Here is a 288,358-nt window from a genome sequence, read left to right as displayed (position 1 = left end):
ATGCTCTTTTTTCACTATAACCCCCCCCCCCATGATTCCTGTTCTCACCACAATATGGCAAAATGTGCCCTTGAGGAAGAACCACCACAGCTATCATTCTGAAATTTGTCAGGGTCATCCCTTCAGAAGGGCAAACATACCTGCAAATTGCACCCAATTCTGGAAAATCCCAGGGAAGTCTGACGCATTTTATTTAGAATATTTACTCTCCGACAGGAACCAGAAGGTGACAGCCAAGGTGGCAAGATTCTGTGCTTCGGCTGCTACCTGCAGGAGAGTGATGACGGCAAATAACAATAACAGTTAGTCTCGGGTGGGCCACTGATGTCCTAATCTAACACCATTAGTAGCATATTATTTCAGGCTGCTGCCCTTGTTTCCTCCTCTGTATAATACTTATATGTTTTATTGTTTTACTGTTTTTACATTTTATATTGCTGGTCATTGACCATCATTCATTCATTCATTGGTGATCACTCGTGGCCGAGTAAGATTGCCTTCCAGGGTTCGGAAAACGCCTGTGAGTGAATTTGTTTCATGTGGGGAGATCGGTGCATGACAATCAACACACAATCTTGACAGAAAAAGGCTTTGATCCAATGGCATGGATACCACGACAATTGGAAATCTTATATCTGCTGCAGCCTTCATCCGCCTTCACGGCCGTTGTAACATACACATTGTTATCCTCCGCCTGTTCTGCCGTTGAGGACTTTCTTGGATCGTTCTTTGTCTGGTTCCTCTCCCTTGACCTTACCGCCATGGGTGACCCTGCTGGGAGTGCATGACTCCCGACGGCATCACTCACAGGGTTCATTGGAACACACAAGCCCACTCACCACTGCAAGGTGACAATCCAGCGAATAAATAATAAATGATTGATTGATTGATTGCACCCAATTCTGGCAAAAAAGAGAGAAAAAGCTATAGTCTTCTAATTTGTTTAAAAAGTGCTCTGCAAAAAAATCCCAGACTGTATGTATATTGCTCCCACAAGAGGCAGTAATAGCCACCAACCTGGATGGCTTTAAAAGAGAATTAGATAAATTCATGGAGGATAAGGCTGTCAACAGCCATTAGCCCTGATGTCTATGTTCTGCCTTCCTGGTTGACGGCAGCATGCTTCTGAATACCTGTTGCTGGAAGCCGCAGGAGAGGAGAGCGCCCTTTGCACTCAAGGTCCTGCTTTTGGGCTTCCCCCAGGCATCTGGTTGGCCACTGTGTGAACAGGATGCTGGACTAGCTGGGCCACTGGCCTGATCTAGCAGTCTCTTCTTATGCTCTTATGTTCTTAGGCCTACAATTTGGCAGGAGAGGTTCCTGTGCCTGAAAATTTCATCCATTTTCTGTGAAAAGGGGGGGGGAATTAGAGCCATTTTTAGATTTTCCCATGGTGAATGGGGGAGAACAGAGCCCTCGCCCCTTTTTTAGCGAATCTAATATGATCCCAAACAATGAGTCAAATTGGACACAGAGTGGTTCTGAAACAGATTGGGGTGCTTCCTGCAGCTACACGAACAAATCAAATCTTGCAGCCGGTGCACATGCCTACCGTCTACTTCCATATCATAAACTTTGATTGCTGTGATTCTGCAGTGTCTCAGGCCAGAGAACTTTCTCCATCACCTGCTATCTTTACCTTTATTTTACCTTTGTAGTCCCTTTAGTACCAATCCCTATATATGTATGTGTGTGTGTGCATTGTATTTTATGTATTTTAATTTATTTTAATGTTTTTGTGATTTTACTGTTTCACTTTTTTTATGATGTAGATGTTTGATTTTATATTTGTAAGCCGCCCTGAGTGCCCTATTATAGGGTAGAAGGGTGGGATATAAATATTTTAAATAAATAAAATAACTAAATAAATATCTACCAGATCTTTTTCACTGGAGATGCCAAGGACTGAGCCTGGGACCGTCTGCATACAAAACACAGGCTCTCGCACAGATCTGTGGTCCTTCCCACTAAGGTGTCGTTTAGATCTACAATCAGAGTGGGCTGAAAGAGAACTCCACATTTGGGGGGAGGGAGTTGCAGATAAAAGACAAAACTACCTTCCTCTCTGGCCCCATTAGTAATCCCTGACACTGGTGAGTGGAAATGGTTGGTAGATTGACCATGCTTTGGGAATGCAAATCTAGAGCATAAGAAGAAGCCTGTTGGATCAGGCCGGTGGCCCATCTAATGCAGCATCCTGTTCTGGCCAACCAGATGCCCATTACGGGAAGCCTGAAAGCAGGACCGGAGTGCAAGAGCACTCTCCCATCAAATGGGAAAAGAGAGAACTACATTTGATTAGGTAATTCAGCGATGACAAGTACTTAGAGGGCAAGAATGGGGAATGTGTAACCCTCCACATATTGCTGGGCTCTAGATTCCATCAGACCCCGCCAGTATCGCCAATGGCCAGGGATGATGGGAATTGTAGTCTGTGATGCCCCTGTATTAATAATACTGTAAATATGGTAAGTGTGTGTTTATTAGAGTATATATGGTAAGTAGACTGAGTGAGGGGGGGAGTACATGGGCTGGAATGCTGGAGAATGTTGTATTATGATTGGCTGAGCATTTGAGTGTCTGAAGGTATAAATGAGAGGATGCCAGCTCTGGTGGGAGAGTTCTGTTGGTGGAGGTTCTGAGGGAGGTTGGAGTTGGTTTTGTGGGTTGGATTGGATTAGGCGGGTAGCGAGGCAGGTTATTGATGGCTAGAAACATAAAGAGTAACGCAACTTATGAAACCACATGCTTGTTGACAATACCTTTAAGTAATCTTGTTATTCCCTGTGTATATAAATAAATATTTCTTGGTTTACCAGAACGCCTGATCCTTGGCTGGGTTACACAGACCAGAAGGGTGGCCAGGGCATATACCAGGGTTGGGAAACAGTATCAATGGTGGCAGCAGTGAAGAGATAGTGTAACATCATCAAGTATCCAGAGCAACCCAAGGCTGTGATCTTTATAGGCACAAAGATAGAGGGGGGTTGTGGCCTGCAAGTGCACCCAGACACAAAGTAGCTATAAGCCAAGAGGAGACTAAGGCACAATCTCAAGGCAATATTGTTTTACAGGAAGGTCTGATGGTGCTGCCTGGCTGTGGGATCTTGAGAGATCTTTGTTAGAGCTGGTGAGAGAACCATTTTGAAAGCAGGACCCTGAGGTGGGACCGTGACAAGGTGGTAGCCACAGGCAGAATCCTAGTAGCATGTGGTGGCCTGAAGTGGGATCCTGATGGGTAGGGGCCTGACAAAGTGGGGAAAGCGGGTGCGAGCCTGACATAGTCCAATAGCATCTGGAGGGCCACACATTCCCTATTCCATTATAGGGGATTCTGGAGAAATTAAAATGGTGGATGTATGTTGGGAGGAGTGCCAGTGATCTTTGTGCCGCTCAGACTTCAGATTTTCACCCCAAACTTTCCCCTTCCATGATCAGCGAATGAGGTTATGAAAGTCTGAAAGCCATTTTGTTGTAAGCTGTTGTAAACCGCCCAGAGAGCTTCGGCTATGGGGCATCATACAAATGTAATAATAAATAAATAAATAAATAAAATTTGATCCATCTCTTGCAGTATGGGAGCTATGCTCTTTGTGTGCGCACAGAATTGGCAACCTTGGGGGTCAATTCATTAGGAAAGCCCCAGCCAACTCCATGCAATTGCATCATTCAGACACGGGCCCCCATCCATCTGGAATCTGCTGATGGAGAAGCTTCTCCTACATAGCTGCAGTTATGAGGAAAGGATAATACCAGTTGCTGGAAACCATAGAAGGGGAGAGTGTTCTTGTGTTCATGTCCTACTTGCAAGCTTCCCTTTGGGACACCTGGTTGGACACCACGAGAACAGGATGCTGGACTAGATGGGCCATTGGCCTGATCCAGCAGGCTCTTCTTATGTTCTTATGTTCTTATACAGGATCAGTCTCAGGGATTGAACCTGGCAACCCTAGTATGACTAACCTAGGATGCAGTGAACTTTCATAATGACCATGGAATGAAATTGTATGGAATTGCAAAAAGGAGGAAAAAGTTCTTATGCATCCTAACATGTTTTGATCATCCTCCTTTGTTTCAGGAGCACCTGTGACCATAACATCGGCATGGATCCTAAGCAGGATTTACAGACAGAATACTGGGTCATTTTTACTTCTGTGTTTTCACAAAAAATTATTGTGGGGGGAAAGTTCCAAGCTGCCAGTCAGGCTCACACATTTGAATGCTGACATTTTAGGAAAACAAGGCCTCTATTATTATTATTATTATTATTATTATTATTATTATTATTATTATTATTATTATTATTATTATTATTATCTAAAATTTATTTGACGCCTATCTGGCAGGACAACCTGTCACTCTTATAGCAGTAGTAACATCACAAGGGCCGTAGCTCAGTGGCAGAGCATCCAAGATTCCAGGTTCATTGCCTGGCACGATCAAGTAGCCCTGGGAAAGATATCTTTCTGAAACCTGGCTATGAACCCTGATAGCTATGTTCTCCACTGTTGGAAGTAGTTTGCTTCTGAATACCAGTTGCTGGAGAAAACAGGAGTGGAGAGCACTCTTGCGCTCATGTCCTTCCTGTAGGCTTCCCATAGGAATCTGGTTGGCCACTGTGAGAACAGGATGCTGGACTAGATGGATGACTGGCCTGATCCGGAAGGGGTCTTCTGATGTCCTGAACATAGCTTAAGATTTGGAATGAGGCCTCAAATGTGTATGAGAAGAGTCACTTAAAAGTTCTGACTTTTATCTGAAATATAAATTGTTACATAAAGTTTGCACAAGATAAACAAGAGCTTTTGTTCTTCAAGCAAATGGTGCAATTCAGCATCAATGCTCAGGAGAGGCCTTTTGGCACTTCCAATCAATTAGAGACACTTCAGCATGCTTCTATGAGCAAGCTGCTTGTATTTGATATGCTACCTGCTGAAGTCAAAAGGTAAGGAATGTTTGGGGAATTCTCTGCACTGCTGAAATGAAGTGTTCTAGAAATTCACAGTTCAAACTTTGATATCACATACCGTAGGGTTGCCAGGTTCAGGGCCTGAGACTGATCCTGTATCTTTAGAAGAAGAGAAAGTCAGCCAAGTGCAGGTGTTCTTGCAACCCTGTAATGGGAAAAACCACAAGGTGGAATTCTCCCTTCCCCCTGCACAACTTTGAAAGATACAGAAGACCTCTTAGTTGCCAGACCCAGCCTCCAAGAGGTCTTCTGTATCTTTAAAAGTTGTGCAGGGAGGAGGGAGAATTCCACCTTGTGGTTTTTCCCATTACAGGGTTTCAAGAACACCTGCACTTGGCTGACTTTCTCTTCTCCTAAAGATACAGGATCAGTCTCAGGCCCTGAACCTGGCAACCCTACATACCAGAAATTGAAATTTGACTGCAAATCCAACCACTTTGATTAACTGATAGCAGTCAATACCAAATGACTAAATTTGATGAAAAGTCATCTATTTTATTTTAATGGTAGACACCAACTCTAAGCTCACAGGAAATATAGTTAAACAGTTAGACAAGAGTGGAGGCAACAGCCAATAGTGGAAGGGGAAGAGAGAAAAAATAAATAAGAAAAGGTGCAAATGCAAGAACTGTACACTTAAGATGCTAATGCAATCAGGAAAAAAAGTAGGCGAGTATGAGTAGCATTATATTAATATATATTAGTCACTTATATTTGTCCTATGTATTATACCGTTCTTAACAACGCTTTTGAAAAAGAGGAACTTGGTCAGTCATTCTTCCATTATTCTGAAGCAGCTGACTTCCCTTACTGCATAACGCTATAACATTAATACAAATGCTTAAACACATTGCCATCATTTATTAGGCATTAGAATGATAGCTTAATTGTTGCATAACTCACCCTGAACTGCATAAACAATGAACACATAATTGCCACTTTAATGCATTTTTACATTGCAGAGCTTGGTTTATGAAGCTCTGAACTGCCCTCCCCTCGACATCCTGCTCTATTTCTCATGAGCCAAATCTGAGCACCATCTTATATCTTCCTGAAAAACTTGTGGGGAGAGGATGTTGCAACTTGGGATCATTTCACCTGGAGATACTATCACAAGACCATTTCCCACAAAAACATTGATGAAGGAAAGTCACCTTGGGGTGATTCTACCTTCCCACATATTGTCACAGGAGTCAGCCACCGCTCCAAAAGCACCTCTAGCTCAAGAGAAAAACAATACTGAACACTGTGGCTCTTTAAAGTCTTTTAAAAAGACATTTCATGGGCCAGAGCCAGAGATGGATAGGCTTGTCTTTTCCTGCTCTGTGTTTTGCAGTTTTAAACTTCAATCTATCTAGCTATATATACAAAAGTATAGTGGCAAATTTAGAAGTGCAGGGTCACTTCATGATAGTCAAAGTCATACCCCCTCACAGAGACATTGCTTCTAAGATTATAAAATAATCTGGCCAGGTTTGAATACTGCTTTCTGCTTCTCTGTTCTTGGTCATGTTTCTTCCACAACAGATGTCCCTAGGAGCTAATCAGCGTGAAAGGGGAGTGCGTTAGCTACTGAGAAGAGTCTTCTCAGTGGCTGACTCACCTCCTTTGGCTCTGATTGGCTCCAATCAGCAAGAAAGGACAAGGAAGCATGGTAGAAGACTCTTTTCAGTGACCAACACACTCCCTTCTCATGCTGATTGGCTCATAGGATGCTGTACACAGAGGGACCCTGGTGTACACCCACACCCACCCACACACACACATGACTCTCTCTCTCTCTCTCACACACACACACATACACCAAAAAAGAGAGGACAAAGTGCATGATACATTTAAAGTTTATATTAAATCATCAAAGGCTCTGGCAGTGCAGGTTGTATATTTATTTATTTATACCCCACGTTTCTTTTCATGAAACCCAAGGCGGCTTACATAATGGATTAAATGGGGTTTTTTTTAGAAAATGATGACAGCGATAACACAGTTGTGATGTTTGCAAAGCTGCAACTATGGGCAAGAGTTTGAGGTGGAAATGGACAGCAGGGAATTTTGTCTTTCCGTGTTCTGCTTCCCAGTTTTAGTCTGTGCCAATGAGGAATTCCTGGCTGTTAAGACAGTTACTGAAAGCACAGAGTGTTTCAGCTTTTTATCAATTTAGCTGCTCTTCTCTACGGATAGGCTGAATATTTAAGACTTTTGATGCAAAGTGTGTGGAATGCACATACACACACACACACACACTGTAGAACTATGCACAAACAGCATTTCAAAATTCTCCATCCTATCTGTGGGCAGAAAAAATAGGGAGGAGGGCATTTCACTGATCTTTTCCCAGGGAAAGGAGAAATTCTCCAACAATTTCTTCGGTGGGGTGGGGGTGGGAAGTGGCTTGCAATTAGCAGTGAAAGTACTGAAATAAAGAAATTTGTTTTCTATTGTGCTGGCAGACCGGCCACTGTTGTGCATCCGACACAATATTCTAGGCCTAGCATCATTCTGGGGCATTGTATGTATGTGTGTGTGTAATAACACATAAAAATGGCAGAGAATATTTGGGGGGGAAATCTGCAAAACGGCCTTTTTGTAGGAGTTGAGCAAAATACAAATATTGGAGTTTTGAACATTTCAGTTCCACTCTAGCTCTCTAGTGTATCTATTATTATTTTATTTAAAATATTTATACCCCGCCTTTTTTCCGAGGAACTCAGGGCGGCTTACATTAAAACAACAGCAATAATTAATAAACATGATATTCAGTTTAAGCAATTTAAAATGGAATTAAATAAACATAGGTTAAAACTAACTACATTGGTTAAAAGCCCGTCTAAATAGAACAGACTTCACCTGTGCACGAAAATTTGATAATGAGGAAGCCAACCGGACCTCAATAGGGAGAGAGTTCCACAGTCTAGGGGCGGCCACCGAAAAAGCCCTATTCTGTGTCTCTGCAAGATGAACTTGCAGGAAGGAAGGGGTAATAAGTAGAGTCTCGCTGGAGGATCTTAAAGTCCGAGCAGGTTCATAGAGGGAGAGGCGCTCTGACAGATAGCCTGGACCTAAGCCGTATAAGGCTTTATAGGTCAAAACCAGCACCTTGAATTGTGCCCGGAAACAAATGGGCAACCAGTGGAGCTGATACAACAGCGGGGTTGTATGTTCTCTATATCCGCCCCAGTTAACATCCTGGCTGCAGCTCTTTGTACCAATTTCAGTTTCCGAGCAGTCTTCGGGGCAGCCCCACGTACAGCGCGTTACAGTAGTCTAATCGGGATGTAACTAAGGCATGTGTCACCGTGGTCAAGTCTGACTGGTCAAGGAACGGGCGCAGTTGGCGCACCAATCTTAATTGAGCGAAAGCACTCCTAGCCACAGCCGAGACCTGTGCCTCCAGAGTCAGAGCCGAGTCCAGGAGCACTCCCAAACTGCGAACCTGTGATTTCAGGGGGAGTGTAACCCCATCCAGCACAAGTTGAATCCCTATTCCCTGCTCCACCTTCCGACTGACGAGGAGCACCTCTGTCTTGTCAGGATTTAATTTCAGCTTGTTCGCTCCCATCCAGTCCATCACTGATACCAGGCATCGGTTGAGAACCTGGACGGCTTCCTTGGTTTCATCAGGTGGAAAGGAGAGATAGAGTTGGGTGTCATCTGCATATTGGTGGCACCGAACCCCAAAACTCCGGATAACCTCTCCCAGCGGTTTCATGTAAATATTAAATAACATGGGGGACAAAACTGAACCCTGGGGGACCCCATAGGTCAATGGCCAGGTGGTCGAACAGGAGTCCCCCATAACCACCTTCTGGGTTCGTTCCTCCAGGAAGGACCGGAGTCACTGTATTACCGTGCCTCCAAGTCCCATCCCAGCGAGGCGGCCCAGAAGGATACCATGGTCGATGGTATCGAAAGCAGCTGAGAGATCCAGTAAAACCAACAGGGACACACTCCCCTTGTCCAGCTCTCTGCGAAGGTCATCCACCAAGGCGACCAAGGCCGTCTCAGTTCCACAACCTGGCCTGAAACCAGACTGAGCTGGGTCTAGATAGTCCGTCTCATCCAAAAATCCCTGGAGCTGAGCAGTCACCACCCGCTCTATTATCTTGCCAAGAAAAGGAATATTAGATACTGGGCGGTAATTACCTAATAATAGGGGGTCCAAGGAAGGTTTTTTCAGTAAAGGCCTTATTACTGCCTCCTTTAGACAGGACGGTATGCTGCCCTGTCCCAAAGAGGCATTAATCACTTCCATGACCCACTTAACCAGTCCCTCTCTGGCAGTTTTTATAAGCCAGGAAGGGCAAGGATCTAACATGCACGTGGTGGGACGTACTTCTCCAAGGATTCTGTCCACATCCTCGGATTGAACAAGCTGAAAAGAATCCATTCTAATTAAGCAAGCAGGAGCCGAAGTTACATCCATAGAGACTGTATTAATCTTGGCGTCTAAGTCAGAACGAATCTGAGCGACTTTGTTTGCAAAATAACATGCAAACTCATGACAACGGGTTATAGAGTGGTCAACATATTCATGAGGGTCAGAATTTAAAAGACCCTTGAAAACTCGAAACAATTCCGCCGGGCGAGATTCAGCGGATGCAATAGAGGCGGAGAAGAAGAGTTTCTTCTGGGTCCTCACTGCTATGGAATAGGTTTTTAAGTAGGTTCTAGCCTGTGTTCGATCAGATTCGTTCAGAGTTTTCTGCCAATGTTGCTCTAGTCTCCGTCTTTCGCGTTTCATCATCACCAGTTCTCCAGTAAACCAAGGAGCCGATTTGGTTCCAATCCGCGAAAGGAGGCGCTTAGGGGCGATTGTGTCCACCGCCCTGGTCATTTCTTCATTCCAAAGGTCGACCAAGGCTTCGACAGAATCACCTGCCGAGGTGACTGGAAAATCCCCAAGGGCCATCAGAAAACCATCCGGATCCATCAGTCTCCTGGGGCGGACCATTCTAATTGGTCCCCCACCCCTGTAGCTAAGCATCCCCTTCTGGGAGGAAAGGCGGGATATAAATGTAAGAAATAAACAAACAAACAGGTAACAGGTCTAAGAATATTATTTTTTGATACACTGGGAGACGGGTGGGAAGCACAGACTGGATGTGTGAGCTGATCAGTGTTTAGGGACACACACACCGAGTCAGACCCTTGGGCCATCTAGCTCGGTATTGTATACACTGGCTGGCAGTAGCTCTCCAGGGTTTCAGACGGGAAAGCTTCTTCACCCCTACCTGGAGATGCCAGGGATTGAACCTGAGACCTTCTGGATGCAAAGCAGATGCTGTACCCCTGACCAATGCCCTTTCCTCAACATTTTCCAGTTCTGCAGTATCCTTTTTGAGATGTGGCCACCAGAGCTGGACACAAGTGTTCCAAGTAGGTTTGGTAAGTGTTAGTTTCAATCCTTTTCCTAATGACTCTGGACATGGAATCCAGCTTTTTCAGAGCAGCCATGCACTGAGTTAACATTTTCATTGAGCTATCCACCAGGATCCCAAGATACCATTTCTTTCCATGTCTTGAGTATAACACTTTTGTTAATGGAGCCAAACACATTTAACCCCTAGAAAGTTGCAAGGATGGAAGAAAGTCTTAGCAAATGGCTTCAGATTTAGCCCTTTTAATCAAGGCCAAAGAATATGCAATCCCACTGCCAGTCTCCTTCAGATAAAAGAGCACTGAGATGTACCTTTTATCTGCAGCCAGTCAGTATTTCATTTGGGGTCGACTGAGCTGATTTTGTAATTAACTCCAATTGCTTTCTGCCGCTTAAGAAGATGGATTGTATTTGTTCAGAGAAGCAGATAAACTACAGGGAACTCAAAATGCTGGCAGTTTATTTTCCAAGGGAATGATGTGAATGAATGTTTCCCCCCACCCCTTTCATAGCTGAATTGAGTTAAGCTAGTAAATGAAATCTGACTCATTACAGATGCACTTGATGTCATATAGATTTAAACTGAAGATGCACTAAAGAATAACAACACGCAAGCCTACGTGAAGACACTGATGATGTCAACACAATGAGATTTGCCTCCTGTGTGCCTCAGCTATGGCCTTTGTTCATTTCTTTTATCAAGATCTGTAAGAGCTTGCTTTCACCATATTATCTGTCTCTCTGTCTCTCTCTCTGTGGGAGCTGTTCTAAATTACTTGGGTTTAAACCTGTGTTTAGCAGCAAACTTCACCAGGTGTCCCTGGCAGGGGTGGTCGCAAAGGGCGGCTAGGTTGGGCTCTGGCTGAGGGCCCATGCAGCCCCTGAGGGGCCTCTCAATAGGTTAGGGGAAGAGTAGCTCTCCTTCTCCGCGATCCGCAGCAGAATAGCTGCCACGGATCGCAGAGAGGAAGCTTTCTCTGCCCCCCATTTCTCCTGTCTTTTGCAGAGCTTGGAAAAGTTACTTTTTTGAACTACAACTCCCATCAGCCAAATCCAGTGGCCATGCTGGCTGAGGCTGATGGGGGTTGTAGTTTTAAAAAGTAACTTTTCCAAGCTCTGGTCTTTTGAGGCTATGCGTGCAGGACTGCCATTAACCAAGATGGCGGCTGAGATTTCCCTAAGGGGCTGAAGCCTCTGCTGCCATCTTGACTGATGGCAGTGATGCACACGCTTAGCAGCCTATGCAGCCTAGTTTAGCCTTCATTCCCTCCTTGCGAGGCCATCGAGCACTCTCTCGAGTCATGATCCTCAGCAACTCAAATTCAGAGCCATACTACCTCTGACATAGGAAGTCATACAGAGTAATACATAGTAAATAATATATATTACAGGAAGTAATATATACTTCCTGATACAGGAAATCATATATAGTAAGCGCACCGGCCCCAAGATTCATCGTACATCTGTGTTTTAAAACAAATTGCAGTCTGTTTCTGAGTTGCTGTTTCTGCTTTGATCTGTCATTTGGGTTCCGCGGCACTCAGTTTAAAATGAAGCTCTGTGTTCCTCATTCACTCTTATGGGAAATTTAAAAATGGTTATAACTCCCCCCTTTTGGCAGAAACAGATTAAATTTGCAGGCATAGGAGCCCCTCCAGAATAAATTTAGCCTGCCAAATTGTAGATAAATAAATGCAGGGGCTTTTATGGGGGTAGTAAAAGGGATCCATTAAAATGAAAATTCCAAAATCCATATTAGTTTCACATTTTCGAGGGAAGGGGGTGGGGGAGGGTTCCTCTTGCTCTTTCTTACCTGAAAATAATTAAGAGGTAGGAAAAATGTGTGTTTTTACTTGTACAACTTTAAAAACATTGACGGATTCACACTGGCTGCCATAGCTTTGTGGCATTTGCGTTTGGAGGAAGGGGACATACTGCAGTAGACATTAAAAGGTGATGCTCTGGCAAAGGCTGTCTGCTGATTCTTTATGTGATATTCCTAATCTGAAGAAAATGAGAGGTGGGACTGTGTTGCTAACAGGCACTAGTCCCTGACTTTCCCTGACATATGATAGCTGCAGGAATTTCATTTCTGTGGTGGATATTTCAACAACCAGAAACTGCATCTGGATATCTGAGAGATGGTTCTGCTATGTCAGGAACTCAGGTGGCCAGCAACATGGATGGATAAACAACAGACTGTGGACCAACTTTATAATAATAATAATATTTTATTTCCAAGCCGCCTATCTGGCCGACTTAACGGCCACTCTAGGCGGCGTACATAAAAAAATTTAGATACAACATATAAGTACAATTACAACATCAACCTCTAATTAATCAAACCCACCCACATCTTTACAAAATAAAACTAGATTACCCAGGAGTCCCGTAGGCCCACCTAAACAGCCAGGTTTTCAATTCTCGGCGGAAACCTACCAGGGAGGGGGCATGGCGAAGATCATATGGCAGAGAGTTCCAGAGGGTGGGGGCCACAATCAAGGATGCCCTCTCTCTGGTCCGCACCAGCCTAGCTGTTTTAACTGGTGGGACCGAGAGAAGGTCTTGAGAGGCTGATCTCGTCAGGCGGCATATTTGGATTCACTATTGGCCAATTTCTAGGCAATCGCTTAGAATGGGTTGGAGGTCACTGCTTTTTCAAATGTTGTTGAACTACAACTCCCATCAGCCTTGTCTATTGGCCATGCTAGCTGGGGCTGATATGAGAGTCAGAGTCCAGCAACATTTGGAGGGCTACCAGTTCCCAGTCTCTGACTTAGAGCCCTGCTGGTCAGGGGCGTCACTACCAGGATGCGGAGGGTGCGGCCTGCACCCGGGTGTCACCATGAGGGGGGTGACACCCAGAGCCGCCCCACCCCACGCCATTGCCCGGCAAGGCTACTCCAACTCCTCCTCAGAGGCGGGCGGGTGGGCAAGACCGGGAGCAGCGTTGGCGGGTCGAGGGAGGTGCGCCGGCATTCCCAGGCCTTCTCCAGCTGGGTGCCTCTCCGGCATGCACCCTCCCAGGGGCATGGACGGGGTGGCTGGCCTCGAGTGTGTGCGCATGCGCACGTGCATGCAAGCCCAGCCACCTCATCCATGCCCCTGGGAGGGCGTGCACCGGAGGTCCGCACCCCCCTGCACTCTTGCTAGTGACGCTGCTGCTGCTGGTTGCTGGGATGCTTTTGAAGAAGACCCTGGTTTGACATTAGAAGGCAGGCACTTCTTATGCTTTGAAGCAAGAGTGCATACTAAGCATCATTTAACATTAGATGCACCTTAACTGGTAAAAGATTCTTAGTATCCACCCTTGGGTTGAAAAATTAAAAGACGTTGGTGGACTGGAGAGAGATAGAGAGAAAGAAAGAGATTCCACCAGTGATACGCCTGTTCTCATCTGACGTCTGGATCTTTCTAGCACTCCAATCCTAGAATTTCACATTAGTGACCTATAATCATATTGTGGAATATCCACATTGATATGATGCTGGAAGCCTTATTAAAGACTATGGATGAGATGTTTAGGAGATTATAAAGAGAACTACAGAATCACTGAGCAAAGTGACAAGAATAGGAGAAAACTGACTATATTTAACATTTATAAAACTGTACAGCAGGGGCTACATTTTATAACAATCATCTCCAGAAAAGCCCCACTTTCAATATTTCTAGGATTCCATTTCAAAGAAAGCTCAAGTTGTGGTGCTGATGACATCCCTGCCTGCCACACATGAGGTTATCTGGCATCATTATATGTCTTAAAGCCCCACAGGCTTGTTTATGCACGCAGGATGATCAAGTGGAATGTCACTCTGAAAGTTTCATGAGTGCCTTCCAGGCCCCTTGTGGGTGGAATTCCAGCAATCCCTTTGCTGGCTTCTTTTGCCAGAGCTGACTCACTGCACAATCTAATTTTTCTCCTTGCTGAGTGAGCCGCAAGGATATAAATAATGACTCAGCAAAACAGGGTCAAGGGCTAGCTTCTCTGCCTAAGCACCTCATTTCAACTGCCTTACACTTCACCTATGAGAAAATGTGATGTGTGGGGAAATGATGTAATAAAAAAATGAGATTTCTCCAGCCATCTTAACAAGACACTTAAAAAAAAAAATCATGACAGCACAATGGGACTATAACACAACCAAATTATGTATGTTTAAACCACAGTGCTTTAATGCTACTGGAGATGGTGCACATGTTTTGCATGCAAAAGGTCCCATGTTCAATCCCTGGCAACTCCAGGTAGGGTGGTGACAAACCCCTGTCTGAAACAATGGAGAGATCTGCTGCCATTTGGTGTAAACAACACTTCTCTAGAAGGCCTGAAGTCTGCCCTCCCCTAGTTTAGAGAATGTTTAAGGCATCAGGGACCCTCATTAAGATTATCCAGCTGGGACTTGCTGATAAATCCTACACTAAGGCTGCAAACCTAAACACATTTACCTGGCAGCTATTGCACTCCATGGGACAATATTGTACTCCATTGTGCTCCATGGGACTAACAAACAAATAAATAAGCGTGTTTAGTGATTGTACCTTAAAACAAATGAGAACATGCGCAGAAAGAACCAAGACATTAACTGCAGTTAAGACTATGCCAACTAGGGTTGCCAGGTTCAATCCCTGAGATTGATCCTGTATCTTTACAAGAAGAGAAAGTCAGCCAAGTGCAGGTGTACTTGCAATCCTATAATAGGAAAAACCACAAGGTGGAATTCTCCCTTCCCTCTGCACAACTTTTAAAGATACAGAAGATGTCTTGGTTGCCAGGCCCAGCCTCTAAGAGGTCTTTTGTATCTTCAAAAGGTGTGCAAGGGGAAGGGAGAATTCCACCTTGTGGTTTTTCCCATTACAGGGTTGCAAGAACACCTGCACTTGGCTGACTTTCTTTTCTCCTTAAGATACAGGATCAGCCTCAGGGATTAAACCTGGCAACCCTAACCAACCCCAGTACTCTCCCAGTGAGGGCAGCCACTCACTGAGTGGGGATGGGGCAAGGTGCCTGGAAGTTCAGGGTTGGTGGCATCACCATCCTGCAGCAGGTGGGCACACACCCGCAGGCTGCTGCTACCCCCAAAGTACCTCCAATCTTGACATCCCAGTGCCACTGCCATTGCTCCCCCCCGCCATGTGTCACTGCTGATTTATGCCAACAAACGTTTGGAAGAGCGCTGGCTATTTTTCTCTCTCTTGGATTTTAGAAGGAGATGTAAAGCACACAGCTAACAGAATTTACATTACTATTGGTTTTGATAGGTTTTAAAAGAGCAAGGAAGAAAAGTATAATGTGGTAATATATATTATATTGTGATTTATAGAGGTACTGCAGTGTGCAGGTTCTGCCAAAGCCAGTGTGGTGCAGTAATGAGATTGTTGGGCTAGGGCCTGGGAGACCTGGGTTCAAACTGTTTCTTCTGTGGGGCTGGAGTCCTAACCCTTCTTACCTGGGAGTAAGTCCCATCAAATTGAATGGGATTTACTTCAGAACAGACATTCTGAATAGTGTCTGAATAGACACTTCAGAATAGGATTGCACTGTGGATGTAAATTTTTTTTTTCAATAACAATTTAAACAGTCCATGGCTAGCTCTAGCTTCCCCGAGATGGCTCTCTCAGATTTTTAGGCACTCCACTTACCTGGGAGTAAGCTCCACTGAGCTCACACTTAATTCTGAGTAGACATTTTTCAAATTGCAGTGTGAGTCTTCCAAAGGATCCTGCCTCCATTTTTTTTGCCTTCCTTCCTTCTCTGAAGCTCACTCACAACCAGCACGCAGAAACTCTGTTTCAGGCTGGTCTCCCTTCCCTCCCTTCCATTTTAGCCTTATTTTCCCCGCTCCATCACACTAGCAATTGATGTTTTCTTAAGCTCTTTTCCGGTTAGGGATGGGATCCGCTGGCTGGTGCCGGTTCGAAAGCATTCTGTCAAACTAGCAGGCTGGCACTGAGCCCAGTTTGTTCGTTCTCCGCATGCTGCTGCCGTTACTGATCCATTTTCTTCCTCTCAGAAAACAATATTGACATTAATAGTAATATTTCAAAGGGGATATCGATATTTGTATTTGCATATTTGTTTTTAACGCTTTTAATTGTTGTAAATTGCTCAGAGAGCTTTGGCTATGGGGTGGTATACAAATGCAATAAATGACTAAATAGATTTTGAAAGGAAATACCATACATGGAAGGAAATCTCGATAAAATGTCAGTATTGATATAAAAATCTTAGACATTATTATTTTTTCTTTTTAAAAAATATCATTTCCAAAAATAACCACAGAAAATCCGCAACAATTGCAAATAAGCAAATTAATGGAAAATTCAGTGCTAAATCCAAACTGGGTGGAATTCTAGCACATCCCTATTTCTGGTTAGTAGCTGCAGCAGGTGAGGTACATAAGGAGCTTGTACCCGCGTACAGAATAACATGTGAACACCCCACACACATGTGAAGTCATCAAGTGATGAGAAACGCTGTGACAAGCATGTGGTTATGTGTTAACAGGCCCACAGAATTGTGACACCCATTATTCCTGGTGCAAGACAGACTACACACCCAGAAGCTTGGGAGGTGTTTATTTGGTTCATAAACCCACAAGGACTATTAGGATCATATAATGCAGCTATGATGAATGTAACTAATTCATCAGAATAAATTCTATAATTGTCTGACAGCTTTATTCATTCCTTATTAGAAGGCATTTGGAATGCTGAAGGGACCTTAGGAAAATCACATTAAAGCCTGGATAATTACAAAAACAAAGCACAGAAAAATAAGAGGGTTTTCGCCACTGTTAGTTCTATTCAGAATACACCCATTGAAATCAGTGAACCTAATTAAGTCATATCCATTAATTTCCATTGGTCTACTCTAATTAGAACAGCTCTCTGTTCTTCTGGTGAGATTTTCCTGTAAAATGTGGTTCTATAAACTCACCCAAAGCCATTCAGTATTTTGTGAAAAGAGAAAGAATTTTTCAAGAAACTGTCTTATCTAATTTTTCAATTTTCCAGCAATAGGCATAGGAGGAAACTATGGGGTGACATTTTTCACTGAATTTTTTCCAGGTCCTTACATCTTTAGAAGTGAAGTTGAAATGCTACATTTAGGTTGTAAATAAAAATAAATAAATAAATGTGGCTCCTCTCTGGCTCTAATGGAAAAAAATCCAAATTAACATGAGATTGTTAGCTAAGTCAGTTTCGACCTTGCACAGTAGATCCACATCAAACTATGAGACAGGGTGGTGGGATGCAGCTTGCATTGGACCCATCTAGCTCAAGGTTACAATTACAGTCCCAAATTTGAATGTACCTCTTCTCTGTCTCTTTCGGAACACTATGACCTTGCTCTAGCAAGCAATTACAGAAAGCACACTTTTCTGTCTGGATATGGAACTGCAGTACAATTATGAACCCAATTAATTTCTGGAATTCAAGGGTCAATTTTTCAAAATAAAATAAAATAAGCAAAACCACAGGATTTCTGATTAGAAACAGGCAGAGAGGGGGCTAAGTCATAAATTGTTCTTTTCAATGATTGAAGATGCACAAGATTTTTGACATCTGAGTAGTCAGGAAAAAAGGATGCAGAAGAGGCCATCTGAGACTTTAATGGTGACAACATTTATTTATTAATTAAAGTGATATCCTGCCCTTCCTCCCAAATTGAGCCCAGGACAGCACGTCAAAACTAAAGGATGACGTAGCATTGGCAGGAAGCCTATTCAGAGTAGGTGCAAGGCAACCTGCCTTCACTCTGATTTGGCTTTACAACATAAATCACACATTCAGTTCTGGTCGGCTGCATGATGAGATGTGATGTCATCTTGTTGCTTGCAAGATCCTTGATCGTCTGTGATCATTACAGGAAGGAGAAAAAAATCTTTTTTTGAAAAAATATGCCAGAACCTTTAGATCAGGAAACAATGCACCTATGAACAGTGAACAGAGTGCAAGAAGATAGGCAAGGGGGGTTGTGAAACTTCACACCCATCCTTAAACTCTGCCTTTCAGCCTTACAATTTTCATGAATGAAAATTAGGCAGATAGGATGCAGTCTTATATCAGCTCAGATTATCTGCCTCTCTAGTTCAGCACTGTCCGCTCTGACTAGCAAGAGGAATATGAATAGGAATAAGAGGTCCCAGGCTGTGGTCTGAAGGCACCTAAGGCCAGCTCCCTGCTGGAGCTAAGCAGGATCAGGTCTGGTCAGTGCCTTGATGGGAGACCGCCTGGGAACCATATGGAAGCTGCTTTGGGTTTCATGAAAAGAAAGGCGGGGTATAAATGAAATAAATGAGTAAATATAGGAAGCTGCCTTATACTGAATAAGACCATTGGTTCATCTAGCTCAGTATTGTTTACACTGACTGGCAGTGGCTCTCCGGGTTTTCAGGCAGGTTTCTTCCCCAGCTACGTATGTTCCTAAATTGGGCTTCCCAGAGGCATCTGGTCGGCCATTAAGAAACAGGTTGTTGGACTAGATCAGTCTTCACCATCCTGTTGTCGCCCAGATGGTGCTGGACTATAACTCCTACCATCTCTTCCTTTGGCTGTGTTGGCTGGGGCTGATAGGAGTTGTTCTCCAAAGCGTCTGGTTGGCAAGGGCTGGATGAAAGAGATGAATCTTATGGTGTGGTCCAACAGGGCTCTTATAGTGTGATCACATCATGTGGCACTCAAAAACTAGTAGCACAGTAGTTTACCTACCACATTTTCTCCGGCTTATACATTCTCTAAAAGGACACAGACAGCATACAGGGAATGTATGGAAACGGAAGTGTTCCTTCGTGCTTTCATTCTGTGCCAAACAGAGAAATCTAATTCCCACTGATGGAGAGGGCCACATCCATCTTGCTTGGAGAATGCAGCCCTCTAAACAAACTCTGCTTGCAAACCCCTAGGCTGCTCCAAACAGGAGTAGTTCTTCCACTGCTACATGCATATCACTTCTGACCTTTCAAGCATCCATGTGCTCTCAAGAGTCGTTGTCAACTTCCACATCAGCTGCCAGCAAATATGGCTGAGGTAGAAACATTTCCTGGGATGCCGCGGTAGAAAGTTGGTGCAAGTGGGTGTGGGCCAGGAAGGCATGCAAGAACAGAAGGACATCAGAAGAGCCTGCTGGATCAAGCAAAGACCCATCCAGCCCAGCGTCCTGATCTCACAGTGGCCAACCAGATGTTCATGGGAAGCCTGCAAGTAGGACCTGAGTGCAAGGGATTTATGCTGTACTTCCAAATATTATGGATCTTGCAGGGATTGCTTGCCGCAGGAATGCCACTTTCTGCAGTCTGTCTGGTGAGTGTCCCATGCATTCCAACCTCCTTTCTCTTAGTCCTTTTTAGGGCTGCCAGGTGCAGGGCCTGAGTCTGATCCTGTATCTTTAGGAGAAGAGAAAGTCAGCCAAGTGCAGGTGATCTTGCAACACTGTAATGGGAAAAACCACAAGGTGAACTTCTCCCCCCTGCACAACTTTTAAAGATACAGAAGACCTATTAGAGGCTGGGCCTGGCAACCAAGAGGTCTTCTGTATCTTTAAAAGTTGTGCAGGGGGAAGGGAAAATTCCACCTTGTGGTTTTTCCCATTACAGGGTTGCAAGAACACCTGCACTTGGCTGACTTTCTCTTCTCCTAAAGATACAGGATCAGTCTCAGGCCCTGAACCTGGCAACCCTAGTCCTTTTACTTCTTTCTGCCCCTGTCCCAGGTGAAGCTGCCTTATGCAGTTAGACTAGTGGTCTATCTAGCCCCAAACAATCTACTCTGACTGAACTACAGCAGCTCTATGAGGGCTGAAGCTGAACATTTTCCCAGTCAGGCAGATGCTGGCGACTGAAGCTGGGATTTTCTCCATGCAAAAGATGTGAACATAAGAAGAGTCCTGCTGGATCAGGCCGGTGGCCCATCGAGTCCAGCTTCCTGTTCAGCCAACCACATGCCCCGATGGGAAGCCCCCAAGCAAGAACTGAGGACAACAGCACTCTCTCCACTTGTGACTCCCAGCAACTGTTAGTTAATGATTTCTGGTTTAAACTTTTAATATGGTTTTATTGTATGTTTATATATTTTGTGAACCACTTTGATATGTTTTTATAAATAATGATATATAAATATTTCTATTAAAAAATAAAATAAACTGGTATTCACAGCCATCCTGTCTCCAACAGTGGAAGCAGAAGAGAGCCATCTTGCCTAGCAGCCAGTAATAAAACACCATCACCCATCATTAATCTGCCCATGACAACTTTTAATTAAAGCAATAAAAAACCTCTTTCTCTCTCTTTATATCCATCAAAGTTCATATGAAAAGTAATTAACGGATATATTAATGATACCCTTGGTGCAGAGTTTTTTGATAAATGAGTGCAGGTATTTTCATACTCCAGACTGTACTGCGGTGATGTTTGAAAACTGTCCAGATGTCTATGTCAGAATTCCACTTTGAAATTTTTCCAAAGAAGAGTAAGGACTAAATATTTAGCCACTGAAGAAGACAAGAATGTTGAAACACATCTGGCTGTTACGTTTCTTTTTTAATTGGCAGCAGCCAACAAGTGGGGTAAAGAAACACTTTCCTTATATTTATTCTGTTTATTTTATTCTGTGGAAAATTAAAAATCTATGTTTATATAACTTACATTTGCATGTTGTACCTTATCGTTATTATCTTCCAGTTCCATTTGGTTTTTATTTAGTTATTAAAATGTATACACCATCAGACTGTAAAAAGTCTCTAAGGACATCAAAATTATTGACAGAACAGTTAAAAACAGGTAATTAAAACGTGTTTAATAAAAAAACACTAAAAATAGCAACAGAACAAAAAAATTTAAACACACCAGCATCTGGATAGGCTTGACTAAACAAAAAATCCTCATGAAAATTGTCCAGCATTTGAGTGCAAATTTCTCCTAATAAGCACATTTTTGTAGGCAGTTTTGATTAATGCACACATTTTTGCAAGCAAACTCTTGTCATATAATGCATTTTTGTATGTTATTTTCAGTAATATATTCATTTTTATGCACACTTTTCCCTAACATTTGCATTTTTGGAAACATTGTTTGGTTTGCAAACTGCATTGCAAAATTCAAGTAAGTGCAAATTTAGAAAGATGGCCGTGTTTCGGTTCATACACTGTTTTTGGAAAATGGAATGTGTTAGATTTGGCTTGAAATGTGAACTGAACTGCATTTCTCGCCTATCCCCAACCGCAGTGGTCCATGTCAATAGCTCAGGAGGCTATTTTGGGAGGGTGTGTGTGAGAGCAGAGGCCTCCTTTTCTTCTGATCCTGGCTCCATCTCACAGCTTGCAACATAGCTTTTCAGAGGCGGTTGTACTGAATGAAATGGCAATGACGTTGTAGAGTTAGGAGACGAAAGAATGGGCTGTGCCACTTCTGACTGCAAGTGGATCCAGTGACAGTTGGTGGGGTGGGGTGGAGGTGCTTACTAGGGCTGTGCACAGACCCCTTGGTCCGCCCCAGGGCCCCAATGCCAACCTGCCCTGTACTGACCTGGGGGACACCCATCCCACCCCTGATCTGATCCCAGATCAATTTGGGGTAGGGCTAATGTTGAATTAGGGTTTTTAAAACCCCAATTAACCTGACGGCTGGGGGGAATGGAGGGGACCTGAGGGTCCAGAGGGTCACATCACTCGAAAATGCTTGGAAGTTGTTTAAAAACACTATATTAAAAGCTCAACTGGAGTGCATACTGCAGATCAGAAAAGGTACCGCCAGGGCCAAGAAGATGCCAGCATGGTTAACAAGCAAAGTCAAGGAAGCTCTTAGAGGCAAAAAGTCTTCCTTCAGAAAATGGAAGTCTTGTCCGAATGAAGAAAATAAAAAAGAACACAAACTCTAGCAAAAGAAATGCAAGAAGACAATAAGGGATGCTAAAAAAGAATTTGAGGAGCACATTGCTAAGAACATAAAAACCAACAACAAAAAATTCTATAAATACATTCAAAGCAGGAGACCATCTAGGGAGACAATTGGACCCTTGGATGATAAGGGAGTCAAAGGTGTACTAAAGAACGATAAGGAGATTGCAGATAAGCTAAATGAATTCTTTGCATCTGTCTTCACAGTGGAAGATATAGGGCAGATCCCTGAACCTGAACTAACATTTGCAGGAAGGGATTCTGAGGAACTAAGACAAATAGTGGTAACGAGAGAGGAAGTTCTAAGCTTAATGGACAATATAAAAACTGACAAATCACCGGGCCCGGATGGCATCCACCCGACAGTTCTCAAGGAACTCAAAGGTGAAATTGCTGATCTGCTAACTAAAATATGTAACTTGTCCCTCAGGTCCTCCTCCGTGCCTGAGGACTGGAAAGTGGCAAATGTAACACCAATCTTCAAAAAGGGATCCAGAGGGGATCCCGGAAATTACAGGCCAGTTAGCTTAACTTCTGTCCCTGGAAAACTGGTAGAAAGTATTATTAAAGCTAGATTAACCAAGCACATAGAAGAACAAGCCTTGCTGAAGCAGAGCCAGCATGGCTTCTGCAAGGGAAAGTCCTGTCTCAGTAACCTATTAGAATTCTTTGAGTCAACAAGCATATAGATAGAGGTGATCCAGTGGACATAGTGTACTTAGACTTTCAAAAAGCATTTGACAAGGTACCTCACCAAAGGCTTCTGAGGAAGCTTAGCAGTCATGGAATAAGAGGAGAGGTCCTCTTGTGGATAAGGAATTGGTTAAGAAGCAGAAAGCAGAGAGTAGGAATAAACGGACAGTTCTCCCAATGGAGGGCTGTAGAAAGTGGAGTCCCTCAAGGATCGGTATTGGGACCTGTACTTTTCAACTTGTTCATTAATGACCTAGAATTAGGAGTGAGCAGTGAAGTGGCCAAGTTTGCTGACGACACTAAATTGTTCAGGGTTGTTAAAACAAAAAGGGATTGCGAAGAGCTCCAAAAAGATCTCTCCAAACTGAGTGAATGGGCGGAAAAATGGCAAATGCAATTCAATATAAACAAGTGTAAAATTATGCATATTGGAGCAAAAAATCTGAATTTCACATATACGCTCATGGGGTCTGAACTGGCGGTGACCGACCAGGAGAGAGACCTCGGGGTTGTGGTGGACAGCACGATGAAAATGTCGACCCAGTGTGCGGCAGCTGTGAAAAAGGCAAATTCCATGCTAGCGATAATTAGGAAAGGTATTGAAAATAAAACAGCCGATATCATAATGCCGTTGTATAAATCTATGGTGCGGCCGCATTTGGAATACTGTGTACAGTTCTGGTCGCCTCATCTCAAAAAGGATATTATAGAGTTGGAAAAGGGCAACCAGAATGATCAAGGGGATGGAGCGACTCCCTTACGAGGAAAGGTTGCAGCATTTGGGGCTTTTTAGTTTAGAGAAAAGGCGGGTCAGAGGAGACATGATAGAAGTGTATAAAATTATGCATGGCATTGAGAAAGTGGATAGAGAAAAGTTCTTCTCCCTCTCTCATAATACTAGAACTCGTGGACATTCAAAGAAGCTGAATGTTGGAAGATTCAGGACAGACAAAAGGAAGTACTTCTTTACTCAGCGCATAGTTAAACTATGGAATTTGCTCCCACAAGATGCAGGAATGGCCACCAGCTTGGATGGCTTTAAAAGAAGATTAGACAAATTCATGGAGGACAGGGCTATCAATGGCTACTAGCCATGATGGCTGTGCTGTGCCACCCTAGTCAGAGGCAGCATGCTTCTGAAAACCAGTTGCCGGAAGCCTCAGGAGGGGAGAGTGTTCTTGAGCTCGGGTCCTGCTTGCGGGGTTCCCCCAGGCACCTGGTTGGCCACTGTGAGAACAGGATGCTGGACTAGATGGGCCACTGGCCTGATCCAGCAGGCTCTTCTTATGTTCTTATGTTCTTATGGACTCTACATCTCCTTCAGCCCCTCTCAACTGACAGCAGAAGGGTCCATTTCTGCAGGGTGCTGCTTGTTTGCGAGCATCTTCCCTGTAGGGAAGCCCTTCATGAAGGAGCAGCAACCTGCACCCCGCAGGACTGAATCCTGCGCTGACCAGCTGGCAAGCAGGACATTCCATCCAGCACAGTGTTGTTTCAGCGGGCAGGGAGTCAGGTAGGAAGGAGGGGCAAGGCAGGAAGCAGGCTGGGCAGGAACTCCTACCTTCTCCTGGAAGGATGCAGATGGTCAAGGAGGTCCCTCCTGCTCTCAGCCTTTTAATGGTTTTTCTCCTTTTCTCTCACCTGATGCATGCCTCTCCTTCCTGCTTGACACCCCATCTGCTGACTGCTTTGGGTTGCTCTGGGCAACCCAACGCAACCCAACCCACTGAGATCCAGGGCTGTCTTCACCTAATTCGAGCAGTGCCCAGCTCCCCCAAAATCGGCCCGGGCCTCAGGTGATTCTGGGGCACAGCCCTAGTGCTTACTTGACCTCCCATCAATGGCATTGGTGTGACACGCCAGGAGGGAGGGGAGAGGTGGTGTCAAGGTGGGTGCAGTGCAAACAGACTGGCAGGAGCCGCTGGGTGTTCCTGCGTTTGTTCATGATCATGTTTCTGGCTCCACCAGTGTGTTTGCACCCTGTCAACCTTGCCACGGTCTTTCCTCTCCCCCTCTCCCTCCTGGTAAGCTGCGGTGATGCCGGAGATGGGAAGTGGCACTGGCGCTTTGGAATTCCCTCTCTTTAAATATTTAGACAGGCACCACCTCTGTTATCTTTTCAGCACCTACTGAAGACCTTCCTCTTTCAATAAGCCTTTTAAGTAGAGACCTTATCCCAGTCTGTGTCTGTGCTGGAATTGCTTTTTAAGTTGTTTTAGAAGCTCTTTTTTTAAAAAAAGAAGTTTTTAAGAGGTTTTGTTTTAATATGTTTTAAAGCCTTTTGTGTTTAAGTTGTTTTAGAGTGCTTTTAGTGTATTATTGTTATTATTATTAATGATAATAATAATAATAAGAAGGCAGGTAAGTGCCGCCACCCGCTACTGAGTGGAACATCACATGGAAGATCACAATCTTGAATGCTCCCCTAGGTCAAGGCTTTGAGGGTACACCGTTGGGAGTGCCAGAGTGGCTATTCAGCTCCAACATTGCTGTTGCCCTGCCCCATATTGGCAGTTGCCAGGAAAGCAGGAGCAATCCTGTTGTTGGGAGGGCAGCTCAACCGCACCACCTCACTATACCAGTTGCTCCTGGAAATATGTGAGGAATACTGAGCAATGGAAGGCCTGGAGGGCACTCTATAGCTTCTGTAACTCCAGCAATCTCCGGTAAAGCACTGTTTTATTTGTTGCAGCCCTTCACCGAAGCAACTTCATACATCTTAGTCAAGTTTGAAAAGCAGCATTTTGCCATAGGACTCAGGATGACATTCATTCCTAAAAGTCCTGTTCTGAGCAGGTCCTTAATGGCTCCTCAGCAGAGGAGCTAATGCGGCATGTCAGCCGCTGGGTGTTCCTGCGTTTATTCATGATCATGTTTCTGAGTTTATATTTATTTATAATGCATGTTTTTTTAAAATATGCTGTACATCACCCCAAACATTTTATGGTAATTCATAAATTTGAAAAAAGGCATAGGGCGGCACCGAAGGTCCTTAGGTTTGCTTCTGCACGTGAAAGGGGATTTTTCAGGTCCCCTTCGCTCGGCAGCCACATTGTGCGCTATGAAAAGCAACTGATGAAGGTGGGGAGTCCCCTAGGCAGGGCTGGCTCCAGGTTTCTGGGGGCCCTTGGGCACAGGCTATGAGTGGGCCCCTTGTCCCCTTGCTTTCCTCTTCAAACCACACTCCTTGTCCCTCTTGGCCCCACAAATCTTGACTTGGCTAAGCCCCCTCTTCCACCCTCCCCTTTAGACCTGGCTAAGCCTCCCTCCGCTTTCCCCTCCCCTTTGGACTGACCTGTCAGGAGTACTTCTCATGGCTCCTCTGAGCTGCTCCCTGGCACCTCCTCCCTCCTCCATTGCTGCAATTAGCCTGGGAAGCTTCCCCGGTGGTGGTGGGGAAACGGGCTGCATTGGCACCCCAGAAGGGTACCATCCAACAGCCTCCAGGATATGGAGGCCTTGCAGCAGCAATGCTGAGGCCTCCCATGAACTGGCTCTGCAGCTTGTGCAGGCTGCTGACTGTGCTGTCCACTCTCTGCCTGGTCTTGCCTACCTACCTGCCTTTGCACCACCACCACCACATGGCCTGGAGGAAAGGGAGGCCTCTTGGTAGCAATGCTGGGGCCTTCAGCAATGTGGCCCTGTGGGTCACCCACGGCACTGCCCACTTTGCATGCACCACCCGCTCACTTGCCTTTCTTCCTTCTGCTGTGTGCTCACTCACCTTCTTTCCCCATCCTTTCCTGTTGGGCTGGGGCCAGTGAGGGGCCCCTCTTAGTTCCTGGGTCACCAGCCAGTGCCCTACCTGGACCTCTGCTGGAGCCCTTCGGGCAGCATCCGCCATAGCACAAGGGTCTGCAACAAGAAGGGGAAAAATCAACAAAATTGTGGAGAAGGGCTGCAGCTCAGCAGTGGAGCAACTGGTGAGTATGCAGAAGGTCCCAGGTTCAATCTATGGCATCTCCAAGTAGGGCTGAAAAAGACTTTCTGTCTGAAATCCTGGAGAGCTGCAGCCAGTCATTACAGAGAACACGAAGGTAAATGGACCAATGGTCTTTCTGGTGTGAGCTTCCACCCTCCCACTAGGGACCCCCGGAGTCTTCAGAACCACAGGGGTTCTCTTGCCTTCAAAAATACCAGGTGAGCTCTTCTGAGACCTGCTTCTTTGAGCAGTCTTGGTTCCCCATTAATCCTCTATCGTCAGGTGTGTAAGTATCCTCTCCCTTCCTTCGTTTAACCTGCTCACTCCTTGACTCGCCACAGGGGCAGCTAGCCCCAGAACTGCTGTCTTTTCCTTCCTCCCCTGCTGTCCTGCATCGCTGTGCCAAGCCTTGCCCATAGCCTAGCTCTATACTCTTTCCCTGTTCTGCTACTCCTTTTTCGTCCTTGCTCTCTCTCCCCCTATCTCTACTTGGAGTCCCCTCTAAATGTGCCGCTTGGACTGTGCAAATAAGGCAGGTTCTCGTTTAAATGCAAACTGAATTAGATTTTCCTTCCATCCTTAGTCAACAGCCATTCCATCCACACAGACCTAACGCATTGCTATTCTGATTTGTCACAAAGGTGGAAAAAATGACTAAAGAATCTGCTGTAAGAGCCCAAACACAGACATAAACTTGCATGAATGTTTCTAAAACCTCTGGATTTTTTTTTTAAAAAAACTAATCTCCTGATGACATTCTTGGAGGCTAAATTATTCTTTCAACAGGGAGCCTGCTAACATTTATTAACAAATATGTTTGGCTGGCATTTGCTGGAATACAAAATCCTGCACATTGATCAGAGTTAGATCCAATTCCCAGCTGTGGTATTAATCAGGGATTTAAATGGCCTCTATCCTCCCCCATCTGACTGCTCCTAATTATAGGAGAACTGAAGCGGAAAAAGGAAATGGGAAGCTATCAGCTTAGTTACCTTTGTTTAAATTTAGTTCTTTACATAAGAAACCAAAAGCAACAGAGCTGTCACGAAGAACAGATTTCAAAGGGAGAACCTAGCTCAGCTCCTTCCTTACCACACAGGTTCTTATACTAAAGCACTCTTCTTAGACTCCTTTTGGGGACTGCAGACCTTCTGCTCCTAGAACTCTTATCAAAATCTTTCTGTTTCCTTAAAAATTCCTCTGGGGTTCCTCTTGGCAGTAGGCCAAAAGTTCAACAATAGGGGTGCACACGGACCACAAGATTTATTTTCCACTCCAGCTGTTTGGAAAACAGCCTGATTCGGTCTGAAGTGCTTCAGAGGCTATCCAATTCAATTCAGGTCCAAATCCTGATTGGGGGGGGGATGATGCTATGTTCTTTCCCCATTCACTATTATGGGAAAATAAAAAATGGCTATATATTTTTCCTTTTGACAGAATCAGCTGAAATCGACAGGTACAGCAGACCCTCCTGAGGAGATAAGGCCTGCCAAATTATAAATGAATATGCCTAGGGGGGTTGTGCTGTGTACTTTTAAAGAATGGTATTTTTTTTTTAAAGGATCTGTCTTATATCTTTACAGTTAGGGCCCAATTGGCTGACATTTGCAGGCATGTTAGCCTCCTCTTAGGGGATGCATCCTGCCAAATTTCAGAAGGACAGCTGCAGTGGATTTCCTGCAAGGATTGACCATGCAATTTTGGGGTAGCTAAAAAAAATTACTTAACTTTTCTTATTGTTTTGTGAGCAATTTGCATGAAAATGGCATCAATGTGAGAGATGTGCCTCCCCAATTAACTGGATGACATTTTCAAGCATGTCAGACTCTGCTGAGGGAATGAACTCTGCCAATTTTCAAAAGGATACCTGTCATAGGTTTCCGGAAAAGGACAATCTTTACAGTATTGTGGCTGTTAAAAATGGATTCATGGGCAGGGCAATCCAGATGGTGGGAAGCCAACTGCAGGGCAGCGATGGCAGAGGAGCTAGCAGTAAGCTCTGCAGCATCTACTTCCTGCTGGGGAACCACCGGCCCAGCTGAGCTCCAGCTCCTTTGGGAGCTGCACGTATGAGCAAGAAGCCGGCTCCCATGAATCATCCTCCCAAGGAGTAAGCGCTATCCAAAGGCGCCCATTATAATTCTTTTACTCTGCCAGTCTTTTGCCCTGCAGAGATTTTGGCCGGATAGGGACCCAGGGAGGGTTCTGAACATGAGGAAGATCGCGTGTGTCTCCCCTTGTGGCTCCTCCCCCATCAAGCCCCCAGAATGCCTTGTTTTCAGGACTACCGCCAGCTTCAGCTGGCTTCTGTGGGCTCTCTGTCTGCTGGGCTGGCAGTCCCTGGTGGTGTAAGCAGGGTCCCAGCAGTGCTGTGGCTCTGCTGCAGTGGGGGTGTTCTGCTGGCCTGGTGGTCTGCTGCATCCCAAGCCCCCCAGCCTGCTGGAAATATGGGTTGGATAGCGCCCTTAATCTCCCGTACTGTTTTATGGACAATTTCAATGAAAATAACATATATGAAAGACCTATCTCTAGATAGGAAACCTGCCAAATTACAGACAACTAGCTCCAGGGAATATCAAAAGGCTCAGTGTAGGAGCTAGGGAGCTAAGATGAATGAAGAGAACAGTTTTAGGCATGCACTCTGCTCAGTTGGCACCAAAGTCACAGAAACTAAGTGCAACTATGATTCGACAGGAGTAGATGAGCGCCAAGAGGCAGAAGAACTTGAATCAGCATTTTTAAAGTAAATATCATTAGCCAAACTAGCAAAGAGCACAGAACATACAAGAGCAAGATAATACATTGCGTCAAAATTTTATTTATTTTGTTTAATGAGGTTTATATATAGCTTGATCAACAAAAGCCTCTAACCAGTTTACATAAAACAATATAAAACACCCCTTCCCCAAAGCACTGTGACTGGAAAGCCCTGGTAATATCATTCATTTTGATTGGAAGCTAGATCTGTCAGTCACACACTAAAAACTCTCCTTCTCCCCTCTCCCCATGCTGGTATTTTTCTTATATTACAAACTCGGGGAGAAGTTTTGGCAGGTGATCTGTCTGCACAGTTTTTAACCATCTGAATCTCCAAATTGCCCCAAATCATTTCGGATGTCCCAACTTTGGCTTGAGGGGCTTCAGAGAGATCCTGCTTCAGCATGGGCAAGCCCTGGGCCTGTCTCAAAAGGTTCAGGGTCTGGGATCTATCCAAATCTGATGCACACTGCTTTTCAACAAGTCAGACTATCAGCTGGTAGTTGTTTCATGGGGAAAAGAGGTGAAGGCAGTGAAACTACTCAGCCCCATGTGCTTTTTCACTGCTGCTGCTGCTGCCTCTGTTTCATCACAACAGCAGCAATCCTTTCCACTGGGTAGAAGCCTCAATTTTTATTTCCTAGAATGCTCCAGAGCTCGGAAAAGTTACTTTTCCAAGCTCTGCTTCTGCACAATGCTAGTATTATACAGAAAAGGCTTCTCAGGAAAAAAAATGGCACCCCTCCACCAGGAGCCACCATATTGTTATAGGATTGGGGGTTAGTCTGGATTATTTCTTTGTGTACCCTACAAGCCTGTGATTCTGTAGCTGTAAAACTGGGATTTATAGCAGAAGAAACTATTAAATTGGTCAAATCAATTCCTTTGTTAAGGTAATAGCCCTGGCCAAGTCTGTTGAGCACCCTATCTGCATAACTATAGCGTTGGCTATGTTGTCATAGGAACAACTGGGTGGTGATATTCTTTCAGGAGGTTATTTTGTAGCTAGCACTGGTTCTTATGCTGGAGGTTCTTATGCTGGAGGTTATCTTGTAGGTAGGAGCTACCACTGACTTGTCTGATCTGGAGCTGGAAAGAGCTGGAGACTTGACTTGCTCTCTGTGCTGAATCCAAAGCTATGGCTTCAGGGACTCCCCTAGAAACCTAATGGAAAAGCAGGACTTGTTGGGGTGTTACTACTCTGAGCCCTTCCATCTTATGCTCAGGTTGTATATATGTGTAAATAAAACCATACATATTCTTAAGACACCAGTCTCCAGTGACCTTCATTCCAAGGAAACTAAGCGCTGGAACCCCTTGAGTCTCTTACCACTCAGAGATTGGGGTGCCCACAACAACAATATTATTTCTCAGAAGCCCCTTTGCATGATGCTAGCATTATGTAGAGAGGGCATTCTTGGAAATAAAAGACCTAGATGGACCAAGGGCTTGTCTTGGCATAAGGCAGCTTCTTCTGTACCATGGCAATTTTGCCCCCTGTGCCTGATGTTTGCCATTTAGACCCGTCAGGCATTGGTATCAGTGTGGGAAAGGCTGTCGTGCAGTCCAGTCCAGTTCAGATGCAGATGGGTGAGGGTCACAAGGGTAACAGAGCAATGGAAAGGCTGGAGGTCAGTTACCAGATCTGACAGATAAGAAATAAAGGTCTAGAGGTCACAATGTTAAATTCCAAGGCAGCAATAGAGGCTTGAAGATGCCATGTACACAGTCAAAGGCAGGGCACTGAAAAAGCTTTGTAGGGTCTGGGATGTCCCAACTGGCTTAGAGAATCAGCTGACACTGTATACAAACTGGGAAGTCAGCTGACTTTCCCCAGGCTGGCGTTGAAGCTTGGAAGGCACATTTTCTACAAGGCAATGGGTATGCAGGTGTAATCGACACATGTATTCCAAAACTTATGTCATATTGTATGGCTTTATCTCTAAATAAGAGCTATAGAGTCGATCATGTCTGAAAAATCATACTTGGCCCTCTTACATGGAAGCTCTTCTACCATCCACAGAAGTGCAGAGAACTGATATATTTTCAGCAAGAAGATAATGGCACTCTGCACATGTGTAATGGCACACTTTCCTAAATTAGTGCTGTACAAATCCTATTGTGACGGAAGCAGCAAGGTCTGCAGCCCTACCAGGTCACCAGCTTCCACTGTATACGCGATCCTGCTTTCAGTACTGTTGGTGTGTACTGGGGACACAGTACGTTGGTCGTTCAAGAGATAAGACAATTTAGACTGGCCACTGAAGGCCCTGATTCAGGACCCCCATGTGGCGTATTACAACCCCACTCCAAATCACCAAAATGCTTGCAGAAGAATGTGTCAGTGACATGGATGCCACCATACTGAATTCCTTCATGCGCATGTATTTCCCATAACTTGCAAACACATTACAGATTCAAGATGACAACTCCCAGTTGGGTGCTTCCAGACATCTTTTTGTATAACATTCCACTCAGTTCCTGATGCCTTGCTGGATTTGTAACAAGCAAGCAAGCAAGCAAACAAATCATCCAAGAACTCCCAGAAGAACACATTTAATTAACTTATTTTATTGTGTTCCCCACAAGGAGATGGTATTTACATTTATACAAGAAGCACTGTAAAATGCTATGTATCAAAACAGAAAGCGCCAGTTTTGCCCTATCTGATTGGGGCTAAGCCTTGTTCCAAGTATCTACTGAGGAGCTGAACCTGTATCTGGGCTGTGTTCCTTTAGACTACAGGTGGGGATGAACACTGAGGAATGCTTCTCATAACACCTACATCATCCCTTCACATAGCAAACTATCATGTCAGGAAGAAGGCCAGAGCTTGGAAAAGTTACTTTTTTTGGACTACAACACCCATCAGCCCCAGCCAGCATGGCCACTGGATTGGTCTGATGGGAGTTGTAGTTCAAAAAAGTAGCTTTTCCAAGCTCTGGTTAGAACTCTTCTCATTTTCCACGTGGAGGGACCCATTTGTTTGCTTGGAGGAGCATTCAGTCTTGTGAATTTCACACTGATACCTCCCTTGAAGTCTGAAGTGGTACAGCCAGACATAGGCTTAACCCGCCTCGGGGCCAAAACTGGCATTACACAACAGTGTTTCAAATGTTTCATGTTTAGTGTTTAATGAAAAACAGCCAGTGGATGCTGCACATTTCATTGAAAAACTGGTGGTGGCAGAGGTGGAGGGTCTTGTTAACTCTTTCCTCTCGGGTGGACATTTTTTCTGTCCCAGGTCACACAGCCCTCCCTGGTGGTTCAGGTTTTTTAAATAAATAAATATGATAAGAATAAAATAAACATTAAAACAAGGGAAATGTCAAGCAAATAAACAAACAGATGCTTTGCCACTGATGGACTGAGTAGAAAAATGGCTCATAGGTGAATGACAAAATACATCATTGCTGTTATTCATTTTTTTAAAAAAAACAATCTGGAATGTTGTTGTTATGTTTGTTTGCAGTACAAAGTCTAGTCTGGCCCTCAGTGTGAATTAAACGAGAGAACGAAAGAGAGAAAATGACTCATCCATCATATGCATACCTGCAACATTTCTTATAGACTACGAGGGATAAGTCCATAAGTTGTGATCAACTTAAAGGCACAAAACCACAACAACTTGAGGGAGAAACCTCAGCCCTGAGGGCCAAATGTGATCCTCTGGGCCTCCCTCAGGACTCTCCCCAGACCACGACCCTCCCTGACCCAGTTCCACACTCAAGTGCTTTTGTCTGGCTGGAATGTGTCCCTGAATTGTGAGAATGCCTCTCGCTTGCCTGGGTGGAGGATGGTGGGAAGTACACGGGGAAGCCTCTGACCTTTGCAGGTAGGAGAAAGCAGCCTAGTGTACCAAGGTAAGATCCGTTGCTCCACCTGTGCTTTCCTCTGCCTCATCCACTCTGGCCATGACAACATTGACATGCGGCCCTTGGAAGGTTGCCTATGAGAGAATATGGCCCTTGGGATGAAAAAGGCTCCACAGCCCTTGTTTAGACCCCTCAACAGGAAGTGAGACTCAGCCCACTTCCTGAATCGTATAAAAGGTGACTCAAGCCACATCTGCACCATCCGTTAAACCATTTTAAACAGTCATGGTTCCCCCTGTAGAATCCTGGGAACTTTCATTTGTTGAGGAAGCTGAACATAGGAAGCTGCTGTATACCAGCCAGACCATTGGTCTATCTAGCTCAGTATTGTCTGCACTGAGTGGCAGCAGCTCCCTAGGATTTCAGACGAGGAATCGTTCCCAGCCCTACCTGGAAATGCCAGTGATTGAAATGGGGACCTTCTGCATGCAAAGCAGATGATCTACCACTGAGCTATGGCCCTTCAGATTTGTTAGGAGACCCCAGTTCCCCTCAGAGAGCTACAATCCCCAGAGTTTCTCGGGAAGAGGGATGGATTGTTAAACCCCTCTGAGAATTGTTGTTTTGTGTGTGTGGGTTAGGGGGGGTCCCCTAACAACTCTCAGCACCCTTAACAAACTGCAGCAATCTTTTGTTGCGCTGTGTGTAGTTGTGTTGCTTAATTTCGTTTAAAAGCAGCACCACAGCAGAGGAGAGTAATAGCAGATGTTGAAATGCGAGTGTGCCAGCGTGTGTGTGCATTTTGCCTAAGAAAGCAGGCTTTTACCTTGCATCAGCATCACTGAGACTTGAGACTTAGTAAAATAAGAAAAGCTATTTTATTTATAGAAATACATAGTAGATAGAAAAGGCATACCTAGTTCTAACTAACTAGCTAAGTTGGAGGCATAACGCCCAGGTGTAGGAGTTAGCCCCATGCTTGGAGAGAGAGCAGAGACAAAGGGATGTCTCCTCTCTCCCGGACAGCCAGAGGACAAAGGAATGGAAAGGGCGGAAAGAGGAGGGGCAGGTAAGCTTCCCTAAAGCCGTCACAGTCTAGCGACAGAAGGAAATCAGTCAGAGCATCACAGGTAAAAGGTAAACAAAGCCTATCCATCTGGAGGACCCTAGCCCTATCTTCCCTCTGGAGCTTAAACAAAAGAACAAAACAGGAGTTGCTCTTGCCCCATTTCCAACGTCTTTAACAAACTACAGTGGCTGTTTGAAATGGTATAATACTGCTTTAAATATATAGTGTGGACTCCAGCTTTTGTATCAGACTCTTCTCCCTGTTAAGGGGCAAGGTTAGCTCTGCTATGCCAAATCAAAAGTTGGGAGGACAGAGGCTAGAACCAAACTAAGCATCACAATGTTTACAGAGCACTCTAAAGAAGTAGTAATTCAAGATCCCTGGCCATCCCTTTCCCAGGGAACTGTTTAACCAGCGTCAGAAAGCCAAGCCATCCATTTTGAACATTGCCCTTCTCCCCAAGAGATGCTGTTATTAGAGTTCTTTCTTGATGTCATCAGGACGAGTCTTGGATGCTTGCATATGAGCTGGCGGGAAGAAGCATCACTTTCCCCGCTGACCTTTGTAAAGCCGCGTAGAAAGCATGTACTTTTGACAGTAACTGAAGCAATCCTGAAGAGAAATCTGTTCTAAGCGTTGAGGGGCTTACTCAGCAAGGCGATTTGTGAACTGGAGGGACTGAAGCCACAGCTGAGCTAAGGGGATGAATGCTTTGGGTACCTCCAAAGATGGCAGTTTTAACAGCGAGGCTCGAGTGTTTGTGTAAGGAAATGGTCACTAACGTTCCATGTGGAGACATTAATAAAAAGTCTCTTTACAACTGAGTTATAAAGAAGGTGTGGAGAGAAATGTTGAAACCTCGTATTTGGCAATGACAGAGGAAAAGTCATGGTAGAGAGTGTCCCGTACATTATCTTTCTTTTTTGTTCATACCAGAAGGTGGGTTGAGATAACTGTTTGCAAAATAGTGCCCAAGCTTGTTTGATTTATATTGGTGGCTTTTTATGTGTGTGTATGGGAAGAGTGGAATAAAAAATTGTAGATTTTTTTTTATCATATATGTATTTTAACTTTTTAATGTACCCCCCTCCCTGGGATCGCTGTAGCAAGGAAAAGTGGATAATATATTTTAAAATATATTATTAATATATATTAAAACATTTACATTATTGTTCTTTATTCATTTATGTACCGCTCAGTGCCAAAATAGGCTTCTAAGCAGTTTACAAGTACCAAAGCCAATTATGCAACTACTAAAATACAAACATCCATCACTGAAATATGCAATAAAACACTGAAATAACACAGTCATTAAAACAGGAGGTTCGGGTCACGAGATCAAGGGAATGCCTGTATAAACAGGTATGTATTTAAAAGCTGGGGGAATGCCCATATAAATGGGGCCTCTTGTATTTCAGCAGGAAGTGCAGTCCCTAACACTGGTGCCACCAATGAAAAGGCCTGTCTCCTTATCACCATTAAGTAAATAAATGTATAAACAAAGAAAGCCGGAGTCAAACTATCTAGTCAGTTTCTGAGTTACGACTGGATTCCAGGAAGTTTCTGAGTTCAATTCAAATTGCATCATCTTATCTTTGAAGTCCTATACATCTATACTAGTCCAACCAGTCACCGGGATAACAATCTGTGGCTGTCCTCTCCTTGCTAGCTGAGGTGGTGAAAGGGAAGAGAACATTCTCAGTTGTGGTACTCTGTTCTCTAGAACATTTAAGGGAGACTCACTTTGCATATAACCTGCTATTTCACTGCAAAGTAAAGGAAAAAAATCTCCCAGGGACCTTTAACATTCTTTAGGCCATCATGGGTATTCATATCTGTTGTGTTTTCATAGAAACATAGAAAAGTAGAGCTGGAAGGAGTCTGTGAGGCCATCAAGTCCAACCCCCTGCTCAGTGCAAGAATCCAGCTGAAAGCATCACTGACAGGTGGCTGTCCAGCTGCCTCTTGAACACCTCCAGTGTTGTAGAGCCCATCACCTCCCTTGGTCATTGGTTCCACTGCAATAAGGGAGTTTTTCCTGATGTTCAGTTGAAATCTTGCTTCTTGTAACTTGAGCCTATTATTCCATGTCCTGCACTCTGGGACGATCGAGAAGAGATCTTGGCCCTCCTGTGTGACAACTTTTCAAGTACTTGAAGAGTGCTATCATATCTCCCCTCTTCTCAAGGCTAAACAGGCCCATTTCTTCCAGTCTGTCCTCATTGGGCTTTGTTTCTAGTCCCCTGATCATCCTCGTTGCCCTTCTCTGAACCTGTTCCAGTTTTATGGGTGGTTTTATTTTTTAAATGTATGCTTTATCCTGCTGTTTATTGAGATCGGCTGTTATTATGAGACTGGCATCGTATTATTTTATTCCTTTTTTATAACCTGTCCGCAGAGCATGCTTATGATGAAAGTGCAACATACAAATTTAACTAATAAACCAAAAACAAAATGGAAATGGTTCCCTAGGAGGCCAGGATTCCCTCTCTGAAGGAACCCAGGCTGGCAAACATATCAGCAAAACATTGTAACAGCAACAACAACATAAGCATTTTAAAAACAATTAAAAACATTCTAAAACAGTTGGAGATAAAAACATTCTTCATCCAGTGGGTTGCCAGGAATAGTCTCCTTTAGCCATCAAATAACAGGGTAAACAGGAATGTTTTCAAATTCCTCCTAAAAGCCGATAAGGACAGAGACAGACACACCTCACCGGACAGGGCATTCCATAAATGGGGAGCCCCCACTGAAAAGGCCTTGTCATGGGTCAATGCCAACCGAGCAGCACCCAGTGATGGCACCACTAGCAAGGCCTTACTTGCCAATCACAGGGCTTAAGGGGAGAGCATGAAGATGGTCTCTGGTCAGGGAGTGAGGACCAAGTCTTTCCATGGTAGGGTCTAGCTATTCCAGCTTGCTCCCTGTGTCCTCTTAACCTGCTTAATCCTCCCTGAGGTTTTTTATATCTTCTGTGTCTCCCCACTTTTCAGTGGAGATTGGAGGCTCCAATGTGAGTGGGGCAGTGAATGTGTTCTGGGTTTTTGTCTGAACTTTCAAGGAGCTGTCCAAGGTGCTGCCACCTTTTGTTCTGCTCCAGACACTGTAATAGGGCTCCTTCAGGCAGATGACTGAGAGGGCCCCACCCTTCTCCTACATCTCCTGCAGGTGGAGACTCCAGGCGCTGTCCAAATGTGATCTCGTCAGGAGCCACTGCCTGGTAGGTGCTTGATGGTATGGATCATGGGCTACTTAAAGGGCCAGGTGCTGGCAAATAAAGGGTCAGCCTTGGCGGTCCAGAACCTCCTGGTTATATTGCTCTGCAACCGCTAGCATACGACTTTCACTTTGGGACTGTATATATAGCACACACATATCACACAAGCTTGTTTCAGATATGCACAGATCCCCAAGGGCATGTCTGAAGTAGCTATGCTCATGCCATTAGGAATCACATTATAAGCTTCTCCCACATATCTGGAGCCTTCATGTACTCACAACCTTTCCCAGCCTTTAGGTTCCCAGGTGTTGCTGGACTACATTTCCCATCATTCCTGACCATTGGCCATGCTGGCTGGGGCTGATGGGAGCTGTAGTCCAACAACATCTGGGGACCCAAAAGTTGGGAAAGGCTGTACTAGAATCTTGCTGTGCATGTTGGAAAAGGCTCTTCTTGGTGGAATCCACAACCTGTGATGGCCTCCCCTGTGTAATTCCTCTCATGTATTCTGTATGGCTATGGTAAATGCCCATGCTGATTTGACAAGCTTTGCCCTGGAAGGCAGAGTAGAAATAACTTAAGCATTTTTTTTATTTGCAATTTTAACAATGGAAGGAAAGGGGAGGATGAAATGAAATAAAAATATCAAAAGTACAAAAATACAAAGTAATAAAAATATATGAGACGATAACTACGACGACTACTACTTATTATTATAGTAAACCATAAGTTTACATTATGGATAGAATAACAATTAGTACATGCTTCTTGAGTTAAGCATATAAATTAATATAAGCCCTCCAGATTTCCAAACAGGTATCCACTTGAACTTGACATCTATATGAAATATGTTCCAAAGCAGCCAGGGCAATGAGGTCCTTTGTCCATTGCATGATAGATGGTGAGTATTTATCCTTCCAGTCTGAGAGTTGTTAGGAGACCCCATACTGTCCTTGTAGAGCTTCAGTTTGCCAGAGTGGCTTAACAGTTAGTCCCTCTTCCCAGAAAACTCTTGAGAATTATAGTTCTGTGAGGGGAACAGCTTTCAGCAGACTTCACAAACTACACTTCCCAGGATCCTTTGGGGGAAGCCATGACTTTTTAAAGTGGAATAATAGTGGCATAAATATCTGGTGTGAATGTGGCCTAGAGCCAAGTGGCATATGATGTTAATCAGGCGGTTTGCTCTTGAGTGCAAGATCCCCTTCCTTGACCTAGCCAGTGCAAGCCCCCTGATCTATATCAGGATCTGGCAAAGAGAGGGTAGCCCTTGGTTCTTCACTGTGCTCCCAGTTTGGATCAGGGCTCTGTACCTGCAATTTGTATGAAGAGAAAGCTCCCATCTTCTCCAGTGATAAGTTTCACCCCCTATGCAAGCTGCCGGTGGAGGGTCCTCGATCCAGATCTGGCCCATAGCAGCAGGCCAGAGCAGCAAGCCACACTCTCCCCACTCCAGTTCCCACTCCAGATCATAACCGTAACTCCATCTACATGTTTTGATATGTCAGGGTGGAAGGAGCACAACCCATGAAGAATCGGTAGCAGGCTCCTGTGGGAGTTGAGCCAAAAGATCGCTGCTGAGAATATGGATTTGGGGGGTGGAGGACATCTGCTTCCTGCTACCTTCAGCAACATACTGCATCCCCAGTTGAAAGCTTGTGGAGGAGGGCATGTGGGACTGGATGGGATGATTGCTAGGGCAGGAAGACCAGGAACAAGGCACTTCCTGGGGATGTTCTTGGGAAGCATGTCAAGAAAGCAGGAGGTCAGGATGTGGTAGAAAGAAGAGACCACTGGAATTTCTTGTGTAGTGAAGACACCCATTGACTTGGTGGCCTGCCATGGAAGCATCTCCCAACTCATTCCCCTTTGAGTAATGCAGATGAGAAGATTAAGGACAACCCCAAATAGATAGTTTCTGAAGGCAGTGGATGGATTTGTTCATTAGTTCGGTCACTTCCAAAAGTATGATGCTAGATGCGGTTTTGAATCATTCAGCCCCAGCCAGCATGGCCACTGGATTGGGCTGATGGGAGTTATAGTTCAAAAAAAGTAACTTTTCCAAGCTCTGAGTGTGATGCCTTAAGTTATTTAAATTTGAGGTTACAAGAAGAGACGCTGAGGACCAGCAACGTCTCTCGTCTTCTCCCACCTAGTTTTCCATTGTCAGGTCTAAGGCATGGGCGTCAGGAAGGAGCCAAGAGTCAGATGCCAGGAGTAGTGCCTAGAAGCCAGAGACAAAGAACACCCCCCTCAAACCTACCAGAGCTGTTTCCAAAGTACTGGTAGCTGTACTATATGCCCGGGGTGGTGGAACATCTAGCCTGGGTGAGCAGAGTCAACCCTGAGCCTGAGTATATAGGGTATAGTCAGAGGCAGTATGCTTCCAGATATCAGTTGCTGGAAACTGCAGGAAGGGAGAGTGCTCTTTGCCCTCAGGTCCTGCTTGCAGGCTTCCCATAATGGGCACCTGGTTGGCCACTGTGAGAACAGGATGCTGGACTAGATGAGCCATTGGTCTGATCAGCAGGCTCTGCTTATGCTCTTGATACTCTAGAATAGGAGCGGGGAACCATCCCAGCTCAAGGGCAATCTTTGTGGGGAGCGCATGCAAATGGTGCGGGGGAGCAGAGGTATAAAGTGGGGGAGGGCAATGGATGTGACTCATAGCTCCAAACAATAAGCTACATTAAACCATGAAAAATCCAGCAATTTCTGCACACAGCTCCATCCAGGCAAGCCTGATTACAGTCCAAGGCCACGTTCCAGCCAAGGAAAAGCACTTCAGGGGGGCATGAGCCAGGCACTTGAGCATGTGTGTGTGTGTGTTCCCTCAGAAGGGAAGTGTGGCCTGCATGAGTCCTGAGAGCTAGATTCAGAGGGATGGAGCGCTGCATCCAGCTCATGGGCCTAAGTTTCCCCGCTCTTGTCTTAGAAAATCTCCAGACTGGTATTCATAGCAGCTAAATACAGAGTGAAGAACTCCCAGTTATTCTTCAGGATGCCACATTTTTCACCTGGTGGCAAGTTTTGTTTTTGCATCCTTCATATGCAGAATCACAGACTGCCCACAGGCCCCTCTGTCTATAACAGCCCTCGCCTTTTGATCTTAGCCAAAGACCTCTCATGGTCAATTGATTATGTGCTATTACACCCCTGTAACCTTCTTTCCAGCAATGCAGCTACCTAAAAGGATGTTTCCAATGACCAGTTTATGGCACGATTGTTGTTCAAGTAACACATGGTTGCTGTGTGACTTACCTCACGGTAAATCAGCTCTGAACCCCAGATAAACCATTACGGTCTCAGCCAGCATCATGTCTGGTGGATGTCTGCATAATTGATCTACGGAAGATGTGACTTTCTTTCCACCACTCATCCTCCCAGCTTTGATGGCTGTTGCTTTGGCTCATGCGATGGAGAAAAGTCTGCTTCCTGCCCAGGAGGGCTTCCTGTTCCAGTCTCAGTGATGGCAAGTGTGACAAATATTCATTACAGCACCATGAAACTTGTTTTCAACACATTTTTCTCTCCCCAGATAAAGGGAAATCATGAATTAGGTAATAACGTAAATGAACTTTTTCCTTCCTCCTGGCTGTCAGATGAGGAAAAAGCAACAAGTTGTGACTCACAGTAATCTCCTCTGTGGGCAGAGGGCAATTTTGTTTTTTTTGGAGGAAACATACATTATGCTATGTGTTTTGCAGGAAAGACACCCAACGCTTCTGTTGTCAGATTCTAACACAATTATGCTTTCCACCTTGCATTGTATCTCACCCCCAGCCAGCTCATGAGCTCTTGCGTCCATCCGCCTCTACCCCTGAGCTACCTCAAATGTAAAATATGGCTGCCTTATACTGAATCAGATCATTGGTTTCTTCAGCTGGCAGCAGGTCCCTCAGGTTTTGGATCTTTTCCACTTCTGCTACTTGATGTTATTTGATGACAGATTAAAGGTCTCAAACCTGCAAGGCCTGTGCTCTACAACCAACCCACGAGACCTCTTATGATTAAGGATAGGGAAGGAATTCGGTTCTGTTTGCATTTCCGAGCAAGCCTGTGTAACTTCCTGAAACATTATGTTAGGAGCAGAGATGTGCTATAATTTATTCTGAATGGCATCTCACATAGGTTGTTCACACACACACACACACACACACACACCGTCCTTTCCAAAATCAATTCCAGTTGATGGATGACCATTATTTATCCACCTCTGAAATGCTTTATATTGAATGCTCTCTTGGGCACTTGGGAAATTCAAGCAATTTATACCAGTCTGCAATTTCAGCCTGAAAACAATGATTTGTGAAGGGTTTAAAATCATTTATTTTAATCCAGGCAGTATGTTTTGTGGTGCTTGTCAGGTTGGGAAACACACTTCCACTTAGTAGGTCTTTTGGCTCACAAAAAGACCCTAGGAGAGCACAGCGAGTAAGAGAACTCTGAAGCCGCAGTTTTCAGACATGAGCTCACTGGGTGGCTCAGTGAAGCCGTCTCACGTCTGTATCTTAGTTCACTCCTGTGTTAGCCTAACTTATTTATGTATTGGTTTATACCATTTAATGCCTGAACTGGCTTTGAAGAGGTTTACAAAATATAAACGCCAAAGAAACAAAGCCAATTAAAGTCCATGATTAAAATTCACAATAAAACAGTATCATAAAAACAGTACAAGAGTAGAAAAAGGAAATCCAAGCCAGGTCAAGGGATCTGGAAAATGCTTGTGTAAACGGGTGCACCTGTAGGATCCAGTGGAAGACCAATGCAAATGGGAGCCTCTTGAATTTCAGGAGGGAGCACATTCAATAGACCCGGTACGATCAACACAAAACCCCTCCTTAGTGTTACCACAAGCTGATAATCATCAGGCCACAGCAAGGCTAACTGGGTTCTGTTTGCTGATCTTATTTATTTTATTTTATTTTGTTATTTGATTTATATCCTGCTCTTCCTCCCAGCAGGAGCCCAGGGTGGCATTCCCTTCATTGTCATTCCCTTACATGCATCAAGCCACCTTGGAGCCTTTTCAGCTGAAGAGGTGGATCAAAATATGTGAAATGAATAAAGTAGGGATCAACCTACCTGGCTGGCATCAATTTGACTTCATTGTGTGTCCACTGGCCACTGCTTTTACCTATCCATGGTTTGGTGTTTTTTTGCAATACAAATATCGATATTAATATCAATATTTTTAAAGGAAATATTGATATATTATCATTTTTACAATCAATGGTTTAGAGGTGGATTTTTTTTAAAGAAAGTCCATTTTCAAAATGAGTCGCAGAAATTCACTACGTTAAAACCTGATCCTTAGCAATTGAGAATAAGAGAATTAATGAAACTGTCAGTACCAAATCCAAATTGGGCAGAATTCTAGCACATCCTTAGAATGAAGTGGAGAACTTGAATTCTTACGTTTTGCAGCCTGTGATCCTAATGGTCAATTCTTTTAAACAGAAAAATGTATCAAGTGAAGAATGAATAAGAAAAGAACATACCTCTGAAAGTAAGCATTTACTTCCTCTTTGTAATTCAGAGATCTAAGCAAAGGGAAAAAATACATATGCGTGTGTAGACATATATTGCAGTCACATTGGGTTTGTAGTCCTAAATATTAGGGTTGTGCATTCCGGCTGGCTGCACAGGCCGACTTCACTAGTGTGTTCAATGCACTGCCAAAGCAGCACTTGGCAGGACTGAACGCTGCTGGTGAGCGGAAAGTTCAAACCTGCTGTCTGCAGGGGTCTGTAGGGAATATGATGGCCAAGCAGCACCCAGCAAGATGGAACTCTCCACTCATGCGGTGTCTTCTTCCCCCATGTCTGCATTATCTGTAGTTTCTGAGCCAACTCCAGAGGTAGCCTCATGTAGAGTACATTGCAATAGTCCAGTAATTGAACGGATTGCAGCCACATCTGGGTTTTTTTTTCTTTATTACAGGTGCCCCTCCCCAAATTCTAATTGGGATGGCAGGGAGTGGAGAGATGAGGTTTCTTAACTGGTGTGATCCAGATGGAAATTGTCTCTCCTCCACCCCCTGCTACAATTAGGCTTAGAAAAAAAGCTCCAATTGGAACCAATGGAGGCTTACCTTCGGAGGCCAACAGCAACTTGGCAGCAGGGTCTGTGTTCATTTGGACATAATGGTGGGGAAGGGTTAAACTCTCCCCACTGCCTCTGTGGTTCTTATCCTGCTTGGGTCTCCCCCTATCTATATCTATATCTAATCTATTAAAATTACATGAACATTACTTGAATTCACATATTTAGTATAATGTTTAGAGTGGCCCTCGGTGTCCATATGATAGGCCCTTGGAATTCCTGAGCCTCTGATGTTCAGCCTTGACTTTTTCTGCTGAGAACTGGGAATGTTCTTAGCAGAGAAAGAATCAAGATCCCAGAGGGTACCTGCCGCTTAACCCACTGTTCTGCTCCATATTCGATCTATATTTGGCAAGGATGGCGGGGCCATATTTGGGTCCAACTGTTCACGTTCCAGAGGAGGTAAATAATGTTCATTTTCAATCTGACCTCTCATTCTGCTACGCATTTCACTGTGTATCTTGTACACAAACGATCTTGTTACTGAACCAAGTGCATTGCACTCATCAGCAAAGATCTTCAGTCTGTCTGAAGAAAAATAGTGTGTTTTGAGCCTCCTTTGCAACTGAGACAGAGGCAGAATTTCAATATTTGACAGCTCCTCGTTCTTAGCCAGAAATGAAATGGAGAATCTGAGGTTCTCATTGTAGGGGTTGTCACAGCAAGCAGCTGCCCAGATGTGGCTGGGAATGCACACCCTGCTGTTTTCTCTGGTGCGGTCACTTTCCCAATCAGAATCAGGGTCAGGGATTTTCTGGTTGGGATTGGGAATGGAGCCTGTCACCATATATGCTGTTTTTCCTGTTTCATGGCAGTGCAGAGTCAGACTTTGCTTGAGAACGTCCTCCAGTTTATACCAGTAGATCCAGTTGAAGCAGGGTTCCATGGGCACGGCGTTGGTCAATGTGAAGGGGCCTTCACGGCCACTAGAGCACTGGAACAAGTTCGGGTTCAGATGTCCCCGGTCATAAGATGTATCTTCATAGTCAATGTTGAGGGCCTGGCTTTGTTTAAGATCTTGTTGTCTCAGTCCACCATTGACAGCATTACTCTCTGTCATTATGTTTTCGAATGAAGGTAAATCGGTAATAAGCTGGCAAAAAAAAAGGGAGTCAGTAGGACTCATTCTCCATATTCAGGTTGGGAAGATTCTGTCAACAAATTGTTTTGATGGGGAAATAGTGGAAGAGTGCTTGCCAACAGGTGCAATAGATAAGTCAAGACTGGGTGACAGACAACCTGAAACACGTCATATTTACATTTACATGTTAATATAAATTTACATATTTACATGATAATGATAATGTTATTTGTTATTAATTTATTTTTTTGTAAATTGTATTGTTTTTATTGTAATTTTATACTTGTGTTTACTTTTCTTTGTAAGCCGCCTTGAGGGCCTTTGGCCGAAAGGCAGGGTATAAATAAAATTTAATAATAATAATAAAATAATAATTTACATATATGGAAACATTTACATATAAATAAAGACCATCCATTTAATTAAGACAATGCATGTAGCCAGAAAATTGCCACTCCCCTTCAGCCAAAATGCTGAAACACATCTGGGCTGAATCTTTTGGCCCAATGCTAGATGAAAGCGGATTCTGTTGCACCTCTACACTGGTAGTGACAGAATGTTGCCATCTTACTGATGCAGAAATGCTGCAAGAATTTATTGTTGTTGTTGTGATGATGATGATGATGATATTCAACCCTTCCTCCGGAGGGAACCCAGGTGGACACTCATTCACCCCCAGGAGAGACAGATTGGAAGGAGTCTCAGGCAGTACAGTAGCTCCTACAGAGATGCAGAGGGCACCTTCTTCTAATGTGCCCACCATACAGTTTGGGAATGACTGCCTTGCTACCTCTTACCTGAGGCTCGATAAACCATGTACTCCTCTTCTTAGGTTTTTTAGAGCAGCTTGCAGTATCCAAAGTGTAGGCTGACCAGAGTGGGATTCGGAGGCTGGTGTCATACAAGGTTGCAAAGCGGAATATTCCCTCATATGTCTGGCAAATCATCTTTGTATTTGGGCCATTAAACCCAGTCGGCGATGTCCTCTTGCAGAAAAATTGGGAGCACTCACTGAAAGAGGTCACCACTTTGGTCAGCGTCGGTCCAGCTAGCAAAGCAGACACCCCAAAGACCACCAGCAGCCTCAGGGCTCAGCGATCATTTGAGACAAATGGTGAAGGATGCCTGGCTGCTTGTGATGTTTATCCCACCTGCCGTTCCAGCACTGGGATTCTTCCCCTGAGCTAATGGCATGAGCAGATTTACAGGTCAGGGATCCACTGGAATGAACTGGGAGCATCAGGTTGTTGACCATACCTTACGTCAATAAAGTCAACCTTGTCTTCTTGCCAGGGACTTTCAGAGAAATGAAGTCCTGATAAGCCCCCGAGTTTGCACATTGTGAAAAACTATGAAAGCTGGATAGGTTTGGACACACTCATCACCTGTGAGTGAGCACAGAAGACAAAGAAGAATCCTGTGTCCAGAACTTTTCAAAGGCTTCCTCTCCTGTGAAGAAGGTTACAACATTTGGGGTAGCAAAATGATCGAGGGGATGGAGTGACTGCCCTATGAGGAAAGGTTAGGAAATTTGGAGCTCTTTAGAGAAAAGGCGAGCAATCGGTGACATGATAGTGTTGCATAAAGTTAAGCAGGACATGGAGAACATGGGTAGAGGAGAGTTTTTCTCCCTCCATAACACTAGAGGTGGTGAACATCCAATGAAGCTGAATGCTGGAAGATTCAGGACAGGCAAAAGAAAATGCTTCTTCACGCAGTGCATAGTTAAACTCTGGAATTTGCTCCCACAAGAGGCAGTGATGGCCACCAACTTGGATGGCTTTGAAGGAGGATTAGACAAATTCATGGAGGAGAAGGTTATCAGTGACTGCTACATGTGAAAGCTATGTTTTACCTCCACTGTCAGAGGCATTATGCCTCTGAATGCCAGTTGCTGGAAACCGCAGGAAGGGAGAGTTGCTGTTGCTCTCAGGTCCCCTTTGCAGGTTTTCAAGGGCATCTGCTTAGCCACTGTGAGAATCAAATGCTTGAGCAGGTGGTCCTTTGGCCTGATCCAGTAGGCCAGTGGTGTACCAAGGGGGGGACGGGGGGCGGTCCGCCCCGGGTGCACTCAATGAGGGTGTGCATTGAATTGTCCTTGGAGAGGAGAGGGCAGGATCCCGGACCAGGGGCAGGTGGAGGGGCAGGGAGGCACAGGCGTGGGGAGGGCAGCGGTGGCGGCTTATGTGTGATGTGGGCGGGAGGGGGGCGATTGGGATTGCACAGGGTGGAGAGGCGTTGAATCCAGGTTGCAGGTGTTCTCCAAGGGGATTCCGCCTTGCCTGCCTGCCTGTATGCCCCTAATCCATCACATTGCAGTTCTCAGTGCCACAGACAGCATGATGACACTAAGGAGCCATGTGGTGGGGAGGGCAAGCAAGTGGCTGGGCAAGACCAGGAAGAGAGTAGGAGAGTAAGTGACCAGTGGCATGTGGGTGTGGCCAGTGGTGTGGGGAAGGTGACCAGTGACGTGGGGGGCAGTGTGGAAGGTGGCCAGTGGCATGGGGTGGCAGACCAGGCAGACAGTGGGAGAGTGAGTGGGCACTGGTGGGCAGCAGACTGTGTGAGCCATGATTCATGGGAGGCCATGTGGTGGCCCAGGTGGCCCAGACCATAGGGCAAGTAGGGGAGTGAGTGAGAGGCTGGCGGCTGGCGGAAGCCTGTGCAAGCTGCCATTCATGGGAGGACACGGAGAAAGGGTGGGCAGGTGAGACCGGGCATAGAGCCTGAGAGGAAGAGGGCAGTGGTTATAGGCAGCAGCCCGGACAAGCCACAGAGGGACAAAGCCAAGGCAGCTCCTCAGTGGCAGGCGAGCAGGGACATTGCCATGGAGCTTCCTGGATCTGTGCTGCCTGTCCTTCCTGTTTGGCTCACCTCCACTGCCCACTTCCTTCCTCTGCTTCCCTTCTCCTCAGGAGAAGGTTGGGGGGAGCTGCCTTGGTAACCTGAGGAAGAGGGAGAGGGGGATGCCTTGGCGACCTGGAGGAGGGGAGGGGAGGGGGTGAAGGTACAGTAAATGGAGTGTGAGCACAAAGGGGGAATGCAGAATAGGTGGAAGGAGGAGGAGGAAGGGGAACGGGGTGAAGGCAAAAATGAGATATGGGTGTGTGTGTGACCAAGGCTCAGGGAATCTGAGAGGTGAATGCTGAACCCAGGCAAGCACTTCAGCCTCTTAGAAAAAAACCACAATTACTTTATTATATATAAAAAAAACTCTTCACAAATATTGGGGTCTCATAAAAGAAACTTGAGTTCCGAATAAAGTCCTGTTGCTTAGTCTGTCCGCTTAGTCCCTTTGCTTTTTCAGGGCCCTGCCTGTTGCCCAGGTAAATGAGATGGACATGCCTCTTCCTTAACACTCAAGTTACAGGCTGCCGGATGCCCTGCTTCTTGTAGCCATTCTCTCCCAAATTGACTCTCTCTTCCTAGCTTTTTCTTCTCCAATCTCCTCCTCACAGAGCATCTCCATCTCCCTCTCCCCAACCAACCTTCTGCAACAGACCTTCCCCACTATTCCCCTTCTTCCCCAACATGCCATTCCCCATGGCAACTGTTGTCAAAGGGGTGGCACATGCCAAAGGGGGGTGCAGAATAGGAGGGAGGGGAGGGAGGAGGAAAAGGGGAAGGTAAAATTGTACTTTGTGCAAAGGAAGGGGTCCAGAGAAGGAAGGGGGAGGCATGGAAATAGAGGTGGTCTGCGTCCAAAGGCGCGTTGATCTCCGCCCTTATTTTTGCACCTCTGACATGGAGAAGGGGAAGAGAAGTGGGGAAAGGATTTATTTATTTATTATTTAATTTGTATCCCACCCTTCCTCCTAGCAGGAGCCCAGGGCAGCAAACAAAGCGCTAAAAACACTTTAATACATCATAAAAATATCTTAAAATACATTAAAACAAAACAGAGTTAAAAACATTTTTAAAAAACAACTTTAAAAAAGGGTTAAAAACATTATTAAAAAACCTATTAAGCAATTCTGACACAGATGCAGACTGGGATAGGTCTCAACCTAAAAGACTTGTTGAAAGAGGAAAGTCTTCAAAAGGAGCCGAAATGATAGCAGAGATGGCGCCCGCCTAATATTCAAACGGAGGGAATTCCACAGGGTAGGTGCTGCCACACTAAAGGTCTGTTTCCTATATTGTGCAGAACAAACCTCCTGATAAGATGGTATCTGCAGGAGGCCCTCACCTGCAGACTGCAGTGATCAACTGGGTATATAAGGGTTATATAAGGATTGTAAAACATCTTGCCCTCCGGCGGGGGGGGGGGGAGGATTGTCACAGAGTGGCAAAATTGGGGATGGAGAGACTGTGTGAGCCTATATGCGTTTAAATCTTTGCTAAAGATTACGCCTTCCCTGCAAATTAGTCAGAGACTTTAAGCTTTAAAACAGTACTTTATTCTGGAAGTACATACTTGATAGGAAAGAGTTCTACATCTAGCTAACTAGCTAAGTTGGAGATGCAAACACTAAGCCTAGTGTTTGCCCTCATGCTTGGAGGAGAGGGAGAGACAAAGAGATGTCTGCTCTCCCTCTCAAGAGAAAGAAGAAGAAAGATGGAGACCGGAAGATGTGGATTTATTTATTTATTATTTAATTTGTATCCCACCCTTCCTCCTAGCAGGAGCCCAGGGCAGCAAACAAAGGTCAACATCCCTATGTATATCAGTCTAGCAGGAAGGGAGAGTCAGCAGGAGATCAAAGGATAGGTATTAGCCTAGCAATCAGGAGGTCTCCTCTCTAGCTAACCTTTTTAACCCCATGCAGCCTCAACCCACAAGTTGGAGTTGAACCACATATTCCAACAGGGGTGAGGTGTATGGGCTGGGGGTAGGCAGGGTTGGCGCGCAACACAAGCAGGGGCACAGCCCCATGTCTATTCATATTACTGTAATCATGTTTAAATTGGCATCATAAATGAGCATATCTAACTCTCTCTGTCCTCTTTTCTTGATCATGCAATGCAGCGGTCAGCTGGGCAACACAGGCAGGGTGGCATTGTATACCTGGCTTCCCAATGCTGAGTGTTGCTACCACTTACCAACAGGGAGAGAGGTTCAGTTCAGGGAGCTCAGGGTGGCACAGCTATGGCAGCAGGAGCACTGGGTTGGCTTCACTGCCATGCCCACACCACCCTGAGCTCTTGCATCTCACTTCTGCCCACCTCCATCATGGTTGGTAGCAGCAATGCTCAGTGTTGGGAAGCCAGGTGGGTGATGCTACCCTGCATGCACTGGTCTGCCAATCACTGCTGGCCATGCATGTTCTTTGGCCCTGAGTAGCAGGGCATTCTATTGCCTCTTGCACTCGGGTCCTGCTTGCTGGCTTCCCCCAGGCACCTGGTTGGCCACTGTGAGAACAGGATGCTGGACTAGATGGGCCACTGGCCTGATCCAGCAGGCTCTTCTTATGTTCTTATGTTATGTTCTCTTCACCTGGAAGCCTGTCATCACTATCGTTTTGGAAACATCCTTCTCATCGCCTGTGCACCAGAGTCAAAATACATCAGAGATGTAATTTTAAGAGGGCTCAGGGAGGAAGCTAAAAGGTAAAGAATAGGAACATTTGCAACTCACTTAATAAAACTGGCCAAAACAAAAACCACCTCAGCACCTCCCACAAAGGCATTGGGTAAAGCCAGTGCAATGGTATTCCACGGGCAAGTCTAAGAAAATGGGAATATCCTAGGGCATAGATCATTAAGGACCATCAGACTGTATGATACATCCTCAAACATACTTAATGTAGCCGGTGCTATGCAGTACGTTTTTAACTTTTTGTGCCAAAATTAAGGCCAAATTAAATTCAGTTAATCTGGAAGTCTGGAGAGGAGTTACTATTCTAGATAGTTGGCATATGATGGGAGGGAAAGATCTTTCTCTCTCTCTCTGTCTAATGTTGATTTTCATTTACTTAATGAATCCATTTAACGTTTGGTAGAACTAATTGCAACCCCCCCCCTCTTTTTAATTCATTTCTGAAACATCTCAGCAGAGGTTTGGGGTGTCTCTTCAGCAGAAAAAGAACATTCACTCTCTGAATCGCAAACCCAGTAGCAGTTCCTGTTTTCAGTCTGAGTTAGTTTTTTGTTGTTGTAAACACTGCTTTTGACTTAATCCTCTGGCAGGAAACAAAGGGAGGAGGCAGACTGATCATCACAAAGAGAAGATAGAAAACAACTGTTTTCCTGAAGAAGGTGCCAACTTTTTATTAGTCATCAATGGGTTTTCGGAAAAATTCTTTTCTTCTTCAGGGGCTGATCTACAAACAATCATACCAGCACTTTACATCTTGTGTAATTTGTCTTTTACATTCCAAAACATGACAATACCGACCGAAATACTTATTGTTTCAGAAAAAAAGAGAAGTATTTAAGTCAGTATTATCATAAGTAGCAAGGTTAAGAATGTAAAAAGAATGTTAAAAAGTCCAGCATCCTGTTCTCACAGTGGCCCAATGAGAAGCCCATAAGCAGGACATGAGCCCAAAACCACCCTCCCCGCCTGCGGTTTCCAGCAACTGGTATTCCAAAGCATACCATCTCTGTTATCTTTTTGGCGCCTATTGAAAACCTTCCTGTTTCAACAAGCCTTTTAAATTGAGATCTTACCCCAGTCTGCGTCTGTGTTGGAATTACCTTTTAATATGTTTTTAACCTTTCTTTAAAAAGATGTCTTGAAATCTTTTAAAAATGTTTTTTAAGATGTTTTGTTTTAATGTATTTTAAAGTCTGTTTTTATGACGTTTTAAAGTGTTTTTAGTGCTTTTGTTTGCCGCCCTTGTTGTCCTGCTGGGAGGAAGGGCAGGATAGAAATAAATAAATAAATAAATAAATAAATACTGCCTGCGACTGTGAAGGAAGAGCATAGTCATCATGGCTAGTAGCCATTGATAGCCTTACCCTCCATGAATTTGTCTAATCCTCTTTGGAAGCCATTGTTAGGTCAAAACTAAAATTCTGAACTGTCCCTTAAATCCTACTCACCTCACGTTCACCCCGGGAAGAGTGCGGAGCTGAGTCTGCATGAACCCACTGCCAGAGACCCAAGAAATAACTGACCACAAGAACCTTTGACAAAGGGGACCCAACCTGTCCAGCAAGGTGCCTTCCAGAAATGGGAACTCCGTTTATTGAAAGGGGTTCAGGTTATATACCCTCGAGGAGGGACTACAGGTCAGGGGGATGAACTTCATAAGCATAAAGAAATTACACGGTGGCATAAAGGTCATGCAAGGTGGAGGAAGGAGAGGAAGGGGAGATATGTGAAATTGCCAGGGGCATGCTGCCCTTTATAAATCAGACTTGGCAGACTGCTATAGCCTTGAGATAAAGGCTGGAGCCAGAGATTTCAAAACAAGTAGGAAGAGAACATTCAAACATAGGCAGAGCACAAAACAAATGCAAAACACATTCTTGCTGGGACAAAGGTTTTTCATCCTTTAGCACATATCTGTTAAAGCTCACTGAGCATATGAAAAGGTAGATTTCTTGCATTCTGAACCAAAGTTTTTCCTGCAAAGCTTCCTGGTATGGGGTCAGGTTAGGGACAAATAAACCAATATCAACTTTATTTCTTCCCTAATTCATTTCAACCCAACACCATCCACCTTGATGTCCATCACTGCGAGTTCCATAGCTTAACTATGTGCTGTGTGGAGAAGTCCTTTCTTTTGTCTGTCATGAACCTTCCAGCATTGAGCTGGAGATTTCTAGAGAAGTATCAAAATAGATGCATTTTTGCATTTACCATGGAACTTGCATTTCTCTATATGATATCACTGCTCATTTTTAACAACGATGGGAAGAGAGAATAGATAGATAGATAGATAGATAGATAGATAGATAGATAGATAGATAGATAGATAGATAGATAGATAGATAGATAGATAGATAGATAGATAGATACCAAACCAAACAAAAAAGACTCAAGTGAGGACTATCTAATACAAGAACATACAAGTGTGTTGAAGGCAACAAGCCAGAACTACTCTGGTCAAAGTTCCTGATCCATCTGTGCAGCCTTGCCTACAGTAAGGTGATTATTCCAGGCTATCTTTGAATTCATTAGTGAATAAAACTGAGCCATGCTTTCCCCCCTGGTCTGGATTTGTGTGCCTGATTGCATGGGTCATTGTGAACTTTAAGGTCAGGAGTCAGCCACCCTCCCCCTTGTGATTCCTAAAAATATAGCTGCTGTTTTCTTCTGATCATAGAGGCTTGATAGGAGGGCATACACGGAGTGCTGTGGACATTCTAAAGCACTCTTAGATAGCATAACTTCCTCTGATACAAGAGTGTGAAATCTCTTTGGCTTGCAGGCCAGATCTTTATCTGGCTCCACTCCATCAACCAACTCATGATGTCACATGATTGGCAGGTGGGTTGTCTCACCCACCTGTAAAAGTCCCTTGCCTTTTGCAAACCTTTGAGAGAGTCTTCTTTCCATCTCCAATATCGGAGGTGGAAAGGGGAAGTGTTGGGCAGCTTCAGGGAGGGAGAAGCGGTTTCCACTGAATGGAAATTGTTTTAACAACAACAACAATAATAAAAGAATTAGAATTTATTACCTTCACCCAGAAGTGTCAGAGCGGGTTACAAAAATTTTAAAACACATAGTCAAAACAGTTAAAAACCACCTAAACAATATGTGATGGGCAGTTGTCAGCATGCCTTGCTCCAGCAAAGAAATAACCAGGAACCCACTTTAAGCTCGCAATTGTTCCTTTGAAATGCTAGAGTTGTCCTAGATATCGATATAGATATGTACTGCAGAGGAGTGTAGAAATATCTGGTCCGTTAAGAATGGCAGCTGAAAGAATTAAGAAACAAAAGGTTTATTACTACAAAGAGATAAAGTCACAAATGCTGGAGCAGCTATGCAGCCTGCAGTCAAGGAGCCTTTACTGTACTGAGAACAAAGACAGGAAGAGAAGAGAGCAAGAGAAGGAGCAAAGCCGGCAAAAACAACAAACACTTTTAGAGGAGGAATCAGCAGACGGAAGAATCGATTGCTTTTTTGTCTATTGCCCCCCCCCCACTGCTTCAGGTCATGTCTTGGTCCTTCACTCCCCACTTGAAGCTCCGTGCTTACTCACCCCACACTTGATGCCATGTATGACATCAGGCATAGGGAGGGTGGGCATGCTTCCCCAAAACAGCCTTGCAGGTCAAATGGGGAGGCTTGGTGGGCCAACGCTGGCCCCTGGGCCAGAAGTTCTCCACTCCTATCCTAACAGTACACCCAGCTGGTGGTGCCAGCAGGACTGCAGGACCACTGATGAACAAGACAGAGGTGCCAGCATGTTTGGGATATGAACTCCAGAGCTTGCAGAAGTACTGAATATTATTTTAAAGGGGGAAAAAACTGTAAAGGGGCACCCCCTCTGCAAAACCTTACCCAGTGAGGATTAAGAATCCCACAGAAGGGGAAAAATGGGAAACAGGGGTGATGGTGGGATTGAAGGGGCATGGGATATCCTGGCAGAGGCCATGGCTGGCTGGCTACATCCCTGAAAAGGAGCACTCTACACCACAACATTTTATTGCAGATCCCATCTGTTAGCAGTGTTAGAAGCCCTGCTCCAAAAAAGTTGGCCACCCTCTCTACTTTCCATTTAATTTTGAGCTGGCTTCCTTAAACATTTCCCCTAGGTCCTCTAAAGCAGCAAAGCACTTCTCTGTGTGAAGCTCTGATACCATGTAGGGCGAGAGGACGTAGGGCTTTTCTCCCCTCGGGCTCCTATTCTCCAGGTTCCTCTTGGTCGTCTCATACATCCATGTCAGGGGAGATGTGTGGATTCATTTATGCACAGCTTCACAGCGAGGGAACAATTTCTGAGCGTCCAAAGTTGTTTGTCATTTTCACAATTAGTGCACGCACTCAACAATGGCGGGCTGCCAAAGGAGACTGTCGGCTTGCAAACAAATTGTGGCAATGTGAAAAATTGCAGCAGGGGTTTGCAGAGTCAAGGGACTGGGAAGCAAAATGGAGCAGTTCCTCAAGAGGCAGCATTTCTTTTTTTTTTTTTAATAATTTTTATTCAATTTTTTCAAAAGACAAACAAAACAAAGTAAAAAAACATAACAATACAACAAAACAAATAAAAATAAAATAGTTGACTTCCGATTTGTCGCAGATCAGCTATGAGTATATAATATACATCAAACCTGTCCCTTAATATATACATACAGGATCACTTTTCTCCATAGGCTATCTTAGTTAATCGTCAAATCCCAATATCATCATTTTATTTTGATCTTTCAACAAAAAGTCTAAGAGAGGCTTCCATTCCTTAAGAAATGTGTCTGTCGATTTTTCTCTAAGTAGACATGTCAATTTATCCATCTCTATTAAGTCCATTAATTTCAATAGCCATTCTTCCGTTGTTGGTGTTGATTCCATTTTCCACTTTTGTGCATATAATAATCTTGCTGCCGTAATCATATATAATATTATTCTTCCATATTTCTTTTCTATTTGTTTATCCATAAAACCCAATAAAAAAAATTCTGGTTTTGACTGAATATTTATCTTTAGAATGGCTATTGTGCTGGCTGGGGCACCTTGGCAAACATCTCTTTAAATGTTGGGTGGGGATATGGGCCCCTCTCGTTCGTGTTAATGATGTGCCTCCATCTGGTCTTCCGAGGCAGAATCTTCTGTGTAATTGGGATATTTATAATGACGTTTCAGCATTTTCTCTTAAATGCCAAGAAGCAGATGAAGATCAGAACCAGCCAACACCCTAAAGCGCTTCATCCTATTGCACTAAAATACCTTTTCCTAGGCCCCATCTGCACTATCCATTTAAAGCAGCATCATACCACTTTAGACAGTCATGGCTTCCCCCAAAGAATCCTGGGAACTGCCGATTGTCAAGGGTCCTGAGTAGGGTTGCCAGGTTCATGGCCTGAGACTGATCCTGTATCTTTAGGAGAAAAGAAAGTCAGCCAAGTGCAGGTGTTCTTGCAACCCTGTAATGGGAAAAACCACAAGGTGGAATTCTCCTTTCCACCTGCACAACTTTTAAAGATACAGAAGACCTCTTGGAAGCTGGGCCTGGCAACCTAGAGGTCTTCTGTATCTTTAAAAGTTGTGCAGGGAGAAGGGAGAATTCCACCTTGTGGTTTTTCCCATTACAGCGTTGCAAGAACACCTGCACTTGCCTGACTTTCTCTTCTCCTAAAGATACAGGATCGGTCTCAGGCTACGAACCTGGCAACCCTAGTCTGGAGAGTTGTTAAGAAACCCCTATGCCCCTCACAGAACTACAATTCCTAGAGTTCCAAGGGAAGAAGAATTGATGGTTAAACCATTCTGAGAATTGTAGGTCTGTGAGGGGAATAGGGGTCTCCTAACAACTCTCAGCACAATTCTGTTTTTAAAAATATAAGACCACAAGGAACGTAAGTACAGTCTGTTGAGTCAGGTCAAAGGCCATCTACTCCAACATCCTGTTCTCACAGTGGCCAACCAGACGCCCGTGATGGGAAACCTGCAAGCAGGACCTGAGTGCAACAGCACTTTTCCCTCCTGTGGTTCCCAGCAACCAGTTTTCTGAAGAATCCCGCCGCTGCTGCCATCACCCTCCATCCAACATCAACTAAAATGATTGGGAACCAGAACGCTTTTGCCCAACGCAACTCATAGATGAAGATGAAAGCAAGGTGTGGAAATATAATTGCCGTTCTGATAAATGTCTGCAGATCACAGAACATTATTTTAGGCTTAATCAGAACGTCAGAGAAGAGAGGCAAAGGCTGGAGATAAACGGTGTGGATCTTTTGTGCAGAGAAGCCTGCTGCGCTGTCTTGCTCAAATTTTGAAATGGATGAAAAGTGGAATGTCTCATTTGTGTGTGTGCCTTTATATTAAAATTATCTGAGAGGAGAAAAACAGGCTGACGCCCAACAGAGTTCCATGACTTACTTAGGTGTGACACTTGACTCTGCGAATCTGCTCACCTGGGGACGCTGCTGCCTCTTCACTGGTATATTACTTCATGCTGTGCCAAAACTTCAGCTGCATTTTTATTTTTTAACTATTCTCCATCAGTTGAGGAGAAAAAAATGTATCTGAAAATGATCAAAGTTGAGAGAAAATTCTCATGGATGGGATGTTTTTGTTGCACTTGCCTTATGTTTAAGGCAGCTGGTGTGTTTTGTAAGTGTCTTTTCATTTTACAAGTTGTCTCTATGGTGCTGCACAGCCTGCAGCCTCCCTGGGTGCTTGCCTTCCTTGAAAACCCCATGATGCCATTGGCTGGGCTTTCCTGTACACAGAGGAAGATGGAAAGGCTGCCTATTGTACACCTGACAGCTGTTAGTTGCTATTTTTAAAGTGAAGTATTTTTTTACTTTTAAAGAAATAAATGCAGAAAGATTTAAAGGGAGGACTTCACTTAAAAAAGAAAATCAGCAAATGACCAATCTTAGGCATTTGGTAGCCAGCCTCTCCAGCTTCCCACACTTCAGTTAAATCCCAGGGGAAGGCATCATGAGGTAACTCCCCCCATGGGGCTTTTTTAGATCAGGAAGTGCGGGCACCTGGAGAGACTGCAGACTTCAGGATAAATGTTTAACGGAAAGAAAAATAGATACACACACCACAGGATCAGTCTCAGGCCAAGAACCTGGCAACCCTACTCAGCTCCTCCTCACCCAGTGAAATTCTGAAAAGTTCTGCAAATGAAGCAAGGAAATAAATAAAATGAAAGCCTCTTTCACAAGGCAAGAAAACTTCTTATAAATTAGAGGACATGTTTTGGCACAGCACTAATATTGCTGCTTCCTCCAATTTTGTTTGGTTTGGCATCCCTTTGCTCTGCAGTTTGGAAATATGCATTTTGTCATTCTCTCTCTATTGTTTTGAATCTGTCGTTGGCTGTGATTTGTTTTCACCTTCTCTTTTGTCATAGTTAGCAGGATTTCCCCCCCTCTCATTTCAGTTCCTTTGAAAGGTGCTTTGAATGGCTCAGGCTTTGAATGGGAAAGATGAAATATAAATACTATTAAGAGCTGGCTGCCACAATGGTGGTGGGTGAGGAAAGGGACTGAATAGCCCTGCAGAAGACAAGAGTGAGGCATCCATCTCAGGTGGCTGAGGGTAGGAGTGCCAGTGGGGGCAATAGGGACCCTTTAGCCATTCTTAAAATATTGCCTCCTGCAGATACCATCTTATCAGGAGGTTCATTCTGCACAATCCTGGAATTGGGCCTTTAGCGTGGTGGCACCCACCCTTTGGAATTCCCTCCCATTACACATCAGATAGGCCTCCTCTCTGTTGTTGTCTTGTTTGGCATCGGTTGAAGACTTTCAACAAGCCTTCTAACTGGAGATTTTTATCCCAGTCGGTATCTGTATTAGGTTTGAGGGTTTTTTTTAATATAATTGTTTTTACTGTTTACATATTATGTAACAGTTTGTAATTGTTTTGATATTTGCAATTGTTTAACTGTTTTTATGTGCAATTCTTTTATCTACGTTTTTACTGTGTTGTGAAATCACTTCAAGATGCTTCATAGGAAGAAAAGTAGAAATAAATAGATAGATAGATAGATAGATAAATCCTCCTGAGCCCTCCCCCAGCCATTTCCATCTCGCAGTAAACCTAGACTATTGCTCACTTGAGATGTCTCACCTAGTGCCATTATTATTGTTGTTGTTATTCCCCACCTTTCAAGACATGCCTTCTCACAGGTGACATATAGAAAGGCTTATCCATCCATATTATATTTTTCTTAAGCTGCTGTCACACTTTAATAATGTGACGACAGCCTTCTAAATGCTGTGGGGCCATGGCGGCGGCGGCAGGCTGGCAAGTAGGAGAAGGAGATGGTTAGGTAGGGAGGCTTGTGGCAGCAGCAGGAAGCCATGGCATGGAAGGGGTGAGGGGTGAGTAGGTCAGGGAGGCTAGCCAGAGGGACAATCACAACAGGCCAGAGCAAGTACTCATCAAGCATCCTGCTCTGCTGACGCTGCCACCACCTACCTCACCAACAGAGGGCAAGGAGGAGGGTAGGTGGGGGAGAGTAGGACATTGGCTGAAGAGCTGTCGCGGCTTGTCCTTCCTGGGTGGCAATCCCTCCTCTGCTTCCGTCCTCTTTGTGGGAGAAGGCCGGGTGGAGGTGGCTTGGCGCACGGAGGGAAGAGGGGGAAGGTCACCTGGCTGCCTTGGGGGGGGGTTGTATGAGGGTGCCTGGCATACCTGTTCCTGGAGTCAGATTATGGGGTAGGTACACAAAGCGCACAGGGGCAGAAGCCCCTAGTAAATCATACAAAGGCAACAATTCAAAATCTACAACTGCACCCTTTTAAAATGAGCAGTAGAAGTATCAATAAGATGCAGCAATTAATAAAAATTAGTAAAAAAAAAGAACATTATTTTAAAAAAGTATTGAGAGTCTTTTTAATTCACAAGCCTTCTAAGTGGAGATATTTATTGCAGTTGGCATCTGCATGGATATCAATTTTTTATGTAATTGTGTTGACTGTTTTTCATATATGGGACATAATATTTCATAAATAGTCCCCGCCACTGAAAACGCCTTGCGCCAGGTGTCTGTGAAGTCACTTGTGGCCAAAACGCTCAGACTTGAGCACTGTGACTGCCTTCTCCCAACATGTCACCTTTTGATTTTTTTAAGTACCTGAGCTGTCATTTGTCAAGTGGGGGGGCATAAGGGGGTCATTACGGGGGAAAGCAAAGTTTGTTGCAAGGTTCAAGGGCATCTTACCCATGGCAGTACTAACAGGAGTGGTAGGTGTTGTTTGTTTGTTCACCACCACCCCAAAAAACGATGGTAACTTCCGCCAGAGGAAAAGTGGTCTCAAAACCCGGGGGCAAGCTTTGCCAGCTCCTCCAAAGAAATCACCAAACTCCTCAAAAACAAAAACAAAAACCGATGGGAATTGCTGTAACTCAGTGACAGAGGACCTAAGCAACTTGCATGCAATGTCCCAAGTTCAGTTCCTAGCATGTCCTGGTAGGGGTGGGCATATCCTTTGCCTGAACCCTGAGCTACTGTAGATGGACCAGCCATCTGACTCTCTTTCAGGCAGTTTCCTTTGTTCCTGTGCCCCCCCCCAAATTCACTACCAGCTCATGGCGCATTGCATGGTTGGGGGGCATTTTCATTCAGCCGTAGTTGTCAGTTGCAGATGCGTGGCTCGTAACAACTAGAAGCCATGCTTTCAGTGTATTGGACCCAAGCTTTTGTGGACCTCCCACCTGCCTGAGATTAGGGAGGCACCCTCTTCGTTGAACTTCAAGCGTGTGACTAAATCTTTCTTGTTCCAGCAGGCATTTTAAAGTCATGTTTGCTTTATGATAATTTTATTGTTCTATTGTTTCTTTCATGTTTGGTTGGGGGGGTGTATACTGCTTAGAAATGCAAATGATTAAGCAGGACATGGTCTGAAGGCACATGAGGCCACCACCTTGCTGAAGCTAAGCTGCTCTGGGTTTGGCCAGTGCCTGGACGGCAGGTCAGCAGGGAACCACATGTATGCCGTCTTGGGTTCCTTGATGAAAGAAAGCATGTAATAAAATAAAAAGAAATAATTAAAATGTTTTAAATAAATAAATAAGTTGCCTTGGAGAGTTTTAGTGCAATCGTATGCATGGCTCAAAGGTAAGCCCGACAATGCAATGGGGTTTACTGCCAGGCAGTGGCAGTTGCAGGCTCCATGTCAGTGGGGAATCCACTCTGGGGTTTAGTCTGAACTTTCAAGGAGCTGTCCAAGGTGATGAAAGTGGGAACATCAGGAAAAGCTTCCTAACTGTTCGAGCGTTATGACAATGGAACCAATGACCTAGGAAGGTGGCAGGCTCTCCAACACTGGAGGCATTCAAGAGGCAGCTGGACAGCTACCTGTCGGGGATGCTTTATTGTATTCCTGCATTGAACCTACAGGCCCCTTCCCACTCTATGATTCCATGATTCTATAAAAGTTTGTATTAAAACCCGGAGCGGATTCTACTGATGAGCCACCTGCCTCCACTTCTCCCGGTGCCAGCTAAGTGTGACTGGCAGGAACGGGGACCCTATAGATCTCCATATATTGTTGGACTGTGGCTCCCATCATCCTCGACCATTGGCCAATGCTCTCTGGGGCTGATGGGAGTACAAGTCCAGCAACTTCTGGGTTCCCCATCTCTGGTGTATTGAAGAGGGTTTCAGCCAGAGGGCCACATTCTTACATGGACAAACTCATAGGGCTGTATGCCAGTGATGGGCAGGGCCAGAGGCAAAAGTGGGTGGAGCAACAGGCATGATCCTTACCTTTGTACAGTAAAAGTCAGAGGTTTTGACCCACACCTATATCCTACCAGGGATAGGCAAAGCTGTCAATTTTGGTTTCTCTCCTTTTCTCATTTTTCCTGTATGAAGTTCAATTCTCGGCATCAGTTTGCATTTTTGAAAAAGCAAAAAACAAAAGAAGTCCTGAAGTGTGAATTGCTCCAAATACACACTTGTCTATGCAATTTTGCCAAGAATTCACATTTTTGTAAAGCAATTTCCCCTAATATAACACCCTTTGGTATGCTATTTTCTCTAATACATGGATCTTGCTTTCTCTCCATTTCTCATAGTTTTGCTTTTCACTTCAGTTGTCCACATTTCCACATCAGTTAGGGATTTATTAAAAAAAAAAAAGCACCCCCCCCCAAAAGCCCTCATGAAAACCCAGCAGCATTGTGGTGTGAAGTTCTCCCAATATACACATTTCTGTATGTAATTTTGCCTAAAAGTCCAGCTTTTGCAAAGCAATTTTCTCTTATATAGCCCATTTTGATATGCTAGCTTCACAAATGCATTCATTTGTATGCACATGTTCCCCTAACATATGTACCCATTGCCTGGCTGGAGAACTGCACGGCAAAACTTAGAGAAATGCCAATTTCAAAGGATGAATGTGTGTTGCTTCTCATATTGTTTTGAAAGTGTGAATTTGATGGGTTTGCTTTTAAATGCAAATGGCATCAAATTTCTCCCCTGTCCCTACCCCCTGCCCCGCCCCGCATCTCTCTGTCCTCCACACAGGCAAGCAAGAGGCATTATCATTGCCCAATGACACATTCCAGCTGGGAGAAAGCTCTCAAGGAAGTTGCAAAGCAGGACAATTGAAAGATGTGGCCTGGGATTGGGGATATGGCCTAGGAAGGGGTGTGGCCTGTAAAGAGTCCAGAAGGCCACGTAAAGAGGTCTAGATGGCCACATTGAGTCTCAGGGACTGAGGTTCCCTGTCCTTGGTGTCATAGGATTGCAGCCTAAATAAATGAAAGCTTTTTTAGCTGGTGTAGCACAGTGGGGAGGAGAGCCTGGCTGGGAGTCCAGAGTTTGTGAGTTCAAATCCCCGTTCGTGTCTCCTGGGTGTCAAGGGCCAGCTTAAGATCACCCCACAGTGAGTGGCTCAGGGGTTACGTGCCCTGCCACCTGTGCAGCCGTGGGCAAGCTGCATAGTCCCAAGGAGCCCAGTTGCCCCCCAGCTGGCAGTTGCAGACAAGGAAGGGGCTGGCTTGTGCAGCTGTGGCAAGCTGAGCAGGCCCTGGCCAGCTGGGGAGGACTAGCCTCAGAGGGAGGCAATGGTAAACCCCCTCTGAATACCGTTTACCATGAAAACCCTATTCATAGGGTCGCCATAAGTTGGGATCGACTTGTTCCATTGTGTTTCAGAACTTGCTTAGGCCAGGGTGTAGGGTTGCCAGGTCTCCGGTTTTCTGCCGGAGTCTCCAGCAAAAGGGGGCCGTCTCCGGCCTCCGGCCATAGTTCCTTTAAAAAGGCTAATCTCCGGCTTTTGAGCGTGCCGCTCAGCCACGCATGTGTGATTGACACACGCATGCGTGAAGGCTGTGGCTGGCCGCCTTCCCGCCCCGCCCTTTGTAATTGAGGGAGACTCTGCAGAGAGAGAGGAGGAGGAGTTGAGTTACCGCCGCGGCCCCCCCTGTGCAGCAGAGCCTGGACGCTCCCGCCGGCCACAGAAGTGAGGGTGGTGAGTGGAGGCCGTAGCCACATGGCGCCGATGGGTGGGAGCGGCCGCGATGGGGCTGAGGAGTCTGTGCGTGCGGTCATTCCGAATCCGGTTGGGGAAAGAAGGCCGCTGGTGGAAGGAGCCTGTTTGAGGCCGGGTCGTTTGTAGGCCATCGCGCAGAGGGAGAGAGAGGGGGGGGAGAGAGATTTGTCTTGAGTCTGCTATATTTAGTGAAGCTTGAGTCTGCTGTATTTAGTGAGCGGCCTGCCAGCCTCAGCCGGTTCCCCTACTTTGGAAAGGAGCAGCGTGGCGCCGATGGGCGGGAGCGGCCGCGATGGGGCTGAGGAGTCTGTGCGTGCGGTCATTCCGAATCCGGTTGGGGGAAGAAGGCCGCGGCGCTGGTGGAAGGAGCTGGTTTGAGGCCAGGTCGTTTGTAGGCCGTCGCACAGAGGGAGAGAGGGGGGGGAGAGAGAGAGATTTGTCTTGAGTCTGCTGTATTTAGTGAAGCTTGAGTCTGCTGTATTTAGTGAAGCGGCCGGCCGTCCTTTCCGGAGCAGGGGAACTGGCTCCATGACGCTAAGAGAGTATTTGGATTAAAGGACTACAGCATACAGACGTTAGCAGAATTTTCCCACAGACTTAGGCTTTTAAATACCCCTTCCATCTCAGTATCTGTCCAAATTGATTAGGCTGTGGATTGAATCGTGGTATAGAATGAATGAATTTTTTTTGTAGTCTGTGGATCTTAATGCAAGATTCGGAGCTTACACTTATGGATCTAATGATCTTCTGAAATGCAGATTACAAGTGAGAACACCCACCTGCCTGCTAAACAGCTAAAGGGATTATTGGAGACACCAATATGGGGAGCAGTAACATGGGTGCAGCAGTGTGCAGTCCTGGTGTTGTAACTCTGCTGCATTATTTGTTTGTAGTAACTTAATGCTACTGTAAAATTGGCACATTGATGCCTTTTGTGTAGGCATCTGCCACTCAACAATAGCAATGAGCAACCTATTAATATAGTTGTCCCCTCCCAAGGCTGGAACTGATCTGGAATGTAGTGGGGGCACTTTCTAAGGTGGAGGCCTCCTGGACTATAGTGCTTTCATGGGAGTCTCTTATGGGCTAGCAGATTAAAGCATGTATGTAGCAGCAGACATGGTTTGAATTGTGCCTTTTATTTGGGATAGTTGGTGCCATAAAACAGCTCTCTCATCCCTACAAACGTTACTTTTAGATAGTGCAGGCAAGAAGGCGTTGTTATGTGCCTTCAAGTCGATTACGACTTTTGGCGACCCTATGAATCAGCAACCTCCAAGAGCATCTGTCATGAACCACCCTGTTCAGATCTTGTAAGTTCAGGTCTGTGGCTTCCTTTACGGAATCAATCCGTCTCTTGTTTGGTCTTCCTCTTTTTCTACTCCCTTCTGTTTTTCCCAGCATTGTTGTCTTTTCTAGTGAATCACGTCTTCTCATTATGTGCCCAAAGTATGATAACCTCAGTTTCATCATTTTAGCTTCTAGTGATAGTTCTGGTTTAATTTGTTTAATATGGCTGCAACCATATCTACTCATGAGTAAGTCCTATTGAGTTCTATGGGGCTTAGTTCCTTAATAAGCATGTTTACAGTTGCTGCCTTCAGGGGCATCCATCTGTGCTCCCATCTAACATCTCTGCAACACTAAGCTCCTTTCTTCCAATAATGGCCTGGCCTGAGGGCACGTAAACCCTTCTTGCCAGAAGCAAGTAAGCTAGATTAAATGTTCCCTAAAGGTGTTGAACTGTGACCTGGGAGACCAGGGTTTGAATCCCCACACAGCCATGAAGCTCACTGGGTGACCTTGGGCCAGTCACTGCCTCTCAGACTCAGAGGAAGGCAATAGTAAACCACCTCTGTCTGAGTACTGCTTACCATGAAGACCCTATCTGGGATCAACTTGAAGGCAGTCCATCTCCATTTTGCATCACCCTAAGCTTGTGAGAAAGAATGACCTTGTCACTTCAGATGGACCTAGGAACACCCTATTTTAGGTAAGATTTCTATTTTAATCTCCGATCAGATATTTTTTTTTTTGAATGGTATGCTCCAAGCAACTGCGGTTGATACAATGTATCATGTTTAATGATGTCACCAGGGCCTGCCCCGTGACGTCACCAGGGGCCGCCCCATGACATCACCAGGGCCCGCCCCATGACATCACTAGGGCCCGCCCCATGACGTCACTAGGGCCCGCCCCATGATGTCACCAGGGCCCGCCCCATGACATCACTAGGGCCCGCCCCCATTTTCTCAGGTTTTTGGATGGCTCCGACCTGGCAAACCTACCAGGGTGAGAATAATCAAAGCAGGTAGTGTTTGCAGCTCTTTTTTTTTTTAAGCAAAACAAAAACCCACAAAACTTGTGTCACATTTTCCCAAGCTTATTAAACCGTGGATGCGTTTCTTTAAAAATCAGAGCAATAATGTATCCAGCCAGAGGTAGGGAGCCTGTCGACAGCAGAGAAAAATGATACAGCCTGCTGCTTCACCCTCTGCTATGCTCGGCGCACAGGAATTGCGCTGTTGCGTAGCCTCAAGAAGCAGGACTCAATAAAGCACACTTGACATGGAAATGGAGTCCGTAGAAAAAGAAAAGTAATTAAAAGTTTCTGAGCACGCTGTAGGCAGGGCTAAAGTGGCCATTGGGGAATGGGCACTTTGATGTTTTATGGGGTTGATTTCTAAGCTCTCGGCATGGACTGGGAAGGCAAAGAAGGCAAGAAAATTTAACAGCTGTTGGTGATGCAGAGGGAGGTAATTAACGGCACCTTTCATCGTTGGAGAGAGTGGCTAAAAACTTCACTGCGGCGCAGCGTTCTGCCCCAGAGGAAACCGGAAAAGCCGCTTTACTCCGGAATACTACTGGGGATGAAATTAAGTGTTGCTTCAGTCCCTGTGGCAGTGATCCTGAAGCACGGTCGCTGAAGGCATATCAACCCTATCTACAGAAACTGTCCAGACCACCTTGATGTACCTCCAGGAATATCATAAATGTTTGCAGCTGGGGTTTTTTTCTGTTTTCAATGTGAAACCACATATTCACTGTGGTGGATGTGTTCCTGAAAAGCAGCAGGTTTGAAAAAAGTGTTGCAGGAATTAGTGCCATGCCTCCCCACTGCAAAAAATATATATGCATTTTTTAAACTTTTCTTGATAAATGAATGAGAAAAAAGGAATTGCATTCAAAAAATATCAAGGGGGAGGGGAATTATTTTGTTGTTATTTATTTATTTTTATATATTATTAAAAATTATAACCCACCCTTCCTCTCAAGAGGAGCCCAGTGTGGCAAACAAGTGATAAAACACACGCACACATACATAGTATCAATACAAATACGTAACTAAAAAAAATGTTTTTCAATTTTTTTTTAAAACAGCTATAGACGAAAAAGAGATTTAGACACATGAGCATCTATGCGTGTGGATAGGCTTGCTTAAACAAAAAAGTTTTAAGCAGGCACCAGAAAGAATACAGCAAAGGCCCCTGCCTGATGTCAATAGGCAGGGAGTCTCAAAGGACTCTTAGTGCTGCCACACTAAAAGAATGATTTCTTATACGTGCAGAACGAGCATGATATAGCACCTGCTAATAGGTCCAGTTTTTCAGATCGAAGCAGTCAGGTGGGCACATGTGGGGTAAGGCCAATGGTGGCTGGTGGCGCTATGTCAGTGTGGCAGTGGAATTCACTTTGGTATTTAATCTGAACTCTTATGGAGGCTCCCACTGCCACTGGGTGTCAGCTTCTACAGGGAGATGTCAGCGTTGGCAGGATGCAGGTTGGGCTATAAATTCCTTAGTAACTGTCAGGGTCATAAAGTCTTTAGCTGGCAGCTTGTGTAATAAATCTGCCAGGCTGGGGAGATAACCAGGGGGAAGGCCAGATGGAGTCAGAAGGTTTGTTCCGAGCTCACATGCCAAGTCCGTGTCCAAGAGGCATAGTCAATGGGAGTTTCCTGGTTCAGTTTTCCGAGAGATCAGTCTGACGGTCTGGGGTCTGGAAGATCAGAGGAACGCAGAGGTCACACCTGACATTGTAGTCAGCAACATACTGAGGCCAGGAGCTATCTTTTAAATCCCACTGCGTAAGACAGGGGTAGGTAATCAGTCCTCTGGCTTCTGTGTTAAATGGCCAGGCCAACACCGCTGCTACACGACTCTCTGTGGTCTTTGCTCTGCAGGTGGGAGGGGAGTGTCTTGCTCACTGCTTGAATCTGGTTGAAGGGCTTCAGCTGTGTCTTGGACACTCTCCAGCTGAGAAGGAGTGGGAGCTGCATCCTCAAGAGTTTCCCTCTGGGTCTGCTGCTGCTACTCCCGAGTCATCCTCTTCCCTCTCCGAGGACTCCTCCAAAGGGGGCATGACACTGGGTAAGGAAGTCCTGCAAGACGATGAGGCACAAACACAGAACCCTCTTTTATGAGGAAAGCTAGTTTTTGAGGTTCTGTGGGACTAGGCTTGCCAGGTTCAGGGCCTGACACTGATCTTTAGGAGAAGAGAAAGTCAGCCAAGTGCAGGTGTTCTTGCAACCCTGTAATGGGAAAAACCACATGGTGGAATTCTCCCTTCCCCCTGCACAACTTTGAAAGATACAGAAGACCTTGTGGAGGCTGGGCCTGGCAACCAAGAGGTCTTCTGTATCTTTCAAAGTTGTGCAGGGGGAAGGGAGAATCCCACCTTGTGGGTTTTCCCATTACAGGGTTGCAAGAACACCTGCACTTGGCTGACTTTCTTTTCTCCTAAAGATACAGGATCAGTCTCAGGCCCTGAACCTGGCAATTCTATGTGGGACAGGTTTCAGCACAGCACTCCCTGGAACCCAGGGCTGGCACCAGACTTTGGGAGCCCTTTGGCATGGTACAACAATGTTCCTCCCTGATCCCCCATCCCCAAAATCAGGGCTTTCCCTGCTACAGAATCATCACCCTCTACAAGCCCTTTAGCCAGACTTCCTTGTTAGGGGGAGCAGCCATATTTCTAGGTAGGGCATTTTTTGAGGGGGGAGGCACATAGCTCCGGCCAGTCCTCTCCTCACTTGTGGTTAGGATTCCCCTCCAAGAGCTTCCATTCCCAGAGTTTCCTGGGAAGAGGGACTGACTGTTAAACCACTCAGGGATTTGTAACTCTGTGAGGGAAATAGGGCTGTCCTGCAACTCTCAGCACCCTTGACCAGCTACATTCTTTGGGGGAAGCCATGATTAATTAAAGTGGAATAACAGTAGAATAAATGAATGGTGTGAATATGGCCTCCATAATCAAATAAGAAATTCTTTTCCCCAAACTCATCTTTGGAGAAAGTTTGCCTTCCCTCCTGTCTGGGCTTCATTTGGATGTCGGCTCCATTGCTGCTACCACAGTGTGTGAAAAATCTGGGAAATGCCCTGAATGTGAATAGTCCCAAGAATAGAAATTAGGGATTATTTCAGAAGTGTGGTTTGACACCCTCCTCTTAATCAGTTGCCAAGGAAACCAGAGCAGATCCGGCAATTGATCGATGCCTGCTTTTGTCAGTAACAGAAAGGTTCCATTAAAGCACTGTTGTTAAACTTAACCTCTTGAAAAGTCATTGTCGATGAAGTCATTCTTCCTCACCTGTCAGAAAATGAAAGGGATATGGTAGGTTCAGCATTTACCGTGACAATATGATGGACAGGGTACCACAAGGAGCTGTGTTTCTAGGACAACATGCCAACATAAAGAACCAAAATGACCAAATTGCTTCGAAATTATTGGGTTGCGCTTAATGTTTTTCCCCCTCAACAGAAAGCAACACGGATAACCTTTAAAATAAAGAGATTAGCGTTTCGGTCATGAACTGCAAAACAGCTGTAATAGCCTGGCTTCTCTTCCTTCAGAGAGAATGGGTTTATTTTTTAGGGCTCTAGCAAAATGCCTCTTGCCTTTGTTGCCATTCCATCTGCCCACAGCAAATATGTGTGTTTGAGGGGGTGGGGGAATGTTGCCTGTTGGCAAGAGTCGATGTTTGGGAGTCAGTAGGTGTAAAGCTCATCCACAACCCTCTTTGCTGCCAATGTCTGTTTCAAAATCCCCATAATGCTCCTCGGGATGGTAGCATCATTCCAGGCCATGATGGGAGATTTTAAAATGGCAACATGGATGATTTTGCAGCCCGCAACCTTGAAATTTAACCCAACCTCTTGAAAAGTGAAAAGGGGATGCACTTTGCCTTTGATTTTGCTGTGCACACGGACCTCAGTTCGGAATGAAAACAAGGGTTCCATCAGGGCTGGACTGTAGGGCAGATGCCTGGGGACCTATTCAGCAGAATGAGGGCCTTCAAACACAGCAGTAAGCAAAGTCGTGCACATCATTATCCAAAGTAATGCACGTTATCATCCATTATCATCCAGTGCCCTACAAACCCTTTCCATTAAGCCTGTTTGTGAGCCTGAAGAACCAACTCATCACACTGAATAGCAACGCCTTCCCTGATCCAATATCTGATCCCTCTCTGGCCCATTTGCCCTTTGCCTACCTGTATCAGACCCAGACCTTGCTATGGCTTCTCACAAATCTACGCCCTATGCCTTACAGAGCCATAATATTAAGTTAGCCATCCTATCAGGCCAGGGGTGGTCTGGCCCACCACACAAATTTTTTCAGGTCCCCAATTTTGGTGGCAGCCACCAAACGACACCAGTGCTGGAATGAGCAAAGCCCAGCACCCTAATGGAGTTGCCAGTGGCCCCCTCTCTAGTCATCAGATCTATCACTGGATGAGCACAGAGGGGGACGATGACCTCTCTTGATCTGAATGGATCAGCTGAGGGGTGGGAAGCTCGGTGCCTGCATGAATGTTTGCACATGAGAGTGTAGGGGTGGCCAGACCCATTTTGGCTACAGCTACCATCCAGGCATGCAGCCCCTGAGGACTGGCCAAGGTTCAATGTGGTCCTCAGCCAAAAAAAAAAAAAGGTTAGCACCCCCTCCCCCATTACACTGCTGAAAGCTTGGAGCCAATCTGTTTAAAAATTAAGGCGCATCAGCTCAAATATTTGCATAGCTCTTTCATCATGATACCCAGAGCAGGGATAAGAGGCAATTACGTTTCCCCACCACCAATGTCATTTTTTAATTAGGCAAAGTGCTGCCTGCAGACTGAGGGAAAGGTGTACCCAGGGGAGAGAGTGAGAGAGAAAGATGTGCCATGAATGAAAATGTTAAAGGTGTTTAAGGCATGTGAGTCACCTGAATCATTTGCTCCTCTCTCATCTCTTAACAGCAACCCCATCATCTCTGAGTTATGAGTTATAACATTATTAAATCCTGGGCCTGCATGCAGTGCTCATAAACCATATTTGTGTGTCACTGTACCATTCTGGCTCAAGCCACAATTTCTTTTTTAAAAAGCAGATGCCTTTCCCTCAAAAGAGTGCCATGTGACCAGGAGCTCCATGCTAGCAGGGACTTGGGAGGCCTGGTGATCTTCAGTTCCCAGGGCACCTTACATGTTGGGGTACTGCTGTTTCACGTGGAAAGAGGGAAAGTGAGCTGGAGGAAGATGAAAGTGTTCAGAAAGAGACAGAGAATGCAATCTTGTTGCCTCTGCTGCTGTTACCTTTGGTGTAAAGGGATGTAAAGAAATGTCAATTTTGGTTCTCTTCGTTTCTCATTTTTCCAATTTTAAATTCAGTTCACATTTTTGTAGCAATCTGTGATTTTTTTTAAAAAAAATCATCATGAAAAATAAACACATTTTTGTAGGCAGTTTTGAGTAATGTGCACATTTTTCAAGCAATTTCTCCAATGCATTTTCATATGTTATTTACACTCAGATTTTCATATTTATGCACTTTCCACTAATATATGCATTTTTGTAAACATTATTTGGTTGGCAAACTGCATTGCAAATTTCAAATTTCAAAGGATGGCTGTTGTTTCAGTTCTCATATTGTTTTGGAAAGTGCAAATTTGATAGATTAGGCTTGGAATGCGAACTGAATTCAATTCCCCCCCATCCCTGCCTTTGAACAGAGTTGGGAGAGAATTCCAGTGGAAATGGAAGTGGAAATTGCCAAGATTCACTTACTCGTCTCATGTCTGGAATGGAACTCAATGCAGTGAATACAACTGGTGTTCACTGTTGTTGTTTGCAGTCCACAGATTATACATAATGGATTACTTCTTTTCATTTGCATCGTGTTTCCTTTGCATTGAAATGGATGGGGTAGAATAACATAATATTTATTTACTTTTCATTAAATTTATATCTCGTCCTTCCTCCCCGAAGGAGCCCAGGGCAGCAAACAGCAAGTAAGAAAACACTAAAAACTCCTTAAAAACAAAACACCTTAAAACCACCATCTTAAAAAAACACAATTCCAATACAGATGCAGCCTGGGATGAACGTTTTGTTGAAAAAGGAAGGTCTTCAATCGGCTCCGAAAAGATAACAGAGATGGCACCTGTCTAATATTTAAGGGGAGGGAATTCCACAGGGTAGGTGCCACCACACTAAAGGTCCATTTTCTATGTTGTGTGGAACGGACCTCCTGATAAGATGGTATCTGCAGGAGGCCCTCACCTGCAGAGCGCAGTGATCAACTGGGTATATAAGGGATAAGATGGTCTTTCAGGTATCCTGGTCCCAAGCTTTTTGGGGCTTTATACACCAAAACCAGCATCTTGAACTTAAATGTAAATGTAAATGGACTGCCTTCAAGTCGATTCCGACTTATGGTGACCCTATGAACAGGGTTTTCATGGTAAGCGGTATTCAGAGGGGGTTTACCATTGCCTCCCTCTGAAGCTGAGAGGCAGTGACTGGCCCAAGCTCACCCAGTGAGCTTCATGGCTGTGTGGGGATTCGAACCCTGGTCTTCCAGGTCATAGTCCAACACTCTAACCACTACACCACACTGGCTCTCTTGAACCTATATTAATGTAATTCATTATGTAAAATTACACCTTAGCAGACAGCGAGACTAATAATGCAGTTTTTATCAGCAGCCAAACTGCAGCAGAATGGAAATAGTGTAATGTAATGTGTAAACCACCTCTTTGAGAAGAAAACGTTTATATTATGTTTTGGGTTTGGGGTTTTTTTCCCCCCCCTGCTGGCTGCATGCAATCTGTTATCTTCTGCAAAGGTGCAGTCTGCCCTCTGCTGGAAGCAAACTAAAATCCCTCCCGGAGCTACATTTAGTAGTGATAAAGCCCCATCTAGTGGAAAATATAAAGCAAAAAAAAAAGTATTACAATGCCATCACGGGCACAAAATAGGAAATCTAAGGGCTAAAATCCTGAAACCACAGAAGATCTCTTCAGGTGTTCTCTGCAAGTTTGTGACAAAGGCAGAAGGACTGTGCATGCAAGCCTCCCGCCTCCATGCCAGAGAATTCCATGCACTGAGCACAAAGGTCTGAAAGAGAATTCTAGTTTTTTTCAGTTGCTTGTCATTAGAATCCTCCCTGTGATTGGGAACCCTATGCAATTGGGGCTGGCCCATGTGTAAAAGCACAGTAGACTAGATGATGATGATTTATTGCATTTATATACCGCCGCATAGCCGAAGCTCTCGGGGCGGTTTACAACAATTAAAAACATTAAAAACAAATATACAAATGAAAGAAACACATTTTTTAAAAGCAATTTAGATGGCCCCCTGATCAGACCCAGCAGGGCTCTTCTTCTGTTTTCATGGGGGGGGGGTTAATGGAAAGTAGGCTGTAGCGGTCAGGTGGACAGAGCCTGGAAGGACACTCCATTGGGTGCATTGCAGGAAATTGAAATGAAATGGACTGCCTTCAAGTCGATCCCGACTCATGGCGGCCGTACGAATAGGGTTTTCGTGGTAAGCGGTATTCAGAGGGGGTTTCCCATTGCCTCCCTCTGAGGCTGAGAGGCAGCGACTGGCCCAAGGTCACCCAGGGAGCTTCGTGGCTGTGTGGGGATTCGAACCCCGGCCTCCCAGGTCGTAATCCAACACCTTAACCACTACGCCACACTGGCTCCCTCACAGGAAATTAGAATGGTGTAAATAAGCTGCCAGGCAGTCTTCATATTGCTACTTACCTGCTAGCACAACAGTCAGGGAATCCCACACGAGATCATCCTGATAGGAGAGGGTCTTTGGCCCTGTAGGAGAGGGTCTTCCAAACTGGAGCTGGTTCTGCGTCATCTAGATCTTCTCAAAGAGGGGTAGGTGCACCCTGATAAGTATATTTGCATTTGGTGATGGATCTTATCATGATAAAACCATCATAAGCACGTAGTGTTTTGAATGCCTACTAGGGTTGTGGACCAGCTCAGGTCAGATTCCTGGATTCTAAACCAAATCAGTCCGATTTGACCCAGGATTTGGCTGGTGTGGGTTGAGGCAGCCCCAGATTGCCCTGGGTCACATCGAGTCCATCCGGAGGGATCCAGGGCTGTCAAAAGAGTGGGTGGTCTGGCAATGAGGAGGGCAGGATAGGGAGATGGGCGCAGGCAGCCTGTGTGCTTGTGTGTCCTCCTTCCCCATGACGTTATATTTAATTAGGGTTTAAGACAGCGGCTGATGGTGGCTCCATGTCAGTGGGACCATGGAATCCACTCCAGGTTTTAGTCTGAAGTTGCTGAAGCGTGGTTCAGACAAAAACCCAGAGTGGATTCCACAGCCCCACTGACATGCAGCCACCAGCCAGCACTGGTTTAAAACCTTAATTAAACACTGTGAAGGCACCGAACTGGACATTCCTAATGCTTATTAAATGTAAATTTCATAGCTTCCTTTACAAAATTATACCAGAGATCTGGATATTGACCGATTGTCCCATAACACAAAGTTGTCTGAGTGGCTTGTAGCAAATATTACAGGACAATGCAAGTATAAAATTAAACACAAAACCATAACATCAGAACTTAATGAATACGAAAAGAACTAAGCTCACAGCACACAAATGGAAAGCACAGATATATAAAATCGAAGAGGCCCAGACTGTGAAAGGCCTTTGGAAGGTAAATAGAAGGTAAACAGAAGACAGCAAAGATGGCACCAGAGAAGTCTCCTTGGGAAGGTTGTACCAAGGGGCCACTACTGAAAAGGCTTTTCCCCCCATAGTTACCTGCCTCACTTCATTTGGTGTGGGCCAGAGTTTTGAAGTAATTCGTTACAAGTAACAAATTACTTGTAATTCATTACCTTTTTGAGGAACGAGTGGGTAATTCCTTTACATATTGATTGTAATAGGAGTAATTTTATTACTTTTGTGGAGCAATTGTAATGTTTCCAGCATTACATTTGAGCATTACTTGGGGGGGGGGAGCAGGGGAAGTCTTCTAATCCTCTGACTCGTGGATGAAAATCATGTGCCTAAAACTGGGCTTCTGTGCAGCATCGCTCTTCCCTCATGCTCTGTGGGTGGGTAGGAGGCGACGAGGGAGGAGGTGAAGAGTGAGACGGGGTGGAGTGGAGAAAACAATTGTTTAAAAAAATAGATGGTGGTGGTGAAGAATGGAGTGCAGGGAAAAGTGAGCCGGAGGGCAAGAACATGGATAAAGGAGGAGAAGGAGGCAGCAGCAGAATGGAGATAAAGAACTGTGGAGGTGAAAGATGACAATTTGTGTGTGTGTGTGTGTGAGAGAGAGAGAGAGAGAATACTGTGTTTGCACTTGGCACACAAAGTGGTCTCCACCGCCCTCTCTGGCTACTGTGCTGTATTTGCAGTATTTTAACTCCTTTGCATCTCAGGGGAAAATGTTTGCTTGGGTGAGTGTCCCTTAGTTGGTGGCAGGGCAGGGTCAGGGAGGTGGTTAAGTGAGAGATCTTATGCTTGCTGCTGGGGGGGGGGGTTGCACTTGTTTTGATGTGCAAAGATCTGAGTAGTGGCCTCTGCCTCCCTCCCCACCTCCCTTACCAGCAGAGAGACCACCATTGCTATTTATCTTATGGATAAAAAGAATTATTCTACTACCTCTGTATGTGTTTATTTTTAATGTTGTTTTAGGCTACTTAGATGTGCAGCAGCCAAGGCCAGCACCTTGTAGGCAATTTTTTTAAAGTAACTAAAATGTAATTGTAGTGATTACTTTTGAGAAAAAGTAAAGTAATCACTTACTTTCTGAGCAATTGTAATTGTAACGGTAATTACTGCTTTTTTGGGCCATGTAATTGTAACTGTAATTTATTACTTTTTAAAAGTAATCTTCCAGGCTTTGGTGTGGGCACCCAGAACGGGCCTCTGAAGAGGATCATAAGATTCAGGTAGGCACATACGTCTAGAGGCATCTTTCAGGTTACCTGGTCCCAAACCATTTAGGGAAGCCTTTCCCAACCTTTGTATCCACAGATTTTGCTGGACTACAATTCCCATCATTCCTGACCTTTGGCCATGCTGGCTGGGGCTGATGGGGGTTGTAGTCCAACAGCATCTGAGGACCCCAAGTTTGGGAAATGCTGGTCTACATAATTTTTTTCCTTGTAAGTTGAACCCTTGTTAAGTACGGCAGCCACATTTCTAGGTGGGGCATGGGGGGTGGGTGGGAAAGGGAGGCTGATAGGGCCAGCCAATCTCCCTCCTCACTGGTGGAGAAATGCATGGAAGAAAACTGATGTGCTTTCCCTCCCCTAACGATATAAGGTAGGTAGAATTAAATACACAGGAAAATATGGAGATGGCAACATTTTTTTCAGTACTCCAAAAGGGGTAACAGTCTCGGTCTGAATTGCTGGGTTGTAGGATGGGATATTGAGGAGGGTCTACAAGGTAGGTCATAAACTGATTGGGTAATCTAACAGGAGAGCAGATGTGACACAATAAAATTCATATAGTCTGTTCTTTCCTGGTGCTTTTAGGTGGTCACTTCACTGGATTGTATTTATCAATGCATGATAATCTTTTGAAGTTGTTTCACTACTTTGGAGTTTGGGGCATTTTGTTCATAAAATCCTTTTTTTAAAAAAAGAAACACCTTGGATAAAGGTGAACAACAGCGACAATACCAATACTATTTTGAATAACAATGGGTTTTAGTTTTATTCAGAGTAAACACACTGAAATAAATGGACCCAGTTTAGTCATGTCCAATCATTTCAATGGGTCTACACTGCGTATTACTAACATAGCACACAGCCACAAGGATGCCAGAAGAGCCTGGCTGCTGGATCAGGCCAATGGCTAGCATCCTATTCTCACAGTGGCCAATAGATGCCTGTGATGGGAAGCCTGCAAGCAGGACCTGAGTGCAACAGCACTGCAGTCCCCAGCAATTGATATTTAGCGGCACACTGAACATAGCCATTATGACTATTTATTTATTATTTATTTAAAATATTTCTATCCCGCCCTTCTACCCTATAATAGGGCACTCAGGGCGGCTTACAAAAATAAAATCAAACGTGTACATAATAAAATTGTAAACAGTAAAATCACAACAACATTAAAATAAATTAAAATACATAAAATACAATTAAAATACATAAAATACAATATATATATATATATATATATATATACACACACACATATATACAGGGAGTGGTACTAAAGGGGACTACAAAGGTAAATTTTAACGTAGAAGGCATAAAATCAGTGTCAGGCTCTACCTTCAGTCCCACCCAAAGGCTGTCTGGAACAAGATCGTTTTCAGAAGTCTCCGGAAAACCATCAAGGAGGGAGCAGAGCGGACTTCTTGCGGTAGGGTATTCCAAAGCTTGGGGGCCACAGCTGAAAAAGTTCTCTCCCGCGTGTCTGTCAGTCTAATGTCTTTCACTCCAGGCACGCAGAGGAGACCAGAGGCAGATGATCTTAAATCCCGGGCAGGCGCATATGGGTGTAAGTGGTCCCTCGGGTACATTGGTCCAAGGCTGTTTATGACTAGCAGTCATTGATAGCCATATCCTCCATAGATTTGTCTTACCCTCTTTTAAAGCCATCCATATTGGTGGCCATCACTGCCTCTTGGGTGAGTGAATCCCAGAGTTTAAATATGTGCTATGTGAAGAAGTACTTTTTTGGGGGGGGGGCGCATCTGCTCTGAATCTTCCAACATTCAGCTTCAGTTGCCACCCTGGGCTCCTGCCGGGAGGCAGGGCGTTATATAAATCAATCAATCAATTAATGTTCCTGAGTTCTAGTATTATGAGACAGTGAGAAAATTTTCTCTCAATTCCTCCATACCTTGCAGTAATTTTGTACACCTCTGTCATGCAGTGGCGGCTGCCGGCTCCCTATCAGTGTGGCAGTGGAATCCACTCCAGGTTTTAGCTACCTTCGCCAGCTCCTTGAAAGTTTGGACTAAAACCTGGGGCGGATTCCATTGCCCCACTGATATGGCACCACCAGCCGCCACTGCTATCATGTCCACTCTTACAACCCAATAATATTTATTTATTTATTATTATTAATAGTAGTATGATGATGATGATGATGGTGATGATGATGAATTTATTCCTATACCATATTCACTGGCATCTCAGCTTCAATAGATAACAAATCCCAAACAGGAGATGTAAGGAAGATGTCACCCAATGCAGCCAGTGACTTCAACGTTATGGTCTAATTTTATCTCTCTTTTCTCTTAATTTCTTCATGTCCATGAACATAGAACACCATCCTGTGTTTATTCATCTGCCCAGCCAGAATCCTTCCTAAAAGCCATAACTGAGCCAGGCAGCCACCCTCCTTCCCCACACCACAGGGCCCTGGGGTTGCTTGCAATGCCGTGAGGACAAAAGGAGAAAGTTTCCTTCCTGTGGCTGCTCCAGACCTGCCGGAATGCCTTTTTAATTATGGTAATTCTATCTTGACACCATAATAAACTCTCTGCTGTCGCAAGTTGAACAATTAAAAGAGAAGTGTATGTGTGGAGGGGGAGGCCAGAATTAGAACCCCCGATGAGGAAGGGACCACTAAATGTAGCTGCCACGGATTTAATGTCAGATGCTTTGTGTTAGAGCAAGATTTAGCAGTTAGCATAAGAAAGAAGATGTTCATCATTGCAGGGGGTGCCTTCCCCTGCCTTCCTCAAAGAGCACTCCAAGGGATAGATCATCAGACAGGAGAGCTGTCTTGCAAGGAACGGTCCCAGTTTTGCAGTACAAAGGAATTGGAAAGGTTCTGACGGAAAAGGTAGCAATGTGGAAAGGTGTGGATAGTTCCAACATTAGCAAGATCCCATTTCTGTTATAGAAATGTTGAAACAATATGTTATGCGTTTTTTTAATATACCCCTTTTTGGACCACATGCCCCCAAAGCCATGAACAGCATATTAATAACCCCCGAAGAAAATTCAATACAAGTGCAGTAAAAAAAAATAGTGAATCAAAGCAACGCAGAATAGCAAAGTCACCAAATATCCATCGATCACACTGGTGTGCTGCATTCATGCTCTCACCACAGACTTCACTTCACCACGTTCCACCTCTCAAGCTAGCTCATGTCCCCTCTGCCTACTCCAGTTTCTCACCTAGAGCCCACCCACAGCCAATCACCCATGGAGGAGTGCCATCACCTTCATTGCATCCCTAAGGAGCGGTCCAACAGTGGCCTCCAAATAAACAGACTCAACCTCTGCCCCACAAAAACCAGCAACAGATGTGAAATAAGTAAATTTAGGGATGACTTTAGGGAGGGCCTTTTCGGTGGCTGCCCCTAGGCTTTGGAATTCCCTTCCTAAGGAGGCAAGGATGGCCTCCTCTTTATTGTCCTTCCGTCGGCAGGCAAAGACTTTTTTATTCCAACAGCCTTTTAGAATAAAAGGTGGTTAGGACAGTTCGTTGAGAGGTTGCTGCATTGTCTATTGCTTAATTGCACTATTTTAATTTGTTTTATTTATTTTAAGTGGATGTTAAATGTTTTAATCTTGCTAATGGTTTAATCTTATTTTCATCTAGAATTTTGAATGTTTTAATCATATGTATTTATGTTGTTGTAAGCCGCCCTGGGTTCCACTGGAAAAAGGGCGGGGTATAAATAAAGATAATAAATAAATAAAATAGACTTCATGCCTCCCAAGGCCCCACCCACTCCTACCAATATTGCCCCCACACAGAGCATTGCCCCGCAGCTTCCTGTAGTCTCTACAGCCTGGAATATGTCCTTCAGCTGTGATAATGCATCTTGCTTGCTGGATAGAGGATAGAGAGATGTGTGTCAGAGTACAGAAACCTCTGGCTTTTGTGCAGGTGGATTGAACCCTCCAGTACAATGATAAGAGCCATGCGTATTGCTCCATCCACTTTTATCTCTGGCTGCGCTCACCATTGGCATGTGGTCCTCAAGAATGTGGCCCATGGGCTGAAAAAAAGGGCCACCCAGCTCTGTTGCCGTGTGTTCTCGTTGCTTCCTCGTCACTCTTCAAGCACTGGCCATCACTGACCCTTGCCGAGTGTGTCCAAACATGATCAGTGCTTGTCAGGGCTGGGAGGTAGGCAGCAGCCTGAAATGAGCCAGGAGCTGGGAACCAGGAGCCAAGGGGTGAGCCAGGAGTCAGGAGCAAGGTGGGAGTCAGAACTTAAGGAGAAACCAGGAGACACAATGGAGAAGCAAGGCAGAAGTCAGGACCACAGCACGACCAGGGATAGAGGAACATCCCATGACCAAAGCACAATCAAGGATACAGGAATATGCTAGTGCTCAAGAAGATTTGGAAGGGCTCCAAGTATGTATAGTATGTATGTATTGTTGCGCGCCTCCCCCAATCTCCGAGCAGTGAGATTTCAGGGGTCCCTGCGCTCCTCCAGGGTTTGGTTTCCTTTGGGGAAGAAGGTCAGTGGAGACTGCGGTGTCTTTATGAAATATGGTTTATTTATTTACACACATTCCAACCTGAGCTCAAGGATGGGGGGGGTTCAATGCATCAGCAGTCCAATATCCAGCTTTTTCATCTGGGTTGCAGGAGGCATCCCAAAGGCCATGGGGCAGAGAGCCAGTCTCTCTGCCTGCCTTCCATTTCCCAGCAATTCTCTAGACACCCTAAAACTACAAGCACAACTTCTGCTAGCTGCCAGGAGTGGGGGGGGGAGGCTCTTCTGCAGAGTTTAAAGGACAAAAAGGGGTCTTCCTGGCCCATTCTCCATTGCTGGGCAACTGATAGAGCCCATTATCTTACCTGGCCACTCTATTTGATTAACAAAGGAGATTCATCTGGCTAGCAGAGCCAGGCCCCAGGGCATAGGATTCCAAATCAGACGCTGGAAAGGGGACCCACAGGAATCATCCATCCCAACCCCCATGCTCATAACAGTATGTATGCATGTATGCATGTATGTATGTATGTATTTGCAGATGTTATAAGCTGCTTCACAACCAAAGGTTACCAAAAGAAAACAAGATGAAATGGAAAAGATTACAATCTTAGTAAATTAAAAGCGATAAAACCATTTCTACATTCAATAACAAGAAATAACCTTGAAGGAACGGGAATGGACCTGGTTAAAAATTCTGCTTTGTTTAATATCAACAGATTTGAAGGATATTTTTTTTTGGGGGGGACAAAATTCAATACCAATGGTATTTAACACCATATAGGCTTTCAAAAATTTACCGACAGCACAAGATGCGATACCAACCGAGCAGATTGTGTACATAGATTTTGGAGTTGTCCAGTGATACAAATGCACTGCAGTGTGTAGTCTAAATTTTGATATGACTGCTGGTATCCCTAGGGGAAATCTATATTCTCCATCGCAAGTTGACTTAATTATTTAGAATACGTATCCGACACCCTCCTGATCCATTTGCATTGGGCAGGTTGCATCGCTCGGGGTATTTTTAGCTGAATGGTCTGAGTTACATAACCGAAGCATATGGGACAGCATTTACATTTGATTACTGTTTAACAAAGCTATTCCATGTTTAATTTTAGCTCTCTGCAAAGTGTGAGCTTGTCCTCCATTTGTCATGCTGGAAATATTTTTTTTAACCAAATGTTTTAATAATGAAGGGACAAAAAGGACTTGATTATCTGGGAGATGGGAATATGTTTGATTTGTTGTTGCTGTTGTTGTATGACATGCTAGAAATTGTCTTAAAGGGAGGGTGGGCCACACTGCAGTGGCGGCTGGCGGCTCCGAGATCAGTGGGGCAGTGAATCCACTCTGGGTTTTAGTCCGGAGTGGATACACTGCCCCACTGACATAGGAGCCACCAGCCTCCATTGCCACCCTGTCCCCATTCAACATGTCAGAGAGGACTGCCATCAGAAAGCTGACTACACCACCTAGTCCAGCTTGGTCCTCTTCTTCACGAGTGGATACAGGGTGATGGTAGTGTTCTGTTTGTCTTTAGAGAGGCGTGATTATTCTCTTTACATCTTCTTTCCTTGGGGGAATATTGTGGAGCCAAAACAGGGCTGAAGAACCTAAAGTTTGGGGGCCAAATGTGGCCCTCCAGGCCTCTCTATTTGGCCCTTGGGGTTCTCTCCAGGCCATGCTCCCGCCCCAGCTACATCCTCTTTTCCCAGGCTGCTCCCTTCATCAGCTTGAACTTTAGTGCTTTTGCCTGGCTGTGATCTGTCCATGGGATGACTTGTATTCTTATAGTCAAATTCATGGAGAATAAGACTATCAATGGCTACTAGCCATGAAGGCTGGTTACTCTTTCCAGTATTGGTGGGGATACCAGTTGCGGAAGAACTCCAAGTGGGAAGAGTGCTGTTGACCACATGTCCTGCTTAAGGGCTTCCTATAAGCATCTGTTTGTCCACTGTGAGAATGTGACGCTGGATTAGATGGGGGTTGGACTCGATGGCCTTATAGGCCCCTTCCAACTCTACTGTTCTGTGATTCTATGATTCTATGACCTTTGGCCTGATTCAGCAGGGCTCTGCTTGTGTATATCAAAAACCTGGAAATATTTATGTGTCTGACTGGTGGACTACATTTAGCTTGGGGGGAGGAGGGTAACAGGCCTGCCTTTGGGGATTCAGTGGAAACAGTTCTATGCTGTGTCCCATTTCCAAACTTTTTGGAGTGCATCTACAGAGTCAAAGAATCGCAGAGCTGGAGGGGATCTCAAAAATCATCTAGTTTTACACCCTGCTAATGCAGGAAACCCATTGATATGTCATCCTGTATGTATGGCCAATCAACCTCTGCTTTGCAACTTCTAGGAAAGGAGAGTCCATCACTTTCTAGGGCAGCTTGTTCCAATGTTAAAAAGCTTGTACCATCAGAAAGTTCTTCCTAATGCTTAGTCTACATCAGCCTTTCCCAACCTTTGGGTCCCCAGATGTTGCTACAGTTCCCATAGTTCCTGACCACTGGCCAGGCTGATGGGAGTTGTAGTCCAACAACATCTGGGGACCCAAAGATTGGGAAAGGCTGTTCTACATAATTTTTTTCTTATAATTTGAACCTATTGGTCAAAGTCTTCCTCTCTGGAGCAGCAGAGGAATAATTTGGTCCATCATCTATGTGATATATAGTTAAAGTGGTGTCCCCCCCCCCAAATATTGTTGGGCTGCAACTCTCATTAGCTCCAGGCTGCAGTCATTGGTCAGGGATGAGGGGAGTTTTAGTCCAACAACATCTGTAGAGATGGAGGGATGCAAGAGGTGTTGATGGGGATGTGGAGGAGTGGTTGGAAAGCAAAGCAAACAGGGGTGAAGCCCCTAGTTCATACACACACACATATATAATAGGGATGGAAGGATCTATCGATTTCGCTTCTCTCTGTTTCTTATTCTTCCAATCTTAAATTCAGTACTCCAGTTTTCTACAGCAATTTGTGATTTAAAAACAAAATGCTCATGAAAATTCTCCAGGATTTTAGTGATAATTTCTATTACTAAACACATTTTTGTATGCAGTTTTGAGCAATGTACACATTTTTGTAAGCAATTTCTCCTCATGTAATGCATTTTGGTATGCTATTTCCATGAATATATTCATTTGTATGCACGTTTCCCCTAACATAACAGTATGCATTTTTGTAAATATTGTTGGGTTGGAGAACTGCGTCGCAAAACTCAGATAAGTGCAAATTTCCAAGGATAGCTGTTGTTTCAGAAAGTGTGAATTTGATAGACTCGCCTTTAAATGGAAACTGAATCGGATTTACTCCCCTGTCCCTATCTGGAAGGCAATATATTGGCTACCCCTGATCCTGTGCTTATCGGCATCCTATAGGCATCTGGTTGCCCGCTGTGAGACCAGGATGCTGGCGTAGATGGGCCATTGGACCGATCCAGCAGGAGTCTCCTTATGTTCTTATGATCTCTATGGCAGCCCTTCAATTAACCTCTCCCTCCCCTAAGCCTCGCCTCTCCCCCCCATAGTCACGAGCCTCAGCAGGAGGACACATCTTCACCCCTCCTTTTCCATCTGACAGCAACTTATTTAGGAAGGAAGACAAGATGTGGTTTTTAAATTACAGCTGCGATACGTCACGCAACACATTTCACATCCTGCCTGATGGAGGTGCATTATGTGCTTCCCAATCATCATCACACTTTCTAATTCCATCCTTTCAAATCACTTCTCTTAATTTCAATCCCATCAGGGCGACAACAATTATACCGTTTGATCCAGCTTTTCCTGGATCCGCTGCTTTTCTTAGGGCATGGAGATAGCACAGCTTTAGTGGGCCCAATAACATATAAATACCTACGTACTGGTTGTTTAAGGAGGAAAGGGCAAATGAGGAGAGGAAGGAAGAAAAGAAAGACAAGAAGACCTTGGCTTGATCATCATTTGTCCATAACTAGTGAAAGGAAAAGCCCCCCAACTCAGGATTTTCAATTATGAGAGATTTGGACCAATTCGTGGAGAATATGCTTATCACTGGCTATTAGCCATGATGGCTGTGTTCTACATCTTCCGTCAGAGTCAATGTGTCTCTGAAACCATTTGATGGGAACCCCAGGTGGGAAGAGTTGCTCTTGCGCTCAGGTCCTGCTTGTGGGATTCCATAAAGGGCATCTGGTTGGCCACTGTGAAAACAGGATGCTGGACTAGATAGGCCACTGGTTTGATCCAGCAGGGCTCTGCTGATGTAAATATTTCTGTACCTGACTGGTGGACTATGTTTAGCTTGGGGTCACGGTGGTGGTGGCAGGCCTGCTCTTGGAGATTCAGTGAAATCTATTCTATTGCTGCCTTCCATTTCCAAACTTTTGCTTTTTTTTGCAGGGGATCTACAGAGTCCATGAATTGTAGAGCTGGAGGGGACCTCAAAGATCATCTAGTCCTACCCCCTGCTGATACAGGAAATCTACTGTTACAGCATCCCTGAAAGGTGGCCATCTAGCCTCTGCTTTTATGAAAGGGCAGCCAATCCAGCACTCCTGCTAGTGCATTTGCACCATGCCAACCTCCCACTACCTTGCCCCCCCCAGCAAGCCATAGTGGCCCACCTGCTGGGAAGGTAGTGTAGCTGCTCTGCCCCACCCAGGGAGTCTTTTCTGTCCTTTTGTTTTTAACATGACCCACCGTACTGCCAAAAAAGAAATGGGGAGAGGACTATGTGCTGTGAGTGACCAAGACCAGGCTCGCAGGGCTATTATGTGGTCTAGGGATGGGTGAGCAATTCAGTTCACATTTCAAGCCAAATCTATCAAGTTCGTACTTTCAGAAACAATATGAGAACCGAAACTCAGCCATCCTTCGAAATTTGCACTTACTTGAATTTTCAATGCAGTTCGCCAACTAATGTTAACAAAAATGGATATGTTAGGATAAAGCATGCATAAAAATGAATATATGAGTGAAGATAACATACAAAAAATCATTCTATTAGAAGAAATTGCTTGCAAAAATGTGTTATGTCCCTTCAAGTTGATTACGACTTATGGCAACCCTATGAATCGGCGACCTCCAACAGCATCTGTCATGAACCACCCTGTTCAGATCTTGTAAGTTCAGGTCTGTGGCTTCCTTTATGGAATCAATCCATCTCTTGTTTGGCCTTCCTCTTTTTCTACTTCCTTCTGTTTTTCCCAGCATTATTGTCTTTTCTAGTGAATCATGTCTTCTCATTATGTATCCAAAGTATGATAACCTCAGTTTCATCATTTTAGCTTCTAGTGATAGTTCTGGTTTAATTTGTTCTAACACCCAATCATTTGTCTTTTTCACAGTCCGTGGTATCCCCAAAGCTCTCCTCCAACACCACATTTCAGATGAGTTGGTTTTTCTCCTACCTGCTTTTTTCACTGCCCAACTTTCACATCCATACATAGATATTGGGAACACCATGGTCTGAATGATCCTGACTTTAGTGTTCAGTGATACATCTTTGCAATTTAGGACCTTTTCTAGTTCTCTCATAGCTGCCCTCCCCAGTCCTAGCCTTCTTCTGATTTCTTGACTATTGTCTCCATTTTGCTTAATGACTGTGCCAAGGTATTGATAATCTTTGACAAGTTCAGTGTCCTCATTGTCAACTTTAAAGTTACATAAATCTTCTGTTGTCATTAGTCTTTTTGACATTCAGCTGTAGTCCTGCTTTTGTGCTTTCCTCTTTAACTTTCATCAGCAGTCATTTCAAATCTTTACTGGTTTCTGCTAGTAGTATGGTATCATCTGCATATCTTAAATTATTTATATTTCTCCCTCCAATTTTCACACCTCCTTCATCTTGGTCCAGTCCTGCTTTCTGTATGATATGTTCTGCATATAAATTAAATAAATAGGGTGAGAAAATACACCCCTGTCTCATCCCTTTCCAATAGGGAACCAGTCAGTTTCTCCATATCCTGTCCTTACAGTAGCCTCTTGTCCAGAGTATAGGTTGCGCATCAGAACAATCAGATGCTGTGGTACCCCCATTTCTTTTAAAGCATTCCATAGTTTTTCATGATCTATACAGTCAAAGGCTTTGCTGTAATCTATACATTCACAGGGTGATTTCCTTCTGAAATTCCATGGTCTGTTCCATTATCCAAAGTATGTTTGCGATATGATCTCTTGTACCTCTTCCCTTTCTAAATCAAGATTGGACATCTGGCATTTCTCGCTCCATATATGGCAAGAACCTTTGTTGTAGAATCTTGAGCATTACTTTACTTGTATGGGATATTAAGGCAATAGTTTGATAATTACTGCATTCCCGGGATCCCCTTTCTTTGGAATTGGGATGTATATGGAATGCTTCCAGTCTGTGGGCCATTGTTTAGTTTTCCATATTTTTTGACAATTTTTTATCAAAATTTGGACAGATTCAGTCTCAGTAGCTTGTAGCAACTCTATTGGTATGCCATCTGTTCCTGGTGATTTGTTTCTTCCAAGTATTTTAAGAGCAGCTTTCACCTCACATTCTAAAACTTCTGGTTCTTCATCATACTGTTCCTCCTTGAATGAATCAAAACAGCCTATAGAATGTTTACTGGAAGAAATTTGCACTAGAATGTGGAGAACGTTTGCCAGGATTTTTTAAAAAATTCACTAATTGCTGCAGATGCCGTGTACATTAATTGGGCAACTGGCATTTATTGTGTTGAAGAGTGAGATGCTATGTAGAAAGGCTTACGTGAGAGTAAGTCCCACGGAATGCAGTGAGACTTACTTCTGAGTAGACGTGGTGAGGCTTCAGGCAGATGGAAGCTTTGCCCCCATGCAGACCCTGAGAGGATCAGACACATCTGCTTCTAGCGCCAACATGAAAGGAAAAGTTGATGGCATTATTGGCATTATTTAAGTCCATTGAGAAAAACACAGATCGGATTGTGGTTTGCAATGTGGCATGTGAGAGCAACGAAATGGAGAAAGATCTTTCTTGAACAGATTCACATCAGGAAAAAAACTGACAACATTTTACACCCCCACGTTTTGCCATATGATTTGACAGACCTTTCCCTGGGGTAGGATGGCTGTTTAGACTACATTGTTGCTGCCACCAAATTATGATCTACCTTAAAAAAAACAAGAATCATGTTGTTTTATTTTTGTATCACTTTTCTTTGCTGTTTGATGTATACCCTAAGGCCCAGGGGTCAAATGTGGCCCTCCAAGCCTCCTTATCCAGCCCTTGGGACTCTCCCCATGCCATACCCCTCACTGACCCTTCTACACCGCCCTCCTTGAGTGCTTTTTTCCTGGCTGGAGTGTATCCTTCAACTGGGATGCTGCCTCTTACTTCCCTGGATGAAGAGACCTGTCGTGTGCACATGTAGAAAACTCTGGAGTTTGCATGGCTCAAAGGTCACCTACTCTACAAAGGCAAGAATCATATCTGATGCTCCACCTCCCTTTTCACCCCTGGCTCTGCCCACCCCAGCATGTGGCCCCTGGAAAGTTGCTCCTGAGGATATGTGGCCCTTGGGCTGAAAAATGTTCCCCACCCCATTGTACAAGGTGTTGCATATTTTGAATAGAAAAGCATCTCAGTGATTATGATGATGACAGTTGTTGTAGCAGCTGGAAGATAACAATGATAGTGAAGACAGTGGTGGTTCTGCCCACCTGGGGAGGATTGGCGCCTGCAGGGAAAATTGGTCCTTGAAGCTGAGCCGGGAAGGTGTAGCCAAGAGGCGGGACTTGATCGATGTGAATCAGGCAGGCGAGGGCTGGGAGGGACAGTTTCTCCTGCTGTTGGTGAAGATGCTGCTAACTTTCTGCTCATTGCTCTTCCCCCTGGTAAGTGGATTCTCCTTTTGTTTTTCAAGGCAGTGAAATAATTAGAGAGCCAGTTCCTCTTTGGAAAGAGGCAGTTTGTGCATTTACAGGGTGCAAGCTAAAGCTCTCTTCATGCAGACAAGTAGCCTTTAATACCCTCCGGACATCCTGCTGTGCTCTGCCGAGGTGCTCCATGAAAAGGAACAGGTGGATTTTTTTAAAAAAGCTGCTCTTTCAATGAAGTTTTGAGAGTAAAGCGCATGGGGCCATGGGTGAGGGGGAAGTCATTCCGCAGATTTTAGCATGGATTGCAGAGGTGCAGTCTTTGGGATTGCGAGTGTGGAATGAGAAGTTGGCAATGAATCTTGGATGAATTCGTCCAGAGGTGGGGGGTGCCGGCAGCTAAGTTCATCTGGTGCATCGCTGCTTCTCCACATTAATTGCTTAATTATTGCTGCTTCTTAGCTGGGAAAGAGCATTCATGTTCAGTTGATGGCTCAGGACCCCAAATTAGGCCACACCTAATGATGGGGAAACCGGCACTGACATTTCTTTTTGTCGGGATTTTTAACAGAAGGAAAAATGGGGGAAGAGAAGAGATTAGGAGGAGAGAGGAGGACGGGGAAGAGAGGTGGAAATGCAGAGAAAAGGAAGATTATAACTGAGTCTCATGTGTCAGGTTGGGCTTAGAGACAAATCTTGAGAACTATTTGAACATAGCAATACTGAATGCTGATCTGGATCTCTTATATCCGGGATGGAGAACTTTTGGCCCTCTAGATGTTGCTGAACTGCAACTCCCATCAGCCCCAGCAAGGATGGCCAATGGCCAGGGATGGTGGGAGTTGTAGTTCAGCAACTTCTGGAGGACCAAAGGTTCCCCACACCTGTCTTATTTGAACACTCTTCTATCCAGGGCAAGTTCAAATCTGGATTTCTCTGTCTTTCTTGCTCACTCACTCATATGAGTATGAGGCATTTTTGTACATAAAATGTCTATTATTATTATTATTATTATTACAAAGAAATAAATATAAAATGAAATATTAGTAACATATAATAGTAATAATAATAATAAATAATAGATAAATAATAATAATAACCACCATCAGTTCACATTACGGATACAGTAGCCATCAATACGTCCATTTGAAGTTAAACATATAAGTTAATATAAGCCCTTCACGTGTCCAAATAAGTATCCACATGGCATTGATGTCTATGTGACATATGTTCCACCGTAGCAAGGACTGTGAGGTCCTCAGACCGTTGTGTGATAGATGGTGAGTGTTTATCTGTCCAGGCTTGAAGTATGAGTAACCATAAGGGCTTGCAAAATCCACTTTGGCTGCATTTCTTGTGAACTTGCTTGACTGTGGTAAACTCTCACATCAGGATTGCTTTCTGAACTCACATTCATTTTGGGGATCAAAGTAGACCCCTCCCGATTTTTTTCTTTTCTTCTGATAAGATTAGAGCCAAATTCATCCAGAGAATTTTTAAGCTCTGAAGTTTGAGTAGCAGTTTTGCTGAATGCACACTGCAAAGGTAAGAATTTTATCTTAAAATCTTGCTTCACTCATGGATAGAGAACCGGGAGGAGGAGGGCGTAAAACAAAATCACACCAGCAATGATTAGGACTATTCTGCCTCCTTAAGAATGTACTCTAAAAAGATTTCTTGGGAACACTTGGTGTTTGAAAGCAGAACATTGTGAAGGCAGAACAAGGTTTTTGGCTAAAATTCAATCCCAGTCTTCTCACAAAAATGTGAGTGTATTCTCTCTCTCTGAAAATACACATGTGCACATCCTTACTCCACATCACAAACTAACACAAGGAAAGAGAATCACAATAAGAAATCCCGACATGCAAATTTGTAATTACCAAAATGTAGATCTTAAGGTGAGGGTTTGCCCCACATATTTGAAAAGTGAAATTTTGAATTCCGACGCGTTCCGGGTTCGTTTCAGAGTTAATTGCACATTTTGGTACAGGACTATACCAAGCTTCCAGTTTTAACCAAAATGGGTTTGGAAGACTAGCTAGTACATTTTGAAATTTCAGCCTTGTGCGTCTGGAATTAAACAATGAATTAATAAGAAATTCCATTTCAGCTCCTAGGATGGGTGCAGGTGTTGTTTTACTTTCCTTAACAGCCAGACCTGAAAACATGAAATGCAGGATGGCTACCCTAGGCCACCTATGAGTTCCATATTGTGTGGGGCCTCTTAGAGCATGGGTGGGGAACATTTTTCAGGCCAAGGGCCACATCCCCTTATGGGCAACCTTTCGGGGGCCACATACCAGTGGCAGGTGTTGCAAGACACACACCACTCTCCATGCTCTATCCAGCCAAGCAAGAGGTATTATTAACCGTGCAAGGACAAATCCTAGGCAGGTAAAATCCAGGAAGGTGCAGAAGAGAGGAGAGTCCCAAGGGGCTGCATCGATCTCTGGGAGTGACATTCCCCGTCTCTGCCTTATACGGAAGGGATAGGATTCTCCCGCTCTCCTTTGAAAGGGCACTGAGTGTTCTCCAGCTGATGGCAAAGGGACAGGAAAGGCACCCAGTTAGGACAAACCAAACTAGATAACTGCTTTATGCTACTTTAGAACAGGCCCTCCGTTTTAGAAAGAGGAGGTGCTGGAATAAATTGTGTGTAATAGATGATGGAATAAATGTGGTCTATATGCTTGCCCCAGTGGAAGACTCTTATGGGGCTAGAAAACTGGGAGATTTTAAATGCAGAGTCATCCAAATAATATAGTTGCTAACCAATGAAACAATATTTACGTGACAGTTGTCTACCTTTTCACCGATGAATTAATTAAATCAGTTCAATTTAATGCAAGTGTGCATTACTAATACCTCAACATAGCTATTGAAAGAAATGGGCTCAGGTTGCAGGAAGCCAGATTTCAACTGAACGTCAGGAAAAATGTCCTAACTATTGGCAGTGGTACAACAATGGGACCAATTACCTAGGGAGGTGGTGGGCTCTCCAACACTGGAGGCAGTCAAGAGGCAGCTGGTCAGGCACCTGTAGGGTATGCTTTAAGTTGGATTCCTGCATTGAGCATGGGGTTGGACTCGATGGCCTTATAGGCCCCTTCCAGCTCTACTATTCTATGATTCTATGAAATCAACAATAACTTCCAATGTAATACACACAAGCTACTGTGGAAAGGCCATTAAAAAGCAAAAGCAAAACTTCATTCCTTGTTACAGTAACACACCAGAACCAAAGTAGTATCCACAAATAACTCATAGCCTTTTACAAATTCCACATCTAGATCAGACTAAAGATGCATTTAGTATTGCAGCCTCAGGGCAGGCCCCAGGCATGCCGGAGCCCTTGGGCACCAGCCTGCCCTGGGCCCTGGCACACGCACGCATGTCCCACCTACCTACTAGGTGGGTGGAGGAATGGGAGGTCAGGTGAGCGAGCTGGCAGGGGCGGATGGCAGTTGAGCGGGCCGGCTGGTGGGGGGGAGAGCAGGTGCGGGTGGGCTGGTGAGCAGGTGGGCAGCTCCCTCCCTGTGATCCGTGGCAGGGAGCCTGCCGTGAAGGGGAGTGCTACTCCCCCACCACAACGAGGGGCCCTCGGGACAGCAGGCAGGTGGCGGGGGGGAGGGTGAGTGGGCGGGGCAGTTCCCTCCCTGCAATCCGCAGGAGGGAGCCTGCCGCAAAGGGGAGCACTACTCCCCCACCACAACAAGGGGCCCTCGGGACAGCTGGTGAGCAAGCAAGGGAACTGGTGGGGACAGAGGGAGAGCAAGTGGGGGGCAGGATGGTGGGTGAGCGAGGGAGCCAGTGGGGGCAGAGGGTGAGCGGGAGGGCAGGGTGAGCGAGAGGATAGGGTGAGCGAGAGAGCCGGCGGGGACACAGGGGGAATGAGCGAGTGGAGGGGGTGGAGGGCTGCTGCAGGGGAGACTGGACGTGGGAGGGTCAGCAAGCGGGTGGGCAGCTCCCTCCTTGTGATCCACGACAGGAAGCCTGCCATGGAAGGGGAGCGCAGCTCCCCCACCATAACGAGAGGCCCTTTAGGGGGCCCTGTGGGCTGCAGGGCCCTCAAACAGGGACCCACCTGGCCCTGTGCAGCCTGTTTCCACCAGCAGCCTCTTGGGAAGATCACAAGACAGGTATGAATATGATGGTCTTCCCTTCTTTATTGTCCCAAGACATATCTGGTGTTCCATGGGTGATGAACCTAGTGCCCTGCCCTCCAAATATTGATAGATTCCAATTTCCATAATCCCTGACCATTAGCCCTGCTGGCTGGTGCTGATGGGAGTCCAGCAACATCTAGAGAGTACCAGGTTCCTTGCCGCTGTTGTATTCAGAGGTGCATGGCCTACAGATACTAGGTTCAAGCCTTGAAATGAGCTTCAGGAACTCTGCAATACAAGCTTCAAAGGAGAGGTGAGCCTCATCAACATCATCATCATTACTGTTGCTGTTGTTAATATTGCATTTATAACCTGGTTGTCCTCCAAGGAGTTTACAGTAGCATACATTTTATTCCTTCCTCATTTTACAACAACTCTGTGAGGCTGAGAGGCAGTGATGGGCCCAAGGTTAGTCAGTCGGCTTCATGGCTAAGTGGGGATCTGAATCCTGGTGTCCCAGTTCCTAGTCCAACACTCCAACCTAGGCCAGTACACCATGCTGGCTCTCATTAGAAACATTGTAATCCTTCTCCAGCTCAAATTAAAATTCAAGCCAGAGAAGACTTCCTGACTTTGAAAAACTGCACTCAGGAAAACTTCTGGTAGGGGGTGAACCCCACCATACACCTCCCACAGGGAACACTCGTCTCAAGGGCTTCATGACAGAGATGGGCTTCTGCCCCCCCCATCTCTGGGGAACAGCCTTGAAACGCATCTCCTATGCAGACAGATGGAGACATTTTTCTCCATCTATTTGCGTATAGGTGGAGGGGGGTCTTCTGCAGGGGATGGGCTTTCATTCATGCAGTGGTTGTTCCTCCCCCAGTGCAGCCTTGGAAAGCAGTCCTGTGCAAATTGAACTGAGACAACGGCATCTGTCTATTTCAAAGACTGCACCCAGGAACCCTTTAACTGGTGATGCTCAAAACCCTCTCCCAAATAACAAGAAAAACACCCCCCCAAAACAAATAAAAGGCAGACCAAGTAAAAAGCATGCTGCCACCTCCCAAAACAAGCGAGCCTCCAATTCCCCCACCCAAACCTCATTTTTTTAAAAAATAAAATAGAACGGGCCTATGACTTTGGTGAGCACCAAGAGAGGTGTCTGAGGGTGCTGTGGTGTTTAAAAACCTGTAATGAAGGAGAGACCATTACCTTCAAAGGCACTCTGACCCACTGTTGAACAGCTTGCACCATTAATAAGCTTTCCTTAACATTTACTTGAAATCCACGTTCATTTATTTATTTATTCAATCAATCAATCAATCAATCAGTAAATCCATCCATCAATCAATCAATATCCTGTCCTTCCTCCCAGAAAGAGCCGAGTGTAGCACTTACTTGTCATTTGAACCCATTGATTCAGCTCCCATCCTTGGGAACAACAGAAAACACAAGTGCACCATCATCTGTGTGACAGCCATTTAGTTGTTGAACTTGGCTATGATACCACCCTTTAATCCCTTCTTCTCCAGGTTAAATATACCCAAACTTTCCTTGTAGGATTTGGTCTCCAGGCCCCTCTCCATCTTTCTCACCCTCCTATGAAATCACCCAATCTGTTGATATCCTTCTTTCAATGCTCACCAGTGCCTTACACATTCCCTCCAAGAAGCTCAGACTTGTCCATGCGCTGTTAACCTCTAGGCTGGATTACTGTAATGCGCTCTATGTGGGGCTGCCCTTGAGGTTGGTCCGGAAGCTGCAGCTGGTGCAAAATGCAGTGGCACAACTGCTCAGTGGGGCAGGGTATCACTGACATGTCTCGCCGACATGTTTCCCCATAAGAATTGCATTGGCTGCCCATTAGCCACTGGCCAAGTTCAAGATTTTGGTTTTGGTGTATAAAGCCCTATGCAGTTTGGACCAGGATACCTGAAAGATCATCTTACCCCTTATATATCCAGTCAATCACTGTGCTCTGCAGGTGACGACCTCCTACAAATACCATCTTATGAGGAGGCCCGTTCCAAACAACATAGGAAGCAGACCTTTAATGCAGTGGCCCCTACCCTTTGGAATTCCCTCCCCTTAAATATTAGACCAACGCCATCTCTGTTACCTTTTCAGCACCTACTGAAGACCTTCCTCTTTCAACAAGTCTTTTAAGCAGAGGCCTTATCCCTGTCTGTGTCTGTGCTGGAACTGCTTTTTGAGAAGTTTTTTTTAGGAAAGATGCTTTGTTTTGTTTTAAAGATGATTTGATTTCATATGTTTTAAAGATTTTTTGTTTCTAAGATGTTTTAAAGTACTTTTTGTGTTTTTGTTTGCTTCCCTGAGCTGTCTCTGGGAGGCAGGGTGTGATATAAATTTAATCATTAAAATAAATAAATAAATAATAGTTATTTAGCCTCACAACACTCCTGCAAGGTAGGCTAGGCCAGACGATTGGTGGTTTGACCAAAGTTGCATGTTTGGAGCTGTGTAAAGATTTGTTCTCTGTTCCCTACAGCCAAAACCCCTTCCACCTCCGCATGGCAGCCCACTGCCACCCTCTTACTTTTCTTTGTCTGCCTGAGCAATTTCTGCCAGCAAAGGTGGTTGCATTTAAATGCCTGACAAGCACATCTAATAATCATCATTACGGTTTCGCTTTAAGCGCGTGAAGCACTTTTGACAGCTATTAACTTTTAATTGGGAAGACAAAAAGAGTCACAGAACATGTCAAAAATCCGACAAGGAAACATTAGGCACAGAAGTGAAGTCCCCCCCCCCCCAGAGGTGGTAGTTGGGCGGGGCGAAGAAAGGAGATTGACAAGGCGTTATAACTAGCGCAGGAGAAACAAGGAACAGACTCTGGTGGTAACATCTACAGCAAGAGAGAGCATCGGGGCTGCAGCCTCATGGAAAACAATAAAGAAATGCTGATTATGGTGAGCAAAGGGGGGGATTTGGGTTTACTGACTGACAGATTGATTGATTGCCAGCACAATTCATAGCCAAGATCCTTAGGGTAGCCAGGTTCTTGGCCTGAGACGGATCCTGTATCTTTAGGAGAAGAGAAAGTCAGCCAAGTGCAGGTGTTCTTGCAACCCTGTAATAGGAAAAACCACAAGGTGGAATTCTCCCTTGCCTCTGCACAACTTTTAAAGATATAGAAGACCTCTTGGAGGGTGGGCCTGGCAGCCAAGAGGAGGACAGGGCTATCAATGGCTACTAGCCATGATGGCTGTGCTCTGCCACCCTAGTCAGAGGCAGCATGCTTCTGAAAACCAGTTGCCGGAAGCCTCAGGAGGGGAGAGTGTTCTTGCACTCGGGTCCTGCTTGCGGGCTTCCCCCAGGCACCTGGTTGGCCACTGTGAGAACAGGATGCTGGACTAGGTGGCCCACTGGCCTGATCCAGCAGGCTCTTCTTATGTTCTTATGTTCTTAAGAGGTTTTCTGTATCTTTAAAAGTTGTGCCAGGGGAAGGGAGAATTCCACCTTGTGGTTTTTCCCGTTACAGGATTGCAAGAACACGGGCACTTGGCTGACTGTCTCTTCTCCTAAAGATACAGGATCAGTCTCAGGCCCTGAGCCTGGCAACCCTAACTGGGATGAGTGACTTTGGAATAGGCGGCTCTTGGGCTGTCCCAGCTAATCCAGGTCTGAAACAGGGCTATGCCTGCATAACTCTCTAATCCCAGCTCAGGTGGCGATACTCTTTTACCAGGCCTCAGCCTGCGGAACTTCAGTTGGCAGGATTTCCACCTTAAGTTGGCAGAATGTCTTCAAAAGGTGGGGTGTTCTGGAGGTGTGGCAGGGGGAGGAACGGGGCAAGGAGCGACTGACACCTATCCCAAACTTCTTTCTGCTCAGTCACATGATCTGGCAACCCAGAAGAATTTATGCCGGCAAAAAGGAGGGTGTTGGTCAAGCTCTCTTGTAAAATCTGGTTTTCCCTCTGTCAGGCTTAGTCAACAGTAGGCCTAATCCTGAACGGAATTCGGAATAGGGGTAATTTATACAGAGCTTGGCAAAGTTACTCTTTTGAACTACAACTCCCATCAGCCCAATCCAGTGGCCATGCTGGCTGGGGCTGATGGGAGTTGTAGTTCAAAAAAGTAACTTTTCCAAGCTCTGAATTTACAACAGCCTAATGTAACCTGATGTAAGTTTAGCCCGCTTCCTATGCTTAGGATTGCCCTGCAGGATATTCTTATCTCACCCTTCACCAAAATGGTCATAGGATGGTTTACATCAGATAAAGGGAATACAAGACCTAATAAACAAAAACATTTAAAACCATTCTCATAAATACATCATTAGCAGTGTTAAAACTCAGAAATGGCTACACCCCATTCAACCTCCAAAAGCCTGATTTAAAAAGGGCAGGTTTTACGTGTCATCTAAACAAATACAAAGTGGGGGCAAGACCCACCTAAGTAGGGAGATCGTTTCACAGATGTGGAGTCACCACCAAAAAGGCTCTTCCATGGGATGCCTGCACTATGCACCTCATTCAATGTAGTGATCACCAGAAGAGCCTCATCTTCTGATCTTAATGCATAGACAGGTTGATATGGAAGAAGGTGTTCTCTCAGATTTGCGGCCCAGGTCATTTGGGCCTTTAAATTGCAACATAAACACCTTGAACTGGGCCTGGAAAATAACTGGCAACTAGTGCAGCCATTTGAGAATATGCGTTCTAAGTGACCAATCCACTGCTCGCATCGATGCCTTGGCAGATGCATTAGTTTCAACTTCTGGGTTTTTTACAAGAAAAGCCCCCCATAAAGCACATTACAGCAGTCCATCCTGGTGGTTACCAGAGCATGGATAACTATGGCCAGTCTATCCTTATATAGAAAATGCCATAGTTGACATACCAGCTGAAGCTTGGCATAGGTACCTGTGTCTAAAGTGGCAATGATGGTTGTAGGAGAACACCTAAAGTTTGAACTTGCTCCTTCAAGGGTCATCCAGAACAGACACTATCACCAAATCCCGGACATGGGAACCACCTACCCATTTTACCTCCATCTTGTCTGGATTCATTTTCAATTTGTTGGTCCACATCCAGCCAACTACTGAGTCCAGGCACCAGGTCAGGACCCACCCTACTTCTTCTGATACTCAGAGAGACAGAGCTGGATATCATCAGCCTATTAATGGCACTTTGCTCCAAGCCGCCTGAGGACTGCTCCCAGTGACTTTATATGTGCTGCCACAAACCAGTATTCTGAATGTGCAGAATGTATGGAATCATTTTGAGATGTTCTACTAATTTTATTGGAATTCCTTTTGCTTCCCTTGAAGTTCCTCAGACATCTTCCATGTAGGGCCAGTTTGGGGGGGGGACACAGGAGGGCCATTTAGCCCTGAGCCTCAAGCCCAAATTTAGACATTTGTTAATTTGTTGGCAGTTACTAAGTTTGACAACTTGTTTTTATGTGCATCAGGCCAAATTGTGACACACACTCTCAGCTCAGCACTGCAGATGTAAACAAATAAGAGATTTGGTAAAAGAAACAATTTTTTTTTGTTAACTAATATAGATTTTGTCATACCTTGGTAGCGACTGTGACATTGCACGAAGGTGAGATTTTTCTTCAATAAAGACTAGAAAAACATTTGTTAAATAAAAATGTTCCAATTATGGCTCACTCTTCCATCCTCTCTCTTTTATTTTGGTGCCTGTTTGTTTTCATGAGTTGTCATTTTTAAAATTTTTGTTATGGCCAGGGGTCTCAAAAGCTGGAAGTAGCCTCGGCTTCTGAGAAGGCCCGGTCACCTGAGTACCAAATTCACCTCAAAATGTCATTTTAGGTTCATAAGATCCTTCCTGCATTCTACCAAAGGTCTATCTAGGCCAGCTTCCAATTTCCCACAGTGGTCAACTAGGGAAGCCCACACGCAGGACGTGAGCAGGAATTCTCCTGATCGCATTTCCCAAAGCCTGGTATTCATGGACATCATGACTAGTAGCTGCATCTATCATTATTAGCCTCATGAATTCCGTAGTTTAGTGGTGCACTGTGTAAAGAAGTAAGACTCAAGGAGAATTGCAAGATATATGGCCATCCCCCCCACACCCACAAATTTGCTAGTATTATTTGAACCCTTTACTTATTTCACTTGAGATCCTCATTGATCTCAACGTTTTGCTTTTGCTGAAATTCAGGCCCAATGCTCTGTACATAATACATTCATATATTTATATGAGGTGACTATTATTAGTGCTCAGCTTTAAGAAGTGGGATATATTTAACAGGCGGGACTTTGATCGCCGACTCCAGTAGATCAGCTCTCATAGATCTTTGAGTAAGGTTGATATTTTCAGCACGGGTGTTAATTAGATGTTCTACTTCATTTTAATTCCTGGTTATTTAAATCTGATTTGCCCGGCACAATTAACGTAATGATGAAAGATCAGGACAATAACTACTGAATATGTATATTATAGTCCTGTAAGAAGAATCTCTCTGATGCAGTAAGGAGAGATCCAGGTGAAGAAGCAGCTTCGGTGGGAGATTTCCCTTGATGAATACAGAACCACAGAACAGAATGATTTAGAAGCAAGACAAACCAATATGCAGCCACTTCCAGGACCATAAAACAGGTAGGGGAGGCCGTGAAAAACAAAATAATAATAATAATAATTTTAATTTATAAGTCGCCTATCTGGCCAATGGCCACTCTAGGCGACGTACAACTCAATTAAAATACATCATAATAAATACAGTACAACAATAAAACAGTAAAACAGTGACAGTTCAGAGTAGCAGGCAATTAGTCAAAAAGATTAACCCTCCCCGTAAGTCCGGAAGGCCTGTCTGAAAAGCCAGGTCTTCAAGGCCTGGCAGAATACATTCAGGGAAGGGGCATGTCGAAGATCATATGGGAGGGAGTTCTAGAGAGTGGGGGCCGCCACTGAGAAGGCCCTCTCTCTAGTCCCCACCAGCCTAGCTGTTTTAGTTGGTGGGACTGAGAGAAGGCCCTGTGTGGCTGATCTTGTCGGGCGGCATAATTGGTGGCGTTGGAGGCGCTCCAAAATGTTTGTCCCCCCAAGAGCCTCCCCAATTTTGAGCTAAAAGTTCTTTAAAGATAACATTCTGCTCTGCCTCAAAACATTTCCCCATATTGTAACTGAGAAGCTGAGATCAGGGATGGACAAATCTATCTGTTTCAATATTTCTCCATTTCTGATTTTTCCAGTCTTATGTTCAGCTTCCCATTTCTCCACATCAGGCTGCTTTTTTTAAAAAAACACAAAAAGTCAAAAAATCCCATGAAACTTTACCAGCATTTTAATGTTAATTTCTCCCAATATGCAATTGTTGCAAGCAATTTCATTTAATATAATGATTTCTGTATGTTATAACCAAGATATGCATTTTTATGGACACCTTTCCCTCATTATATAACCGCAAGAGTGGCTGTATACTATAGTCAGCATGGAATTTTTGCATTTCAAAACAAAACCTCACAAAATGTATAGTCCTGAACTCAGAAAAGCTTGCTTGACAACCCTCTAAATTTTCATGGTAATACACTAAACAGTCAGAGAGAACTGAGAGTTCAGAGTGTAAAAAGAGAGAGAGAGAAAAAAACAGACCCCTTTTGGACTTTTTTCTGTCAGAATTCTCCTAACGTGTTGAAATTCATTACAAATCAGCGATGTACACAAAGTACCTGTAATCCTATTACTGACCTTGCCCCATACTCTGACCTTCATATTCTGCAGTTTAAAGGTTAAAACAAATGCCTGGCTGATTTTTAATTAATTTAATAAATTTTGCATTAAACTGAATGATAGTGTTGGGCATGCTCAGTAAGAACCAATTGTCAGTGTTCTAAAAGCCAGACTCACAGCTGCTGGGCTTGCCTAATCAGGGGGCCACACCCACACCAGACTTTGATTTCACCTGAGACAATCATGGCTTCCCCCAAAGAATCCTGGGAAGTGTAGTTTGTAAAGGGTGCTGAGAGGAGACTCTTATTCCCCTGACAGAGCTCCAGTGGCCAGAGTGATTTAACAGTCAGCTGCTCTGACTGAAGCTCTGTGAGGAGAACCAGGGGTTACCAAATTCTTCCAAGCTACAGAGGAAGTGGATTGGACTGTGAAAGACCAACCCATATTGTGTTTGCATTTTGATAAATTTATAGGGCAGTCCAATATCTCAGAGAGGAGGTCAGGTCTCCTGCTCCCCTGGTGCATTCGCTATAGCTGCCCAATTTCCTTGCTTTTTAAAGTTTGATAGAAATATCTGTTGGCTATAGGTACATTCTGAAACCACAAAGTTTTTTGCCTATTAGTGAATATAGTTATACATATTTTTGACATATTTTTTGGTTGAAGAACTGCATTGCAAAATTCAGAGAAGGGCAAATTTCAAAGGATTGCTGTCTTTTGCTTTGCATATTGTTTGGGAAGTGCACCTTAGGTGGGCTGGCATTCAAATATGAACCAAACCTAATTTCTTTCCCATCCCCACCTGAGAGTAGGGATGGAAGGATCTGTCAATTTTGGTTCTCTCAGTTTCTCATTTTCCCACTCTTAAATTTGGTTCTTCACATTTCTGCAGCAATTTGCAAACTTTTTTTAAATCCTCATCAAAATTCTGCAGCATTTCTCCTGCTAAACGTGTTTTTGTAGGCAGTCTTAACTAATGTACACCTTTTTGCAAGCAATTTCTACTGATAATGCATTTTATATGTTATTTTCAATAAAAAATTCATTAAGTGCACACTTTCTTTAATATACTATATATATATATTTGCAAACTTTGCTTAGTTGGAGAACTGCCTTGAATAATTTGGGTGGGAATTTAGTTGGATGGGTGTGTTTCGGTTCTCATATTATTTCAGAAAGTGCAAATTTTGGCAAATTTGGCTTTAAATGCGAACTGAATCCAATTTGTTCCCCATCCCCACCTGAGAGTCAGTGGCTGGGCCAGGACGCTTGGGGAGTTTGTGGCTAAGGAAAGATGCACGCTGAGGACTTCCTAGCTTACAGATTGCATTTAGTTAAGAACAGTTGCCCTCTCTTCCATTTCAGAATGATTCTGCGCATCAGCTCTCGCCCACATTTTACTCCACCTGCCTTCCAGTTTAACTTGGAGAAATTCTAAAATTAATTTCGGCAAGGGCATGGACTGTTTGCTACAATTTTCCATTCACATCTATCAGCCCGAGGGCCGCTTCCCCTTGTGGCCCACTTGCTAGGGGCCACGTATCTGTGGTGGGTGCAGCAAAATTGGGTGTGGTCAAACTCACATTCCTCTCCATCCTTCATCCAGGCAAGCAATGATCACTGGCATAGCTGGAGGCAGTACGCTTACCCATGGAAAGCACAGGAAGTGAGAGTGCTCTTGGCCCTCACCTCCTGCTTGTGAGCTTCTTATGGCATCTGGTTGGCCACTGTGACAACAGGATGATGGACTAGATAGGCCAGCAGGCTTGTCTTATGTTCTTACAGTTCAAGGGTATGTTCCAGTCACACAAAAGCACTCAAAAAGAGCATGGAGGAGGGCCAGTGGGAGGTGCGGTCAGAAGGAACGTGGCCTGTGCAAAGTCCCGAGAACCAGACAGAGAGGTCTAAGAGCCGCATTCAGCCAAGGCAAAGAAGGGCTGAAACACATTGAATAGACTGCCACAGAAAAAGGAATCTCAATGAGATTGTACAGTCACACTCGCATGCCTTCCCCCCCTCCCAATATTGAAATAAATATGCATGTGCACTGCTGCACACCAGTAATTTATAAAGGAGGGGGAAGGACACCAACTTAAAACCATGGCGATTTGCACTCACAGTGGTCTGAGCAAAGTCTAAAACTCAAGAATGAAGGATTGCTAATTCACAGGTGGTACTGAGCTGCTTTGTGGATAAAATCAAATCAAATCAGGTGATTCAGAACCCCCAAGTCTTGGGATAGATTCCAGTGCAGAGGATTGTGTTAGTTTCATCATTTACACCATTGCCCTCTGCACCAGCCTTTCACAACCTTTGGGTCCCCAGATATTGCTGGACTACAATTCCCATCATTCCTGACCATTGGCCATGCTAGCTGGGGCTGTTGGGAGTCGTAGTCTAACAACATCTGGGGACCCCAAGGTTGGGAAAGTCTGCTGTCCTCCTACATCCAGAATTGAGTTCAAATCCTTCCCTTCACCAGTGGTGGCTGGTACCCATTGGGGCTGGTGGGGTGGAAGGTAGGGGGACTGACAGTAGGTGGAGCCAGAGTCAATGAATGACAGAGCCACCTACCTTTTACTGCTGTTAAGAAGTTAAATGGGTGGTGGCTGGCTTAGAGCAGATTGAAGTTGATAGGGCAGTGCCGCATTTGCCCTAATCCACCAGCAGCCACTGTCCTTCATTCTAGGCCAAGGTTGGGCAATGTTTTCTGTGTGAAGGGCTGCATTTCCTCAGGGATAACCTGGAAAGGGTGTGCGCTGATGGTGGGTGGAGCCAGAGCCAACAATGGCCAGTAGCAGAGACAAAGTATTCTGGATTAACTGCTCTGGAGTACAGATCACTCTTGACTATGGCTTCTCCTGATTAGAATTCCAAATCCTATGAAGGACTATTCAGAAGTAGGCCCTTCTGGGTTTGATGGGGTTACTCTCAAATAAGTATTCAGAGGGTTGCTGTTGTTGTTGTTTACAAAAGAACATTATAGCAATACAGCTACTGTTCTGGAAAACAAGTGAAAGAAATTCCTTTCTGACTTTAGAGTGTTACACAGACGCTTGTACACACATGCAGCTGAATCTTACCAATTTGTTCCCAGACAGTTGAGTCAGGGTGGGGAGACGGACATCGTTTCCCCCTAAACTATATAACTAGGAAAAGACTTTAGAACCATCTAAATGTGGCAGGTTTTGGAGGTGTGGGGAACTGAATAATGTGAGATTGGGGACCACAAGTTGCCCACCTGTGCTCTAAGGCAAGTTAAAGATCCAGTGGTCCAGTTTCCCATTCATTTCTCATTTGAACAGTGATTGGCTTAAGATGTTTCGTGTGATTTTAGAGAAAGGATTCTGTATCAAAACACAAAAATGGAATGGTTGTATCTTCATTCTCTCTCTCTCTAGATCTTTTGAAAACCCAGCATTGCAACAGCAAGCAATTACACATGATTACCATTCTTGAAAAGCATCTTAAGCAGTCAAACGGGGGGGGGGGATGCAATTAGATTCTAGCCAAAACCCTGAACAAGTTATTTTGAAATGTAAATTGGATTGCCCTTCTCAGAGTAATAATTTTGTTACTGTTGTTGAAAGTCAGGTATTTGTTTGGTCTGACACTGTGCCAAAACTGTGTGTAATCGGATTTTTTTTTTTAAAAAAAGCTTCAATTGAAAACACAATGGATGCCATTTACAAGTGGCTTCCAGTTTTGGATTAAAGAGAGAAGCAATTTTGGGGGTGTGAATCTCAATATTCCCTCCCCCCCAAAAAAGAAAAGAAAAGATATCTGTTTCTAGAATAAAATTGAAGAAAAATAACTATTTTGTCTGGGTAACTCCTAGTATTTTTCTATTTATATTATAGTCAATATTAGGTCAATATAGTCAAATTCAGTGGTCCCAATCCAGATGACTTCTCCTCTCCAGATGGAATTTTATGAAAGTCTCAATATCGAGTTTATTTGCATAGACTTTTTCTAACTTCCAACTCACTCCTTAATCTCAAACAGAAGTGAGAGGTCCCCCCCCCCATTTCTGCTAAAAATACAAACAATTCTAGCATTAGTGTACTAGTATATTATGTGCATTTAATGAGAACCAGTGTGGTGTAGTGGTTATGGTGCTGGACTACGACCTGGGAGACCAGAGTTCAAATCCCCACACAGCCATGAAGCTCACTGGGTGACCTTGGGCCAGTCACTGCCTCTCAGCCTCAGAGGGGCAATGGTAAACCCCTCTGAATACCTCTTACCATGAAAACCCTATTCGTAGGGTTGCCATAAGTCAGAATCGACTTGAAGGCAGTCCATTTCCATTTCATGTGCATTTAGCATGCATATAGATGTATACTTCATGCATATACACTCCAGGTTTTGTGAAGTAACCAGCACAGGAACAGATACAAACATCAATGCATACACAAAATATGTGCCTTGATGTGTTTATAAAAATTATTCTTCAGAAATATAGTACAGCATGGGGCTCACTATTTTATACATATACTAGGGGCTTTGCCCCTCCATGCTCTGTGTGCCACTCCTCCCAGTGCCTCCAGGTATTGGTGTGTGTTGGCTGCCATGGGACCACTCACACTCCTCATCTGCTTGCCTTGCCCGTTCCTCTGCTGCTGCCTCTCCTTACTGCTTTCCCCCATCTCTTTCCTCCACCAAATCTTCCGACCCACCCTGCTTTATTCCTGCCTGCCTTCATTTCTCTCCTCTGCTAAACCTTCCTGCCTCCTGTGACAGACACTTTTCTGTCTTTAGCCAATCTGGGAATTGGCATGTTTTTTTTTGGGGGGGGGGGAGAGCCTAAAATACCTCTTTTTTTAAAGTTGGGGAAATTGAGATGTAAAGGACAGGAGACCAGACTGAGCTGGGGTATGATGTGTTCACTGAGAGTTAGTTCGGTGATGGGTCTGAGTAAGCAAGGGAGAAGAAGATCACAGAGGGTTAGAGGAAGAACAGGAATAGGATGAAATGGGAGATGTTACTTATGAGGTACCAGGAAAGGAAAAGGTGAACGAAGAAATATTAGGAGATAGAGTTCAGGGAAAGGCTACATCTGTAACAGTATAACAGTCGTGCTTATGTGCCAGGTATACATACTTCTCTTGTGGACATTTTTGGTTAAAAAATAAACGTTTTCACGTTGCTTTATTCTACATCCTGGATCTGTTCAATGGCAGTGTGTAACAAGGTCTTGGAATAAGCATGGAACCTAAACAGACCTGGTCGCATACCTGAAATCATTCTGCGACATGCACTCTCATCATTTAGATTACCTCTTCTGTTTTGGGCAATCACCTCATGGGCTGTCAGTGGCCTAAGAGGGGTTACAAAAGGCAGGTGGACAGCTGGTTCCAGTGAAGGGGGAGAATTTAACTGAGGGGGTGGACCTGGTTTCCCTCATCTGGGGTTGTTAAGTGGGCTGTCACACACCCCTCTTTACTCCATTGTGCCTCCATTTCTCTCCTGCGTGAAACGTTCGCATGTCTCCTTTTCTGTCCCACTCCTCGGGGTGTACGCACATGCGCACCTGTCAGCTGCATGCCTTGCATGCTCTCTCTCCCATTACTCCTGGCCTGGACGCCACCATGGAATGCTGCAGGTTGTTACACTGTAGTTCGCAACGCCACCTGTCTGTGGCCAAGCAAAGTGCAGTGTGACATTTACATTTTTCTTATAGATGTTATGTTATGTTCTTCTGTATCTTTACAAGTTGTGCAGGGGGAAGGGAGAATTCCACCTTGTGGTTTTTCCCATTACAGGGTTGCAAGAACACTTGTACTTGGCTGAATTGCCTCTTCTCCTAAAGATACAGGATCAGTCTCAGGCCATGAACTTGGCAACCCTACAGATAAGGAACACCTCTACTGCTCCTCCCTTTTTTTGCCTCTGGCCATGCCCAGTTTTACCTCTGGCGCTGGCGTGTGGCCCCTGAACTGTTGCTCATGAGGGAATGCAGCCTTTTGTCTGAAAAGGGTTCTTCCCCAGCCCCGGTTTAGTGAGTAACACTTGAATATGGCCTCTCTCTCTCTCTCTCTCTCTCTCTCTGTTGTTTTTTTCCTTTCTTCATAGGTTGCTTCCATCCATCCCGAATGCAAAATATTTCAACAGCTGGTGAAAGATGAGAGCCAGTGTTTGGAAAAAAATGAATCTCTCTTACCAGATTTTAAAGGTAACAGACACGAGCCCGATCCTATAAATACTTACTGAGATGCACTGGCAAACCCCTCCCCTATTTTTATTTGAAAGAATTGATGTGCAAACACGTAGGCTGGATTGGTTCAATGTTTATTATTTTGTTCTCTATTTCTGCATTAATTAGACGCAACCGTCAGTGTGCAGGGTGCCTTATAGAAACAGATGGACAGAAATGGACAGATCTCTGCCCTGAGAAGCTTGCAATCTAAGATAAACAACGGGGAAAGCAGGAGGAGGGAGGGAGGGAGACACACCATTGTGGAACAAAGAGGTTGAGGTGGGGAGCAGGGTGGTGAATTTAGGTGGATTTTTGGTCTGATCCAGCAGGGCTCTACTGATCCCATTTCATCCAAGGACCCCATCTTCCTCCCCTTCTGGGATGGAGGACTAGTCTCAGAAGCCCTGTCCTAGATGCTCCAAGTGTTCTCAGCTTGGTGGTAGAGCATTTGCTCTGCATGCAGAAGGCCCCACATTCAATCCCCGGCATCTTCAGGTAGAGCTGGGAAAGACCTCCATCTGAAATTCTGGGGATCTGCTGCCAGTCAGTGCTGGCAATACTGAGCTAGAGGAACTAAAAGACTGACTCAGAATAAGGTTGCCTAATATATTCCTATGGTCAGGCTGTGAGTCGTCTCTGCAGCAACCACAAGAGACATAAGAAGAGTCCTGCTGGATCAGGCCAGTGGCCCATTTAGTCCAGCATCCTGTTCTCACAGTGGCCATCCAGGGAAGCCCAAAAGCAGGACCCGAGTGCTACAACGCTCTCCCCTCCTGCAGTCTCCAGCAACTGGAATTCAGAAACATGCTACCTCTGACAGTGGAAGTATCCAGCATCATGTTTGTCACAATGGCCAGTGAGATGTCTATGGAAAGCCTGCATGCAGGAAACAAATGCAACTGCACTCTCCCCAGTTGTGCTCCATAGCAACTAGCATTCAGAGGTACGTTGCTTCTGATCCTGGAGGGAGCAGACAGCCATCATCACTAGCAGCCAATGATAGGATTGTTGTGAATCTGTCTAATCCCCCTTTAAAACCATCTAATTGGTACCACCAGTGGTGGCTCCATGTCAATGGGGCAGTGGAATCCACTCCGGGTTTTAGTCTGCACTTTCCAGGAGCTGTCCAAAGCTCTTCAGCTACTGGGTACCACATCTTGTGGGAGCGAATTCCGTAGTTTAACTATGCTTTATATAAAGAAGCACTTCCTTATGTCTGTCCTGTATCTTCCAGCATTCCACTTCATTAGATGGGTGTTGGTTCCAGCGTTATGAGAGAGGGAGAAAAAACTCTGTCCACTTTCTTCACAGCCATGCATGATCACACCTGTTTGGGATCGGATCAAGACATACTAAGGCCCTAAGCCATATCAAGATTCAGAGGTCTCATACTGCAAAAAATAAAGAGAAAGAACGTGGTGGGAAAGTGATGACGTGGGGATTAGCAGAGATGGTGCCTGGTGTGGAACGCAGTTTTAGAATGTGTTGGTAGGCTAGCTCCCGTTGTCTCCACTTGAGACATGAGGCGATGTTGGGCAACCTGTGGATGATGCACGCAGCCCAGCTGCCCTGGAAGGGGATAGGGTTGGGTATGGATGGGGATGGGGAGGTCTGGGCTCAGAATTTTGTTAGTGGATTTTATATTTAAGCCAAAGTGATTTCAAATATAATAAATCTTATTTATCTCTAACATATTTAGAGGCCCCTCATAACGTGAGGTCTTAAACCGTGGCTTATTTGGCTTGTTCCTCAATCCAGCACTGCACCTCTTTCATTAACTCGATCGTTACTCACTTTTTTAAAGCTAAAATGTCCCTGTTTGGGACCCTGGCTACTTGCTCCAAATGGGCTACCTTGTCTGTCTTAAATTTACCCCACGGAATATCTAGCCCCAGCAGGATCCCTTCTGCTGGAACTAGGTTTGCCGGGTTCAGTCCCTGAGACTGATCCTGTATCTTTAGGAGAAAAGAAAGTCAGCCAAGTGCAGGTGTTCTTGCAAGCCTGTAATGGGAAAAACCACAAGGTGGAATTCTCCCTTCCGCCTGCACAACTTTTAAAGATAAAGAAGACCTCTTGGAGGCTGGGCTTGGCAACCAAGAGGTCTTCTGTATCTTTAAAAGTCCTGCAGGGGGAAGGGAGAATTCCACCCTGTGGTTTTTCCCATTACAGAGTTGCAAGAACACCTGCACATGGCTGACTTTCTCTTCTCCTAAAGATACAGGATCAGTCTCAGGGATTGAACCTGGCAACCCCAGCTGGAACCCATGAAGTCAATATTCCTCACCCTGGAGAGCAGAAATCTTCAACTTCACGTTTAGTTTCTCCTTAGGATGCACAGAGGTTTGGGATGGACTGAGCTGCTGGCCCAAAGCCACGTTTGGAGAGATGGTAACGCTCCCGTGCCCAGGATTTTTTGAAGAAATCACCAGCATAAATGGCAAGAAATTTTCTCATCTCCCTTCCACTTTGTATTTCTTTGTTACAGCCCGCCGGGGTCAAAGGGCACTGGTACAGTCTAAGTTGGGAGCTGGTAGATATTGCGGTTATATTCGAGTTAGTTCACGTTTTAATGAGAGCCGAGCTAATTGGCACTTCCTAAAACAATATGGGAACTGAAATGCAGCTTTCATTCAATATTTGCAGTTCTCTGAATTTTACGATGCAGTTCTCCAAAACAAAACAAAACAAGTTTACAAAAATATGTACTTGTTATTTTCACCAAGGCAGACATTTTTATTCACTCTTCCCTGTAAATAATACATGTCTTGGTGAAAGGAAAATATAAAATGCATTTGATTAAGGGAACTTGCTTGCAAAAATGTGTATATTATTTGGTTTTAATTGTATGTAGCCTGTCCTTATAGGCCTTATAGTGATGGGTGGGTAAGAAATCTTACAAATAAATAAGACAAAATTGCATGAAACAATGTGTACTTTAAGACTCAAGTGCTGCTGATGGCCTTTCTTAAAATCATCATCACCATCACAAACTGATGTGAAAACAAAGTGAACTTATGATTGGGAATGTTTGAAATGGAGGAAAACTGAAAAAGACAGATTCATCTATCTCGTGTGCAGATTCAAGAGCAGATAAAAAAAATCACAAAGAACTAGTATATGGCCTTAAACAAGCTGGAAGTCAGGTTTCAAAATACATAGGTGAGAGGAAGCCTGCTTAGTACCTTCTCGCACGGATGAGTTGCTCAGACAAGGGAGTCAAGCCTAGGGAGTTCTTTTATAAGGCCAACCAAGGCCTTGTTGGCTCCTGAGGTCACCTTCTGGGCTGACTGGCTGCATTCCCCTTTCCCACAGTGTCTGGGGCCGCAGTGGAGCAGCTAGGCTGAGGCCAGCTAGTCTCTCCCCTCATAAGCTGCTCTAGCGGCACAGAGAGTGAGACGGTTGACCCCCTTCCCACTGCCTAATTTCCTGGTTCAAGCCCAGTTGTGCTTGACATTCTCAAAATATGGCAATCTCAACTTAACTGCGGACGTCATTTCAGTGTGATAAGCTTTGGCGTTCTGTAGCTTCTCAGCCACGAGAATTGCTTCACAGTGACATTTCTCACAGGGTTCCTGCACAGGAATTGTACACCAGGCATGTACTGGTCAGAGCCTTTCCCGCCTTATTCAGTCGCCTGTGGGTTTGAAGAAAGCTTAACAAAGGAGCCGGAAGATCAGGTCAGTCAAGTCTTAAGTTGCCCTGAATATTCTCCGGTTTGAATATTTGAGCCAAAATTAGTAATGCTGTTGGGGTAAAAATGGCTCTCCAAAATTAATTGTTTTCCCAAATTTAATGCTAATATGGCACCACTGTTTCTGCAGCTGCTCCTTCTTTCTCTTTTCTGGATTAATCATAAGTATGTGATCCCAGCCAATCAGGGAAGGTTCTTGCAGTAGCATTGTAGAGTCATCCCATCTATGTAGCCCATCCATTTTAACAATACAATTACATCACTAATGACAAATGAAAATAATTGAGAGTAAGGGCTATGGTTCCCAGTTTAGTCACAGTGGCGATTGCACCCAGATCAGGAATCATGCAATGAATAGAATCGTATCAGAATTCTATGTCGCCAATCCAGTCTGGGTTCCTGATGGCACTGCAGAGGGCAAGTGAAGGCAGCTGAGCACAAACAAAAGAATACAGAAAAAACTGACAAAGGAAGGCAGGTTTCATTGCTGTTGAGTGGTCTGAGGAGTACTTGGAGTCTCATTTCATTCTTCACCATAAATGGCTGCTGCAAATATGATCTGGAAGATGCTGAACAACAAGAAGTCTAGATTGGCTCCTCTTATTGGGGCCTGCCCCTGCATGGGCTCCAGTGACTTCTGCTGTGGACAGAGAGGCATGTAACAGACTGATGGGGGAAGCAGTTAGGGGACTGGAATGGTAGAGGGTAGCTTTAGGCAGAGGTACCAGCAGGGCAGGACTTTAGGGCAGACATCTGGGGCTCTCCTGAGCAGAATGAGCAGGAGGGCCCCCAGATGATTCAAGGCTGGTTTACCACATAATAATGCATATAATCTTCGAAGGAACCTCCACTAGGGTTGCCAGGTTCATGGCCTGAGACTGATCCTGTATCTTTAGGGGAAGAGAAAGTCAGCCGAGTGCAGGTGTTCTTGCAACCCTGTAATGGGAAAAACCACAAGGTGGAATTCTCCCTCCCCCCTGCACAACTTTAAAAGAGATAGAAGACCTCTTGGAGGCCCTGCCTCTGTTGGTCATCCCTAGCCTAGAAACATGGAAACAAACAAATGTGCTTCAGTACTGGAAGGGAAAGTCTTCTTCTTCTGTCTTCCACACCCCCTCTCCTCCTCCTCCTCCTCCTCTGTGGTTACCAAGGGAAACCAGGTCTTAACTCTGAGAGATGCATTCTTCTCATGTGCCTCTACTTCTGAATGTTCTCTTTTCTCCCACAGAAATCATATTATTCAACATTCTGGCACATCTACACCGCAGGCTATGCAACTTCCCTGGCTTCACTCATTACAGCTATTTTCATCTTTACCTTCTTCCGGTAACCGCTGAACGTGCCTTTCGGAGACCGCAGCTGACTCTACACTTTCTTATCCACCCCTGAGATTCGGAGTTTGGCTATAATGTTTCCTTCTTTCCTCTTTAAATATATCGATACCAATATCTATATATTCCCATCATACCTTTGAGTTTCCCTCAGGTGGTGGCCGCTGTTGGCTCCATGCCAGAGGGGCAGTGGAATCTGCTCCAGGTTTTAGTTAGAACTTTCAAAATTCTGTGGGGGACAAAGTAACCAGTTCCTTCCATTGGAGATCTCATTGGGGTGCAAATATACTCCAAAGACAGCCAATGTGATTTTTTGCTGGGTTTACATGAAGGTTAAAGCCATCCTGGTTGGCGGCCATCACTATCATCCCTGCAGCCAAAGCCACTGTCTAGCTGCCCTGAAAGCAGAATTCAGTTCAATGAGGACATGTCAGCTTGTAAAGTGACATTTTTGTTTCCCAATTCCTTCCAGGAAATTTCACTGCACACGGAATTACATCCATATGCATTTGTTTGTCTCGTTTGTCTTGAGAGCGGCTGCCGTTTTCACCAAAGACACCATTTTGTTCTCTGATGACAGCATGGACCACTGTTTCGTGTCAACGGTACGCATCTGACCCGCTCTCTTGTTTCTAAAATACGATGTTACATGAAGGCTTTATATTTGCAGAAGAGGCTGGCCAGGAGGTGTCTCAGTTATCTATGCATATAATAAAAATGTAAGATATTACATAGTCACACTCACGCTGTGTTGACGTCATGCAGAGTAATGTCAGGGATGTGGAGAAGTGACGTCAGCAAGACAAAAACATGCCTGACCCGGTGAGGCAAGTGGGTTGCAGTGGGAAGTGTGGGTGCCTGGGGTGTGTGGTGGTGGGGAGGGAGGGGTTGGCGAGTGACTGAGCAAGCAGGCTATGTGGTGGAGACTGGTGGCGATGCCTACAGAGTTTGCCTGAGGTGGCAGCGGCAGTGCAACAGGCGAGGCAAGCAGGTTGGGGAAGGGAATGTGTGGGCCTGGGTGGATGGTGGTGGTGAGCGAACTGGGGTTTGCAAGGGGCCACTGGCAGCAGAGAAACAGGCAAGGCAAGTGGGTTGGTGAGAGGAACGGGGGTGCCTGCAGGGGTGAGGGAGGTGAGGTGGTAGGAAGTTTTGGCAGGGGAGTTGGCGAGCAGAGTGAGCAGCAGGTTGGCGAGCGAAGCAAACGGGCACAGCCCCTGGTGACTTATATTTTGTGAGGGAAACGGATGGCTTTGACCTTATTCGTTATGACCATTTCATGCTTCCTGATTTCCCAAGGCACAGGAAATCCTTGTGGCAGCCTTTAACCCACTTGGCTTCATGAGGAGAGAGTGCTGGAGAGACTTTGGTGCCTCTTGTAAAAAAGGCGGGGAAAATGAAAAATGATTTATTCACAAATGTACAGTCTGGAACCCTGAGCAGGCTACTAGTCTCGGGCAAAATCAGCCCAGCTCATCCACATCCCCAAGAGCCCCAAAGTTGTTTCTGTCAGCCAGATGCTCCACTTCCCAGATTTTCCCAGCAAGGTGTAATTTTAACTAGGGATGTAAGGAGGCATTGCTGTCCTTTCTATCCTGTATCTGTCACATGCAACACTGTTTCCGCTCAACTGCACTTCGTCTTCTGCCAAAACCGATGGGCATTGCTCTTTGTGAGTCATTGTAATGATATACACGCAATGTGTTCGTTTTGCTGTTATACTGCGCCCTCTTAATTTTTTGTAAGTTGCTTAGAGACTCTTTTGTAATGAGCAATTAATAAGTCAAAATATCATCATTACCACTGCCAGGAAAAGAAAAAATGTCACAGCCTGCTCACTTGGTTGTTGCTCTGTGTAAAATCTTACCATGTCAAAGGAGTCTGCTTGTTTGAAGCTAACCATCTTTTTATGCGTACATCCTCTAGGTGGTGTGCAAGGCCGCTGTGGCTTTCTTCCAGTTCAGCATTTTAGCCAACTTCTTCTGGCTGCTGGTAGAGGGCATGTATCTGCAGACGTTGCTGATGCTGACCTTTGTGTCGGACAAGCAATATGCATGGAGGTTCATCCTGATTGGCTGGGGTTAGTAGACTGCTTTAGCATTGCCTCCCATCAGATTGGGTTTGACTGCAAATTTCCTCCTCACCATCACTAAGACTGGCTAATACTGTTGGTGTCTATACATTAAGCCACGGGTAGCCAACGTGGCATCCTCCAGTTGTTGTTGGACTACAATTCCCATCAACCCTGGCCATTGGGCCATGCCCGCTGAGGCTGATGGGAACTGTAGCCCAAAACATATGGAGGGGAAAAAATGGCAGCCACTACCACAAAAAAAATGTGCCCCCCACTGATATTTTTTTTCTCAGGATGCCCCAGAAACAGGAGGCATCAAAGGTGGTCACCGGAATTAACTCCTCAAGTAGCCACAGAACAAATTGCAAAAGGAAAGAAAGCAAAAGACAATGAATTGTGAGGAATGAAACAGGAATACAACAAATGAAGAACAAGTAAAGGGTTGCTCTATTTGGAGTAGACCCATTGAAATTAACGGACCTATGTTAGGCTGAAATCCTAACCCTATTTACGTGGGAGTAAGGATAGAGGGCAAATTTGATTCAGTTTACATTTAAAGCTGAATCTATCAAATATGCACTTTTCATAAATATATGAGAATCAAAACACAGCCATCCTTCGGAATTCACCCTTATCCCAAGTTTGCTATGCCATTCTCCAACCAAACAATGTTTACAAAAATGCATATATTAGAGGAAAGTGTGCATAAAAATAATTTAATTTATTAATTCAATAAATTATTTAATTTAATAAAAGTAACATACAAAAATGCATTGTATTAGATACATTCCTTGAAAAATGTGTACTGCATACAAAAACGTATTTCTTAGGAGAAATTCTCAGTAAAATGCAGAGGCATTTTTATGAAGGGTTTTTTTTTAAAAAAATCGCAAATTGCTATAGTATTGTGGAGAATTGAACACAAAAATGAAAAACCAAGAGAACCTGAAAATGACAGATCTTTCCATCCCTACCTGGGAGTAAGCCCCTTTGAATTTAATAGGATTTACTTCTGAGTAAACATGGTTAGATTGCTCTGTAAGTCGTATCCATTGATTTCATCTGAGTATGACTTAGGGTTGTCAGGTTCAGGGCCTGAGACTGATCTTGTATCTTTAGGAGAAGAGAAAGTCAGCCAAGTGCAGGTGTTCTTGCAACCCTGTAATGGGAAAAACCACAAGGTGGAATTCTCCCTTCCCCCTGCACGGCTTTTAAAGATACAGAAGACCTCTGGGTTGCCAGGCCAGGCCTCCAAGAGGTCTTCTGTATCTTTAAAAGTTGTGCAGGGGGAAGGGAGAATTCCACCTTGTGGTTTTTCTCATTACAGTGTTGCAAGAACACCTGCACTGGGCTGACTTTCTCTTCTCCTAAAAATACTCCTAAAGAAGGAAGTACTTCTTTACTCAGCGCATAGTTAAACTATGGAATTTGCTCCCACAAGACGCAGTAATGGCCACCAGCTTGGATGGCTTTAAAAGAAGATTAGACAAATTCATGGAGGACAGGGGTATCAATGGCTACTAGCCAGGATGGCTGTGCTGTGCCACCCTAGTCAGAGGCAGCATGCTTCTGAAAACCAGTTGTCGGAAGCCTCAGGAGGGGAGAGTGTTCTTGCACTCGGGTCCTGCTTGCGGGCTTCCCCCAGGCACCTGGTTGGCCACTGTGAGAACAGGATGCTGGACTAGATGGGCCATTGGCCTGATCCAGCAGGCTCTTCTTATGTTCTTATGTTCTTATACAGGATCAGTCTCAGGGATTGAACCTGGCAACCCTAGTATGACTAACCTAGGATGCAGTGAACTTTCATAATGACCATGGAATGAAATTGTATGGAATTGCAAAAAGGAGGAAAAAGTTCTTATGCATCCTAACATGTTTTGATCATCCTCCTTTGTTTCAGGAGCACCTGTGACCATAACATCAGCATGGATCCTAAGCAGGATTTACAGACAGAATACTGGGTCATTTTTACTTCTGTGTTTTCACAAAAAATTATTGTGGGGGGAAAGTTCCAAGCTGCCAGTCAGGCTCACACATTTGAATGCTGACATTTTAGGAAAACAAGGCCTCTATTATTATTATTATTATTATTATTATTATTATTATTATTATTATTATTATTATTATTATTATTATTATTATTATTATTATTATTATCTAAAATTTATTCGACGCCTATCTGGCAGGACAACCTGTCACTCTAGGCGACATACAAAGGAATAAAAATACAAAAACAACATCAAAATAAAAATCAACAGGTACATAATAAAAATACTGTACATAAGACCCCAAAAATCAGACCACCCCCTTAGCCACCTAACTGTGGCATGTTCCTTTATCTGACTGTACAAAAAGCCATGTCTTCAACTGCCTCCGAAAACCCAAAAGTGAAGGGGCTAAGCGAGTATCAACTGGTAAGGTGTTCCATAGCATGGGAGCTACAATGGAGAAGGCTTTAGATCTAGTACCACTTAATCTGGCCACTCTGATAGATGGAACCACAAAAAGTCTAGCGGCTGAGGACCTCGTACGCCCATCTGCTCCAAGAAGAGAGAGTTTGTTCTTCAAATAGATTGGACCAGCATCAAAAAAGGACTTATAAGTTAAAGCTAGTATTTTAAACTTCACCCGCAACACTATCGGGAGCCAATGAAGTTCCCGAAGGATTGGGGTGATGTGTTCTCTCCTATGGCAGCCCTTAATGAGTCGTGCCGCCGCATTCTGGACAAGCTGAACCCTACGCAAGGTTCCCAAAGGGAGACCAGCATATAGAGCATTACAGTAGTCCAGACGGGAGAGAACCAAGGCACTGACTACAGAGACCACTTCATGCAGTATGTTAAGGGGCGGAAGATAATTTTTTTAAAAAGATTTTTTAAAAAGATGTTTTTACAGATGTTTTGTTTTAATATGTTTTAAAATATGTTTTGCTTTAATATACTTTAAAACCTGTTTTTAAGATGTTTTAGAGTGTTTTTAGTGCTTTTATTTGCCGCCCTGGGCTCCTGCTCGGAGGAAGGGCGGGATATAAGTTTAATGAATAAAACAAGAAATAAATTAATAAATTCAGTTCAGTCCACATTTAAAGGGGAACCTGTCCAATTCCAAAACAATATGAAAACCAAAGCACAGCCATCCTTCGAAATTCACCCACCAAGGAGCACACAGCAGCAATGGTGGTGCCTTCCCATTTTGTCATCACAACATCCCTGGGAGGTAGGTTAAGCTGAAAGATTCACCCAAGTTCAGCCAGCAAGGTGAGTGGCTGAATGGGGTTATCCAACTTTAGTCTCCCTATTTAAACCTCTTACCATTAGGGTTGCCAGGCTCAGGGCCTGAGACTGATCCTGTATCTTTAGGAGAAAGGAAAGTCAGCCAAGTGCAGGTGTTCTTGCAACCCTGTAATGGGAAAAAACTCAAGGTGGAATTCTCCCTTCCCCCTGCACAACTTATAAAGATACAGAAGACCTCTTGGTTCCCAGGCCCAGCCTCCAAGAGGTCTTCTCTATCTGTAAAAGTTGTGCAGAGGGAAGGGAGAATTCCACCTTGTGGTTTTTCCCATTACAGGGTTGCAAGAACACCTGCACTTGGCTGACTTTCCTTTCTCCTAAAGAAACAGGATCAGTCTCAGGCCTTGAACCTGGCAACCCTACACGGGATATAGTGATGGCCACCAACTCAGATGGCTTTAAAAGTAAATTAGACAAATTCTTGGAGAGTAAGGCTGCTAGCCATGATGGCTACGCTGTGTCTCCACTGTAGGAGGCAGTATGCATTGGGGATCACTGGCTGGAGGAACGCTGCTGCACTCACGCCCTTCCTGGTGGCTTCTCATAGGCATCTGGTTGGCCACTGCAAGAACAGAGTGTTGGGCTAGTTGAGCCTTTGGCCTGATCCAGCAGGGTCTTCATATGTTCTTAAGATGCAGATTATCTTCACCATTTGAATCTAACTTCAGGCCCAGTTTCAGCCTGGCAACCCTACTTATCATGCTCCCATACTGTTTCTTGAGTTGACAAAAGGAGAAATATTAAGGGGATCTGATACCAGAAAAAGATGGCTTCTGCATCAGGATGCAAAGCATCATGCCATCATCAAAGTGGGGAGGAGGTGGAGGCAATATCTTCTTTCAGATCATCATTTGTTTCCCTTTTCTCCCCGAGGAGGTTCGCCTGGCGCCGACACTATTATCTTTTCAGCGCCAGGTTAAAACCTTTCTCTTCTCTGAGGCATTTTAATCTAAGTTATTTATATAAATGTTGTAATTGGTATTTTAGATGATGTACTTTTATATTTGTTATATTGATCTTGTAATTTTATTATTGTATATGTTTCTATGTTTGCCGCCCAGAGAGCTGTTTGCTAGTCGGGCGGGATATAAGCTGAATAAAATAAAATAAATAAATAATAAATAATAAATAAAATTTTGCTGGCTATTTCAGATGCTGGGATGATGATGAGGAGAGCTCCACGGTGCTGTGGATCATCAAGGGACCCATCCTCTTGACTGTCTTAGTGAGTTTTCCTTTTGATCTGCCAATTGCTTTGAAAAACAGAAAGGCTAGCAATTGTCTTCAATCGTCAGGGAACGCTGGGCTGCGTGCCATTCTTGTGCCCTTTTGGATGTGATGGATGTGCATCATTTGTTGCCTTCCATGTCACCTGAATGATCAAACAAGCTATAGGGAGCTTAAAATGCACAAGCTACAGATCTGCCCTGGGATCCAATGCAGATACATGCATCTAAGGCCCTACCTATGCTGCAAAATCAGATCAGTTTTATTCTACTAGCATGGTCCCCCAACTCCCGCCTGCCCCAAACGAAATCCTGGGTCTTATATGATGGTACTGAAACTTCTCTGTTCTAGATCCTAACCCCAACCCAGAACGTAAGGTTCATGGAAGATAAGGCTACCAATGGCTACAAGACATGAAGTCTGTAGACCCCTACAGGATCAGAGGGAGCGTGCCTCTGAAAGCAAGTTGCTAGGAAACTTAAATGGGAAAGGGCTATCGCTCTCCTGCCGTTCCTGTGGGTTTCCCAGAGGCATCTGACTGGCCACTGTGGAAATAGAATACTAGACTGGATGGCCCATTGGCCTGATCCTGCAAGGCTTCCTGTATGTTCTTCCCAGGGATGTAGTCATCCAGGGTCTCAAGGGGTCTTAGACCCCTTACATTTTTAGGAGCAGGATCCCAGCAGGGTCTCTATGTCTCAAGCATCCTATGAGCCAATGAGCATGAAAGGGGAGAGTGTTGGCCACAAAGAAGAGTCTTCTAAGATGCTTCCTTGTCCTTTCCTGCTGATTAGAGCCAATCAGAGTGAAAGGAGGCGAGTCAGCCACTGAGAAGACTCTTCTCAGTAACTTTTATTTCATGCTCATTGGATCCTAGGAACATCTGTTGTGGTGGGGGAAGGCATTAACAAGGATCTTATTCTCAACCCAGCAGCAAAATAGGAGGGGGAGGAGAGGGGGCAGGGTGTGGCATGGGTGTAACTATCATGAAGGGGCCCTGGACTTCTGAATTTACCACTACACTACTGGTTCTTCCCACTGAGGCCAGTTTAAGAATGTAGTGTGAATGTGGCTCATAGAATCAGCACAGAGCCCTGGAAGAAGGTGGGTAGAGGGGCTGACTCTCTCCACCCTAGAGAGCATGCAAGATTTAATATGTGGACTAAAATGGTACAGCCCAGACATCTTTGCCATCTCAGTGAGAGCCAGGCCTGTGCCAGGATATTCGCTGTCTAAAAGATTCTCAACAGATGCCTATTCACCCGTGTGACCTCACCCCCTGCCCCACTCAGTCTCGTGAGTTAAGGGGGGAGGGCTCACATTTATTTATTTATTTATTTATTTAAAAAGTTTATATCCCGCTTCAGTTCCAAGGAATTCTAAGCGGCAAACAATAGCATAATAAAACAACATAGTACAGTATAACATACCAAACAAGTTATAAAAACATTATAAGAAATATACAGTATATCACACATTACAATTCAAAAGCTAACCGAAATAAAAAGGTCTTAACTTGGCGACGGAAACTAAACAGAGAAGGGGAAGAACGAATTTCCTGGGGAAGAGCATTCCAAAGAGTTGGTGCCCCCACTGAGAACAGTTTATTCCTAATGCCTGTCTGGTGAATTTGGGAAAAGGAGGGAATATTAAGACCAGGGTCTAAAGAAGATCTTAAAGGACGTGCCGGTTCATAAAATGACAAACGATTTGATAGATAACTAGGACCTGAGCCCGATAAAGCTTTAAACGTTAAAACCAGGATTTTAAACTGAACTCGATAGGAGATTGGAAGCCAGTGTAGTTGTTTTAAAAGTGGAGTAGTGTGAGCTCGGACGTCCGCCCCAGTTAGCATCCTAACAGCTGCTCTCTGAACCAATTTCAATTGGCGGAGTATTCTAAGGGGAAGACCTAAATAAAGTGAATTACAATAATCTAGTTTAGACGTGACCAAGGCATGGGTAACCATGGTCAAGTCAGAAAGCTCCAAAAAAGGACGCAATTGGCGAACTAGCTTCAGGCGGGCGAAAGCGCTTCTAGAGATTGCAAGAACATGAGCCTCTAGAGTCAAGGCCGAGTCTAGGAGAACACCGAGACTACGTACTTGAGTCTTTAAAGAGAGTACAACTCCGTCTAATATCGGAACATTCCCTGTTTCCAACTTAGTTCGATGTCCAACCACCAGCACCTCTGTTTTATCTGGGTTTAGTTTAAGTTTATTCTGCGTCATCCAGGTCTTTACTGCTGTTAGACAATTGTTTAATGGGAGGATGGCATCTTTCGTATCCGGAGGAAAGGAAAAATAAAGCTGGGTATCATCAGCATATTGGTGAAATCGAATTCCAAACCTCCGGATGATCTCTCCTAGCGGTTTCATGTAAATGTTGAATAGCATCGGTGAAAGCACCGAGCCTTGTGGAACTCCACATGATAATGGCCAGGGATCAGAACTAAAATTCCCAAGCAATACTCTCTGTGATCTGCCCTCCAAGAACGAGTGGAGCCACTGAAAAACAGTGCCTCGCAAGCCCATCTCGAAGAGGCGGTCTAGAAGGATTTTATGGTCGATCGTGTCGAACGCTGCAGAAAGATCGAGGAGAACTAGTAAGGACACATTCCCCTTGTCTAACTCTCTCCGAAGATCGTCTACTAAGGCCACCAATACAGTCTCAGTTCCATGACCTGGCCTAAAACCAGATTGAGATGAGTCAAAGTAATCCGTCAGCTCCAGAAAACTCTGGAGTTGCGCGGCTACAACTCTCTCAATGATTTTACTTAAAAAAGGTAAGTTAGAAACAGGACAAAAACTGTCTAAACAGGAAGGGTTCAAGGAAGGCTTTTTTAATAATGGAATAACAATTGCTTCTTTTAAGCTTCCTGGAAGGTGACCTTGCTGGAGGGAGGCATTAATCAACTCACTGATCCAAATTGCGAGTCCCTTTCTGGACTGTTTTATAATCCAGGAAGGGCAAGGGTCAAGTAGACAAGTGGTAGGTCTCATCCCTTCCAAAAGGTTATTTATATCTGCTGGATGTACGATCTGAAAAGAGTCTAAGGTGGCAACGCAGACATGAGTGGCAGGGAGGGGGTTGGAAATTATAATATTCTTAGTGTCAAGGTCGAAACGGATCTGAGCAATTTTAGTACTAAAGTACGTGGCTAGTTCTTGGCAACAAGAAGAATGATCAGGATTCGGCTTATGCTGGTCTTGGTTAAGTAAATTCTTAACCACCCGGAAGAGTTCTTTTGGTCGGCCATCAGCAGATGCAATGGTGGCCGAGAAAAAGGTTCTTTGAGCCGTAATTCTAGATGACATATAGTGTTTCAGAAAATTTTTTGCCTGAAGATGGTCGCAGGGGCTCCGTGTCTTCAGCCAACGGCGTTCTAAGCCCCTATAGGTCCGTTTCATATCAGCCAACTCCTTAGAGAACCATGGGGCAACTTTAGATCGAGAGTGTGTGAGAGGGCGTAACGGAGCAATAATATCTATAGTTCTGGACATTGTATTGTTCCAGAAATCTACTAGATCAACAATAGACTCATTAGGTCGAGGAACTAGGAGTTTTTCAGCAGTAGATAAAAAAGTTGTTGGATTTAATAATCTTTTTGGACGAATCATTTTAATGGGATTCTTTCCTGTAGAAGGGGTAAATAGTGGTGGAATTTTAAATTTAATTAAATAATGATCCGTCCATGGTAATGGACGAATAGATAAGTCAGAGACTGCTAAGATCTCTTCATTTGATCCTGTGTAAAAAACAAGAACAAGAGTGTTTCCAGCTCTATGTGTAGGTTCCTTAATTAGTTGAAGAAGTCCTAAGGTCGACATAGTCGTCATAAACTCTCGAGCCGCACCATATAAAGAAGAATTAGCATGAATGTTGAAGTCACCCAATACTAACAGTTTGGGGGACATCAACATTAATTCCAGGATCGAATTCGATAGATCCTGCAATGTGGACGTGGGGCAGCATGGAGAACGGTAGGTCAATAAAATTACCAAATTATCCTGGTTGCCAGATTTTAGACTAAGGACTTCGAATCCAGGAGGAGATGAAAGGGGGATCCTAGTTAGGGAGATAGTCTCTGTATATACTATTGCCACCCCGCCTCCAGGATCGCCAAGTCTAGGTTGATGTATAACCATGAAGCCAGGCGGGCAAAGACTAGTCAAATTAACTCTGCCGGCTTCGTCTAACCAGGTTTCAGTAATACATAATACATCTACTTGTTCATCCACAATGAGGTCTTGGATAATCACCGATTTCTTATTTACAGATCTTGCATTAAGGAGTGCGATTTGGGATCTGAAAAAGTTGTTTAAGGCAGGAGTCTGTCCCTCTTTTTGAGTTAATTGTACAGGGGCAAGTAGATGGCGATGTACTATGCCTTCTTTGGAACGAACATATGGTGTTAATTGGTTGTACTTCCTTCTACCTAATATCGTAGAAATAGGGTTGCTATCAAAGACCTTCGATAGGTACCCGCCTCGATTCTTCAATATCAATTGCGATAGAATTCAAAGAGGTGGCAACATCAGATTCTAATGGGGGTCTGTATTTAGGGGAGTCTGTCTGAGATAGATTCCCAAAGGGGGCAGAGAGTGCTGAATCCGTCACAGCAGTTTGTTCTAAGAAACTGCAGGCAGTTTCAGCTGCTAAATGATGGTTAGAACTTTCCTTATTCTGTGGCAACCTATGATTCTGCAGCAGTCTAAGGGGACTATGTAGATCATCAATGATATCTTGTTGGGCTATATCAGAGAAACTAGGAAATTTAATCATTAACTCTTCAACCTGGGGCTTTTTTAATATAAGAGGATGATCAACAGGTTCCATGCGATTAGAATTCTTAATAATAGGCAAGGATATATTAGCAGAAGGCGTCAATATCCTATGATCACAACAATTCATTAAGGAATCCCTAGGGTCATCTGGGCTAGATAATGCTAAAGGGACAGCATAGTCCTGACGTAATTCTCTTAAACATTGGGTTTATATAGAGTGAAGCAAAATGGGCTATTGCTCAGTGATGTTGGGACTTTCCCTTAGCTCTTGTCTGTCTGGGATCAAGAAAGGGGTCGTAGCTCAGAGCATCTGCCTTGCATGTTGAAGGCCCCAGGTTTAATTCTTGGCAGCTCCAGGTCAGGCTGGGAATATCCTGGAGGGCTACTGACGGTCAGTGCAGACAACACTGAGCTAGATGGACCAATGGTCTGGCTCAGTAAAAGGCAGCTTTCTCTGTTACAGGAAGGGATCATAGCTCAGTGGCAGAACATGTGCCTTGCATGCAGAAGGTCTGAGGTTCAATGCCTGGTGTTTCCAAATAGGGCTGGTAAAATCCTGAAGAGTTGCTGCCGGTCAGAGTAGACGATACTGAGCTAGATGGTCCCATGGTCTGACTCATTATAAGGCAGTCCCTGTGTCCCTGTAACTGCAGGGCTCCCTGATGACTGTGGATGGAGCTGTCTGAATGCACCAAGTATGATTGTTTGTCCAGATGTTTAGGTACACAGGTCTGACCCACAGAATACTGGTCCCCCAGTCTGGCTCTAAAGAAGACTGGGTGGGAGTGCTTTTGCAGGAGCGACAGGACGTAGGGCAAGAAGCCACTTCTGGGTCAGCTCCTGCACTGGTGCCTGGGCAGGGAAGGAGTGTGCAGAGGTTATATGTGTTGGTGTGTGCGGTGTTGCGTGAACAGCGCAGTTGCACTTTAGAGTAAGTTGGTCAAGAAACTTCACAGAGGCAATAGATCATGTTAAGAGTCTTTACTTAGACATTAAGGCTTGCAGCTTACAAGTAGATCCATTCCCCTCCCCCGGGTAGTACTGTTCGCTTCAAAAGCAAAACACAGACAGAACACTAACAGAAGACTGTTGGAACTTTTCCCAGCTGATATCTCCCTAGTTACCATGACAACATGTCTGGCCTTGGCTGTCTGTTCTCAGGCCAGGCACATCCTTTACAGCTGATAACACTGCTTCTTCCCCAGACTGCTTGAAACTTTCAGACTTGATGAAAAACAACCTGTGGCAATAAGGCCTAATGAGTCAACAGTTCCCCCTTTTTCATCATGTCTGCAAATCCATTACAACAATCACATTACAGTAATACATTTCTACAATACAAAGGTATACATATGCATCTAGTAATACATTTCAGTACATTGCATCATTGATTACATTTCCAGTCTACAGTTCAATACATTTCAAACTTTGTCAATCAAACTTTGGCTGAACACAAGTCAGATATAGAGTCTCTGCATCCATCTGCACTTCCTTGTGCATTCCTGGGCTGCTTATAACCACCACAGTAAATCTCTCAGGCGGTTTCCCAATGTTTGCTCTCTCAGAGCGCCTTAAGGGAACTGAAGCTTCTGCTTCCACTCCCCCCCCCACTTGAGCTTGTTCCTGGCACGGCTTGCTCAGGATATTCCAGTTCATCAGCCTTACGTTTCTTTGTTTTACGTTTGCCCCAGATTAGTTCATTTAATGCATCTTTCAGTGGAATATCTGTTCCTTCCACTTTCACCCCTTGTGTGGGTGTAGGTACTGGTGTCGGAACTTCATCTGAACCATTGAGAATCACTGTTTGCTTTTGATCCCAAGGCTTTTCTGAGACTTTAATACTTCTGCTCAGAACTACTTGCTGTGTTTTTGCAATCCACACTCTGTAATATGCATTCTGAAATCCCAGCACAAACCCTTCCTGTGCTCTGGGTGTTAGTTTGCCACGTCTTTTTCCCTGTGAAATGTGAACCCAACATCTGGCTCCGAACCTTTGAATGTGCTGCACCCTAGGCTTTCTCCCAGTGAGTTTCTCATAGGGTGACATTCCAATGGCACTATGCAACACCCTATTGTGAATGTAAGTCGCATACAGAATAGCTTCTCCCCAGAAAGAGCTTCCTAAATTAGAATCCATTAACATGGCTCTCAATGCTTCCTGAAGCACCCTGTTTTTTCTCTCCGTGGTCCCGTTACTGAACGGACTAAATGGAGTTGTGAAATGTTGTTCTATACCTTCACTTTCAAGGTATGCATGTAATGTTTTGCCTGTAAATTCGCCCCCTTGGTCTGATCGTATCGCTCTCACTGTGAAATTATGTTGTGTTTGGATTCTCTTAATGAACAGTCTCAGCTTCTGCTCTGCCTCATCTTTCCTCTTCAGCAAATAAACATGAGTGTATCTCGAAAAGTCATCTACTGTGACCATAAAATACCTTGCACCTCCTCGTGAACTGTTTATTGGCCCTGATAAATCAACATGAATGAGCTGGTAGGGAGCTGTTGTTGTGCTTTCAGCCTCCCTGTTTATAGGTGCAATTGTATCCCTGCCTCCCGGTATTTAGTGTGAGATCAGCTGGTTGCCGTAATCGGGGCCAAGTAGAATTTTTTTGTTCTTCCTGGGATTGCCTGGCAGGTAGGGATTATTTCACTACTGCGGTGCTGCATAGGTGAAATTAGTGGTGGGTACCAGATAATGGAGAGCCAGTGTGGTGTAGTGGTTAAGGTGTTGGACCTGAGCGACCAGGAGTTGAATCCCTACACAGCCATGAAGCTCACAGGGTGACCTTGGGCCAGTCACTGCCTCTCAGCCTCAGAGGAAGGCAATGGTAAACCTCCTCTGAATACCGCTTATCATGAAAACCCTCTTCATAGGGTCGCCATAAGTCAGAATTGACTTGAAGGCAGTACATTTATATTTACTACCAGATAATGAGGCTGACTGGTTTAATTCGGCCATTTTCTAGTGAATAGCGATGTTGGAGACCTGCACATAGGGCTCTGTGATCCACTGGGCAGGGCATGGGTCACTTCTGAGGTTAACCAGTGTCACTCACTTTGAGTTGTACAGCTTCAAAGGGGCATGAATCAGGAAGACCTCCCTCCTCACCTGTAGGGATGTGGCAGGGGAAAGTGCTGGAATTAAAGCCACCTTTTCACCCCTGCAGCGTAGACTCCAAGCACAGCAGGCTTAGAAGCCCAATAAAGGGTTGGAGGTTTCCCGCACAATTTCCAGAAGTCTCAATGTTGTGGTTTAATAAAGTGGCCCTACTTTACCCCATATGTTGTTTCTTGCCTCTTTATTTTCCAGTTTGCTAATGCAAAACCTAGATTCCAGGCTTAGGTAGAATTTCTTGGCAACCCTAAGCAACAGAAACATTTATGTTGCAAAATCATAGACTCATGGATTTGGAGGGAGCTTTAGGGCCATCTAGTCCATTCTCTGCTCAAGGCAGGGAACCCACAGCTAGGTCATCCAGGAGATAGCTGTCCAACCTCTGCTGAAGACCTTGAGTGGAAGGGAACCCCCACTCGTCTAGGTATTTGCTTCCATCACCAAACTGCTCTCGCCATTAAGAGTCTTATCCAAATCTACCCTTGTTTTAGAATTAATTGGAGGGGGCTACATTTTACACTTATTTGTCTTGCACATGTACAAAACGACTCTATTTCTTGGGAAAATGTGATGTGGAAATATATCCACTGAGCTTGGGTGGAGACTGAGACCTCCTCTTACCTCTCTAGATGAACTTTGTGATCTTTCTAAACGTCATCCGGATTCTGGTCCAGAAGTTAAAATCTTCGGAGACTGGAGGAAGGCAGACCAGGCATTATGTGTAAGTGACCAAACCTTTCATCCTCATAAGCCAGAGATGTTGGACCCCAGTCCTCCATTATACATTAGGGATGGGTAACCTGTGGCCCTCCAGATGTTGTTGGACTGCAACTCCCATCATCCCCAGCCAATATGGCCAATGGTCAGAGGATGACTGATGTTATAGTCCAACAGCATTTGTAGGGCCACAGGTTTAGGGAAGGGTCATAGCTCAGTGGTAGTGATGGGGAATTTTGAGGTTCGCTGGACCGGGGCTCTTAGATGAAATTGAAGACACAGGCTTGCAGCAAAGTTAGGCCTTGATTGGTTATGTGCACACAGTCAGTCTCCCATGACTGCTGCAACATGGCACTGTGTGCCTGGGTTTTTTATACATTCCAGGACAAAGACATTAGCATTTCCCCAGTCGGGGCTACACATCAGCATTACATAGGCATTACATCAGCATTGCATTGGCATTGCATAGGTACTGCATAGGCATTGCACTGGCATTGCATTATGTTCTAGTCAATTTGGCAATGTTCAGAACTTCACATACCAATACATTTAGGCTATGAGCTAAGCGTTTCAGTTAATGCAATCCTTCCTATGTCTTGGAGAGTACAGGGATGTTCAGTGTCTGTTCAGTGTTATCTTATCTTACAGAGTTCAAGCTGTACCAAACATCTCAGCACAGTCAGGGAAGACAGCTCTAAAAAGAAAAAGGTTCTGGCTGGCTACTAAACTATTAAAATATTATAAACCTTTATAGCTTTATAAAATAATATATGTTGCTTATTGTTTGTATATAAAGATTTTCCCATCAGTAGAGCAACTGTTTTGCATGCAGAAAGTCCCAGGTTCAGTCCCCGCATCTCCAGGTAGGGCTGGGAGAGAGTCCTGTCTGAAATCCTGGAGAGCCGCTGCCAGTCAGAGTGGACAATACTGAGCTAGATGGACTACTAGGTCTGACTTACTATAAGACAACTTCCTATATTTCTGTGTCCCTTCCTCTGTCCCTCATACATGCTGCACACTAAGCAAGCTTCTGTTGCTTATAGAATCATATAAGGCCATCAAGACCAACACCCTGCTCAATGCAGGAATCCAAATCAAAGCAAATATGGGAGTTGGACAGTTTACCAGCTTCTGCTGTTAAGCAGCCAGTGTGCTGGGAATAGGAACCAGGCCGTGGGCATCAGTAGGCCGTACTGGAAGTGTTACAGATGTACCTGTGAACCCCCTAATGTGTAATCCCCACTAGAGGCCCAAACTGCACCCCAAGAGTGCAGCAGGATCTTTTGCTGGAATTAAAAGCCCACACCTTGCTCTTACGTGCGTATAAATACAACCACATCCCCAAGAATGCACACGCAAAGGTAAAATAAAGGTTGGTTTACTGAAAAAAGAAACAGGAAAAATGTAGCGTTTTAATTATACTAAAAATGAGAGCAGCTTCTAACTTAATGTAGCCATTCATTCCTTTGATCTAGAGAGCATAAGGGAAAACCCCTGTCCCTAATTACTTCCAAGATTGCATGGATTCACCCCCAGAGAAACAAATAAAACAGTAGAGATATGCATAGATATTCCTTTCCTGAAGCAAATCAGGGCACAAGGTCAAGATAAAGGACTATATGCTTGGGGAGAGCCCAGCTGTCTCCCTGCATAGTGCCACATGGCCAAGCGTATTGTTGCACGCCACTCCAATCTCCGAGCGGTGAGATTTCCAGGGGTCCCTGCGCTCGCCCTGGGTTTGGTTTCCTTGGGAAGAAGGTCAGCGGAGACTGTGGTGTCGTTATGAAATACGGTTTGTTTATTTACACACATTCCAACCTGAGCTTAGGATGGAGGGGTTCAAGGCATCAGAAGTCCAATAACCAGCTTTTCCATCAGGGTTACAGGAGGCATCCTAAACCCATGGTGCAGAGAGCCAGTCTCTCTGCCTTCTCCAGCTCCCAGCCTTTCTCACACACAATTCAAAACCCCAGCCTCTCCTAGGCCCCAGGAGTGGGGGAGGCTCTTCTGAAGAGTTTCAATGACAAAAGGGTCTTCCTTGCCCATTCACCAGTTGCTGGGCACCTGACAGACCCATTAACAAACCTGGCCACTCTATTAGCTTAACAAAAGAAACTCATCTGACCAGCAGAGTGAGTTTCTCACCCCAAGGCACAGGATTCCAAAGCGGAGGCTCAAAGGGGACTCATAGAAATTGTCCATTTCAACCCCCAAACTCACAACAGAATCGCGCCTTTCCCTTTCCTCACTGGGTGTCCCAAGCTGCATGTTGAGATGATCTTAGGGAGGGTTGTGTAGAATGAGGAAGTCGTTGGAGCCCCTAAAGGTGCTAGTGACTTCCCCCCCAAGACCCTTAGCCTTAAATGAGGTTACCTTGAGCTGAATGGAAATTGGGAGAGGGCATACAGGTGAGTGATCTGGTTACATGAAAGAATTTACTTTGTCCTGTTTGTCTACCTGTATAAAGTTAAAACTGTACCTGCAGCTTCCGGGGTAAATGTCTAAGTGTAGATTAAAGCAACATCTTGTTGAGTTCATTAGCCCGCACTCAGGGCCGGCGCTGGCATGTTTGGCGCCCCCACCTTTTATAATTGTTTGTGTTCATTTTTCAATTCAAATGTTAGTAATGTATTATTCAGTTTTCCAGGTGTTTTAAAACAAGTTTCTGGGCTTAGGGGCGCCCCTCAAGCGTTGCGCCCTCCTGCCATGCTTACCTTGCTTACTGCGTCACGCCGGCCCTGCCCACGCCCCACCTTGGACCTGGACTATCGTTTAGTTGAAAGGGTTATTCCAGGGCAAACTAGGAGTTTGGAACCTTACTCATTACTTGTTACTTCGGTTAGTGCCTGCCTTCCTGAGGTCACCAAGTCAGCTCTGACCATCCTGAAACTTGGGGTCAACATGAAGAACATATTCCAGAAGCTTTTTCAGGTTCTCATGCCATGATCCATTAATATAAGCCACAGAATTAAAAAAAACCCATTTTATGCATACCTCCTTACAAGAGACTGCTCCTTCAGTGCTCACATCGCCGAACACTCCTGCTCAAATTTCTCTGAGCAAACAGGGCCCCACCTTGATCCCACCCATATCTGTGGAGGGCCTGTCGCTCCACCTCTAAGCCAAGGCTAGTAACTATGCCTGTCCTTCTCCGAGACTTTGTTTGGGGAGGGTTGCCTGGGGTGGGGGGAGGAGGAGGAGAATGGCACTAGCGGGTGCTCTGTGGGGCTTTTTGAGTGTTTGAATCAAAATGTCCAAAAGCTCCTAGCACCTTCTGGGCACCCTGGGGAGGATAACCACCCGATTGGGCTGCTTATGAGCACCCGGTGTGGGCTGCTGACAGTGTTGTCCATGCCTGTGGTGGGTGCCGCTAGTCATCCATCAGCTGGTCAGCTGCACAGTGTTGACATCTTCCGCTGGGGACCTTATGCGGTGATGCTCAGTGGTGGAAGCCAGTAGTCCGGGGTGGGAAACCTCAGGCTTGGGGAGGGGTGCAGATGCAGGCCCACAGACCTCTCTATACAGCTCAAGGCCACAACCTATCTTCAGGCCACATCCATCCCAGGCCCCGTCCTTGAGCACTTAATTGTGACAATGCCTCTTGCCTGGATGGGGAAGTGTGAGTATGTGTAGAAGTCTCTGACATGTGCCTGGCTGAAATCCACTGGACAAAGCTGAGAGTCCCATGCATTGCTCTGCCCAGTTTTGCCCACGGCCCCACGCACCCCTAGCATGTGGCCCCTGCAAGGTTGCCCATGAGGGAATGTGGCTGAAGAAGGTTCCACACTCCTGTAGTGGCTGAAGAAGGTTCCGCACTCCTGTAGTGGCCCATCAGCCAGCTGCCACCTGAGCCACCTCTGGCTGCCATTGCTGAGCCCAGCTCCCTTCAACCTTCTCTCTTCCAGGAGGCTGGCCAAGTCAACTTTGCTCCTCATCCCTCTCTTTGGCGTGCACTACGTGGTCTTTGCCTTCTTCCCAGAGAGCATTGGGATGGGCGCCAGACTGTACATTGAGCTGGGCTTGGGCTCTTTCCAGGTAAGCATTCAGGAAGGGGTGTTGCTCAGTCCTAGAGCATCTGCCTTGCATGCAGTAGGTCCCAGGCCCCAGAGCTTGGCAAAGTTCAAAAAGTAACTTTTCCAAGCTCTGCCAGGCCCAATCCCTGGCAACTCCAGGTAGAGCTGGGAATGTCCCTCATCTGAAACCCGGGAGAGCCACTGCCAGTCAGTGTCGACAATACTGAGTTAGATGAACCAATGGTCTTACTAAGGAACACAGCTTCCTATGTTCCCAAGAGGTGGAAACAGGAGAGACTTGGTTCGGTTGGAAGTAATCCGGTCACAATAAAGGAAAACAAACTCCTGGAGAACTTTCCACTCTCTGGCTCACGGGGAGTGCTCCCCTATTTCAGAAACTTTTTGGGGGTCTAGCAAAAACATAAGAAGAGCCCTGCTGGATCAGAGCAAAAACCTTTCTAGTACTGCATCCAGACAGCACAGTGGGCAACCAGATGCCTATGGGAAGCCCGCCAGTAGGATCTGAGCACAACTTGTCATTCCCAGCAACTGGCATTCAGAGGCGTGCTGCCTCCATCAGTGGGCCAGAACATAATAAATGTGGCTAGTAGTGATTAATAGCCTTATCCTCCAGATGTTATCCTCTCAAATGCCTATGAAAAGAGGAAAGTCTTAGCCTGGCACTGACAAGATATTAATGTCAGTGCCAGGTGGGCCTCACTGGAGATCATTCCATAGAAAAATATAGGAGACAAACCATCATGTGAAGCCTTCCTCCAGATCCCCATGAAGCACAACGGATGGTAAACCAGGGGTAGGGCCTTTTCTGTAGCAGCACCTGCCTTGTGGAATATATTGCCAACTGCTCGTGGTAGAGCCTGGCTTGTGGTAGAGCACATGCTTTGCATGTAGAAGGTCCCAGGTTCAGTTCCCAGCATCTTCAGGTAAGACTGGGAAAAGGCTCCTCTGGAGAGCCACTGCCGGTCAGAGTAAACAACACTGAGCTAGATAGGCCAATCATCTGACTAGTATCAGGCAGCTTGCTATGTACCCAATTCCATTGTTTTAGGTAGCAAAAAAAATATGGTTGTTCAAAATAAGGCTTTTAGTTGGACCCTTTCTCTGATTTAATTTTAATGCCATGTGAGTTCTTAAGGATGTTTTTAAGAAATGTATTTCTGTGGTTGGTTTAATGCATCATTGACTGTAGCTAGGAGTGGCAACTGTGATATATGTTTTAGATTCTGCTGATGCTTTGCTTTGTAAGCCAACTTGAGTTTCATTTGAAAATTAGATGGGATATGCCATAATGAAATGCATATAATGAAATCCTGACCTCTACACCAACGATTAAAGGTTCTGGTGTCCTGTCCAGAGCTTGGAAAAGTAACTTTTTTGAACTACAACTCCCATCAGCCCAATCCAGTGGCCATGCTGGCTGAGGCTGATGGGAGTTGCAGTTCAAAAAAGTTACTTTTCCAAGCTCTGGCCCTGTCCTCTTTTGCACTGAGTCTCTGGTGTGTGTGTGCGTGCGTGTGTGCGTGCATGTCTGCACACGCAATTTTCATTGTTCTCTTTCTTTTAAAGGGCTTTGTTGTTGCTCTTCTGTACTGTTTCTTAAATGGCGAGGTAAGTGGAAAGGCTCTTGGAAATACCTTGGTACAGAAAGGATTTCATTCTTCTTCCTCTTCTCAGAATCGAAGAGAAGGGGCTTTGATCTGCATCTGCCCTCTTTTTACAAATGGTGCCTTCATTTCAGTTCAGCTCCCTTATGTACACAAAGCCGCATCTCCTTGAATGCATTGCAGAAATGCAAAATTCGGGATCTCTGCTGGCGTACATTACCCCTGTTCTGAATGCCATTTCAGGAGTGGTGGCGTCAGTCAAACGCCATTTGAGATGCTTGTTTTCTCTGTCAGACCTGTAGCCAGCTTAAATGTTCAGGGTACAAAAAACTTAATGGGGGAGAAAAAATTAGGGGGGCAGCCCTCCCCAGCCCTCCTGCTGGCTACAGGCCTGTTTCCTCCGCCAGGCTTGGACTAGCTCAGCCAGCAGTAGCCTCGCTCCTGAACAGGGATGAGATCTGGCGTACTTTAACTTAAAAATGTAAATGTACTGCCTACAAGTCGATTCCGACTTATGAAAACCCTATGAACATGGTTTTCATGGTAAGTGGTATTCAGAGGGGGTTTACCATTGCCTTCCTCTGAGGCTGAGAGGCAGTGACTGGCCCAAGGTCACCCAGTGAGCTTCATGGCTGTGTGGGGATTCGAACCCTGGTCTCCCAGGTCGTAGTCCAACACCTTAACCACTACACCACACTGGCTGTACTTTAACTTAAGCTGGTGCAAATCCCACTGGCTTCCCATAGTTAGGACTGCTCCCTAAGTAATTGGGAGACTCTGTATTCCTGCACCTTGCTGCAAACTGGACTGTAGGGAGTGTAGCCTGATTGTCCTAGCACTGTAGAGCTTGGAAAAGTTACTTTTTTAAACTACAACTCCCATCAGCCCCAGCCAGCATGGCCACTGGATTGGACTGATGGGAGTTGTAGTTCAAAAAAGTAACTTTTCCAAGCTCTGCGAGCAGTGTGTGGTCATTTCCCTACTTTCTGGCAATGCAGCATGGGAAGAGAAGGTAAAGGCATTAAGGTTAACAAATGGAACCTGGCTGCTCTTGCCACAGCCTCATGTTCGTTGCCTTGTGGTCACACGGAGGTAGGACTTTTTCAGTGTGTGGAATGTGTTCCCTGCTGAAATATGAGAGCCCCGCTGGTAATGGCATTCTGTTGGCTTTCAGCATCTGCTGAAACCTTTTCTATGCCACCAAGTTTATGCAGGCAATTCAGAAAATGTCTTTTTTTTGTAATAGGTAGTGGGTGGTTTCAGATTTTACATAGTTTTTATTGCATATATGCATGATGGTTGTAAACTGCTTTGAGTTTTGTAAAAAATGAATAGCGGCACACAAATATTTTTATAAATAAATAAAATAATATCCCTGTGTTGGCTTGGCAACAAAAGGACGTACTTCCTTCCTTCCGCCAGCCTGCCCCCAGCACAATGGGTGGAATTTACTCATTTTCATGACTAGGTTTCCCCTCTACCCCAACATTTAAAAAAAATGTTGAAAAAGGCTGCAAAGCTAGGGGCTGTTTTCTGGCTCTGTCCTAGCTTTAACCCTCCATTTTCTTTCCTGCCTTTGCTGTCACCATCTTTGCAGGTCCAGGCCGAGTTCAAGAAACGCCTCCGGAAGTGGCGCTACCAACATTACCTCAGCTTCACACGGGCGCATCCGAGCCTCTCCAGGGATAACAGCCCTATTAATTATGTCACACAATTATCCTTGCTGGAAAGAATCAGCCCCAAAAGAAGCATCTGTCAGAACGGCCTGTCCTCTGTCTGAAGCTGTAAATCAGCACCTCGCCTCCAGGGTTCCGGAAAGGGCCCTACTATTCCAGCAGGGTGGCAATGATACCAGAAACCTCCATCCTAGCACAAGTATGGGACCCATAACCCTCCAGACAGAAAGTGCTGAGATGGGGTCAGGTGACCTAGAGCTGGTTCTTGGTTTTTTGGGTGAATTATGAATGTGTGTGTACATATCGAGCAAAGGGTCTATAGACTCTTATCTTCTGCATAAGCTTTGCGTGAACAAATCAGGATGAATTCTCAATAAATCGGTCCATCTGGTGGAGCCCTCAGCATCAGCCACACAGACTTGTCCGTGAAACAGTTCCTCGTGTCTGAACAGCAGCCGGCTGCTCAGGCTGATTTTGTCAGTTTAAATAATGAAAACTAACGTTTTGGATGTATGGATGGGGGAGGTATTAAGTATGAAACACCGAGCACCTCTAAGGAGAAGTCATTATTGTTGATTTGTATAATGAAATTTGATAAGAAACTGCTTTGGTGGGAATTGTGAGTTGGGTGGCTGTAGAGATGGAGGAATGTGTCCATTTTCGGTTGCATTTCTTTTTAATCTTATATTCCATTTTCCACATTACTGTAGCAAATGGCCATTTAAAAAAAAATCCTCATAAAAATTCTTCCGCATTTGAATGTGAATTTCTCCTAATAAACACATTTTTATACACAGTTTTGACTAATGCATGCATTTTTGCAAACAATTTCCACTGGTTTCATGCACGTTTGTGTGTCCTTTTCACAGATACATTCATTTTTATGCACACTGTCTCCTATTATATGCATTGCTTGGTGGGAGAACTGCACTGGAAAAGTAGGAGACGTGCAAATGTTGTCTATCTTTCGGTTCTCATATTGTTTCAGCACATGAGAATTTGGTAGATTCAGCTTCAAATGTGAACTGAATGGAATTTCACCCCCATCCTGAGATGACAGTAATCTTCCCCATCATTTACAGAGCACTGTGGAATGTTCAAAGGACTTCATGTGCAATATCTCAGTGTCTCAGTAACCCTTACAACAACTTTGTCCACCAACTTGGGATGAGGGGTTGCGTTGGAAAAACAGGACCCAATGCACTCAGGAGCGAGACAGAATTTGAATGGAGAACCTCCCAGCTAACATCCTTGTGGCGTACTTTTGTGCATGTTTACACAAAGCAAGTCCCGTTGTGTCTAATTGGGCGTACTCCCTGGGACCACAACGTTAGGCCACAATCTTATATAGACAATGTGTAAGTGCCGTTGAACAGAGTGGGCCTTAGTTTCTAGCAAATCCATTTCTCTGGACCAGATTTGAAACAGTGATTCAGGTTTTTATTTTTGTTTGAACTAATTCAAAACCCTGATTTATGATTTGGATAGGGGCCACATTCACCCAATACATTTATTCCAGTATTATTCCACTTTCATAGAATCATAGTAGAGTTGGAAGGGGCCTATAAGGCCATCAAGTCCAACCCCCTGCTCAATGCAGGAATCCAAATCAAAGCATTTAAATGGCCATGGCTTCCCCCAAAGAATCCTGGGAACTGTAGTAAGGGTGCTGAGAGTTGTTAAGAGACTCATGTTTCACTCATGGAGCTACAAGACACAGAGTTCCCTGGGAAGAAGGGTTGATGCTTAAACCATTCTGAGGATAATAGGGGTTTCCTAACAACTCTCAGCACGGGTTACTAGCTGCAGCTTTTCACATTGTGATGAGATATATCACATGCCTATTTCAGTTATAGTGATTATGTCTAAATGTGTGTCTATAAATATACATGAGCACGTACAAATTTTATGCAGTTCTGTCTCCTCCTTTGTCCTCTTTCTTGCTTCGGTAATGTAGGGGTTCCCAAACTGTGGTCCATGGACTACCACTGGTCCATAAGCGTCATTCAGATGGGCCACATTAAATATTCATTTTTCATTTTGATTGCTTCCTTTATTTCTTACATAGTATTTTACTGTCTTATAGTTGCCACGAAATGCAAATTATAATACAATAGAATACAATCTATGAAATAAAAATGCAACGCAAAAATCACACAGCATCTGGCACACTGCTTCGCAGTGGCTACCAGAAGGCAGGAAAAAAACCATTAAGTGGTCTGCCAAGATCATTTGCAATTTTCAAGTGGTCCATGGGGGGGGAAGTTGGGGAACCACTGTGATAATGCATTGTTTCTTTTTGGTGATACATAAGAGGACACCCTAACTATTGGTGATATCCACCTAAGTCATGCGTACAGTAGACCCACTCAAATCAATAGACTTACGTGGCTTAAATCCATTTATTGCGATGGGTCTGTTCTGAACAGAGCTTGGAAAAGTTACTTTTTTGAACTACAGCTCCCATCAGCCTAATCCAGTGGCCATGTTGCCTAGGGCTGATGGGAGTTGTAGTTCAAAAAAGTAACTTTTCCAAGCTCCGGTTCTGAACCTATCATTGGATATCACTCTATATCTCTTACTCTAACCCACCTCAGGGGGATGTTCTGAGGATAAGATGGGGATAAACAACCATATATGCCACTCTGAGCTCTTTGGTGCAAGTACGGGACAGAAATATATGAATGGATCCCAGAAATGTAGTGTGGCTGTTTTTAAAATAACAACAACAACAATAATAATAGGCAATATTCCAGGAACATGTCACAACAAATGTTTTATTGTTATTATTACATTTTGTTTTTAATAACATATATTCTCAAACTCCAAAATATATCTCACATGGGGGGGGGGACATAGCATTGCTTAAACGCAAAAGAGATCTTTTTTATTTACATCACTTCAGAAGCAATTCTGCCTTTGGGTTTCTACTGTCTCAAAGGTTTACCAAGGAAAAATGGTCATCTGAAATGGTGCCCTGTCCACCCATTCACCATATTCACATTTTTAATTCTTATTATTTTCTATTTTACATACAGCATAAGGAGGACTCTTGTGCAGTGGGCCCGTTAGTAACAGACACCTTATTGGCATAACTCTTGATAGCTTTGGGCACACCTGTGGCATGGACATCTAATAATGGTTTGTGGGAATACAAAGAGTATTTGCACAAGACTGAACACATCTGTTCAGAAGCAAGTCCCACTGTAATCAGTGAAGCTTACCCTCCAGCAAGTGTGCAGAGGGCCGCAAACAAGCGTTAGTCAGTTCTTGAAGGAGACCGTCATAAGACTGAGGGGTTTGTATTACAGAGGAGAGATTTAAAATACCCATATAGAACTAGTTCTTGATGTATATATGGCACTGGTGAAAGGCATTAGATAGATGGCTCTGGAAACCAATATCCATTTCCATGTTTTCTATCAAACAGGTAATGCTAAGTACCCTAGTTTAGTGATCTATTCTCAAGACCTAGGTTCTGTGACAAAGGAGGAATTCTGAGAAACTATGGTCCTTACACGATCCTCTCTGTAGATCCTCTCAGGCAGCAGACATCGGCCTGGTTCACACATATAAAGCTAAACTATGATTTATTAAAGAATGGCTTGGCGTTATGTGTGGATCCTGCCCAATTGCTTAGCTATGGTAGGTTTCCTGCCAGCAAAGCATGATCTGAAGCCATAGTTTGCTGTTGGCTGATAAACCTTGGTTTGTTTTAACTATTGCTTGGTGTTATGTGTAAACCCAGCACCATTCCTTAACCATGGTTTGTTTGGAAACCACACCCCAGATGGGCAACAGGCTACAAAGGCATGAAGCAACAGCAGTTGGGAAGCAAACAGACTTTGGAGAAACAAGCCGTAGTTTGTTTGATCACTGTGTTTCGCAACTTTTGGCAAACTCATGGTCTGCTAAACAAACCATAGCTTTAGCACTGTGTGTGAACCAGGTCACAGAAGAAGCCTTCTTGCAAAGACCTCTAGGGATGAGGGGAGGAATCCGCCCCAATTCATCAGCTGTGCTTCCTCTATCCCTTATGCCCTGAAGTGCCTCCCAGCTGACATCCTCAGCTCCCAATGACTTCTCCCTGAAACCCTCTCAGCTCCGGGTGTTATTATTACAATTTACCATGTACGCATTACTATGAAAACAGACAGCTTTTTCAGTGACTTCCTCGCCTTTGGAGTCTTAGCAAAGCCTGAGCTCACACATCTTCTAGAACTGATAGGAACATAGGAAGCTGCCTTATACAGAGTCAGACCGTTGGTCCCTCTCCTCTAGCATAGTATTGTCTACACCCATTGGCACCAACTCTCTGGGGTTTCAGGCAAGGGTCTCTCCAAGCCCTACCTAGAGATGCTGGCGTGGGGGTTGAACCTTGGACCTTCTGCATGTCAGGCAGACGCTGTACCACTGAGCTATAGGGCTAGTTTGGGGCGGCTGGGGTTAGGCACTTTTGGGACGGGAGGGTGTCAATAAAAAAAATTATGGCGTCCTTCTAGAGGGGTTTCCTTGAAAGCAGCAAAATGCCTATAATTTTGATTGGGATAAGAACATAAGAAGAGCCTGCTGGATCAGGCCAGGGGCCCATCTAGTCCAGCATCCTGGTCTCACAGTGGCCAACCAGATGACCATGGGAAGCCCACGAGCAGGACCTGAGTTCAAGAGCACTCTCTCCTCCTGTGGTTACCGGTAACTGGTTTTCAGAAGCATACTGCCTCTGATTATGGTAGCAGAACACAGCCATCCTGGCTAGTAGCCATTGATAGCCTTATCCTCCATGATTTTAAATAAATTTAAATAAATGAATAAGGGATCAGTGCAGCAAGAGGCCTGGGTGTGTTGTGCATGTCTGCATGAGTCCAGAAATGTATTGCTCACCCATTCCCCACACAATTCCTGTCAATAGGGACTTACATGGGAAAAAAGTAAAAGGGATGTCCTTGGGGTTATCTTCCAACAATGACTGCAGCTAATGAGAATATTGTGTCCTTCAATAGGCATGGTCCCATCTCCTAATCTCCACAACACACACTGTTCCACCCCCTTTTTGGGAAACTTTTAGTGCTGAGCTGGAAATGTCAGACCACTGCTGCAGGCGCATTCACAGGCTGTGAAAATAGAATGATGTAATGGTGTTTTCTTTGGGGTTGCAGGAGAAATTCTATAAAATTGGGGGACTGGGCAGGGGCTTACCAGGATGAGTGGTGATGGGAGCCTCTTCCATAGTTTCTTTCAGCTTGGCTGTTCCACTCCCACTAGTGGTGTCAGAACTGTGCCACGGTAGCTGTCGGCGGGGTGAGTCTGCAGCACTAACCTAACCTGTTGTCAACAGCATCCCTGCAGCTAACTGGGAGGGACGAGGTGGCAGTGAAGTCAGCGCAGCGCAAACCCACCAATGGAGCCAAGGTGGCACTCCCACCGGTGAGTTTGCATCACAGCAACCGTGTTGACTGCTCTGCTGCCTGGCCCCTCTCCCTCCCAGTAAGCCGCAGCAATGCTGTTGATGGGAAGTCAGGTAAATGCCACACCCAATGCTGCTACTCCACCTCCCTGGCCACCATTTCACACACAAACAGCTGGAATGACACCATGTCACGGCCCAGGATCCTTCTGGAGGTATTGCTGGAGGGAAAAGATGGCAGTCCCCACTGGGAGAGCAATTAAAATTGAAGAAAGGGGAAAGCTGTTGCCACTATGGATGGAAAGATCTGTCCTTTTCGGTTCTCTCTGTTTCTCATTTTTTTCCAATCTTAAATTCAGTTGTCCACATTTCTGCAGCAATTTGCCATTTTTTAAAAACAACAACAACAATGTCCTCATGAAAATTCTCCATCATTTTAGTGTGAATTTCTTCTAATAAACATGGTTTTTTGCATGCAGTCTTGACTAACGTACACATTTTTGCAAGCAATTTCTCATCAAACAATGCGTCTCTGCATGCTACTTTCACTTATATTCATTTTTATGCACACTTTCCCCTGACAGATGCATTTCTGTAAGCATTGTTTGGTTTGCGAACCGCATTACAACATTTGAATAAGTGCACATTTCAAAGGATGGCTGTGCTTTGGTTCCCATATTGTTTTGGACAGTGCAAATTTGATACATACAGCTTGAAATGTGAACTGAATCATATTTCTCCCCCATCCCTAGTTGCCACTGGTTGTCACAGTAATCCCCCTGCCCTGAAAATATTTAGATTGCCTTCCTTTCTAATCCCCCCCCCCCATTTTCACCCTCCCCATTTTCTGGAGAAAAAGCTATTGCTGAAAGTTTCCGCTCAGCTCCAATCACACTATCCTTGGGACTGACATTTATATATAAAGATGCTTTAAATATGATCATCGTTTAAGACAAACAGATCTCAAAGAGCCAATGAGACTTCAGGATAAGAAACTTGGGTAGGAGCATCACAGCTCTCCTAACTTCAACTGGCCAATCTGTAGGTGGCAAGTGTGGGAGGGAACTCTGGTGATTAATTTAGGGTGGGATTTTCGGATCCTGAGATGATTTCTGGGTCAACTTCCTCTTTGTTACTTTGATGAAACAGTTTGATAAAGAAAAGAGAAATGAAGACATTGTTGTCATAGTAAGAATTCCCTTCCCCTCCCTCCAATAGTTTGGTCCTCAAATCTTCCACATCATTCCATCCCTTCTGGGGGAGGGCTGAAAATCCTCCACCCAAAATAGGCAAACTATAATTTTTGGGGATAGGGGGGTATCCTAATTATGATTAATCAAGAGCCTATTTTGAAAAGAAAACAAATAAGTAATGGGCAGCTATATCTTGTACATGAGTTCCTATGTCCACTGGATGCACTCTCAGTCTATTCCATTTCCCAAGTTTAGATAATATGCCCCTTTTAGTCTTCTCACAGAGACCATGAAGAATTTGGCTTTCATGGCTAATGGATGCTTGGGTTCTAATGTGCAGTAAACCAGCATCACTGGGATTCATAAAATAATCATCCAACAGTATCAGACAGCTATCCAGTCTTAAGCATGACATCTACATGCAGCTAGGCAGAATGGCACCCCGTTGAAAAGAATGGAGTGCAGAGACGATAGATGGGCAACTTCTGAATTTGGATTGATGCCTGTGGCTCTCATGTCGGCAAGCCACATGGCCACAGAATCCTGCTTTTATGAGCAGATCTCTTTCACTTCACGTCCCATCTTTTTCTTTCGCAATCCAAGCCAAACAAATGGGCTGGATTGGAGGCAGCTCCTTGGCTGGTGTAGAACAACTCGACACTCACAGAATCTGCCTAGCATTCTTTATGCTGGGCATCAAAGGGACCTGGCTGGTTTGCTGCTTTGGCATTGATGGGTTTTTGGCAATTTGCTCTGATGATGGCAAGGGAGTCTTGAAAATGTCCTGCTTGAAGCTTGGAAACATGTTCCTGCTGGTCATGACAAGATGTTTGGAATCCAGTTGAGCCCCCCTCTATAACTGTCTCTGTCGGCAGGTTAAGCTAGAAATGATGCACAGGCTCACCCATCAACTTCCCCTGCCTCCTAGGAAGGACTGAGATCAAACCTGTCAAACACACAACAGCAGCCCCTTGCTGGAAGCAGGGCTGGCATCCATATCCAGAATCCAGAGGCAGTTGCTGGGCCCCAGACACAGCTTGGAAAAGTTACTTTTTTGAACTACAACTCCCATCAGCCCCAGCCAGCATGGCCACTGGATTGGGCTGATGGGAGTTGTAGTTCAAAAAAGTAACTTTTCCAAGCACTGGCCCCAGTGACATGGGAGGGCCCTTCACTGATGTCTACTCTGTGCCTCCCCTGCCTTTTACAGGGTCTTTTATCCAATCTGTCACTCTCAGCAGCACAAGACACTTGGGCCTAACCTCCATTTAAATTTCCCACAATGCCCCAGAGAGAGTGTCACTCTGGGACATTGTGGGGAATTTCACTGGTGGCTAGATCCTGCCACCCAGTGCAGCTTAGAGCGTCATCACTGCTGTGACCCACTTCTGCCAGACGGTAAGTCCATCCAGACCCACCAATGGCAAAGGAGGTCTACCAGTGGGCACTTTCTCCAGGACACCTTCCATTCTGGAGCCAGCCCTGAATGGAGGGAAAGTTATAGCATAGCTAGTGCTATCTGGAGTAAATTTATTGTCTAATGTCAACTCTTTAGCTGCTGATCTTCTCTGCGTCTCCCTAGGGATGGATGAATCAATCAGTTTCAGTTTCTTTCAGTTTCTCATTTACCAATCTTTTATTCAGTTTGCCCCATATCTGTATCAGCTTGCATTTTCTTTTAAAAAACGCTTGAACATTTATATACATTTTTGCATGCATTTTCTTGATGCATGCAGTGCTGTGCACCGTTTTTACCTTGTATATTAGTTTTGCAAACAATTTCCCCTTCAAATTAATTTTTGTATATTACTTTCATCATTATGCACAGTTTTGCAGGGATTTTTCACAAACATGCACATGTTTGTACACATTCTTTGGCTGGAGTACGGCATCGCAAAATCCAGACGAGTGCAAGTTACAAATGAGAGCTGTGTTTTAATTCACCTATAACAAATTTCTCCTCCTCTCTCTTCTTCCAATTGCTATGAAAAAGTGTTATCTTAAGAGTTAACACTAAGAGATAATTGCTCTTGCAGCCAGCATTGATGACATGACACCTTCTTTTACTAGCCTTGTGTGTCCGACTGGCTAGCTGGGTTCCTCTCCTTCTTGGGAAGGCCTGGAAAGACAAGGGTCTGAGTGAGCCAGCAACCCAATCCTCTCTTGATTGCGCGCCCTGAGTGACATTTATAGGAGGGGGCCTTTCAGGGTTTTAGACAGGCAGAGTCAATTGCTTCTGTTATGAGCAGCTGTAAAGTGTAAGCAGCCTCTCAGACATACAATTTGGGCAACATGCTCCATTGGCACCTGCAGAATTCGAACCATGTGCTCCACAGATGCCTAAGTTACACAGATTGTCATTCAATATTGGCACCATTTTCTTTTGGCACTCATTGAAACCTGAGCTATTGTTTTCATCCATGCCTGCAAAACCTTGGCCATTTCCTCCATTTGTTCCCAGCAACTTGCTGCACTGATCCATGTGGAACTTTGGCAGAACAGTCCTTTGACACCAACACAACTTTGATCCATTTATGGCAGTGGCATCTAGGCTAATTTCTACTCCGATGCTCATTGGATCTTGGTGTTCATATGGAATTGTCCAAATTGGCTCCATTACCATGTATGGAATCTTGGCAACTGTAGTTGTTTGGCACTCCTAGAAAAGTTGGCAACTAATGCAATGGTAACTAAGGGTATCTTGCCCAAACACAGACAAAATCTAGATTTACACCCTGTTCCAGCACCTCTTTGCTGGCACAGAGGCTGACATGTACGCACATAGTTCTCCTGTGCACAAGGGCTTCTTGGTATACTTTCATGGAAGGGATGGTTCCATCTACGCAAACCCAGGAATGTGCTCACAGAACTGGCCCCTCTACTGAAGCAAATGAGCAAGTTCATGCATGTATCATCATGCATAAGAAGCACTGGATGAAGGCAACCATGTTGATTACTTATGGGTTTTGGGTTTTGTCCCATGCACTTACCTGTAGTGGTGCAGAAGCTGCTTCCCCGTGTCTCCTTCCCGGTCATGTAGGGATGAAGGAACAATGGGCAGTGGTGTTGATATAGTTCTTCCCATGGAGTCCATCCATTCCCACATGGCTCCTTCATTTCCAGAACAGCACTGGATAAAAGAGGGGTGAGGAACCTGTGGTCCTCCAGATGTTGGTCTGCAGCCTCCATCACCCCTGACATTTAGCAATGCTGGCTGGGGTTGATAGGAGCTGGAGTCTAACAGCATCTGGAGGATCTCTGGTTCCCCACCCCTGGGATAAAGTCATAAGGAAATGGCTTCTGTGCTACTATCAATGAGGGTAGCATTGTGTTTTTTTACTGCAGCCAGCATGTGAGGTCTTCACCATGCAGCCACTGTCTGCCCATCCACTGTTTCATGGACACTTTTCTGCCAGTTCATCAAATTGACATGCTCATTTGTCCATTTCTTATTTCAAAAAAATCCACAAAACTTTTTTTAAAAAAAAACACATTTTGCATGACATCACAACATAAGCGAACAAAATCCAGAAAGGGAAAGGGGAACAAAGAAGCAAAGAGCTTTTGTACACAGTGGCCCCAATCCAGCCATTGAAAGAGAAAGAGCCCCTTACACCTGTGCTGTTTTTCTCAGAGCCAGCAAAATGGGGCAACCATCTTCTGGATCCCAGTGGTTTTGCTTCACCCCTGGTGGCTCTGCTAAGATGCGATGGCTGCAGTTATCACGAGGTAGATGCCAACCTACCTCTTGTATGGTGGTTAGAGGTGACTGATTGGGTGTCAGCAATAACTGGCAAGTTGATAACTTGCAGCCTGCGTTAAGCATCCCATGGAGGGAAGATGGCTGCAACCTTGAGGTCAAGATTCCTAAGTGGTAGCAGCCCTTTCCAAAAGCCCCAAGAGCTCAGAGCTAAGAGGGACCTCCTTTTTCACTTCAACAGAGAGTGTTTATGCTCAGCTGTCTCTGCCATGGAAGGAAACAAGGGCATTCTGGCTCCTGCATTGTTCTCAGTGTGGCCTACACAACTGGTGACCAACAGAGCCAAATGCAGCCCGTTAGGGACTTGATAATCCACTTGGAAAAACAGGAGTGGGACAAGGTTGCTGAGAACCTGGTGGACCACCATACATGGTCTAACCCAGAGGTAGTCAACATGGTGCCCTCCAGATATTGTTAGACTACAACTCCAGCAACCCCAACCAACATTGCTAATGGTCAGGGATGATGGAGAATGTTAGCATATGGAGGGCACCACATTGGCTATCCCTGGCCTAGCTAGTGGTCCTGGACTGGGCGTTCTAACTCACAAGCTGTGCCAAGCCATTGCCTCTGGAGGTTTTCCATGCATATTACAACTGATCTGGGGACTAATGTGTCTGTTGAAACTGCAAAACTGTTTTGTACATACCATGAGATACAATCCTCTTCAAATAGAGAAATGTGTAGGGTCCTACAGTTCCACCCCACAGTGTGGTGCCTCCTTGCGGAGGTTTCTAGGAAGAAAGCCCCAATTTGCACAATCTCCTTCACTCAATTTTTACATAGGGAATAGAATCACATGAACCAGGCTACCCCATACATACGTCTCTCAATGGAGAACCCCTATCAGGTGTGAACATTAATTGTAAGGTGAAGGGCGTGGATACCACTGTCCTCCACCATGCAGAGCAGAGCATGTTGCTCAATATGCACAAACCAAGCTGTAGCTCCGAGATGGGAGTCTCTAGCCCTCCAGATGGTGTTGGACTCCCGACTCCCATCAGCCTCAGCTGGGGATGGAAGGATCTGTCACTTGTAGCTCTCTCGGTTTCTAATCTTATATTAAGTTCTTCACATTTCTGTAAACATTGTTTGGTTGGCGAACTGCATCGCAAAATTTGGATAAGTGCAAATTTCGAAGGATGGCTGTGTTTCAGTTCTCAGATTGTTTTGGAAAGTGCGAATTTGATACATTCGGATTCAAATGTCAACTGAATCAAATCACACACACACATCCAGCTTCAGTCAGCACAGCCAATGGTGGGGGATGATAGAAATTGTAGTTCAAAAACATCTGGAGGGCACCAGGGTCTTCAGCCCTGCTCTAGCTTAATGCCCACTTCTTGCCCACTCCCCATATTGAAACACTTTAATTTAGAAAAAGAATTCATTTAAATGAAGGAGAAAGAACCAGCCCTTTCAATGCAACGAACGTTCTTGGCCTTTTTGTTAGCTTGCATCCATTAACAAAATATTATATTTTTCCTCTCTAATATACAAACAGGCACGCTCACACACTCACATTAAAAGACTAGAGAGGATTTGAAACATCTAGATAGGCTCACACAATCCACAGTGAAATGAGAGGAGTCCTTCAGAGGCTTTCATGCCTCACAGAAAGCCTCCTGAGAATTGACATCATCGATATAATTCGGCTGAAGTAGCTATGTTTCGATTGTGGCTCTGACTAGAAGGCAGGATCAAAGAAGGTCTTTCCTCCTTCCTCCAACCCCAAATCAAAGGCATTAATGATTTCCTTGCAGCTAAACAAACTAAATACTCTGCTGGGAAAAAAAGTGCCTCAATCCCAAAACAAGTTTCCCCACTTCCAAAGTCTGTATTATTTCTCTGCCACAGCATCAGATAGTCCACGGATGCTGCTGGCTGCTGGGCCTTCTGTGATCCAGCAGATCCCCCTGTTTTAGCTTTGTATAATCCACAGAATTTGCATCCTAGCCCTTTTGGTGTGAACCATGGCATGGTGAAAGCACCACACGTTGTGTGACACTCAACAAACGTCAGCCATTCGGGGTCACTGTCATCAGTTACGTCCTGCTTTCTGTGGAAGCATATCAATTAAGAGGGTCTTACGTGTAGTCCAGAAGAAGTGGCATTTATGGACTTTGCCTGCTCTTATTGTGGGGGCAAAATGTTATATATATATATATATATATAGTTTTTTCCATGTTATTTTTGCTGATTTAAAAAAGAAAAAACCTCATCAATCTTAAAAATATAACTCTATCATGGCTTGGATGGCCCTTTTAGAAAATTCACGGCACAACATAAACACTTTCTTAATACATTCTTGGAGGATGAAAAACGCTGTCGCCTCCACTTTGCTGTGTGGCTTTTCCATCTGTCGAAGGGTGCTGCCCATGCTGTTCCATATGACCTCAACAGATGCGTCATGCTTGGGAAGCCTCTGGTGGAATCCATCTCAGCCGTCAGAATGGCACGGCTGATACTGCATCCACCTAAGGACTAATTCTGCATTCTGTCACAAAATAATAGTGGAGAAGAGTCCAAGACAGAGGGCGCAGATGCATTGGGAATGACAACATAAACAAAACAAAACCCACGAGAGGTTCATTCACAGATATCAGCGTGGCAACCAAAATTCACAATGGCACAGGACGATCACCAGAAATGCAAGGCCAACAACAGAATTATTTGCAGCTTGCCGAGATGGTGAGTGGGTTGAACATCTTTTTTTTTTTTGTCTGGGTGATCTCAGTTGCATATTTACAATCCTCTTTGACACCTTCTCTTCCGCACATCAGAGATAAGGGTTCATGCTTCCAGAACAATCTTGTTTCTCTCTCTCTCTTTCTTTAATAAAAGGGAGGTGGATTTTTCTTTTGAAACAAAACAAGACACAGAGACAGACACAACAGCCCATGCCACCAAAATTAATTATGACTTTTGTTGTTGTTTTGTTTCCAAAGGGGCATTTTTCTTTGGGGAAGGGGAGGGCGGTTGTTTATGCGCTCATGTCGCCAGGTTCTCCGCATTTATGCTCGACATGCGGATCTGTGAGCTGCTCTTGCTCAGAATGGACAATTGAGTCCCCCCGTTCACACCGCTGCTTGCTAGAGAGGGATGGCGATGTTTGAAATCCACAGCAAAGTACCGGTTGACTTTCCAGCTCCTCCATTTCCTCTTTATTTCTGATTGCACCTTGAGGGAGAAACTTTAAAAGGTCATTTTTTAATGTACTTAGCCGCTTGGGAACATGCTGACAAAGTTTCATATCTCAACAAGAACCAGAGCTTGGCAAAGTTACTTTTTTGAACTACAACTCCCATCAGCCCAATCCAGTGGCCATGCTGGCTGGGGCTGATGGGAGTTGTAGTTCAAAAAAGTAACTTTTCCAAGCTCTGACAAGAACATCAAGAACATCAGAAGACCCCTGCTGGTTCAAGCCAAAAGCCCATCTCATCCAGGATCCTGTTCTCACAGTGGCCAACCAGATGCCTCTGGGAAGCCCACAAGCAGGACCTCTCCCCGCTTGCCATTCACAGCAGCTGGTATGCAGAGGCAGACTGCCTCTGACAGTGGAGGGAGGAGATGATAAAGAAAAGTCGGGATCCAAAGAGCCCCGTGCAACTTGGCAGGCAAAGTGGGATTTGGGCGATTTAGTTCTTTATAAACATATCATATTACATCCTCTCGCAAAAAGTCAGGGTGGTGTATGGCAATATAAAGACATTTAAAAGCAACCCAAAACAACCATTAAAATCATGCTTGATTGTAGCTTCTCACCCTTTGTGTTGGAGAAAGCTGCTCTGGAGAGACACCTACACAAGGTGTATGGAGAAGGAGCAATAAGGGAATTCTTAACAAACAAACAAAAATCCCAGTACATATATACACGTTTGAGCATAGCTCTATATATTGTCGGCTGGTGGCTCCATGTCAGCTGGCAGCAGAATCCGCTCCAGGTTTTAGGCCGAACTTCCAAGAAGCTGTCCAAGGTGCTCCAGTTCCTTGAAAGTTTGGACTAAAACTCAGAATGGATTCCACTGCCCAGCAGCTACTGGGTCTATTGACATCCCACTCTAGAGATCATTATGCCTACAGGTGTGCATTTAGAACAAGGGTGCAGAACCAGAGAACCTCTCTGTCTGGCCTTTTGACACATTTTCCAGGCCACATCTCTTCCCAGACTCCAGACTCTATCCCCAGCTTATATCCCTTGAGAACCTTGGTCTGGGCTATACTTGGGTGCTTTTTCCGGGCTGGAAGATGTCACTGAATTGTGCTAATGTCTTGCGCTTTCTGGGATGGAGATGTGTGGGTGGGTGTATGCAGGAAAAACCTCTGACATTTACAACACAAAGGTCAGAATAAAACCTGTTGCTCCACTCGCTTCTGCCTCTTGCCCCATCAAGAACCACTGGGATGCAGCCCTTGGGCAGAAAAAAGTTCACCATCCTGTCTCGGAATGGGCCACCGCACCTTCAGATGTTCTGCCATCTCCGTGGCCAGAAAGAAGCTCACCTCCACTTGCCCCATTGCTGTTTCCTGAGACATGGCTTCCTTTTCCTAGCCCTCCTCCTCACACAGCGGCTCGCTGCCGCAACTGGACCCATGTTCGCTGAGTCCATTTCCACACCACGTTCTTCTGACTCAACACCCCACCTCTACACGGCTCTCACCCTAGATGATTTTAATCCCTGCGCTTGCAACCCTAGCAGTTACAAGCTGACCCTTGCCGGTTAATACGGATTATGCATAAGTCAACTGAAGCTTTAGTTCAAGGATGGGGAACCTCTTCCAGTCCAGGGGCCGCATTCCTTTCTGGGCAACCTTCCGAGGGCCACAAGCCAGTGATGGGTGGGGCCAGAGGCAAAAGTAGGCAAAGAATTAATGTACATTTTACATTGATAGAGCAGGCTCATTTCTACACCTCCCTTTCCTCCATTCTGGCAAGCCAGAGGCAATCTTAGCAGAGTGCAAGGACATGTTCTAGCCAGGCAAAAGGGTGCTAAACTGGCAGAGCTTGGAAAAGTTACTTTTTTGAACTACAACACCCACCAGGCCCATCCAGTGGCCATACTGGCTGGGGCTGATGGGAGTTGTAGTTCAAAAAAGTAACTTTTCCAAGCTCTGTTAACAGGGCAGCGAGAGGTATGGCCCGAAAAGAGTTGCAAGGGCCAGACAGAGCAGCTCGGGAGGGGGTGCATTTGGCCCCCAGGCCTGGGTTTCCCCACAACAGTTTTAGCCGATCGATCTACCAGTTAATGTTCATAGCTCCAGACGTTTAAAAGGCATGTACAGTTTCTTCTCAGCTGTGCCGTGATATCATCTGCTGCTTATCTGTCGCCTTCTTCACAAGGAAACCGCTCACAGGGCAAATCGATGTGGAACCAGGAGAGGGCAGGGCAATTCCAGCGATGACGCTGCGCATCCCAATTAGCCCGAAATCCTGGGGTCTGGCTGTACCACGCAGGATGGTGACCTGGAACCCTGTGCAGTCAGGGTGCCCGACTGTACGGAAGCCGCGTTTGCGTACAGAGGTGTACAGAAGGCTTCCCTGCTTTAGGCAGTTGTACGGTATATGCAGACACCGGTGATGGGACTAGTCGGCATTCCCCCATTCACACGTTGAATCCTCATGTGAGCAGTTCTTGTGAAGAAGGCTCATCTATAAGCCGATCCATAATATCCTGTCAAGTCATTTTTTAAGTAATAGTTGTGCGTCCAAATGGACATTCAGCCCTAGCTTTTGGACACCCAGTGGGCACAAGTTGGCACATAAAATGTAATAAATGAACGAAGAACACACATACAGATTGGAATCCCCTGAAACACTGACTAGAGGTACACAATTTTAGTGAAATTGAATAGGAACAGTAGAACATAGGACAACCTTGCACAATAATTCCTAGGCTTCTTACAAACCACCAGTCTTTCTGAAAAACCTCTTAACAAAACCTCTCCCTGTGCACTACAATGTCTGTTTCTCTGTATTATTGTTCTCTCCCCCCCCCCCCGTAAAAGTCTGCAACAGCAGGTTGTGGAGCTGTTCCGATGCCATTCAGTGAAACAAACAGTCTTGCATTCATAGATTCTTCTACCAAGGACATACAGTGAGGACAGTAGCGATAGCAATGGGTAGGCTAGCAAGAATTGTGCTAGGCTAGTAACTTGTGTAAACACATTTGCAAGGCTGTATTCAACCCCCCTTTTTCTGTTTGAACAACTTTCGCCTCAATCCAAATATCAGGCTTGTACATGGCAGCCATTTGAATGAAAAAACGGGCAATCTTAAAAAATGTCCTGTCCCCATCTCCCAGTATTCCAACATACACTACCAGTGACCAAGAAACATAAGACAGAATGAGAACATGGGGCTATGCACATAGGAACAGGCCTGCTTCTGAACTGCTGGGGTGCCCATGGATGGGGAAGAGATTGAACCCCCAGCCCATTTCCTTCCCATTTATTCCTGTGACGTGACGTAAAGCACTGCACTTGGAGACAGTTTTGTAGGGGCAAGATCTGCCCAGCACCTTGGACTGTGGGTTGGCCTAAATGGGGTACAATTAAAGCTGTGCACAGCCCTGCATGTCTGCCCCATGGTCCTGATCTGTGGGTCCCGAGAAGGGCCAGCCTGCTCTGTCCCAAAGATGGGACCACCCACCCTGCCCCGGATCCATTGCCGAAGTTATTCAGGGGGTGGAACTAAAGTGCTTTCTTTTTAATTAAAAAAAATATGGTTAGGAGATCAGGCAGGTGCAACAAGCACGGTGCAGAATGGAATCATTCTGCTGATGAGCAGGACGATTCCATCCTGTGTGTTGCCAGTCGCTGTTCCTTCGTGAGCAGCTTCTCTGCATGCAGGAGAGCCACCTGTGAACATGCAGCAACTGGCAGCACACAGAACGAATCGTCCCACTTATCAGTTTATAAGCAAGAGGATTCCTACTGGGTGGTGCTGCTCCTTTGTGAGCGGCTTCTCTGCGTTCAGGGAAGCAGCTTGCTAAATGGATTCGGATCGCGGGGCTTGGGGAGGCGTGGTAGGAAGTAGGAGAGGTCAGGCAGAAAGGTACCTACCTTCTTCCACAAAAAGGTGCCTCCTTTTCTAACTTTCTCTTCCTTCTTGCACATAACTGCCTTTTCTTTCTGCCCTACGCCCCATCCCCCTGATAGCCGCAGATCACTCGGGACCACCAAAGTCGACCCATAGAGATCCAGGGCTACCTCAGCCCAACTCAGCTGAGGCCTAAATGCCTCCAAAGAGGCCCGATTTGGCTTGGGCCTTAGCCAAATACGGAGCACGACCCTAGATACCATAACTGGGAACAATGTCTCTCCTTTGCCTTCTAAAGGCAGCACAAGGGTTGGAGAGGACAGGCCAACACGTTGCCTTCCTATCTCAAGAGTGGACTTAGAAGGAACACTGCCTCTGGGCTGAGGAGGAGGGAAGGGTGCCTCACCTTCTTCTCAGGACCTGGAGGCCATCTTTGGTTTGAAGGACACTGGAAGGGGGATGGTGCAGGGTCAAGTGGTGAACAGCAACACCACCCTTCCCTCTCTCCATCAATCTTCATAGACTTTTGTCTAAGAGGAGGTTCACATAGATCCTTTCCATGCTGGAAAGGATGTGTAGAGTGGGCCACAGGGCCATGTGATCTAGCCCTGCCCACTTCTGCTATGCAAGCTAGCTCCACCCAACACCATGTGCTGTTGCCATGCTCACCCAACATTCTTGGGTTCAACAGATGTTGGAAGGAATTCTAAATGAGCATGCCAGGGAAGGGTGGCAACAGTAGTTGTGGTAGGGCTAGAGTGTGCAGCCTTGTGCCTCCCCTGCATTCTTTCAATACACAGAAGCTTTCATGTGACACCCCCACCCATGGCCATGAAACAATCAGTTTAAGAGCAGAGGGATCCCAATCATCAGAGGTAGTTAGGGTTGCCAGGTTCATGGCCTGAGACTGATCCTTTATCTTTAGGAGAAGAGAAAGTCAGCCAAGTGCAGGTGTTCTTGCAACACTGTAATGGGAAAAACCACAAGGTGGAATTCTCCCTTCCCCCTGCACAACTTTTAAAGATACAGAAGACCTCTTGGAGGCTGGGCCTGGCAACCAAGAGGTCTTCTTGTGCAGGGGGAAGGGAGAATTCCACCTTGTGGTTTTTCTCATTACAGGGTTGCAAGAACACCTGCACTTGGCTGACTTTCTCTTCTCCTAAAGATACAGGATCAGTCTCAGGCCATGAACCTGGCAACCCTAGAGGTAGTCCAGGCCATGAATGGCAGCAGAGAGGGACAGAATGGAAGGTGAAGAAGCTAATAGGCATCAGACAAAATATCTATGGGAAGAAGGAGCCAACAGTTCAAAAATCTTACCTCCCCATTCAGGAAGCAGTAGAGTACAGCAACAACGAAGCCCTGGGGAGAAGAGAAGAGACACAACCATGCATTCAGATACACTGAGAATTGCCACTGGACCCCTCCAGACTGGTATATTTTGGTGGGTGCAGTTTCCCAACATGTCATTGATGCAACAATAGCGTATTAGTGGCAGATGTAAACTGCACCATCCACATTCTGCTTTAGTAGTTCTGTGATGCTTCCCTAATATTACTGCATTATTCCCACCTGGAGGGACACTCTTGCACTCTGATAATGAAGTAGGGCACCAGGTTATATGCGGCAGTTTGGCAAAATGCAAGAGGTGGCGAGTGGACGTTGCTATAGCTTCAAATGTTTCTGTTTAGGCAAGCCTACCCAGACACGTAGATTTTGACGCGTTTTAATGTTTTGAGCTTATTGCTCTTTTAATTGTCTTTTTAAAGTTTTTAATTATGTGCTTTTAACTGTTCTTACCGATAATTTTAATGTTTCTTGTAAACCACTTAGAGGTTTGTTACAATCAAACGGTACAGAAATTGGGTTAAATAAATAAATAAAAATAGCGCAACGAAAGCAAGACAACTCCCCTCTTCCTCCCATCATTTGTGGCATAAATAGTTACAGGATTTCAGCGACAGGACATGCATTCATTGGATATGAAGCTGCATGACTGCCCAAAAATGTTTGCAAGAGCAAACGGTGTTGGAAGCGGGATTGTGTTTAACCACCCCAATACCATCATGAGCACAAATAATCATGAATGCATGATTTAAGAAAGACATCTGGAAGGTCCCAGTAACAATGAGAGACATTTGTATCTTGATCTTCCTATCCTAGGGCAAGAAGGCAGGATCAGTATCACACAGCGATCCACTGATCGCTGGTGGGTTGGATGAGGGTCAGTGAACTGAGCTTAACTCCTAGTAAGATGGAGGTGCTGTGGGTGAGTGGCTTCCATATCTTCAAGAAAGCAAACTGCCTGTTCTGGGTGGGATTGCACTCCCTCTGAGGAAGCAGGTTTGCAGCTTGGGGGAATGCACCTGGGTTCATTTTTATCGCTAGACACCCAAATGGTCTCAGTCACTGGGAGCTCCTTGTATCAGTTTCATCTGGTAAGGCAACTGCAGCCATCTCTGGATAGCTTGGCCACTGTGATTCAGGCATTGGTAACCTCAAAATTAGACTCTTGCAATGTGCTCTGCGCGACATTTCCCTTGTGTTTGGTCAGAACGCAGCATTCCAGCTGCTGATGTGGGCTTCCCTGAGACCTCTACTTCTGGAGCTGCACTGGCTGCCTATATGCTGCTGGGGCAAAGTCAAGATCTTACTCTAAGCATGCAAAGCCCTAAACAGTTTGGGACAAGCCTACTTGAGGGACTGTTTTTCCCTATATACTAATGCTTGAACTTTACGTTCAGCCAGAGAGGTGTTATTAAGGGTGCTACACAATGTTTTCCTCGCTTCTATAAGAAAAAGGTAGTTAATGTGTCTGTGTCTAGGCTGTAGATTTTTATTCTTCATGGGTCTAACACTGCAGGCAAACGTTAAGGGTTGTATCCAACTATGTTCTACTCAGAGTAAACCCACTGATATTAACAGGCCTAAGTTGGCTGTGTCCATTTATTTCAACAGGTCTGCTCAGAATATGACTAATGTTTGGATTCAACCCTAAGTGTAATTCACTCCTCTCCAGTCTCTGAATACCTAAGAAGGAATTTAGGAATCTGCATTATATTAAGTCGGACCAGAGGTCCATCTACCCAGTGGTGGCTGATGGCCCCATATCAGTAGGGTAGTGGAATCCACTCTGGCTTTTAACTCAAACTTTCAAGGAGCTATCCAAGGCTGAACGTCTAACACCTAGCTCAGAATTGTCTACATTGACTGGTGGTGGTTCTCCAAGGTTACAGACTGGGGACTTCCCAGCCCTACCTGGAGATACTGGGGATTGTAACTGGGACCTTCTGCATGCAAGGCAGATGCTCCACCACTGAACTACAGCCCTTCCACTACTCAGCTATGACCTTTCCTTGTTCTTATAGGTGAACAGACATACACAGGCTATTTTGCTGTATACCAACCTGGAAAGATCCTAGCCCCAGTTCGAAGACCAGCCTCTCCCTTTTGCTGACATTCTCTGGATAAAAGGCAAACACTGTATAATGAATCCCAAACAGTGGAATAAGTAGCAAGGTTGACCGAGCCAGTCTCCTGTTAGGATAAAGACAAAAGTACCTCTTGTAAAGCACTGTGTATACTCCATATATTTGCTTTCAACATGGAGATGAAACGCCCAATGAAGCCTTTCCATTAGATGCATAATCTGTATCATCAACATTTGCTTCCATTGCTCTGCCTTAGATAGGCACAAATAAACAAATAAAACAGGGCTCACCACTATTTTTAGGTTCAATGGCACCTTTGGATTTCTGAGTGACTACCATGGGTGCCGCTTCCTTGGGTCATTTTTCCCCCCTCCTCCAGATCAGTCCCCCTCTCCCATGAAAGGCAGAAAGAGAGATAGCTAACACATGCACACTTCACTTTTCCAATTGATCTGGGTAAATGTCTGATCCAGAAGAATTAATCTCTGCCTTGAACAGAACTATAGGGCAGAAAGAGGAAGTAGTAAAGAGTGTCAGTCTTCCAACTTCCTCCTTCTTCTCTATGTACTTTTCAAAGGAGAAAGAGGGAACCATCCTCACCACCTCATGATTAAAGGGGAGGTGAGTGTAGGGGTCTCCGAGGTGTTGTGAACACCAGGAGAAGACCTCAAGGGTTCCACTGCATCCATGGATGCCATGTTGGTAACCCCTGATATAAAATGTATGGAACTGATTTATCCTGAATCAAACCATTGCTCCCTTTGCCAACCTGGTGCCCTCTAGAGGTTTTGAACTATGATTCCCATCAGCCCTAGTCAACACGGCTGCAGGTTAAAGAAGGCCTCTCTAGATGCTGTTGGACTACAGCTCCCACCATCCCTGACCATTGGCCATGCTGAGTGAGGCTGATGAGGGTTGTTGTCCAAAATATCCAAAACTCTAGGGTGGGGGAAGCTGCGCTATGCTCTGAACAGCAGTTGTTCTCAGGGGTCTTCCTCTGCCCTAATACCTTAGATCCTTTCACCATGCTCAGGATGGGACCTGTAACCTTCTGCATCCAAAGCTTGAGCTCTACCACTGAGTCATGGACTCTCCCCATGAACTGTGTAATTGCACGTTGCCAGCATATCACAAGTGCTAACGGCTTTGTCCCGAAGTTTTGTCTGTGCGGTTCTTTAGACAGAGTTATAAGAAGTGTATGCTTTACTTTTGAAAATCCAGCTGTTCTTCTGGGGATCTTCGTTCTCATCAGCATTCTCATTTGTATTATTATTTGTTGGGTGTTGTGGAGAAAGTGAAGTGATAAATAAACACAGGAAGCCAAGCCGTAAAATAACAACAAAAATACCAACGTGCAATCTTGCTTTTACTGCAGTTCAGAGCAAAACTCCCTTCCATTTCCCATGAAGCAGGAATGCAGCTGATACCAGGAAGCCACTGACAACTTTTGGATGTCATCGGCCAGGAAAAATCTCCTGGGCTAGCCTTATAGCAATGATGAACTGCAGGTATGCAAGAGTACTGCTTTTGGATAGCCTTCTATGTCCTGGCATCTGAGTGCTACTTAGATACTGTGATATTGTAATACTGGCTCACTTGTGATACTGGCTCACAAATTTGACATAATGGCGTGGTTCAGATGATAATTCCCAGCTTCATTAACCATGGCTTATGAAGCTGGCAATGAGCATTAGGGCCAAACATTCCTTCCTTGCCTTCTTCCTATTGGACAAAAGCTCCAGTATGAAGTCCCACCATTGGAGGTAGTATGCATCTGAATGCCAGCTGCTGGAAATCACTGGTGGGGAGAGCCACATCCTTCCGGCAGGCTTCCCATTGGGGCATCTGATTGGCCACTGTGAGACCAGGATTCTGGATTAGATTGGCCTTTGGCTTGATCCAACAGGGCTCTTCTGTTGTTCTTGGATTAAGCCCGAGTTCCCTGCTACAGCTGGACCAGGGAATGCTGGGTTAATGGTTAACAAACCAGGAAAGTAAGCCGGAGTCGCATTGAGGATGACATCCCGGCTTTGGAGGGTTAACCAACATGAAGCCACATTTCCTGGTTCTGGTGCAACAGGGAATTCTGGGTTAGTACAAGCTAGGCTTGGTGGATAAAGGGGAGGGAGAAGTTCTCATCCCCAATGTTCCTTCCCGGTTTCATGACATATGGTTGATGAAGCTCAGGATGAGCATCAGAACTGGGCACTTGATCCTCCAGCTCCAGCCTCCATCCTGGCTTTCGACAGGCCTTACTCATGGGACTACCCTAACCAAGTGTTACCTTTCTGTTGGCCATCCTGCAAATGCTGCACAAGCCTCACTTCCTGGAAACCTTGATGGAAGTGATTCCTCCCAAAAGGTCCAGGCTCAGGGAGAGGGCCTTCTCAATCCCTTCTGAAGCCAGTCTTCCTGTCTGCAATACGGGGATAGTACCAATCTCTCTTAAAGGGTGGTTGTTGTTATAAGAATCACTGAGGCTTACATGATGAAGTGTGTCGAGCACTTAGGAAACGCACTTTAGAAATATGTACCTTGAGACTCTTTTCAGGGTAGTGACAGAGAAGTGCAGCAGAAGCACAGCAAGGACGAGGAAACTAAAAGGAAGCTCATGGCACGCTGGCACGAGTGGCATTAAAAGAAAGGGAAAGGAAGGAAGTCACGGCATGAGCTCAAGCCAGGCAAACAGATGCGATATCACTACAGTGCACCAATTTAAAAGCACAACAGGTACATTTAGACTGCAGTTCCTAAACCACGTAATAAAAGGCAACTTGTACATCCATCAACGTGAGCATAGGCCCACACTGACTTGGATCTAGCAAGACAGCGAACTGTGTAAATGGATGGAGATTCATATGCTGATTCGGCTACTTTGGTTTCCCATTACTAAAGAGACAAGCCGCACAGCAGCTTGTCTCTTCAGCAGTGAGATCAATTATGGTGAAAAACAGCAAGCAGCAGCGGGCAGTGGGGTGGGGAGGCGGCCCTTATCTGACCTCCCGGCAGGTGAGTCACTGCTGATTACTGGGAGGGGGAGTGGCAGGGGCAAGGTGGTGGGAAGGTCAGTGTGTTTGCACAGTGCCAATCTCCCCACCACCTCGTCCCTCCCACTCTCCCTCCTGGTAAGCATCAGTGGCCCACTGCCAGGGGGACAGGTAAGCGTTGCCTCAGCCCACCATCCACTCCTGACAGCAAGCAAACTAGTGCTTGCTGGGATTCCAGCCGCAAGTTCCCTGTAGAAAACTTCACAACAGGAGACAGTATAGTAGAGCAGAAATTGTATTGCTTGGGAATAGGGAGGCCTGGATTCAAATTCTCCCTAAATGATAAACTCTTGGGTGGTCCTCAGCAATCGCAGTGTCTCTGTCTTCGTTCCCCAACTGCAAAATGGCAAAATGAAAGAGTTGCAGTGGTCTAGCGAGGATGGACCAGTTAATTTCTGCAAACCACTGAGTGAGCTGAAAATTCATATGGAAATACCAGCCATCAAAATAAAGGGTCCATCACGTGTTTCAAGAGGAAACAACACATTATGAGTGGAATGTTAACTTCTATTGACTTCCACAGGTCATCTGAGAAAGAGGACTTGGGGTTACGGGGCTTGCTCATATTGGGTAAAACCATACGCCTTTGTGACTTCTGAAGCACCTGGCCAAAGAAAGCCCCCTGACCACGTATGGCAGCTGTCAAGAACAGTCCACGTTTGGAACCAGAACTAGATGAGACTTCCTCAGAAGGGGAGGAGGAGGAAGAAGAGGAGGGCTCCATCACTGGTGACAGAGTATGGGGCATTCTGGGAGCTCAATGCCCAACCCTCAGGTCTCCTCCATCACCTCCAGGACCCCAGGAGCAGAGACAGAAATGAGACTGAGCTCAACCCAGACCAGCACACCTCTGGCAGCATGACGTGCTCTTCAGGAAGAGAAAGCAAGAACCTAAGCACAATCCAGGTCAGGGCTCCATCGATGCTTCAGGAAGGATTGGGGAATAAACATCCATAAAACCTCCACCAGCAACATCCAGGACGCTGAACAGCTCCCACTGTCTACTTCCTAGATCTGTGTGCTAGTTCTGACTCTGTGGCTGCCTCAGTAAACCTTGCCATGGGTATAACCTTGTCCTTCTGGGCAGCTCCCCAGCCTTGCTGGTAAGATGGAGAATCCACACCCCCATGGCTCAGGTTTGGTGAGAACAGGACAGTTGTCTAACATGGCTCAATAAATCCCTCTTTTGCAGAAACAAGGGCTGGCAGGCTACAGTGCATGGCTGGCAGGTAGTGTTTGCCTTGGTGGGTGATGATGAGTAGGCCTGCCACCCTGAAATAGCTTCAACGATTATGAAATATCTGCACAGGAAATGAGATGAGTGTCAATTTTGTGCCCAAGTGAGACTCTATAGTGGATTTCTGGGTTACAAATTAATTATTCCTATTTATCAAGTGGTACCTTACCTTGTATTGCGCACACAATTAATCAGTAAGCTAATCGTCTGTATTGTCTAGGGGAGGATAACTGCGCTACTCTCTTCCTGCTGTTTTACATTTCTCATGAGAAACAGATGTGTGGTAAGACTCTCCTTGCCATTTGCCAACATGATCCAGACGATGGGTTTCATTAACCTGTTGGATCGGGAAGCATGGGAAACCAAAATCCCCATGCCTGCCTGAAGCAATGGATGCTCTCATGTGTGCTTAGCAGCGTTCAGGCCTTAGAGATGAGGCTTTCGTGGCTTCTGCTATCATCAGCTGCTCTTCCCTGTCACTCCAGGGAGTAGCCTCCACATTTTACAAGGGCAAGTTTTCTTTGAAACGGGGAGGGCATTAGGAAGGACTGGCAGGGCACTTTCTTGGGCTTGGTCATTCTGAGCTTTCTTGGAGAATGCTCAAAAGCAGCTGGACCCAATAATGAGGTGAGCTTGCCCATCAATAGAGAGGTTACAAGCATGCATGCCATGATAGGTTACCATTTGGCACTCATACCTGATTACCATTGGGCAATGTTTCGTTGAGTCATTGAGAGAGTGACCAGGAGAGGTGGATTTACCTGCACTCTTCTTTCATCATTTCTGTGGTTCTGTCTGCCCTGCCTTTCAGTACTCCTCAATTCCAGTTGCCGTGCTTAGACTTGGAAATTCGCTGTCTTGGAAGGTCCTCCTTGCCTTCTCCTTGCTGAGCTACTGACAAAGCCCTAACACTTTCCAGATTAGGGAGATGTTTAACCTTTGAAAGCTGATTTTGAAAGCCTGGCCTTGCTATACTCCACTTGCTCCTATGGGTCTTTATGCAGGTTGCTACCTATCAAGCCCTAAAGAGCTTGCGGCCAAGTGACTTGAACAATCATCTCCTCTTTCGTGCATCTGCCCGTCCTTTAAAATTGGCTGCTGCAAACCTCTTGTGTGTGCCATTGCCTTCTGAGGAAAGGCTGGTGGTCATGTGTGACGGGGCTTTTTCTGTGGTGGCATCCCATATGTGAAGCTCCCTGCTCCAAGAGATTAACCCAAATCAAGAGGTTGTCTTCCTCTTGATTTGGGTTCCTTTTCCCTTTCCAACAAGGTTTTGAGTCTGTTGCTGCTTGATGTAATGATTATTGGTGTTGCTCTTTGTGCTCTTGAGGTTTTTTGCTTGTTGGTTTGTTTGTTGGGGTTTTTGGCTGCTCTTTTTCAATTGATAATTCTGTTTTACTGGTGGTCTTACTGCTATTTTCTCTTTATCATCTCTCTTCCCTCTCCTTTGTCTTCACTAGAGCCGTGCCAAAATTTGTCCTTGAAAGTTTCCCATTTTTCTGCCTCATTTTCTGAGCACTTTAAACTTTTGTAGGGATGGGGTTTTTGAGCTTACTTTGTCATTTCAAGATGACCAAAGGTTTTTGTGTGTGTTTTCTTTCTTTCCAGTAAACATTTCTCCAGCACTTTGCAGCCTCCTCGGCTGCCTGTACTTCTTGATCTGAAAAAGGCCCATCAGAGGAGTTATCTTATGTCTTCCCTTGGACTTTAAGTGTGTGGGCACCCAGGAAGGCTGCAGGATGGAGACCACTGATAAAATGATGTGTAGAAAGAACAGACACTCACAAACATCCCTCAACAATGGGGAAGTGGCCAAGGCTGAGGTGTGTGTGATTTTCTTTCCATTAAACATTTCCCCAGCATCCTGAAGACTCCCCGGCTGCCTACACTTCCTCATCTGGGAGGGGGGAGCCATGAGAGTTACCTTTTTTCTGATGTTTAAATCTATGTTTTTTTATATTGTATGTTTTATCCCACTCCCCATAAGCTGCTTTGAGACATATAGTGAAAAGTGGGATACAAATTCCTTAGATAAATAAAATCTTCCTCTGGCCTTTAATCAAAGTGTGGAAAGCCAGGGAGGCTGCAGAGTTCAGAGCATTTTACTTTGGCACAGTGCTAGTCCTGATGTGCTGTGTGACACATCTGGACTGAAAAGCTGTGGCTCCTGGAACTTGTAGTCTTCCCATGAACTACTCCAAGTGCCAGAGTATGTCCCTCTTTCACCCCCAATGCACTGCAGTGTATGTCAGCCCAGCTGGCCCTACTGTTTTGCAGAGTGAGGCAACCACCTCAAGTGGCAAATGTTGGGGCATGTGGAGTGGCAGTAAGGTACTGAAAGACAGAGCGATGTGTGCCATGTCCTAGCTGCCCTTCACCTTCTTAACTAGCCTGGCATCCTCAGGTGTGGTGAAGGATGCTTGTCCTCTCACTAGTGCTGAAGCGTCCGTCCAGTCGGCTTCTGTACATGGAGGGGAGGGGGTGCCATCTCGTCCTTTGCCTAGACAGCAAAGTGACTTGGGCTGATCCTGTGCATCAGAACAGCATGAAGGGGAGGGGCAAGGGCTTTTTCAAAATCTCTTCCTCCTCCCTGCTCCTCTTAATGCTGCCACCCCCACCTGAAGGTAAGAGGAAGAGTAAGCAAGGTGCTTTGGGGGCTGGTGTGGGAGGGAAGCCAAGAGCCTTTCTCCAGCCGGGAAGCTGATCCAAGTCAGGCAAGATTGCTGGGATAAAGGGTTTAAAAGCTTGCCTCTACTTTTGAAGTGCCTGTTTGGGGACCCCCAAAGTTTGTTTCCAAGCCAGTCAACCCACCATCACCATTCCAAGTAGTGACAATTTGGTGAAGGGTTGTCTGCATTGATCTAGCCAACCTGGTGCCCTCTAAATGTTGTTGGACTACAACTCCTCTGGCCATTGCCCCTGGCTATTAGGAGTTGGAGTCCAACGATATTGAAACAGTGATGTAAGAAGGAATTGTTGTCCATTCTGTTCTGTATTTGTTGAATGCAGCACTGTTTCCATTCCGCTGCAGTTCACCTTCTGTTGTAGTCAAAATTACATAATGTATGTAATCAAGATAATTAATTACATAAATTACACTGTCCTTATGTTATTCCACCCCATTCACAAAAATGCAAAGGAAACCCAATGCACGGGGGGGGGGGATGTAATCAACTGTGTGTTGTTTGTGGACTGACGGCAACGACAACAGTGAATGTCAATAGCATTTCCCAGACTGGTTTCTATTTCAGACATGGGATGAATAAGGGAACATTAGCATTTTCTACTTCTGATGAGGTTTTCACCAGAATCCTCTGACATTCCTAATATGGAGGGCACCACATTGGCGACCCCTGATCTGTAGCCTGCATATTGTTCCCCTCAAAGTACCAATGTCTTTCAGACACAGAGGTTTCAAAGCTCTCGTTGTGGTTTTCTCAGCAAAAAGCCCATACAAAACAGACAAAGCCAACATGCAGAGCAGGACAGATGCAACCAGCTACTGACCACGTTATCAGCAAACATGCATCGAACAAACATGGATATTGCCCCAGGATCACATACACTTACAGGGTAATGGTGGATAGTTCTGACATCTTGCAAGAGTGCTGGTTAGCCCTGTTGGATTTACAGTAGCATTTCTGAACGCAGCTGCTGAATGTGACAAAATGAGCAAACAAAAGGAAATCAAAAAAAGAAAACAGAGTTTCTCTCTTTTTTCAGCTTATCACGACCAGGCCAAGAGGTACATCAACTCTGAACACATTTCTATAGGTCACAATGTCGAAAAGCATGGCATGGCGTGTGGCGAAGAAGGGGTGTTGCAAGGCAAACTGGATGCTGGATCAATGCAGAACACGGCAAACAACAGAAGAGGCATTCAGCTACAAAACTAGCAAAAGGTTGCAAAAAAGGAAATGGTGCAAAACAAATACAATGGGAAGTAAAGAACAAGAACACAGATGGATGCAGCTTGTGATTTTGATGGGTTTAACTATAAAGCTAGCAAAATAGCTCCTTGCAAGACTTCTATGAATAATCATAATTAAAAAAACACACACAGAGACTTGAAGAGGTCTAGTGATAGGTAACCATTTAGATTTTCAGAATATTCACTTAGCAGATTCAAAGAGGAGACCCACAGAGAGCAATGGAATAGTAAGACGCCAATGTTTAAAACCTGATTGACAGAAAATATCTGAGGTTTCATCCAAGAGAGGCATCTTAGATTTTGGTGTTTGAGGAAATTCTTCACAAGGTTTTAAGGACTGCTCTTGGATATTTAAGACTCAGAAAATACATTTGAAGAAATACACCATCTGGAAGTCTTAGGCAGATTCCAAAGAAGAAACATGCATACATGTACTGCTAGAGATTTGCTTGCTGTTTTCTTCACTGTAGTTCTCAGTGCTGAAGAGCCTAGCCTTTTTTAAAACTGCGCTCATCAGCAGTGATAATAATGATTACAATCCTAATGATGCAGGTCAAACAACCCCTCTTGCATTTTTAAGTAAAAGGATTTGAAGCTTTGACATGCATATCTAACACATAGGCCCATTTAATGGTTTATAATGACAACCACTCATTTTGTAGAACCCAGACGTTGGCTGGAAATATAAGGGCTCCTAAGGAATAAATCTTGTGTGGAATGACTGATTGGCAGTTAGCAAAGGAGCTAAATTCGAGGTGCTAGTTCTGGTGTACAAAGCCCTGTTCAGCTTGGGACTGGGATACCCACAAGATTGTCTCATCCCTTATATGCCCAATTGATCACTGTGTTCCATAGGACAAAGTCTCTTGCAGATTCCATCTCATCATGAGGCCCATCCTGTAGCATGTAGGAATTGGGCCTTTACTGTGGTGGCACCTACCCTGTGGAACCCCCTCCCATTACACATCAGACAGGTGCCATCTCTATTGTCTTTTTGGTGCTCATTAGAGACCTTCCTTTTTCAACAAGCCTTTTAGGTGGACATCTTTACCCCAGTCTGTATTTGTCTTGGATCCTATATATACAGTATATACATATGAAATTGTTTTTAATTCTTTTTACATCTGGAATTGTTTTAAACTGCTGATGCTTTTGCTGTGACTTTCATCCGACATATATTATGGGAAGTGATTCATAAATGGAATCAAACAAATAAACTAATAAGGAAGAAGGTAAGTGAAGCCCCTGCTTGCTCTTCTTGTATGGCATCCTTACTTTTTGCCTAAGATCCATTTTGGCATGATGGATCTTATCTGGCCAACTAGCCTGGAAGGGAGAAAAGGCAAGAACATGTATTATCCCCCCTTTCCCCACTCCACAGCTAATAGCAGCTTCAGGGAAAGGTAAGTCAGAGAAAGAGTTCATGACCCTTTCCCCATTGTTATGCTCCCAATCTAAACTCTCCCTTTTAATGTTTTAAAAAGGAAAACGGGAAATTTGATCCCAGATCTCCAGTTAGGGTTGCACTCCCCTGCAAGCAGCAGGTCTGTAGCTTGGGGGTAACTCCTGGATCCAACATTGTCACTGGGGGATCAAGTGGCCTCAGGGGCTAGGAGTCCATATTTCCAGCTCCAGCTGGCTCTCCAGCTATGGCACCTTTTGGACAGAGATGACTTGGCCATGGCACACTATGCTCTGGTAACATCCAGACTGGATTACTGCAATGCATTCTACGTGGGGCTGCACTTGAAGAAGACTCAGAAATGCCTACTGGTCCAAAATGCAGCAACCATACTGGCTGGGGTTCCATTTAGAACTGAACATAAGCCCTATTTGAAAACCGATGAACTGGCTGCCAGTTTGTTTCTGGGCCCAGTTCAAACTGCTTACATTAGTTTTTAAAGTCTGAATGACTTGGGTCCCAAATATCTGAAAGACCACCTACAGACCCTCTTGGGTGTAAAGATCAGCAGTGGGGGTCTTCTTGGTAGTTTCACCACCCTCAGAGGTTTGGGAGGGGGTAGCCCAGGAGAGGGCATGATCTATGGCAGCCTCCAAGCTGTGGAGTACCGTCCCCACAGAGGTGCATCTCACAACTTTATTGTGTAGTTTCTGTCTTTGATATTGTTTGAAGACTTATTCAATAAAAGTTGATGATGTAGTTTCTGTCATACACTGAAGGTGCATCTCTTCACCCTGACCATTCATACCTGAGAGAGGTATTTTTAGGACCCATCCTATTCTTGTGACTGTAATTTGCTTTAAACTGTTTTGAATGTTGCATTTTTAAATTGCTGTAACCAAGTCTGGGACCTTATAATGACGAGGGCAGTGGCAGGCGGTGACTCCATGTCAGTGGGGAAGTGGAATCCACTTTGGGTTTTAGTCTGAACTTTCAAGCTGTCCAAGGTGCTTTCAGCTCCTTGAAAGTTCAAACTAAAACCCAGAGCAGATTCTGCTGCCCCACTGAAATGAAGCTACCAGCTGCCACTGGAAGGGTGGGCAAGAAATCATCACCAATCATCATCATCATCTCTTGTGTCATGTGTATTTTGTTCCAACATTTTGTTATGGGAAAATCCATCAAGAGAAATTGGGAGAGGGACACAATGAAGAGTAAATCATAGAATCATAGAATGGTAGAGTTGGAAGGAGCCTATAAAGCCATCGAGTCCAACCCCCAGGTTCAAAGAGAATCTCATAAAAATATTTTCTCAAACGTGGAAAGCTACACAACCTAAAACATATCAGCAATGTTATTTAAGTAAGTGGATATATTTCAAGTGGACTAGTCCCATTACTGAAAGGACTGAATGCACAATTTTTGCATCTGAAGTCTGATGCATGCTAGACCATTAATGGGTACTTTAGCAATGCCTCACTCATGGTATTTCAGCACATTTCTGCAACACAGAAGTCTATAACATGTGACTACTGGAGAGATGTTCTCAAAGGTGTTCATTTTGCTTGCTCCTTGTCACACAGTGCAATCCTGAAAATGGATTCCAGTTCTGATTCTAGACCTCTAAGGCTGCAATTCTATACCCACTTTCCTGAGAGTAAGGTACACTTACCTCAATGGGATTTTCTTATTGGTAGACATGTATAATGTATAGGATTGCATTATAGAAATCTTAGCTTTCAGGGTCCTCTTTTGTTAAAAATAAAAGAAGAGAAATGGATTTCTAGCTGTCATTGTAAGCCATGAAGTTGAGAACAATTACCACTATTGCCATTTTTGTGAGAGTAAAATGAGAAAGACGGGAAAATTCATTCATTCATTCATTTTTGCAAAAGCTACATCAGAGAAATAAAAAAGGAATTAATTTACTATCACAGAAAGAAGCCCTGACAAATACAAGTAAAACATTTCAACAAAACATTTCTAAAAAAATAAATGTCAATGAAAGATTGTGCTCCCAGGAGTCTGCTCTCCCAGTTCTTAAAATCATCTTATCCTCTGTTTCTCTGAATCCAAGCCTATAAATATGGAGCACCAACAGTGAACTTTAATGGCAACCAAAAAATAACAATAATTCCCAGTAATCTGTCTCAAACAGTGAGCAGAGAGGTGCCCTTGGGGAGATTACAAGCAGGGCATGATAGAGGTATTGCCTCTAGATTCTGAAACTGAGTGTATAGCACCTGTGAAGATAGAGCTTCTAGTCTTAGCTACCATTATGAACGACCATGAAGAGATTCATCCTCTAGATCAGGGATGCTTAGCACTTTCATCTGGCTCCTGATAGCTCTGCCAAGTGTCCACCAAGCTCGAGTAAACCTTAGTCCACAAACTTATATGCAGGGCTGGATGAAAACATGCTGAGGGTCTACACTATGTCAAGTGTAAGAGAACCCATAGCATTACAGGGAAAATGTGTATTATTCTAACAGAAAGGACAATGAAAAAAGAAATCATAAATGCTTACATTTGCATATAAACTTCTACACATTTTGCCCGTTAATTGAAAAAAAATGACTCTCCACCATTAAAAAAAGAAATCTTTAGAACTCTGGGATCTGTTGACCTAAGTCTTCTTCACTTTCCCCCTAGTTTGGACCACAGGTGCAATGATACCTACCGATGGGATATGCCATGTTTCTCGTTTCCTTCCACCATGAAGCTAGTTGGAGGAATGATGTACACCTGCATTAGCTAAGCATAGATGTATGCTTTCAACATGCATGACAAAAGGAGTTATGAAGATGAAGAAGGAAAGGAAAGGAAGAGGCAAGCCCAGAATCAAACCAATACAAGAGGCAGGAACACTGGCTTACTGCACAACGGTCAAAGTAATGAAATGAGCCACCTAGATTCCGTGCATAGAACCTGTGGTAGGGGTAACCAAGATGGTGACCTCCAGATGTTGGACTCCCCAGCTATCAGGGATGTTGTCCCACAATTCCTGGAGGGTGCCACCTTTGGCTACCCCTAATATAGTGCATCCATTGGACTCTTCATGTAAACACAAAGGACAGATGGAAAGCAATATTAGCTGGAGACTTTTGAATATGGTTTGAAGCTGAAAGTGTCTTGGACAACTCCTTCAAAGTTTGGGCTAAAACCTGGAGTGGATTCACTGCCCCACTGACTTCAGAGCCACCAGCCTCCACTGATCGCACCTCAGGCTAAAGATGTGGAAAACATTTTTGGTAATAGCTCTGTCAGAGATACATACCTCTTTTTGGAAGGGCTATTTGAGGGCTGTCCTATCCAAGTCTGGCTGAGAGATAAGGAGCTATGAGGAGGGACAGCAGGAGCCTTGACGTTGCCCTTTTACAGCAAGCAGCACCTGGTCAGCAGACTGAGCAGGGACACAAATCACCTGGTGTCTTCCCCTCTATGGTGAGGTGCATTGCATTTCTGTTTAAATTACAGTCATTATTTCAATATTTGCACCTATACATATGAATTATCATATGCATATTTTATGCAAATTGGAAGCCTCTCCCCCCCCCTTTTTGGCAATGCTAGCCACACTACATGGAAATGACAGAGGATGTTATGCAGCCTTAGTTAGACTTCTGCTGAACTTCTGCTGCTGATAAACAGAGTTGCGCCAATCCAGCAGTGGAGAGCTGCACATGGAAGGCAGCTTCTATTTGCAAATAACTTTCTGGTTTTGAGAAATGAGTCTGCAGTTGAATCAGATGCTAGCATCCATCATGGTGCTTACTGAATTTGATGGATGTGTCTGATCATGGAGATGCACATAGCCCCATCCCAGGGCCAGTAATTGTTGTGTAGCACCATTGCTGCATATGTTTAGAGCTGGATCGGGGGTGGTGTATGTCAACCAACAGAGCTGAAATGAAATATTCCACGTTTTTGTTTCAAAATGCCAACACTTCAGAATAAAATGTCAGGAATCAGATTTTTAAAAAAATCATATTAAGCCTTTGAAATGGGATAATATTGGAAAACTAAATCTTACGGCTGTCTGATAGCTTTGAAGGCAGTCATGTTAAGTATCAGGGTTTGCCAATTCAATACTTTATCTTGTTTTATACCTCTAAATTCAACAGCATTTTTAACCTGCAAATACTGTCCCAAAAGTTGACAGTATCCAATCAAATTTCAGCAAGGTGATGTTTGAGTTAGAAGAATGCATTCAACAACCTTCAGCAAGCCCCAGTTCAAGTCATCTCCAGCTTCAATATACTAAACTAGAAGGCCAATATCAGTTTTTTTTAATCTTCAAGCCTTGGGATTGTGCTGAAATATTTGCAGGTTTGATTTGCAGTAAGCCAGAACCCCTTATTTTGCATTTGTGAATTGGCAAGCAAGCAAACATTCACATGGGGAATGAACAAGCAGATAAGACTGAATGGAACTACAAGTTGTTGCTATTACCCTTACATATTATGGTTTGATTGGCATATGGCAGGATCTTACATTCCCCGCTTTTTAGCCTGATGGAAAGACAGAATTGTTCGAGCCTGCACTTGCCTTCAATGAGGGCCCACAGTTGTTTATGGGCCAGGGATCACATCATAAAGCCATGCTAGCTGTCCTTAATGCTGGCATGAGTCAAGTTTTGGTAGAGCTGAGATGACTGAGCAGAATTGGATGTTACAGAAAAAATGCTTCTGCGGATGAAATTATCAGTTGCTGTGCTGAGGCATGGTGAACACACAAGTTCTTTCCCTAACTGTGGCTAGCAGCTCTCTGTAATGGACTGTAAAGAGAAGGTACATATTTGTTGCTAAGCGGATAGAGAGTTGAGTGTTAGTTACATATGCAGCTGGGCTCATAGACCCCTTCCCAAAACTTTGCCACTCTCTTTGGATGATACAATGTCAGGGTGCCATTTTTGCAATGGGAGGAGAATGCAAACTGGACATGTTTGCCCCATTTACTGGCAGTGGTGTTCACAATTTCCTCTGCTGCTGGGTCCTGTTTTGATTCTCCCAAATAGTTCTTAAAGGAGTCAGACATGAAACTGCTGATCTTCAAACAAACAAAAAATTGCAACTTGACCCTAAGATTGACCATTGCATCAGAGGACAGAGAAGCAGCCACTGTCTACGTACCAACTGCCACAAGATGGCTTTAAAAGGAGGTTAAACCAATCAATGGAGGATAAGGATTTTATTTATCTGTCTCTCACCTTCCACACACGTCTCAAGGCAATGTGAAAAAATGCAATAAAAAGAACAAATAAAATATGTAAAATATCAGCACTTTTTTGTAAAAACCAGCCAACTAAATAGACCTCTGTGCCAGACGCCTATTCATCCAGCTGAGAAGCCTTGTCAGAACAAAAATGGCAAGTTGTTTCAGTTGTTTCCAGAAAGTGAAGATAGTAGGCACCTGCCGTATCTTCACAGGAATGCTGTCCCACAGGAGAGGGGCAGTCACACCAAAAGCCCTGCTCTGAGCTAATGAGTGGCTTCTAGTAAAAATGGCTGTGTGCGCTACCTCCAGGAGCAGAGACAGCATGTCTCTAAATGCCAGCTGCTGGGGAACAGCATGTGGGAAAGGAAGATTGCTCTCATGCCCTGCTAGTGGGCTTCCCAGGGGCATCTGCTTTCCATAGAAAACAGGATGCTGGATCAGATAAGCCTGTGGTGGGGAACCTCCACCCTGCGGACCTGATGTGGCCCACCAAGCCAACATCTGTCTCCCTTCCATCAGGCTGCCTCAGCAGGAGAGATGAGAAGCAGGTCATTCCATCAGCTTTGCCAGAAGACCAGCTCCTCCAGGTACCTCCTACCTCGGAACTGGTTCAGAGCTGGTTCAGAACCTTGGAGCTGGTTCATTATAAGAATGGCTATTTCAGAACTGGTGCCTGACTTAGCTTCCCCCCCCTTTTCCCTTCCAATCCTTTTTCCTTTGCATGTTGTGTTTTTATTATTATTATTATTATTATTATTATTATTATTATTATTATTTATTTATTTATTTATTTATTTATTTATTTATTTATTTATTTATTAAACTTATATACCGCCCGACTAGCAATAGCTCTCTGGGCGGTTAACATAAAATACAATAAAATTACAGAATCTAATACAACAAGCATATAAAAACTACACAATCTAAAATCAAATTACAAACATTTAACTAAAATTAAAATGCCTCAGAGAAGAGAAAGGTTTTAACTTGGCGCCGAAAAGATGATAGTGTCGGCGCCAAGCGCACCTCCTCAGGGGGACTGTTCCACAATTCGGCGGCCGCCACTGAGAAGGCCCTAGATCTCGTCACCACCCTCCGGGCCTCCCTATGTGTCGGGACCCGGAGGAGGGCCTTTGTAGTAGACCGTAGTGTACGAGCCGGTTCGTATCGGGAGAGGCGTTCCGACAGATATTGTGGTCCCGCGCCGTATAAGGCTTTATAGGTTAACACCAACACTTTGAATCTGGCCCGGAAGTGTATTGGAAGCCAGTGCAGGCAAGCCAGCACAGGCATTATATGCTCAGACCGCTTAGTTCTTGTTAGCAGTCTGGCCGCCGCATTTTGCACTAGCTGTAGCTTCCGAACCATCTTCAAAGGTAGCCCTACGTAAAGCGCGTTGCAGTAGTCCAAACGTGAGGTTACCAGAGCATGTACTACTGATGTAAGGTCCTCCTTACTCAGATAGGGACGTAGCTGGGCTACCAACCGAAGTTGGTAGAATGCATTCCGTGCCACTGAGGCTCCATGAGCCTCAAGTGAGAGGGAAGAGTCTAGAACGACTCCCAGACTATGAACCTGTTCCTTTAGGGGGAGTGTAACCCCGTCCAGGACAGGGTATATATCCACCATCTGATCGGAGAAACCATCCACCAACAGCATCTCAGTCTTATCAGGATTGAGTCTCAGCTTGTTAGTTCTCATCCAGTCCATTGTCGCGGCCAGGCAACGGTTCAGCACATCGACCGCCTCACCTGAAGAAGATGAAAAGGAGAAGTAGAGCTGCGTGTCATCAGCGTACTGATGACAACGCACTCCAAAACTCCTGATGACCGCACCCAACAGCTTCATATAGATGTTAAAGAGCATGGGAGACAGAACCGAACCCTGCGGGACCCCACATTGGAGAACCCACGGTGTCGAGCAATGTTCCCCAAGCACTATCTTCTGGAGATGGCCTGCCAAGTAGGAGTGGAACCACTGCCAGGCAGTGCCTCCAACTCCCAACTCCGCAAGCCTCTCCAGAAGGATACCATGGTCGATGGTATCAAAAGCCGCTGAGAGATCAAGGAGAATCAACAGAGTTACACTCCCTCTGTCTCTCTCCCGACATAGGTCATCAAACAGGGCAACCAAGGCCGTCTCAGTGCCAAAACCAGGCCTGAAGCCCGATTGAAATGGATCTAGATAATCGGTTTCATCCAATAGCGTCTGGAGCTGGTCGGCAACCACTCGTTCCAGGATCTTGCCCAGGAATGGAACGTTCGCTACTGGTCTGTAGCTGCTGAAATCTTCTGGGTCCAAGGAAGGTTTTTTCAGAAGTGGTCTCACAGCTGCCTCTTTCAGACAGCCAGGGACCACTCCCTCTTGCAAGGTGGCATTTATCACTTCCTTGGCCCAGCCAACTGTTCCCTCCTTGTTAGTTTTTATAAGCCAAGAGGGGCAAGGATCTAGTACCGAAGTGGTTGCACGTACCTGTCCAAGCACCTTGTCCACGTCCTCGAACTGAACCGACTGAAACTCATCCAACAACACATGACAAGACTGTGCTCCAGACACCTCGCTAGGGTTAACTGCTATAAAATGGGAGTCTAGGTCCCGGCGAATGCATAAGATCTTATGCTGGAAGTGCTCAGCGAACTCATTACAGCAGGCCACTGATGTATCTACCGTGTCCTGTAGGCCTAGATGGAGTAGCCCTCGGACGACTCTAAAAAGCTCCGCTGGGCGGGAGACAGATGACTTAATAGTGGCGGCGAAATGTTTTTTCGCCACCCTCACCGCTCCTACATACAGCTTAGTGGACGCACGAACCAGCGTATAGTTGCATTCGTCAGGAGTTCGTCTCCATCTCCGCTCAAGCCGCCTCCTATCTTGTTTCATCGCTCTCAGCTCTGGAATATACCAAGGAGCTGAATGAGCTCTACAGAGGAGAGGGCGCGCAGGAGCGATTGTGTCGACAGCCTGGGTCATCTCCGTATTCCACAGATTAGCCAGGGCTTCGACAGGAGAGCCAGTCCTATCAGCCGGAAAATCCCCCAGAGCCCTTTGAAAACCTTCAGGATTCATTAGTCTCCGGGGGTGGACCAATTTAATAGGTCCCCCACCCTTGCAGAGGGAAAAGGCCACTGAAAGTCTAAACTTCAGCAAGCAGTGATCTGTCCATGACAAAGGGAGAGATGTAACCCCCCCCACATCCAGATTACTATACCCATGTCCAGTAGCAAAGATAAGGTCGAGAGTATGCCCCGATGTATGTGTTGGGCCACTAACATATTGAGACAGCCCCATGGTTGTCATGGAGTCCATGAAGTCCTGAGCCGCCCCGGACAAAGTAGCCTCGGCATGAATGTTGACATCCCCCAATACTAATAGTCTGGGGGATCTCAACAATACCTCCGAGACCACTTCTGTCAGCTCAGTTAAGGAAGCCATTGGGCAGCAAGGTGGGCGGTACACCAAAAGGATTCCCAGTCTGTCCCTCTGGCCCAACACAAGGTGCAAACACTCCAGACCAGTAACTGCCTGGACATGGTGCTTGGTGAGTGAGATGGAACTCTTATAGACCACAGCAACCCCGCCTCCCCGACCCTCAGATCAACCATGATGCTGAACCAAGTACCCCGGTGGGCAGAGCTGGGAGAGACTAACTCCTCCCTGTTCACCCACCCAGGTCTCGGTTATGCATGCCAGATCGGCTGCCTCGTCCATAATCAAATCATGGACGAGGGAGGTTTTATTATGTACCGATCTGGCATTCAATAGCAGCAACTGGAGATCTGAGAGTTGGCTGAGAGGACAACCAACAACCCTGCGGATATGAGAAGGACCGGAACGAGGTACAGCCACTATATGTCTGGGCCGCGTTCCCCTTACCTGGCACGTCCTTCTCATAACACCATACCTCCCTCTGCCCGTCACTACGGCAATTGGGGCCCCCTCAAGTCTCCCCGCTTGATGGAAAAACATCTTCCCCAGGCACATTGTAAACTATAAATGCAAAAACTCATATACTTAAAAATACACACTCACTCATAACATACATTCATACAAACACCCACACATCCAATTCAAGTCCGCACAGCAAACATAGTCACGCACTCTGTACGGACGAACACCAACTCTGGACCTCTCTTCTTCTGCGAAGAACACCACCCTCAAAAAATCCAGATGACAACGATGATCAGGAGGCGTGGGCTGCCAAGGCAGAACGCAAACCGCAGTGGCAGAGCTGGAAACACGCAACGGCAGGAAGAACGGCAGCCATGGTGGCGACGGAGTACAAGCCACCACAGAAAGAAGCGTGGCAGCAGCAGCAGCAAAGAACACAGCCACGCCCATGATGGAAAGGCACCAGCCGCGGCAACGACAACGGGAGGAAACCCGCCGCCCAGCAACGCTCAACCACAGCCCCGGCAAGCGACAAGGCGACCCAAGCCACACGAGACAGAGAGCGGGACCCGACGACAGAGGCAGTGAGGACACAGCTGCCACGACGGCGGAAACAGCAGCGGGAACACAGCAACAGCGACGGCGACGATGGACGAGAACGCCGCGGCGACAGCAGCGAAGGCCGCAGCAAAAACACGGTGATGGAGGCAGCGGAAACAATGCAGGCGACACCAGCAACAGCAGGTAGCCGCAGGCAGACCCCACACAAGCCGCGGCAGAAGACAGCAACGGCAGCCGCAGGGAGCACAGCACAGCGCAGCACAACACCAGCCAAAAAAGGTAGAAGGCCTTGCTCATCCCCGGTTTCGATTTTCCTCTCCCACTTCGAGAACCAGCAGTCAGCAGCATCCACTATACAATCACTATTCCACTGTTATCAGGGCAAGGCGAGGTGGATAACACCAAGAAACATTCACCCGTCCTCTTACTCCCACACACTCCCATACAAGCACAGGATAGTGTTATAAGGTGTTGAAAGATGTTAAAAAGTGATGAACGGCGGGAGCTCCAAATGCAAGCTCCTCCACCTAAGCCGCCATCTTATATTATTCTATCTATTATTTTTAGACTGTAAGCCTGTGGGGCAGGGACTGTCCTGTTTTAGTTGATTACATGTAAGCTGCTCTGGGAGTCTTTTGGGCTGAAGAGTGGGGTACTAAATAAATAAACAAATAATCACATATGGCATCAGGAGCAGGAAAGTTGAAGCCACGTCTAAAAGGAAAAAGAATCAGGCACTCGCTGAAAGGGTGCTCCCAATTTTTCCTTTGCAGCCATGACTTGAATTCAAGCCAGGGATGCAAAGGAACATTTTTTCCATTGCATCTGGGGTTTGAATTCAAGCCAGACTGCAAAAGGAAGAAAAGGAAGAAACTCAAGAGTGTGTTCCTGATTCTTTCCTTTGCAGCTGAGCCACCAAATGTCACAGTGACATCAGATGATTGACAGATGGGCAACTGTGCCCATCAGTCCAAGAGACCCATAGAGGTCTCAGGATCTAGCCTGCTGGCGGAGTTCTATTGCTATGCTTTTGGTCTTGTCCAGCAGGGCTCTTCTCAAGTAAGATGGAGGATGAAATGCAATCTAGCATTGTGAAAAAGTAAACAGAAATCCCTGAATACAAGACTGATCTCTTGGCCTCTTCCTCTGAAGGCTCTTACGGGTTGCTAAAAAAAATCTTTACTAGCCTCCTTTGAAAAATCTCACTGGTTTACCCAACAATCTAATTCAACCTAGCACCTTCTTTTTGTTTTACAATCATGGATAAACAGTGCAACAAGGAACAACATCCTTCTCATAATCCGAGTTTTCTTTGATGCGTTTCACACAGCCTGATACTGTACTGTCAACCAAGCCTAAGTACATGGAATGATCACATATTCTTCAAGCTGTAGCCTTTGGCATTTTAAAACATAATGCATGTTGTAATGTACTGAAGGTTTTTGCAGAGATGCTGCTGCTGCTGGTGATCTGCAGGGTGGAGACACAGAAGAGTCTCTGGCTGCCATGGGCTGAGCTGCTCTGATCTAAGAGCAGCCAGAGAGCCTCAGAAAGGAAGGGTAGAAGGAGGAGGAAACTAGGGAAGGGGGATCCTACTGTCTGAGGAGGACAGAAACTGAAGGAAGAAGGGAAGAGCTGGGAAAAGGAGGCTGGGATGGTCAAGAAGGAGAGTATGGTAACGCCTATGGGAGGAGCTTGACAGGGGGTGAAGAATGAGAAAGAGAAAGGATCAATGAAGAGAAGCAGGATCTACAGAGGAGGCAAAGCCTGGCATTCATATTTTGAAATATGCAACCACTTTTTTATGCTGTAGATTATCTGATAGGTGAATTCTTTGGACAAAGAGTTGGGAAAGATGAGTTCTGGAACCATGGTGGTCTTGTGGGGGCCCCACAGCGAGAGCACACAGCATCTGCCATCCTAGTCAGAGGCAGCATGCTTCTGAAAACCAGTTGCCGGAAGCCTCAGGAGGGGAGAGTGTTCTTGCACTCGGGTCCTGCTTGCAGGCTTCCCCCAGGCACCTGGTTGGCCACTGTGAGAACAGGATGCTGGAGTAGATGGGCCACTGGCCTGATCCAGCAGGCTCTTCTTATGTTCTTATCTCATCACTTTGAATACATAATACCCTAACATACACACACACACACACACACACCGCGGGATCCCTCTCAGTATGTCTCTGTGTGTGCATATCTACTATACACACACACACTTGGGATGGGATCTGCCAGTCGATGCTGGTGTGAAAGTCTTCCATCAACTTAACAGGCTGGCATAGATTCGAGGTTGTTCTGTATCTGCTAGCCACTGCTTTTATTGATCCAGAGTTTTTTGCTCGGAAAAAATATCAAAATTTGAAAAGGAAATATTAATAAATTATCATTCTTACAATCAATGTTTTAGAGGAGGATATTTTTTTTAAAAAAAACAGTCCATTTTCAAAAATAACCACGGAAATTTGCTGCACTAAAATCCGATCCTCAGTGATAGAGAATTAGCGAATTAATGGAAAATTCAATGCCAAATCCGAATTGAGTGGAATTCTAGCACATCCCAACACATATGCACTTTACAAGTATATGTGTGTGCATGCAAACATCCCTCACATGTTAATGCAGGGAGTGGGGCCATGCCTTGCAGTCACATACAACCTTTTGCTTACATGTGCACTGGTGCGTGCCCCCCAGCAAACCGAAAAGTATATCCCAACAAACTGGAATTTGGAAAAACAAGGAATTGGGAACCAAAATATCAGACTCGAAACTGCCTTTGGGCCAGCTGAAAGTGCAAAATGGCACACACAAAAGGGTTCCAAACTGAGGTCAAGCACCAGGGTATTGCAAGAGAAAGGACCAGCAGGGTCATCAGCAACGAAGAAAGCATACCATGCGTAGGCACTGAAAGTGCATGGGTCTAAGAGTTCATTAGAGGCACATCATTGGAGCAGTGAGCCCACCATGAAACATATACGAATGCATGAAGCTACTTTACACTGAGTCAGCATATTTGTCGATAATGTTGCCTGCTCCAGAGGCCGTCAACATGGTGGTCTCCAGGTTTTGTGGGACTCCCCACAAGCCCCAGCCAGAATGTCCAATGGTCAGGGATGACAGCAGCTGGAGGCCGACAACATCTGGAAGGCACCACATGGGCTACCTCAGTCAACTTGATAAACAGCAACTCTCCGGCATCTCTGATAAAGAGAATCACTTCCCAGCACCTGCTATGTGAAGTGCTTTAACCAGGGATGCCTGGACTTTGACGTAGAGCCTTCTACATGCAACACGTGTCTACACCTATGGGAGAGTTATGGCTCCTTCCCTAACAGGGAATGATTCCCACTCCACTGTTCAATCTTCTGTTAATGCTGCAACACTATCTCCATTTACCTGGGAGGAAGCCCCACTGAATTCAATAGGACTTATTCTGAGTAGACATGGTTCAGATTTCAGCCTTGAACAAGAAGCGATGGGAAGAACTGTTCTTCACCCAGGCACCCAAAGGTGGTGTGCACACAACTGACTGGCTATCCTTTAGGCTAATTATGAAGGCCCTCACCCAAGCACTTTTGCAAATTAAAACAAATCTGATATTTTTTTTAAAAAAAAGCATGCAAAACCAATGGGAAACTGGGTAAACTCACTAGGCTCTTGAAATGAAAGATACCAGGGGGCTTGATATTCTTTGAAATCGATATGAAGCCACCGAGTGACATAATCTATGGCTCTTGAGTTAGTTGCCATCAGTTCAGTGATGCTGCCCAACTCGATATTTCTTTAATAAAGCATCCAAGAGCAACCGTGTCTGCCTGGAACTAGCCCTTAGAAACTGTGATCAAATGGATCAGGGTGAACAAATTCAAGATGAATCTGGACAAGAGGGAGGTGATAATAATTAGGAATGCTTCTATCTTGGAGGGGATTATGCTTCAATAGATGAACAGTCTAGGAATACTCCCAGACCAGAGCTTGGAAAAGTTACTTTTTTAAACTACAACTCCCATCAGCCCCAGCCAGCATGGCCACTGGATTGGGCTGATGGGAATTGTAGTTCAAAAAAGTAACTTTTCCAAGCTCTGTCCCAGACCTCAGCCACCTTTTTGACCCTCCCACAATTTGCAACTGATGTGGAGACTCTCTCTCTCTCTCCCTCTCTCTGGGCAGATCTGATTGAATTGTATTGATCCACCCTTCTGCATCTTCCTGGCTTTGTTACTGTAACATGTGCTGTTTAGAAGATGGGGAATAAATTCATTCAGCCTCATTTGCACTTCCCAGACCAATAGGTGAACTGAAATGCAGCCATCTGTCAAAATCTTGCATTTCTCTGAATTTTGAAATGCAATTTTACCAAAAAGTGAATGCAAAGAAGTTTAGATGAGGGGGGACGGTGCACACAAAAAGGCATATAATGTACACAAATGCATGATCCTAGAGAAAACTGCTAATGTGCACAATAGGGAAAATTCCATACAGAATGCATATATTACAGCAAATGAGCACAGAAATGGGTACGGAGTTTTGTGCAGACTTTTTTTTAAAAAAAATTGCAATCTGATGTGAAAATGGGCTGAACTGAATTTAATATCAGAAATGGAAAAAAACAAACATTAATGTATTTGTCCAGCCCTAGCTACACGGGGCTGCTCTTGAAGAGAATGAGGGCACTTCATCTGATGTAGAATGCAACTGCACACCTTCTGCCAGGAATGGGAAGGCATGGCCGTATCTAGCCTGTCCTGACCCAGTTACATTGACTATCAACTTACTCCTGCTCAAGATGCTGGTTTTAACCTTTAAAGCTTTGCACAACCAGGAACTAACATACCTTTCCCTATACAAGCCCACATGCCACTTGAAACCTGGGCAACTGGCTCTGCTGATTGCTCCATCCTGGTAGCAAGTGAGGATGGAAGCAGCTGGAACTAGGAAATTTAGACCCCCAGTCTGTGCAAACATTTGCTCAAAAAATCCCTGCAAGGATTCAGAAGACGCTATAAACCCTTCCTTCCTTCCTTTTACTGGTATATTAGCTTGTTCTAGTTCTTTTATGTTAGAGCTGTGCATAAATGGCCTCTCGACACTCTATACCCTATTTGTGGGCAGAGAAATTGGGAGGAGGCACATGTCACAGAATTTCTCAAGGGGAAAGGAGACATTTTCCAACAGTTTTTCAGAAATGGGCTCACCATGAGCAGTGGCGATAATACAGTGTTTTCCTTTTTTCCTAGAATTGCATTTTTGCTTCCACTATAAAGGCATCAGCAGCAACTCTGTTGGCAGCCTGGTCATCCTTCTGTTTCCCCCACAATGATTTTGGCCCATCATCATTCTGGGGCACCATCTGGGGGGAAATGATGGCCGCACACAAAAAACGGCAGAGACTATTTGGAGAAATATATTCGGCACAGTGGCCTTCTTTTGCCTATGGAGTTAAAAAAAGAGGGGTGTGTGTGGGGGAATAAAAACAATTTCCGCAAACAAATTCTTCTCATAAAATCCAGCTCTCTTTCATATTTGTTGTTGTTGTTGTTGTATCCTCTGTTTGAGCATTGGGAAAATGGTTTACAATATATAAAATAAGTTAAATAAATGATGGGATGAACCAAACAATGCTTCCTATTCTGCTCTGTGTCAAATTCATTATGTGTTGCTAATCACCGCCCCCCAATAAAGTTTCCTCAGAATTTAGTATATAAAATAATATGGCCTCTCTCCTATCTTACAGAAGACATTAAAGATGTCTCTTACATACCCAAATGTACACAACAGGAATTGCAATATCAGTCTTAGAATCAAAGTGTTTAAAAATCAATATTCTTGCAATCACACCATCAGTAATTGAATTTAGTTTTTGTACTGCCAAATCAAACCACAAAACGTTTTTTTTAAAGCAGATTCTAGTCCTCATGATTATGGGGGGGGGGTTATGTAGCTAAAGCTCTGAAAATGTGGAAACTGCGTCTGTAGAATACCTTTAGACCAGACTGGAATGGTTAGCATTTTTTCCCTTCTGATGTTGAGGCTTCTCTGACCCTTCAGAGTTCTGTATTCCTTCTCATATATTTAATGAGTTATAACATACATTTTCCCATTCCTCCTTTCCACCCACTTTCCATATTCTTAAAAAGTCAACATCTGTAACAAAGATAAGCAATATTATACAGTCTATCCAACTGATATAATATATTCAGAGAATATCACAGCACTCAGATATTCTAGGGTTTTTTATTATTATTATGTATTGTTGTTATGAGCCTCCAAGTCGCTTAGGACTTACGGTGACCCTATGAATCAGTGACCTCCAGAAGGATTTGTTATAAAGCACCCTGTTCAGATCTTGTAAGTTCAGGTCTGTGGCTTCCTCTATGGAATCAATCCATCTCTTGTTTGGCCTTCCTCTTTTTCTACTCCCTTCTGTTTTTCCCAGCATTATTGTCTTTTCTAGTGAATCGTGTCTTCTCATTATATGTCCAAGGAATGATAACCTCAGTTTCATCATTTTAGCTTCTAGTGATAGTTCTGGTTTAATTTGTTCTAAACCCAATTATTTGTCTTTTTTGCATTCTATGGTATGCACAAAGCTCTCCTCCAACACCACATTTCAAATGAGTTGATTTTTCACTTATCAGCTTTTTTCACTGTCCAACTTTCACATCCATACATAGAGATCGGGAATGCCATGGTCTGAATGATCCTGACTTTGGTGTTCAGTGACACATCTTTGCATTTGAGGACCTTTTCTAGTTCTCTCATAGCTGCCCTCCCCAGTCCTCACCTTCTTCTCTTTTCTTGACTATTGTCTCCATAATCCTTGACAAGTTCTCATTGTCAACTTTAGTTACATAAATCTTCAGTTGTCTCAACTACTTACCCCCAATCCAGAGAAGCTATGAGCCTATATGCATTTGTGAACATGACCCTCCATTGATATGGGCAAGGAAACTCTTGCTTGGAGGTAAGCTCCATGTGTGCAATGCATCTCCCAGGACCAAACAAAAAGTGGGCATCGGTACACATGGCTGCAGACCAACAGTCTCATGTGCACATGGAGCTTCCTCATTGTGTGCATGAAATGTCCCCTCCCCAAATATTACAGTTTTAGGGCAGCCCTTGCTCGCTTGGAGCTCTGTGCATGTATTGGAGCTCTGGATGAAGACAGCAGTACATTATTATGTTATCAGCATAATCTGTATTCGGGATCTCTGCATGATCATATTAACATGCATGTACATATGAAGGCACTGTGAATATACTTCATGTGAACAGCTTAATGTTACCAAGTAGTATTGGGATTGACAATTCTTTGCAACACAGACATAAAGACGGGACATTGCCACAGGCCTCAGATCAGGAAGCGTCAAACCAACAGGGGGGGAAAATGGCAGCAAATGAAAAATGGGAAACGATGTTGCCTTTCTCTGTTTTGTTGTTGCTAACTATACACATAGGAAAAATACCAGCAGACCTGGTTGCCATGTGGACTCCAAGTTCTTGGAAACTGATCGGAGCATTTGAACATTTGACATGTAGTGCTTAGTAACATAGGAACCCGTCATTGGTCCACCTAGCACAGCATTGTCAACACTGACTAGCAGTCACTCTCGAGGTTATCAGGTAGAAGAAAATCCCACTCCTGGAGATCCTTGGGATTGAATCTGGGACCTTCTGCATACAAAGCAGTTGCTCTGCCACTGAGCTACGGCCCTTGTCCATGGATGACCCCTTAGTCAACCCTTTCAAGGACAAATCTCTGTTGGAAACATTAGGCAAGGCATGGGGAAATTTTGACCCTCCAGATATTGCCGAACTACAACTCCCATCAGCCCCAGCAAGCCTGGCCAATGGCCAGGATGATGGGTGCTGTAGTTCAGCACATCTGGAGGGCCAAAGGTTCCCCACACTTGCACTAGACAGAAGATGGCCCTGTGAACTCTATGATGAACATACAACAAATGAACACTGGCCATTTTGAGGGGGAACGGAACAGCACTGTAACTCCTCGGTTTCTAAAGGTCACATCTAACTTCAATGTCTGGGGTTCATTCTTCAAAGTGAAAATGAGCACTAACTTGAGAAGCTGTGAATGCTTGTTAATTTTTCTGCTTCTGATGAGAAGATGGATTCAAATGTATCCATCAGTTTTGGCAGATCACATTTAGTGTAACATGCTCTAGATGGGACTGCCTTTGAAAAGTGCTAAGAAACTTCAGTGGGTCCAGAACTCAACATCCAGACTTTTGTCTGTTGTGAGATGCTCAGACCATTTGGCCTTGTGTAATTTCATCTTCACTACTTAATGGCTTGCTTCCAAGCTCAATTCAAAGTGCTGGGCTTTAGGACCCTAAACCAGACTTCTCTAACCTGGTTCCTTCCAGATATCCAGTTCCCACCAGAGATTCATCTGATCCCTGATCCTCCACTGAGATCCTCTGAAGGGGCACTTCTAGTGGTTTCTGATGTTCCTGAGGTTCGGTTGGCCTTCACCGGGACTGAGCCTTTAGCATAGCAGGTCCTGCCCTGTGGAACTCCCTACCAGTAGAGGTTTGGAAGGAATCACCTCTCACTTCTTTCAGATGACTTTTGAAAACTATATTGTTTAGATAGGCAGTTTGAATATTCTCTTTTTAACCAACCATTACTTACCGATGTTTTATTGGTGTTTTATATTATGTTTTTTAATTATGGATACTTCTACTGATTTTATTATAGTTGTATATTGTATACCGCCTTGATATATTTTATGAATGTTCAGATTATAAATATTTCAATCTATCAACCAACCAACCAATCATCAGTCCCATCCAGCATGTTCAAAACATTTGGAGGGCACCAGGTTGGAGATGGCGGCCTTAAGTGGTCTGGGACCAGGATAACTCAATCTACCTCTTTCTCTACAATGTTGCTTGTATGCTCTGCTTGTATGCTCCATTGGTATCAAAAGCCCTTTTGATTGCACCCCGAACACCTGAAGTATAAGAGGTAGGAGCATGGGACAGGACTTTTTCAACAGGAGGCCCATTTTGGAGAGCCCATTTTGGAGAGTCCCATCTGTCTGTCCTGCCTGAACAGCAGAAACATGGCATTTTGGGAAGATGTTTGGGGTGGAGCAATCAATTCTGCCATTTTTTACTGGCCAGTTGGTCTTACTTGGGGCTGTGTTTTTGTTCCTGTTTAAACTGTTTTATTATAATTGTTTCATTAAGTCAGGAGTGGGGAACCTTTGGCCCTCCAGATGTAGTCAGCCTTGACTATTGGCCATGCCAACTGAGGTTGATGGGAGATGTAATTCAGCAATATCTGGAGGGCCTTGCATTAATTGATGTGGCTTGAAGGTCATCTGATGGAAAGGTGGGATAAAAACATTCCAGTAAAATAAATAAATGGGGCCCACACTGAAACCAATAAGGCTTTTAAGTCATAGCTAACGAACCAGACTGATTTCAGCGTAAATTAGTCTAGGTCCAACTCACTATCTTTGTGAAACTGAAGGTGTTTCTGTAGGGTTTGATGGCACGCTGCTGCAGGGATGTATGTGAACTAGAATTATGCATCTGGGAAGAATTATGCGTTTCCATGCAGGAAATTGCAGGAAGCCCACATGCTGACCAACCTATGACCATGAGGGTTTCTCCATGTGCTGGGAAGCCACTTCATGCCATAGTTGCCTTGCACATGTAATCTAGGTATGCATTCAGCAAGAGAGAAACTCATCCATGGGAAAGTTCAGGGGCAGGTTGCATGGATGGAAGGGTGTTGCCACTGAGTGACATCTCTAGGGTGGGAGAAGTGAGTCCATGTGCTTACTAGAGGATGTAGCTGGATAGTAGAGAAGAAAGGTGGTAGGGCATGGTGGTACTATAAGGAGTTACCAGCAGCACCTACAGTGGGCATGAGCAGATAATGTCACTGACCCACACTGGCCACTCTTAGGTGTTCCCCAGGTATCACATTCTGGTGTTCACAATGAATCTTTGACACTGCCGTAGTCCAGATCAGACCATTGGTCCATCTAATCCTGTGCTGCCTGCTCTGACTGGCATCAGCTCTCCAGGCACCAACTATATCAAATATGTAAGTCAATAATTTTTTTTCTTTGTAACCAATCTGTGTTATTTTTTACTGATTTTGGTTTTATATGTTGTATTCCGTCTCAACATATTTTCATGGCATGATATAAATATGTAAATAACTAAATAAACTTGCCAGCAGAATTATTTCCAGCCCTTTCGCCTTTTAATTGGAGACGCTGGAGACTGTGCAAGGGACCCATGCAGACCTGACGTTTCCCAACTTCCCTTCCTCTTTCTTCCATGTGAGACAAGGAGTGGGGAACCCTTTTCAGAAGAGCTCCATTCCCTTCTGGGCAATCTTCCAAGGCTGACAAACCAGGGGTGGGCAGAGCCAGAGTCAAAAGTGGGTGGAGCCATATATGTAAAATTTACCATTGTGCGGTAAGCGAGTTTCTACACACACATTCTACACCTCTCTATCCTCCACTTAAGCAAGCTAGAATCGTGATCAGAGTTCAAGGAGCCTTTCCAACTAGGCAAAAACACTCAAGGAGTGTGTGAAACACAGCCAGTGAGGGTTGTGAGCTGGGAAGAGGCCTGAAGGCTTGATAGAGGGGCCTGGAGGGTTGCCTTTGGCCTCCCTGCCTCAGGTTCCCCACCCCTGATGTAGGATACCTCTAATATCACAGGCCTCGACTCATCATGGGTGAATGGGTGTTCAGTCTATATACCGACACTACCATTTCCATCACACAAGTACTGCTAACACATCAGTTCTGCCCAGCTTTGCAGCAAATGGGTTGAAAACATACACTCAACCACCAGCATCAGTAACAGCACAAACACATCCACCCGGGCGTGAAGGATGTTGCAGCTCCAGGATTTTGGAGGCGACCGGAGCATTACAGCTTGAAGTGGAATAGGACATGCCAGGCTGGAAGTAGCACCACAATCCTCTCTCGTGTGTGAATGCTACTCCCCCAGTGTGGATAAAACCTGGTTTCAGGGCAAGCCTCAAGCCTGAGTCCAATCTAGGAGCTCACGAGTCCACCTTGGGACATGAACCGCTATCTCCCCACCACCAGGACTAGTGAAGGTGTCATCTTCCATGAATCGCCAGATGGATCCAGTCAAGGCTCTTGATCATGATGACCAATGAATGCAATCTAGCAAAGCAAAAGCACTCAAGGAGGGTATGGAGGACTGGGGAAGTGGGTGTGGCCTTTGGAGAGTCCCAAGAGCTAGACAGCAAGGACCATCCTGAATCACCATGTCAATACTGTTCCTGCTAGAATCCTGGCCTAATGTTTGGAATAGCAGCCACCAGCACAGAAGGAGAGGTGTCAGATAAAATGCTTTGAGAGATCAGACACTAGAAAAACTCTCTGTCCAGAAGATTCCTTAGATGAATGGCTTCCATATTGATAGGCCAGGCATTTCCTGCCCCATGATCTCTCCCAACAAGTCACACTGTCATGTTCACCAGATGTGCAATGCCAGAGATCAGTGGTAGCCAATGAGGCCCCCTCCAGATGTTGGATTCCAGCTCCAGCCTGCCTAGCCAATGGTCAGGGATGATGGGAGCTATAGTGGAGTGACATCTGAAAAGCACTACATTGGCTACAGTTGGCCAAAGTTAGATATATTTACACCATCTTGCAATCAGTGGTTACATCCATTGATTGCAACAGGTCTTCCACATGCTTAGTTTTCCCTTGTCTGCACCCTATGGATCCTAACCCTCATGCTTCCAAGTAAAACAGATTTTCCTCCAAATCCTACCATTCAATGCAATTTCTTTAAACTTTTAAAGATATCCTAGTTTTGAAATGCATTTAGAAAAATAACCTGGACAATCAGGAGCAGCATGGTTGTGTGCAACAAACAGTGCTTTTGATTAGCTTTCAGTTTATTTACAAAATAAAAATGGGAAACTGAGGGAAATAGGTAGCTGCCTTAGACTGAGTCGGACCACTGGTCCATCTAGCTCAATATTGTCCACACTGACTGGCAGCGGCTCTCCAGGGTTTTGGGCAGGATTTTCCCCCAGCTCTACTTGGAGCTGCCAGGGATTGAGCCTGGGATGTTCTTCCTGAAGAGCAGAATGTTCCACCACTGAGCTATGGTCCTTCCCCAATTCAAACCTTCCAGCCACATGTTTATTTTTTCCTATGTGTATGTCAGAGCTCAAAACCAACTATGGCTCTTTGGATTTTCCTGTATGTTACTTACAAGTAAATGCTGGATTCGTTGCCCCCAATATCAGGTGACTGGAGCTTCTGAACCAAGATGATGATGATACCAACAAAAAGCAAAAAGTTGATCTGGGAAGACGGAAAAGAATAAAAGGGGTCAGCGAATCACAGGGGAACATGATCACAAAGGTTAGCTTCACCAGACACATGGCTGAGTGTTCTCCAGCTAAAAAAACAGGAAACTTAAATTCCTGGTTTTCTGTATTGGGAAGAGCTAAGAATTCTGCAACCTGTTCAAATTATGCAAAGTTGGAAGACTTGCGTAATTTCTTTTAACTGCATAATTTGTGCCATCACTTGCCTATTTTACATAGTATTCTGCATAATTAAAATTTCAACACTGTATCCATTTATGTGGGATAAAGCTCTGTTGAACTCAGTGGGGCTTCCTTTTGAGTAGACCTGTAGAGGCTTGCATTCTAATCATGAGGAAAGGCCAGGAGTAACTGAGGGGACTGAAGCCTTGTTCCCCACCATTGGGAATCTTGTTGGTCACTCCTTTAGCTTCTGAGAGTATCATTTCAACAGGCATTTCAACAGAGATATGAAGCAGAATTCTGCAACCAGAACCATGTTCTGTTGTCTGCACTTCCAGCGTGGAGACTGGTAGCTCTGATGTCAGTGGGGCAGAGATTCAGCTGAGCACCCGGGCAGCTCCTTGAAATTTTGGAATAAAACTTGGAGTGCATTCACTGCCCCACTGACATCAGAGCCACCAGTCTCCATTGTGCATCCCCATGGAATCACATACAGTGTGACCTAAGAAGAGTCCTGCTGGAAAAGAGCAAAGGTCCATTTGGCCAGAATCCTGATTTTCCAAGAGTGGTCAGATGCCTCCAGCCAGCTCACAGACAAGACAGGAAGGAACGGGCCTCATCATTTGTCTTAAGCATCTGGTGCTGCAAGGTACACTGCCCCTGAACATGCAGGTTCTGTTAGCTGTCATAGTTAATAGTAAGGATGTAGTGGAATTCTGCCCAATTTGAATTTGGTACTAAATTTTCCATTAATTCACTTATTTACTATCGTTGTGGATCAGATTTTTATGCGTCGATTTTCCACCTCTAAAACATGAATACTAAGAATGATAATTTTATCCATATTTCCTTTCATTTATTGGTATTTTCTTTCAAAATATTGATTTTTCCTTTAAAATTATGATCATTCCTTTAAAATTATCAGTACTTCCATTCAAAACATCAATATTAATATCAATAATTTTTGCAAGGGGAAAAAACTGATTGGTGAAAACAGCAGCTAGCAGACAACAAATGAACTCAAATTGATACTGGCCTGTTAGGTTGACAGAATGCTTTTCAACCAGCACCAGCCAACAGATCCTATCCCTGATCAATAGTGAAGGCTGTCACCCGGTTAAAGAAATATTCATTGATTAATCAATTGAGACAGAATTGATTGACCAATTAATTAATTCAATTTACACAGACATGCATATGAATAAAATAATAGTTCTGAAGGACACACATATTTATATAAGAAAATGCATGTATATGTAAGATGTAGTGAGTGTTGGACTAGGGCTTTAGAGACCAGGGTTCAAATCCCCACTGAACCTTGGGCCTGTCACTTTCTCTCAGCATAACCTACCCAACAGGGTTGTTATGAGGATAACATGGAGAGTGGGAGAACCATGTTCACCACCTTGAACTCCTTGGAGGAAAGGTGGGATATAATAATGATGGCAAAGATGATGATGATACAAAAGTAGACCAGGGTTCCTGCACTTTTAATTGTTCTGTAGAATGTAGGAGAGGAAATTTCAGCTGGAGTAACTTCTAGAAAATACAGATATCACACAAGTGTTATGCACTGTAGTGTGTTAAATAACATATCCTCTAGATTTGCAGAGACTTAAGTCTTGTCCATCCAATCTACTATACTGTATATTTTGGAAAGTTGTCTGTTTGCAATGCATTTGGACATCTCTTCAGATATCGTAACCAAATTTTGTATGATGGTTCCTAAGATCAAGGAGAAGATTTTCATCTAAGTTTGGATACAGTTGGATACCATTTTGAATCAAGATGGCGGACTTAACCTTTTGTAACTGCACTGCTTTTAACCGATTTCAAAATTGAACCGATTTTTTGGTTTCTTATAATACCTGAGCAACACTACTAAGCAATAAAAGAGTTTCAGTTTGTGGAAAAAGAATTACAGGATTCTCTTTCATCTTAATTAGTCATTTTAGCACCTATGGGAAACTTGTGATGTCTTTTCCCCCTATTCCTCCATGCTGTGGGTCTTTTTCAGATCTCCATTACTGAACGTAGAGGACCAGTTTTACAAAGAACATGCATGATGTTCTCACGGAGGAGAAGGCTCTCAATGGTGTAGGGGCAAATAATTGCATAAGACATCTAGATATAACCAAGGAGGCTTAGTGTGGCATGTCCCATTTCCCCTGACCCATAATTCTTGCCTCATACCCTGATCTATGGGGTGTTTATTGCTTTTGTGAACTTCTTGCATAGCACGGGAGTCTGAGAAAGCTCTGTTCAGGAATTTGCAGGCCTTTTCACAGGTTATGTAAACAAAAGCTGGGAAGAAGCCTTTACTCTGCCTATCTTGAACACAAGAGGTGGAAAAGACTGTTTAATTAGCCAAAACAGACAGTGGATGAGCTAATCACATACACTGACTGGGGCTGAGAGTGAGCTTCACAGCTGCATTCTCAGCTCTTGCTAGTACAAATTCAAGGACACTGACCCACAGGGAGTGGTAAACTAAAGCCAGAAGTGTGAGATCTAAAGACACTAAATGTAAATGCACTGCCTTCAAGTTGATGCCGACTTATGGCGACCCTATGAACAGGGTCTTCATGAGGTTGAGAGGCAGTGACTGGCCGAAGGTCACTCAGTGAGTTTCATGGCTATGTGGGGATTCGAACCCTGGTCTCCCAGGTCGTAGTCCAACACCTTAACCACTACACCACACTGGCTCTCAAAGACACTAACCCCTGGGAAAGATAAAAATCTCACAGGTATGGGTGCCACCTGTGCCCCCTCCCAGAGGGTCTTTTTGGTATAAATAAAGGGCCCTAGATCTAGGCAGATAAGCCTCGACACCAGCCTGAAAGGGCAGTGCAGTGTAAATCCAAACAAGGTGATAACAGGATCTCTCTGCTGTCCACTGTTTGGGGCTACCAGCAGAGAAAAGGTTAAGAACTGTACTCATCATTACCTGCTTTAAGAGTGTCTGCCTGCAAAACAACAGTTTTGCTTCAATAAAGCACTATATTTTCCTTCTTCACAAGTGTGTTTCATAGTCTGTACGATCTCACACTCTCTTGCCTCTGGAAGAAAACACCTTTGGCAAAACACATGGCTACTAGCCACAATGTCTATGTTCTATCTCCACTGTTGGAGGAAGTGTGTCTCTGAATACAAGTTGCTGGAGATCACAAGCAGGAAGAATGCAGTTGCACTCAGGTCCTTCCCATCGGCATCTGGCTGGCCATTGTGAGAACAGGATAGTGAATGAATGGGCCTTTGGCCTGATCCAGCAGGTCTCTCCATAACAAATCTCTACAATGTTTAACTAATCTCGTTGTATACGTTAACAGATTCACCATGGGATTTAAATCTGTTTGAATGCTTGTAACTGAAGAGATGCTCATTTATGTTCAGCTATGGTTCACATTTGGGCCATCCTTCCTCCTCTCTGACTTACCATTATTGATGCAACCACAGGGCCTTTGATCACCCACCACAAAGCTGTGTTGTCATTCATGTCCCAGCAGCTGATCCCCATATGGAAATGAGAGAGAGAAAGGAGAAAGGTCAGACCAGATGAAGACAAACACTGAATGATGACTAATATCAACACTGTTCAATATTTATTAGCAGCACAGAACACAGACACGATACTAATTCTTTTAAAGAACAACCCACAACACGATTCAATCCTGAAATGGCTTTTATTGCTTACAGAGCAATCCAAAGCTAGGAGGGAGAACTGAAGGTAGACAAGCTGCCTTTTGTCCAATGGGGGCTGGTGGCTCCAGGCCAATCATGCAGTAGAAGCTGCTCTGGGTTTCAGTCCGAACTTCCAAGGAGCTGTCCAAGGTGCTGAACCAGATTCTGCTGCACCACTGGCATAAAGCCACCAGCCGCCACTGCTTGCTGGGTTCGTGCTGGCTGTGTAGAAGGTGTGCATGTATTTTCTCTCCTCCCTGCCCCCACAATTCTGTTTTTTTCAAAAAACAAAATGAAACATTTGGGAGGGAAATAAACACAACTCCAGCTCCACAGCTGACAACCTTTGCCACCCATTCTGTGGGCATGCCAGGGAAATGGGAGGGCTGTGGGTTCTGAGGATCCATAGTCTTTCCTTGGCTGGCCTTCATCATGCCTCTTTTTTGCCCTCCCTGACATTGAAGCGGTGCTTCCCCACCCTCTCATGGAGGAGGCATACAAGGACGGCTGTCCCTCTCTGAGGGTAGACCTCTGTCTCCTATGGTCCCTATGAGTAGGGATGGGCCAATCTGGCCATGTCTGTTTCTCATTTCCCCCCAATTTGAGTTCAGTTGTACAGGTTTCCACACCAGTTTGCAATATTTTTGCAAAGTGCATTTTCCCTGGTATAATGCATTTGTGTATGTTATTTGCACAAATACATGCATTTTGATGCACCCTTTGCCCTAATCTATGCATTTTCTGACACTTTGCTTGGCTGGGGAACTGCACTGCAAAATTCAGAGAACTGCAAATTTCAAAGAATGCCTGTGGTTCAGTTGTTGTTGTTATGTGCCTCCAAGTCAACTACGACTCATGGCGACCCTATGAATCAGTGACCTCCAAGAGCATCTGTCATGAACCACCCTGTTCAGATCTTGTAAGTTCAGGTCTGTGGCTTCCTTTATGGAATCAATCAATCTCTTGTTTGGCCTTCTTCTTTTTCTACTTCCTTCTGTTTTTCCAGGCGTTATTATCTTTTCTAATGAATCATGTCTTCTCATGATGTGTCCAAAGTATGATAACCTCAGTTCATCATTTTAGCTTCTAGTGATAGTTCTGGTTTAATTTGTTCTAACACCCAATTATTTGTCTATTTTGCAGTCCATGGTATCCGCTTTTCCAACACCACATTTCAAATGAGTTGATTTTTCTCTGCACACTGTTTTGGAAACTGTGAATTACATAAGTTTGCCTTTGAATGAGAACCGAATCAAACTACTTCCCCATCCCTAACATGGAGGAACCCAAGTAAACAACCTGCAGAAGGGGATTTCAGGGCTCTGGTGCTACTACCAAATAGGCCTTGCTTCCTCTGGACACCAAACCAGCATTCAATTAGGACGCTACTTGAAGCTACCCCTCTTTAGCTGATACTAGATGTCAAGAGGGCTCATACGGAACTTCTTGAAGTACCCAGGGCGTGGACCAACATCTTAAATGGGGCTCGGAAAGAGATTGGTAACAACTGTCGATGTTTCAATTCAGATGTAACACGGCTATGCCAACTTGTACCTGCCATTACTCAGACAGCAGCATTCTCTGAGTGGGAGGCCCCATGTAGAGTTTAGTGCAATTGCTGAATCTGGAGGCCACCGAGGCTTGATGAACCTCAGTGGCCAGTTCCCTGGCTTCAGGCAATGGTAAGGATAACAGAGGTTGGCAGCACAATGCAGGGACACCTACCCAACGTCATCAAAGTGAAGTCTAAGGACAGCCCAGATGGTGACGCAAATGGTGGGAGTTCCTGCAGAAAAGGAGAAACAGATGGTGTTTGATGGATCCTCTTACAACAGGAGTGGGGAGCCTTCTACAGCCCAAGGGCCACATTCTTTTGTGGGCAGCCTTCCGGGGGCCACATGCAAGAGGTGTGTGGCCAAAGAGAGTGTGGCCAAACAGACACCAATACCATCCTCCAGACAGGCAAGCCAGAGGTTCTCGCCATTCAGAGACACACTCCAGCCAGGTAAAATCAGTAGAAGAGGATGCAGAGCAGGGCGAGTGAGGGAGGTGGCCTAAGGACCATGGCCTGGGTACAGTCTTGGGGGCCAGACAGAGAGGCTTGGAGGGCCACATTCAGTCCCTGGGCCTGAGGTTTCCCATCCCAGTCTTACCCCTAAGGCAGCACAAAACCCATCCTCCCTGACCTTTCCCAGATCTTTTACCAAAATAATGGTGTGTGTACGTGTGTGTGTGTGTGTAAGAGAAAGAGAAATGCAGAGGGAATTGGGGATGGGCAGTGAACTTTCTTTTGCCTTTTGGGTGTGTGTGTCGGGGGGGTATACTTATTGGTGGCTGGTACCCATTGGCACTGGTGGGGTGGAAGGCAGAGAGCCCAAAGTAGGGGAAGCCAGAGCCAATGGCTGGCAGAGCCAACTCATTCTTTGTCTCCAACCTCCTTCCTGCTGAGTAGGGGGGGCAAGAGGGGGCACCCCCTGGAACTCTAAAGTAATGGTGGGTGGAGTGGGTTTATTTATTTATTAACATTTATATCCTGCCCTTCCTCCTAGAAGGGTTGCCAATGACCTGTAGGAACAATTCACAGATCTCCCTCCCACCCGAGAAATTTCTGCGGGCACTGCTGCTGAATGTTACAATGGCAACACTGAGACTAAGGAGGGAGCTGAGGTTGAGGGGCAGGGCCACCCTCTGGGCTGGCTGCAAGTAAGAAGGCAGGCAGGTGGGGACAGGCTGAGGTTGCCCAAATGGACCAGCCACCATTGGAGGTTCTGTTTGCAGATTCCTTCACGCTGGGGGCTGAGGGCTGGCTTCTCTCTTCCTATAGCCCTTTCTTTCTTCAGATCCAGGCTGTTAAAGCAAAGCTTGCATCTCGACCAACAGCCCAGCAGATGCACAGTTTGAAAATAGGCCCCCAAAATACCTCTGATCGCAATGCCTCCTTACAGGGGGGAAAAAGGCTGCTCCCACAAATCTGCCACCCTGGGCTTCTACAGGGAGGGAGCAGTTTTATATAAGGATAAATAAATAAACAAAGAAGCAAGCAAGCTCTCAGGAGGCTCTTGAATGTTTGCAAAAACATTAGCGTGATAACATTTTGTTTCTTTTGTCTTATTTTACTTTATTTTACTACATTTATACCTTGCCTGTTCTCCCAGGAGGTACGTGGTTCTCCCCCTGCCCATTTTTCCTCACAACAACCCTGTAAGGTAAGTTAGGCTGAGAAACTGGCCCAAGGTCACCTAGTGAGCTTCATGGCAGAGTGGGGATTTGAACCCTGGTCTCCCAGGTCATACTGCAACACCATTAGACGGTTAGACCACACTGGCTCTCTTTTGTGCAGCCCTAACCCTATTAAAACTGTTCTGCTTTCGTGTTTTCTCAGTGTCGATGGAGTTCAGTTTGCGGGTTTGGCTGTCAAGTCAACACAGTTACAATAATGAAGTCTTAACAGAAATCCACGGAGGGGATTTGCACGTGTGGATCAGGCTCTGACGCCTGGCAGCTGAATGTGGGGACGGACGTCATTTGAAGAGATGTGAGATGTCAGGGACTGCGGCATCCTAAAAGGGAAGCGCCCAGTCTTCATAACATCCACAGGTGAACCACGCCTATGCTTTCTTGGGTGGCTGCTTTACAAAGGGCAGCCCTCTGTTTGAAGGGTTGCCAGAGGGCAGTTCTCCATTTGAAGGCACCCACTGTCCACACCAAGTCCAGCTGAAAGATAAAAAACCCTCACAAGGGACAGCAGGCGAGGCCTTGAAGTCGCCCATCAACAGTGAGCACCTGGACAGCAGACTGAGCAGGAGCACAACTCACCTGGCCATGCGCTTCCTCACTGCTGCATTTAAATTTGAGGGATTATTTCTAAATTTGCACCTGTACATATAAATTAGCACATGCAATTATTATGCAAATCTGTGTCCTCTCTGTTGGCAATTTATGTTTGGCCCAGAGCTTGGAAAAGTCACTTTTTTAAACTACAACTCCCGTCAGCCCGAGCCAGCATGGCCATCATAGTGATATTTGGCAGTGGTTAAAGCTGGTGTGATGAACCTTTGGCTCTCTAATGTTGCTGAAGTACTGACCATTCTTGCTGGGGCTGATGGGAGTTGTAGTTCAGCAACACCTGGAGGGCCAATGCTCACCCACTCCTGGGCTAAGGGCTCTCTTAGATACATCATCCAATGATATAAATATGTCTCCTAGGTTTGAGGATAGCACTAGGGCCCAACTGGCTCTCTCCACCAAAATGAGCATTTACTACAGAGATTGGGAACCTGTGGCCCTTGAGAAGTTGTTGAACTACAGCTCCCATCATCCCTGACCATTGCCCACGCTGGCTGGGGCTGATGAGAATTGCAGTTCAGAAATGTCTATGGGGGGCACAGTTTAGCCATCCCTGCTTTACAAATTAGCCCCGCACAAGGCATAAACACGCATAAAGAACTTAGGAAAGAAAGAAGACACCTACCCCAGCCAATGATGGTATACCAGTAGAAATATCTCCTCTCTGGAAAGAAAGTTTCCACCAGCAAGGTGAAGAGGTACAGCCCTTCAATGAAGAGCCAGAAATAGTTGGACATGACGCAGTAGTGGAAAAAGACCATCACTGCCTTGCATTCCACCTGCAGAAGGCAAACACAGACATTTCAGCCTGTTGCTCTACACTGGGATGGACAACCTCAGGTCTGGGAGTTGAATGTGGCCTTTCAGGCCTCCCTGTCTAACCCTTGGAGCTCTCCTCAGACCACACACCGCTCAGGCCTGGCTTCACACCCTCCTTGAGTGTTTTTGCCTGGGTAGAATGCAGTGGTGCTTGGAGGCTCTGTGTCGGTGGAGCAGTGGAATCTGCTCCGGGTTTTTGGTGTGAACTTTCAAGGAGCAGCTGCCCAAGGTGTCCATCTCGGACAGCCTCTCGGAATGTTGTACTAAAACCCAGAGAGGATTCCACTGCCCCACTGACATGGAGCCACCAGCTGCCATGGCTGGAATGTACCCTTGAACTCTGATTGAGTCTCTTCCTCGCTTGGGTGAAGGTTAGACAGGGGTGTATGGGTGTGCAGTAAAACTAGTCTACTGTACAAAAATCACACTTGCATTTGTTGCTCCACCCACATTGGCCACTGGCCCCGTCCACCACTGGCATGTGGCCCTCACAGATGGGAATGTGGCCCTTAGTCTGTAGAAAGGGTTCTGCGCCCTTGCTCTACAAGGTTGCCTTCAAAGCCAGCCATGGCATGTTTAAGTTCTTGAAAAAATGTGAAATCTTCCTCTCTCTTTTTTTTAAACCTGTACTTTACAATATGTCTAAAAGGCTTTGTGAGAAAAGTAAAAATATTGCAAAGTCCACTTAGGGCTGCCATTCTAAAGCACAGAAGAAGCGATTTCAGACGTCGGGAGGTGTTTGATGAAAGGCGGCAGGAAGCTTGTGGATTTCTAGTGCAGGCTGGGAGGCAGACGACAATGGCTGCTAATCGGCAGACTGAAGTCCTCCAGGCCTTTCCTGAATGCAAGAAAAGAACCCAGCTGTGTGCATAATGCAAATGTGTGTGTAGAGTAATTCAAAGAAGGCTTGTGAATAAGACCAGAAGTGGAGGGGGAATGTGGACAAATTGCTAAGAAGCTTGTAAAAAGATGCACCATACTGAGTCATCCAGAGGATTTCATATCCTTAAAGCCTGCAGAACCTGTCACTCAGAAAACAAAACAAAAAAGGAATAAGCTAGTAGGGCAACATAAGACGTTCACCCTAAGGATGTCCCCAATAGACATGCAGATCTGAATTATTGGCTTAAATATGCAACCAGCACAGTTGTTCTACTTCTCCCATCCCCCACCCCAAATCCCTCCTCCTAAGATTCTGATTAAGGCCGGTGCCAGAGGGCGGCCAGATTGGGCCCTGGCCAAGGGCCTCAGGGGCCAGAGAGGCCCCGAAGGGCTCCTCCTTAGGGTGGGTGGGTAGAGCTCCCATTCTGCAATCCATGGCAGTGTTAACTCCCAACCCTGCCATTGATCACAGAGAGGGAGCTCGCAGGCACCCCCCCTCTACAACTGTGCAGGTCCGCGATGCCTGCCTGCATGCCCTACTTACCTCTCAGGTTGGGGTGAATGCTGGCTGCACTGTACCTCTCTCCCACTGCAGTAAAGGCCCCTTAGGGAAGTGATGATTGCATGCCCTTCTGTCACTCAGCCTGAGTGCGTGCAACTGAAATAACTACTTCCCTATTTAGCCCTCACTCCCCACCCCCAGTGCTTCCATTTCCCTGTGTCGAATTTTGATTGTAAGCTCTTAGGGGCAAGGACCTGTCCTTTTCTGATCTCTAAAGTGCTATACCAATATCATCACCACCATCTTTAGTATCACTGCTCTAAATGATCCCTGTCTCACGTTTAAATGCACACTCCAATAAACCAGGGATGAAGAACCTTTTTTCAGCCCAAGGGCCATATTTCTTTGTGGACAACCTTCTAGGGGCCACATCCCAGTGGTGGGAAGAGCCAGATGGAAAACTAGGTGGAGCAATGGATGTGACCTTTCTACAGTAGGCTACATTTCAACCACACAAAACTCAGCTGGGCTTTATGCATACACAGAGGATCTTATGTCCTTCTGCCGTTCAGGCAAGCAAGGGGCATTTTCACATTCCAACCAAACAAAAGCACTTGAAGAGGGGGTGAAGCAGAGTTGGTGAGGGATGTGTCCTAGAGAGAGGGGGTCTGGCCTGGGGATAGTCCTGAGGGCCAGACAGAGAGGTCTGGAGGGCTGCATTTAGTCTCCCATCCCCGCTATAAGCACATATTCTCCCTCCCCCCTGCACAACTTTTAAAGATACAGAAGACCTCTTGGTTCCCAGGCCCAGCCTCCAAGAGCCCCTCTGTATCTTTAAAAGTTGTGAAGGGGGAAGGGAGAATTCCACCTTGTGGCTTTTCTCAGTACAGTGTTCCAAGAACACCTGCACTTGGCTGACTTTCTCTTCTCCTAATGACACAGGATCAGTCTCAGGCCCTGAACCTGGCAACCCTAGTCAGGTCCCAGCCAGGGAAGTCTTCATCAGAAAAATCCTCATTGGAGGAGGACCAGGAGGCTCTGGTCTTAGTCCCAGCCCTGGCTCACACTCCATCTCAAGGTGAGGGGCCAGGGTCTTTGATGAGGCCCAGGACGGGTCATCTGCAACCCAGGGCAAGTTTGGCCTCTGACATCGAGGCCGAGCGGCCCCGAGCCCAATGGAGAGGCGCTGCCTCTGATGCCAGATGGAGTCCTGGCCCATCTGGAGGAGTGCCCGACTTCAGGCTTGGAGTTTTCAGGAGTAAAGGACTCCTTGGGAGTAAAGGTCTGGCTGCAGGTGATCAACGGGAGTCTGCTGAGGTTTGGGGTGTGGTTCAGCAGCTCTACCAAAAAAACAAAACAGAGCTAGGCTGGAAGGGCTGCTAGAACAATGACTATACACCAACTCTGTATCTGACCTGTCTAAAGATTGCCTGTGGACCCTAGACGTGGCTCTTGCCTTGCCCCTTACCTGCGTTGCTTACAGATTGCTTGGCTTCTGATCCTGGGCTGCTCTGATTCTGATTCTTATAGAATCATAGAATAGTAGAGTTGGAAGGGGCCTATAAGGCCATCCAGTCCAACCCCCTGCTCAATGCAGGAATCCAAATCAAAGCATTCCCGACAGATGGCTGTCCAGCTGGAAGGCCTCCAGTGTCAGAGAGCCCACTACCTCTCTAGGTCATTGATTCCATTGTCGTATGGCTCTAACAGTTAGGAAGTTTTTCCTGATGTCCAGTCAAAATCTGGCTTCCTGCAACTTGAGCCCATTATTCCATGTCCTGCACCCTGGGACAATCAAGAAGAGATCCCGGCCCTCCTCTGTGTGGCAACCTTTCATGTACTTGAAGAGTGCTATCATATCTCCCCTCAGTCTTCTCTTCTCCAGGCTAAACATGCCCAGTTCTTTCAGTCTCTCCTCATAGGGCTTTGTTTCCAGTCTCCTGATCATCCTTGTTGCACTCCTGTGAACCTGTTCCAGTTTGTCTGCATCCTTCTTGAAGTGTGGAGACCAGAACTGGACGCAGTATAAAAGATGAGGCCTAACATGTGCTGAATAGAGGGGAACTAATACTTCATGCAATTTGGAAACTATACTTCTGTTAATGCAGCCTAATATAGCGTTTGCCTTTTTTTCAACTTGTTCATTAATGACCTAGAATTAGGAGTGAGCAGTGAAGTGGCCAAGTTTGCTGACGACACTAAATTGTTCAGGGTTGTTAAAACAAAAAGGGATTGCGAAGAGCTCCATAAAGACCTCTCCAAACTGAGTGAATGGGCAGAAAAATGGCAAATGCAATTCAATATAAACAAGTGTAAAATTATGCATATTGGAGCAAAAAATCTTAATTTCACATATACGCTCATGGGGTCTGAACTGGCGGTGACCGACCAGGAGAGAGACCTCGGGGTTGTAGTGGACAGCACGATGAAAATGTCGACCCAGTGTGCGGCAACTGTGAAAAAGGCAAATTCCATGCTAGCAATAATTAGGAAAGGTATTGAAAATAAAACAGCCAATATCATAATGCCGTTGTATAAATCTATGGTGCGGCCGCATTTGGAATACTGTGTACAGTTCTGGTCGCCTCATCTCAAAAAGGATATTATAGAGTTGGAAAAGGTTCAGAAGAGGGCAACCAGAATGATCAAGGGGATGGAGCGACTCCCTGATGAGGAAAGGTTGCAGCATTTGGGGCTTTTTAGTTTAGAGAAAAGGCGGGTCAGAGGAGACATGATAGAAGTGTATAAAATTATGCATGGCATTGAGAAAGTGGATAGAGAAAAGTTCTTCTCCCTCTCTCATAATACTAGAACTCGTGGACATTCAAAGAAGCTGAATGTTGGAAGATTCAGGACAGACAAAAGGAAGTACTTCTTTACTCAGCGCATAGTTAAACTATGGAATTTGCTCCCACAAGATGCAGTAATGGCCACCAGCTTGGATGGTTTTAAAAGAAGATTAGACAAATTCATGGAGGACAGGGCTATCAATGGCTACTAGCCATGATGGCTGTGCTCTGCCACCCTAGTCAGAGGCAGCATGCTTCTGAAAACCAGTTGCCGGAAGCCTCAGGAGGGGAGAGTGTTCTTGCACTCGGGTCCTGCTTGCGGGCTTCCCCCAGGCATCTGGTTGGCCACTGTGAGAACAGGATGCTGGACTAGATGGGCCACTGGCCTGATCCAGCAGGCTCTTCTTATGTTCTTATGTTCTTATCACACTGTTGGCTCATATTCAGCTTGTGATCAACGACCCAGCTTGTGATCTTGCCTGACCCCTTTGGCTTTGAGGTCTAGACTCTGACTTTGGACTAACTCTGGATGCTGCCCTCACTTGTGTTTCTGGTGGGGAACAGGCTAATATACTATTTCAGTGATATACTGTGTCATTACTTTTCTTCCCGTAAAGTCCTAGACTTTGATTTTTACCGTGGAGATAAAACAATGGTTGCTGTCCTGCTCAGCGTAGAGAATGCCATCCTTAATGAAGACCAATATGGCTCGCAGGATGAAGGAGACAAAGAGGTTCATGTGAATGAAGTTCCGTGTGCAGTGCAGTTTCCTGGGACGGAGAGGGAAGAAAAAAGTCAACAAAGAGTAAAGGCTGCTTCCAATCTGCAGACGGTCCTCTACATCAGTGGTAGATATGTCAGTGGTAGGTACTCCAGATATTGTTGGACTACAAGTCCCATCATACCTGTCCATGAGTCATGCTGGTAGGGGCTGATGGGATCAGAGCTTGGAAAAGTTAGTTTTTTGAACTACAACTCCCATCAGCCCAATCCAGTGGCCATGCTGGCTGGGGCTGATGGGAGTTGTAGTTCAAAAAAAGTAACTTTTCCAAGCTGTGGATAGGACTTATAGTTCCACAACACCTGGAGGACATCACTTTGGCTACCCCTGCCCTACATGTCATATTCTTCTGGATACTGCTTCAAACGCATTCTATCGACCTAACAGGCAGTATCAGTTCAAGTTCATTCTTTGTCTCCTATCCACTGCTTTTACCAGTCCAATTTTTTCCTCCACAAAAATATCAATATTAATAGTGATTTTTGAAAGAAAGTATTCATAGTTTAAAAGGAATTGTTGATATTTTTAAAGAAAATATCAATATTTTGAAAGGAAAGTGGCTTTGAGTCCTCCCCCCCATTACGGTAGGCTTTGCTTGCTTCCTTACTGCTTGGAGCTTGGATTATTTGAGTGAAGGGGGGTGGGAGGGAGACAGCGAGAGCTGTACTGCTGTGCTGGGAGTAAAATCAATAAAAGAACAATATATTTGAGAGAGAGGAAATCCGGTGTCGGGGGAAAGCCACTGAAGTTTAAAGTAAACAGGATCATTCAGCAAAGATAAAGACTATGCGGACCATTGAAAATTCTGGTGCTAAATTGGAATTCACTGGACCCTTGTAGGGAGTGAACCCTACTGAACACAGAAGGGCTTAGGGATGGGGGGATGTGACAATTCCAGTTTCTCTCACTTTCTCTTGTTTCCAATCTTAAATTCACTTCCACATTTCCATATTGGTTCGCTTTTTGTTTAAAGGTCCTCAGGAAAATTCATCAGCATTTTCGTGTGAATTTCTCCTAATGTACATTTTTGTGTGCAATTTGCTTAATACACACAGTTTTGCATAGCAATTTCTGCTAATATAGCGTATTTTGTATGTGATTTTCATGAACATGCATTTATATGTAGACTTTTCCTGGTATATTCATTTTTGTGCACATTCTAGAGAACAATCCTCAAAATCTGGAGAAGTGTGAATTTCAAAGCATAGCTGTACTTCAGTTTGTCTGTTGTTTCGTAAATTGTGGATTATGTAAGTTTGCCTTTCAGTGTGAACTGAATCAAATTTTGCCCTCACCACCACCCTTAGGAGGACTTAACCAGTGGGAAACTGACATAAGATTGCACTCTGCCCTGGAGACATAGGTGGGGATTAGGGTTGCCAGGTTCAGGGCCTGAGACTGATCCTGTACCTTTAGCAGAAGAGAAAGTCAGCCAAGTGTAGGTGTTCTTGCAACACTGTAATGGGAAAAACCACAAGGTGGAATTCTCCCTTCCCCCTGCACAACTTTTAAAGATACAGAAGACCTCTTAGAGGCTGGGCCTGGCAACCAAGAGGTCTTCTGTATCTTTAAAAGTTGTGCAGGGGGAAGGGAGAATTCCACCTTGTGGTTTTTCCCATTGCAGTGTTGCAAGAAAACCTCCACTTGGCTGACTTTCTCTTCTGCTAAAGGTACAGGATCAGTCTCAGGCCCTGAACCTGGCAACCCTAGTGGGGATCCTGTGATTTTCCTCATGTTGCTGGACTACAACTTCCCATCATCCCTGACTCTTGGCCTTGCTGGCTGGGGCTGATGGGAACTGGAGTCCAACAACATCTTGAAAGCCACAGATTTCCCACCCCTCTGCTAAGGGAAGTAGGGATCGTGACACAGGACACTGCTGATGCATATGAAGGAAGTCAAAAGTTGAGGACATGCCCTTAGTTCCTATAGAATAAACTTCGTCATCACTTAGTACCACCTTGTATTCTGGTTGCAGAATACACATGGCACAACTCGGTGCTGCTGAAGGTGACTGACACACAACTGGTCCGGCTTATACTATCCAACCAGCTGCTTAATTTATCTCCATGCAACCATTCCTGGCCATCCCCTGTTTACGCAGGGCATCTGCGTGAGCTCAGCTGTACACAGCTATAGTCTAGCGCCATTTTTGCAGTCAAGGCCACGGGATGCCCAACCACACAAACTGGTGCTGGTCATTGTTGACCAAGTGTGCAGTCATCCAGGGTCTCGTGTGTGTGTGTGTGTGTGTGTGTCTTAGACCTCTTAACTTTTGGGGAGTAGAGTCCCAGCAGGATCCCTACGTCTTCAGAATCCTAGGAGGCAATCAGCATGAAAGGGGTGTGTGCTGACTCCTGAGAAGTCTTCTAATCTGCTTCCTTGTCCTTTCTTGCTGATTGGAGCCAATCAGACTGAAAGGAGGTGAGTCATCCACTCTTTCAGTAGCTAACACTTTCCCCTTTCATGCTGATTGGCTCTTAGGGATGTCTGTTGTTGTGGGAGAAGGTATTAACAAGGATGTCATTCTCAATCCAGCAGCAAAAAAGGGGGTAGGGGTGTGGATGTGACTATCATGAAGGGTTTCTCCACTTCTGAATCTGCTGCTATGCTACTGCTGTTGACTGTATCTAAATACATACAGGCCTTTGGCTAGATCGGCCTTGCATGCTGGTTTGTGGAGTGTAGAGTCCTGAGGAGGACTGTTTTACTTCTGACTGCAGGTAGGGGATACAATTTTTGAGCGCTCCCCTATGTAAAACAAATTCACTGCAAATAGGAAACCAGCACAGGGGCGTCACAAGCCGGGTGCGGCAGGTGCGGGCCGCACCCGGGTGACACCATGGAGGGAGTGACACCAGAGCCGCCCAGCCCCACCCCTAGGCTGCGGAAGGCACCAGGTCCAGGAAGAAGCGGGACAGGCAGATGCCATTGAGGGCCGGCGGAGAGCTGAGCTGCCTGCCTGGCCTGTGCGGCACAGCACATGTGCTTAGATGTCATCGGAGGTGCCGTGTGAGGGAAGGGCGCCAGTGGCCTGGATGATCTCCTGCAGGTCAGGGCCTCAGGGTCCAGACTCCAGGATTTAATCACTGGGAGAGATCGTCAGCCTGGAGTGCGCGCGTGCTCAGCACACGAGAGAGAGACCAGTCACCCGTCCATGCCCCTGGGAGGGCATGCGCCGGAGGTCCGCACCCCCCTGCACTCCCGCTAGTGACGCCGCTGAACCAGCATGGTAGGCTGAAAGGCTCTAGGCCAATCTTTCCCTGCTCTGCTGATTTTCTACATGAGGGGAGTTTTGAGGTTTTAATATAAGGGGCATTAAAAAAAAGTGAGCATTTAAAAAACTCGTGGTCTGAAGCAATACAGGCTATGCTGCTACCTCATCTCACCCACCCATCTCATTCAGCCCATATGTATTGCCTAGAGATCATAGACTCACAGAGCTGGAAGGGGCCTGTGAGGAAAGGTTATAACATTTGGGCCTTTAGGGAAAAGGCAAGTAAGAGGTGACATGATAGAAGTGTATAACATTATGCATGAAATGGAGAAAGTGGACAGAGAAATCTCTCTCTCTCTCTCTCTCTCACTCACTCACACACACACACACTAGAACTCATGGACATCCAATGAAGCTGAATGCTGGGAGATTCAGGGCTGACAAAGAAAGTCCTTTTCACACAGTGCATATTTAAACTCTGGAATTTGCTCCCACAAGAGGCAGTGATGGCCACCAGCTTGGATGGCTTTCCAAGAGGATTAGACAAAATCATGGACGAGTCGGTTAACAGTGGCTACTAGCAATGATGGCTGTGTTCTGCCTCAACTGTTGGGGGCAGTACACCTCTGAATACCAGATTCTGGAAACCTGCAGGAGGGGAGAGTCCTCTTGTGCTCAGGTCCTGCTAGCACCTTTCCCACAGGCACCTGTTTGGCCCCTATGAAAATGACATGCTGGACTAGATAGGCCACAGGCCTCATCCAGCAGCCAGACTCTTCCTATGTTCTTATGACCTCAAATGCCATCTTACTGCCCCCCCATCAGAGGTCAATGGATCGTAACCATCCTCTGCTACCAGTATGTTGGGCTGTGACCCATAGGCATTACTGTCTCTAGTTGTTTTCCATAAAGCCTGCAAGTTTGGAGAAGTAACTGTTATCTCTTGGCCTGAGAGTGAGCAGACATCCAAGGCCAGCGGTTGTCATGGTAACGTGAGATAGCAACTGGGAAAGTTCTAACAGAGTCTGTAAGTTGTGTCTTCTGAATATTGCCTCTGAACTGTGAGGCTGGTCTTCTGTGTAATGTCTTTGAACTGAGAACTTCTCTCCTAGAGGGGGGGATCTTAAAGCCTTAAGCCATAATGTCTTAATAAAAGACTCTTAACCTGATCTAATGCATCTGAGACGTTTCTTGAGCAACTTAACTCCAATGTAATGTATGCTGTTTCATGCAACAACGCACACACATCACCAGGGGTTATGGGTCCAGATCCACAGCGTGTTACACAAGAGTAAGTTGCTGGTCTGAAAGGCAGACGGAGTTCCAGAGGGCAGCTTGATTGATTATACCAGACAGAGGTGAGCAACATGGCTGTAAACCTTTCTGGGGGAGGCATGCCAATGGGAAGATTGACGGAAAAGAATTTTGCCAGCTGGAAGCTGAGGATGAGGGCTTTGCTGATAAAAGAGGATTTATGGGACATTATAGATGGACCCCCTCCGGCGGTACTGACCGCGGCCTGGATGCGTAGAGATCAGAAGACGCAAGCTTTTATACTTCTGGCTCTATCAGACTCTCAACTTCTACACGTGAGAGATGTTACAAACACCAAACAGATGTGGGACGTGTTGGAAGGCATTCATGTGCAACAGACTGCGGGATCTAGATTGTGTTTGGCACGGAAGCTTTACCAGATGCGCTTCATGGGTGAGTGCGAAATGAGTGAGCATCTCACAGAATTCAGACGTTTGTTTGCTGAGCTGACGGACCGAGGCGTCGAGCACTCTGAACTTCAGAAGACCTATCTGATCCTGGCTTCGCTTGATGGGACTTGGAATAATATGGTCATGGCTTTCGAAGCCATGCCTGACGGAGGTCTGAACGTTGTGTTTATTGAGGAAAAGCTGACCCAGGAATGGCAGCGGACACAAGAGGTGAAAAGTGCTGAGGAAAAGCAAAGAGCCAAGCTGAAAGAGGAAAGCAGCAGCAGACAGGAAAACAAGCAAGAACAGCAACGGCTGAAATCTTGTTATGCCTGTGGGGCTCGTGGGCATCTCCAAAGAGACTGTGCAGTCAAGCGAAACTCCAGGGAAGGAGGCTTGAAGCAGGGAAATGTGAACTTTGTTTGTAAACAGAAGTCTCAAGATTTAGCACCTGTTAACTGGATTGTTGACAGCGGGGCAAGCCATATATTAATTAAAGACAGGAGTTTGTTTTACACGTCTACAAATGAGCAGGACTTTGTTTTACTTGCGGATGGATCGCAGAAGAGCGATGGAAGGCTGTGACCCATAGGCATTACTGTCTCTAGTTGTTTTCCATAAAGCCTGCAAGTTTGGAGAAGTAACTGTTATCTCTTGGCCTGAGAGTGAGCAGACATCCAAGGCCAGTGGTTGTCATGGTAATGTGAGATAGCAACTGGGAAAGTTCTAACAGAGTCTGTAAGTTGTGTCTTCTGAATATTGCCTCTGAACTGTGAGGCTGGTCTTCTGTGTAATGTCTTTGAACTGAGAACTTCTCTCCTAGAGGGGGGGATCTTAAAGCCTTAAGCCATAATGTCTTAATAAAAGACTCTTAACCTGATCTAATGCATCTGAGACGTTTCTTGAGCAACTTAACTCCAATGTAACGTATGCTGTTTCACGCAACAATGCACACACATCACCAGGGGTTATGGGCCCAGATCCACAGTGTGTTACACAAGAGTAAGTTGCTGGTCTGAAAGGCAGATGGAGTTCCAGAGGGCAGCTTGATTGATTATACCAGACAGAGGTGAGCAACATGGCTTTAAACCTGTCTGGGGGAGGCATGCCAATGGAAAGATTGACGGAAAAGAATTATGCCAGCTGGAAGCCGAGGATGAGGGCTTTGCTGATAAAAGAGGATTTATGGAAAGTCATTAAAGAAAAACCCCTGGCGGTACTGACCGCGGCCAGGAAGCGTCGAGACCAGAGGGCGCAGGCGTTTATAATCTTGGCTCTATCGGATTCTCAACTGATGTGTGTGAGAGATGAGCCGTCGGCTAAACAGATGTGGGATGCGTTGCAGGATTTGTCCCAGGAATGGCAGCGGAGGCAGAAGGTGCAGAGAGCCGCGCTGATGGAAGCTGTCAGAGGCAAGGAGGCAAAGAAAAGTGCCGTGTCGGAGGAGGCAGCCAGAAGCAAGCAGAAGCAGCAGCGGCTGAAATCTTGTTATGCCTGTGGGGCTCGTGGGCATCTCCAAAGACTGTGCAGTCAAGCAAAACTCCAGGGAAGGAGGCTTGAAGCAGGGAAGTGTGAACTTTGTTTGTAAACAGAAGTCTCAAGATTTAGCACCTGTTAACTGGCTTCTTGACAGCGGGGCAAGCCATATATTAATTAAAGACAGGAGTTTGTTTTACACGTCTACAAATGAACAGGACTTTGTTTTACTTGCGGATGGATCGCAGAAGAGGGTGGAAGCCCGAGGACTGGTGAGATTTGATAAACTGGGAATACTTTCAGAATGTTTGTTTGTTCCAGAATTGGATCATAACATTTTGTCAGTCAGAAAACTGGTGAGTTGTGATTTTTCTGTATTGTTCCACAAAGACAAATGTTATGTAATGAGGGGAGATCAAGTGTGTTTGCAGGGAAGCCTTAATGATTCACAGTTTGTAATAATGAGCAGTCAAGCAGGGTGTGCTGTGTTAAATGCTGAAGCACAAGTACATCAGGGCTGCGTCCATGAATGGCATCAAAGGCTGGGGCATGCAAACCTTGACACGATTAAGAAAACCCCAATGCATAGTGAAGACATGCGTTTAAGAGATTGTGGACAGTTAATGGATTGTGATTCTTGTCATAAAGCTAAAATGACTATTGCACCAATTAACCGGGAGGCTGAAAGAACCACAACAGCTCCCTACCAGCTAGTTCATGTTGATTTATCAGGGCCAATAAATGCTTCACATGGAGGTGCGAAATTCTTCATGGTACTGGTGGATGATTTTTCAAGATTTTGTCATGTTTTTCTGTTAAAGCATAAAAGTGAAGCTGAGCAAAAGCTGAAACTGTTCATTAAGAGAATCGAAACTCAACATGGCACCACAGTGGGGGCTATACTCTCGGACCAGGGTGGGGAATTCACGAGTAAAGCATTGAGTGACTTCCTTGAGAGTAAGGGAATAAAACAGAATTTTACTGCTCCATACAACCCGTTTTCCAATGGAACTGTAGAGAGAAAAAACAGGGTGCTGCAGGAAGCAATGAGAGCCATGTTAATGGATTGCAGTTTAGGGAATTCTTTCTGGGCAGAAGCAATTCTTTATGCGAATTATATTCACAACAGGGTATTACACAGTGCACTTGGAATGTCTCCTTATGAGAAAATCACTGGCAGAAAACCAAAAATACAACACATTCAAAAATTCGGGGCAAGATGCTGGATCCACATTCCACAGGGAAAAAGGAGGGGCAAGCTTGCGCCCACAGCACTGCAAGGTTTTGTTTTGGGATTTCAGAATGCATATTTCAGAGTTTGGTTTCCAGAAACACAGCAATTAATTCTGAGCAGAAGCATTAAAGTTGCAGAGAAGCCTTGGGATCAAAGGCAAACAGTCATTCTTACAGGGTCAAGTGACACACAAGCACAAACACAAGCACAATCATTTAAGCCAAATCTAGACATTAAACTGGAGGACACACATATTCCACTCAGAGATGCATCAAATGAGCTCATTTGTGGGAAACGAAGATCAAAGAAACGTAAGGTTGAGGAAATGGAATCTCCTGCGCAGGCTGTGCCAAGCACAAGCACAGATGGGGGGGCAGAGAGAGCAGAAGCCCTAGTGCCATTAAGACGTTCTACAAGAGTAAATATAGGGAAACCGCCAGAAAGATATACTGTGGGGGTAATTACCAGTCCTGGAATGCATAAACTGGTGGAAATGGATCCTGACACTTTGTATTTGACATGTGTACAGCCAAAGTTTGATTGAATAAAGTTTTAGCTAAATGTGCAGAGATGTTCTGAAATGTACTGCAATGTACTGAGATGTAATATGGATCTGTATGATGCAATGTATTGAAATGTATTACCTTTGTATTGCTGAAATGGAAAAGTTATAGATGCAATGGAAAGTATTTGCAGTCTTAATGGGAAAAAAGGGGGATACGTTGGGCTGTGACCCATAGGCATTACTGTCTCTAGTTGTTTTCCATAAAGCCTGCAAGTTTGGAGAAGTAACTGTTATCTCTTGGCCTGAGAGTGAGCAGACATCCAAGGCCAGCGGTTGTCATGGTAACGTGAGATAGCTACTGGGAAAGTTCTAACAGAGTCTGTAAGTTGTGTCTTCTGAATATTGCCTCTGAACTGTGAGGCTGGTCTCTTCTGTGTAATGTCTTTGAACTGTGAACCTCTCTCCTAGAGGGGGGGATCTTAAAGCCTTAAGCCATAATGTCTTAATAAAAGTCTCTTAACCTGATCTAATGCATCTGAGAAGTTTCTTGAGCAACTTAACTCCAACGTAACGTATGCTGTTCCACGCAACAACGCACACACATCAACAGTCCAACCTACTGCCAAACTAGAAAATAGGCTGCTTTGTCACTCCTGAAATGTGCCCATCAAGGCTCTGCCTTTTTTAAAAAAACACACAATAACTAAGAATGGAGGGACCAACCTCTTTCAAGACAGTTTGGAGATGGTCAGAAGGGTAATGCAGAAAAATACAGTGGCTGGCCAGCCTACATGTGTGAGTAAAGCAGCCCTCCATGAATGCTGAATCCTCATGCTCAGATACACTTAGTCTGAAGGGACTTCTTGTTTCTCATAATTGTTTGTTTCCGGTCACAATTCAAAGTGCTGGTTTTGACCTTTAAAGCCCTATACGGCCCAGGTCTAGGTTATTTGTCAGACCGTATCTCCCTATACGAGCCTGCCTGGGCCCTGAGATCTTCAGGAGAGGCCCTTCTCTCAGTCCCAACACCCTCGCAAGTGCAATTGGTGGGGACACGAGATAGGGCCTTCTCGGTGGCTGCTCCTAGGTTCTGGAACTCCCTTTCTAGGGAGGCACGAATGGCCCCCTCCTTGCCATCCTTCCGTCGGCAAGTAAAGACTTTTTTATTCCGACAGGCTTTGGGGATAGAAGGTGTTTAGGATTGGGCTTTACAAGGCTCGTTTTATTGTTTTATATTCTTATTTGTATTACTTTAAATTGTTTTTAGATTTTTAAGTGCCTTTCACTGTTTTAAGGTTGTGCATAGTTTAATTGTATTTTAATTGTATGTTTTTCTATGTTTTTAATTACATGTAGTTCTATTTGTAAGCTGCCCTGAGTTCCAGTTTGGAAAAAGGGCGGGGTAAAAATAAAGTTTCAATTCAATTCAATAACTGCAGTGGCTGAGTTATCAAGTAGTTTTCTTGGTTCTGATTCCCATCAAACATGACCCCCAGTTTGTCCACATTCACACGCACACAATTTCACTCACTCATGCCAAAACTCACCTGAAACGGCACAAGATCACCATTGCTGTGGTGAGCGACACAAGGGAGGTGCTGTAGCCCACCGTGTACAGAGCCTTCACTGAGAGGTAGTAGTAATCCTGAGAAAGCAAGCCACGACATGCTCAGTACTATGGAGGGGAGAGGGCCCAATTGCGGAACGCAAGATTTGCCTGCAGAAAGTCACAAGCTCTAATCCTTGGAATCTCCAGTTAAACCAGGGATGGGGACTTGCGGCCCTCCAGATGTTTGTCTGACCCCAGCTCCCATCAGCCTGTCAGCATGGCCTGTGGTCAGGAACAATGGAAGTTGTAGTCCAGCAAAGATCTGAAAGGCCCTCACAAAAAATAATAATCACATTTAAATAGCTATGTAAAGATGCATATTACCACAAAATATGATAGATCGATATATAGATATAGATTTCAAGGTATGTATTTCTAAATGCATTTTATCTTAAAATGCACATGGGGGGGGCATGTTCTGAGCCAAGAAATGAATGACACAATTTGAAGAAATGCAAAATCCTAAGGAGTCCAACCCACACATTTGTCTGGAGGGTGCAGATCTTTGCAGTCCGCACTGAGATTCCCAGAACTGAAATTCCTCAGGCATCTCTAGTTCTAGCTTACCTGGTTATAATCAGACGTGGTATCATTGTCATCAAACCCACAGGCATCATAGTAGTGAGGGAAAGGTTCTGACCAGCCTTCCTCCGTGCAGTTCCTGCTGACAACCTTTAAATCTGGAGATCCACCTGCCAGTTGAAATTAACATGGAACATCTGGGGTAAATGTTAAAAGCAAGTCCTCATGAAAATTCATCAGCATTTTAGAGCACTTCTCTCTAAATTTACACATCTTTGAATGCAGCTTTTTCCAACTCACATTTGCACCCCCTAAAAACCTGTTTTTCTCTCATTGCAGAGGAAAAGATCTGGAGGTCTTTAGTTTTTCCCCTGTGTGGGAAGGGGAGAAGCAGCTTGGGAGTCCATTTTGGGCAGAACAAAAAGAAAAGAAAATGAAAGGGTTAAGCAGCTACTTCCTCCATAGGTTGGTTTTTCATTGGAGGAAAGTTACATGCAATTGCAAGCCAGGACACTAATTAATTTTGGGTATGTTGCCCCCTCTCCCAGCTGGATTGTATTGCAATCTGAATTCATTTAATTTTCAGTTCCTCTACTGCCAAATTTGAATGATGCTGAAGTATTGTTTTCCCCCATTATCTGAGACAGTAACCTCAGCCAGCAGCTCCCAGTACTGCAGCAGGTTTGACCTTCACAGAAAAACTCTCTCCGGTAAGCCCCTTGGAAATGAATAGCAGCATTGCGCAGGGACACAAATGAATCATGCCCAGCACACATCTGTTTGTACAGGAGACCCTGAAACAAAAAGTGTGTTTCCTAGGTTGTCAAACCGTTCAATCAGCCAGAAGGATTCCATGAAGGAGGAACTTCTCATACAAAATAGGGATTAAAAGAGTGGGGGTGAGGGAGGAGTTGATGGCGAGTGGGGAAAGTAATTGAACGTGGCAGATACACCAGAACAGGCAGCATAGGATGCAGGTGTGGGAAGTGTTACTTGCTTGTTTCAATTATCTAGGAAGATAATCCGAGGATTCACCAGCAGCCTGCTTGCAGACCGTTAGGCTGTGGACAAATCAGGGTCTGTGTTGTTTGTCTGGGCCACAGTCAAGGTCTCTCTGTTTAACAATGGTGTCACATGTTGGTAGCTATCTGCTCTCATCAGCAGTCTGGCTGCCACATTTTTTTCACGCATTGCGGTCTGGGTGTCGTGAGACACAGCGTGGAGGAATGATGCCATTCTTGCCATTCCATAACGATCTGGATGGGACCGTTCTGTGAGCTCCTTGAACTCCACACAACTGCGCTCTGCTCCTGGCCCTTGTAGCAGCACTGTTGGCGCAATGCGCAACTCCCTGCCACACGCTGGCTTCCCACTGCAGACCTCACTGCCAATGGTAATGTGGGGGGGCATGCGCTGCTTCAGTGTCTCTCAGTAATTGTTGTTACGGGAATAAGTATAACTTATAATTATGTCCCTGCTAGATGGTAGCACTTGAGAATACATTTTCATAATACCATGCAAAGTAATCGGCTGCCAAGCGTACCACTATAATTATAATTGATTAGGAAATTAATATCCATTTAGCTACAGCTTGGATCCCTTCCTCAGGAGAAGGGTGGGGTGGCAAAGAACTGTCACCGAATCTCGTTTTTCTTACCTAGAATTTGTTCTGGATTGTCCAGTAGTTCAAGATCACCTGCAAAGGAAGGAGAAATGCCATATAGATATATCATCTTTGTACAGGGATCACCTTTCAGGAATTTCCAGAAGGCCTGCCACATTCATCTTCTGCTGCCAGAACGACAGTCTTGTGGTTGCATCTTCAAAGGTTGACAAATGTATTATTCACGGACTAGTGTATTTTGCATATATTTAAGCTTTAATGTCATTACTGTGTTTTTTTACTGTATTTATTTGTCATAGGTCCTCCTTGCTTATCTATTTTCTGTCTGCATCCATATATAGACACACCTGTTAACTGAGGATCGCACTCCACGCATTTGATGAAATGGGAACCTTAAGCCCAAGGACTGCATTCCTTGTTGGGCAACGTTCCAGGGGCCACCAGCCAGTGGTGGGCAGGACTTCAGGCAAAAAGTGGATAGGACAACATATGCAACTCTTACTTTTGTCTGATAGGCTACATTCCAGCCATGGAAAGTCAGAGGTTTGTACATGCACATCTCTCCATCCTCTGGGCAAGCAAAAGGAATTATCGAAGTTCAATAATACATGCTAGCCAAGCAAAAGGACTCATAGAATCATAAAACAGGAGAGTCGGAAGGGGCCTATAAGGCCATCCAACCCCCTGCTCAATGCAGGAATCGTACTTGAGGAGGGTGTGGAGCAAGGATAGAGAGGAATGTTGCCTGTGGAGAGTCCCAAGGGCCAAACAGAGAGGCCTAGAGGGCCAAATTTGGTCCCTGGACCTATGGTTCTCCACTCCTACTCTGCTCCATGTAAGCTCATGCAAGGGGTGGCTAACATGGTGTCCTCCAGGTGTTGTTGGACTCCAAATCCCATCAGCTGCAGCCAGCATGGCCAATGGTCAGGGGTGATGGGACTTGGAGTCTGGAACGCATCACACTGGCTGCCCGTGGCTTGCGCCATAAACCGATGAGTTAGTCATTAAGGTGTCTGAAGACTCTTCATTGTTCTTATAGGAATTAAAAGTGGGAAGGCTGGTTTTTCCTTGTGACAGACAGATTGGGCTTCATGTTGAAAATGTCCACAGTTTGATCGTTGTTATTTAAAATCATTCATCTCTTTCTCTTACTCCCCTTTTCAGTGTTTTTACCTCCAGGGTGGCTTACATAGAACAACAAGATTAATAACGTCTGCTAAAGCATATCAACCACTTCCACAATTCAAACAGCAGACAGGTAAACATCTCAGGTTTGTGCAGAGATGCAAATTACGGCACTCAGATGCCTGGGAGGGGGAATTAATGCAGGGCTGCGTTTCGCCCCTCTCCCTCTCCCTCCCCCAAACAGTTCAGTGTCAGCTCCAGGTTTTAACCGGCCCTTGGCAAAATGAATGGGACCACTCTTCCTTGCTATGTTCTCACTCCCCATTTATTTGCCCTCTCGACACATCATGAGAAGACAGGATTCACTAGAAAAGACCATAATGCTGGGAAAAACAGTAGAAAAAAAGGAAGGCCAAACAAGAGACGGGTTGATCCCATAAAAGAAGCCACAGACCTGAACTTACAAGATCTGAACAGGGTGGTCCGTGACAGATGCTATTGGAGGTCACTGATTCATAGGGTCGCCATAAGTCATAGTTGACTTGGAGGCACATAACAACAAAACCCTCTGAGCCCAATCCCAAAAGGACTGCCCAGAAGGAGAGTGCAAGGCATGTGAAGGATGCAGCTTTACCCACTAACACTTCACATGCTCAGAGAGGGTGTGACAGCAAGGAGGCCCTGAGGGGTTGACAGTAACCTCCCCTGCAGGTTTATGGGCCTTAGTGGCTGCCCAACCATTCCACCCTCTGATGCTAGCCCTAAGAGAGCAGGAGTTTGGACATTTAAAGAGACTTTCCATGGGCACCCCCAAGTAGGAGGTATCTAATACCTCTTGTGGCTCCTGAAAAACCAGAACATGATCTTACCTGGTTGAGCATAGGCCATGCTATTCACATCCCAGCCTGTAAGAAAAGGAAAAGGAAAAGAGAACCCATGGTTAAATCATTGTGGACCAACATCCTCTTCCCCTTCTGAAGTTAAGCCTACATGTACATAATTTAATTGGATGCATGCATCTTTCCCCTCTCTTTCCCCTCACTTCCTTCTCTCACCTCCCTTAGATTGTAACTTCATTGGGCCAAAGTCTCATCTTCTTGCTAACATATAACTAGGGGTGGACAAACTTGACAGTTTCAGTTTCTCTCAGTTTCTCATCTCTCCAATCTTAAATTCAGTTCACTGCATTTCCACATTAGGGTGTGATTTTTTTTAAAAAAGGTCATCATGAAAATTTGTCAATATTAGTGCACAAGTCTCCAAAAAATATACATATTTTTGCAAGCTATTTTCCGCAATATAATGCATTCATGCATGGTATTTTCACTGATATATGCATGTTCATGCATATTTCCCCCCAGCATATGTAATTTGTACCATTTTGGGGGGTTGGAAATCTGCATTACAAAATTCGGGGAAGTATGAATTTGAAGGATAACTACACTTTGGTATCTATATATTGGTTTGGGAAGTGCCAATTGGTAGGTTCACATTAAAATGCTAAGCAAATCAAATAACATTAGCAGAAGCAGCAACTATCCTTCTCATGGTCATCAATTTATTTATTTATTTGCAAAAAACCAGAATCATGCTTGTTTTATTATTTCTATTTTCTGGTAAATCGGGGGGGGGGGGTAAAAGGAAATATAAAATATCCACTTAGAATCAGAAAGTAAACACACACACATAGAGCTCAAGCAACATTTTGTACAAATTCAAAATTCTATATCTCAGCCTTGCACTTTGATTTTTCCGAATCTTGAGCACATTCCACAGGAGCTCCTGGGGGAGAAAATCCCTGATCTGTGAGAAACTTCAGCCTTGTTGATGAAATAGTTTACATATGGTTCCCAAGAGGTCTCCCATCCAGGCACTGACTAGACCTGGCCCTGCTTAGCTTCAGCAGGGTGCTGGCCTCATGTGCCTTCAGACCATAGCCTGGGACCTATTTGCCAAACAATGAGCATATCTGGGAGGGAAGAGGTCAGAGCCCCCTTCTTTGCATACTAGTTTTGCATATAGACGGAATTTTCCCCCACTTGCAACTGGGAGTATTCAGATGTGACTCTCTGGGCAAGGACATCAGAGAATTCAGATGGAAATGGAAACAGGAGTGGAAATTGTTGATGGGAGTTGTACTCCAGCAACATCTGGGGACTCAAAGGTTGGGAAAGGCTGTCTTAGACAAAAGTCTCTCCCGTCACCTTCTACCTGTTCCTTTTAACTGGAGATGCTAGGGACTGAACCTGGGACCTTTTGCATGCAAAGTACATGCTCTGCTACTAAACTACAACCCTTCCCTTATCTCATTTAAGCTTACACAGATAGCAGAATCACGTTCACACTGCACACGCATGTGCACGCTCATGCACGCGTGCACGCACACACGCAGTGCTGCACCCTTGGATAAACAATGTCTGGCGCATGTGCTTGTGCATGGGATTCCTGTGGAGAGTGATTAATGAGATTGTGACACACACTTTATTATAGGAATGGAGGAGCGTACGGCTTTCCAGACATGGTTGGACTCCAACTCCCATCAGCCCCTGTTAACATGATTAACAGTCAGACATGATGGGAGGTGTAGTCTAACAACTTCTGCAGAGCTACAGGTTTCCCATCCAGGCTTCTTTGGGTTGATGGGTGTAGCCATTTCCCCCATTCACTGTTGTTGTGTCCATGGCACATCTGGATTCCATTTCCATATGTGGCTTGTGTTCTCTGGATATGGGCATGTGATGGGAGGAGGAGGTGGAAGCCTATCCATATAGAATGGAATCAGCTCTCATGTTAAGAGACTTTAAAGGAATGCTCAGCTCAAACCTTTTCAAACTGTATTGGGTGGAATGTGTGGTAGAGAGGGTAACGATGAATGTATCTTCTTGTAGTGCTTAATTTTGCCACTAGATGGCCCTGTATGACTTTTATAGGTTTCAACAATGTGTATGTGTCACAGGGAGCCAGTAAATAACAGCCTTTAGTCTGGACCTCAAGGTACTCTGTAAACAGCACCAGGAATTCCCAGTCCCACACAGAACTGTTTGAAACGGACTCAAGCTCTGGTTATTTTTTACCTCCAAATCATGCTTAATTTTTCACCTTTGTTGGCTTAATCTAAGACTGTGGTTCTTAAATGATGCTCCAAAAAACACTCCAGATGCCTTGTGAGCTTATTAGATGCTCCTCAGTGAGAAGATGAGCAATAGTAGCGGATCAGCTTTCCTGCAGACAGCTTGCCTGCCATGACCCATCTTTATCTAGCAATGTGCATTTAAAACAGGGAATAGGTGCCTCAAAGCAGTTAACAGCATTCCATTTGAATTGACTTCCCTCTTTAGAACAAGGGCGTGGAATCTCAGGCCAGGGGGCCAACCCCTTACCAGCCCTGCTCTGCCCCATTTTTGAGTGCTTGTGCCTGGCTGGGAATGTGTCCTTGAACTGAGATGATGCCTCTCGCTTCCTTGAGGGAGCTGCGTTATGTACAAATATCTGCCTTTTGCATGACTGGAATGTAGCCTACTCTACAAAGGTCAGCATCACATCTATTTCCCCACCCTGCCACCCCTGGCATGTCTTCCCAGGAAGGTTGCCTACATGGGAAGGTGATCCTTAGACTGCAAGATGGTCCCCACCCTGGCCCTAGAGCATCTTTTACATCCTCCAGATGGTTTGGACCACAACTCCCATCAGCTCCAGCCAGAACAACAATTGGAGGGTGCCAAGTTGGTGAAGGCTGCTCTAGAACGGGGCCGCAGAATCCTTTGCAGCCTGTGGAAAAACCTCCTCAGCAGCCAGGTGAATACGAGAACACTGTGAGGCGTCCTTCCCTGGCTCTCCCTGTCAGGTTCCTACCTGCGCGTGGTTACTGCCTGTCTCTAGGCACCACCAGGGACTCCACCAGTCCGGACTGTCCTCTCTTATGGTTTCTCTCCCCGCTCTAGCACAGATCTCAACAGATCCCCCTGCTAGGCAACCACCAGTAACGTCCCAATACTAGTATTCCCAGAAACTCTGAATACTGGTATTGTTATTCTCTTCACCGCTGCCACCATTTGTTACAGTTCCCCTTCAGCCTTGGTCATTACCTTACCCTCCCTTCTGGTCTGTGAAACCCCAGCCAAGGATCAGGCCTTTGGTAAACCAAATTAAGTATTTATTACAGATAACAAAGCTAACAAGATTAACAAGATTTCTTCTTAAGGCACATAAGCATATGGTTTTACTCAATACTAATCCAAACTCCACCTCCCTCCTTCTCCACTCTCTCCTGGCAAACCACTCTCTCAAACCCCACCAAACAACCCACTCTTTCTCTTCTCCCCCGAGATTCCACTCTCAGTCTTCCTTTTATACGTTCAGCCATTTTAAACACTCAGCCAATCATCTAGCATTCTACTGCCCATTCACTCCCCCTCCTCTTTCACTCCACTTACCATGTATCTTCTAAAACAACAACACTTACCATATATACATTAATATAGGAACATCACAAACACCCTGAAGAAAGTGAGTCTGAACCCCCCTGGACAAATGCATCCGTATGTCTCAGTAATGTTCATTTTCCAACTGCTCAGGTGGGAATGTTACCACACTGGCCTACTCCTCTACATAGCTTGGGCTTTGGTTCCTAGATGAAGGAAGTGCTCTGAAATATGCTGTGTATGCATCTGTTGCTTTTAGTATTTCTCCATCAGCCTGGTTTTGGCCTATACATTAAGCTCCTGGAAATTTAATCCAGTTCATCCTACTCTTCATTGGCAATCAACGTCAAAACCAATTGCACAAACACGAAGTCTCACAGTGGACCTAACTGTCAGGAGATTGCTAACTGCATGCTGGCTTTGCAGTTTTAAATGAAGAGCTCATGTCTCCTGTGATACATACACATGTTCACACCCTTGTAGTCCATGCTATTCATCCAGAGCACCCACTGAATCCATACATGCAGCGACAGACAGGGACCAGAACCTACTTTACCCAAGAAAGCACTGAAAAGAGAGAGAATCCACAGTTGGGGCCAACTCACACAGGCATCACTAGAGAACAGCATCAAATGATAACTAGCACATGTTAATGAGCCATCAAAGATAGGACTTGCATGGAACCAAGGATGCACAAGTGTGTCCACCACAGTGAGTGTCCCTCCCACTTGATGGATCGTCTCACTCGATGGATCGTCGCCTTGTAGTGGTGAGTGGGCTTGTGTGTTCCAATGAACCCTGTGAGCGATGCCGTCGGGAGTCATGTACTCCCAGCAAGGTCACCCATGGCGGTAAGGTCAAGGGAGAGGAACCAGACAAAGAACGATCCAAGAATGTCCTCAATGGCAGAACAGGCGGAGGATAACAATGTGTATGTTACAATGGCTGTGAAGGCAGATGAAGGCTGCGGCAGATAAAAGACTTCCAATCGTCATGGTATCCATGCCATTGGATCAAAGCCTTTTTCTGTCAAGACTCTGTGTTGATCATTGTGCACCAATCTCCTCACATAAAACAAATTCCCACACAGGCATCTTCCAACCAAATTATCTTGGAAGACAATCTTACTCGTTCACGACTGATGGCCAATAACAACAACCCTCCCATCTCTGGCAAAAGCTATGATTCTCAGACCTCTTCCTTAGCTTGGAACTGGGGAGATAGTCAGGGGATCATTCCCAGAGTCATGTAGCACTCTGGAGGTGACCTGAGTGTGTTGGAAGTACAGCATGATTGTGCAACACCACCAGCACCCCATCCCCTTCCCCAGCACCAAGCTTGGGAGATCTGAAACCCATCCATCTTGTGCTGTGCTTCAGAGGCATCCAGAGCTCCTGAGTATCAAGGCAACACAACAGTTAGGCCAATTTCCATGCCCCTCTCCCAGTTCTATTCTCAGAAGGTGCATGTCCCAGTTATGCTGTGCTTCTACAGTGGCATGAAGTGCATCTGAAGTGTAGCAGAACATGGATGAGCTTTGGCCTTCCAAAGTTTGGAGCTGAGGAAAGGAGGGGATTGTCCATACTGTAAACCTAGTGATATCCTCCCTGCCCTTCTCAGTTCAGAAGGGGTATTGGCATCAGTGTTGTGCTTTGCAAGTGCTCCAAGGATTCTCAGAAGTATAGCGTGAAGTAGAAAAGCTCTGGTTCTCCTCTTGAACATGGAACTGTAGAAGGCCATTGCCCCTGATTCTGCGTGCTGTGCTTCAGAGTTGTCTACCAAGGACAGTCAATATCTCTGGACCTCAACATAGGATATCACAACACTGTGGGCGCAGTGCTTTTAAGTGGAGATACTTCATGTATTTAGGTGTAGCTCTGTTGACTAGCTGCTTTCTTAAGTGGCCAAAATCCTTCACTTTGCTCTTTGATGTGAAGTATGTATTGTTTGCTTGGCCATTATCCCAACATTTTGAACACTGAATGAGTTTATGCACTTGTATTTCTCTTTCTAGGGTGGACACTTAGGTATTGCCTCCAAAGAGGAAACATGTCACCAAAAATGAGGGCAAAGAAGACAGAGATTTGCATAAAATTTGCCCATGGTTATATATATTGTGGAATAGCCTCCCCGAAGAAATACGCCTGGCGCCTACGCTGCTATCTTTTCGGCGCCAGGTTAAGACCTGGCTATGCTCCCAGGCATTTTAGTGTGTTTACTTTTCTATTTCTGTGGTTTCTGTTTGTGTTTATTATTGTTCGGCTGTTTTTATTATGATATTTGTATTTTAATCCTTTTGTACACCGCCCAGAGAGCTATTCGCTGTGGGCGGTTTAAAAATGAAACAAATAAATAAATAAATAAATATTGAGATGCAATATAGAATCAATTACTGTAATTCACATAGGCACAATAATACATCTCATCCTAGTGAGGAACACTGTGAGTGGGTGATCCCAACACCTGCTACAGAATTTGTTTTGGGGCAACTTCAGGGCTCCTACTCTCTATCTTTGGATGGGGCAGCATTTTGAACAGGAGACACCTTCAAATAGAAGACTCTATTTGACAACCTTTCAAACAGAGGACAGTCCTCTCCAAAGCAGGACACATGGCCACCCTAAGGGAATGACTGAACAGTTTTTGTTCTTACATGGGGTAGGGCCTTAGCTCAGTGACGGAGCATCTGCCTTGTTTGTAGAAGGTTCCAGGTTCAATCCCCGGCATCTCCAGGTAGGGCTGGGAGAGAACCCTGCCTGGAACCCTGGAGAGTCACTGCCAGTCAGTGTAGACAATACAGAGCTAGATGGACCAATAGCCTGACTTGGTATACAGCAGCTTTCTGTTTTCTATGACTAAGGAACACTTCCCCCCACCATTGTTCCATCTTGCCTGGAATATCAGGCAAAGAAGGGATTGAGGCGGAAGACGGAAGTGAGGAAAGCAAAGATTCCATACAAGCATTTGAAGTCTTGTGATTGTGCATGTGTTTGGTGTGTGTCACAGAAAACCATGGAGAAGAAGGGAAGGGTTAAGCATTCCCTCTCCAGCAATGTCTCACTGCTCTGAAATACCCCCTCTTGAAGCAGCTGTTCTAACAACGAGACAGAGAATAAAAATACTGTTACTGCTACTACTTTGAGACAGAGAGATGGAGATTTCCATCTTCTCTTAAAAGGATCAGGTGATGTTCTTCTGGAGACAAGGCCAGTGACACAATCTACAGATGTGCCTTTATCCCTTTTTGACAAGAAAAAATTGTTTTCACAAATATTTTATTTCCAGAAGAAGAAGAACCTGCCTTGCAGACAGAACTCAAGTAGGCTTCAAGGTCACACAGTAATATTTCATTTTTATAAATTGGATTTGGAATGCTTGAGCTCACATTGGATGAAGTGTTTTGGGAAAGTGGCCAATTTACACACACACACACACACACAACCTATGGTTCTCTAAATCTTCCTGAACTATAACTCCCATCATCCCTGACTATTGGTCATGCTGGCTGAGGCTGATGCTTCTGGCGGGCATCAGATTAGCAGGAATGTCGGGAAATTCCAAAGGGAAGCAGAAATTGCTGATATTCACTTATTCGTCCCATGTCCAGAATGGAAATCAATCCAGTGAATATGGTCAGTATTTGCTGTTACTTTTTCAGTCTGTAAATGATACATAATTTATGACCTTTTCCCCTGTTTACCTTGTGTTTCCTTCACAGGGAAATGAATGATGTGGAAATAATTATGTCATTTATTACATTAAATTTGTAACCTAGGAAAATCATCTAAATAGTTATGTAAATTAAAGTAAATAGCAGACAGCAAGACACATAATATAGTATTTAGCAGAAACCAAACTGCAGAGGACTGGAAACAGCTCTGATTGTGACAAAGGCAGAACAGAAATCGATGCCTTCTTACATCCCTACAGGTGGCTTATCCTTATTTTTAAAAATAAACACCATCACTAAACAATGTGGTACGTCACAAACCCTCAGTTTTGACTAATTCCCATTTAGTAATGAGTTGAAACTCTGCCTTCCTCAATGGACTCCTTGTTTTGCCTCTTCTTTCTTCCGGTGCCTTCATTCAGGGCTTTGATTGATGTTACAGAAGCCGCTGGCCTCATGGGTAGCGGGCCTACTCATCATTTTCAAAAGATCCCAGCCATTGCCATGGAGACTTCAGCCGTTGTTGGTTATCAGGGAGGAACTGATAACAAAAAGTGTAAAACTTGTTGGGCAATTGTATCTGTGGATCAGTCCTACCTCACCAGCTATCAGTCGATGTAGAAAATATTACCTTCTCTAAAAAGCAAAGTACTGCAGTGGTTCATGTCCTGGTATGCTTATGAACAGGAACAAAGGAACCTGCCTTATACTGAATTAGACCATTAGTCAATCAAGCTCCACACTGTCTACTCTGACTGGTAGCAGCTCTCCATAGTTTTAGACAGGAGTTTTCTCCAGCGCTTCCTGGAGATGCCAGGGATTGAACCTGGGACCTTCTGCATACAAAGCAGAGCTCTACCACTGAGCTATGACCTTTCCCAGAACATGTACTGGCTCCGGTATGTTGTTGCAGAATTTATTTTTCTGTATACCGTATTGTTTAATTTGGATTGAGCACTCCAGACTAGGGATGGAAAGATCTGTCCTGTTTCTCATTTTTCCCAATCTTAAATTCAGTTCTCCATATTTCTGCAGCAATTTGTGATTTTTTTTTAAAAAAAATTCTCATGAAAATTCTCCAGCATTTGAATGCAAATTTATCTAAGCACATTTTTGTAGGCAGTTCTGACTAATGCACACATTTTTGCAAGCAGTTTCTCATCGCATAATGCATTTTTGTATGTTATTTTCACTAATATATTCATTTTTATGCACAACTTTCCCCTAACATATGCATTTTTGGAAACATTGTTTGGTTTGAGGACTGCATTGCAAAATTTCAATAAGCGTGAATTTCAAAGGATGGCTGTGTTTTGGTTCTCATATTGTTTCTGAAAGTGCAGATTTGATAGATTCAGGTTGAAATGTGAACTGAATTGAATTTCTCACCCATCCTTACTCCAGACCACCATACTGCCTGCAGCGTGCAAGGATTCTCTTGGGCAACATGCAGTACAAGCACAATGAAGGCTCAGGCAACGTTACCGTCATCGATGTTCACCATCGTGAAGAGTGCTGGGCATTTGACGAAAACAACCTCACCCACAAAGGCAGGCTTCCAACAGGTAATGTTATCCCACATCCCTGGGCAACCTGTAAAAGAGAAAGGGGCCAAACTAAGAAAAGAGTTGCAGGTTGAGTCAAGTCTCCCTCCTTTGCCCTTCCATGTGGAGGTGAGGAACCTGTTTCAGCCCAAGGGCTCCATTCCCTTCTGGGCAATCTTTCGCTGGCTACATCCCAGAGGTGGGTGAGGCCAGAGGCCACAGTGGCCAGAGGAATGAATGTAGAGTCTACCTTTGTACAGCAGGCTAGTATCTACACACACTTTCACACCCCTCTCTGTCTTCCTTCTAAGGAAGCAGGAAGCATTGTCAGCGTTCAAGGGCATATTCCAGCCAGGCAAAGTAGTCAACAGGGTGCAAAGCAAGGTCACCAGGGTTGTGTGGCTGGAGAGAGAGTGTTGCCTAGGGAGAGAGGACTCTCAGATAGAGAGGCTTGGAAGACTGTATTTGGCCAGAGGACCTGAGGTTCAGCACCTCTGATTTCTGTCATTCTTTTATTTCTCTTTCTTTACTGACAAAAAGTGCTTAGAATGAGGGAGCATAACACTCTGACGGCTGATCCATGCATTAGCTGCCTCCAGTTCTGGATCCCTGTGGTCTGTTGTCAGTATGTTAAAGATGTTTCCATATATATGTTTGTTTCACCTATATCTTTAGGTAATCACTTTAAAAATAATGTAACCCTTCCACATCCTTCCCCTCCTCTAATATGTGGATGGGCTCTCCAAAAAGCATTCCCAATTGCCATTCCTTCACTTCTCCCTGTCAGACTTTATATTGTAAGCTTTCGGGTCACAAGGATCTGTGGTTCCCCCCCCTCCCGCTTACGTTCTGATGAACCATGTTTATTTATGTCAGCTTTCACCAACCTGGTGCCTTCCAGATGTTTTAGACTACAGCTTCCATCGGCCCCTGCCAGAATGACCATTCTGGATGGGTTTGATGGTCATTGTATTCCAAAACATACATACGTGCAGTGAAACATTTCAAAACTTTTAAACCAAGAAAACCTTTGCCCCGGTGTCAATCAATGAAATGAAAAATAGAGATGAGAAGATTTCCCCAGCTGTGTTCCTTTTATTGCGCCTCTGCCCTGCCCTGAGCATATCATCCATCCAGAATTCTGGTTTAACTAGGAGAATTTTAAATGTTACTATTGGAACTGGAAAAAATGCACTTTGACACAACTTTTGGTTCCTTCAGTTCCTTTGCAGCTCCCCACCTTCACCCCACACACCATCTTCATAAATAACATGCTCGTGTGCGTTCATGAAACACTGCAGAAAGGCAAACTCTGCCTCACATGTCAAACAACTGAACATCAGAAATGAAAAATTAAACAAAAAGAAAAGGGCATGAGGGAAAAGGGAGGTAGAGGAGACGGGAAGGGGGGCAGGGAATAGAGGAGCATACTGTTTTATTGTAATACTGTGAAAACCCTAATAAACTATACGTAAGGAATACGTTTATATATATATAAAAATATGTGATCTTATGTATGATTGTTTCAAACTGCTATCTGTCCCACTGATATTCAAACACGCTCCTTCACATTTGAAAACTCTCCCACACACATCCCACATGAAGTATCTTGGTCCAACAATAATTCCTTTTTTTGAAGAGTCTATCACTGAGCCAGTTTTGACCACCATCTTTCAGCTTCACAAGCCACGATACAAATGAACCTTTCCTCCACAAATCCTTCTCCCTACAAAGCCACAATGAAACCAGGAAGCATGTGATTAACCATGATTTCCCACTTCATATGAACTGGGAAACTGGTTACCAGTTTCAGAACAGCCAGGATATTAACCTCAAAGTTCTTTGGGATTGGTAGGCTAACATAGAAGCCAACAGTAGATGGAGCTAGAGGTAATGATAGGAAGAGCCAACTAATTCTACTTTTGCGCCCATCCTCCTTCCTGCAGAGCTCTGTAGTGGCGATACAGAGACTAAGGAGGAGGAAGCTGATAGCCAATGTTACCCCCTGGGCTAGATGCAAGCAAGATGCAAGTGAGTATGCAGACAGGTGGGAGCTGGCTGAGGGCAGACTGAGGTTGGTGGGGCATGCCCCAATCACCCCAATGGAGCAGCCTCTAATATAAACCATGGTGTCTTCTGAAGCTGGTAACCATAGTTTCCTGGTTTGGATGAAAGGGGAAACTATGGCTAATTGGAGACTTCATGGTTTGTTTGCTCATGCCGCAAAGGAAGGAGCAAAGTGGCTGTATGTATGGATAAAAGGCTGGTTCTGATCTTGGTATATTAAGCCAATATATGATTGCCTAACCACGGCCATTATGTGGATGTGTGCATTGGTAATGCAGAAAGGGGCACATGATACCTACAAATGAACTGGAGGTGCAGAAGGTGGTGGCAACCTACAAACACAGAGAGGACTCTGTAAAAAACAGGAGGGGGGATGAAACAATGGAGGATCCCTAGTGCATTGGTTCCACTAAAAACGAGGAACTTGTGGCCCTCAAGATGTTGCTGAGCTCCCATCATCAGCCTAAGCCAGCATGGCCAACGATCAGGGATGGTGAGACTTGAAGTCTGACAAGACCTGGAGGGCCACAGGTTCCCCATGTCGCTGCGCTACAGAAACAAGACCAGGTAATCGGGCACATCACAATCGGGGAAATAAGATGTATGACAAGAATTTGCATCCTTACTTCAGAATATAGGAAGCTGCCTTATTCTGATTCAGACCATCGGTTCTCCTAGCTCAGTGTTGTCTGCGCTGACTGGCAGCAGCTCTCCAGATGGTTTCAGTCAGGGGGCATTCCCTCCCCTAGCTGGAGATGCCAGAGATTAAACCTGGGACCTTCGGCATGCAAAGAAGATGCTCTACCACTGAGCGGGGGTTCCCTTCCATATGATCTACTGTTTTTTGTTGACCTGCTGTTAGGGTATATGCACTGGCTTGTCAATGTACTTCATCAACATCCCTGGGATTTACTTTCAAATTGTGAGTTAAAGCCCATTGAACAGATGGAGAAACCAAAAAGAAAAACAGCCTGTTGCATTTGAACCATAATCTCTGCCAGCTTTAGGAACAGTGTTTTCTTCTTTGAGGCTCTTATTCATAAAGCCAACCCTTCCTTCAGTAGTGTGAAAAGCTCTTCTTTCAAGTCCCTTCAATAGCATCTCAAAAGGTAACGCCGGCGCCAAGTCATTTACATAGCAAAATATTTCACACATGGGAAAATGGGTTTTTGAAAGGATGGGATCTCTTATCTGCAACTGGGAAAGCAGAAACCTTTTATTCTATCCAAGTTCTTCCGGGCTGTTGGATAGTTATTCTGAGCTCATGCTTGGAGATGCAGTTTCTTTGTTATTGCTCTCGCTATTAACCAAAACCATTTGGTAAAAGGGGAAAAAAAGAATCGCATGTATGTTTTATTGGCTTCCAATGCAGTGGAGCTAGATGATCACTGCAGAGGGATTAAAAGAGAAAAGACAGAATTGGGGAAATAAGTAAAAAAGTCTATAGGGTGAGGCTCACTTGAGACCAATTAGATTTCTCCTATCAATCAATCAATCAATCTTTATTTTTACCCCGCCCTTTTTCCAAAACTGGAACTCAGGGCGGCTTACAAATAAAAACTACACATAGGTAAAAAATATACAAAAATATACAATTAAAATAGAATTAAACTATTCATAACATTAAAACCATAAAACATACACTTAAAATACTAAGACAATTTAAAACTTTAAGAATAGGACCATAGAACAATACAACAGACCTTATGTGGCCCTATCTTAAACATCTTCTAGTCCAAAAGCCTGTCGGAATAAAAAAGTCTTTGCCTGCCGACGGAAGGATAGCAAGGAAGGGGCCATTTGTGCTTTCCTAGGAAGAGAGTTCCAGAACCTGGGGGCAGCCACCGAGAAGGCCCTATCTCGCGTCCCCACCAATTGTGCTTGCGAAGGTGTTGGGACTGAGAGAAGGGCCTCTCCTGAGGATCTCAACACCCGGGCAGGCTCATATGGGGAGATACGGTCTGACAAATAGCCTGGACCTAGGCCATATAGAGCTTTATAGGTCAAAACCAGCACTTTGAATTGTGACTGGAAACAAACTGGCAGCCAGTGGAGCTGTCATAACAAGGGGGTTGTATGGTCCCTGTAACCAGCCCGTTAGCACTCTGGCTGCAGCTCTTTGTACCAGTTTAAGTTTCCGAACAGTCTTCAAAGGCAGCCCCACGTAGAGTGCGTTACAGTAATCTAAACGGGATGTAACTAAGGCATGCATCACTGTAGTCAAATCAGGCATCTCCAGGAACAGGTGCAGCTGGCGCACCAGTCTTAGCTGGGCAAAAACACTCCTGGCCACTGCAGAGACCTGGGCCTCCAAGTTCAAAGCTGAGTCCAGGAGTACACCCAACCTGTGAACCTGTGTCTTCAGGGGGAGTGTAACCCCAACCAGCACAGGCTGAATCCCTATTCCCTGATTTGCCTTTCGACTAACCAGGAGCACCTCTGTCTTGTCTGGATTTAATTTCAATTTGTTTGCCCTCATCCAGTCCATCACTGATGCCAGGCACCGGTTCATGTGTGCATACCTATCCATATGTTCATAGGGAACCTCAGGCTCTGGGGCTGAATGAAGCCTCTCTACTTAGCCCTTGGAACTCTCTGCAGCCACCCCCTCTCCCCAGGCCACACTGGCGCTGTTTCACACCTGAGTGTGAAAAGTGCTTTTGCCTGTGTGGAATGGGTCCTTGAACTCTGATAATGCTGCTTCCTTGCCTGGGTGGTGGATAGAGAGGGGTGCATGTGCATGTGTGTGTAGAAACTAGACTGCTGTATAAAGGTAAAATTTACATTCATTGCCCCACCCACTTTGGCCTCTGGCTACACCCACTGCTGTCATGTGGGTACCGGAGGGTTGTCCAGAATGGAATGCAGCCCTTGGGTTTAAGAAGATTCCCTGCCCCTGGATTAGATAGATGTAGAGATATTCCCATCGACATACATACAGATGTACAAAGATTGAAAAATTGCATCGAGTTAGAAGGCCAGGCAAGGGAAGAGGAGTAGGTGTGCCCACATTACTGTGCAGAGCAGAAATGGATACAAGATCCAATCATATGGAAACAGATAGATAGGATAACAAGATGGAGTTTCAAGGCACAGTCCTGCCACCCTGGGCTCCTTTGGGGAAAAAAAGGGGGGGATATAAATTTAAATTCTTGTATCTTCAGCAATATTACAGATTTGGGTAATTTGTGCAGTGGCCTTCAGACAGGCTGGACCCATATCTCCCCCACCTCCCACTGGCCAAGTTGGGAAGGTGAGCAAGGACAGCCACTTCTTAATCACCTGATGTCTGGCCCCCAAACACATTTTTCTGCCCCCCTCCCCAAGATCCAACCAATTTTAGTGGTAGCAGCAAAAAGATATTTTAAAAGTAGATATAGATTTATTAGTTGATGAACCCCATGTTAGTTGATCAGTATGGGTCAGCTGAGAAAGGGGGGTCTATCTGCCTTCACCCCCATGTGTGTGTGTGTGTGTGTGTGCGCACGCATGTGTGCATGCATTTGTGAATGTGTCTGAGAAATGCGAGTGGATGGTTCATACCTACTTCTGGAATGTGGCCCCCAGAGGATTGGTCAAGGATGAGTATGGCCCTTGGGACAAAATAGGTCAGCCACCCTTGATTTATGAAATTTGTCTCATGAATTTTGTATATTTATAAATATATATACTGTTCCCCCTCTTAGTCAATGCTGCTGGATCTGTTGGCATCTCTATAGCTGTTACAGAAAATTCCAACAGGCTGTGACCCTCAGTGCTAAAATATTTTGCAACTGGTTGTTCTACTTTTTTGGTCAAGATTGCTGATTTGTGGTGTCTGAAGCGTATTGGATGTGACATCCTGGTCTTTTGCATTTGATGACATAAATTATATTGCAGGACCTGCAGGTGATGTTCTGCTTGATGTGATATGTTCTGCCTGTCCTAGTGCTTTTGAAAGTAGCTGTCTCCGTGAGATACACACAGGTGATACAGTGTTAGGAGTGACAAGGATGAGACCCAGGATTGGTGATAGGTGGCTTCAGCACAGCTCTCACTAACAGTCTGAGTAAATTAGGAGGCTGGCAAAATGCTACAAGAGGAGGCCAGCTGATGGCTCTAGCAAGATGTTCAGAGTTTGCTAGCTATGGGTAGCTCTGCCTGATTGCTCAGTGACAGGAGATGCTGGATGGAAATATACCACAAATGGAATCTGTTGTTCTTTGACACCTCATTATGATGGAGGAGGTTTTCTCTGGACAGAATGGAGGCTCGGTGGATGTTGCAATCAACAAGATGTGGAGGATATCCTCTCATGTGTTCTTTAAGTGATCCTTCTCTAGTATTTATCCTCATTGTTGCAAATAAGTTTGATTCTCAGAGCTAAGCTATACACAATGTTTTTCTTTATATACTTAGGATGACAGGATTTCCAGTTTAAATAGGTGTGGGCATCAGTGGGTTTGCTGTAGAGATCAGTGGCTATTTTGTTGTTTTCAGTGGTGAGAAGGACATCAAGAAAAGGGATGTGTGGATTATCATTTGTAGCATTAAATGTAAACTTAATGGATGGATAGAGTTGATGTAATTTTTAAATTCTTCTAAACACTCTACCACTAGTCCAGACAATAAAGATGTCATAAATGTAGCGGCACCAGATAAGTGGGTTGTTAATGGCCTTTTTGACTTGAATTGTTTACTGTTTCTGTAAGTTGCTTTAAGCATAATTATGGAATTATGGAAATGTGGCATATAAATAAGCATTAATAATATATAACTAGCTGCATTAGGAATTCACTGTGGTTCTGTTTGTTCTGCATTTCTGAGTTGGACTGAACTTGCTGTCAGGTTCAGTTCCAGGTTCACTGGTTGCAGGTTCATCTCCTTCAATCCATTTACATCTATGTCTTCCTCCCTGCTCTATAATACTGTACACTCTTAAAACACCACAGGAAAACACTCTCAGCATGATTGCATATATAGCGGCTTCCAGATTCTTTTTGTGCAGTGTTTTACCCACAATGCAGGAGTGCATACACAAATGAATAAAACACCAGACAAATGGAACCTTCATGATATAAGGAGACTGAGATTTTGTCAATGCACATCAGCAATGTAGCGGGGGGGGGAAAGATGTGAAAATCAACTGAAGGAATGGTAAGGAGAGCATACTCCAGTTCAGGGAATAATTTTATGGAACGCTCCTAGTTTAAATCATAATTCAAGAGGTGCAGTCACAGGACAGAGTAAAACCATGGAAAAATATAGGGATGGAAAATATAGGGATAAAACCATGGAAAAATACTCTTGCCATAACCACAAAGCTTAATAATGCATGAAGCCTGATGCACCACTGTTTGGATCATATTCATAGCACCAGCAGGAGGTAGTTGCGCCTTTCAAAGGAAAGCGAATGGTAGAAGATTCAGGGCAGACAAAAGGAAGGACTTCTTCACACCATGCCTAATTAAACTATGGCATTTGCTGCTAATGTACAGGCTAGCACTGAGCTGAAAATCTCTCCTGCATTTTTAAAAAACAATTTCCCATCAATTAGTAAGGAAAGGACTTGCATTCAGAAATTATCAAAAGGGAGAGAAAGGGTTGTATCCAGTGCTAGTCCTATTCAGAGTACACCTACTGAAAAAAATGGACATGACTAATTTAAGATCATTCATTTCACTGGGTATGCCTTTGAGTAGACCTTAGCTGAATACATCCCAAAGTTTTGGTGAAATTCTCATAGTTTGTGTTGCGCTTTCCTTATTTTTGATGTGGCCTAGGGGGCATTTGTGAGTGTGTTTTCTTCCATTGTGCAAATCATCTCACCAGTAGTCTGCACTCTGCAGCCTTCCCAGATGCCTACAGTTCAATTAAAGCCCATGAAAGACATCACAAGGTAACCCCTCCCTTGGGGCTTTTTCAGATCAAGAAACATGGGCAGCCGGGGAGGCTGCAGTGCACTGAAGAAACTTTTACTGGCAAGAAAAACATACCCTCCACCCTTGGCAACCTCACAATGATACAGTAAGCTCAGAACCCCACCCCTGCCAACATTCTAAAGAAATCCTAAAAGGCCCTGAAAATGAGACAGGAAAAAGGAAGCCTCATTCACAGATGAAGAAAACTTCTGAGAATCTGGAGGATATAAGAAGAGCCTGCTGGATCAGACCAGTGGCCCATCTAGTCCAGCATCCTGTTCTCACAGTGGCCAACCAGATGCCCATGGAAAGCCTAAAAGAAGGAGCACTCTCCCAACTTCTGATTCCCAGCAACTGGTGCTCATTCTGCCTCCGACTGTGATTTCAGCACAGCAGTAACTTAGATGGGAAGTAGTCAAATGCATGGAGGGAAAAGATTCTCAGTGGCTACTACTCATACTGGCTATAGACTGCCTCCTGGTCTAGAGACAGAATGCCTCTGAATCCCATTTGCTTGGAAATAACTGGCACAAGACTAGCGTCCTCATATTCTGCTTGTGGGCATCTGAGAGGCATCTGGTTAGCTACTGTGGAGAACAAAGTGCTGGACTAGATGGACCTTTTGTCTGATCCAGCAGGAAGGGGCTGTCGCTCAGTGGTAGAGCATCTGCTTAGCATGCAGAAGGTCCCAGGTCTCATCCCCGCCATCTCCTGGGAAAGACCCCTGTCTGAAAACCTGGAGAGCTGCTGCCAGTCAGTGTAAATGATACTAATGATCTGACTTGATATGAGGCATGTTCCTATGTTCCTCCTATGCTCCTAAGAGTGGAGGAGGATTTGGCCAAAGAGGACAAATGTGGACACTGAAAAAAGCCTGGCTGAGCCTTGGCTGATGAGAAGAGTGTTATGAATGGACCTTTGAACCTCCTCATGGGTGTAGCTCACTAGAAATTCAAGTGCCCCTATTGGAAGGGTAACCAGACCTTTTGCTGGAGTTAGTCCGCACATCATCCTAAAGCATGTATAACTCTACCCTTAGCCAATAAAGCAGGAAGTAAAATAAAGATTGGCTTTCAATAGGAAACAAGGGAAAATATTGCAGTTTACAATTGCAATCAATAGCGAGCAGCGCTCTGACTGTCATTCATTCGTCCATTCTACAGCGCTAGATAGACTAAAAGTAAAGAGCTAAACTAAATGCACATTATGCACACAGAAGGAAAGAGAAAAGAAAGGAGCTCAAGGGTTGGGAATACCTTTCCTGAAGAGTTGCTGTGAGTCTAAGGCTGAGAGAGAGACGTTCATATCTAGCCCAATGAGCCAAAGCTCCGCCCTCGTGTAACCTGCACCAGATCTGAAAGATCTCACCCAAGTCCTTAGCTTTGATGTTCAGCATTTGTCTCGATGTGGCTGGGGTGCATTGTGAAGCGAGGCAGCCATTGGAGCCCTCCAAGAAGAGGAACTGACGACCCCTTCAAACTCCCTGTGTTCTAAACTTTTTCTAACAGAACTAAAAACAATATAAATGTGACCAGGGAGATGCAAATATGATATGTAAAAACAATAGAAGGATTTAGGATTACCGGTCAAGGAATCTGTTGTTTTCTAGGAACCATTCCCAGATAATAGCTGCAATCTTCCAACTGTAAATTCCTGATGTTTCCAGTAATCAGCTATTTATTTACTTATTTAGTTGCATTTCTAAACCGCCCTATAGCTAGCAGCTCCCAGGGCGGTGTACAACATGATAAAACCACAATATTTAAAATACAGCAAGTGTGTATTGCGCAGACAATATAAACATTATATAAACAAAGTGAAAGAAAACTAAAAAAAATAAGATTAAAAGCTTAAATACTTTAAAATGCCTGGGTGAAGAGGTGGGTTTTTACCTGGCGCCGGAAAGATGACAGAGAAGGCGCCAGGCGTATCTCATCTGGGAGGGCATTCCATAATTCGGGGGCCAGCACCAAAAAGGCCCTAGATCTTGTTACTGTTCTCCGGGCCTCTGTATGGGTTGGGACCCGGAGAAGGGCCTTAAACGTCGAGCGGAGTGAACGGGTAGGAACATAGCGGGAGAGGCGTTCCATCAGATATTGCGGTCCAGTGCCGTTAAGGGCTTTATAGGTAAGGACCAACACTTTGGATCTGGCCCGGAAACATATTGGAAGCCAGTGCAGTTGGGGCAGAATAGGTGTTATGTGATCGAATTTCTTCATCCCAGTAAGAACTCTGGCCGCAGCATTCTGCACTAGCTGAAGTTTCCGAATCATTTTCAAAGGTAACCCTACGTAGAGAGCATTACAGTAATCCAATCTAGAGGTTACCAGAGTGTGAATAACTGAGGCTAGGTTCTCCCTGTCCAGATAGGGTCGTAGTTGGGCTACCAGCCGAAGCTGGTAGAACGCATTTCGTGCCACCGAGGCTACCTGGGCCTCAAGTGACAGAAGTGGATCTAATAAGATCCCCAAACTACGGACCTGTTCCTTTAGGGGGAGTGTAACCCCATCTAGGACAGGTCTGACATCAACCATCTGAGCAGAGGGCCCCCCAACTAGCAGCATCTCAGTCTTGTCAGGATTGAGTTTCAGTTTGTTTGCTCTCATCCAGTCCATTATCGCGGCCAGGCAGCGGTTCAGTACAGCAACAGCCTCACCTGAAGAAGATGAAAAGGAGAAATAGAGCTGCGTATCATCAGCATATTGCTGAAAATGCACTCCATAACTCCTGATGACCTCACCCAGCGGCTTCATATAGATATTAAAAAGCATGGGGGACAGAACTGAGCCCTGCGGGACCCCATACTGGAGCACCCAGGGACTCGAGTAGTGTACCCCAAGCATCACCTTCTGGAGACGATTCTCAAGATAGGAGCACAGCCACCGCCAAGCAGTGCCTCCAACTCCTAACTCCGCGAGTCGCCCCAGAAGGATACCATGGTCGATGGTATCAAAAGCCGCCGAGAGATCAAGGAGAACCAACAGAGTTACACTCCCTCTGTCTTTCTCCCGACAGAGGTCATCATACAGGGCGACCAAGGCTGTTTCTGTACCAAACCCCGGCCAAAAGCCGGATTGAAATGGATCCAGATAATCAGTTTCATCCAAGAGGGCCTGGAGTTGGCGAGTGACCACGCGCTCTAGAACCTTGCCCAGAAATGGAACATTTGCTACCGGCCTATAGTTGTTAAAGTTATCAGGGTCCAAGGAGGACTTTTTTAGGAGCGGTCGCACTACCGCCTGTTTCAGGCAAGGTGGGACCACTCCCTCTCGTAACGAGGCATTAATTACCTCCTTGGCCCAGCCGGCCGTTCCATTTCTGCTAGCTTTTATTAGCCACGAGGGGCAAGGGTCCAGAGCGGAAGTAGTCACCTGTATCTGTCCAAGCACCTTGTCCACATCCTCGAGCTGTACCAACTGAAACTCATCCAATAAAACAGGACAAGACTGTGTTCTGGACACCTCATTAGATTCAACTGTTACAATATTGGAGTCAAGGTCCTGACAGATGTTTATGATCTTGTCTTGGAAGTGCCTCGCAAACTCATTACAGCGGGCTATTGATGGTAATATTGTGTCCGGAGAACCAGAGTGTAAAAGTCTCCGGACAACCTTATAAAGTTCCGCTGGGCGGTTACAAGATGACTGAATGGAGGTAGCGAAGTATTGCTTCTTCGCCATCCTCACCGCCTTCACATAGCGTTTCGTGGAGGCCTTCACAAGTGCATAATTACAGCCGTTGGGAGTTCGTCTCCATTTACCCTCCAACCGTCTCCTTTCTTGCTTCATCACTCTTAGCTCCGAGGTAAACCAAGGGGCCAATTGAGCTCTGCAATGGAGAGGGCGCACCGGGGCGATTGTGTCAACTGCCCGGGTCATTTCCGTATTCCACAGAGTGACCAGGGTTTCGACAGGATCGTCAGTTTTATCAGCCAGAAAATCCCCCAGAGCCCTCTGAAATCCTTCAGGATTCATTAGTCTCCGGGGACGGACCATCTTAATTGGTCCTCCACCCTTGCAGAGGGGAGAAGACGATGTGAGTCTAAATCTCAAGAGGCGATGATCTGTCCATGACAAAGGAATAGATGTAAGATTCCACACTCCCAGATCACCTTCCCCCATTCCAGTGGCAAAAATCAAGTCTAGAGTATGTCCTGACACATGCGTCGGGCCAGCAACAAATTGAGACAGCCCCATGGCTGTCATGAAGGTCATGAAGTCCTGAGCCGCTCCAGAGGCGGCCTCGGCATGAATGTTGAGATCCCCCAATACCAAAAGTTTGGGAGAGGGCAACACCAAGTCCGAGACCACCTCTGTCAGCTCAGTTAGGGAAGCTGTTGGGCAGCAGGGTGGACGGTACACCAACAGTATTCCCAGTCTGTCTTGCTGGCCCAACGTAATGTGCAGACACTCCAGGCCATCAGCCACTTGGATGGGGTGCCTAACAAGAGAGATGGAACTTCTATAGACCACAGCAATTCCCCCTCCCCGACTCTCGGATCTACCCAGATGCTGAACCGAATACCCAGGTGGGCACAACTGGGAGAAATTAATACCTCCCAGGTCGCTCACCCAGGTTTCGGTAATGCATGCCAGATCGGCCGCCTCATCCATGATTAAATCATAGATGAGGGAGGTTTTATTATTTACCGATCTGGCATTAAAGAGCAGCAACTGGAGATCCGAGAGTTGGCTGGTAGAACTACCAGCAATCCTGTGGATGTGAGCTATCCTGTCTCCTTCTAAAGGTGCAGATTACCATAAACACTATGCAGGCTATTTCTTCATTTGTCGGGAGCGCTTGCTTCTCACTGAGGCACCGTTCCATAATTTCCACGAGAGTCAGGATGTCTGTACCCTCCGGCTTCTAAGATATGTAGCTGAGTTCACAGAAGGGCTGTTTTTCCAGGTTCTTTTGCTTCTGCAGGCTTCCAAACTTTGGTTCTCTGAGATGAACCAAAGATTAAAAATCCCCAGTATTTCATACATCCTTACAAGAGCCAGAGGTCATCAAGCCTGACTTTATGAGAGTGGCAGCTTTATGTACTAGGTTTTGGCATCATCTAGGTCCCTCAGGTATGAAGGGGTTAGGGGCTGAGACGACGCTCAGGCCTAGACAATTTTGAGAACAGAAAGAGGGGGCTTTCAGGCAACACCACAAATGAATCCAGAAACATTGCTTGAAAACAAACAGCACAGGATACATGTGAGATGGCTTTAACTGCAAAACATAGCTAATTAAATCAGGAACGGGGGATGGGTTGGTGGGAGCCAGGCACGGCTCTTTTTGGCTCACACAACCCATTCTCTTCTCATCAAGATCCTGCTCTTTGAGCAACATTTACTATTCTCTTTGTGAGTCAAAGCAGCTGCTCAGTTGAGTTTCCCAGAGCTGCAGCATGCGTGCAGCTGCTGTAGGGCACGGTCTTTTCGGAGGTATGTATACACACACACACGCACACACATACATATATACATACATACATACACACTTTTGTTCTAGATTGGAAAAAGATCTGCAGTGCAAGTCATTTTTCAAAGGCTGTCATCTTTCATAACTAGGGGGGGAAATGTAATTTAAGATTCTCTTGGCCTAGCGCTGCCAGTTACCAAGAGGCCTTCTGATCATTCCAAGATCAAAAACATGCTGTGTAATGAGCTTGTCTCCAGTCACAGACAGATTCTTTCTTGTTCTTTTTTTTTAAAAAAAAAATTCGGCAAGTCATTGCATATGTTGGGATAGTTCAGTGGTAGAGCACATGCTTTGTGTGTGCAGAAGGTCCCAGGTTCGATCCCAGACATGTCCAGTTAAAAGAGGAGCAGGAGCAGGAGAGACTCTAGCTTCAGAATGTGGAAAGGTAATGCCAATGACGGCCAAGACAATATGGGGCTAGATAGACGAAAGGCCTTAATATCCCATGCAAGTAATGCTCAAGATTCTACAACAAAGGCTCTTACCATATATGGAGTGAGAAATGCCAGATGTCCAAGCTGGATTTAGAAAGGGAAGAGGTACAAGAGATCATATCGCAAACATATGTTGGATAATGGAGCGGACCAAGGAATTTCAGAAGAAAATCACCCTGTGCTTTATAGATTACAGCAAAGCCTTTGATTGTGTAGATCGTGAAAACCTATGCAATCACGGAATCATAGAATAGTAGAGTTGAAAGGGGCCTATAAGGCCATCAAGTCCAACCTCCTGCTCAGTGCAGGAATCCAAATCAAAGCATTCTTGACAAATGGCTGTTTTAAAAGAAATGGGGGTGCCACAGCATCTGATTGTCCTGATGTGCAACCTATACTCTGGACAAGAGGCTACTTTAAGGACAGAATTTGGAGAAACTGATTGGTTCCCAGTTGGAAAGGGTGTGAGACAGGGGTGTATTTTATCACCCTAGCACAGTGGGGAGGAGAGCCTGGCTGGGAGTCCAGAGTTTGTGAGTTCAAATCCCCGCTCATGTCTGCTGGGTGTAAAGGGCCAGCTAAAGATCACCCCACAGTGAGTTGCTCAAGGGTTACGTGCCCTGCCACCTCTGCAGCCGTGGGCAAGCTGCATAGTCCCAAGGATCCCAGTTGCCCCCAGCTGGCAGTTGCGGACGAGGAAGGGGCTGGCTTGTGCAGCTGTGGCAAGCTGAGCAGGCCCCAGCCAGCTGGGGAGGACTAGCCTCAGAGGGAGGCAATGGCAAACCCCCTCTGAATACCACTTACCATGAAAACCCTATCCATAGGGTAGCCATAAATCGGGATTGACTTGAAGGCAGTCCATATGCAGAACATATTATACGGAGAGCGGGATTGGACCAAGATGAAGGAGGTGTGAAAATTGGTGAGAGAAATATCAATAATTTAAGATATGCAGATGATACCATACTATTAGCAGAAAGCAGTAATGATTTGAAACAGATGCTGTTGAAAGTTAAAGAGGAAGGCACAAAAGCAGGACTACAGCTGACCGTCAAAAAGACTAAAGTAATGACAACAGAAGATTTATGTAACTTTAAAGTTGACAATGAGGACATTGAACTTATCAATAATTATCAATACCTCGGCACTGTCATTAACCAAAATGGAGACAATAGTCAAGAAATCAGAAGAAGGCCAGGACTGGGGAGGGGAGCTATGAGAGAACTAGAAAAGGTCCTCAAATGCAAAGATGTATCACTGAACACTAAAGTCAGGATCATTCAGACCATGATATTCCCAATCTCTATGTATGGATATGAAAGTTGGATAGTGAAAAAGGCAGAGAAGAGAAAAATCAACTCATTTGAAATGTGGTGCTGGAGGAGAGCTTTGCAGATACCATGGACTGTGAAAAAGACCAATAATTGGGTGTTAGAACAAATTAAACCAGAATTATCATTAGAAGCTAAAATGATGAAACTGAGGTTATCATACTTTGGAGATATCATGAGAAGACATGATTCACTAGAAAAGACAATAGTGCTGGGAAAAACAGAAGGGAGTAGAAGAAGAGGAAGACCAAACAAGAGATGGTTTGATTCCATAAAGGAAGCCACAGCCCTGAACTGACAAGATCTGAACAGGGTGGTTCAGGACAGATGCTATTGGAAGTTCTGGTTTAATTTGTTCTGACACCCAATTATTTGTCTTTTTTGTGATCCATGGTATGCGCAAAGCTCTCCTCCAATTTAAAATGTTTTGTTTGATTAGATAGGTGCCACACACCTCAACCTATCAGGTACCAGAATTACAGACATAGGGCAGGTTCACACCATGCATTTAAAACATATCCAACACACATTTAAAGCACAAGACTTCCCCCAAAGAATCATGGGAACTATAGATTAAGTGTGCTGGGGATTTGTAGCTCTGTGTTGGATGTGCTTTAAATGCATGGTATGGATCTGCCCATAGATATAAAAACATGGATCACAGAATCACAGAAGAGTAGAGTTGTAAGGGGCCTATAAGGGCATCAAGTCCAACTCCCACCATTGTAGGCACCATCACGCAAGTGGCATCCTCCACCTCTCTCACACAAAGGAGAAAGAAACTTCTCCTAAACTAGTGCCTGCTGTGACACATCCATTCATCACTGAAAGTCATTTTTTTAATTATTTGTATGCAATTTCACCTCATACAACACCTTAACATGGTGAGGGGGTTTGAGAGTGTCAAAGAAGCTGAAAGCAATGCCGTCAGGAGTCTAGACCAAGAGGCTAGACTCCTAGCAGGGGCACCCATGGCAGAATGGTCAAAGCTAAGACACCAGACTAAGATGCATCCAGACTCAGAGGAAGGCAATGCTAAACCACCTCTGAATACCTCTTACCACGAAAACCCTATGAACAGACTATCCAAAATGCAAGATCAGATGCTCTTGGAGATCACTGATTCATAGGGTCACCATAAGTCAAAATCGACTTGAAGGCACATAACAACAACGAAAGATTGCTTAAATGGGTGAGGATCCTGGTTTTAAGCTTTGCAGAAGCCAGAGTGGGAAAGCAGTTGAGTTGATGTTAACAATTAAATTGAAATAATAAATATATAAATTGAAATAATAAATAAATAAATAAAATTATATTGTTGTTGTTGATGATGATGATGATGGTGACGATGATGATGATGGTGATACTTTCCCCTGCATATTACACATGCATATATATCAGCAACAGCTAAAGAAGAGGCCCTCAGGTGTAGGATAACACAGAAACAGTCTAAAACTATGGTACTATTTCCATTGGTCAGAAAGCAGAAAGACTTTTCAGAAGCACTTTCTAGATATTTCTAGATATGAGGCCCCAATGGCAAACATGTCTGCTGGCTCCACCCCCTAAAGCTCCACACATTCAGTAGGTCTGCATGGAGACCCTATATACTCAGCTGTACATAGAAAGCTGCTCTGTGAAGCCAGGGAATGGAACTGTTCAGAGTTCCAAATTGTGAGGAGAAGCCTTTGCACATACACACAGAAGCTCCTCATCTTGACCACAATGGGGGCAGAGATGGTGGCACCAGTGGAAATGGCCCCTGCACTTTGTTTAACGAACCATTGGAGGAGACTTCTGAAAGTGGTTAGAGATTGTGCCTTTGTCCTGTCCAGTGCCATGAGGGCCTGAGTCTGAGGGGAAGCAGGCAGCGTCAAGCCACAAATCCAAGTCAAGCAGAGAGCATACAGAACCTTGGACAGCTCCAAGGGGACCTTCTGCAGCAACTTCAGGAGAGGTTCTCTCTAGGGAGCTAAAGCCAACTGAAGCCTTAGGACCAGGTCTGAAGTATGGTAGGCTCAGGAGCTGGCTGGCTTTCACCTTTAAGGGCCCCCACCTGATTTTGTAGCCTTTGGCTTCTGCAAGCTCAGAGAGACAAAAGTACTGCCGGGGATTAATCAGAGGAGGGTGGCAGGGCTGTGTCCTCCAACCAGGAGAGCCCAGAACAAGGTACTGGTTGTTTCCCCTCTGATCCCTGACAAAGTAGCCCGAACCTCATCCAAGTCCTCAACCATGCGCTGCAAAGTCCCCATGTCAGGGGTCATGATAGCCCTTCCCATAATTAGCAGGAGATAATTTGTAAGGTAGGTAAATGGAAGTTAATTTGCCTCCTTTCTCAGCCCAGGTGCAAATCAGAAAGAATGAGCATTCATTAACTTGCCCCAGAAGCACCAGCACAAGGCCCCATCTGCACTGTACCTTTAAAGCCCTTATATATCACTTTAAACAACTATGGCTCCACCCTCCCAAAAAAATCCTGGGAACTATAGATTGTTAGGAGTGCTGAGAATGGTCAGAAGACCCCCTTATTTCCCTCACAGAGCTAATCAATCCCTCTTCCCAGGGAACTCTGAGAATCGTACCTCTGTGAGGGGTCTCCTAACAACTCTCATCAGTCTTAACAAGCTGCAGTTCCCAGGAATCTTTGGGGGAAGCCACGACTGTGGCACGCTGCTGCTTTACATGTAGGCAGAGGGCAAAGGTTGAGCTCTTCAAATGCCCATCACATCTTGCTCGGCTTTTGGCTGATGAATCATCTGCCTTGTAACCGACCAAATAAAACAACTCCACATCTCTTGGCAGCATATTCCATTAGTGAATTATGTACTGTGTGAAGAAGTCCATTCTTTCATCTGTTGTGAATCGACCACCCGTCAATTTCATTGGATGCCCTTGGATTCTGATATTACGGGGGGAGGGGGAGAGAACAAGTTCTCTTGATCTGTTTTCCCCATCCCATGCATTATTTTATAAACCCTGCATCACGCTCCCTCCTCCTCAGCCATCTGCACGTCCCCCAAAACACACACACACCAAACCGCTTTTCAAAGATAAAATGCCTGGCAATGTGCAAAGCGGGGGGGGGGAGAGAGATGATGTCTCTCCTGATGACAATCAAGCCAAACAAGCTTTGTTATTCTTCTAACGTGAAAGTGAATAATAAACTCAGCAAAGGATGGGGGTTTGTGGAGGGGTGGGGGTGATGATTGGCTAGTAGGTTTCACTTTGCCAAGCGCTGCAAGAGAGACAAATTCACAAATGTGCATTTTGGGGGTGAAAAAAACCCTTCCACGCTCAGCGACAAGATGGTGCCTCACAGCTGTGTCGCAGCAGCAAGGGAACGTTTGCTTGGCCCTTTTGTTGCGATGCCTCATCAATCTTCCCTCCTTTCCAAGCCTTTCAGCAAGCTGTTCTTATTTCCCTTGGCCCGGCTTGGAGTTAGGGATGGCATAATTTGCTCTACAAGCGCTCTTCCTTTTGCAGCTGGGTACAGGAACAACTCTTATCATTATGACGAGCTGTCGGTCATACTGAGCTCACACCCTTCCCCAAAGGCCTTTTCGTTCAGTTCCCAACAGGGACGCACATCCAGGATGTGGATGGGGCACGTATACTAAATGACAATGGCAGCAGGGTCAGATGCCGGTTTTTTTGCCGGTGGCAAAACACAGAACTGCAAAACCGCTCGCAGCGATGGGCTAACTGTGTGGCATCCGTGCATGCAACAAAAGAATAGGAGCATAGGGTGCTGTTTTACGTCAGACCAGCCTCTTCATTCAGCAAGCAGTATTGACTCTGACTGGCAGATGCTTTGCACTGTCTCAAGCATGGGTTTTCCCCGTCACCTGATCCTTGTAACTGGGGACGCCGGGGTTTGAACCTGGAAGTGGGACCTTCTGCATGCAAACCATCCATGTGCCGTCGACATCTCAAACAAAGGAACTCAGGTCCTGCTTGCGGGCTTCCCCCAGGCACCTGGTTGGCCACTGTGAGAACAGAATGCTGGACTAGATGGGCCACTGGCCTGATCCAGCAGGCTCTTCTTATGAACAGGAACCCGGGGATCAAGAGGGAAAAGGAAGGAAATACGCACATACAAAACCAGTCAGAAAGGCCCAGGTGTCACTGCTGCCACCAAATCCATTCCTTTCTCCATTTGGTGTGTTTTCCATGCAATCTGCTGTGGTGTTGTGTCATCTTCCAGAAGATGGAGAATGACTGTAGGTCGGTAGCAGAGCATCTGTTTTGCATGCAGAAGGTCCCAGGTTCAAACTTCAGCATCTTCAGGGAGGGCAAGGAAAGACTCCCTGCCTAAAACCCTGGAGAGCCACTGCCAGTCAGTGTAGACAATACTAAGCTACTTGGTATAAAGAAGCTTCCTAAGTTTTTAACAGCTGTAGTTTTTGATAATTAACAGAGCCCACAATCCTGTGTATACATGCACCTGGGAGAAAGTCCATTGACCATGGTATCCTTCTGGGCTGACCTGGTGAGATGGGTATTGGAGGCACTGTTTTACAGTGGTTCTGAACCTATCTCCAGGGTCATTTTCAGGAAAGAGCATTGGATGATTGGAGGCATGGCCCCCTGGCAGTTGTGCTTTGGGGTGCTGCAGGGTACCATCTTGTTCCCCATGCTGTTAACATCTATATGAAGCCCTTGGGAGCGGTCATCAAGAAATTTGGGGTGAGGTGTCAGCAGTACGCTGACAATACCCACCTCTATTTCTCTGTAACATCTGTATCGAGAGAGGCTGTGCAAGCCCTGGACCACTGCCTAGACTCGGTGGTGGGCTGGATGAGGGGCAGTAAACTGAGTCTGAATCCTAGCAAGATGGAGACACTGTGGGTTGGTGGTTCCCGAGTTCAGATAATTGGTCAATTGCCTGCTTTGGATGGGGTCGTACTCTCTCTGAAAGAGCAGGTCCATAGTCTGGGGGTGTTCCTAGATCCATCTTTGTCGATAGAGGCCCAGGTGACCTCCATGGCTAGGAGTGCCTTTCACCAGCTTTGGATATTAAGACCGCTGCGGCCGTTTCTAGACTTGGATAGCCTGAGCACTGTTGTCCATACACTGGTAACCTCCAGATTGGATTACTGTAATGCGCTCTATGTGGGGCTGCCCTTGAGGTTGGTCCTGAAGCTGCAGCTGGTCCAAAATGCGGCAGCAGGACTGCTCACTGGAGCAGGATATCGCCAACATGTCACTCTGCTGCTGAAAGAATTGCACTGGCTACCTATTAGCTAACTGGGCTAAGTTCAAAGTTCTTCAAAGTATGAAAACAGCATACCAAAATGCATTATTCAAGGGGAAATTGCTTTCTATAAAAAATGTGTATATCAGTCAAAACGTACACAAAGATGTGTATATTTGGAGAAATTCTCCCAAAAGTGCTGCTGAATTTTCATGAGAGTTTTTTTTTTTTTAAATGCAACCTGATATGGAATTGTGGAGAACTGAAGAGTGAAAAAAATGAGGGATTCTGGAACCAGTCCAGCAAGATTACTAGTAAGGGAACACCAGCCTGATCAGAACTGGATTCTGGCATCCTCTCTTCTCAGCCGCTGCCCTCCACTCCCCTTTTTTTGTATATATTTGCGTTATAATTTGTAATCCTGAGGGCAGGTCTTTTAATTGATGTACAGCTCCCAACAGCAGCAGTGAATGTTGAATCTCAGTTGCTGTGAAGCCAGTTTGGAAAGAATTTGTATCCAAAAAGTGGGATAAAAGATGTAATACATAAATAAATGTTCCCAAGTCTTGTGGATATGTAATAATAATAATAATAATAATAATAATAATAATAATAATAATAATAATAATGGAATGCCTTCAAGTCGATTCCGACTCATGGCGACCCTATGAATGGGGTTTTCACTGTAAGCGGTATTCAGAGGTGGTTTACCATTGCCTTCCTCTGAGGATGTGAGGCATATTAAAAAACAAGAGCCCTTATCGATAGTTGTTTTTGTGGGGAGGGCAATAAAATCAACAACTGGATGCACCAGCTGATATTCAACAGTGGGACAATGGAAAGAATGGGTTCATTTCCAACTCAAATTTCAGATCAAAATGTGCATTCATGACCCATCCACCCCATCACATAGCATCATTCCCCGAGATAGAGCTGTTGCTCCTATTCAAGGCTTAGTCTAAGATGACTTCTGCTGAAACAACATTTGAGTTCTGCTCTTACGGAGGTGCCTGTCTGAGTCTTACATGGAGCTGTCTCAGGTACCACTGTTGTCTTGGCTCTGTATTGCTGAGGCTATCACTCAGAACAGGCAAAAGCTGTTGTCGCTGCCACGACATCCAGAAAAACTCACACCAGAGAATTACTGAGAATCTCTTTCCCCCTCTACACACAGACCCCAAGAAATCACCAATTGCTGTCCATATTTCCCACCTGAGATTGGGGCAGTGGATTTGGAGTGGTCCATTCAAGCCCAGGTCTAGAAAGCAGGCCATGCAAGGCTCAGAGAACAGAATCACAGTTCAATCTCTTATTAATTAGCAGACACCTTTGTTTGCTGCCTTTCTTAATATAAAATTGACCTCAAGTCCTGAGAACCATCTCTCATGACACAACCCGTTTCCATACAAGATAGATTCTACCACTGGATTTGAAATTACTTTTACACAGGAAATTGTTTTTGCCTAGGAATGTGTTTTAATTGGTTTTATATATGCAAGAGTTTTAATTTTTTTAAAAAAATTATTATCATTGTTTTATATATGAAATTGTGTAATTGTTTTTATCGCTGTTTTTATTGTGAAATCACTTTGAGATATTTTATGGGAAGCAATCCATAAATGGGAGTAAAAAATAAAATCGTTAAGGGGAGGGGCTTTCCAAGGGAGCATATAATCAAAATATGGCCTTGGCTCCAGAGTTCCATAGCGTTCTGCTTTTGTGGTTCCGTGGTGTTGCCTATGGGAGGTAACCTATGCCTAGTTCCATTGCTTCGTGTTTAACATCCATCTCTCTCAGGAGAGATGCCCCTGCAACCAACTACCTCATGTGTAAGTAGTTAGGTAAGCTAGTTTGTTATTTTCTTGTTGTGTGTATGAACTCTCTTGTATGTACCTAAACCCCTGTTTGGGTGTATGGTCTTAAAGGATTACTTGCTGCTATATTTGATGTGCACTTATATATTTTAATAAAGCTACTTCTATTTAACCTGGTGTGTTCATTGAGAGAAAGGGTGGTTCTGAATTCAGCACCTTGACCATCTCAGTCACGTACTACCAAAGAGGGAAAAAGAAGTGAAAAGCTTAAGTCTACTTTGTGGGTTTTACCAGAGGTTTCCTGACAAGGAGTGTAAAGTTTGGCTCTTGTCTTTTTGGACCTTGGTTTAACTAGTGTCTGGGCTCAGAGATCCCCTGACTCTGAGTGGTACCAGTAAAAGGGGTGGTGGCAGCCTACCCGTCTACCTTGCAGGGTTAGTGTTGGACACACAGCCTTGGCAAGGGTGACTTGGTATATTTTGGTTCCAGATCAATTGCCCTAAGGGTGGGAATTGGGTCTGACACATGATCCTTGTGCCTTGACGGCAGGGATTCATGACATGACATGGCACTGGCTACCAATTTGCTTCCGGGCCAGATTCAAAGTGCTGGTGTTAACCTATAAAGCCTTATACGGTGCGGGACCACGATACCTGTCAGAACGCCTCTCCCGCTATGAACCGGCCCGTACACTACGTTCTGCTACGAAGGCCCTCCTCCGAGTCCCGACTCATAGAGAGGCCCGGAGGGTGGTGACAAGATCTAGGGCCTTCTCAGTGGTGGCCCCCGAACTGTGGAACAGTCTCCCCGAGGAGGTTCGCTTGGCGCCGACATTGTTATCCTTTCGGCGCCAAGTTAAAACCTTCCTCTTTCCCAAAGCATTTTAACTTTTTGCATTTTAACTTAATTTATTTTCTTGTTATGTTTGCTGTTATTGATTTTTGATTGCTTTATTGTTATTGTATTATATTGTTCATTTTATTGTATTTTGTTGTTCACCGCCCAGAGAGCTATGGCTAGTCGGGCGGTATATAAGTTTAATAAATAATAAAATAAATAATAATAATAATAAATAATAATAAAATGCAGTAACATCATGAAAAGACTGTAAATATACATCAGAAACAACCAGCCCCAAAATATCAAAATACAATTCATAACAACAACAAAAGCCTTCAGCAGAACTCAACTCAAGGAAAAACAGACAACAATGAACGGGTCTTGCTTACAATGACTTCCAGAACACTCACTAGTTCTGTATCAGCACTGACCATAGGCATTGTCAGTGTGTATTTTTATGATAAGATGTTCAATTATCTCTTTGTGTTGTCAGCTTCACTCTGAGCTTTGCAAGTCAAAACTCAGCTCTTCAAGAGGAGATTAACCAACATGCCCCTCTATTTTTCCATCGTTCCTTCATTTCCCGAATCCAGCACATTACCACTGGGAGATCTGGAAGAGAATGTGTTGAGTTAGGGTTGTGTCCCAGAACGCACCTGGTGCTGATTCGTTCAGTGGGATTAAGGTGGTCAGTTTTCGGATGGTCTCTAAGCAGGCCTCCTGTTCCTTCCTGATAAAACAGTCTGAATGCATCGGCGTAACCTGCAAAATAAAGAAGAAAAAGAAAAAGGCTAGTATCATCTAGGGATGGAGAGATTATCAGTTTTGCTTCTCTCAGTTTCTCATTTTTTCCAGTCTTAAATTCAGTTCTCCACACTGATGCAGCTTTTTGTATTTTTTTTAAAAGAATACTCATGAAAATTCTCCAGCATTTCAGTGTGAATTTCTCTTATTAAACACATATTTGAAGGAAGTTTTGACTACCGTACGCATTTTTGCAAAACATTTCTCATCGTGTAATGCATTTTTGCATACTATTTTCACTCATATATGTATTTGTATGCACACTTTCCCCTTACATATGCATTTTTGTAAACATTGGTTGGCAAACTGCATCAAAATTTTTGAATAAGTGTGAATTTCAAAGGATGGCTGTGTTCTCATCTTGTTTCACAAAGTTCAAATTTGATAGATTCAGCTCGACATGTGAACTGAATCGAATTTTTCGCCCATCCCTAGTATCAACCAATATCAGGTCTATTTTCACTCTCATGGAGGAAGCCTAAACTCTGGTATGGAAAGCAAACAAGCCTGTATTTAGAGGACAACATTATGCCAAAGGCAGTATGTGATCTATGGCTACACCACTGCACATGGAATGATGGAATCTAGCAGCCTGAGACTCTGAAGTGCTCATCAGGCAATTGTGTTGTGATGTCCCGCTGTTCCCCATCCCCGCACTTCACCAATAGCTGATGGCACAGGGAAAACACTGAGGCCATAAGAAGGGGGATGTTCTAGTATATATAACAAGGGAGAATGGAAACCTAGACGTGAATGGCTGCCCTTTTGGGCAGGCAGCCAAACATTAATCATGTTTACCCCCAATTAAAGGCCAGTGTGGTATAGTGGTTACAGTGCTGGACTAGGACCTGGGAGACCAGGGTTCAAATCCCCACTCAGCCATGAATCTGACTGGGTAATCTTTGGGTAATCATTGTCTCTCAGTTTAACCTACCTCACAGGGTTGTTGTGAGGATGAAATGAGAAGAGAGGGGGAATGTTATCTTGAACTCCTTTAGAGGAGGAAATGCAGGATCCAAGTGCAATAATAATCAATCAATTGTTAGGTGTTGCATTTAATTATGCTGCTGCCACCACCTCCATTGTAGTCTTCCTGCTATTTCACTGTCAAGGGTTTTTAGTTGTATTGTTCATCCTGATTGCATTTTGTATGTTTTCTACCCAGCATGTCACTTTGATTGCAGTTGCATGGGAAAATGACATATATAAATTTATATAATTATAATAATCAGAAAGCCTACTCCTGGCTCCATTCTTCATTTCCCCAGCACACTGTTCATGCGGAGCAATGCCCTGGCTTCAGCTTTCCAAGTACAACCACTTAGCACCATGTGGCGCAAAACGATCCTGTGAGACTGAGTTTCTTTGAGTCTCATTCTCTTGGTTTTGTTTCTTTTGCCCCGAGGATGTTGTTTGCAGCTTTCTGCATTCAATTGAGATGAATTGGTTTCAATTTTCCCTGGGAGAGAACACCAGCGATCTGCGCAAAATGATGTGATGGAAAACATGGGACAGGAAAAGGCAGGTGCAGTGAAGATGAAAGTCAAACAAATGCTCAGAATCTAACTCCCCAAATCTCCCAGGGAGCCTGAGAAACATTTGACTGGCAGAGTCCTTGGCTGCTGGTGGTGATGGGTGACAGCAAGATCTGATTGGAGGAAGCGCCAGCGACTGAGCATGAATTAATCAAAAGGGGAAGAGGACTTAGCATGGCAGTGCATTCAAAGTTCTGTTTCATCTACAGCTTGCTCAAAAAACAGCCTATCTAATTCTAAAGAGATAAAAGAGGCCAGGGAAGGAAATAAAACCCATGGCTATGGGGGTTGGGTAGGAGAGAGATCCAGGCGGAGGTTGTGAAGATAAATAAGCAACAGGCCTGCTTGTGAATTCTAGCTACCTACCTAGCAACAAAACCACATTTCCAGTTGCAACCACAGGCAGTTCTCTGATAAGGCTACCTTAGGAGACAAGTATTTTCAAACATCTGTTTTGGGAGCACTGTCCTTATGTCTCCAGCATCCTACAAGTCAATCAGCATGAAAGGGGAGTATGCTTCCTTGTCCTTCCCTGCTGATTGGAGCCAATCAGAATGAAAAGAGTTGAGTTAGTCGCAGAGAAGACTCTTACAGAAGCAAACATTCTCCTCTTTTATACTTATTGGCTCCTAGGGATGTCTGTTGTTGTGGGAGAAGGCATTAACAAGGATCTCATTCTCAATCCCGCAGCATAAAACAGCTGGGGGGGGAGTGGGACTTTGACTAACATGAAGGGATCCTGCACTTTTCAAATTGCCACTACGCTACTGAGTTTGTGACGTGAATGTTGTGATGTGAAAGAGATGCTTCTGCCTGAAACTTAGGATAAGTGCTACTAGTCTGAGTTGACCTGGGAAGGGGAACCTGTAGCCCTTCAGATGTTGCTGGACTACAGCTTGCATCATCTTGGGCCATTGGCAATGCTGACTAGGGCTAATGAGGGTTGGAGTCCAACAACATCCAGAGAGCCATGGGTTTCCCACACCTTCAGCAGACAAGACTGAGCAAGATGGAGAAAATTACCTGATATAAGGCACCTTCCTACAACTGTAACATTGACACCGTGTAAGAACGTAAGAAGAGCCTGGCTGCTGAATCAGGCCAATGGCCCCATCTCGCCCAGCGTCCTGTTCTCAAAGTGGCCAATCAGATGCCCATAAGAAGCCCAAAGCAGAACCTGAACATATCAGCACTCTCCCACTTCTGGTTTCCAGCAAAAAGCATTCAGAGGCGTACTTCCTCCAGCATGCTCACATGCTTGAAACACTGTAGATGCATACCTTTAAAACAAAGAGGATCCAAGAAGAAAGTGTTCTAACGGGCATGGAAACTCAGATCTATGCAGCAGGGATCTGTTACTGATGTTTCAAGAGACAATGAGTAATTGTGTATTTGCAGCTGGCCAACACTGCTGCTGTACGGTCACTAGTTTTATGCTGGTGCTTCCTAAGAACATAAGAAGAGCCCTGATGGATTAGACCAAAAGCCCATTTCCTACAACATCCTGTTCTCACAGTGCCAACCAGATGCCTTTGGGAAATGAACAAGAAAGGCACCAAGGCAATAGGCCTATCCTGCTCTACCAGTATTCAGAAGCATGCTGTCTCTGGTCATGGAGGAAGTACAGTACATAAGCATCTTGACTACCCTTATCTTCCAAGAATTTGTCTAGTTTTCTTTAAAGGCCATCTAACCTACCCTCCCATAAGCCCATAAGTGTGTGAACATTATATCTGTAACACTTGCGCCTGGGAGTGGGTGTACATGGGTGTTTTAACAATGCGTACGCTATCCACGCTTTAGGTGCCTGTTGCAGGAAACCCCATGTGATAATGCTGCATGTGCCGCCATCAGTTTGGTATAGAAAGTGCAGAGCCAACTGTAGGATTCTAAAGACAGTGACAAGTCTTTACATAAGGCAAAATAGGACTGATTTATGGTACAAGGTCTGTGCAAAGAAACTGATAGCGCATCATGCTGGGATGTGCAATGAGAATTTGGATAGGCACTAGTTAGGCCCCTCGTGCACTATACATTTAAAGCGGTATCATAATTCTTTGAACATTCATGCCTTCTCCCAAAGAATTTGGGGAACTCTCAGAGTAGTTTAACAACCAATCCCTTTTCCCAGGCAACTTTGGTCATTACAGCTCTGTAAGGGGAACGAACTACCGTTCCCAGGATTCTTTGGGGGAAACCATGACTTATTTTTTATTAATAAAAATAAAATAAATACAATGATTATTTTTTAATTCACTGTTCTTCCTCCAGACCAATCATTTGTATACTTCCTTGGAAAGAAATCCCAGTGACTTCAGTGGGATTCATGTCATTCCCATATGCCTAGGACTGTAGCCTTACTGTATAACCCTAAGGATATTTATTCAGTAACTATGCCTAGAATTGCACCACCCATTCAGTGCAGGAAACCCATTACTTTGACACTGCTGGAGGTACACATGAGAGATAAATTCAATTCAGTTCACATTTAAAGCTGAACCTACCAAATTTCCTATTTCCAAAACACAGCTATCCTTTGAAATTCACACTTTTCTGAATTTTGCAATGTAGTTCTCAGGCCAAATAATGTGTACCAAAATGCATCTACTGTGGCACATTATGCATAGAGATGCATATATTCATGGGAATAACATAAAAATCCATTATATTAGGAGAAACAGCTTTGCAAAAAGGCATACATTGTGCGACATTGCATACAAAAATGTGTGTATCAGGAGAAATTCACCCTAAAATGTTGATGATTTCTTCATGAGGACTTTTTTTTAAAGCATACTGATGTGAAAATGTGAAGAACTGAAGACTGGAAAAATGAGAAACCGAGAGAAGCTGAAATGGACTGATTCTCTCATCCCTACTGATAGGTGGCCAGCCTTGGCTTAAAAAGCCCTAATGAAAGAGAATCTGCCACCTTGTGAGGCTATTTGTTCCATGGTCAAACACCTTGTACCATCTAGAGCATCTTCATAATGTTTAGTCTAAATCCTTTTTTCTTCTAATTTGCCCCTGTTAGTTTGGATCCTACAAAGCTGAGCAGATGTTGCCGGACTCCAACTCCCATCATCCCTGACGACTAGCCATGCTGGCTGGGGCTGATGGGAGCTGGAGTCCAACAACATCTGGAGGGCCACAGCTGCTCCCCACCTCACTCTGGAGCAACAGAAAGCAAATGTCCTCCAACATCTCTGCGACAGCCTTTCAAATATATGAAGAGGGCTACTCTGTTGCCTCTCAGTTGCCTCTTCTCCAGGTGCATCTTCCTACTTCTTTATTTGTTCAAATGTATATCCCATTATTGTGGCTAATAAGGACAAGAATATCATAGGATAAACCTTCATGTCCAAAATAGATAATATTCATATCAAAAAAAGAGATAAAACAAAAGCATAAAAGTGAGAACAGTTTGTTTCCAAGCTGCGGGTTTGTTTCTAGGCCCAATTCAAGGTGCTCACATTAGCGTACAAAGTGCTAAAGGCTTAGGTCTCACATATCTGGAAGACCACCTCCTTCCCTACAGACCCCCTTGGATGTTACGAACAACAGTGATAATAATGATAATAAATAATAAATAAACAGTGGGGCCCCTCTTGGTAGTTCCACTCCTCTCAGAAATTTGGGGTGAGAGTGGCCCAGAGAGGGCATCCTCTGTAGTAGCCCCTAAACTATATTTATTATTTATTTATTTATTATCATTATTTTTACCCCGCCCTTTCCCCAAAACTAGAACTCATGGCAGCTTCCAGATAAAAGCACACATATAATTAAAAACATACAAAAGTCTAGATTAAAATCGAATTAAACTATTTACAGTATTAAAACCATTCATACATACAGTTAAAATAATTCAAACTCAGTTTAAAATAATACAATTAGACAATAGCAATGCAGCACCCTTCAAGTCCTGTCCTTAACAGCTTTCAGTTCCAAAGGCTTGTTGAAATAAAAAAGTCTTTGCTTGCTGACGGAAGGACTGCAAGGAGGGGGGCATTCTTGCTTCCCTAGGAAGGGAGTTCCAAAGCCTCGGGGCAGCCACCGAAAAGGCCCTATCTCACGTCCCCACTAGTCGTGCTTGTGAGGACATAGGTATTGAGAGAAGGGCCTCTCCTGAGGATCTCAGGGCCCGGGCAGGCTCATATAGGGAGATACGGTCTAACAGATAGCCTATAGCCTAAACTGTAGAATTCCCTCCCTACAGAGGAACGTTTGGCACCTTCCTTACCCTGACCTTTGACATCAGAGCTTACGCACATTTTCAGGACTGACCCGATTCTCTTGATAGTAATTTCTTTTAACTGATTTTAATATTGTATTTTTAAGTTATTATAACCCACCCAGGGACCTGAATGAAGCTTCCTAAAAACTTCCAAAGCCCAGGTGAAGTCTCTGAAGAGCCTTTCTTTCACATCCCCACTTCAGATGTTAGTAGGGATGTGCTAGAATTCTGCCCAGTTAGGAGTTGGGACCAAATTTCCCATCAATGCATTTATTTGCAATCGTTGCAGAACCGATTTTTATGTAGTAATTTTCTGCAGTTATTTCTAGAATTTTTTTTTAAATCTGCATCTAAGATACTGATATTAATACTGATATTTTTATTGATATTTCCTCCATTTATCAATATTTCTTCAATTTATCGACAATTTCCTTTCAAAATATTGCTATTTCCTTTAAAAAATACTGATTTGAATATCAATATTTTTTCCCAAGGGGGGTGGAAACAGATCGGTAAAAGAAGCAGCAAATGGACAAAGAACGGACTTGGATCAATACCAGCCTGTCAGGATGACGGATTGCTTTCAAACTGGCAACCAGCATAGATGTTAGTGGGACCAGAGAAAAAGCTCTAAGATCTGAAAATATGGACAGGTTCATCTTGCTCAGATGTAGAAGGCCTCAGGTTCCATTTACACCACCTCCAATTAAACGAGTTCAGGCAATAGGTGAGATGACAGACCTTTGCCTGTGACCCTGGGGAGCTATGATAGGACACTCATCCACCCCTGAATTCTGAATATATTCACCCAGAGTCCTCAGTTCAAATCTGGCCTCTGCCATAATGATGTTAGTCAACTATGCTTTCAGCCTTAACTTCCCACTGGTAATACTGTGAATGTAACAGTGGCCCACTTTGCAAGATGATTGGATGCTAGGATGATTGACACACTGAATACAACATGTTTTGAGCCCTGGAAATGTTCTATGCCAACAAAAAGCACTGCTGTCGTTGCTGAGACTAAACCTGCTATGGACCTTCCCCTTATTTTCTGAAACACCCACATAATTGTGTGAATCAGGAGGCCCTGATGAACTTGTCTGAGGTGCTCTCTTTGGAGACTGGAAATAGAAATTTGTGTTGAAATGTTTCTTCCTGTGACCTAAGCAAGGAACACTACTGAAATCCACTGAAGGAGAAAGCTTTAATTGGATCAGTAATTAAATTAAAACTATTCTGCCCTCGGCTTTTAAAAGCATCCGTCCTGGCAACAATACTCTGTCCTGTGAAGATTTCCTTCTAATTGTGTCCCCAGAGGTCTTTTGAAAGTGAGACAATTTTGATCAAAATTAGCAATTTGAGTGGGCAGTCAAAAGTGGTTTTGGAAAGAGTTGGTGACTAGGATCTCAAAAAACCTACGCCTGCTGTTCAATTAAAAAAAAATTAGTTAAAGCCAAGAGACTGCAACACTGATGTGTTTTGTCCAAGAGGGAAATGGCAAAGCTCAAAATCTCTTCATCAAAATAATTATTCTAAGGGTAGTGCCCAGAATCAAAGCCTAAACTGAACACTGACCTTCTCAATAAACTATCTCAATACGTTTGCCTGTATTCCTAAGGCAGAGGTTTGGGAGCAGATGGAATCAAACTTCCGCAGAAAGTATTGAAGCTAGAACATTTGAAAACAGAATGGGCCGAATGTTGCAACCCCAGTGAATTAAACTCTCTAGAAAAAAACAGCTGGATGTTGAGGTGAAAGAGAGAGGGTGATGGGAGGAGGGATAATAATCATAACATCTGGGAAGGGAGGAGAACCAGTCTGTTGTTGTTGTCTTAGCGAGTACACAGTCGTTTCCTGATTGGGTCTTCCTTTTGTGTGTCTGAGTTAGCCTCCTGGCCAATTTTCATGAAGAAGAGACAGTGATAGCCACTGACTGGGATGGCTTTATGAGAGGATTAGACAAATTCATGGAGGATAAGACTATCAGTGGCTACTAACCACAATGGCTATATTCTACCTTCACTGTCAGAGGCAGTATTTATTTTATTTATTGAATTTATATCCTGCCCTTCCTCCCAAAAGGAGCCCAAAAAGATGCTTCTGAATACCGGCTGCTGGGAATCCCTTGTGGGGAGAGTGCTCTTGCACTCAGGGTATTCCATAGGCATCTAGCTGGCCACTTTGAGAACAAGATACAGGACAAGATGGACCTTTGGTCTGATCCAGCTGCAAGACTCTTATGTTCTTATGCACTGATATGGGAGTAGGCCCTCTTTGTGGTGGCACCCCATTTGTGGAATGCCCTCTACAGCTGGTGCTGTCCTTTACTGAGTTTCATCACCGGCTGAAGACACACACTTATCTGCTCAGGTATTGTGGAATTTCAGTGTCAGGCTGGGTTAAGGCAGAGTTATTTCTGTGGTTCCTTCCTGATGGCATTGATTTCTTAACTGCCCTTGTTCTATGGTATTTTTGTTTTGACTGATTGTATTGTGGTTTTAATGTGTTTTACTGTACCCCACCCTAGGATCATTTCCCATGAAGGGCAGACTAGAAATGTTTTAAATGAATAAATAAAATTAGTGGACCCCTCCTATGTCATCTATCCTTTTCTAACCATGCCAACTGCAAGAGTTAATTAAGTGCTTAAAATGTGTCTCGCACACTCCTTTAGGGGATCATGTGCACTAGGCTCTAGAGCAGCCTTTCCCAACCAGTGTGCCTCCAGATGTTGTTGGACCACAACTCCCATCAGCCTCAGCCAGCATTGCCAATGGTCAGGAAAGATGGGAATTGTGTTCCAACAACATCTGGAGGCACACTGGTTGGGAAAGGCTGCTCTTGAGTGATCCAACACCATTGAGGAAGATACATTAAATGGTTGCACAGACTATTTTATGGACACACATACATTTGTGTGTTGTTATTTGCCACTAGATTCAAACTGGGAAAATGATGGATAGAGCTGACCTCCAAAATCAGAAAAGAAAACTACGGTTTGTGCAAACCATTGTTTGCTCAGCTCAGATATAATGGTAAACTATGGTTTCCCATGAGCTAGGGAGCGAATCAGAATGTTCAGCAGGAGGAAGGAGCGCGTGAACTTTATAGTTCTCAAACCATAGTTCTTGACATTGCAAATGCATGGTTACATGGATGAACCTCCGATGTCTACTGACCATGAAGGTTTATTTGAAAATGCTGAGCTTGTTTTTATTCAGTCCACTTGTGGCCTAAGGTAGGAACCCATTCTAAGCTGCAGTGCAGACTGTAGCTCCCGCAGGCACTGATGTACTCAAAACTTCAACAGCTCCCAGCCAAAAATCCTGTCTCTCTCTATTTAACCTTGGCAGTTGCTTCCACAGCACTGGACAGTAGATGCAGCACAGCATCGAGAACAAGGGCATACTTTGCATGCCAAACAGGAATGAATGTACACAAATATGTTAGTGTCTGAAGGAAATTCCCAGAATTCTATGGATCACGTCCACTAAAGTGAGACAAGTCCCACTCTTCAGCAAGTGTTCTTGAATAGCACGCCACATGCACATGCACGTACAGCAGAACAGGGTGAGAAAATCCTACGAGGGTAAAGAAAACAGTCCCACGTTGATGGGAGGTGAATTCCAGGGCTGTGCACCATATTCAGATGAATCCTGGATCCCGAACAGAATTGGTCTGATTCAAGTCAATCCAGGATTCGGCTGGATTGGGTTGAGGAAGCTCTGGATTGTTCCAGCTTGGATTGGGTCCACCCGGAGTGATATAGGGCTGTCAAAAGGGGGAGTGCTCTGGCAGCAAGGAAGAGAGGACAGAAGGGAGAAGAAAGGTTTTCTCCCTCACACCAAGCATAGGTTTAATTAGCGTTTAAAACCCTGATTAAACATATGAGGTTGTACTCAACTAAGTCCTACTCAGAGTAGATCCACTGAAATTCATGATCCTAAGTCAGTCATGTCTCTTAAGTCGCTCTACTCTGAGTAGGATTAGCATTGAATACCACCCATAATCATGAGATAGAGAGGAGAGACACATCTCTCTCTCTCTCCTCCCCCCCACCCCCGCACGACTGCTCAAGGCCCCTGAATCAGTTTGGGGGCTGGATTTGGGCTGGCCCTGGATCATCCCAGGTAGGATTGGGGCCACTCCAAAGCACTGGCTCGGGGCCTGAATTGGATCGGGGGGGTAGTGCACAACCCTACTGGATACCAGTTATGAATGCATCCTCTCATGCAGATAGAAAAAAATCCTCGCAAACAGAAAGCCAACACACTAGGGAGAGAGGTTCTAGCCTGGCCCACTCACTTCTGGGCTAGTTTCCTACTTGCAGAGAAAGTTTTATGTAGAGGAGCATTAACAAAATGTGGTCCTGCACCAACGCACCTCTTTACTCTGGCCTTTGACACCTGAGACATATTTTTAGGACCCACCCTATTTGGTGATTTTCATTGTTTTCAATGCTCTATTTTAAAATTGTTGAAACCCACCTTAGGACGTTTGGGTGAAGAACAGGTAATAAATGTTAACAACAACAACATTTTAAAGTAAAACAATCCATTTGACTTCTATAATTTCATTTTGTTGGACGGATAGACTAGGTCTTTATGTATTTCAGGGGTCAGCAATCTTCTTAGGGCTGTGGGCACATTTGGATTTTTGGGCACATGCCATGGTCATCACCCCCTCAGTCTACTTCCTTCCCCTCTTCCTTGCATCAGCCCCCTATGTGCACTGAAAGAAAGAGAGTGCATGCATACACACACACACACACTTCACTCTTCCAAAAGATCCAGCTTAAAAATAGATGCAGTAGAATTAATCTGGGCCTTGAAAGGCCCACAGAGCTGAAAGAGGAAGTGGGAAAGAGTGCCACTCTGCCAACTTCCTCCTTCAGCTCTATGTACTTTTCAAGGGGGGGGGAAGGTAGCAACCCTGCCCATCTCATGACTGGGGGAACAGTGAGGAGGTTCCGAGGCTTTGTGGGTGTCAATGAAAGACCCCTGAGTTATTTAAAGAAATGTCATAGGAACACAGGAAGCTGTCTAATGGTCTTATCAGACCATTGCTCCATCTAACTCAGTATTGTCTATACCAGCCTTTCCCAGCTAGTGGGCCACCAGATGTTGTTGGACCACAACTCCCATCAGCCTCAGCCAGCATTGCCAATGGTCAGGAAAGATGGGAATTGTGGTCCAACAACATCTGGTGGCCCACTGGTTGGGAAAGGCTGATCTAGCTCAATATTGACTCCACTGACTGGCAGTGGCTCTCCAGGGTTTCAGGCAGGAGTTTCTCCCAGCCCTACCTGGAGATGCCATTGGGGGTTGAATTTGGGACATTCTGCATGCAAAGCAGATGTTCAACCACTGAGCTACAGCCCTTTAGTCACGTAAGCTATGGCCCACTGAGCCACAAGCAGCAAGGACAGCCATCTTTCGATGTCAAAAACTGTACCTCCCCCAGGTGGGGCCAAAGAACTAGAGTTGTCAGACAAAGTGAGATTAAAAGGGAATCAAGGAGTTCAAGAGAACAGACGTCATCAGAGATTTGAATAATGCTAGTGAATTCTCTTGGGCTTTCAACACATGACTTAGCAGACTTAGCACACGCTTACACAAGCATGGGTGCCCAGGGGATGAATGGTTTGGAACATCTGCCTGAAAAAACCGTGGAGTCACTCAAAATGATAAATATTTTTAAATATCTCACAATCGTTTCAGCAAAATCAGCTCATCACATAGCAGCTGCCGTATGCAAAATACAAAATTGATTTAGAAATAGTTGAGAGGTGCAGCCACAAAAAAGCTGCAATTTACAACTGAATCGTCTTCATATTTTAAATAAATGTTGTTTTTATTCTATAGGAGAGAGCCAGATGTTTTTAGGAAGTGGGACACATTTCAACTCAGTTTCAGATTCAACTTTTTGTAATTCTGGACAAATGGAATATAGGAACTGGCTTTATACCAAGTCAGACCCATTGCTCCATCTGGCTCAGTACTGTCTGTACAGGCTGACAGCAGCTCGCAAGGGTTGCAGGCTGGAGACATTGCCAGAGCTACCTGGAGGTGCTGGGAACTAAACCTGGGACTTTCTGAATTCTCTGGCTCTCCATGCTCTGGTAACTTCCAGATTGGATTATTGGAATGAGCTCTACATGGGACTGTTTTTGAAGAGAATTCAGAAACTTCAACTGGTCCAAAATGCAGCGGCCAGATTATTGGATGCGGTTATATTTAGAACCCATGTAACTCCCTTTAAACAAACAAACAGATGCACTGGTTACTAGTTCATTTATGGGCCTGATTTAAGGCGCTCGTCATGTTACGGTTCAAAACCTTAAAATGACTTCGGCCCGACATATCTGAAAGACCTCCTCTTTCCCTACATATCCTCCTGGGTGTTGAGATCAGCAGAGGGGACCCATTTGGTACTTCCTCTATTCTCAGGGGTGGTGGCAGCTCTGGAGAGGGTATTCTCTGTGGCAGCCCCTAAGTTGTGGAACCCTCCCAAAGGAGATACATCTGGCTTTTGTCATATGCTGAAGATGCACCTCACTTTTGACATTTGAGTTATATATATTTTAGAATCCCCTCCAGTTGTGATTATTGTATTGCTGTATTTTACAGTGCTATGATCTGCCCTGGGTGCTACTACTACTACTGCTGCTGCTGCTGTTGCTGCTGCTGCTGCTGCTGCTACTACTACTACTAATAATAATAATAATAATAATACAAAGCAGGCTTCTACTACTGAGCTACAACCATTTCCCATTTCATGCATACCAACCCTTCACTCTTGTGTCTTAAAAGATTGTTAGATGAAAGGAGCAACCTGTAGCTTGATCGAGGCTGACCCATTCAGCTCCTTATTAAGAGCTCTCCAAGGCCTCTTACCCCAGCTATCAGAGGTAGAATACTCTTTTCTCCAGCACTTTTCATGAAAGCCTTTCTACAAAAATGCAAAGAAGCTAAGGAGAAGCACACACAATGCATGCATTCTACCACATTCCCCTCCCCAGAGTACATCCAAACATTTGAAGCACTTATTTATCAATAACAATCACTTTACGTCCACGTCAAGACTGATATATTCAAAGGCATTATACACTCATAGAAGCCAAAGCAATCTAGGGCCAAATGCAGTTATTTCAGAGGAAGGAAATCACGACTCACAGTCTTAGCTCATCCTCCCACACTTGTGAATCACACATCTGTAAATGCGGGCATAATGACATCAGCAGGTGACCTCATCAGCCCAAGCAAGATGCCCCTTGCTTTCTGCATCCACATGGGTATGAAATCTGAGCCCTACTGGAGAGTGGGTTCCAAGGGCTTGTGACCTCATTGCCTAAAGATGTCCGGCTACCCTTTTCTCTGATCTGTTATCTGAAAGCTGAGCTACACACTGAAAAGGCTCTCCAGCTAAACGTGCCACTTTGACTGCAGGCGAACAATCAAATTTGGGGGTACTCCCAACAAGACATATGTAACTAGCATATTGGGATTACAATTTTAGACAAGATTGCCACTCTGGGCAATGGGACAGGATGGGACTGAGTGGTCCAGAACTTATGATTTCTTAACCTGTGCTCCTGTCTACATACTCTGCGGGGTTGTCAACATGGTACACATGGGTGCCAGTGTGTCTGCCAGTACCTTCTATGGTGACCATGAAAGGTCTTTGTAAACATCCCCTCAAAAATCCACAAGAGAATGTTTCCTACTCCTGCTCAGTTCCGGTTTGCACTGGATCGGCTTAACCGACATGAACATACCCCCTTAAAACATGCCTACATTTCAGTGGATGCCAGGACTGGACAGTCACCCTCCCATCCATTCTAAATTGAGCAGGGTCTCACAGAGCTTCTCTCTGAAAGCGAGTGCAGCAGTGGCTGATGTAGGTGCTTTCTTCCCCATTGAAGGGGAATGAATGCCAGTGAAGGGCATGCCTGCACCATTTTGTGACCCTGTCTCTATTCCTACTCTTTTAGATGTGGTATCTTTTTTGGGTTATGCCACACCCCCAATACAGCCATTTTGTATTATGTCATGCTCCCAAAGCAGCCATTTCATGTTATGCTCCCAAGGCAACCATTTTGTTATACCACACCTTCACAATGCCATTTTGTGTTATGCCACACCCCAGGCAACCATTTTGTGTTATGTCACACCCTCACCGCTGCCATCTTGTGACTGGCACCCACAGCAATTTCTCAAAACCACAAGTGTGCTCACTGGCCTAAAATGCTTAGTGACATCTGTCTGACTCGCTCTCTGATGGCTTCCTTTGCACTAATTCTCCCAGTCCTCCAGCAGACATTGAAACCTTTATCTCATCCAAGAGGAACATCATCTGTTACCACTTCCTACTTTGGCACATTCCTCTTGCTTCCAAACCCACACTAGTGAATCAGGGAAGGGTTGTGGCTCAGTGGCAGAGCACCAGCTTGGAATGCCAAAGGTCTCAGGCTCAACCCCTGCCATCTCCACTTGCACGGGTCAGCTAGCAGGCGATGGGAAACACCTTTACCTGAGAACCTAAAGAGCTGCTGCCAGCTCTTGTATTGTAGACAATACCGGACCAAATGGACCAATGGGATGACTTAGCATAACACAGCTTCAGGCATGGCAACATTCCATGCAGCATAATTCAAGGAAGGACCAAAGCTCAGTTGGTGGAGCACTTCTTTGCGTGCGGAAAGTTCAATCTGCAACAGCTCCAGTTAGGAGAATCAGGTAGCAGGTGGGAAAGACACCCTGAAACTCAGCTCGATAGATGGACGAAATGTCTATTTAAAAGGGAAATTCTGGTGCATGACCATTGCCACATGCATCCGAGTCTTCCCCCACTCCATTTGATCCTGTGGAAGATAGCAGAGTCCTTTCTAGCTGCATCCAGCACAAGCAGAGAGGGGAGAGTCCCGCAAGGTGCTGCTTTCACCTTGCCTAACACAAAGGTGATGGTGATACACTTGTAGGAGAAGGGCCATAGCCCAGTGGTAGAGCATCTGCTTTGCATGCAGAAGGTCACAGGTTCAATCTCTAGCATCTCCAGGCAGGGCCGCAGAGCTTGGAAAAGTTACTTTTTTGAACTACAACTCCTATCAGCCCAATCCAGTGGCCATGCTGGCTGGGGCTGATGGGACTTGTAGTTCAAAAAAAGTAACTTTTCCAAGCTCTGGGGCCGGGGATGTCCTCTGGCTGAAATCTTGCAGATATGCTTCCAGCAAGCAATACTGAGCTAGATGGACTCAGCTAGATGGACACAGGCAGCATCCTATGTTCCATGTCTTTCCAAGGGTGGAAGGCAGTTCTGTCCTACAAGCAAAAGTGATGGCTAAATTTTTCAAGAGATGGCAAAGAGCATGGGCACTGACATGCCAGAAGGGATGAGAGGCATGTGTCCTTCCATTTGAAGAATTAGATGGGGAGAAGAGGCAGAGATCCATCAGTTATACAGGCCCTGGGTGGTACAACAAATGGTCCATTCCCCGTAGGCTTTAATTTACCGCTGTGCCAAGAGTGACCATGGGTGAGCATTGTCTCTCAGACTATCCTAAAGTTGCCAACTGAATAGAAAAGAGAAGCAAAGGGGAGTCTGACAATTTTTTAAGCCTACCAGCCAATTTTTCATGCAAAACACAGACATTAGGGATAGCTGCCAGTGTTTTTTTAAGTCAATGCAACTGTAGACAGCCTTTTCAAGTTAGTGTGCATGATTCAAGTGCATATTTCGTATATACTTACTTAAAGTGTGGTGTCCAGAACTCAAGATAAGGCCTAACCAGTGTCGAACAGAGGGGAACTAATTCTTCACATGATTTGGAAACTATACTCCTGTTAATGCAGCCTAAAATAACATTTGCCTTTTTTGCAGCCATATTGCACTGTTGGCTCATATTCATCTATCAAGCCAGAGCTAGGTGCAAAAGTCCTGCAGTTAGAATTAATGAACAAGGTGTTTCTCAGTTAGGGATGGACACATTTGTCAATTTTGGTTCCTCTTAGTTTCTTGTTTCTTCAGTCTTAAATTCAGTTCTCTACATTTCCACATCAGTTTGTGATTATTTTTTTAAAAAGTCCTCATGAAAAATCATAAGCATTTTAGCGTGAACATCTTCTAACTTACACATATTTTGTATGCAATTTTGCTTAATACTATACATATTTTTGCAAAGCAATGTCCCCTGATATGCTGTCCTGTATGTTACTGTCATGAATATATGCATTTTTATGCATGCTTTACTCCCGTATACGCATTTTTGTACAAGTTATTTGACTGGAGAAATGCACTGCAACATTTGGAGAAGAGCAAATTTGGAAGGGTAGTTGTGTTCCAGTTTGCATATTGATTCAGAAAGTGTGAATTAGGTAGGTTCACTTTTAAATGCAAAATAAACCAACCTTATTTCCCCATCCCTACTGTGAGCACAGGTGAAACCTCGCAATGTGTTTTCAGTATTCAGAACTGAACTGAGCTCACAGTCTTTTACACAAAAGTTCCCTTTCTTCATTTCAGCAGTTTAATTTAAGAGGGAAAAGGAATGGCATTGCTATGGTTTGGGAGCTGGAAACCTCTGCTGATCTACTGCAAATCACCCAGACATCACTCAGTGGACCCCGAAAGACTTTCTGCCCAGCCCTGCCTAGGCCCTATTGCCCAAAACAGCCAGCAGAGAAGCAGCGAAGAAGCGATAATCCAGGAGAGGAGCAGATATAACTTCAAGGAGCACAGCAGAAATGTGATGCCCAAACAGTGTTTTATCCAATCCTTTCCAGTCTTCATAATGCCCCCATAATGTAGATTTCCCCAACTGAACTGAGAGCACAGTTAAGCAGGCTGCTGATTCAGCAGCAGAAGTGCAGTAACACATTTATTATAGCCTTCAATAGTTTCCTTCCTCATTCTGCTTATTAATAGCTGAATCTGAAATGGCTTGAGGCAGCCTATTTCCTTGCATTTTTCCCAGCGTTTCCTTTCTTACCTGCGCCTGCCCCACTGAGCTTTGCTTTTTCTTGCAAAAATGCCAAAAGTCTGACCAAGATGGGGAAACCTTACATCAGCAATTCTCCTGATGTGCCGTTTGCTTCTTACACAAAAACTGCAGGGCAAAGTCCATGGGCCCCCCAAAACAATTAGAGCCCCTACTTTGTAAAGTCTCTTCACAGGTCCCATGGACTTTGCCTGTGGGTTTTGTGCAATTTGGGGACATTCTCCTTTCCATCGCTGCTTCTTATGCAAGCCACTGACAGGAGGAGGGCCGTAGCTCAGTTTCAGGAAGTGTGGATTTGGTAGATTTGCTTATTCAAATTTCTTCCCCATCCCTTCTCCAACTGACAGTGGCTCTCTGCTTGTCTTGAGGTCCTCTGTAACTGCAGATGCTGGAGGTTGATTCTGGGATGTTGCACAGGCAAACAACGTGCTCTGCCACTGAGCAACAACCCCTCCCCTTACGCTTCCCTACATTCTCCCAGGCTTGTATTTACCTCTCTGGCATTCACAGCGTTCTCTCACACCCTGTCATTAGCACACGAGAGTGTCACTTGCACCTTCCCTTAAAAGCTGGCATTATCATCCTAATCACAGCCTAAGGTGCGAACCATTTATTATCTACGTTCTCCAGCCTTGAAGCTCTGCAAAGGCATCTGGAGGAATGTGCCAGTCCTTAATGCCAAAAAATCCACCTGATTGAATTATTACTGGCAGTTAAAACACCTGCATTGCAGTCGCCTTTAAAATTCAGATCAAACCCCCCCAAGGCAGCTTTGTGACTCACGAATCAAATTGTTTCTCGGATGCCTTTTGTAACCAGCTTAAAGAGGACACGTGTGCTGTAGGTTTCACCCTTCTTTTCCTTGGTAATTGTATGGCTTCACTTAGCTTCCCTGGCAAAAACACCTCGACAGCAGCCATAACATAACAACATGAGAAGAGTCTGGCTGCTGGATCAATCCAAAAGCCTATGGACAGCCCACAATCCAGGCCTGAGTGCAACAGCATCTCTCCCACGACTTGTGATTCCCACCAACTGGTATTCAGAGTTGCACTGCCTCTGACAGTGGAGGTAGGACATGCTTATGCAGAAGTAACAGATCAGGCAAAAGGCCCATCTAGTCCATTCATTCATTCATTCATTGGCGATCACTTGTGGCCGAGTAAGATTGTCTTCCAGGGTTTGGAAGACGCCTGTGTGTGAATTTGTTTTATGTGGGGAGATAGGTGCACGACGATCAACACACAGTCTTGACTTGGTCCTCAATGGGGTAAGATTGCCCCTGAAGGACCAGGTCCGCAGCCTAGGGGTAATTCTTGACTCCCAGCTGTCCATGGAGGCTCAGGTTTCAGCAGTGAGCCGGGCAGCTTGGTATCAACTACATCTGATATAGAGGCTGCGACCCTACCTTCCTGTACATCTGCTCCCGCAGGTGATACATGCTCTGGTCTCCTCTCGCTTGGACTACTGTAATGCGCTCTATGTGGGGTTACCCTTGAAAACAGTCCGGAAACTGCAGCTGGTACAGAATGCGGCGGCACGCTTGATTAAGCATAGCCGTCGCCGGGATCATATTACCCCAGTGTTAGTAGACCTACACTGGTTACCAGTAGTTTACCGGGCTCAATTCAAGGTGTTGGTGTTGACCTTTAAAACCCTAAACGGTTTCGGCCCAGTTTATCTGAAGGACCGCCTCCAGTATCATCAACTAGGCCGCCTCACAAGACCAGCCACACAGGACCTCCTCTCGGTCCCACCAGTCAAAACAGCTAGGCTGGTGCGGACCAGGGAAAGGGTGTTCTCGGTGGTGGCCCCCACCCTCTGGAACTCTCTCCCCTACCATCTTCGGCATGCTTCCTCCCTGACGGGTTTCCGTCGAACTTTAAAGACCTGGCTCTTCAGGCAGGCCTATAATTTTGGGGTGGATTAGCCTTCTGTGTACTAATCAGATGCTTTGTTATTAGATGTACTGTATATTGTAAATTGTATTGCTTATTGTATATTGTATTTTAACTGTTGTTGTAAGTCGCCTAGAGTGTCCGTAAAGTCGGACAGATAGGCGACTAACAAATAAAATTTATTATTATTATTATTGACAGAAAAAGGTTTTGATCCAATGGCATGGATACCACGACGATTGGAAGTCCTTTATCTGCGGCAGTCTTCATCCGCCTTCACGGCTGTTGTAACATACACATTGTTATCCTCCGCCTGTTCTGCCGTTGAGGACTTTCTTGGATCGTTCTTTGTCTGGTTCCTCTCCCTTGACCTTACCGCCATGGGTGACCCTGCTGGGAGTACATGACTCCCGACGGCATCGCTCACAGGGTTCATTGGAACACGCAAGCCCACTCGCCACTACAAGGTGACGATCCAGCAAGGGATCTAGTGCATTATCCTGTTGGCCAACCAGGTGCCTGTGGGAAGCCAGCAAGCAGGACCTGAGTGAAAGAGCACTCTCTCTACTTGTGATTCCGAGCATACTGTCTCCAACAGGCTGGCTCCACTGGCTGCCCATTTGCTATCGGGCCAAGTTCAAGGTCCTAGTTTTGGTGTACAAAGCCCTATATAGCTCAGGACCAGGATAATTGAAAGACCATTTTATCCATTATATACCCAGTCAATCACTGCGTTCTGCAAGTGAGGGCCTCCTGCAGACACCATCTGATCAGTTCTGCACAATATAGGAAACAGACCTTTATTGTGGCGGCACCTACCCTGTGGAATTCCCTCCCCTTGAATATTAGGCAGGCGCCATCTCTGCTATCTTTTTGGCGCCTTTTGAAGACTTTCCTCTTTCAACAAGGGTTTTAGGTTGAGATCTATCCCAGTCTGTGTCTGTGTTAGAATTGCTTGTTAATATATTTTTTAATAATGTTTTAACCCTTTTTTAAAAGTTGTTTTTAAAGCTTTTTTAAATGTTTTAAACCTTGTTTTGTTTTAATGTATTTTAAAGTCTGTTTTTATGTTTTAAAGTGTTTTGAGTGCTTTGGTTTGCCGCCCTGGGCTCCTGCTGGGAGGAAGGGCGGGATACAAATCAAATAATAAATAAATAAAACAGTGGAGACACAGCCATTGTGACTAGCAGCCACTGGCAGCCTCACCCTTCATGAATTCATCTAATTCTGCGTCTGTATTGGAATGTGTTTTTAGATGGTTTCAATGTTTTACTGTTTTGTGTATTTAGTGCCCTGGGATCGTCTGGGAGGAAAAGTGGGATACACATTTATTTGTATATTTATTATATTTCTATCCCAAACATATTTCAAGCCAGGCTTGAATTTAAAATGTTCTGAGCTGGGCTTGAAATTGAACAGGTTTTTGTTTTCAAACTGGGGCAGTCCATATTTTGAGCTCAACCAATCCTGAATTTGGTCCCATCACTGGTTATATTCGTTTGGGTCTGTATGGCCGTTTTGGGATGTGGGGGGACCAATCACACCACAGGGTGCTTACCATGGTGACCATGGGAGCTTCTCTTCCACCCCTCCTTTTGGATGCTGCCTTATACTGAGCCAGACGTTTTGTTCATTAAGCTCAGTATTGCCAACACTGATGGGCAGCAGCTCCCCGAGGCTTCCAGAATGGTGTATGCCTTACAGGTCTCTTGGAATCACAAATGAATAACCTCTTTGGCCCACTGAAAATGCCGGAAGCCACTGCTTCTGCACAACTGCCAGAATGGTAGGAGGTCGCCATGATCAATACTGGAGATAATTAATGTTCCTCATAGTGAGGATTTTGGCTTGGAAGGACTAAAAGGCAAAATAGAGTTAATGAATATTAAAAAAAATTATATTGGGTCAGGTATTCAATGCTGATCGTACTCAAGGGTAGATCCATTGAAGTTAATGGGCATTATTACCTTAGGCTCATTAATCTTAATGAGTCGACTCTCTTAGTTGCAGAGGAGACTGATGGCTCCGATGTCAGTGGGATGGTGAATCCACTCTGGGTTTTAGTCTGAACTTTCAAGGAGTTGTCCAAGGAGCTGAAGTGAATCAGAGTGGATTCACCTCCCCACTGACACTGCAGCCACCGGTCTCCGCTGGTTAATGGAATACAACCCATTATTTCTCATGGACTCAGACCGTGTGTGTGGGTATGAGGCTATGATTACTGACTTCTCAAAGGATAGGTTTGTGGTTCAGATCATCTCCTAAAAGGTCTTGACCCAGTACCTCAAAAGAGCAGAAGCTAACCTGCGATCCCAAGGATGTTGCAGCAATAGTATCCCAAGGGCTTCCACACTTCTGTACTTTGTGCGCCAACCCCAGCACCTAGCCTCAGAACACCAACTCTCCCCACATCCCTCACCAACCCCCCACTGCCCTTTGTCCTTGCAAACTGTCCCCTTAGACCTGAGCAAGCCTCCTTCTCCTCTTCTACAGGTCACCAAACCTCCTCCTCTCCTCCTGACTGCCCCTTGACCTTGCAAACTGTCCCTCCCCTTAGACCTGACCTAGCCTCCTTCCCCTCTTCTACAGGTCACCAAGCCTCCTCCTCTCCTCCCTACTGCCCCTTGGCCTTGCCAAACTCTCCCTCCCCATAGACCTGACCTAGCCTCCTTCCCATCTTCTACAGGTCGCCAAGCCTCCTCCTCTCCTCCCCCACTGCCCCTTGTCCTTGTCAAACTCTCCCTCCCCTTAGACCTGACCTAGCCTCCTTCCCATCTTCTACAGGTTGCCAAGCCTCCTCCTCTCCTCCCCCACTGCCCCTTGTCCTTGTCAAACTCTCCCTCCCCTTAGACCTGACCTAGCCTCCTTCCCCTCTTCTACAGGTCGCCAAGCCTCCTCCTCTTCTCCCCCACTGCGCCTTGTCCTTGCCAAACTCTCCCTCCCCTTAGACCTGACCTAGCCTCCTTCCCCTCTTCTACAGGTCGCCAAGCCTCCTCCTCTTCTCCCCCACTGCCCCTTGTCCTTGCCAAACTCTCCCTCCCCATAGACCTGACCTAGCCTCCTTCCCATCTTCTACAGGTCGCCAAGCCTCCTCCTCTCCTCCCCCACTGCCCCTTGTCCTTGCCAAACTCTCCCTCCCCTTAGACCTCACCTAGCCTCCTTCCCATCTTCTACAGGTCGCCAAGCCTCCTCCTCTCCTCCCCCACTGCCCCTTGTCCTTGTCAAACTCTCCCTCCCCTTAGACCTGACCTAGCCTCCTTCCCATCTTCTACAGGTTGCCAAGCCTCCTCCTCTCCTCCCCCACTGCCCCTTGTCCTTGTCAAACTCTCCCTCCCCTTAGACCTGACCTAGCCTCCTTCCCCTCTTCTACAGGTCGCCAAGCCTCCTCCTCTCCTCCCCCACTGCCCCTTGTCCTTGTCAAACTCTCCCTCCCCTTAGACCTGACCTAGCCTCCTTCCCCTCTTCTACAGGTCGCCAAGCCTCCTCCTCTTCTTCCCCACTGCCCCTTGTCCTTGCCAAACTCTCCCTCCCCTTAGACCTGACCTAGCCTCCTTCCCCTCTTCTACAGGTCGCCAAGCCTCCTCCTCTTCTCCCCCACTGCCCCTTGTCCTTGCCAAACTCTCCCTCCCCATAGACCTGACCTAGCCTCCTTCCCATCTTCTACAGGTCGCCAAGCCTCCTCCTCTCCTCCCCCACTGCCCCTTGTCCTTGCCAAACTCTCCCTCCCCTTAGACCTCACCTAGCCTCCTTCCCATCTTCTACAGGTTGCCAAGCCTCCTCCTCTCCTCCCCCACTGCCCCTTGTCCTTGTCAAACTCTCCCTCCCCTTAGACCTGACCTAGCCTCCTTCCCATCTTCTACAGGTTGCCAAGCCTCCTCCTCTCCTCCCCCACTGCCCCTTGTCCTTGTCAAACTCTCCCTCCCCTTAGACCTGACCTAGCCTCCTTCCCCTCTTCTACAGGTCGCCAAGCCTCCTCCTCTCCTCCCCCACTGCCCCTTGTCCTTGTCAAACTCTCCCTCCCCTTAGACCTGACCTAGCCTCCTTCCCCTCTTCTACAGGTCGCCAAGCCTCCTCCTCTTCTCCCCCACTGCCCCTTGTCCTTGCCAAACTCTCCCTCCCCATAGACCTGACCTAGCCTCCTTCCCATCTTCTACAGGTTGCCAAGCCTCCTCCTCTCCTCCCCCACTGCCCCTTGTCCTTGTCAAACTCTCCCTCCCCTTAGACCTGACCTAGCCTCCTTCCCCTCTTCTGCAGGTCGCCAAGCCTCCTCCTCTTCTCCCCCACTGCCCCTTGTCCTTGCCAAACTCTCCCTCCCCATAGACCTGACCTAGCCTCCTTCCCCTCTTCTACAGGTCGCCAAGCCTCCTCCTCTTCTCCCCCACTGCCCCTTGTCCTTGCCAAACTCTCCCTCCCCATAGACCTGACCTAGCCTCCTTCCCCTCTTCTACAGGTCGCCAAGCCTCCTCCTCTCCTCCCCCACTGCCCCTTGTCCTTGTCAAACTCTCCCTCCCCTTAGACCTGACCTAGCCTCCTTCCCCTCTTCTACAGGTCGCCAAGCCTCCTCCTCTTCTCCCCCACTGCCCCTTGTCCTTGCCAAACTCTCCCTCCCCTTAGACCTGACCTAGCCTCCTTCCCCTCTTCTACAGGTCGCCAAGCCTCCTCCTCTCCTCCCCCACTGCCCCTTGTCCTTGCCAAACTCTCCCTCCCCTTAGACCTGACCTAGCCTCCTTCCCCTCTTCTACAGGTCGCCAAGCCTCCTCCTCTTCTCCCCCACTGCCCCTTGTCCTTGTCAAACTCTCCCTCCCCTTAGACCTGACCTAGCCTCCTTCCCCTCTTCTACAGGTTGCCAAGCCTCCTCCTCTCCTCCCCCACTGCCCCTTGTCCTTGTCAAACTCTCCCTCCCCTTAGACCTGACCTAGCCTCCTTCCCCTCTTCTACAGGTCGCCAAGCCTCCTCCTCTCCTCCCCCACTGCCCCTTGTCCTTGCCAAACTCTCCCTCCCCGTAGACCTGACCTAGCCTCCTTCCCCTCTTCTACAGGTCGCCAAGCCTCCTCCTCTTCTCCCCCACTGCCCCTTGTCCTTGCCAAACTCTCCCTCCCCTTAGACCTGACCTAGCCTCCTTCCCCTCTTCTACAGGTCGCCAAGCCTCCTCCTCTTCTCCCCCACTGCCCCTTGTCCTTGCCAAACTCTCCCTCCCCTTAGACCTGACCTAGCCTCCTTCCCCTCTTCTACAGGTTGCCAAGCCTCCTCCTCTTCTCCCCCACTGCCCCTTGTCCTTGCCAAACTCTCCCTCCCCTTAGACCTGACCTAGCCTCCTTCCCCTCTTCTACAGGTCGCCAAGCCTCCTCCTCTTCTCCCCCACTGCCCCTTGTCCTTGCCAAACTCTCCCTCCCCTTAGACCTGACCTAGCCTCCTTCCCCTCTTCTACAGGTCGCCAAGCCTCCTCCTCTTCTCCCCCACTGCCCCTTGTCCTTGCCAAACTCTCCCTCCCCTTAGACCTGACCTAGCCTCCTTCCCCTCTTCTACAGGTCGCCAAGCCTCCTCCTCTCCTCCCCCACTGCCCCTTGTCCTTGCCAAACTCTCCCTCCCCTTAGACCTGACCTAGCCTCCTTCCCCTCTTCTACAGGTTGCCAAGCCTCCTCCTCTCCTCCCCCACTGCCCCTTGTCCTTGCCAAACTCTCCCTCCCCTTAGACCTGACCTAGCCTCCTTCCCCTCTTCTACAGGTCGCCAAGCCTCCTCCTCTCCTCCCCCACTGCCCCTTGTCCTTGCCAAACTCTCCCTCCCCTTAGACCTGACCTAGCCTCCTTCCCCTCTTCTACAGGTCGCCAAGCCTCCTCCTCTTCTCCCCCACTGCCCCTTGTCCTTGCCAAACTCTCCCTCCCCTTAGACCTGACCTAGCCTCCTTCCCCTCTTCTACAGGTCGCCAAGCCTCCTCCTCTTCTCCCCCACTGCCCCTTGTCCTTGCCAAACTCTCCCTCCCCTTATACCTGACCTAGCCTCCTTCCCCTCTTCTACAGGTCGCCAAGCCTCCTCCTCTTCTCCCCCACTGCCCCTTGTCCTTGCCAAACTCTCCCTCCCCTTAGACCTGACCTAGCCTTCTTCCCCTCTTCTACAGGTTGCCAAGCCTCCTCCTCTTCTCCCCCACTGCCCCTTGTCCTTGCCAAACTCTCCCTCCCCTTAGACCTGACCTAGCCTCCTTCCCCTCTTCTACAGGTCGCCAAGCCTCCTCCTCTTCTCCCCCACTGCCCCTTGTCCTTGCCAAACTCTCCCTCCCCTTAGACCTGACCTAGCCTCCTTCCCCTCTTCTACAGGTTGCCAAGCCTCCTCCTCTCCTCCCCCACTGCCCCTTGTCCTTGCCAAACTCTCCCTCCCCATAGACCTGACCTAGCCTCCTTCCCCTCTTCTACAGGTCGCCAAGCCTCCTCCTCTCCTCCCCCACTGCCCCTTGTCCTTGCCAAACTCTCCCTCCCCTTAGACCTGACCTAGCCTCCTTCCCCTCTTCTACAGGTCGCCAAGCCTCCTCCTCTTCTCCCCCACTGCCCCTTGTCCTTGCCAAACTCTCCCTCCCCTTAGACCTGACCTAGCCTCCTTCCCCTCTTCTACAGGTCGCCAAGCCTCCTCCTCTTCTCCCCCACTGCCCCTTGTCCTTGCCAAACTCTCCCTCCCCTTATACCTGACCTAGCCTCCTTCCCCTCTTCTACAGGTCGCCAAGCCTCCTCCTCTTCTCCCCCACTGCCCCTTGTCCTTGCCAAACTCTCCCTCCCCTTAGACCTGACCTAGCCTTCTTCCCCTCTTCTACAGGTTGCCAAGCCTCCTCCTCTTCTCCCCCACTGCCCCTTGTCCTTGCCAAACTCTCCCTCCCCTTAGACCTGACCTAGCCTCCTTCCCCTCTTCTACAGGTCGCCAAGCCTCCTCCTCTTCTCCCCCACTGCCCCTTGTCCTTGCCAAACTCTCCCTCCCCTTAGACCTGACCTAGCCTCCTTCCCCTCTTCTACAGGTCGCCAAGCCTCCTCCTCTTCTCCCCCACTGCCCCTTGTCCTTGCCAAACTCTCCCTCCCCTTAGACCTGACCTAGCCTCCTTCCCCTCTTCTACAGGTCGCCAAGCCTCCTCCTCTTCTCCCCCACTGCCCCTTGTCCTTGCCAAACTCTCCCTCCCCTTAGACCTGACCTAGCCTCCTTCCCCTCTTCTACAGGTCGCCAAGCCTCCTCCTCTTCTCCCCCACTGCCCCTTGTCCTTGCCAAACTCTCCCTCCCCTTAGACCTGACCTAGCCTCCTTCCCCTCTTCTACAGGTTGCCAAGCCTCCTCCTCTTCTCCCCCACTGCCCCTTGTCCTTGCCAAACTCTCCCTCCCCTTAGACCTGACCTAGCCTCCTTCCCCTCTTCTACAGGTCGCCAAGCCTCCTCCTCTTCTCCCCCACTGCCCCTTGTCCTTGCCAAACTCTCCCTCCCCTTAGACCTGACCTAGCCTCCTTCCCCTCTTCTACAGGTCGCCAAGCCTCCTCCTCTTCTCCCCCACTGCCCCTTGTCCTTGCCAAACTCTCCCTCCCCTTAGACCTGACCTAGCCTCCTTCCCCTCTTCTACAGGTCGCCAAGCCTCCTCCTCTCCTCCCCCACTGCCCCTTGTCCTTGCCAAACTCTCCCTCCCCTTAGACCTGACCTAGCCTCCTTCCCCTCTTCTACAGGTTGCCAAGCCTCCTCCTCTCCTCCCCCACTGCCCCTTGTCCTTGCCAAACTCTCCCTCCCCTTAGACCTGACCTAGCCTCCTTCCCCTCTTCTACAGGTCGCCAAGCCTCCTCCTCTCCTCCCCCACTGCCCCTTGTCCTTGCCAAACTCTCCCTCCCCTTAGACCTGACCTAGCCTCCTTCCCCTCTTCTACAGGTCGCCAAGCCTCCTCCTCTTCTCCCCCACTGCCCCTTGTCCTTGCCAAACTCTCCCTCCCCTTAGACCTGACCTAGCCTCCTTCCCCTCTTCTACAGGTCGCCAAGCCTCCTCCTCTTCTCCCCCACTGCCCCTTGTCCTTGCCAAACTCTCCCTCCCCTTAGACCTGACCTAGCCTCCTTCCCCTCTTCTACAGGTCGCCAAGCCTCCTCCTCTCCTCCCCCACTGCCCCTTGTCCTTGCCAAACTCTCCCTCCCCTTAGACCTGACCTAGCCTCCTTCCCCTCTTCTACAGGTCGCCAAGCCTCCTCCTCTCCTCCCCCCTGCTGCAGGTCACCAAGTCTCCTCCCCCCTTTAGACCTTTTCCCATGAGGAGGAGAGAAGCAGAGGAGAGAGGCAGTGGGCTGAGGTAAGCTGCACAGGAACAGATACCTTGGCCTGATCCTCCATGGCACACCTGGCCTCTGCCACCTCAGTCACTTGCCTGCCACCCACCATGGGCCCGTGGTACTACTGCTTTGCTCCTTCAGCACTGCCTCACTCATTCAGTGCTGCTGCCATCGCCCTGCTCAAGGTGTTTGACAGGAGTCAGCTGAGGTTAGGAGTGTGGTACCAGCAACTCCATCTCAAAAACCCTGTGCTAGGCTGGAGGAGCTACTAGAACAACATCTATGTACTAGCATTGTTCTTAGCCTGCAAGCCAATCTCCTGCTGACTCCAAGCCTAACCCTAGACTACCCTTGACCTGCCTCTGGACTTGCCCTTGCACTACTTTGCCTATGGACTAGCAATGGGTTCCGTTTCTGCAGTAATAGGATTTGCTATCGGATTAATTATTTCTGATATTCTCTATCTTTGTGGAGAGATTTTAAAGTATCAGCTCTCTGTGTCTGGTTTCCAATTCATTCTTCTTTTCCCCCAATTCTTTTTTTAATTTGCTTTGAAATCATTGATAGTGTGAGCGATACTTTTATCAGTTACTTTCTATGTGAGCTCTTCAAATGTGTGTTCCCTTTCACTGATATCAATGAAGTGTTGATTGTAACTGACAGACAGAAAGCAGCAGGGGGGAATGAAGTTTTGATTGTAAGCAGCAGGGGGGAAGCCATTGACTTGATTGTCTGCCTTAATCTGCTCTGCAGTGCACTTGAAAAGGAATGTAAACAGGCAATAATTGCAGATACCTGTGGAGACTCATGAATAAATAGCAATTATAATATCAATAATTTTCTGCAAAGCAAAAAATATATATTGGAGGAGATTGGAAAAATGAAAAGATATAGGAGGAAAAAGAAATTGGATAATTAATGAACACCAGGAGGCCACACTTAAAAACAAAACATTTAAAAATGAGAGGATTCCATCTCTACCATGGACTGACTGGACCCTGACCTTGGACTCCTCTGGCCTTGCCGCTTGCCTGTCCCCTTTGTTGTGGACTCTGACTTTGGACTGGCTCTGGATACTGCTTTGGTTGTTGCCCACATTGGTGTTGTTGTTGGTAAGTCTCTTGCTTCCTCAGGAGCCACGTTAGAACAGGACACTTTGGACTGTGAGAATGGGGAGTTGTGCTTGGAACTAGAAAGCATATACTCGCAGAATGCAAGCTGTATGAATGTAAGGTGTGATGGTAGCATTTCTAGGGTTACTTACCACAGGAAGCAATATCACTGCAAAGACACAGATTTTCCAGTAGTTGGTCATCTTGACAATCAACTGAACTGCAGTCTTCAAGAAACAGATTTAAAACCTTTCCTGTGCGTGGAATACAAGGTGCCCAGAAATCTCTATTCCAAGCTCTTCAAATCTCTGCAAAAGAAGAAAAAGACAATGTGCAAAGAAGACAAGAGAGAAAAGTTTCTGGTACAGTAGAATCAAAGGTGCAAGCAGTGGAATGTTGCTGAACAGTGCACCTTCTGTGAGAGAAATTAAAGGTCATTTTGGCTAAATAAACCATCTCACTAAGATCTAGAAACATGGGGAGAAAGCCAGTGTTGTGCTTTGTTTATTTATTTTATTCCATTAATGAATTGCTTCTCATAAAATAGTTCAAAGCAATGTAAAAACATCAACATTAAAAAAAATCAAAACAATTCCATATATAAAAATAATTTCGTCTATAAAAGCAACTTCATGTGTAAAAACAATTTCAAATCCAATACATATAGAGGCTTGGAAAAAGATCTTCACTTAAAAGATGTTGAAAAAGGAAAGTCTTCAATAGGTGACACATGGACAATCTATATGGCACCTGTCTGATGTGTAATGGAGTTCCAAAGAATAGGTGCCATCACACTAAAGGCCCAATTCCTACATCACACCAAACCAGCCTCTTAATAAGATGGTATTTGTAGGAGGCCCTCTCCTGCATAGCTCTGTGATCAGTTGGGCATATAAGGGGTGAGATGATCTTTTAGGTATCCTGGTCCCAAGTTCCTTAGGGCTTTGTACATCAGAACAAACACCCTGAACAGTTCGGTAGCTAATTGGCAGCCAGTGCAATTCTTTCAGCAGCAGCATAACATGATGGTGACATTGGGTCATAGCAAGCCGTTGATCCACTGTATTTTGCACTAGTTGCAGCTTCTGAGAGGGCAGCCCCACATACAGCAAATTGCAGTGTTGTTGGAAGGAAGGAAGCATGGGGCAAAGGATGCAGGATGTAAGCTGACCCACCCTGGGTTGACTCAGGGACCACCCACCCTGGCTGACAGCCACTCCCAAATAAGTTCAGGGGCAGGCTTCATGTTTAATTTGGGTTTTTTAAAAAACGAATTAAACATATAGTGGGGAGGGGGCAGGGGAAGGAGATGTTATATCTCCTCCCCCCCCAAAAAAACAAGAGCAGGGTCCATTTATCCTTTGCAATGCTCTTCTGCAAAACAGCATTGCGTAGGAGGAAAAGTCTTTTGCAAAACAGCATTCCCCAGGATCATTCCCCCAGCTCTGGGGCAGAGGGAAAGATCCTGTGCAATGTGGTTTTGCAAAACAGCCCCCGCAGCCCCAAAGGATTGCTGCCTCTGCTCAGGCAGGAAGGAGAGCCGTGGCTGCGTCTTCTTCCTGCCTGATGTCACGCCCCCCTGACAGCCCCGCATGGCTCTGGGTCTTCAAATCTGGCCCATAGCAATCTCTGGCTGTCAGAACCTGGCTCAGCAAAGGCTCCAAAACATCTGAATGGCTCCAATTTGTCTTGGGCGTCAAGTGTCAGGCGAATCTGGTGCCCAGCCCTAGTGTGGGACTGGTGGTTTCTGCCCAATCTTGAGCAGTAAGATCTTGTGGTATGAAGTTTTTATTGACTATATTTGTATCCTACACTTCCTACATGATTCCCTTATCCAGGACTGACACGTGGCATGACTGGGTTCTTGAGCACCAGCCTGACCTGGGCCCACAGGATCATACTCCCCAATAACCCTTCCTGATGCAGGTGGTGCGGGGCTTATATAGGCCTGCCCACCCCACCTACCTCCCACACCAGTGCATCAGTGTGTACACCCCATGCATTGCACACACACATCTACTATCGCACAAGATGGCGGCAGGGGTGTCAACCCCTTAGGGATGCCCCACGACCATCTTGGGTGATGGTAGGCATGCATGCATAGTGAGATAGCATGCCAATGCAGCAGGTAGGTGGGGTGTGTGGGCTTGTTTAAGCCTGCACCCTCGGTATAGGGAGGTGTTGCCTAGGAGCTTCCACTGTGCAATCTATGGCAGCATCGGGTGCTGGGTCTTGTAACCTGATGCTGGTGCACATCACGGAGTTGGAGCTCCACCCTTCCAGCCTGAGGGGGGCATTTAGGGGCCCTTCTGGGCTGCAAGGACCCTTTACCAGGGCCCAACCTGGCCACCTGCTGATGCCAGGCCTGCCCCCGCCCCTCATGTCTGGTAAGCAGAGACACAACAGGAAAGCAGAAAGACAATAAGTAGCCCACAATTATCCAGTGAACTCCATGCTGATGAAGATGGGATGCAAACATATTTCTTGGACGACCACTTTAAATATGGGTTAGAAGGTGAGCCCTGCAGGGGCAATGGGGTCTTGGCAGATGCCCAAGAGTGTCAACTGCTGGTGCTGGGCACGAATCAGAAAAGTGGCATGGGAGGGATGTAAACCTTCTCAACTCCCACTTTATTGTTCTAAGACAGCAATGGGGACCCTCCAGTCTGTGGGCCAAATTAGGCCCACCAGACCCCCCCCATTTTGCCCATGAGGCCATTTCAGCCACACCATGCCACACCACGCCACGCCAACCTGCCCTACACTTGACAATGGGCATATGGGAACCTCTGACCTTTGAGAGGCTAGCATGTAACCTACTGTTCAAAGAAAAGACTCACATCCATTGTACCACCCACTATTGCCTCTGGACATCCCCACCCCCACAGAGATGTGGCGCCCAGAAGGTTCCTCATGGCCGCACTCTGAAAGAGTGTTCCTACTTACGACTTATTTTAAAGATTTGGCCAACATTGTATGTTGACTGGATATATGTGAGTGTGTTTGACATTACAGCGTGCTTCAGCCTCTGAAGATGAAGCAAGACCAGAAGCCGAGAAAAATAAACAAACAAACAAGCCTCAGGGAGAGAATGGTGTAAGGGGGAGAGGAAAGCAAAGAAGTAAATTAAATGCATAGTGGGAGCCACTCTCCATTCCAGTGTTGTTCAGTTTTCCCTCCAACATCAACCTTGGCTGCAGCTTTCTGGCAAAACATCAACACTCAGGAACCAGAATGACTTATATTGATGAAAAATAAAAGCACTCTATTACTCATCTCTACAATGAATGGAGGAAGGAAAGTGATTCAGAAAACCTCTGAGTGCACTTTCTATCCAGCCCTCTCCCTACTCATCGGCTACATTTGAGCACCACAATAAGCCAGTTTATCGTGACCAGACTGAGCCATCACAAGCTTTGAGCTTGTGCGCTCATTCCCCTCCCTCTCCTCCTCTGGCATGGCCACAAAGAGGGATTTGCAAGTTTTCACACCTGTTTCTGATTAACCACAGCTCGTCTGTTTGTCTGAATCTGACAAACTGCTTTATCTTAACTGTGGTTTCCAAACCACCTTCAAACTGTAGTTTGTGAAGCCAGCTACTTTCAATTAACCGTAGCTAAAATTCACCACAGTTTAGGGTTTGAATGACACACTAAACTGCAATTAATCAAAAATGGAAGCACCGGCTTCCAATCTCCTCCTCACAATCATGCCCAAGGAAGGAAGGAAGGGAAGGATTAAGAGGAAGCATGCAAGCCCAAGGCAAATCTCTGCTCATTCATATCACAATAAACCCTTGTGTATTGTGATACCATAATACAGCCACTGTCCTCCCCCATCTCTTCCTCCTGTCTTCTACTACTCTCCACAACCCTCTGTAATCTGAAAAAATGCCTTACACAAAAGATAAGACGAGCATTTCAGTGAAGGAAAAGAGTTCTGCCCGAGCCTTGTACCCGGCTTGCTAGATGTCATTGTCCATGCATTCGTGTAATTTCAGAGGGGGTTCACAAGCGGGAAGAGTGTTCTTGCACTCAGGTCCTGCTTGCGAGCTTCCCATTGGGGCATCTGGTTGCCCACTGTGACAGGATAGTGGACTAGATGAGCCACTGGCCTAATCCATAAGGCTGTGCTTACATTCTTATGAACATGCCATCACATACAGCAAATTGTTGTTGTTGTTATCTTCTGCATTACAGGTATTTGAAGCCTGCTATCATGCCTCCCCTTCATCTCCTCTACTGCAGGCTAAAGGTACCCAGCTTTTTTGATCACTCTTCCCAGGTCTTGGTTTCATCCTTCTTCTTACTCTCCACTGGACACACTCTAGCTTGTCAATTGCCTTCTTAAAAATGCAGCACCCAGAATTGGACACACCACTCCAGATTGCCTAGAAATGGTGAGAGACCTCAAATGGGGTGGGGTGGAGGTAGGGTTGCCAGGTTCAGGGCCTGAGACTGATCCTGTATCTTTAGGAGAAGAGAAAGTCAGCCCTGGCCTCCAAGCGGTCTTCTGTATCTTTAAAAGTTGTGCAGGGGGAAGGCAGAATTCCACCTTGTGGTTTTTCCCATTACAGTGTTGCAAGAATACCTGCACTTGGCTGACTTTCTCTTCTCCTAAAGGTACAGGATCAGTCTCAGGCCCTGAACCTGGCAACCCTAGGTGGGGGAGGGTTTGCTCCAATGCAAACTCCCCCAGCACAAAACGTCTGACTCCATTTAGAGAAGTTCAACCGCCTTTTTTCATCTTTTTGGCAGGGATGAACCGAAGTTCCAGGGGGCATGTACAGCCTTCTGGGCCTCACTCGTCGGGACTCTCTCCAGGTTGCACCTCCTGCAAAGCCTTCATACTCTCCTTGAATGTTTTTGCCTAGCTGGAACGTGCCGTTGAACTCTGGGAATGACTGTGGCTTGCCTGGACAGAGAGTGGTGTGTGTAGAAGCTGGTCTACTATACAAAAGTAATGTTCATATCCATTGTTCCACCTGGACTTTCTTCTGGCCCTGCCCACCACTGTTACGCTCCCCCCCTCCAAAGGTTGCCATGAAGGGAATGCGGCCTTTGGGCTGAAAAGGTTTCTACATTCCTGCCTTTACAGATTGGCCCAATTTAAAATGGGGCTGTTTCCCTGCCCCTGCAGCAATAGAGCCTGGTCAACCCCCTCCCCTTCTTTCCTAGTAAAAGAAAAAAAGTCCCTAACTTTGGAGAAGGGGATGGAGCAATAAAGAAACAGCGGGGCTCATTACCCCAAGGAGAGCCAGGGAAAACTTGCAGGAAGAGGAGCACCATTTTCCCATTTGAGTTTTGTAAGCATATCTGTTGACACCTGGGTTCCCAATCGACTGCAGAGATGTGTGAGTGCAAACAAGCATATGCATGCTGTAACAGTATGAATCATCATCATCATCTATTTGTATGCCGCCTTTCCACAGCTGAGTCATGCTCAAGGCGGCTTACAATGTCAAAAAATTACATGATTCACTCTAACAGTTACAAAAATAAAACAAAATATAGTCAAACCACAGTCATAAGCAATAAACTAATGAAAACATCTCTATAAATGTACAACATTAAGCAATCTCCACATACTTCATAACAATGTCTAACAATAAATATACAAAGTTATACTCCCTAAAACAGCAAAAGTGCACCTCTAAAATTAAATCTTGACCCCAAAAAGAACTCCTTAAAAAAATGTGCCAACAAAAATGCACACAGCAGGGGCGTTGCTACAACACCCCCACCAAACCCATGCATGTTTATGGAATGCATGCAGGCACCACCGGATTGCATGAAGGGAATCATCTGAGATGAGGATAATTTTAAAAAAGGGATGCCATCGAGGCATCCCCAATGTGATTTTGCACAAGAGGACCCTGGTTTGAGACCCTAATATAAGTGGGGCAACAGGCTTCAATTCTTCCCCCCAATTTTGCAATAGCTATTACCACTAATGCCAGCTACTAAGCAAGAGAAGGTAATACCGAGCCCAGAGATCAGCAGAACCTTTAGGAATTACGTTTTCCTTCTTTCTTAACAAACCAGGCTTCTGTTCCCCAAGACTGTAAAGATAAGCTTGAAATGGCATGGGTGATACCTGCTCAGATCTGAAAGCCAGAGGACTGGCTGAGCAGGAGTTCCACAGTTTGTTGTTGTTATGTGCCTTCAAGTCAATTACGACTTACGGCGACCCTATGAATCAGTGACCTCCAACAGCATCTGTCGTGAACCACCCTGTTCAGATCTTGTAAGTTCAGGTCTGTGGCTTCCTTTATGGAATCAACCCATCTCTTGCTTGGCCTTCCTCTTTTTCTACTTCCTTCTGTTTTCCCCACATTATTGCCTTTTCGAGTGAATCCTGTCTTCTCATGATGTGTCCAAAGTATGATAACCTCAGTTTCATCATTTTAGCTTCTAGTGATAGTTCTGGTTTAATTTGTTCTTGTTGTTGTTATGTGCCTTCAAGTCGATTACGACTTACGGCGACCCTATGAATCAGCGACCTCCAACAGCATCTGTCGTGAACCACCCTGTTCAGATCTTGTAAGTTCAGGTCTGTGGCTTCCTTGATGGAATCAACCCATCTCTTGTTTGGCCTTCCTCTTTTTCTACTCCCTGCTGTTTTTCCCAGCACTATTGCCTTTTCGAGTGAATTATGTCTTCTCATGATGTTTCCAAAGTATGATAACCTCAGTTTCATCATTTTAGCTTCTAGTGACAGTTCTGGTTTGATTTTTTCTAACACCCAATTATTTGTCCACGCTAGTCAGACACAAACAAAGAAAAAATCAACCATAATAAATTACGCAAAAAAGAGACGTCAATTGCATTTGGTTGCAGTTTTAAAAGGAAACTCCTATTTGTCCTTATGCAGAATGTTGGCTATCTTGCTGCTGGTACAATACACCAGCCTTTCTCAGTCTGGTGCCCTCCAGATGTTTCTGGGCTCCCGCTCCCATCAGCCCCAGCTAGCATAGGTCATACTGGTGTGGGCTGATGGGAGTTGTAGTTTAAAATACTTAGAAGGCACCAGGATGGGGAAGGCTGCATATTAGAGATGGAGGAGTAATTCAGTTTAGTTGTCACTTATCCATTTTTGTGATGCAGTTCTCCAACCAAGCATTGTTTACAAAAATGCATATATTAGGGGACAGTGTGCACAAAATCCATATATTGGTAAAAATGACATAAAATGCATTATATTAAGATAAATTGCTTGCACAAATGTGTACATTAGTCAAAACTGCACACAAAAATGTATTTATTAGGAGGAATACACACTAAAATGCTGAAGTATTTTCATGAGGATCTTTTTTAAAAAAAAATGCAAATTGTTGCAGAAATGTGGGGAACTGAATTTAAGATTAGAATGAGAAACAGAGAACCAAAGTTGACAGATCTTTCCAACCCTGCTGCATATAGAGTTAACCTGCAATGACAGCAAGCCAGAATGAAGAATTGCTTGAAACTAAATGGGAAATTCAAGATTCCACATGGAAAAAAATACGGACTGAGTGAAGTGGAATTCTTAAGCTGTTAAAATGGTACAGCTTTGACCAAATAATCAGTCAACTAATTGTCTGAATGAAACGCTATGAAATCTACAGGATACGGATTAGATAAGCTAAATACGTTTTTTCCACTTTCTCTGTCTCTCTCTCTGTGTTTTCTTGTATTTCTCTCTAGACAAGCTGCTCTGTCTCCTGGATGCTTATTGCCTATACATCAGCGAGCTCTCTGGCAGAGTGAGTCGACAGAAGCAGCCTGTCAATCTTTTCTACAAACGTACTCAGCAACTCGCTAGCTCCTTCAAGCCAAAGGCCACCAGACGAGTGTCTTTTTGGCTTCTTTCCACATCAGATGCTTCGCATTCTGGGAAAACAAGACAGTCATAGCATGAGATTCATCAGTTGCTGCCTCCTAAAAAAGGAAAGAGGAAATCCAAATCCTACAGAAGGAACTGTCAGGGACCAGGAGTTAGATCCCTCTTCATGTGATGGGGCAGAAGAGTCAGAACAACAAAAAAGGGGGGAAGGCCAGCCCCAGCAGCGCTGCTAATCTGTGAGCTTGTGGGGCCAGGGTCCCTCCGCCCAGAGAATGTGGCACTGTCGTCCTCAGACTCTGAGGACTCTGCTGAAGACCCAATGACACCAGAAGCTCCCCCACTCCACTGCAGGAGGAGCCCATGGGAGAGGGCTGTGCCCCTTTAAGCAAAACAGCATCTTCCAATACAGCTGGAGCTAACAACTAGGACACGGCTGTGGCTGCTCCTATATAAGACTGAGGCTGGGAACATGCTAGTTGCTGACAGCATAGCATTTCCATTGGCCACACTTGGAAGGGCCATGGTTGATCTGCTGATCAGTTGCAAAATCTGGCTGAAGGGAATGGGAAAAAAATGTCCTCAAGGTGATCCCACCAAGTTTTGCAGTAAAAAGGGGTGGGGTTTGACTAGTGTTGTGTGCCCCCGTTTTCAGAAAAAAGGTGGAGATGCAGCACAGATGGTAGAACAGCACAGTGAGGAGGAGAGCCTGGCTGGGAGTCCAGAGTCTGTCAGTTTATTTATTTATTTATTTATTGCACTTGTATACCGCCCCATAGCCGAAGCTCTCTGCGCGGTTTACAGCAATCATAAACATTAAAACAAATATACAATTTAAAACACATATTTTAAAAACAATTTAAAACACAATCCAAATCCCCGCTTGTGTCTCCTGGGTGTCAAGGGCCAGCTAAAGATCACCCCCACAGGGAGTGGCTCAGGGGTTAACAGCTCTGTCACCTGTGCAGCTGTAGGCAAGCTGCATAGTCCCAAGGAGCCCAGTTGCCCCCCAGCTGGCAGTTGCGGACAAGGAAGGGGCCGGCATGTGCAGCTGTGGCAATCTGAGCAGGCCCCAGCCAGCTGGGGAGGACTAGCCTCAGAGGGAGGCAATGGGAAACCCCCTCTGAATACTGCTTACCATGAAATCCCTCTTCATAGGGTCGCCATAAGTCGGGATCTACTTGAAGGCAGTCCAAGTGTGCCTCTGCCCTAAGAATTTGCCCCTTGCTGAAGCAACACTGGAGTTTTGTGCTCTAAGAGCACAGCATAGCCTTTCCCTACTGCAATTTCCATTATCTCAATTTGCCCGGCACCCAGCCTGAGGTTTGTCCTCAGTGATATTACATTACCAGATTTGATTGGCTACGTGGCATTGTGGCATCATCCCATTCCCGATGTGATTCGGCAATTGGCTTGGATTGCCCATGCGACTATTCCCAGGAAGAACACGACCCAATGTTTATAAGACAATAAAAATGCCAAAGCAGCAACAGGAGATCAGAGAATCAATTGCACCAGACAGGCTCATGTATATTAGTATTCTCCAAATGGAGAAGGCAGGAGGCTATGCAGAACATGAACAGTCTTCTAGTGCCTGGAGAGAGTTTAAGGTCTCAATCATGTATTATTTAAAAATGTAGTAAGTGGGCAGTGACTGAGCTACCCTAATGTCACAGAAGGGTGTCACCTGCCATTGGATAAGTAGCTCTAATCATAGAGCAGGCAGAAGGTCTAGACTCTAGATGGAGTAGGAAAATAGGGGTTAGAATCCAGCCTTTCCCAACCTTTGCGTCTTCAGATGCTGTTGAACTACAACTCCCATCAGCCCCAGCCAGCATGGCCAATGGTCAGGAATTATGGGAATTATAGTCCAGCAACACCTAGGAACCCAAAGGTTGGGAAAGGGTGGTGAGATCAAGCAGTGCTTAAGTAAAGAGGAAGCCCATTTGTAAACAATTCCTACCCTGGATATAAGATCATCTGCCTCTGATCTCCTCTGTGTGCCTGGAATGACAGACGTTAGATTGACAGGCACGCGGGAGAGAGCCTTTTCAATTGTGGCTCCCAGACTTTGGAATTCCCTGCCCCAAGAAGCCCGCTTTGCTCCCTCCCTGATGGTCTTCCGGAAACTTGTAAAAACTATTTTGTTCCGGAGAGCCTTTGCTTGGGACTGACGGGTCAGCCTGACGCTGTTTGAAGTTTTTTATCTTTTATTTTTATCTTTTAAGTTCTTTTATTCTCACTCCTTCATATGTGTATGCCCATATATACGTGTATGTATGTTTGTATATGTGTGTTTGTGTATGCATAATGCATTTTATGCATTTTAATTGTATTCAATGCATTTTAATTTACTGTAATGTTTGTGTTTCTGTTGTGTATTTTATTATATATGTGTGCACTTTTATTGTTGCCGCCCTGAGTGCCCTATTGTAGGGTAGAAGGGTGGGATAGAAATATTTTAAATAAATAATTTTATGCTATATACAATTAGTCCAGCCTCCTCACAGTGGCCAAGTGCCTATGGGAAGCCCAGAGCAGATCATGACTGGAATCAGAGCTTGGAAAAGTTATTTTTTTGAACTACAGCTCCCATCAGCCCCACACAACATGGGAGTTGTAGTTCAAAAAAGTAACTTTTCCAAGCTGTGACTGGAATAGCACTTTCATAAGAACATCAGAAGAGCCTGGCTGCTGGATCAAGTCAATGGGGGCCCAGCTAGTCCAGAACTGTTCTCACTGTGGCCAACCAGATGTGCACAGGAAGCCCACCAGCATTTGAAAATCAGACCAGGACTTTTGTGGATCTGTGTCCTGAATTTATGATGCCAGCATGCAGAGAGGAAGAAGAATATGTTGGCATTTTTAATTTTTATTTATTTTACAAGGTTTATATGCCACTTTAATCATCAAGACCTTCAAGAGGTTTACAAAAAATATAAAAAGATACATTAGAATTACTGATAGAATCAGCTGTTAAAAACAAGTTAGCCTAACTAAAAACATTCAAAATATAAAAAAAAGTCAGTAATTTTCAAAAAGAAAAATGATATAAACATAGAATTACATACCAAAATGCATATCAGATTTACATGTCTGGGTAGTCTTGCCTGAACTTTTTTTTTAGCAAGTGCCAAAAACAGTACAGTGAAGGTGCCTGCATAATATCACAGAGACATAAAGTTGCAGCTTTTTCCTAAGGCTAAACCACTTTTCTTCCAGCAAATATTGGAGGGTGTGAAATAAACACACCTTGCTTTTCTGGTCAATTTGTGTGACTTCTGTCTCCCACACCCCCAAAAAATCACCCCAACAAATTTCATTAACTTTTGATGAAATAAGACCTGGAAATAAGACATCCTCATCTGAAGCCTATCTCTGTGTGTTCCCTGTGTGGGAGTTGTGTAGGGTGGCGACACGAGAACTGGCCTTTTCTGTGGTGGCTCCCTACATGTGGAACATGAAGAACGCCTGGAGCCATCATTGGTCACATCTGCATCATACATTTAAAGCACATGGCTTCCCCCAAAGAATCCTGGGAACTGTAGTTTACCCTTAAAAAAGCTACAATTCCCAGCACCCTTAACAAACTATACTTCCCAGGATTCTTTGGAGGAACTCATGCGCTTTAAATTTGCTTTAAATGTATGGTGTGGGTGAGCTTTTGATCTGCTTTGAGGCGCAAGACAGCCCTTCATTTGGAAGACAATTTGTTACCTCTGTGCCCTCGCTTTATGCTCATCCTTTGCGTGGAGCGGGATACTTTTTGGGTGAAAAAAAAATAGGAGGTGTCAGTATTCACATCTTGATAAAAGTGCCATGGGTGCCAGCACACAATGGCTGCCATGGACAGCAAGAAAAGATGTGACGGTACTCTGCACCAGTGAGTACTGTCACAAAAAACAGCATTTGGGAAGCATTTTAAGTTATTGTTTTATGGTTTTCCTTACATTTTGTTTTGATGTTTCTTATTGCTTCTGCTCCTACTTTGCAAGTTGCTTGGAGACACTTCCATGTAAAAAGCAATGAACAAATATGGTAAATAACAATAAATCATTAAAAACTCTTCAGGATTTCTTTGACATTCCTGCAGGTGTTTCACTTCTCCAGAACCCTGAAAAATTCCACTAGAATGTTGCTTTTGATGAAAGATTGTCATTCAGTGAGACAGGTGGGGATCTGCCTACTACAGTAACACAGCAAAGATCAACAACGAACGGAGAGAGGGAGTTGGAAAGAGGATATGCTTCAAAATAGGGATAAAATAACTCTTTCCCCAACTCCTTTCTCTCTCTTTCATTCTTCCTCTCCCCACAAGGGTGCTGTGGTTGACATAACAACAAGAATCTAGCAAGCCACCCCCTCCTTTGGAACGACAAGCACTGAGGATGCTTCCCACCCCGTAACGCCCTCACTCTTGACTGGGAAACTAAAATATAGAAAAAGTTCTTTAATTACACCCTGAGGACACTGCTGCATGCCAGTGTGTTTCTATATCAGCACAGCACCAGCCATCCAAAATCGTTACCAATTATTCTCTCTCTCTCTCTCCAGAGCACCATCCAAGCGCATAATGCGTGAGGCAGATGCACATGCCTCATCACTTCATGTCAGGGACGTTCAAGACACCCCCTTAAAATTCCACGAATCTGATCCATATTCTCTGAAGTTTCCTCGAAATCCTTCATGCTGTCGTCAGCGTAATGCCCTAATCTGTTCACCATTCCAAAACATGGGCATTTCTCTCTAAATAGCACACAGTTAGGCCTCTGTCTGATCAAAGAAGGTCTAGTCCATTTGCTATTCTCAAAAAAATGGTCAAATAATGAGCAAGTCATTTTCAAAGCATTAACCTCATGAAAACAGGATAGGCAATAATCATCAGCATGACAATCATGCTACTTACAAAAAACAAACAAACCAAAACCAGATAGATAGCTGCTGTGAAACAATGGCATTAACTATGAAAAAAATGGTGATGAATTATTTATTTTAATCCATTATATTCCAGTGTTCTCTTAAAGAGTTCTCCCTCATTTTATCCGTACAAAAACCCTGTGGTGTAGGTTAGGTTGGCCCAACATAAACCAAATAAGCTTTGTGATTAAGTGAGGATTGGAACCTCAGTCTCCCTTGTCTTTTTTTTTTCATTAATTTTTATTCAAAGTTTCAAAAAAACCCACAAATTAATAACTAATACAATACAATAAAATGTTGACTTCCGATTTGTCGCAGATCAGTTATAGGTCTATAATATATAACAAACCTGTCTCTTAATATATTACAAAATCACTTTCCTCCAGTAGTTATCTTAATTAATCATCAAATCTCATTAACATCACTTTATTCTTTCCGCAAAAAGTCAAAGAGAGGTTTCCACTCCTTGAGAAATATATCCATCGATTTTTCTCCAAATAAACATGTCGATTAATCCATCTCATCAAGTCTGCTAGGTCCAGTAATTTCAATAGCCATTCTTCCATTATCAGTGTTAATTCCATCTTCCATCTTCCATCCTTGCATCCATAATAATCTTGCTGTCATAGTCATAGTCATATAATAAGAGTCTGATGGGAATTTCCTTCCTCACAAATATTTCCTTGCCATCAATTCTGAATGTGTTACTGAAATGTTGTTGTAAAGTCATATCTCTGTTCCTCTTTTTTACGGAATGCACTAGCACATCTCTTGAGAGTTTTTCCATTGTCACATATCTGTAATTAATTTTATAAATTTTCTCTATTTCAAGCTCCATCACATCATTCCAGTCCAGAAATTTTTTTGAAACATTGACAGCTTTATCTCTGATATCTTCATCAATTTCTTCAGGGACAACGCTGAATTCCAAACAGTAATCTTTATCTCTAAGGTCCATAAACTCCAAATCTTTTTCTAGTTCCACATTTGATATATCTGTTCCAATCTCCAGGACTTGCATCTTCCCTTTAATTTTTCTTTCTTCTTCTATTACTTGTCTAGTTATATCTTTGATCTCATCAACCTCCTCTCTCATAAAATCCCCTATTTCTTTCAGCTCCTGCTTCATTTTGCCAAATTCAATTTTCATCTCTTGTTTGCCATGTCTCAGTTCTTGTTTCGTTATCTCAATCTCATCCATTATTTTCTGAAACATATTTACATCCAGGGTCTCAGCCACTTTCTTAATTGTCATTTTTAAAACCAAGAAGAAAAAAAACCCTTCAATTTCCAATATATCACTATTCCCAAGCAAAGAGCAATTTATTTCTTTTTCCAGCAACAAAGGAGTTAATATTCCAAACCTGATGACATCATAATGTAGACAGCACAAACTGCCTTATCTCTTATGTGTCCAAGAATGCAAAACAAATTTAGTTCACAGCATCCAAATAGTTAGTGGCATAAAGAACAAGCAGATTTGTCAAAATGAAGTAGACCAGAAAAAATAGTCCCAGACATATAATACTCAAAAGTTCATATAAATCAAAATTTTTCTCCTCAGATTAGATGTCTCTCATCCGTTTGTATCTTTATAATGCTCAATTCCAGGCCAGCTTTTTGCAATAAAAACAAAGATAAGCTATTTCGATTTCCTTCCGCCTTAATTCCGTGTATAAAAGAGAAAAGTTATAACTCACCCAGGGATTCTTTACTGCTGATTCTTTTAACAAATCTCTTTTACTGCAACAATTTAAGCCAAATGATAAGGATAGACAGAAGAATGCTTGCCTGTTAAAATCTGTTTTTCTTTGAAGAAAAGAAAAACGTCTCGCTTAATCAGTTTGAGCTTGCTTGAAATTCCCTGGCTCCGTCTGACGTTGCTGGCTGGTCCTTCGTTCATAGGCAATCCTAATGAATTCAAGTCCCCCAACAAACACAATGAAGCTTGTGGATGATCTCTTCGTTTCTCCCTTGCCTGGGAGAAAGTTTTTACCAGTCAAAAAAAACCTTTTGACTGGTTTTAAAACTGAAAAAGCTTCCTCTGAGACGAGAGCTCGTCTCAGAGGCAGGCACAAGCGAAGCAATCCTTCCCGGAAGTCAGTCTCCCTTGTCTTAGTCCAACATCAGGGATGGAGAGTCTGTGGTCCTCCATGAGTTGTTGGACTACAACTCCCATCAACCCTGACTTTTCGC

General features: G+C 45.1%; 2 protein-coding genes across 2 annotated transcripts; one reads left to right on the top strand and one right to left on the bottom strand.

Annotated features, from left to right (window-relative positions):
- Positions 1 to 107,665: 107,665 nt before the first annotated feature.
- LOC133365224 (vasoactive intestinal polypeptide receptor-like) lies at positions 107,666 to 133,205 on the top strand. The gene is made up of 11 exons (XM_061586816.1): positions 107,666 to 107,839; positions 108,970 to 109,079; positions 110,322 to 110,419; positions 110,897 to 111,029; positions 112,348 to 112,501; positions 114,396 to 114,456; positions 116,938 to 117,010; positions 125,543 to 125,634; positions 129,536 to 129,665; positions 131,231 to 131,272; positions 132,866 to 133,205. The coding sequence occupies exons 1-11, from the start codon at positions 107,788 to 107,790 to the stop codon at positions 133,046 to 133,048; spliced, it is 1,128 nt and encodes a 375-aa protein (XP_061442800.1). The 5' UTR covers positions 107,666 to 107,787; the 3' UTR covers positions 133,049 to 133,205.
- Positions 133,206 to 145,522: 12,317 nt separating this feature from the next.
- On the bottom strand, positions 145,523 to 273,644 carry ADCYAP1R1 (ADCYAP receptor type I). The gene is made up of 15 exons (XM_061585785.1): positions 273,577 to 273,644; positions 245,237 to 245,342; positions 221,470 to 221,577; positions 212,763 to 212,798; positions 210,802 to 210,840; positions 209,190 to 209,314; positions 208,561 to 208,658; positions 198,735 to 198,867; positions 193,731 to 193,884; positions 190,985 to 191,045; positions 189,015 to 189,084; positions 185,299 to 185,390; positions 153,748 to 153,877; positions 151,661 to 151,702; positions 145,523 to 146,481 (listed from the first exon to the last, which is right to left on the bottom strand). Exons 1-15 carry the CDS (start codon positions 273,625 to 273,627, stop codon positions 146,293 to 146,295), a joined length of 1,434 nt encoding a protein of 477 aa, XP_061441769.1. The 5' UTR covers positions 273,628 to 273,644; the 3' UTR covers positions 145,523 to 146,292.
- Between the last annotated feature and the right edge of the window lie 14,714 nt (positions 273,645 to 288,358).

This window comes from Rhineura floridana, chromosome 10 (assembly GCF_030035675.1).
Source record: "Rhineura floridana isolate rRhiFlo1 chromosome 10, rRhiFlo1.hap2, whole genome shotgun sequence".
NCBI lineage: Eukaryota > Metazoa > Chordata > Lepidosauria > Squamata > Rhineuridae > Rhineura > Rhineura floridana.
Note: the sequence above shows the minus strand (reverse complement) of the source record. Positions and strands in the feature narration are given on the sequence as shown.

Bases quoted from the DNA above. Each gene is read 5' to 3' on its own strand.
- ADCYAP1R1 (XM_061585785.1), bottom strand. From the start codon at position 273,627: ATGACCAACTACTGGAAAATCTGTGTCTTTGCAGTGATATTGCTTCCT. The intron at 210,841-212,762 runs GTAAGATCATGT...CTTCCTTTGCAG, and splicing joins CATGGCCTATGCTCAACCAG to GTGATCTTGAACTACTGGAC. The intron at 191,046-193,730 runs GTAGGTGTCTTC...CCTTTTCTGCAG, and splicing joins GTATACCATCATTGGCTGGG to GAACTCCCACCATTTGCGTC.
- LOC133365224 (XM_061586816.1), top strand. From the start codon at position 107,788: ATGGTAACGCTCCCGTGCCCAGGATTTTTTGAAGAAATCACCAGCATA. The intron at 109,080-110,321 runs GTCAGTCAAGTC...TTTCTCCCACAG, and splicing joins CAAAGGAGCCGGAAGATCAG to AAATCATATTATTCAACATT. The intron at 114,457-116,937 runs GTCATTTTTACT...TGGCTATTTCAG, and splicing joins ATTTACAGACAGAATACTGG to ATGCTGGGATGATGATGAGG.